The 264912-nt window shown below is 47.6% G+C and overlaps 1 protein-coding gene across 2 annotated transcripts; it reads right to left on the bottom strand.

The window, feature by feature from the left end:
* Nucleotides 1–73714: 73714 nt before the first annotated feature.
* LOC144763675 (uncharacterized) lies at nt 73715–203810 on the bottom strand. Of its 2 annotated transcripts, XM_078649500.1 has the most exons (7): nt 203558–203807; nt 163244–164497; nt 145162–146007; nt 108426–108520; nt 106913–107080; nt 76242–76399; nt 73715–74170 (listed from the first exon to the last, which is right to left on the bottom strand). In XM_078649500.1, exons 2-7 carry the CDS (start codon nt 164485–164487, stop codon nt 73928–73930), a joined length of 2754 nt encoding a protein of 917 aa, XP_078505626.1. In that variant the 5' UTR covers nt 164488–164497; nt 203558–203807; the 3' UTR covers nt 73715–73927. The 2 variants fall into 2 exon arrangements, with proteins under 2 accessions (XP_078505626.1, XP_078505627.1); XM_078649501.1 differs by lacking the exon at nt 76242–76399 and having other exon boundaries at nt 73968–74170; nt 203558–203810.
* Nucleotides 203811–264912: the final 61102 nt, after the last annotated feature.

Raw genomic sequence — 264912 nt, 5'->3', positions numbered from 1 at the left:
TTCTGATGCATCAAGTTGTAAGTCATTATCTGTTATGTGTCTCTGGAGGGCGGTCAAAGAGCGTGAAAGACTAATACGTATAAGGGCCCAAAAAAAACATATCATTTGCATCCTGCAAGACAGGAACATGCACGGAATCCATGCTTCAGTTCTGAGTTTAGGTCTGCTGTGTAAAGATTAAAAAGAAGTGGTGCTAATATGCAACCCTGTTTTAACCCACGTTTAATGGGGATATTCCAAGAGACTCTAGTGCCCTCCCATACCTTCACCCGAACCCATGTGTCCATGTGCAACAGATGGATTGTGTTGTCATTATTAACCTTTCTTAGTTTTCATTGGTGTATTCCAGCCGTTCCGCTGGAGTTGGCTTTCGAATGTTGAGAGGTTCTAATCTCCTGTGAAGAGGGTTGTGAGGCATTGTTAATGAGGACCGAAATAAAGACTGCGTTCCAGTGTCTCCTTAACACCTGCGAAGAGGATGGGATGCCTTCAGCATTTAGAAGTGCTTCCGGAAGGCCCCGTTAAAAAAAAAAAATACCACAGTACCACCCTATTCACTTTATAAAGCGACACTAAAATCGAGATAGCATACATAAAGCCTGGTGCCACGATGTATTACTTTTGGAGCCATTTAATGAATCACCAGAAAATTATGCTGGGTTTCACACTACTTTCTGAATCCTGTCTGATACAATGGCAACAATCCCTTGCCCTGCACCCACTCCTCCAATTGAGACAGTAGGATGCGTGTGAAAATCTTTGCCTCGCCATCGAGGAGGGCAATAGTTCAATCATTTTTCGGGCCGTGCAGACTTCCTTTCCTGTGCAGCGGATATTAATTATACTCCTCAAGGAATTTGGTATTATCTGAGTTTCCAAAACTGAGTTGTCAGTGACAAAGTGGAGCCAACCAAGTCTCCTTGCTTTAAATATGGAAATTGATATCCCATTTGTGCCGGGGCAGGGGAGTGTGGGAGTAAGGGGGGGAGGTGTTATCTCCTCTGCTTGCCTTTAAAGATTTAACAACAATTTCTTTTTCCGTTAATGCAATGTTGGTATTTTGATCGAAGGTTCACTCTGTACCAGTTATTCATCCTGGTACAGTTCTGAGAGGCATAGTACTCAGTTATCTGCATCAATGTTAATTTTATTTCTAGAAAATTCTATTGAATGTATTAACCTCCAGACTTTTTTTGTCACGATCAGCTGCCCAAAAGTCAAAAAGTCAAAAAAAGTTTATTTGTAACGGTACTCTATTGAGGACCACAAAATAAAATATATACATTATACATTCTCATTTAATAAATTTTCAATGAAATTTTCAAAAACTTAAAAATTCTATAGCAAACATATTCATTTGGGGGGTTTTTACAAATTAATAAAAAGTCCTTTGAGTTTACGATCCTACATGATCGGTAAATGGGTATAAGACATAATAACCTTGCCTTCACAATTACTGTATTAGGACATATAAAAAGAAGATGTTCCAAATTCTGATTGCCCCCTTGACAAAAGGTACATAAAGCTGTCTTATCTGATCTCCAGGAAGAGATAAAAGTTAGTACAGGAAGGGTTCCCAGACGCAGCATCATAATTGCGCGCCTTGCACCGTGTATGAGGGTATAGTCTAGATAGGGCAGATATTGCTTATATTCATGGGAGTCTGCCTAGGTCTTATACAAAGATAAACTAACACAATGTGAGTGGTCAATGTCATAACTCAATTTAGGGGTGAATTTTTTTAAAAATAGTTTGAGTTGGGCTGGAGACCATGTAGACAATATTTCCACACTTACTTTAGCAAGCTGAAAGGCCTCTCGCATGTTTTTTGAAAAAGTGAGATTGGTAGAACCGATGTTAAATGTCTCAATTTTTAGTAAACTTCGGAGAGTGCCTTCTTTAGAGTGGAGAAGGTTATAAGCCCACCTTATGATACTAGCTACAGCTGTAGCATAGGCACTCGTGATGTTACATTCCAGTCTCAACGCCTGTACTGGAGTAGATGTGGAGATCTTCAGTAAGTTTTTTAGTATTTTACCTTCAATTAAGTTCATATATGTCCATTGATTAATAGGAATGTATTCCGAAGCATAGGAAATGACCGGCGGAATCTTCGCTCGATAAACTTGAATTAGTGCCGAAAAGTGCCTATGTCCAGTAGCAGAATATAGGCGGGACAAAGCCCCAGCATGTAGGTCACTTTTCCTTTTTAAGTGTTCAATTTGACTGTTGTTACTCGTGTTTTGCGAAAAAATTCTGCCCAGGTAAGTATATTCCTTTACCTGCTCTACCTTCTCCCCTCCCAACTTCCATTCGTATCTCACCCTTTTCTTCTGGTTTGAGAAAGCAACCACTTTGGTCTTACTTATGTTTGGGATTAGGAAATTTTTCCTGGAGTACTGATGTAAAGTGTCTAGGAGATTTTGAAGTCCGAATGGTGTTAGGTCGAACAAGACAATGTCGTCCGCGTACAGCAGGGAGTGAATATACTCATTGGCTATCTTTGGCGGCGTACTTAAACATTGTTGTAGTTTGGATGGTAAATCACTTAAGTACAAAGAAAATAAAATTGGAGCCAAGAGGCACCCTTGTTTTAAGCCATTTGATGTGCGAAATACCCTTGATAGACCCTTATCGCTCCCCATTTGGATACGGCACCAGGTGTCGCTGTGAAGATTCACTATTAAAAGCAATAGCTGTTCCGGTATGCCCATTCTTCTCAGTTTTGACCACAAGGTCGGTCTATCTACTCGATCGAAGGCCGTCGAGTAGTCTATGAACGCTGCATAGATGGTTTGCTTTTTCCCTGATACATATTTATCCAGAATGGTTTGGAAGATCGCTACATTGTCAGTCACTGAATGGTTTGGACGAAATCCAGACTGAAACTTAGGGATTAAACCCAGGGAAAATGCCCAAGTTTTCAGCCTATCCAATATTTCTGCAGCAAAAATCTTCCCGACAGCATCCATGAGGGCAATTTGCCTATAGTTTCCCGGAATGCTTCTTTTTCCTTTTTTATAGATCGGGATAATTATACTCCCCTTCCAGGAGATTGGCATTTTGCCACTATCGATTATATAGTTAAATAGTGGCGAGAGCAGCCGTCCCCACTCTTTGTGGTCAATTTGATAGGCCTTGATAGGTATCTGATCGGGTCCCGACGCACCAGTACTTCTTGCCCTTCTTATGATCGTAGAGACAGACACTGCCGACGTTTTATTAATTTTTATGTCATTCTTTCCCAAACATTGTACTTCAGCCTCACCATTATTAATCAACTTGTTTGGACTATATAGCTCTCGAAGGTAAATTTCCCAGTCTTCTTCTGTAACAGGAGTTGATTCTAACTTTTTCTTGGTTCCAGTCATTATTGCAATCAGGGCCCAATATTTGCGCTGGTTCTTTTGTTTAGCTGCTTGTTGGATTTCAATCCAATTGGTGTCCTGCTTCAGTTTTTTCTGTTTAGTTTTTTCTCGTCGTATTTGATTTTTTTATCTATTGATTTCCTTTTTATTTGTAAATGAGAAATTCAAAAACTGGGCACGTATCAACCTGTTGATTTGTTTTACGACTGGTTTATTTGAATTTTTATGTTTACTACTTCGTTTGCTTTTCCTTAATTTTGTTTGTTCTAACTTACTTTGTAGTGCATATTTCAGCCTATTTAATATGCAGTCAAAGTTCTTTATAAGATCGGCTGAGTATGTAGTAGTCAACAGATTAGTTTGGGAGACCAATAGCCTCACGTGGTCCAAATTTTCTGTCCCCCAATAAATTCGGCCCCTCGTTGCGTTTACTTCCAGTTTGGTTTGATGAAATATCGGCTGATACTGGAAAGTGGCTTGTACAATCCATTCAGTTGATAGACATAGGATAGCATGATCACTTTCCTCATTGAATGTGATCGAAAGTTGGCTCATTCAATCTTTTTCTCCGATCCCACATATGAAATAGTCAAGGATAGAGGGAGATCCATTACCCTGCCTCGTATACGATGCTGGTTTATCACCATGTATATTACCATTTAAAATTGTCCCGTTGATTCTTGGGAGAAATGATAATAATGCGCGACCTCTCCTATCAGATTTCATTCCTTTTGGGAGTACAGGGAGTGATGTTTCCAAAGATTCCTCATTGAAGAGGAGAGCCCATTTCTTTATTTCGCAGTTTGACATTTTTGCATTCATGTCTCCCATTATAATATAAGGCAAATTGAGTTGGTCTTCAATAATTTGAGAGATGGTCTCCATTAGGCGTTCAAACAACAGATCGCAGTTGATGCTGGGAGGCGCATAGATGTTGAAGAGTAGTAAAAAAGTGGCTGATATTTGGGATTTAAGAGATACCTTTAAGCATTGTAAATTATCCGTATTTGTATTAATTATTTCCTGTGACCAAGAGTAATCTTCTTTTAATAAGATTGCTAGACCGCCTTTGGCATGGCCCCTTCTAGATCTTTTTGCCAAGGTTTCAAATACATAGTATCCTTTTTGTTTAAAAGGGTTAATGTTCCACGTTTCCTGTAAACCAATAATGTCAGGGAGGATTTCAGTTACATACTTCATTTTTTTGTCCGTCTTCCCAGCCAAATTCCAGGACAGTAGCGTCAGACCTTTGCTAAACTTGGTATTTTTGAGGTTTAACAGATTTTTTACTATTTAAGGTTTCTGATAACCATGCCCAAGATTTTGTTGAGTTCTCATTATCGGTAGGTCTTAAATCCCTGGACCATACTGACCTCTCACCTTGCTTTACTTGTATTTTTAGCGAGTCTTTTCTTGTGGAATTTGATACTGTTTCTCCCCAGAGTGTACTAGTGATTTCGTTTCTTGGGGTAAGTTTGTCCTAGGATACCTTTGTTTAAATTATTAGTAGGTGTGGGTTCCACTACGGATATTACATCGTAGCCGTTTTTATGAAGAATTTCCTTCTCCCTGAGTATGATTCCAGGCAGAACTGGCGAAAAAAAGGATACCTGTGCTAGTTTCTTATTCTCTTTATTTGGAAAGAGAACTAGATCAATTTCATTGCTTGTCAGAGAGATCAGAGGTGGCATTTCTTGTAAAAGATTCAGTATTCTACAGCGATTCAATGGCATCTTGTCAATAGGAAACAGTTCCTCTATAATTAAGTGCTTAGATGGAATTCCTTCCCATGGTTGCGTAATAATATTATTCGCTTCTTCAGTAGCCTTAGAATTTCGTTCTGTTGTTCTATATTCTACCACTGGACAGAATTCTTCAGCTTTTGGGTTCAGATGTGTTAACAGCGGAGATTTTTGAATTTCCGAAGAGTTCATCAAGATTTTGGGAGTGAATTTTTGAAATTTCAGTTTATTCCCTTTTTTCCTCTGTATTCTCCTTAGTGGTTTTCTCTTCTTCTTCCCCCTAGCATTTTCCCTCTCATTTCTTTTTTCAGACTGTTCTTGTTGACTATTTTTCTGTTCAGCAGTAACGCCCAATGGCTCTACTTTGTTGTCCCTAATACCCTGATCCTGCTTGTTGTTAGACACTTTGTACGAAAAGATAGGAAAATGCTTATTACTATTTCCAGTAATGGTTTCCGATTCTTCTTTAAACAATTTTTAAGAGAATATGTAATAAGAGGTTTATTCTTCTTTCTTAGTTCCTTTGTTTTGGTCACAATTTTTGCTATGTTATTCGTTTGTGTACTAGCTTCTCGCTGTTTTGGAGTTATATTTACATTGTTTTGAAGATCTTCATCTTTTAATGTTTCGAGTGAATCAGGTTTTTTTGATATGTATTTATTTTGGAATATTTTCTTTTTTTCCTCAACCAAGTATTTCAGTATTCCTATTTGCACGTCCAAAGTGTCATCGGAATTAGCAAGAATTTGACCAAGATGAGTAAGCACTGATTCCAAGATTTCTTGCAGTGTAAAAAGCGCCTTTGAGAGAGGAGAAGTAGTATTTCCAAAGGTTAAATGTGAAAAAATTGGATCAGTAAAGTTGGCCTGGTTAGGGTATAGGATAGGGGATTTTTCTGGTGAGCTGGTTAAAGGATGTATTTGGCTCAATATTATTTCAGATTTATCTTGTTCTGGCTTCATATTCATACTTATAAACACATCAGAGGGTAACTCATAATCCTGTTTACTTATTGGTATTATCGGGGTTATTTGAGCCGTATCTACGGGAGGATTTTGGCCTTTCCCAGTGAAAGAAATATTTGCCAAATTACTTTCAGATTTTGTCTGTCCTTGATTGTCAATAATCTGGACGAAGAGAGGTAGAGAATCGTAATTTTCCTTATTTATAGAAGGTTCTAGCTTATTTTGGTTTTCAGTTGAAAGTGAAGATACAGTTTTTTTCTTAGAAAGGGTAGAAAAATACGTGTTTATAGCTGGAGTACTTGAAATTTGGCCAGGTTTCAATGAATTATCTGCAGTCTTTCTAACAGCTGTTTCAGTCCCCATACGCCTCATATAAATTGTTCGTGAGCGAAGTTTTTTTACAGCCCTCATATTTGGGATCAGAGGTCTAATTAATGGTATGTTAGCCGCAGTTGATTTTATTTAATTATAGGATCTTTATTTCAGATGTCTAATAGAACATTTTTCCGTCAAACTTAAGATGTATTTACGAATTGGTTTCGGAGTATAGGTTTGGTAGATCCTCAATGGCCAAGCGTAAATGGGGTGGCCCGTCCCGTCCTCGGTCGTCCCCGGACGGCCACAGACGGCCCGCCCTTTGCCCGGGCTTAGCCCCGCGCTTGGTCCCGCACGCGTCCCGCTACGCGTTGACCCGGTTGTAGTATATAGTTGTGACTCAGATGGGCGTGTCGCCTGGGGGAAGAGGAACCAGCTGACCCCAGCTGGGATTTCTGGTCCTCGCAGTCCCCCGGGCTTGACGCGCTGTAGTTCTTTTACCCTGGCCTCGACCCTACTGACTCCAGCTGGGAGCGAAGGGCAGAGCTTGCAGATTGCAGCTCACGCTCACACCAGCGAGTCAAGGGGAGGCGCACCACGGGGCACAAAAGGAACACGAGCGTCAGCTCTGGCAGCAGAAGCGGGATACAATCAGCAGTTAGGGATACAGATCCCTCGTCGGGCACAGATGAGCAGCAGTTCAGAGTGAACAGAGAACCGGTGAGTGGTACTTCAATAACCAAAAATAAAAGAGAGGGCGCAGACCAGTAGATGAAATCCCTACCAGCTGCCCACTTCAGGTAACTGAGAATGATTTATCAGCGAAGGCAGGGGTTCCACCAGAACACACAAAAATCCAGGAAACGTATCTTCTGGCTCAGAGCACAATACACACTAGGTAATTACACCTTACCTTGAATGTCACGTACATGAATACCTTCACCGCTTCCCTACAAATGACTTCTTTGCAGGCAGAAACAAAAGGAGAACCTTTCCGGCACAGTAAGAAAGGCAAAGGGAGCGTGAGCTCTGAGTCCCCCAACAATTGGGTGAAGAATGTGAGCGCCGCGGCGATATCAGCTGAGGTCACGGTTTCCCGACCTCCAAATGCGGGAAGGAAAGCGTCCACTTCACTGTCACTCGCAAAACATAATAATCCGGCTCCTCGTGTGAAATTACAGCAACTACAAGGCCGGCTCGCTGAAAACCAAATCAAGGAAAAACGGCTAATAGCGGTGAAAACAATTACCGCGATTCCTGGCCAAGGCAAAAATGGTGAAGTACACGGAATCCACAGCGGGAAAGAAAGCGTCTGCGCTTCCCCGTAGGAACAAACAATCACAGCTGCCCATTTTTTGATACTATACCGTTTCTTCAGTTCGAAGGTATTCTTTTCCTTCCAGCATTTCTGCATTTATTCCACTGCTAATGTTTTCAATTATTGCTTTTTGGCATTATTGCTGAATACAGCATTTTTTTCTCCTAAAACGCGTTAATTTCCTTTTCATGTTGCACAGCTTTGCTGTGTGCTAGTTGTTTGCCTTACCAACAAACCCCAGGTGCTTGTGTGTACTTGAGGAAGAGGAATGATTCACTAAACTGAGGAGGACCTTGATATATTTTGTGATGATTTTGTGCTAGTTGTTTGCCTTACCAACAAACCCCAGGTGCTTGTGTGTACTTGAGGAAGAGGAATGATTCACTAAACTGAGGAGGACCTTGATATATTTTGTGCTAGTTGTTTGCCTTACCAACAAACCCCAGGTGCTTGCGTGTACTTGAGGAAGAGGAATGATTCACTAAACTGAGGAGGACCTTGATATATTTTGTGCTAGTTGTTTGCCTTACCAACAAACCCCAGGTGCTTGCGTGTACTTGAGGAAGAGGAATGATTCACTAAACTGAGGAGGACCTTGATATATTTTGTGATGATTTTTCAGCCTGGCGGGTAAGTGGCCAAATTGTTGAGTAGATTCTTACGGAAGATAGTGATCCGGCTTTCATAAAGCCCAACCAAAAACGGGTTACATTTTATTTTATTCAATCTTGGTGCCTCCCCCTTCTCCGAAATTGTTTCTTGTTTAATATTTTGCTTAATCCTCCAATTCACTTTGATTGCTTGGGGAAGATGATCACTTTCTTTTCTATATATTATTTCAAAAGAGCAGATTTGTTGAAAGACGGTAGAAAGTACCAAGGTGTAGTCCAAGTTACACTTTGAAGCCGTATAATGCGAGAGTTTTGCACAAATGTAAGGGAGGATACAACCATTCAAATTAACTGCTGGTATCCGAACAGCGTATGACAGAAATTAAGTTCAGATCGATCTTTAGATTTAAAGTTGGATTCCATAGGAGATATGCCCCATGCATTTGGCAGCTCCTTGAATGGATCAGGAAGCAATAACTAATAATCCAAGATACTATTCAGGTCTCCTGTTAATATTAACTCTACGTCTATTAGGAGGTGATCCAGATGTTTAAATAGAGCGCTATGTACAGAGTGTTTCAGGAGACTATCTGTAGGGATGTATATGTTGTACACCAGTAATGATTTACACTTTCTGGGGCCAGGACATTTAAAGACAGTTAATAATATGTAAATAGACTCTATTACAAGGCTTACTGCATTATGTTCCAAACGAGTACTAATTAAGGCTGCCAGGCCCCCTAATAATCAGTTTTTTTGATTTTATAGCTTCTTAGCAGGGTTAGTCCAGAAAATATAGTTCTGTATGGTAAATTCTCCCCACTCCCATGTTTCCTGTAAGCACACAATATCGAAATCTTGAATTAAATTGAGTGCCTCTGAGCTTTTAACTTGAATATATTAGCGATGTTCCATCAGAGGATGGATAAAGTCTAGCATTTGGGCATATGGCTGTCTGGTTCATAACATGGTATCAGCTATGCTGAAACGTGCCCCACAGCCAGAGTGCCTGAAAGCCAGGGCCAGTCCTCACGTATTGGGATGTTGTTAGGATTAGATGTTTCATTACATATACGCCTGCCAACAGACTGAACAGAGATCATTATGTTGTTTAGGCGTTTTTTGAATGCTTACCTCGCAATAGTATTCTTAGGATTGATTTTGGTTCTGACTTTCCCTTCGAAAGAATTGAACTTGTGTTTTTTGACAGATTAAGTAACAATGATCGATAATGATGAGGAACCTCTGCTTCCACACTTATGCCCCATTCCAGAAAAACAAAAGTTTGATTTAAGTTTAACTTGGAAGTTTCAAGGTAATAGCAAATTATTCTGGTGGATTAAGTGGATTTTCCCAGTGAAATTGTCTGATTTGGAATAAACTCTACTGGCTGGATATGTTATTTTTATTGATGCAGACATAGAGAATAATGAAAATAAGTGGAGAAGCGTGCATCTGTTAAGGATATCATGTGGGCTTTTATACTGAAGAGAGCAAATTAAAACCATATTGCTGTGTCTGTGCAGATCCTGTGTTTATCCCAGTGCACAAGATGGTCTAAACAATCAGGCCTCTGGGCAGGGCAACCTTTATCACTTGGCCATGTTCTTATCCTATCGTCCGAAGCACAAATGTTAGAGGAGGTAGGTCCATTAGTCTGCTGAGATGTAAGTTTGAAGCCCATCTTTTTTTGGGTAGTAATATAGGGATGGAAGCCTCCTGTAGGTTCCTGTGGCATAAAATTGGGTCCCGTCTTAAGCTTTACTTTTTGATTGAATACATCACCCTTCAAGTTTTGATAATGTTGATCAACAACTCCAGGTTCCATTTGCACAGTCTCAGAAGAAGGCACAGCTAACCTCATTGTATCAGGTTGATATTTCCCAATTAAGTCACAGTGGGCTTCCTTAGATACTTTCAATTTTCACACCTCAGTGGTACGAGTGTGAGCACTTGTATTCAGGTCTTCATTTTTAAATACTGATTAGGGGCGATGTATGGGGAAGGTTTCACTTTACACTCCTGAGCGCCTCCAGCTTCTCTGGAGGGTGACATTGGTTGAAATGTAATCACTGACTCAATTGGAGCCTCCATGTCGACGTTCGCTCGGGAGTTACATTTTTTATTTACGTTTAGGGAAAAAAGGTTTGGGATATTAGTTTCGCTAGTTTTCATTAACTTTTTTTTTGTTTTTCTGAGACAAGCGAGTTGAGGCTTATGTGGCTATCTTGGCTGCATCTGTGAGCACACCCAGAGAGGAGGGTCTGGCCGTGTTCATCAATTTAACCTTAGTCTCAAATTCTTTTGAGAAGTTGGGTGCCTGAAGCACGGGTGCTGTGCACATGCCACTCTTCAGGGCGTCAAAAGCCTTCTGACTGGTGTCAGTCCAGTACACTTTCTTTGGCTGCTTCCTGGAAGTCAGCTCAGTCAAGGGTGCAACAATTATGCCATACCCCTTGACAAACCTCCTGTAGTACCCAGTGAGTCCTAAAAAGGCTCTCACCTGTGTCTGAGTCTTTGGGGGTTCCCATGCCAGGATGGTATCAATCTTGGGTTGCAGGGGTGCCACCTGGCCGCTCCCTACCTGGTGACCCAAGTACACCACGGAACCCTGCCCGATCTGGCACTTACTCGCCTTGATCGTGAGGCCTGCCTTGCGCAGTGCCATCAACACTTCCCAGAGGTGGTGCAGAGGTTCTTCCCAACTGGCGCTGAACACTGCAATGTCATCCAGGTAGGCAGCACTGAAATCCTCCAGTCCGGCCAACACCTGGTTGACCAACCTCTGAAAGGTGGCAGGGGCATTCTTCATCCCAAAGGGCATAACCCGGAATTGGTAGTGCCCATCTGGTGTGGAGAATGCTGACCTCTCTTTAGCCCCATCAGTCAAGGTGATCTGCCAGTACCCAGACGTCAAATCAAACGTGCTGAGATACCGTGCAGCCCCTATCCGATCAATGAGCTCAGAAGCTCTGTGGATGGGGTAGGCGTCAGTCCTGTTGACTGAATTGAGTCCTCGGTAGTCCACACAGAACCGGAGTTCAGGTGTGGCACCAGGCGTGGCAGCCTTTGGGACCAAAACCACTGGGCTGGCCCAAGGACTGCGAGAGGACTCAATCACCCCTAAGGCAAACATCTTGGAGACTTCCTCCTTAATGTAAGCTCTGACCTTGTCAGTCACTCTGTAAGGCTTGTACTTCACAGGAGGACTGTCTCCAGTGTCCACATCATGTTCTCTGCACTCTGTGACACCAGGAACCAAGGAAAATAGATCAGAGAATTGCCCCAACAGTTGGTGACAATCTTGCTGCTGAACAGGGGTCAGTGTGGCAGAGAGGCTGACACCATCCACTGACCCATCTTGCTCTGTTGCAGACAGGAGGTCAGGAAGAAGCTCTGTCTCCTCCTCCATTCCATCATCTGTCGCTAGGCGCATGCCTACTTCGGACCTTTCTAAGTGGGGCTTCAGGCGGTTAACATGCAGGACCCTCAAAGGGTTCCTGGGAGACTGCAAGTTCACCAAATAGATGACATCACTCTTGCGCTCCACCACCTCAAATGGACCGGTCCACCTGTCCTGGAGCGCACAAGGCTCCACAGGGGCCATGACCCAAACTTTCTGTCCAGGCTGAAGCTCAATCAGAGTGGCATTCTGATCGTACCACTGCTTCATCTCTTCCTGGCTGGCTTCCAGATTCGCCAGAGCGAGATCTCTGAATCGCCAAGGCTGGTTTCTGAAGACAAGCATGTAACTGTATACATCCTGGGGAGGTTTCCTGGGAGATTGCTCCCAGCCTTCCTTGACTAGACTCAAAGGTCCTCTTACAGGGTGTCCATACAACAGTTCAAAGGGGCTGAACCCTAGGGACTTTTGTGGCACCTCACGGTAACCAACCATAAGGTATGGCAAGAGGACGTCCCACTTACGCCTCATTGGTTCCTCAAGACCCATGATCATGCCTTTAAGGGTCCGGTTGAATCTCTCAACCAGCCCATTACCTTGTGGGTGGTAAGGAGTGATGATCTCATAGGTAGCACCACACTCCTTCCTCAGAGACTTCATATAATTGGAAAAGAAGTTTGTACCTCGGTCAGAAACCACCTCTCTGGGGAACCCCACAAGGGATAAAATCCCCATCAGTGCACGTCCCACCACGGGGGCTGTCACTGTCCTGAGTGGGATGGCTTCCGGGTACCGAGTAGCATGGTCCACCAAGATAAACCTGTTGCCCATGGCTGTCTTGGGGTCCAGTGGCCCCACAATGTCAATGCCCACCCGTTCAAAGGGGGTACTGACTACAGGGAAAAGTTGGAGAGGAGCCTTGAGCTTCCTTCCACTTTTCCCACTTGCCTGGCAAGTTTGACAAGTCCTACAATGAGTATCTGAACTCTTCCGCATCTGGGGCCAAAAAAGTGGGAGACCAGCCTTTCAAAGGTGTTGTTCTACCCCAGATGTCCAGATAAAGGTACGTCATGAGCCAACCCCAGTATTAAAACTCTGAAGCACTGGGGTACCACCAGCACACAGGCTGACCCAGGCTCAGCAACCTTAGGCTCGCTATACAGGAGGACGTTCTGCCAGTAGATCCAATGTGATCCTGACTGATCACCTGCTGCCTGGTTTGTGGCCTGTTGCCTCATACCCTCAAGAGAAAGGCACTTCTTCTGCTCTGCATAAAATTCCTCCCTGGATGGCCCCCTTCTTGCTGCCAATGAGTCAGCTCAGGTAAGTTCCCCAGTTCAGAAACTTGCTGCCCTGTATGTTCCAGGGCATCCCCCTCAAGGTCTGCCTCCTCCTGGACTGTGGGAACAATGGGGCTGGTTTCTAGCGCCCCCTACCACTCTAAGGCAGATTCCTAGGCCATACTTTCGGGCTCCAGGATTTCTTGAACACCCTTGGCTGCCATAGACTGAGTGGTCACACACGCCCACTCAGGCAGACCCAGCATCTCTAAATGAGCCTTCTTCTCCACCTTATCCCAAGGGGAGCTTTCCAAATCATTGCCTAACAGACAGTCAACAGGCATGGCTGGCCACACAGTTACTTGAAGAGTACCAGAGACCCCCCCCCCACCCCCACTCAAAGGGAACCTGAGCCACCTTGCAATGGCTCCCTGTGTTGTCAGCAGCAACAACTGGGAAGAATGCATTGGGACCACCTGCTCTTCAGACACCAAGTAACACTTGATAGCTGTCACACTGGGTCCGGTGTCTCTAAGAGCCTCCACTCTATGGCCATTGATGGTCACCCACTGCCTATATTTTTTAGTGTTATCAGGGAGCTGAGTTTTAGGGACCATCTCAAAGTCTCCTAATGAGACAAAGGACATTTCTGCGGGACCCCACCCACCTTGGGCACCCATCTCCTCCCCACCGAGGGCTACACTGGCCATCTGACGGGGTGGTGCACAGGGTGGCACATTCTGACCCTTTTGGGGACACTGGGAATCATACCAACGGTGTCCCACCGGATTACACTGAAAGCCTGTCGGGGGTTCTGACTTCTCAGGGGGAGGCTGGGAACCCTTACCTTCGTTCCCTTGGGAATTACTTTGGGGCCCTTTCTGGAACTCCCTCTGTTTATCCTTGTCCCCCCACTCTTCTGCTGGGGACACTGCCCACCTCTGGCCGAGTCTCCCACATGACCCTTGTGGACCCTAGTACTGACCCATCGGTCCGCCTCAGCAAGCTTCCTAGGGTTAGTCAACTTGCTATCAATAAGGTGCTGGCCTAGCTCTGGAAAACAATTAGCAGACAAGTGCTCCCTTGCAATCAGGTCATAGAGCGCTTGAAAATTATCCACTTGGCTACCCTTCACCCAACCATCCATAGCTCTGCAAAAGAAAGATACATATTCTACCCAAGAGGTTCCCTCCAGCTTCTTACAATTCCTGAACCTCTGTCTATAGAGTTCTGGAGTCAAACCATACCTTGTCATCAGTGCTTCCTTCATGTGGGCATAATACATCCTATTCTCACTGGGTACGTCTAACAAAGTATCCCTTCCCTCACTCACAAAGTGGCCCCGCTCCCCAATCCTTCTCAGGGACACGGTGGGCCAACATTGCTATCTCATAGGCTGCAAACCACTGCCCAATAGCTTCATTTTTATGGAAATCCTTGATGACATCTTTGGGAATATAAACCCTGCCTTCTGAAGGCACAGATGGTGCGCTGCCACCAGAGGGATTGATTTCTAAGCCCTTGGCCTTGATCTCTAACTCCCTCAACATTCTCTCATGTTCCATTCTCATTCTCTCTCTCTCTCCAAGGACAATCTGTTATTCTCTGCTTCCCTCTGACTCTCCATCTTAAGCATAGCCATATCCAGCTTATGTGCCCTATTTCTCTCCCTGTCTTCCAACTCTCTGGGGGACAGGTCTTTGGAAGAAATACTGCTGCCAGGTGGGGACGGTACCCCTTCCCTGGCTAGAAACACTGGCCTATCAAGTTGCCCATCTGCATTCCCAACTGGCTCCACCACAAGATTAGGGGTATTTCTTGCTTCTACCCAGGCCCTCAGCGCCTTTTGGTAGTCATCCTTTTTAGAAATGCCTGGTGTAGCAACTTTCAATTTCTTGCAGAGATGCTTGAATTGTTTCAAAGTGTAGGTTTCCAACCTCTCTTCCTCAAAATCAAGATCCATAGATGCAACAGATGCTGGTTTACTCATGGTAGTAAGAATTGGGAGTTTTCAGGAAAAAATAACAGTTCCAAGGAAAAACCTCTACCAAAAAAGTATGTGGACGCGTTTGGTCTGCACTCACTAGTAGTGTACACCAATTAATGTATATGAAACACAAATGCAGGTTCAAATCCCACCGCTGCCACCAGTGTTAGTTCTGGGAGTCTCTAGTTGGCAATGGTATTCACCTTTGTCCAAATAGGGACTCTTACTTCTAAGTCAGGATAAGGGGATTACACTCCTAAATAACCCCTGCTCACCCCCCTTGGTAGCTTGGCACGAGCAGACAGGCTTATCTCAGAGGCAGTGTGTTAAGCATTTGTGAATATTCACAGTAATGCGGTGAAAACACTACAGATGGACACAACACAGGTTTTTATAAAAATAAGTATTCTTTATATAGTCTTAACAAAAGACCACAAACAACAAAAATCCACAATACTGTACTTAAGATTGACTTAAAAGATGGTAAAAGTTGCTTAGTTTAAGTTGATGATAAATGCGACACAGTTCTCTACAAAGTACCTGGATGCGTAACGCAAAATGAACTAAAAGGCTCGCAAAAGGGGAGATGCGTTGGTTCTGTGATCCGGGGGACATGATGCGTCGCACCTCAATGCTTGCGCAGAGTAGAGGATGCGTCGTGATCCTTACCGGTGCGGGTATGATGCGTAGATTCTCGGCCTGCGGGCCCATTGTGATGTGCAAGATGGCGCCGCGATGCAATGATCCGGTTGCAATGCGAGAAGATGGCGCCCTTGATGCGATGACGAAGCGTAGACGCCCTGGCAGCCTTACGACGACTCTGTACTTTAGAGCCGTGACAGGCCCTGCAACACACTCCTCCTGTGATGCGATGGCGACTCTCTCGATGGCGTCATGCTTCTCCGGTGATGCGACAGCAGGCAGCTTTGATGAAGAAACGCTTCCAGGGAGATGCAGAGGCGGCACGCTTCTCCGGCGATGCGAGGATTTCAGCTGCGGCGGTGACACGCTTCTTCTCGATGCATTGCGCTCCCAGCGACACGCAAATGTCTGTAGATAGAATTCCCAGCAAGGAAATTCACAGGGGGAGCTGGTAGTGAAGTCTTTGTGCCTGAGACTTCAGCAGGAGGTAAGCACAAGTTCAAGCCCTTGGAGAATATTCTGTAAGATGATGAAAGTCCTTAAAAAGTTCCTCCTCCTTTCCTTGGCAATGAAGAAACCACTGCAGGCCAACCCAGCAAACAGCACACTGGCAGAGGGGCAGTCCAAACTCCTGCAGCTTCCTTGATTCTTCTCCTTGGCAAAAGATGTCTTGTTGCAGAAGTGATCTAAAGTTCCCAATATTTATACCCCCAAATCCTTTGTTCTCTGAAGGCAAAGAGGCCTCTGCCTAGTCCAAACCAGTTCCTGAGCACTTTGTTTACATGACTCCTTCCTTCCTTTCACTGTGCAGGGCAGAGACATCACACACCACAGGAGGTGGAGCCAGCACAGGGGAGGGAAGGCACAGCCCTGGAGCACTTTGTTGACATGATTCCTTCTCTCCTTTCACAGTGCAGGGCAGAGACATCAGACGCACCACAGGAGGTGGAGCCAGCATTGTAGAGGGAAGGTCCAACCCTATTCAGGTCCCGGGTGCAACTCCTCCCTCCCATCTAGATGCAGATCTCTCTATTCACCACTGGGCTGCCCCAGCCTGTCTCCTGGAATCCCCCAGCCCTGTCAAAACTCCATACAAGGAATACACAACCTAGCAGAGGCCTGGACAGTTAGGCGAGAAAATACCTACTTTCTAAAAGTGGTATTTTCAAACACAGAATGTTAAAACCAACTTTACTAAAATATGTATTTTTGTCATTCTGAGTTCAGCATATTAAATTTGAATTTCTACCATGTTCCCTGAGTCAGTTAGGATTATAAAAATTTAATAATCTAACTGCCCATTCTGGCCTATGGAGAACAGATAGCCTTGCAATAGTGAAAAAGAAAATGGCTGTAATTCACTATTAGGACATGATGCACACACCAGAGCATGTCCTACCTTATACTTACAATGCACCCTGCCCTTGTGCCTACCATAGGGATGTCTGATATGAAGCAAAGAGAAGGTTTAGGGACTGGCAAGTGAGTGCACTTGCCAAGTCGACATGGCAGTCACAGACTGCACACAGGCCTTGCTGTGGCAGGCTTGAGACACACTTTACAAGCTGCTTCTCTGGGTGGCACAACCAGTACTGCAAGCCCAGCAGCAGCATTTGATTTACAAGCCCATGGCACACATGGTGCACTGTACTAAGGTCTGACAAGGAAATCAAATAACCCAATCATGGAGTCACTAATCAGTACATCAATTTAACATAAGGAACACTTGCACTGAATAGCAGTGGCACAGTGCCCAAAGCATATAACCAGCAACAACATATCAAAAACAGAGGAGGCAATCAGTAAAAATGGAAGTAAGACTCACGCCAATGATGCCAGGTCTAACAGGGACACAAAAAAATCTAAGGAGGGAGAGAGAGGAAAGAGCAATAGGTTCACTTAGCCTCCCAACTTACTACGCATAATCATGGAAAGTGAACCGAGGCATAAAACAGAGTATTCAGGAAAGAATGTAAAGGAATTCATCCATGTATGCGACCTCAAAGCAGTACATTTTGCCCTGCTAGGGTTGATTTTGTGGGTAGCATAATCATCGGGTCTTCACTTGAGTGTCCCGTTCTCCAAGTGAAGGAACATCCTCCTTCCTGGAGGTTGACTGTCTGCTTGGGGGCAGTGGTAAAGTGTGAAGTCAATTTAAAATTAAAATCCAATCCTAGAATAAAATGAGTTTTAATTTTGATAACAAAATGGGATAGGGATAGGTATAAAAGCAAGAAGTGATGTTATTAGGAAGAATTACTTCTCAGGGGTGTAAGGTCTAGTTGACTTGTTTCAGCTGTGAATAGCCCTGGTTGGTCTGTGGCTTTTGTCCGGACCGGGTGAACTAGTAACCCTCAAATTTTGAAGGAACCTATGCAAGTGCTTTTCCTTACATGTATCTTTGTCCAAGGAGTTGCTCATAAGCAGACATGTCAAAAATTTAAGTCCGGGAGTGGCCTTCTTAAAAGAGAGGATATTGCCTTAGGGCATTGCGGAGGACCTACGGGTCCATTCTCATTTGGAAATTGGCCATTTTCACAAGTGTCCTGGTCTCTCCCATCCGGATGGGAAACATGTAAGGGAAAGCCACTTACATAGGTTCCTTCAATATCTGAGGACTACCATGCTGGTTCTGGCAGAACGTCTCTCACTTCACTGTAGTTACAACAAACAAAGTATTTGATGGCCCTGAGACTTCTAAAACAGGGGGAAAGCCAAAAAGTCCTTGGAGAATGCTCAGAGTTCAACATAGCAAAAGGTAGCTGGCAGCAGGAAGCACAACAAGGTGGTAGCAAAGTGGCAGTCCCTCCTGCAGGCCAACACAGCGATCAGTTAGCAGAGTGGTAGTCCCTCCTGGTAGCACAGCAGTCCTTCTGGCAATGCGCAGATGTAGAGCCAGCAGTGTCTAGTTACAGGTCCAGAGAATGTCTGATTTGAAGGGGTCAAAGCCCCAGTATTTATACCAAAAAGTGCCTTTGATGTAGGGGGTGATTTTAAAGGAGCTTTTGAAGTGCACAAGGATCCATTTCAACTCAGTCCTGTCTGCCAGGATATCTGTGGCGGGTGATCAGCACTTAGTGTGTGGGCAGGATACTATTTATTCAAGTGGAGTGCGAGCCCCTCCCTGCCCAGAAAGACTCATCAGAATACAGATTCAGTTGAGCGTCCTGTGTTGTGGCTGTCTAGAGGGAATGCATTAATGTAGCTGTCACCCAGCCCATCCCATACATGTATTTGAGACAGACTGTCAAGCAAAAAGAGCAGTAAGTGCAGAGAAATGTCCACTTTCTAAAAGCAGCATTTCTAAACCAGTATGGTCAAGTCCAACTTTACCAGTAAGAAAGACTTATCTTTACTAATCCAAAGACATAAAACATGAAAAACCTACTCCTCTCTCTGATCAGGAATGATCACTTAAAAAGGTATAAGGGAATTCCCAATGCTAACCTATGAGAGGGGAAGGCCTTACAGTAGTAAAACGAAATAGGCTGTTTGTCACTACCAGGACATTCAACCCACAGCAATACATGGCCCACCTTTTACTTACTTTGCACCCTGCCCTTAGAGCTACCTAGTGCCTACCCTAGGGGTGATCTACGTGTAATAAAAGGGGGGTTTAATGCTTGGCAAGTAGCTTTAAATCCCAAGTCGAAGTGGCAGTAAACTGCACACCCAGACACTGCAGTGACAGGCCTGAGACAGGTTTGATAGGCTACTTCTGTGGGTGGCACGATCAGTGCTGCAACCCACTAGTAGCATTTCGCTTGCAGACCCTGGGTATGGCATACTACTTTACAATGGACTTACAAGTAGATTAAATATGTCGATCAGGTATACACCAATTACACACATGTTTAGGGAAGAAGTACATGCACTTTGGATGGTTGCATAGGTACACCACGCTCCACCCATGGACTGCCTCCCTGGGGCAGAGTAACGCAAGGCAGCGATTTATCAAGCCATACACAGCCTCGCAAGGTGGACCTGCGTGGCTTGATAAATCTGACTTTAATGTGTGTGGTCCAAGTATGACACAACACTATGATAAATATGGGCCTATGTTTCCGAAAAGCAAGCAATGTTTAATAGACCACAAGAATATCTTCTGGGAAAATATACATGCCAAGGTTTGAGCTTACAAAAACAGGTTGTAATATAAATTTATACCTGTAAATGCTCCTTAAATCCAGCAAGCGAACACATTTTTAACAAGGTAACATGCTATTCTAACTATGTTCCCATCATTTTTGGAGGCAGGTGCAGGGCAGCACTTTGAGTGTGGTATTCATACAAGGTTAGGATTTTTCCAGTCTGTGTTTTGAAGTTTTTGCAGCCTACCTTTGCACATGCTTTCCACATGGAACATATATTTCTCAGTCTCCTACAGTACTTATCGGGTGTGGAAGTGCTGACACCAGAGATGAGAATAGAGGAGGTTTAGAGAACACTCTAGGAATGGCTATTGATACATGTCTTGGTGGATGACCTTTAGTAAATGTGGAAAACTGACTGAACTGAGAATTGACTACATGAATGTTGTCTCAATGGTGGGACTCGAACTTGCACAGAGAAACATATCCTGGAGTAATCAAACACACGTCTCTGTAGAGGACCAGAACCTGACCTCCTGGCTACTTTCAGGAGACTTATTAGCAATATTAGCTTCATCTCAACAGTTATGTTTATGACTGAGTGTGGAACGGAAACGTCCCCTACCTCCCTTGGGCGATGGCTCAGCACGAACTCTCTGGGCTCCGAACCCGACCATACTGCGTCCCTGGCAACACTGACTCCTCCCCTTTCTCTTCCCATGCAGGAACCAATCACGCTGGACGGAAGACCAGAAGGACCTTACGCTGACCCCGGAAATCCCGCCCTCGATCCCGACCCGGAACCCGGAAAAGCCGACAGAAGTGAGGCAAGAGCTTTCAAGGCGGCGGACTCGTGGCAGGAGACAGCGTGCAGAGAACCGGAGGTGGAGAACAGAGGTAGCGGAAGCAGCGGAGAAGAGAAGACCGAAGGCGAGGACGAGGACATTTGGACCGAAGACTGGTGGAGTCCCCCGGAGGTGGCTGGAGAGCGGCCGCAACTCGCAGGAGAGTTGCGGCGGGGCATGCGAGTACCCTGACTCCTGGCTCCCTGGTGGACCTGTATATTTGTGTAGATAGTGTCCACTCACCTTGTAGCATCACTAAGCGCACTGTATATATATATATATATATATATATATATATATATATATATATATATATATATTTTTTTTTTTTTAGAACACTTCACTCGAAAATGAGGCCGCTCACCACCGCAGGTTGGTTTCCAAAACCTTTATTTGAGAAACATGCAGCTCACAGGTCCCGTGTTATCATCCTTGGCCTTACGCGTTTCGAAGCATTGCCGCTTCTCATCAGAGGCCGCATCACACGAATCCAGTTCATTGCGGATACCTCCCCCACGTGCTTTTTTTTATAATTGCAATTGGCCTCAGCTGTGCCCAAATTTCAAAGTATAGTGTTTGCTGGGAGATGGCTACCTGCAATGGCGCTGCAGGTAGCAGAATTGAACATGCCGCTGACAAGCCCGGAGCACACTGGAGGGCTACAAAAGTTCCTGAACAGGCGCACATGAATCGAACCCATTGGAGGGCAAAAAAAGTTGTAAAAGGACTACATCTCCCAGCAAACACTATACTTTGAAATTTGGGCACAGCTGAGGCCAATTGCAATTATAAAAAAAGCACGTGGGGGAGGTATCCGCAATGAACTGGATTCGTGTGATGCGGCCTCTGATGAGAAGCGGCAATGCTTCGAAACGCGTAAGGCCAAGGATGATAACACGGGACCTGTGAGCTGCATGTTTCTCAAATAAAGGTTTTGGAAACCAACCTGCGGTGGTGAGCGGCCTCATTTTCGAGTGAAGTGTTCTAAGCTATATATATCATAGACCACGTCACGAGTCCGATAGAGTAGAAAACCCCACACCTGAACCCTCACCAAGTCCACCCTCTTCCTTCCCGCTCTTTCTCCTTCCAATCCCCGACCCTACCGTCCCATTCCTCACGCTCGCTTCGCCCTCCACACAATCCCTGGCTTTGGTGACAGTACTCAGACAGTCCTGCGTTTAAGGACTAACCGCCCTGTTCTCTCTCTCTCCCATTTAACTCCGAGGACCACCGGACCCGACGTGGAGAAGAAGGATCTACTATAGAGACGTCCAGCCTACAGAACCTTTCCCGGACCTTCCCTCACCCGACGACTACATCCAGGAACACTTCCTTCATCCCTATCCTCTGCTTCTTTACCTTCCACACCCCTGACTTTGTGTACAACAATAAAGAAAGCTAAGACATAGCTCACTACATCCGGCCTCCACGCCTGTTATTCCGGTCCGCCCAAACCCATAGCCCACAGGTGGTGTCAGAAGTGGGATACACCGGAAGCATGGAGGCGGCAGTTAAAAAGATGGCTGAAACCCAGGAGCAGATGGGGAAGTTAATGGAACAATTCCTCAAGACTGCCGAGGATGATCGGGGGCAGTTACATGACGTCCTGAAGGGTCAAGGCACAGCACAAGACCAGGCCATGGGGAGACTGACCGATGTTTTGGGACAACAGAGACCGGTAACCTCCCTTCCGTCGGTGGTCCTACAGAAGTATGTCCCGGGAGAGGATCCGGACTTCTTCTTCACGAATTTCGAGCGCCTGGCCCAAGCCGCTGCATGGCCACTTGATCGTTGGGGCCACTATCTGGGTCCCCTGCTGACCGGTGAACTACAGGCGGCCTATCAACAGGCCAACATACAGGGACAACCCCCTTACAATGATATAAAGACCTTATTCTGGAGCGTCTGGAGATCGACGAGGAAACCTATAGGATTCGTCTACGACAAGCAAAGGAAGGACCACAGGAGAATCCCAGGGCTCTCTCCTTTCGTATCCAAGACCTGGCGAACCGCTGGCTAAAGCCTGCCACCTCCTCAAAGGAGGACATCCTGGCGAAGATCTATTTAGAACAATTCTTGGCTTCCTTACACCCCTCCACCCAGAAGTGGGTACGTCAACATGCCCGCCTGACACTGGAAAGCGCTGTGGAAATCGCCAGCGCCTTCAGTCGTACACAGGACATCCAAAAGACGAAAGAAGAACACCTACCCCGAGCCCACCATACTGGTCACATCCGAGCCCAAAGGCCGTCCTTACCCAGGAAACCAGACCCCGTCCCCCTTTTTCCCTACCTGGTTCTACCCCGACCAACACCCCCCGGACCTCAGTGTTCACATTGTGGGGGATATGGTCACGTTGCCCGGGTATGCCCGCAGAAGGAGGAACCAATGGAGGTAGGACTGGCTCGCAACCTTGTTTGTGTTACCTCGGAGACAGGCCCTCCCCGCTTCCACTGTCCAGTAAGGATCGACGGACATCAACTGAGGGCTCTCGCCGACACGGAATGCCGGCAAAGCGTACTACGCCCACAGGAGTTACCGACCACTATAGGACCAGTGACTGGTACGGTTGCCATACAATGTGTACATGGCGACACCAAATGCTATCCCACCGCCAGAGTGTGGGTTCAACATCCTACCGACCAAGGAAGCCTCCTGACAGTCGGCCTAGTGCCCAATCTACCGGAACAAGTGATCCTGGGTAGTGATTACAGCGGACTCCCTCACCTCCTCCAAGAAACAACCGACTCCTTGGAAAAGTGGTGGGCAGAAGCACCATTTCCCCGGACCAGTACGTCCCCGGACTTGCCTACCAAGCCACACAAATCCAAGAGTCAGAAAAAGAAAGAGAAAAGTCACGCTACTGCCTATCCCGTACAGCTGGACGACCATCCATGGGAGACCAATAGGGAATTCCGCGCCGCCCAACAAGAAGATCCCATATTACAGAACGCATGGAGTCGTGCCCTGGATAACGAAGACCCTCTCCAAGTAGGTCCTTATTTCTTTAAACGGAATGGACTGTTGTACAGAAAGGGCGGGCCTCAGCAGTCCTCCCAGTTGATAATCCCTGGTCCGTTTCGGGACAAGGTGCTGTTCCTGGCCCACAGCCATCTGTTAGGGGGCCACTTTGGTGATGAGAAAACAGGACAAACCATCCTCGAACGATTCTACTGGCCGGGGGTGTATCAACAGATAAAACGGTATTGTCGGGAGTGCCCCGTCTGCCAGAAGAACAGCCGTTATCGGCCTCCTAGAGTACCCCTCCAACCACTACCCCCTCATCGATGTCCCCTTCAGCAGAGTAGGCATGGACCTAATAGGCCCCCTGCTTCCCTCCAAAAGCGGGTGTAGGTACGCACTCGTCCTGGTCGACTATGCCACACGTTTTCCTGAGGCAGTTCCCATGCGCCAGCCCACCACCCAGAACATTGCCAAAGCCCTCATCTCGATCTTTTCCTGTGTAGGCTTCCCTAGAGAGATCCTAACCGATCAAGGGACCCCCTTTGTCTCCTCCCTCATGAAACAAGTATGTTCCCACCTTGGTATCAAACAGATAAGAACCTCTGCTTACCAACCCCAGACCGACGGACTGGTCGAGCGCTACAATGCCACCTTAAAAACCACCCTAAAGAAACTATTGGCGCTAGAGAGTAAAAGATGGGAAGAGATGTTACCCCTAGCTCTGTTTGCTATCCGCTGCAAGGTCCAAAGCAGCACTGGTTACTCCCCCTACGAACTGTTATATGGGCGAGCTCCCCGAACCCTGGTGGACATGGCACGTGAAGCCAGGGAGGCCGAGGCTGACCGAACCAAACCCCTCCCGGAATACGTAGCTAACCTCAAAACACACTTAGGACAGATAAGGGAAATCGTTAGACAAAATCTATTGACTGCTCAAACCTCCCAGAAACGTCAGTATGACAAAGGGACCAAGCCCGTACCTTTGTCCCCGGTGATCTCGTGCTCCTACTCATGCCCTTCTCAGACCACAAACTGCTGGGCCAGTGGCAGGGCCCGTTTGCCGTCCTACGACAAGTGACCCCTGTGACATACGAGGTAGAACTGGACCCCAATCGAGGTGTCGCACAGATCTATCACGTGAATCTCTTAAAAAAATGGGAAGGACCCCGGCCCGTTCTGTCCAGTGTAGCACCTCAGAAACCCCTCCCTTATGAGGTCTGTTTTGATCCAGACCTACGGGAACCACAAAGACAGGACCTCCGAAACGCCTTGACATCCCTACAACAGGTTTTTTCCTCCCTACCGGGTCATACCACTGTCATAGAACACGCCATCCTAACCGATTCTGGAAAAACAGTGAGACAACGCCCCTATCGGGTCCCAGAGGCACGCAGGGCCGTTATTAAGGAGGAAACGGATCAAATGCTGAGACTGGACATCATAGAGCCTTCGATTAGCAGCTGGAACTCCCCCATAGTCCTGGTGCCGAAGCCGGACGGCTCCATAAGGTTTTGTATAGACTTCAGGGAGGTCAACAAAATCTCATGTTTCGACACCTACCCTTTGCCCCGCGTAGATGAGATGGTGGAACGCATAGGCAAGGCCAAATTCATAAGCACTCTTGACCTATGCAAGGGTTATTGGCAAATACCCCTCAGAAAGGAAGATAAAAAGAAAACCGCCTTTTCAACGCCCGATGGGCTGTTTCAGTTCAAGGTGCTGCCCTTCGGGCTTCACGGGGCCCCGGCCACCTTCCAGAGGGCCATGAATCAGGTCCTGCAACCCCATTCCCAATACGCCGGAGCCTACCTGGATGACATCGTCATCTATAGTGACGATTGGGAACAGCACTTACTACACTTACAGAAGGTCATATCCTCGCTTGGGGGCTATGGGTTCACCATTAATCCCTCCAAGACCACCCTGGCGCCCAAACGGTGAAGTAGCTAGGGTTCTTACTAGGCGAAGGGGTCATCAGGCCTCAGAACAAAAAAATAAAAGCCAAACAGTCCATCCCCTTTCCGCAAACTCGCAAAGAACTCCGGGCCTTTTAAGGCCTTCTGGGTTACTACAGGAGGTTCATCCCCAACTTCTCCCAGACCGCTGTTCCTTTAACCGATCTCCTCAAGAAAGCCACAAAAGCTGAAGAGGCCCTACGAAATCCTACACCCCTGTTGTTACAAGCCTTTAACAGGCTTAAGCAGTCCCTAGTGTCCGAACTGGTACTAGTTAGCCCCGACTACACCAGGCCATTCATCCTGCAAACCGATGCCTCAGATCAGGGCTTGGGGGCAGTGCTATCCCAGAAGGATCACAAGGGGGCCGAAAAACCAATCCTCTACCTTAGTAGAAAGCTCTTTCCCAGGGAGATGAACTATGCGGTTTTCGAAAAAGAGGCACTGACTATCAAATGGGCAGTGGAAAGCCTCCGATATTATTTGGAGGGACGCTAATTCATCTTGTATACAGACCATGCGCCATTGGAATGGATGGCCAGAAACAAGGGACACAATGATCGTGTCCTGCGATGGTTCCTATCCCTACAGCCGTACAGGTTCAAAACCCTACACCGAAAAAGGGTGGATCAGGGAAACGCAGATTACCTTTCCCGGTACCCTCCCCCCAACAACCCCTACAAGAAAGATAGCTCGGGGAAGGGGATGTGGAACGGAAACAGCCCCTACCTCCCTTGGGCGATGGCTCAGCACGAACTCTCTGGGCCCGAACCCGACCATACCGCGTCCCTGGCAACACGGACTCCTCCCCTTTCTCTTCCCATGCAGGAACCAATCACGCTGGACGGAAGACCGGAAGGACCTTACGCTGACCCCGGAAGTCCCGCCCTCGATCCCGACCCGGAACCCGGAAAAGCCGACAGAAGCGAGGCAAGAGCGTTCAAGGCGGCGGACTCGTGGCAGGAGACAGCGTGCAGAGAACCGGAGGTGGAGAATGGAGGTAGCGGAAGCAGCGGAGAAGAGAAGACCGGAGGCGAGGACGAGGACATTTGGACCGAAGACTGGTGGAGTCCCCCGGAGGTGGCTGGAGAGCGGCCGCAACTCGCGGGAGAGTTGCGGCGGGGCATGTGAGTACCCTGTCTCCTGGCTCCCTGGTGGACCTGTATATGTGTGTAGATAGTGTCCCCTCACCTTGTATGTATAGGAATAACAGGAGAAGACCCATAAACCTCGTTGGGATGGGTGTATCGTGTAGGCAAAAACAGTTCCCAACAGGTATTATGTAGAGACAATTTCAAAGGTGTATGCAACAAGCATTACGAAAAGATCAGAAACAAGGAGTCAATTGATTTTTAGAAGAGGTAATATTATTTACCAAGAAGCAAAAGGGGAAAGTCTTTCATATGCAAATACAGTTTAAACAGCACTGTACAGACCGGATCTTGTGACAACCCAGTGACACTTGGTGCAAGGTGCTATATACAATTAGTGAAGTGAATGTGCAAGTGCTTAAAAACAACAGCATTGGCGACGCATTGAGCAAAGTATGTACATCAATTAAAGGCTCCGAAAAACAAGTTACAGTCACTTGGAAAACAATTATTTCTACAGGAGCACAGAACGTGATATGCGTCGTATAAATCAAGCTGTACAGTCGACGGCGTTTCGATCCCCTTTAGTCGGGATCGTCATCAGGACAGAGTTGTCGATGGACACAGTGAGTTTAGCCAGGCAGGCAAGCGAGGCTAGAGGGACTCCGGATATTCATTCAATGGTCGGATGCTGATCGTGGCTTGAATCTGACCAGCGGACGGGATTTGCTGCGCCTGACTCGCGCAGGGCGGCAGAAGGCAATTTAGGGCTCTTCTGGCGTATGGGCTACCGGCAGTGAATGCTCAATGCGTCGCCAATGCTGTTGTTTTTAAGCACTTGCACATTCACTTCACTAATTGTATATAGCACCTTGCACCAAGTGCCACTGGGTTGTCACAAGATCCGGTCTGTACAGTGCTGTTTAAACTGTATTTGCATATGAAAGACTTTCCCCTTTTGCTTCTTGGTAAATAATATTACCTCTTCTAAAAATCAATTGACTCCTTGTTTCTGATCTTTTCGTAATGCTTGTTGCATACATCTTTGAAATTGTCTCTACATAATACCTGTTGGGAACTGTTTTTACCCTCACCTTGTAGCATCACTAAGCGCACTGTGCATATATATATATATCATAGACCACGTCACGAGTCCGATAGAGTAGAAAACCCCACACCTGAACCCTCACCAAGTCCACCCTCTTCTTTCCCGCTCTTTCTCCTTCCAATCCCCAACCCTACCGTCCCATTCCTCATGCTCGCTTCGCCCTCCACATAATCCCTGGTGTTGGTGACAGTACTCAGACAGTCCTGTGTTTAAGGACTAACCGCCCTGTTCTCTCTCTCCCATTTAACTCCGAGGACCACCGGATCCAACGTGAAGAAGAAGGATCTACTCCAGAGACGTCCAGCCTACAGGACCTTTCCCGGACATTCCCTCACCCGATGACTACATCCAGGAACACTTCCTTCATCCCTATCCTCTGCTTCTTTACCTTCCACACCCCTGACTTTGTGTACAACAATAAAGAAAGCTAAGACATAGCTCACTACATCCGGCCTCCACGCCTGGTATTCCGGTCCGCCCAAACCCATAGCGCACACTGAGATGCTACTGGTCCGCCACCCCAGGCACACAGGCACTGCAGGTAAGAGCAGTGGGGCCGGCTGGGGGTGGTGGGATTTCGAGAGGCGACCACAGGGGAAAATGAAATAAATAATTAATTGTCCCTCGTGATTGTCTCTCAAAATCCCCCCCCAGCCGACGCCACCGGTCTTACCTGCAGCGGCTGCACAAAGGAACAGAAGGGAACGACATACATGCTGTATCAGTATGACATTTGAATGTGCGAGGGTATTATAAGTGGCCATTAAATGTTTTCATAATATGTATGATCGGTCTCAAGTTATGGTACAGCGCCGCTTCCACAATGAAGCTGCCATTAGGATTTAGAGATGAACCCTCACTCATTTCTCATTAAATATTTAAGACCCAGATCCCAAAAAATCAACCAGTTAAAATTTATCAAGGAAATGAGACTGATGAGAAAAATCCACAGACATAGCAGCTGCGACTCAGGGCCTCAGTCCCAACTACCAAGCCACAAATGCATTTTGATGGGTGTCCTAACTTATATACGCCTGCTGAAGCTAATTCCCCTCCCCGTCTCACAACAGCTTGAAGGCCCTGCCCTGGGATCAGTTACTTTAAATGTATTTTCACTGCACACACTCTACTTCCTCTCTGCTATAAGCCTTGGTTGTAGAGTTGTCAAATCTGTGAATGTGTGCATGGTTCCATGTTTCTACTCCACTTTTTACAAATCATTTTATGAAGTGAGTGATGGCCCCTTGTACTAAACCTGAGTCACAAATGGAGGAGGTACACACACAAATTAATAACGCGAGCCGAGCCATGGGTCTAGCTCAGCTCTAAGAACCAGGGCACAAGCCGAGCCATGACACTGTTTTGCATGTATAGTAAACACATGATACAATCCCATCAAAATTTGAAAAAGTTTATTTCTGTAACATGCGGACACATTTTTCATTAATAAAGCTTATTAAAAGTGCTAGGTTTTAGAAACATTCATAGCTCTTCTCCAAGAACAATGCCATTAGTGACCTAAGAGGTAAATTAGTAGTACTGTAAATGCTAAATGCGGCCTTGATTCTTATAATAGATGAAGCAACATTACAGTCTAATAAATCAAACATCAGAGGTGTTTGTACAGTGCACATCCTGAACTCAAGCATTTGAAAGTGCTCTGGTGTGATAATACAGAAGGAGGCTCTGTGAAATAAATGATTTGCGTAGTATAACACAATTTGGGGAAGCAGGTAAGCCATGTATTGATTCCAGGTTATCTGGTTTTACTTTTTAAAATGCAGCTACCAGATGGGTATCTCTGTCAACCTCTCTCTCTTTCTCCTGTTTACATCAAGGGTCACTGTTTTCTCTTTCATTCTTGGCTCAGGATGAGAAAAACGGACAGACAAAACATATCTGACGTAAGGCCCCCGAAAGCCAAACAACAAGGCATGAATACAAACACCCCCACTGAACCACGCCCCTGTTGTGAGGCCGTGCCGTTCAGCTGACAGGAGCTCTGAGTCAGGAAGACTTGCCTCTTAAACATCCACTTGAACTTTAATGGTGTGTTTGCAGCATGTGCTAAGTCATAAGATTTCTGGTACAGTGTGGGGGTAATTTCTGTAGGCAGCCTGGGCCCTTGCCAAAAAGAATTATGCATCACACATACACTTTGGGATTTTATTTTGTACTCTCCATTTGTCGAAGAAAGGTTTTGTATATTCTTTTTTCGTGTTATACAACACAGTCTTGCCGCCTGGTTTAATATCCTTTTTAGGGCTCGGGCCTACGTCACCACGAAGTGGGGCGGAGTTTCCGAGCTCTTATGTATTAGAAAAAAAAAGAATTCTGAAAGGGGTCCGGGCTGCCACATTCCAGAAAGCACGCGTTTTTTGCGTGTGGTATTTTGCCATGTGCATGGTAATTGGTCCAGGCAAGGCTGTGTTTAAGTAAGGCAGCACGCCATAGGACTTAGGAATTTGTCAATGTCCACTTCCTGCATAAAGTGTTCGGACACGCGCAGAATAATACATAAATCCTCAATTACCAGCTGTCCGAGGTGCCGGTAATTGAAGGCAGATGGTGCTGGGAGCGTGTGCACTGCTGTGTTTTTTTTCCCTTCAGCTCTGTGTGCGCGCATGAACAGCCGGCCAGCAATGTAGAGAATCACATGCATCAGATCTGTTTTTTTTAAACAATTGCGATCGCGAAAGTGATCTCTTTCTGTGCTGCTTGTTTAAACAATTGCGATCGCAAAAGTGATGCTTGTTTAAACAATTGCGATCGCAAAAGTGATGCTTTCTGTGCTGCTTGTTTTTCGTATGTAATCTTGTTCTTCTACGAACTCGATGGTAGCGGAGTATCCCATCCTCACCCTCTAGGTCACTTCATTAATTTTCCACGAGTCCGCCGTGTCTGTTGGCGAGTGCAGATTGGTAGTGCAGAGTGCAGAGTGATAGTGCAGAGTGGTAGTGCAGAGTGGTAGTGCAGTTTGGTAGTGCAGAGTGCAGAGTGGTAGTGCAGAGTGCAGAGTGGTAGTGCAGAGCGGTAGTGCAGAGCGGTAGTGCAGAGCGGTAGTGCAGAGCGGTAGTGCAGAGTGGTAGTGCAGAGTGGTAGTGCAGAGTGGTAGTGCAGAGTGCAGAGTGGTAGTGCAGAGTGCAGAGTGGTAGTGCAGAGTGCAGAGTGGTAGTGCAGAGTGAGAGTGCAGTTTGAGAGTGCTAGTGGTAGTGCAGATTGAGAGTGCAGAGTGCAGATTGGTAGTGCAGAGTGGTAGTGCAGAGTGGTAGTGCAGAGTGGTAGTGCAGAGTGCAGAGTGCAGAGTGGTAGTGCAGAGTGCAGAGTGGTAGTGCAGAGTGGTAGTGCAGAGTGGTAGTGCAGAGTGAGAGTGCAGTTTGGTAGTGCAGAGTGCAGATTGGTAGTGCAGAGTGCAGAGTGGTATTGCAGAGTGGTAGTGCAGAGTGGTAGTGCAGAGTGGTAGTGCAGAGTGGTAGTGCAGAGTGCAGTTTGAGAGTGCAGAGTGGTAGTGCAGAGTGGTAGTGCAGAGTGGTAGTGCAGAGTGCAGAGTGGTAGTGCAGAGTGATAGTGCAGAGTGGTAGTGCAGAGTGGTAGTGCAGAGTGGTAGTGCAGAGTGGTAGTGCAGAGTGGTAGTGCAGAGTGCAGAGTGGTAGTGCAGAGTGCAGAGTGGTAGTGCAGAGTGGTAGTGCAGAGTGGTAGTGCAGAGTGGCAGTGCAGAGTGGTAGTGCAGAGTGGTAGTGCAGAGTGCAGAGTGGCAGAGTGAGAGTGCAGAGTGGTAGTGCAGAGTGGTAGTGCAGAGTGGGAGTGCAGAGTGGGAGTGCAGAGTGAGAGTGCAGAGTGGTAGTGCAGAGTGCAGAGTGCAGAGTGGTAGTGCAGAGTGAGAGTGCAGATTGAGAGTGCGAGTGGTAGTGCAGAGTGCAGAGTGGTAGTGCAGAGTGCAGAGTGGTAGTGCAGAGTGAGAGTGCAGATTGAGAGTGCGAGTGGTAGTGCAGAGTGCAGAGTGGTAGTGCAGAGTGCAGAGTGGTAGTGCAGAGTGCAGAGTGGTAGTGCAGAGTGGTAGTGCAGAGTGCAGAGTGGTAGTGCAGAGTGCAGATTGAGAGTGCAGAGTGAGAGTGCAGAGTGCAGATTGAGAGTGCAGAGTGCAGATTGGTAGTGCAGAGTGGTAGTGCAGAGTGCCTAAAACACATTGCCATTTACAATGCCATTATCTCTAACTTAAAACAAACCCGAGCCCTAATGCATTCCTAATGCTTGTTATGGTTTTGTCTTGACAGCGCCGCTGTCCCCAGACAAATATGTGACAATCACTAGAGAGGGGTTTTGGCTCCACCCACATGTTGGGAAACAGAAGTACATGTTTGGATTGGGCAGGCTTCCACTACATACAGCTGTACTCATTTTATTTATTTATTCACCTGCCTGAGCTTGAATTTTAAAGGGCACACACATGACATTACAATGCTATTAAAGTATCTTAGAGAACTAGATAATTTATGGTGATTTGACTGGCAGAAGCGCAGATGAGAGGAGGGCAGTCATTAGCCTTCTTGGGTGTTTAGGTCGGGCTTGACAGTGCAACTATCACCTGACCTTCTAGCCAACACCATTATTATTCTACAGTTCTTTGCCTCCACACAAATCCAAATCCATTGCAGTGTTATGTGCTTCTAATGCTTCACAGTGCTATACCACATTCCCTTCAAAGCCAGACCTATTGGCACTTCCAATGCTTGTTCAACTAGACAATGAAATTTCGAGTGGATCATTTTGTAAGTCAGCTGTAGTACTTCAGCCATATTATCTACTCGGCTCTACCTGATGATTGGTGTCTCTGAAAGGGAGACTTTTCCTTTTTTCCAGATTGGGCTTTTCCTAGTACGCTGGGTTAAATAAATGACCTACTGTTTTCTCTGCATTCCATCATTACGTCCATCCGGAAGCGATAACTCCCATTTATCTAATGGGATGAAGACTCACAAATTTCAACGTTCATACATCCTACAACAACGTAACAGTAAATGGAATCAATTTTATATGAATTGACTAGTTTGTGTCCCTAAAAGGCTACAAATCTGTGGAAATTGTACACGTCAAGCGGAATAACCTGGCCACGTTTCAGATTTCAAACTTTCCTAAAAGTAATTTGCTAACATCTCTGACCCCATCTGTTAAAATATGCTGTATCCCTATTGTCTTCTTGTATTAAAAATGTGAACCTTTTCATGTTCAAGTCCATAGTTCTTTACAGTCCTATTTGACAAAAAGTCCACAGTACCCTTATTTGTTTTGTAAAGTGTGGGTTCAGGATTTTTGTTTCCCCTTTATTACAGTTTCACATGCATCCTAAACATTCATGTACTGGAAGCTATAATGCTTCGTGTTAATGAACAGAGATATCTCTCACCTTAAAAACAAATATATCTATATAGTCAGGAAAGATGTTCTAGATTGTGAGGTGAGGCATTAACCAGAAAACATACTTGCCTCCTCTTTTTGAATCTCAGTGTGAGGATCTATAAGGGGACATTGCAAGTTCAAAAGACATAGATCAAGGTATTTTGTGATTGAACCAAATACAAACATTTGAATTCAGTCTGTCTCCATATTTGGAACAAATGAAGAGACTTATATGTGGCTGTAATGGACTCTATTGTTCAAGACTGACAACCACTCTTATTTATACGGATGGATAATAACATTATACAAGAGATTGGTGGGATAATGTGATATCTGATAGAGACTTCTAGCTGAAGATTCCTTACCATAAAATATTCCCAGGTGTCAGACTGTATCTCAAAATGTTCTTTGCAATTCCCCTTACGCGCCGGTAGGTGGCGTTCTTTGGCTCCGCCATTCAACTCCTCATGGCATCGGTGATGTTGTTCACATCAGAAGTGACGTGCATGATGCCGGAATAAGCGCCACCCTAGAGCAGTGACTTCAAGCCTTGACTATTTTTGCTGCACCAGAAACATGGAGCCAAGCTAAGAGTGACTGGTGTGCCGTAGGTGAGGTCCAAAAGGATCTCTTAAGTTAGAGAAGACAGTCCACCGAGTGGGGAGGATGGGGGGGTCGGTAAGGATTCTGCAGTTAGATAGAGTCTTTACCATATAAAGCGTTACCAAACATAAATAACTTGTTAATTTGATAGAGACTCCTTGCCGCAGATTCCGTATCTCAGAATTGATACCAAAGCAATATCTCTCCCTGGAGGTGGGTCTGTGGATTGTTTTAAACTAGAAGTCCTGGAAGACCAAACAGGCAAAATGCCCCTTTCGCTGGACCAGACTGATGAAACAGTAATGTTTGGCAAACATGTCCAGTGAAGCCAGAATATTGATGGCATCCTACTTGCTAAGGAATCCCGTTGGATTTACAATGAAAAAACTGACCAAATTGGGCTCAATGAAATTATAGAATGGAACAAGGTTAAATTGTGAGCGGCCTATTTTTCCCTGTGAGTTTGATGTTCACTTTGGTATGGGGCACATACAATGGCCTCTGTCTGTCCAGTGGAGATTCTGATTTGTTCAGACGAGGTGGAGGTATGATACGTATAGACGGGGACTGAGTCGCCATTGTTCTACAGCAGTACACGATACCTAGACATTGACATTACCAGTGGGGTGTCTTTTGAATATAAAATGCTCATTGCTACCCCTGTATACTAGGACACACTCGAAGATGGCCTCCGAGTCCAGCACTGTATCAGATTAGAGTGCTGTAAATAACACGAATGTATCTGATATCACCTTAGAGCACCACTGCATATAACATATACATATACATCAAGGGTGTATTTACCATCTATGTGGTATTATGAATTGGGAGCAGGACTTTTATAAATATTAACCGTTCTTGACACGACCTGAAAAAGATCATGTGTATATTATAAGGAAATTAAGGTCGTCGCTTCCTTTTACCCACGTTATCGATGAGCTCTGTTGGGGTCTCAGGGTGCGCTAGCAGCTGGGGCACAACTATGAAGACATAGGATCCGTTTTCTTTATAGGCTCCAGCCCGTCTAAGTTCACCAGTCTAAGATGGCCGCCACGTTCGGCGGTATAATCACGTGACATGAGGACGTGGGCATAGACCGCCGGCAGTTGCTACATTGGCGAGCCCGGACGTCGCATAGTTGAGGTTGAGGAAAAGCACCTACCGGACGGTATTACGGTGAGGAGGTGGTAATGAAGCCCGGTGACACGTGGGCTCCGAGATGGGGGTCAGGGTCCCTTGGGTGTTGTTGTCTTAGTCATTTAATTACCCGTGGGATACGGGGAATGCAGCTCAATGGCCATGGCACGAAGAACTAGAGATACGGGTTTGGCTGGTGACAGTCGGCAACTCGAAACACACAAGCTATTAGACGCGTGCAAGGTGGATAGTGTGTACTGTGTGTGGACAGCACGATCACTATGTAAATGCGTGCGCAATACTTTCCTGACACGGCTGAATGGGGATGGTTGTAGTATGTAGAACGTTTAACTTTAGGTTCAACCACTAAAGTGATGTATTTTATACAACGACAAGACGTATGTTATGGTCTTTGATTTGCAAATGTTGTACAAACATGAAATTTGTTTTCCTAATAGAAAGCTTAAGGATAAGCAGAGGTGATAGCTCACGATTGGAGCACCCTGACATCTTTTCAAGCCCCGAGCGGCTGGTATGCCTAACTTGGCTGTCTCTGGGTAATAGCAGTCGTATATTTTTCTCTGTGTTTCATTTTCACATACAGATTGCTAACAGCAGGTTCACATGATTTTAAATAGTTGTTTCTTCGCCTGTTCTCCTTTGACAGCATACACTGAACTAGTGTCCAAAAGTGGAGTGGTGGCACATGAGTGCAGCCCTGATGAAACTGCTTAACGAGCTATAGCAGTGAAACATGTCGGCACTGGCAATAGGTAATGGTAGGCATGAATAGCTAACAGCCTTTTTAGTCACCATAGCATAAGCAATTCCCTATAAATAAAGTTGGTTAAGGGGTCTTTATGCTTGGTTTTTAAGCACTTCTTTATGTTATGTGTTTGTCACCAGCAGATATTACTGCTATCCACTGTTTGTCACAATTTTTGTTGTTTGTTGTGGACACTTCTTTTCTTTCTTCTTTTTCTTTGAGAGGCAGGTGACGACCGATGATGAGACAGGGGCCTGTCTGGAAATTTCATACCAGTTACCCCGTTGGTGGTGTTTCCGTGAGGCGTCACTTGTCTCCCACACATTTTTTCTAAGGAGAATTTAGTCCAACACGACTGTGTGGACACGTGTGACTAACATATTTAGGTCACGAGTGTTGTTGTTCGGTGTTGCTGTTAAGGCGAACAGGCGGGACTTTTTTAACGTGGGCGGGAGTGCAGTGCAATATCTCCTTATAAAATGTTTAAGAGATTGAGAGGTAGCAGTATATATTAACTGCCCCATTTTGGAGTCACTGACATGTTTTGACGCCTGAGGACTGGGTCTTTTGTTGTTTGACATTTTCTGAGTGGAGGGCGACCCTTTCCTTTTTCCCTCTGAGCTCCTATTGTGTATTAGAATGCCCATGTAGCTGCCTGACAGATGTCCAAGACTGGGACTCCTCTCGCTAATGCACTGGTTGCAGCTGTATCTATAGTGGAGTGAGCTCTTAAGCCCTCTGGGGCTTTTCTTGGCCATTATATTTCAGATATTGATCCAGTGGGAGATGGTTGTCTTTGAAATGGCCGTCCCTTTCTTTGACCCCTACAAATCCAACAAAGAATGGACCGTCCAACCGGAAATCTTTGGTAAGATCAATATAGAACAATAATGCTCTGTTTGTATACAGGCGGTGGAGTCTTCCCTCTTCTTTAGATGAGGCACTGGAAAAAGGATATTCTAAATTCAAGCCCCATCGGGTAGTAATGAAGGGCTTGGGTGGAAAGCTGCAAGCCTTTAAGTAATCTAGTTACAACATTTGACTTAAAAAGGGACCGTTGATCCGGCTGCTGTAGAAAAAAGGAATGGCATACAGATATTCTTTCACTGTGCCCAGAGCAAAGCCTTGCCGGGCCAGGGATAAAACAAAGAGGAGAACTTCAGACAAGAGTGCAGACAGAGGGTCAACAGATTTAGATGCACACCACGATACAAACTTGTTCCAACAGCAGATGTAGATGGCGTTGTTTGAAGAATGCCTGCATGCCAGAATTATATCACATAGTTCGGGAGGGAGATCAAGCAACTTCAGCTGTTGCTGCTCAATCTTTACGCATGAAGGTGGAGAGTGGACAGGCTCAGGTGTAGTACCCTGCCCTGTTGTTGCAACAGAAGATCGTCCCGAATGGGCAGCCTGATTGGAGGACAAATGCTTATGATTAGGAGTTCGGAATGCCATACTCTCAGTGCCCAGTCTAGAGTCAATACGATGAACTGGGCCTGGTCGTTCTTGATCTTCATGAGAACTCTGGACAGGAGTGATATCGGTGAAAAGGCATGTAGGAGACCTGAGCCCCACTCAACATAAAATGAGTCTTCTAGCGAGAGCCACCTTAGGAACTCCAGCATGCAGAAGTGCTGATATTGCACATTCTCCGCAGTGGCGAACAGATCTAACCTAGGTTATCCCCAATATTGGAAGAGGCCTTTTACCACCTTAGGATGAAGACACCATTCATGATCCACTAGGCATCGAAAGTGGAGTTTGTCTGCTCTGGTGTTTAGAGAGCTTGCAAAATGTTGAACCACCAGGAATATGTCCTGATGTTCCAGCCATGTCCAGAGACCCTTTTTGTTGCAATAACACATGGTGGTGGTGTTGTCCGTGAACACTTGAACTAGCCTTCCCTTGATGGAAGGAATAAAGGCTTTCAATGCCAGATGGATTGCTCTCCTTTTCAACAGACTGATGTGGAGATGAGACTCTACCAGAGGCCTCTGATCTCCCCTTCTCCAAGGTGGCTGCCCCAACCCACAATTGACACATCTGTCAGTACCGTGAGCACTGGGTGGGGGAGAGAGCAAGGTCTACCATTGACCGCATGTCTTTTGCAGTTCCCTCTAAAATCTGGACCATGTCAGAGAGATTCTGCTGATGCTTAGCCCACTGGGTTTTCAAGTCCCACTGCAGAGTCCGCATGTGACAATGGGCATGTTTCAACAACAGGATTGAGGAGGCAGGGAGACCCAGCAGCCTGAGTCAATCTCACCGAACTTCAGGATAGAGGCTGACACATCTGAAACATAGCCTGAATATCCTGGACTCACTATTTCAGAGGATAAGCCTGAAACTGCACTATGTCCAAAACAGCTCCGATAAAGGGAGAATCTGAGAGGGAGTCCTGTGTAACTTCGGCACATTGATAGTGAACCGCAGAGAAGGCAGGAGGCTTGCTGTGGACTGGAGGTGGGAAACAACTGCCTTGTGAGCCTGCCTTAAACAGCCAATCATCGAGGTAGGTGAACCCCTAACTCTGCATATGCTGCAACCACCACCACCACCATCTTGGTGAACACCCAAGGGGCACTGATAAGGCCAAAGGGGAGTACAGGGAACTGATAATGCTGATGGCCCACCTTAAATCGCAAGTAACGTCTGTGGGCAGGTAGGATGGGGATGTGAGAAACAATGTCCTGCTAGACCAATGCTACCATCCAGTCTCCAGAGTTGAGGTCAGATAAGACCTGAGCCACGGTGAGCATCTTGAATTATTCCTTTTTCAAGAGTATTTGAAAGGACGCCGGCACCGTACAGGACAGAAGGGTAGAGAGGGTATAGCAACAAAACATACTTTTGATGCTGGCACCCTCTCCCTCTCAATGGATCCTTTGACCAGAAAGTCCAGTACTTCCTGTCACAAGAGCGCTAGGTGGTCCTTTGTCAGCCAATCTGGGAATGAAGGGAGTCGCAGCGGGATTTGTTGGAATGGGAGGGCGCAACCCCATTGGACAATCTAAAGCACCCATTTGCTGATGTTATGTCCTTCTACTGGTGAAGATGGTGTCAAATACTGCTGCCAACCAGGTGGCAATGCTCGGTTGATGGCAAACGAAAGAGGTTTTAACTGTGCGGTTGCCGAGGGAGGGTGGATTGGTTCAGACCTCTGGCTTTGGGCCTTACAAGGCTTGTGAGAGACTCGTCCATGGCCATGAAAGAACTAAGCCTGCTGGCCGTGGTGGCTAGGTGGGAAAAGATGCGGCTGATAGCCCCTACAGTAGCTAGAGAAGATGCGTAAGGTGGAATGCAAGCAACGAAGAGCCTCAACGACCTAGCAGTAGCCCAGTCTTTAAATCATTCCAAGTAAGAATCAGCCTTGTCTCAAAAGATACAGGTTCCATAGAAGGGATTGTCCATAAGTGAGGCTTAGACATCCTCCGAACAGCCAGTATTCGTATACCAGGTGTGACATTTCAGCACCACCAAAGAAGCAATGGCTCAGTCCAGTGAGATGGTCATATCCAGACCGCATCGTATCTTGAACTTTTCTGCGTCTCACCCACCAGTAATAGCTTAGGAAAAGAATGGCCCAGGTCTCATCTGGGACGATAAGGAGCAATTGCACAGTCGTATCCCACACAGTATGGTAATAACGGCCCAATTTATATGCTGTGTTATCGGACTGAAGTGCCAGGCTGGTAGATGAAAATTTTTTCTTTCAGATGGTGTCCAGCCGCCTGGATTTCCTATCTGGTAGAGTGTTCGGGAACGTGGCTGGACTGATCCGGGAAGTTGAAGCCCGAACCACAAGGCTCCCAGGGGTAGGGTGCTGTGAGGGGAAGGCTGGGTCACCAGGAGCAAGGGCCATGGCAGCAAGCAATGGTCCTGTGCACAGTAGTGCTTCTACAGGGATTGGCTCTGGCCCCCGAACTGGACACCACTGAATGCTTTATTGAAGGGTAGTAAGGATTCTGATGGGATTTTCTCCCAGTTGAAGCACCTCTGTCAAAACGTTTGTTATGACTTGAACCATGGGCAGCTGTAGGTCCAGGACCTCGGCCACCCTTTGGACCACCATCGAGAAGGAAGCCCCTTCCTCTTCTCTGTGGAAGGAGAGGAGGCAGTGTCTGGTGAGGTATTCAGACCACTGGCATCAGCCAGGTCCCAATACTAGTCTGCCAATTGGTATGAATAGGAATAGGGATACTCAGATACCCTCAATTCATGTTCCTCAGTGAACCTTTCAGTATAATAGGGCTCTGACTTCAATTCAGGCCATATAGGCCTGGTTGACACTGGTCTGGCTCCAATCGGAGTGCAGGGGAAATTCTGGGAAACATGATGTAGAGCCAGTACCAGTTGCCAGCTGCAAAGAGCCACCTGCAAGGGGGGCCGGGACATGTGGCATCGTTCCCTTGCATCATCTGTTGATGACAGGCTTCATAAGGTGTGAAACTGGTGTGTTTTTACTGAGACATTTATTTTCAAAAAGCAAAAATGGCACACCAGTCATCGACAAAAGAGTCAAAACCAGTCAAAAAAAGACTGAGGGGAGCGCAATCTGGTTCCCCGCTGATTACACCTCTGATGCCACATTGAGCCGAACAATGCTCAACCAGTGTGTAAGAGAAAATGCAAAAAAAATGTAGATCCAGTCTGATGCCTGTGAATATTAAGGTAAGAAATTTGTGGCTAGAGTCTCTACCAGATAAAGCATTTCAGAAGATAAGTAACTCGCTCAATAGCACCAACCGGGTCATCTGCTATAAACTCTGCTTATGGTAAAATGCCCCATTGCGTTTTGTGGCAAGGTTGTGAATGGCTCCATGTTGGAGACTGAAAATAGAATTAACTAAAACCCCTGTTTGAAAAAGAAGATTAAATAATGTAGAAACCAGGAATGGAACATTACCGATGTGCGAAACAACAATCCGGTAGCCTAAGAACTCACATCTAGAAAGACACAGCTTGAAAATGGTTCCTAATAATAATAATAATAAAAACATTTATAAAGCGCATGGTTGCACTTGGGAACAGTGCGTCCCCGCGCTGCGGATGCAATCCAACAGGACTCCTAAAGTGAGGGGACGGGACGGGCCAAAGCAGCCTCAGTTATTGTCTTTGGGGAACAAGTATGTCTTAAGTTTAAGCCGGCACAGCTTTTCTGAGGGTTCCATCCTAAGTTCAATGGGGAGTTCATTCCATTGCTTGCTAGCTAGATACCTGAAGGAACGACCACCCATCCGCGCTTTATAGATGTCAGGGTTCGCGGCGATTGCCGTTTCCGGCTATCCCGCAGATGCACACACAGTATGCCGGAATACTCACTTCCGGGCGGAAGTTGAGTCCCGGTCTAGTCCTGGGCAGCGGACCTGGGAGCACAGAAGCACTTCCGGGGGAATCACATAAACACCGCGTTTCCCGCCGGCTCTGTGCTTTGAATCCTACCTGGAAGCTCCTGTAACGCAGACGTGTTACCGGGGTTGAGACTCGTCTGTATTCCTGCAGGGCCACGCCGCGCTGGAGCGCTGTCTGTTTGTTCACGCAAGTAGCACTGAAGCACTGTTATTGCTGCCAGATAGACGCTGCGCAGGAGCGCTTGTTTGTTTTTCCTCTTGGTTTCTCCAGGGCTGTACCTGTTTCTTGATTATTAACCCTTGCCGCGCAGGAGCGCTATGAAAGGGGTTAAAGGTCCTTTTTGCACAGGAGTGCTTGTTTTGGGTTTATTTCCTTATCAGGGATGCCATAGGTGAATAACTACGTTCTATTCACTGCTACACGCGCAGGAGCGCTTTGCTTTCCAGTTTTTGACTTGGTTCCTTTGTAACTGCGCAGGAGCGCTTTTCCTTTGTTTTGAGCTTGGATGCAACGCGCAGGAGCGCCTCACCTGAGCTATCCTTATCCGGAGCTGAACTTATCTGGGTACCACGATTCCGGAAGCATTGGTGAGTTCCTGGAGGAAGACTAGTCCTGTGTGTGTCTTTGTGGGGTGGTTCTTTTCTGGTCTAGTTCCTTCTCTAATCTGTTTCCCTTCTGGTTTCCAGTTGACACCGGGACGCCCCGCCAGCTACACACTATCGTTTAGCCTCTACACCCTGGCTCCCTTCCCTGCGTCCATCTCATCCTTGCTGGGTCTTACCTTCCACGAGGGTCAGGTGGGTACAGGGACGGGTGCTCTTGTCGTCTCTGCGGGATTACGTCACAAGCAGAGGTAAGTCTTGTGGGGCACCTGACAGAATTCGAAGCCCACGATAACCATTCCGCCCAGACAACATGGGCGACCCAGAGGTCACTCTGCAAGATATCGCCGTCATGCTGGCTGCCATGCAGACAGAGAATCTTGCTTTGCGCCATGACATAACTGCCCTACAGGGCCAAATGGCAGCCGGGGTCACCAGTCCTTGGGGTACCACTCCTATCCCTAGAGTCAGACAAGAAGGCCTGTTGAGACAACCTACGTTTACCTTTGGGGGGTCCTCCGCCGCCACCAACCAAGTCACAGCCATTCAGGTTGTTACTCCCCATCCTGTGCAGTTGGCACCACCCGAACGCTTCTACGGGGACAGTACTAAGTACGAAATATTCATCCATCAATGTCAACTGCATTTCATGGCTAGGATAGCGGCCTTTCCCGATGATGCTTCCAAGGTCGCCTACATACTGTCTTACATGGGCGGGGATGCCGCTCAGTGGTCCATTTCTTTGGTAGAGAACGACGATCCCATGCTGAACCACCTGCCAACGTTCAAGGAAGCCATGCAGCGTATGTTCGCTCGCCATACCTTTGTACAAGCCGCAGACAACGAGTTGCTCAGCCTAAGACAAGGCAACCAAGACTTGCTCCATTACATCACCATGTTCAGCAGGCTTGTGAGGTAACGGGTTTTTAGGAACCCGGTGGTGCCAGGGGATAACACACGAAGACCTCTGAGTTCTCCCTGTTCCGGACCACAGAAACACAGAGTCTTCTAGTTGAAGTCAGAGATCGAGTTTTATTGGTAGCTACCAAGTAACACGTGTCCTAGAAACACAACAACCCGGGTCGCGTATTCCCAGGAGACTGTTCGTTTTTACAGAACCAGCTTTCTCCTTATATACAGAAATAATAGCTGCAGGCAAGAATTCTTGACTTTACGATATGGTTATACACATATTTCTACAATAATACAAAGAGCGAAGTCATGTAGGCCAACCCATATTTTAGACGTCCAGTTCGTGATGGATTACCCGGCCAGGCCCGGAACTCCCATCAGATATCGATGGAAAACCCCAATAAAGCCGGGTACCTCCTAGTCATAAAACTGGCCATAAACAAGGAACATGGACAGGTGTGTGTGTAGAAAACATGGCCTGTACGTAGTGAATGGTTTGTGGCATGTTTATGCATTGATGCTATCTTATTCGGCCACTGGGCGAGGAGCTGCCCAAACAGGTTCGGCTGGAGGCAACGGAGTCAGTCGGGACAGGTCAGGGGGGAGTCAGGGAAGGTGGACGTGTCCTTTTAGATCAAGCTCGACCTTACTCAATTGACTTATCATGAGGGCAAGACACAAGATGGATGTCGTTTACAAAATGGAGTCTAAGGGGTCGGGACGGAAACTACGATTTAGGGGTGTTGGCATCCCTCAATAATGACGCAAATGTATAGGGATGATGTCCTAATCATTACCGGTCTGTCGACACCAAATTCGTCATGGTACGTTGATATTTTGTGGCACGGGTATTGGATCTCGATACCGGGATAACAGCAGGGTCCAGAATTTCAGAACCACAGACCCTCCTTTTGCCCTCATATAAGGCAATAACTCATGTCAATCTGAGTCCAAATCTGTATAAATGAATTCGTGGAGATGCTGCTGTAGCATCATTCTGTTGCTCAGTTCGTCCCTTGACACAGGCTTCCTTACACATGGAGTAGCACAGAGGCCACATAGTGCAGGAGCGCACTGTACACACAGGCAGAACATAAACAGAAGCGCTAAGATCATCCCAATGAAGATCAATGTTTTCCATCCCCAGGCAGTGATCAGTTCCCAGAACCACCCTAGCAGAGACCAATCCCCTTTTTCTACGTGAAGGGAACCAGATATTTCGTGTAGTTTAGAGATGGCCTGGTACACTGTCGGCGCATTATCAGGGATGAAAATGCAGCAACTGGATTGGATCACTCTACATACACCACCACGGTCTGCAAGTATGATATCTAGGGCAACCCTGTTCTGAAGAGTCATAAGTCGATCCGACTGAAGCTCAGTTGTTAAGTTGCCAAGGGCTCCGGCCGTTTCGATCACTGCGGATTCAACTATCCTCGATAACTGGCGAATGTTCCTGCTGTTCACCATAGGCCCCCAAAATGGCAGAAAACCCTTTGCGAAGACTGCAAATTCCTGACCCGCAGTGTCGTCTTTACTCACGACACCCCTAGCTGTTCTCGTCCGATGGTAATCTGCCCTGGCCGTGTAGGTGGGTGGCAGCAGAAATGAGATAAAACACGTGCCCGAGAAGTCAGAGGGCAACCATGTATAGGCTTGGTCATGGCAGACGAAATAGGTGCCCTTAGCTGCCAAGAATAGAGGGGAAGTTCGGGAAGCAAATACGTATGTTTCCGTGCACACGCTCTTTCCTAATTGTGCTTTAGGATCCCTGCCAATACCTTGCAGACATAAGTGACCTCGGTGGGGCACTATCCAAACTGGGCGGGATTTCTTTGCTGTCTGGCCCTTACTCAAGGAAACCCCATACTTAGTTACGTTCCAATGACTGTATGGAGTGAGTTCATCTTTGGGAATCGCTTGATATGTGTCAATATCCCTACTCATATTTCTTATCCCTGCCACTAGTGCCTTGTTGCTGGAATCGCTCTCAGTAGAACGGGGCGGGTATGGTTCTAGGGCGAACAGGAACATAGTCTGGAAAGCCCACAGAGAACCATAATAACTGAATGGCAGGATGAAGTATGGGATACCCTTATCAGTTGTGTGCGGCATGAGTCCGCATATCCAACAGTTCGAAGTGTTCATTATGGACTGGTGTTGGTGTAGGAGTTGGATGAATGAGTTGTTTATAAATTCGAGTCTTCTGGCAGACTCGTGTTCAGGTAGAGGGTGAAAGGAGTGTGGAGAGATAGTAGGAGGAGGTGTTGGCCGAGTGTCATTTGCAAAGGTAACTTGAAATGTGAATAGAGTATAGCCAATCAAGAACATCGTTATGCTGCACAACATTAAAATACATATTATCAGAAACCTTTTTCTGGCCAGTACTGTGCATAATTGCCTTTCAAAGTTCGTGAATCTGGTAGGTCTCTCTACCCTTGGAAACTCCATCCTCTAGTTGCTGCCCGCGGTGGGAGATTGATTCTGCCAGGGAGTGCGCTCTGTTCAGTCCGGGGTAACTCCCTTGGACCAACCAGAACCATTGACCTAAACGTCCCCAGCTGCACTCCCCAGACTTCAACCGCGACCCTAGCAGCAGAACCGGATGGCGGTTCGAAAATCAAAAATGAGCAAGTTCCCTGGGCGAGAGAGCTGAAAAATCAAAAATAGTTCTTGGGGAAAGGAAAATCACATTAATTTGCCTTTTTTTTTATTAGTCTCTTTGTCTCGACCTTAGATTATATCGTTGTTTCCCAGGTACGGTGTGGTCTTCAAACAATGTCTCAGGTTCCGTAGTGTCCAACTGCATTGACGGTGGCACAAGTCCTTGTAAAATATAATCACTCTCCTTTTCGGTACCAGTTCCTTTCAAACGTGCATCACTGAAAGGGATGAAGCGAGGTATGGACTCTGTCTCGGAGTCGGCAATTCCTTCCTTGACCCACCGGTCGTATGGAAGGGGCAGAGGGACCCGTTTACAATGGGTCCCGTGGATCCAGTTCTTCTTTCCTTCCACCCGAACGGCTGATCTCGTGGACAGAAGAACAAGGTATGGTCCTGTCCACCTGGGCTGTTCATTGTTCGTGCGCTGAAAATTCCGCACCAGCACCCAGGTGCCGGGTTCGATGGAGTGACCTGGATCATCAGAGGCTGGCGGAGAGGAACTGTGAACCTGTTGGTGTAAAACACGCAATTTAGTTGTTAATTCGCACAAATAGTCAAGCAGTACGGGGTGCTCTATTTCGCTGAGTTTCTTTGGCCTTGGCACGCCCCAGACGTTGGCTGGGCGGCCAAACACTATTTCATGGGGGCTAAGTCCTAATCTGGAATGGACAGTCGTTCTGGTCGACAGGAGTGCTAGAGGCAGGGCGTCAGGCCATTTAAGACCTGTACTGGCTTGGATCTTGGCTAGTTTGAGTTTTAACGTGCCGTTGTAGCACTCCACTAATCCAGCTGATTGGGGGTGATTTGCAGCGTGGAATTTCTGGTGTATGCCTAGACACTCACACACTCTCCTCATCACACGTCCCACAAATTCACTTCCATTATCACTCCAAACGATTCTAGGCATACCGAATCTAGGGAAGAACTCCTTGACAAGGGCTTTAGCAGTTGACAAGGCGGTGTTGTCCTTAAGGGGATACGCTTCCACCCACCTGGAGAAAGTGCAAACAACCACGAGCACATACTTCAGGTTGTTGCACCTCTCCATGTGGATGAAATCGAGCTGCAAAACCTCGAACGGATACGTTGGAGGCGAAAAATGACCAGCTGGAGTTGGGGTTCCCCTACCGGGATTGTGCTTCAAACACACCATACAGTTTCTGACCACATTCTCTGCACATTTTGGGATATTACTATTCTGCCATACTGGGGCCAATAGTTTACAGATTCCTTTCGTACTGATGTGTGCAATTCCATGGGCCATTGTTACCACTGCAAGTACATATGCGTTAGGTAATAGCCATCGCTGGTGTTCTGACAATTCGACCCAACAACCATTCGCATCTAATCTACCCTGGTTTTCTCTCCATTCATTCACCTCTTTCTCGGTGGCCTCAGCTTGTATAGTTTTCACGCTTTCGATGGTGTCCTCACACATCCCCACATCAGTAATCCATCTAGCGGGACCTACAACATACATCCGACTCATTGTGTCCCTTGCAGTCTCTTTCGCAACCTCGTCTGCAAATGCATTCCCACGGCCAACATCGTCTTGAATTTTTCTGTGTGCACTGCATTTCACAATTGCAACTTGTAGGGGCAAGGTCAGTGACTCGAGGAGCTCATTAACTAGCTGACCATGTTGTATCTTTGCACCATGCGACGTCAGGAACCCACGTTCACGCCATAATCTCCCAAAACTGTGAGCCACGCCAACGGCGTATTGGCTGTCAGTGTACACATTCACTCGCTTTCCTTTCGCCAACACACATGCTCTTGTGAGTGCTATTAGCTCTGCGGCTTGTGCGGAATTGTGGGAAATGCGCGCGGTCTCTATAATGGTATGTAATGTCGTTACGGCATATGCTGCAGTCGTATCCCCATTCGGCAGCTTGAAACATGAACCATCAACCCATAAAGTATCGTTGCATTCAGGAAGGGGAGTGTCCTGTAAGTCTACTCTCCCTTTGGTCTCTTCTTCTGTCCTAAAGCAGCAGTCATGTTGTTCGACCTTGTCTGTCTCTGCCGGGATGGGTAGTAGCGTAGCGGGGTTGAGTGTATCACACCTCTTTATGTGAATGTGACTCGCTAACAGTGTTAGTTCGTAGCTGGATAGTCGAGCGCTAGTAAGATGTTGTGTCTTCGTCCTGTTTAGCAAAATGTCTACTGCATGCGGGACCATAACGATCAGAGTATTATTCATGACTAACCCAGCGGAATGTCGAATGCAGACAGCCGCTGCGGCGGTGGCCCTCAAACAACTTGGTAGTGCCTTAGCCACAGGATCTAGAGTTGCCGAAAAATACGCACATGGGCGCTGTTTGTCCCCGAAGTATTGTGTTAGGACTGATAATGCACAACCTTCCTTCTCATGGACATATAATGTAAAAGGCTTACTGTAGTTGGGGTTTCCCAACACAGGAGCCGAGCATAATGCATCACGCAACTCGTGGAAACTTGTTTGACAATCTTCAGACCAGGGCATAGGATTGGGCGTGTCTTTACAGAGTAGTGCCAGCAAGGGTTTAGCTAGTAGTGAGAAATTCGGTATCCATTGTCTGCAGTAAGATGTAATGCCCAAGAAGGCCCGAACCTCTCTCTGTGTCCTTGGGGCACTCAGTTCTGCAATTGCCTGTATTCTTTCTGGTGTCAGTCTCCTTCCCTCCTTCGATAAGATGTGACCTAGGTAGGTTACTTCTTGCCGACAAAATTGCAGTTTTGAAATAGAGACTTTGTGATTCATGTCACATAAGTGACGCAATAAGGACAATGTAGCTTGCTTGCAAATTTCTTCAGTGTCTGCAGCGATCAGCAGATCGTCGACATACTGAATCAGAGTTGACCCATTAGGTAGAACAATTGTGTCTAGTTGTGTTTTCAGGGCCTGACTGAATATTGATGGGCTTTCGCAGTAGCCTTGAGGAGCGCACTTGAAGCGGAAGCTTCGTCCTCCTAAATTGAAGCCAAAAATATCTCTACTCTCCTCAGCAATCGGGATGCTGAAGAAAGCGTTCTTCAGGTCAATCACCGAAAACCAAGTGGCTGAAGCTGGAACCATTGTCAACAAGGCAGTAATGTCGGGGACAACTGGAAACTGTGGAATAACCACCTTATTCACTTCTCTGAGGTCGATCACAAACCTGTACACAGGGGGTTGTGAAGGATCGGTACGCTTTAAAACGGGCAAAACTGGACTGTTACAAACGTTGCCTGTTGTTTCTTCGATGACATCTTTCTCAATCAGATCATAAATAATCCACAACAACGCCTTTTCGCATTCGCTAGATATTTTGTATTGGGGAATACGTGGCAACCTAACGTTGGCTTTCAATGTTATGACATACGGTGCTATCTCTAAACGGCCTACATCATTGGAACCATTAGCCCAGAGTATATCCGGAAGAGATGACAATTCAGTTGGAATATTTTCCTTTGACAAATACATGGGAGAAATGACTTTCTTACCTAAGGTAAGTTGTACTCCCAAGGGAGAACAGTACAAAGTCGCATATAACCTCTTTAGCAAATCCAAACCTAACAAATTTTCACCGCAACCTGTTGTAAGAATGAGGGGTGCTTCTAATTCGCATGGGCCAACAGAAAGGGACATGGGACTAGAGATCGGGTTTCTAACAGGGGCGCCAGAGAAACCTACTGAAACATTCATTTCGCCAGACAAAGGTGCGCCAGGAAGTTTTGAGTGCATAATAGAACTTTTTGTAGCACCAGTATCCAGCAGAAATGGCTCTGACACTCCTGAGGTAATCACCTCGACATAAGGTCCATTCTGATCTACTGGAACTGAAACGACTCCCTCTCTTTGTCCATGGCTGTCCTAGCAATTATTTCCCTCATCCTCGTTTTCGGTGTAATAGTCGTCAGCATAGTACTGAGCTGACCTAGACGATGTATTATTCTGTTGGTCAAAGCTGTTCATGGAATTCTGAGGCGGAAGAGGAGTTGTATTCTGGGGGAAATTTCCACGGCCCCTACCCCTAGGAGCATGTTGAACACCTCTACCCCTTATACCTGAAATACCGTTTAAACGTCGCGCAAGAGCCGGACAATTACCTTTAAAGTGACCCTCTTCCTTGCAGTATGCACATTGATTCGGGCCATACGGAAGACGCTGATGGGAAAACTCGTTTCCTTGCGCGTTTCTCGAATACTGCTGTGGTTGGTGATAATTAGGCTGACTAGCCGTACGAGGCGGATAGGCCTGCTGGAGAAGAACTTTAGTTTTTAAATCTTTCGTCTTTTTGTCTACCTTATCTAGCTCGTCTTTGCGCCTATTTTCATAGTACTGGGCTGTAGCTAAAATCTGTGCTGACGTAGAGACAGCCCAAGCACTCTCTGAATCTTTCAGTTTATTACACAGTTCAGGAAGCAGATTATGTACAAATTTGTCTACAAACAATCTTTGACCACCCTCGGTAGCTATATCCTGACCACTATGATCCATGAAAGTCTCCTCAAATCTCGTGAAAAAGTCAGACACATTCTCATCTTTCTTCTGCTTGCACGCAGACAGCTTATCCCAATTTACGCGTAATTCAGGCATTAATGTTTTCATGTACGCGATAATCCTACCGGGAAGTTCGGCTATTAACGGCTCAGGTTTAGAGCCACCTATTTGTCTAGCATCTATAGCGGTAATATTAGCCCATGAGTCACCTAGTTCTTGATCATGATCCGTATGGCGGATTTTACTCCATAAAGGGTGTGGAACAACATTCCCAAATAACATATCTACATCCGCTAAATTCATTATACATGAGCTGGCAGTCTGCGATAACTCCTTATAATACCCAGTCGGATTTTTACGGGGATCAGGTAATGTCTGCTTGAGTGCTAAAACTTCGGATCTTTTCCAGGGGACATGTACCCATACACGCTGGAAATGTGGCAGAATTGGTGGGTTTACATTCGCATCACCTTCCCTCCAAACCGGAGGAACCTCTCTCATGGGGTACTGTCTCGCTTTCTTTCTACCTGATACGTCGTCTTCGTACAATGATCTAGAGGCGTTTCCCTTACTCCTATAAGAGAACAATAAATCTATCGCTTCCTCAACTTCGGCACCTATAATCATACCTTCATGGAACTTAAAACGCGTACGCCATAGTTCGTTCATTTTGCGTTTGGGATCATTTGTCTCCAAATCTTCACACAGATATACACACATCTCTTCGAATACGTATCTCTGAGTGGGTGCATCCCATTGACGGAAAACTTCCATAACAGACTGAACATCATATCTAACAGTGTTCGTAATCCATTGGCGTGCTAGCTCATTCAGCACTTCTCTTTCCTCGTAATCAGGCAGCTGACTACATAACTGTCTACGTTCTGTTTTAGGGGTCGTTTTAGGCGGCCCAAAGAAAGGTGAAAGCAGACCAGTGACAGTACCTGCCACTCTCTGTCTAATAGAAGGAGAAGCTTGCGGAGGGGCAGATGCGTCAGAAAAAACAGGCTGATGTGAAGAAGAAATCGAGGCAATAGCAGAGGAAGTTGAAGCAGTGGCAGACGTAGTATCATAGGGAACAGTTGGAGCGGTAGGCAAAGTGGTGGAAGTAGATGGAGTATGTAGCGGAGGCGGCGGCCCTTGAGAAGGCTGCGCCGGAGAAGTAGGAACCAGCTGAGGAGTAGCTGGCGTGTGTGCAAGAGCTGTGTTTCGTGCGCCGGGGCGCGGTATAATAAAATGCTTTGGGGGTGCGGTAGCGTCTAACGCATACGGCGGTGGTGAGCTTAGTAAGTGGGACATCAATGGATCTTTCTCGGATCTTTCCTCTTGACCTTGTCCCTTATGTGGTAACATTGGGTAGCATTTATCTACTGCTAGTTTCTTGCTCCTAAGCACTTGTTCACTTTCTTGCTCTTCCTCGTTATCCTTGTATGCAACGGCAGCTTGCACCATCGACATACCTCTTTTATTCCTTTTTGCTAATTTTATTTCTTTCTGTTTGGCTTCTTTGCGCCATAAGCGAAAAGAGTCAAACATCGCCGGCCGGGCTTTTTTCTTGAACAATTTGACCTCGAGGTTATCTAAAATTTCTGAGTCAAAACTACCATATTGGGGCCATTTTAAAACACCATCCTTGCGGGTGTATTTTATCCATACCTCATTATATGTGATAGGACCTACGCCATGTTTTACGTATAACTCATATGTTGGAGTTCCAATCGGAGGAACTGGACAAGAATCCTCTAATCGGGAGTCCTTACTACAACCAAGACAAAACAAGTTTCCAAGTCTGCTAAAACAAGGCATCTTTGCTCACTAGTCTAGCTTCAAACTTCAAAGGATTTATCGATTACGATATTTCTCGTGAATACACGAGTCCTTTGGCTTTGGCGCTTTCAAGTACCAAATCAAAACGTATCTCAAGGATACCAAAAACTAAGGATCAAACTAAGGACTGGGAGACGCTCCGCTTATACTTAACTGAAGTATTTGAAGATCGATGACGTCACTAGAAGACTCGTCTATCGTTTCGCTCTACCAAGGATCACTGGGTCCAAAACAGGGCGATAGTCAGGGCAGCAGTCCTTCGTAGCCGTCGGGACGCGGGGAACCTCGCAGCAAAGACCTTCGGAACCACGTCGACATACAGGGGTCGCTGAAGTGGCTGGCCGTCCTCTGGAATTTTCACACGAAGCTCCTCACGAACATCTGGCTTGGACCGTCGGCACTTGATACCGCCCCACGTTGGGCGCCAACTGAGGTAACGGGTTTTTAGGAACCCGGTGGTGCCAGGGGATAACACCCGAAGACCTCTGAGTTCTCCCTGTTCCGGACCACAGAAACACAGAGTCTTCTAGTTGAAGTCAGAGATCGAGTTTTATTGGTAGCTACCAAGTAACACGTGTCCTAGAAACACAACAACCCGGGTCGCGTATTCCCAGGAGACTGTTCGTTTTTACAGAACCAGCTTTCTCCTTATATACAGAAATAATAGCTGCAGGCAAGAATTCTTGAGTTTACGATATGGTTATACACATATTTCTACAATAATACGAAGAGCGAAGTCATGTAGGCCAACCCATATTTTAGACGTCCAGTTCGTGATGGATTACCCGGCCAGGCCCGGAACTCCCATCAGATATCGATGGAAAACCCCAATAAAGCCGGGTACCTCCTAGTCATAAAACTGGCCATAAACAAGGAACATGGACAGGTGTGTGTGTAGAAAACATGGCCTGTACGTAGTGAATGGTTTGTGGCATGTTTATGCATTGATGCTATCTTATTCGGCCACTGGGCGAGGAGCTGCCCAAACAGGTTCGGCTGGAGGCAACGGAGTCAGTCGGGACAGGTCAGGGGGGAGTCAGGGAAGGTGGACGTGTCCTTTTAGATCAAGCTCGACCTTACTCAATTGACTTATCATGAGGGCAAGACACAAGATGGATGTCGTTTACAAAATGGAGTCTAAGGGGTCGGGACGGAAACTACGATTTAGGGGTGTTGGCATCCCTCAATCATGACGCAAATGTATAGGGATGATGTCCTAATCATTACCGGTCTGTCGACACCAAATTCGTCATGGTACCTTGATATTTTGTGGCACGGGTATTGGATCTCGATACCGGGATAACAGCAGGGTCCAGAATTTCAGAACCACACTTGTTATCGAGGCCCACTGGCCTGAGGATAAGAAAGTGTTGGTGTTCTATCGGGGGTTACGGGATGACCTGAAGGATCTCATCTCGCAGTATCCCGATCCGCCAGACGCTATTGGACCTTTCATCGACATGGTGGTGAAAATGAACTTCCGACTACAAGAAAGAAAAACCGACAGGGGGAAAGGCAGCGACAACCGTCTCTTGCCCTTTGGGGACAAGGGCGTCGAGAAAGTCAAAGAGGAATCAGCCTCCCAGGGTGAAGCGTCCGAACCCATGCAGATCGGTGGCATAAGAGGTCCCTTGACCAGTCAAGAAAGGGAAAAGAGGAGGAAGTAGAACCAGTGCCTATATTGTGGCAAAAGCGGACACTTCGTGAGGGAATGCCCTGCGAAACCATCGAAACCTCGAGGCAGAAGGCCGTATGCGTTGCCCATCAGCAAGGGCGACAAGACGGGAAACGAGACAACCCAGTAGACATGGGGATCCGTCCTCTGGGTTCTTCGTCTTGTACATCAGCGATCCCTGCAGTATACGACGGTAGTCATCACGTCGGCATGGAAGTGTCCTTACGGAATCTGGCGGGCAGGACTTGGATGGTGACCGCCATGCTGGATTCCGGTGCGACAGGCTGCTTTATCGATACAGCGTTTTCCCGTGCCTTGGGCATTGACACAGTGACGAAGGCCCAACCAGAACCCGTCAAGGCTGTTGATGGAACGGACCTGACCTCCGGTCCTATCAGACACCGAACAGAGAACATGTCTATGTCCTTTTCTAATAACCACACCGAGTCCATTAGTTTCGACGTCATCGACGCCCCTCAATTCAAGGTGATTTTGGGATTACCGTGGTTGGTGAAGCACAATCCCCGCATCGATTGGGTGACTAGAATCATCCATTTAGAGTCAGAACATTGCTGTAGCACCTGTTACGCGAAGGACGACCTACCAGGCGCTCGCTCCATACAAGCGCACTCGTTGCCAGTACAAGGCATGGGGGTGGTTTCCCAAGGAAACATACCGAAGGAATATTTGGACCTAGCAGAAGTGTTCGACAAGAAGGGAGCCAACACTCTGCCACCTCATCGGTCATTCGACTGCCGAATCGTCCTGATCCCCGGCTCCACGTTGCCATGCAGCAGGATTTATTCACTCACGGAAAAGGAGAACATCCACCTCCGCTCTTATCTGGACGAATACCTGGACAACGGGTTCATTCGTCACTCCAGGTCTCCGGTTTCCTCTCCTCTTTTCTTTGTGTCGAAAAAGGAAGGGGATCTGAGGACCTGCATAGACTTTCGCGCGATGAACACCATCACCGTGAAAAACCGGTACCCGCTACCGTTGATCCCCAATCTCCTGGACCAGGTCAAAAACGCCTCCATCTACATGAAACTCGACCTACGGGGTGCTTACCATCTTGTCAGAGTCCGGAAGGGAGACGAATGGAAGACCGCCTTCCGGACGAAGTTCGGTCTGTTCGAATACCAGGTCATGCCTTTCGGACTCTGTAACGCCCCTGCAGCGTTCCAGTTCTTCATCAATGAAGTGTTGAGGGACTTCATCGATGTCTTTTGTATCGTCTACATAGACGACATCTTGATATACTCACAAACCACCGGAGAGCACGTTCGGCACGTGCGTTCCGTCCCACAACAGTTGGAAAAACACCGTTTGTACGTGCAGTTGGAGAAGAGCGTTTTTCACGTCACATCTGTTGAGTTCCTGGGGCACATCATCACTCCGGCAGGCATCCAAATGGACAACAAGAAAGTGGAAGCCATCCTATCTTGGCCTACCCCGGAGTCCGTAAAAGGGGTCCAACGGTTCCTTGGTTTTTCCAACTACTACCGTCGATTCATCACAGGTTTCTCCGAGATGGTGGCCCCCATCACACGCTTGTTGCGCAAAGGGGTACGTTTTGGTTGGGATCAAAAAGCAGACGACACCTTCCAAGAACTAAAGAGGCGTTTCACCATAGCCCCTGTCCTGGTGCACCCGACACCGAGCAACCCTTCATAGTGGAGGCAGACGCCTCTAGGGACGCCATAGGGGGAGTGCTATCACAAAGATGCATCAGCACAGGACAGCTGCATCCTGTGGCCTTTTACTCCAAGAAGCTCCAACCCGCTGAACGCATCTACACCGTGTCTGATCGGGAGCTCCTAGCCATCAAGACCGCATTAGAGGAATGGCGCCACTTCCTGAAAGACGCCAAACACACAGTAACCATCTACACAGACCACAGAAACCTCCAGTTTCTACGATCAGCACGTGCCCTTACAGCCCGACAGCTTCGATGGACCCTGTTCTTCAATGAATACAACTTCATGATCACGTTCCGGCCAGGGAAAGACAACGCCAAAGCGGATGCGCTTTCGCGACTAGCTGAATCCGACGAAGACGCCGAAGACCTCGAGCCTGTCTCCATATTACCAGAGAAACACTTCCAGGGCATAGTCGCACCTATGGATTCCATCACCTAGGCGGAATCAGACAGGAAGCAGGCCGATGCAGTGGTCCCGGCAGAAGAAGAAGAAGGCGGGACATGTGAGAACGGGTCACGGTATAGAGAAGAACAGCGGTACCTTCCAGGGGTGCCTGGACAGAAAAAGGCCCTTTGCCTGTGCCATGATCATGTTCTCTCCGGCCATCCTGGGTACCACAAAACGCTCGATCTCGTACGGAGACGGTTCTGGTGGCCAACGATGGTGACCGACACAAGAAACCATGTGACGAACTGTACCGTTTGTCTGCTAGGCAAGAACCGATCAGAACCGTCGGTGGGCCTTTTGCGTTCCATTCCATCTCCATGGATTTCGTGGTCGAGCTCCCGCTCACCAAGACTGGTCACACCACAGTTCTCACCATAGTGGACCACCTCTCCAAGATGGCGCATTTCGTACCCTTGACAAAATTGCCCACGGCGGCGAACTGGCCTTGATCTTCGTACAAGAGGTGGTTCGTCTCCATGGCATCCCGTCTGTGGTCATAACGGATCGGGGATCGCAATTTGTGTCCCGCTTCTGGAAGGAGGTATGCAGGATACTCGAGATGGACGTTCGCCTATCCTCAGCGTACCACCCCCAGACCGATGGTCAGGCCGAAAGGACTAACCACACCATGGAGCAGTTCCTCCGCTGTCTGCTGCTTACGGTCGAGAAGGAATGGTCCGAGGTGCTATGGATGGCGGAGTACGCGTACAACAGCAAGCATTCAGCCATCGGCATGTCCCCGTTCTTTTGCCTCCAAGGACGTCATCCCCGCACCACTGCCTGGGAGGTACCTCTGGAAAGCCAACTGCCCACTGTGCGGTCCTATCATGAGACACTGCGGGGGCTCTGGCAGCAGGCCCGGTTCGAGCTGGCCAAGGCGAAGGAAACCTACAAGGCGCATGCTGACGCTCATAGACAAAAAGAACCCGCTTATCGCATGGGTGATAGGGTGTGGCTTTCCATTCGGCACCTGAACGTGCACGGACCCAAGAAGCTGTTGCCTCGTTTTGTGGGTCCCTTTGTCATCGAGAAGGTGGTCAACCCTGTGGCCATGAGGCTGTCGCTTCCTCCGCACATGAAAATCCATCCGGTCTTCCATGTCTCCCTTCTGCATGCAGTCCAGTCTGGCGGCTCCGTTCCCTCTCCTCCTTCTCCGGTGGTGGTGGAGGGCCATGTTGAGTATGAGGTCAGGGCTATCTTGGGGTCTCGTCGGACCAGGGGCAAGCTCTTCTACCTGGTGGACTGGAAGGGGTACGGTCCCGATGAGCGGTCCTGGGAGCCCTTATCCCATGTGCGCCACGCTCCTGTTCTGGTTCGTGCTTTCCATCTGAGGCATCTTCTGAGCCCTCGCCCTATATCTCTTTTCTGATTTCCGGTGGTGTTGGGGGGATCTGTTCTAGGGGGGGGTGCTGTCAGGGTTCGCGGCGATTGCCGTTTCCGGCCATCCCGCAGATGCACACACAGTATGCCGGAATACTCACTTCCGGGCGGAAGTTGAGTCCCGGTCTAGTCCTGGGCAGCGGACCTGGGAGCACAGAAGCACTTCCGGGGGAATCGCATAAACACCGCGTTTCCCGCCGGCTCTGTGCTTCGAATCCTACCTGGAAGCTCCTGTAACGCGGACGTGTTACCGGGGTCGAGACTCGTCTGTATTCCTGCAGGGCCACGCCGCGCTGGAGCGCTGTCTGTTTGTTCACGCAAGTAGCACTGAAGCACTGTTATTGCTGCCAGATAGACGCTGCGCAGGAGCGCTTGTTTGTTTTTCCTCTTGGTTTCTCCAGGGCTGTACCTGTTTCTTGATTATTAACCCTTGCCGCGCAGGAGCGCTTTGAAAGGGGTTAAAGGTCCTTTTTGCACAGGAGTGCTTGTTTTGGGTTTATTTCCTTATCAGGGATGCCATAGGTGAATAACTACGTTCTATTCACTGCTACACACGCAGGAGCGCTTTGCTTTCCAGTTTTTGACTTGGTTCCTTTGTATCTGCGCAGGAGCGCTTTTCCTTTGTTTTGAGCTTGGGTGCAATGCGCAGGAGCGCCTCACCTGAGCTATCCTTATCCGGAGCTGAATTTATCTGGGTACCACGATTCCGGAAGCATTGGTGAGTTCCTGGAGGAAGACTAGTCCTGTGTGTGTCTTTGTGGGGTGGTTCTTTTCTGGTCTAGTTCCTTCTCTAATCGGTCTCCCTTCTGGTTTCCAGTTGACACCGGGACGCCCCGCCAGCTACACACTATCGTTTAGCCTCTACATCCTGGCTCCCTTCCCTGCGTCCATCTCATCCCTGCTGGGATCTCAAAAGGCATTTGGGACGGTATATAGTCAGCATCTTTTGAAGGTAGACTGGGCCTTTGCCATGTGCAATACGATGAGTCATGCACATGGCTTTAAACCGAATACGTTCCTGAATGGGTAGCCAATGCAAGGTCTGAAGAGCACGTTTCCCAGACGCCTTCCTAGGCAGGTTCAAAACGAGCCTAGCGGCCGCTTTTTGGACACATTGAAGTTGGTTCAGACCTTTTTTATTGAGGCCACAGAACAGAGAATTCCCATAGTCAAGATGAGAAGTGACCATGGCGTGCACTAATGTTTTCCTAGCATTAATAGGTAGAAGATCAAGGATTTTGCGTAGAACCTTTAGTATACCATAACATTTGCCCGCCAGATTCCCAATGTGTTGGGAGTATGAGAGGTTAGTGTTCAAGAGAACACCCAGGTTCTTCACCGTATCAGAGGGGGCGGGTGTGGGACCCAGGTCAGAGGGCCACCAGGCCGACGTCCAGATCGACGGAGAAGAACCAATCACCAGAAGTTCAGTCTTGTTACCATTGAGGCGAAGGCAATTGGTCTTCATCCAGCCGGCAAGTGCCACCAGACAAGCGGAGAAATTATCTGCTGTCTCAACTGGGTTGTGAGATAGAGTGACCACCAGTTGGGTGTCATCGGCATATGACACAATATCCACCCCATAAGATTCCACCATCCTAGCAAGGGGTTCCATATACAGGTTAAACAACGTAGGGCTCAATATAGAGCCCTGGGGGACGCCTTGTCTAAGAGACCTACACGTGGATTTAAAAGGGGGGCAGTGTACTTGGAATTTCCTGTCCGCCAAAAAAGAGCACATCCAATCATGGGCTGACCCTGCTACCCCAGCCTCGCTCAGGCGGGCCAGAAGCTTAGCGTGTGACACGGTATCAAACGCCGCACTCAAGTCCAGCAATACCAAGGCCGCTGTTTGTCCTTCGTCTAGTTTCTGACGGAGCAATTCTGTGGAGAAGAGAAGGGCAGTTTCCGTAGAATGTTTCGCGCTAAAACCAGATTGGCAAAAATGTAGAAGATGACTATCCTCCACAAATTTTACCAACTGGTTGTTGTCCAGTTTCTCCACCACCTTAGCACAAAAAGGCAAGAGGGAAATAGGGCAGAGATTATCCAGCTGGGATATATTCTGATTGGCTTTCTTTTTTATAGGGACTACCTGGGCATTACTATAGTATAAACCTATGACAACATGTCTCACACCCGCAGAGGTGCACCCACGCACCACTTGAAGCTGCGATCAGCACTGCGATCCTGTATACTGCATGGTGAATACTGAGTTGATTGTCTATTTTGCAGAGACTGAAGATAGCTGGGAGTGGACAAGGGACGGTTGGAGTTGCGACACATTCCATTCTTTTTATGTATTTAAGTTTTTGATGCTCAATATATGTTAGTAAGTGAGTAACAATTTTAATGCCTTTAACATACAATGTTGTAGTTTAGGTTTGCAGTGTATTAAACGAGCAAATTAGACATATTATTGCACTTCAACAGTAGAACCCTTGTCTAGAATTCTTTCTTTTTTGCTTGACAACTTTAGACCTCTGAGAGACACACTCCAATATACGCATCACACTGTATTACTACCAGGCCCAATTATTCTTCCCAATTGTATTATGCTTATAATATGTTTTACAGTGTTCTACTATTGAATTGTTTATACACAAAACTCAATAAACAGGTCAAGCAAAAAAGTAAGCCTATGACAAACTGAACATTTTACAAATGCAAACAATGCATGGCAAAATATTCTGTATTGCCAAATATCATTTGATTAAAATGTTGGGTGTTCAAAATCACAGTGGAAAAACAGAGTTTTGTGAATGTACCAAGACTTTATGTGCTTCATGAAGTATGAAAAGCTGTTCAAGATACTGTACCCGGAAGCACTTCAACAATGTTTTACCAAAAAAACACACAAAGCACTTTCTAATTGTACTGAATTTTCAGATATTTATGAATATTTATTAGACTAAATGCAATGTTTTTGAAGGAGGCTAAATGCATTGTACTGTATTCCGTTTGTTTATTGCGGTAACTGCAACTTAAAAAAAGCACAGGATGCATTCGATTACAAGTGAAGCAGTTCTTGCAGGACAGAATTCGGTCTCAAAATGTGGAAAGCATCACATCTATCGCTAAGGAGGGCCAATTGGATCTCACAGCTGTATTGAACAACGATGTCTATTTGCTTGGCATGCTTCAATTTTCATCTGCATTTATGAGCACAAAAAGCAACATTTATCCCACGTGACTAGTACAACACAAAATTTTACCTGTAGATAGTGCAAATATGATTTTTTTTACTAGTTGTGGAAAAACTGTACCACCATTAATGCAACGTTGCTCAGCACCTGTGCAATCTATATTCTCGACCCCCGCTGAGGTTGCAGCCATTAGGCTGCTCCAACTATACCAGTGTCTTATTCAAAATTGTTCGGCACACAACTATCAAGTTACTTAACTTCGATAATACTGTTTCTGTCGGATCGTGCAGATTCCTCCCCTCAACCTAGAATATTCCCCAGGTGCCAGACTGGATTCAGAGATTTTTTCATAGCACGCCACTAGGTGGCAGCATACAGCTCTGCATTGGCTCCACACCAGGGGTGGGCGGAATTTGCGTAATCGCGTTACGCAAATCTCCGCGAAACGGTAAAAAAATCTCCGAACACGCAGAAATTCCACGAACGCGCGGAATTGCATGTTCGCGATGCTTTTTTACTGTTCGTAATCGCTGTTTGCGTGCTCGGGGAGAAATATCTCTCGAACACGCATTTGAGAACGCGAACAAGCAAAAAAATTCACGAAACGCAGAATTCAAGCAATTTCGCATTCTCCGCGGAATGCGAAATTACCCAAATTCCGCAAGCGGAACGGAATTTACCGCCCAGGCCTACTCCACACTACACCAGAAGTGACAGAGTGGAACTGCATATAAGTGCCACCCCTGCATATTAACATCCGTTTCTTATCTTTATCCTTTCTATGCCTTCAGGCGTGAAGCATGAACACATGTACCTAACAGTGTGCTCAATAGTAACTTGAGACCTTTTTAGATGTTAAAAAGAGGCTAAACCACAGAACGGAGAGGTTGGAGGGCAGTGAAAATCAGCTTTTAGATAAAGTATCCACCAGAAAGAGCATTATTGAAAGTAAGTAACTTGTTTTTCTGATGGATAATTCTAACCACAGATTTTTAACCTTATACTTAATACTAAAGCAGCACCTCACCAAGGTGGAGGGTCTGTGGAATGAACTCGGACTAAAAAGTCTTGCAGGACCGAGCAGGTGAAATGTCCTTCACGGAGTGCATGGCAGTCAAGGCAGTAGTGATTTGTGAGTGTATGCACTGATGCTCAGGTTGCAGACTGGCAGATCTAAAGGACAGGAACTCTGTGTGCCAACACATTGGTAGTGGCTTTTCTACACAGAAGAGAACCCCTCAAAAAGCTGATTGCTCTCTCCCCGGCTCTTGGTATGATCAATGTAAAAGCTTAAAGCCCATTTGGTGTCCAACTGATGAAGCCTCTCCTTCTCAATCAAGGGGTGAGGAGGAGCGAAAAACACTGCTAATGCAATGGATTGCGCAACATGGAAGGATTCATGACTTTTAGTAAAAAAGGCAAAGGACCCCTCTGCACCATTTATGTCTGGCAAAACATGGTGTTGGGTGGTTGCACTGACAGCGTCTGTAGTTCAATCCAATCACGGGACGAGCTGACAGAATTACAAGGAGGAAGGCAGCCTTTTAGGTCAGGGGGATGCAGAGAGCAGCTATGCATTAGCTCAAAGGGCGTACACATGAGACATATCAAGACTAAGTTAAGGTCCTACTAGCATCACAAATGATTGGAAACATGTGCCAATGTTTAATAAACCAACCTATAACAGGCAATCTGACCAAGGATGATTGGGCCGGAAAATGTAGAAAAACCTCAAGGGCTGACAGAGAACCTTTTATAACTTTTTGTAGTGCCCACTGAATGGCCTTGCTGGGTTAAAGACAAAATAAACAAAAAGACGACTGGTGACTTCAACTGCGGTCAATGTTGCCAACACCACAGCTTACAAATTTGTCCCAGTGCACAGCATATATGGATTTTGTGGAAGGGTGTCCGACGGCAAGGATGACATCCATCCACACGGCAAATTAAATACAGTCAACTCCCACCGCTCAATCTCAATGCATGTAGGTACAAATAATGTAGATCTGAGTGGAGGACCCTGCCCTTTTGGTGGGACCAGAGATCCTCACGAATTGACAGTTTGATCGGAAGACAGATGCTATGCTTATGCTCAGGAGTTCTGGGTACCACACACTCCTGCCCGAAATCGGTGCCAATGGTATAACGTAGGCCTGGTCATTCTTGAACTTCAGAACTTGGGGTAGAAGAGGTAGAGACAGAAAGATGTACAGGAGCCCCTTGTTCCATTCCAGCTTGAATACCTCTCCTAACATGAGTTCTTGCAAAAACTTTTAAGCACAAAATTGTTGACACTAAGAATTCTAGATGGTGGCAAAAAGATCTAGCCAGAGTCTTCCCACTCCTGAAAGACACCTTACATCACCTCATGATGCTGACGCCACTGTTAATCTGCCAGATGACATCTGATCAGTTCATCCTTCCTGCTAGGTGATTTGCAATCAGTAAGATGCCCTGATACTCCACCCACCTCCAAAGATGCAAAGCCTTGTGGCACAATACACTGGGCCCCACTCAGCCCTGTATCTTGCAGTGGTATTACCTCTGAGAACCTGCATGCGCCTCCCCTTAATGAGCAGCAGGAGGCCTTTAGAGCCCGAGGAATGGCATGCAGCTCCAACAGAATGATGTGGAGCCGGGCCTCCTCCAGAAACCAGAGTCTGCTGATTTCCACCTTCCCCACATGACCTCCCCAGCCAATCACTGACATGTCTATTAGCACGGTCAGCTCTGGGTGGGGAAGTGAGAGGGGTCTGCCACTGGACCAACTTCAGTTGAGCAGCCACCACTTAAGTTCTTGAGCTGCCTCCCCAGTGATGTGGGTGGTGTTGGATAGATTACCTTGAGGCTGGGCGAACAGGAACACTGGGATCATAGCCTGAATGTCGTGGACTCATTGCTGTGGAGGAAAAGCCCTGAACTGGACTGTGTCCAGGAATGCCTCAATTAATGGTAGCCTCTACTATGGAATAAGGTGGGACTATGGCTTGTTTATAGTCAGCATCAATGATGTCAAGAGATAGGTCATTGCCAGGAGGTGATCCACAACTCCTACGTCCTCCTGAGGCTTTAGCCGGGAGAGACATTGTTCTATAATTGCAGTTTTGCACAGGAGACTGTTTATATGTGTTTTCTGTTTAATGGAGCATACTTTTTAAAACTGTGTTTTAATGATGAAATGTTTTTGACTGCCTTTGCACTGATAACTTGCTAATTCCTGCTAATACCAGGGGTCCGCATTAGGTACAGTGGGGTTGCCATTTTGGGGGAAGTCGGTCAGCGAGATAGTGTTTCCAGACCCTCACGCTATAATTTGAGAAGCTAGCACGACTGCGCCGCTGGCACGCCAAAGGCGCGCATAAGGCAAACCCGTCTGCACCCGTCCGCGCTCGGTGCCAGAACCCCTGCTCGCCGAGTTGCAGGTAAGTGTAACAGTATACAGTACTCCAGGAAGCTGCTGCAGAGTTTAAATGTTATGGATAAGGAAAGTGGGTGCTTTTGTTTCACCCATAATATAAAACTCCCTTCTGGTCCAGTGACCTGCCACAGTTGTCAAACTTCATCACCAGAACTGTTATACGGGTCCCTCAAACCTCGAAAACAGGAAAAGTTGGCAAAAATTGATCGGGCTAAACCTGTGCTAAAGTTTATACTGCTGAATGCAAGATCTTTGGTGAAACACAGTGTTGAGTGTGCAGCACTATTTGAGGATGGGGAAGCAAAGGTGGCTTTTATCACCGAGACATGGACAGATGATGCTTCAGAGCCAGATTTAGTAAAAGCAACACCCCCTGGATATCTTTGTCATTCCACAAACAGGCCGGTTAGGAAAGGGGGTGGATTAGTGGTAATTTATCATAACTCAATAAACGCGGCCTTTCACACTGTCTCTAATGCAGCTTGTGAGGCATTGGGATTTAGTCTTACCTATGCCTCACACTATACTTTTAAGGGCATCCTATTGTATAGACCTCCGGGTCCTAGGAACCCCTTTGGAACATCATTGGGAAATCTACTGCAAGTTGGGATGTGCGCTAACTCCTTCACTATTTTGGGAGATTTCAACTTCCATCTTTGAGGCACACAAGGACTCTAATACGCGAGCCAGATAGACCTGATGAACAGTGCAGAGCTTAGGAAATTAATAATCTGGCCCGCACACGTGGCAGGCCATACGTTGGATGCGATTTTTTCTTATCATCCATACCTTTCATTTACAGGCCTGTTACCCCATGTATGGTCAGACCATGTGGCAGTACTATTCAAGTGGGCCACTGCAGATCATCACTTTGCTTGTATGCCCCTTAAGAGACAGAGAGAATCTAGAGCATGGAATAAAGTGGAGGGTTCTGAGTTAGCAGAATTACTCACCGCTATATACTAACTGGCTTGAGGCAGCCTGTAACAAACTAGCCCCAAAGAAAATCCTAGTCCTAAATAGGGTTCAACCCTCTGCCCCATGGTACACGCCAGAACTCAAGACCAGAAAGTGTGTTGTAAACGACAAGAGCGGAATTGGAGGAAAGAGTATAAAGATTCTGAGAAAAGTATTTATAACAATGCCTCATGGTTTATAAACAACTACTGTTCAAGACAAAGCAAGAGTTCTTTGCTAATCGAATTAATTTAGCTAAAAATTCGGCCAAAGAGCTTTTTAAAACAGTAACTAGTTTGGCTCACCCTCGCCCAGCTAATATTATAATGAACCAGGATCTATGTGATGAAAATGCCAGGTTTTTCTTGGAAAAGTTGAGGCCATTTTCCCAACGTTCAAAGGACCAACAACTAGTGGGGCAGTCGACTCGATAGAGGTCCAGAAACCAGTTTCTGACCTACAGACTAGTTGTACAAAATTTGCACCAATATCTGTTATGGACACACATAACCTTCTTATGTCCACTAAATCTGGATTCCCTTACGATCCATGTCCTGTTGCAGTGTTGAAACTGGCCCCGGAGCCCATACCCTGACACTCACCTCATTATTCAGTGCAATGTTATTAGTTGGGTATTTCCCCAAATACTATCCTAGAAAACGGCTTTAATCTTACCACTTCTTAAAAAGCCTAGTCTAGACCCCAAGGATCCAAATAATTTCTGCCCCATCTCACTGCTCCCTTTTCCAGGCAAATTGGTGGAGAAAATAATGAATTCACAACAGAGTACCTATCTGCGTGACGCTCAAGCTCTGCATCTCTCTCAATATGGTTTCAGTAAACGGCACAACATGGAGTCCGCGCTACTAACATCCCCTGAAGGGGTCAGGAGTGCCCTAGGTCGGGAAGGTAAGGCCGCCATGATTATGCTGGATCTCTCTGCGGCCTTTGATACGGTCCATCACGATTTGTTGATGTACCGGCTGCGGGACTGTGGAGCCCAGGGTAAAGCTTGGAAACTTTTGAAGTCCTTCCTCTTGAACAGACTGCAGACTATCTTATTGGGTGAATTTTGTTCTACATCGTTTTGGCTACCTTGTGGAGTCCAACGGGGATCATCTATGAGTCCTACACTATTTAATGTGTATGTTTCCGCCTCTGCCCCCCTTATTGACTCCTTTGGCTTCTGCCTCACATCTTAGGCTGACGACACACAAATCGTGGTGTTGCTGCTATCGGGGCAGGAAATTGGAGTAGACAAACGATTCCATGATTGTATGGAAGTGGTGGGGAGGTGAATGTCTGGTAACTGTCTTAGACTCAACTCAAATAGAACTGAGGTTATTTTATTTGGGAATGATCCCACCTTTTGAGGCCCAAGCTGGTGACCTGATTCTATGGGTTCTCTTCCGACACCCACCAGGAAAGTAAAAAACCTGGCAGTTTGTATAGATTACAGTCTCAACTTTGGTGACCAAGTCAACGCAGTAGCCTCGGCCACATCATATGTCCTTAGAACATGCAAGAAAATTCGGCCTTTATTTGTCAAAGGACAGTCAGCGCGCGGTGATTGCATCACTAACTATGTCACGGCTAGACTATATCTGAACATTCAGGAGTGTTTTCTGCATAACCTTCAACTTTTGCAGAACGCAGCTGCTAGACTTTTGTCCAGGACATCTAAATTTGCCTCTTTCTCCAATTAAATCCGAAGACTTCACTGGTTACCTGTGAAGAAACTAGTGCTGTTTAAATCACTCTGTTTGGTATATAAGGCGCTACAAGGCTTAGGACCCGACCATTTAAAGCGACAATTTCAGTGGTATGTGTCCAAGAGACCACTTCGCTCTCTTGGTGCTAAATTAGGACAGTACCACCCACAAAAAAGCCAGGTGGGGTGGCAGATTTGCTGCATGTGCAGCCAAGGCTTGGAATAACCTCCCTCTCCATCTGAGAAGTATCACAGAGTTACTCAAATTCAGGAAGGCCTTAAAAACGTGGCTTTTTGTTTGATTAATAATACCGGTCTCAAACTTTGCTTCGTCGGAGTATTGTAGCTAGCGCCAGGACACCCTGGGGTAACAGTCACGCTTTACAAATGTTTCTAACATAACATAACTAACATAACTGACTGCGGCAAGCCCTCCTTCAGCAGCCAATTGTTGAAGCATAGGAGTAGAGGAACTCTCTACCTCCGAAGATGGACCGTGACCATTGTCATCACTTTTGTGGACACCAGACGAGTGCTGATGAGGCCAAAGGGGATCCCAGCAAAAATGTTTTTTATCCTGGCCCACCATAAACCACAGATAATGCCTGTGGGACTCCATGAGGGGTATTCAAAAATATGTATCCTGCAAGTTTAGCGACACCGTCCAGTTGCCTGGGTCCAGAACGGATAGGATCTGGGTCAATTTGTGCATTTTAAATTTGTCCTTCCTCAAGAAGGCTTTCAAAGTTGTAAGGCACATAGTGGGATGGTTCCTAACGAGGTACTGACATATGAACAAACATTACTCAAAGAAATTGCCACACTCGACCACTACAACAACTATCACAACATCTCTAAACTGGAGCTAGAAACGCTCGATCGTCTAGCTAACGATCCTGCGATAACCATCAAGCAGGCAGACAAAGGGGGCGCCACTGTAATTATGGACACCAGCGACTATGAAACTGAGTGCCTCCGACAATTGGGAGACGGTCGGTATTACACACCTATACCAGTCAACCCCACTGAACGTCTCTCTCGTACCATCACTGGAATGGTCGAGTCGGCCCTGAGCGAGGGATGGATCTCTCAAAAGGAGGCGGAATTTCTGACCAAGAAAGACCCCAGAGTTCCGTACTTCTATACCCTCCCAAAAATACACAAAGAGACGACCCCTACACCTGGACGCCCAATAGTGTCGGGCATTGACTCCATCCTGGAGCCACTATCACAATTTTGTGACCACTTCCTCCAACCTCTGGTGAAGAACATCCCGTCCTATATTCAGGACACTACCGATGTCCTGTGTCTTCTGGACACCGGCCAATGGAACTCTCAGATTGATCTCCTGGTCACTCTAGACGTTGAGGCCCTCTATACTAACATCCCCCAGAGGGCCTCCCTAGTAGTTATTGAGGAAATACTCAACACCATGACTTGGGCTTCGCCAACACCACCGGCCTTCATCATGGAATGTGCCGAATTGGCACTGACCGAAAACTTCTTTGAATTCAAGGGCAAATTCTACCACCAGACCCAGGGGACGTCTATGGGGAGTACTTTTGCCCCCTCTGTGGCGTGTCTCTATATGGCTGACTTCGAGAGCAAACACGTCGATCCCATCACCAATCCCTACCACAATAACATCATACTGTGGAGGAGATTTATCGATGACATCTTGATCTTCTGGGCAGGTACCCGTGACTCTCTTGATACCTTTCTCATGTGGATCAATACATTGAACACCTACTTAAACTTTACAATGACGGCCTCAGCCACACAGATCTCCTTTTTGGACCTGACAATCAGACTCACTGATGGCCAATTAAGTACGAGTATGTTCAGAAAACCCACAGACCGTAACAGCCTACTACATTACAATAGTCACCATCCGAAAGCACTCCGCTCCAACCTACCCTTTGGACAATTCTTACGGGTACGGCGTAACTGTAGTAGTTTACCAGAGTACAGAACCCAATCCGACATCCTGTCCAAAAATCTGTCTGAAAGAGGGTATCCACACAGTGAGGTAGCAAAAGCAAGGAAAAGAGCGCAGAATAACCACAGAGGCGCACTCATAGAACACAGGGTGCGACCACCAGTAACAAATGAGCCAATGACTTGCGTTACTACTTTCATGCCAGCCTCAAATGGATTGAGGAGGATCATATTACGACACTGGCAAATCCTCAACTCGGGTGAACTTCACATGGACTCCCCAAGATTTGCCTATAAACGATCCAAAAACATCAAGGATATACTGATCAATACCAGGCCCAAGAAACGCAACACCACGTTGCAGACCACTTTGTGGCAGTTACCACCAGTGAAAGGCCACTATCCCTGTGGCACTTGTAGTGCCTGCCCCTTTACCACCACACACAAGACTGTTCAACTCTCAGATTCTTTTACATGGGAAATAAGGGGACACACAAACTGCAACACAGCTAATTGTGTATACCTACTACAGTGCCCTTGCGGTCTTCAATATGTGGGGATGACCACCAGACCCATCAAATTACGCATCTCTGAACATCGGAGTAGTTTCCGATGTAAAAAATCTAACACCGAAATGTGTAAACACTACCTTGAGACTAATCACACAGCCGATTCCCTTAAGTGGCTAATCATAGAAGCAAGCCCTAACATCACACAACGGAACCTGTTTTATAGGGAACAAAGATGGATCCATCGTCTGGCATCCGATAAGAAGGGACTCAATGAAGACATCCCCTGGAGTTCCCTTTGAAGGCAGATCATGTACTACAGCTGTAGCCCTGCCTCCCTGCATAAGGTACCATGCCCCACTAAAATTTATACAGTGACTACTGCGAGCACTCAGCACTCCACAGGCGTACTCGTACATACATGTATGAATATACACTAAGGCACCCGGCGGCCCCAACCCTACAACAGACCAAGTGATTTCCCACCCAACCCAACATCCACCGCTCAGTGCTATTACTGGTGTCCCTTTAAAGCAGTTTAATAGCAGAAGAATTGTCTTTGGCGACTCCACTATAAAATGGCCGCGATAATTGCCTTAATATACCAGAAGACACATGGCTAACAGTGTACAATCGCACCCCAACAATAATTTTTATAATTTTTACAAATTCAGTTAACACTGCCTCATTCTCTGAATATAATTCCCACGCTGACACCAACCACACATGCAACAACGCAGCATGATTTCTGTGACCTGATGGTAAAACCTGTGCACCATGGGAATCCCTCATCTTGGGCACCACTTCAAAATGGCCACCCTACAGACTAGGGAAACCACATGACCCGCAACGTACAGCGTTCACGCCCAACCCGCCCATCCCCGTCACTATAACAAACACAGCCGCCGGACCAGACGGCACTATCCGGTCCTGGCGGAGAAGGGTAGGCGTTCCGATGCTGGCACGGGAGAATCAAGTAAGTGAGCCTCAAAGGAAAGGAAATCCCGCCGAGCGCGAGTGCCACCCTGCTAGTGATTTATCACCCGAGACATGGGCTAGCGCTGACACATAATGCAGCATTAAGAGATATGGAGCCCACATGGTCACTTTAACCTTGGGGAGTGATATCTTATATGACTCGACAACGATTAGGACTTTAGCTAAGCACTCTGTCACCTAGTGCAATAGCGACACAGATCCCCACAGGGTCCTGCCCTTTAGAGTTATGACTCGCAGTGTCTAAACCGCGGGGGACGCCGGCACTTCACAAATGAGTGTCACCTTAGACCCAATATGAAACTAAATGTGTTTGTTTTGATACCTATACGATATGCATGAAACTCATGGGGGTCCCTAGCTCAACCCGGTAGACATTAAACACTTGATGTTGTATATTAGCACCAATCAGAGGATATATTATATTTTTTTGTCTGCTCTACTTCTCCATGGTTTTCTTTCTGAACTAGCCTTAGCAACAGAGGCTTTACTCACTGATGCCATTCCCGCCAGGAACTGTTGATACAAGTTACCACAGACCTCTAGGTGAGTGGTGTCCGAGACAATATACTTAATGGCTGTAACTCTTCCTGTTTTTAATCACCACTTGATTTTAAAATGTCACTAAGGATCTCTCCATTTAGTTGGTAGAGCAATCCACTTATCACTGCTCTACCCGGAGATGCTCACTAGCTTGATTTCACCACCACTGTTTGTGCTAGTCGTCACTCATACTAGCATGCCACCCAGTGCACCAGGTCAGCACACATGTGGAATATAATACTATACCTGTTAATGAGATTCTTAACTTGGTGTTCTCCCCTTTGTTTCCTATACCAGGCTTGGAACATTGTATAAACAGGTACTTTCCATACTCTTTGATGTGAACACTGATACTTAGGCAGATCAGAAACACAGTAGATAGTAACTCTTTAGGTCCTGATGAATCGTGGGTAATCACACCCAACGCGAGAAACATGTCGACCATTATCCCCACGTTGTAGTATAGTCTCGAGTACGGAAAACATAACTTTCCATAACTCCCTGACTAACTATTGTTTTTAATTAACGCATGGGACCATCAGAATAAAGTTCATTCTGGTACTCCTGCGTTATTTTAACTTCACTATCCGTCTACTACCAATTCTGGCCCCTCACCCACACTTCACCCATGGGCAGTTGGAAAAAAGATCTCCGCCAAAGAACCCCTCTTTTGAGGTGTAGCCCGTTGGGTATTGCACCGCCCACCCAACGAGGAGCACCGGCCCATGATGAAGCATGACACCTGCAAGGGTGTGTGAGGCCATCATGTCCAACAAAATGGATACCCCATTGGCTGGTTACCATTTAACCACCATTCTACATCCACATACCTCTGACCTGCACTCATACCCTAGGAACAGCCCAGTACCTTCTTTTGTCGCAATGATAGGCCTGAGGCCACAGTCCTTTTTGCGTATAAGGAAATAGCGACAGCAAAAACCTATACTTTTTTCCGAGTCTGGTACCCTCTTGATGGCACCCTTGTAAAGCAACGTGTGCTACTGGTAGCAGGATGGACTCATGTGCATTCGAAATTTGTTCTAGAGTGGGAGAGGCTAATAGGTGGAGGAGGTGAGAAAAGACAGGGCATAATCATTTTGAACAACCTGCAAGACTCATCTGTCGAACGTGAGGAATCGCTAACCCGGGAGGAAATGCGCAATCCTGCCTCCCACCAGTTGGGCATGCACTACTAAGGGCAAACTAAAACAGTTTATTGGCAGTTGTGCAAGGGGAGGAGGAGATGGATGACTGATGACCCTCTGGCCTCCACACTGCCTGCCAGACCCCTGTCTTCAAACGCTAAATGACTGAGTTATCTGCTTCATCACTGACTGGGAAGGCTATCTCGTTCTATACGCCTGCACTCTGGAATACCCTGATCATCTGGAACTGATATGGAAATTGTTTGGCAGGGGTCAATAGCCCAAACATTATGGTGTAGCAATGCTGCCTTTAAAGCATTTCTAAGCATAGTCTGCCTTCTCTCTGTAGAAGCAGAACCCATCAAAGAGCATGTCCATTAGGGAAACCCGTATCTTGCCTGAGAATCCAGCGGACCTCATCCAGGCGGGTCTATGAAGGACATCAATGGTACTGACTGCCCTGCCCAAGCAATCTGTGGTATCATGGCCAAGGCGGATAACGTACTTTGCTCCAGCCTGTCCATCATGTATCATCTTGGCCAAAGATGCCCTAAGATCTTCTGGGACTGCCAGCAAGGTCTCACTGCCCATTTTCCAAAGGGCATGTGTGTAGTGGCCCAGTAGGCAGATTGCATTCACAGATCACAGTGCCAGACTGACAGAAGAGAACATGTGTTTACCAAAAGCATAAATCTGTCTGGATACTCTTGTCATAGGAGGAATTTGAATTCACTTTACTGGTTGAAGCCTGTGCAATAAGGCTGTTTGGAGAGGGGTGCTTGTTGAGAACATCAAGATCACAAGGCTATATCACAAACAGCCACCTGCCTAATCAAGGATGGGCAAAAAAATGTTTTTGACCAAGTGGTCAGTAGAGTATCTGTGAGGGCATCATAAAATAAAGTACAGGATCAGATGTTGGCTGCCCAAGCTGCAGAAGTACTGACAAAGCATTTGTTTCGGTCTCCATGGAGGGTAGCTCTATTTTTACTACCTCAGATGCCATCAAAACCACCACGGCAGATATGGCACTCTCTTACATTGGTGGCCCATGTGGTTAGTCAATCTCTGTCTCAGCAGAGGTATCAAGCCCAATGGCATTCTGTTAATCAAGGTATAAGGTATCATCAATATAATGAGGTGTGAGCAAGCCATCCCTTTCACCACATCATCGTCATCAGTATCCTGGGGCGCACCCTCCTGTGGCACAGGATTTGAGTCTGAACCAAAAATATAGTGGAGCCTTTGTTGGTAGTTATAACATGGTAAACTCACGCTGCATGATGACTGGTTGTGCTTTTGTAATTTAATAACATGACATCGGTCGAGCCCATGGGCGACATCAATCTATGGTCCGACACTGGTGTTGGCACTGGATGATCCTCTAGTGCAGGTGGTTTCAGTACCAGTGTTGGGGTGACAGGAACCGCCATGGATTGTGGCTGGGGCTTGAGTCAATACAGACATGATAACGTGTTACAAGGAGATAGCACCGGCAAGGAGCCTGCCATGGGTAACCCAACTGGAGGGCCCTGTGGTGCAGTAGGACTCAAAGGCGTGCCAGCGGGAGTCAGAAGAGCAATGAAAATTTGCAGCATGGCTTCTATGAAGGCCTCTATTTGATGCAGGGTGATGATGGCCTGAGTCATTCAGGGTGCTTTGGAACCCACTGGGGAATTAGTTCTATGGACAGTGACCTCGGAGTACGATTTATATCAGGACACCCTTGTGCATTCTCCTCGGAATCAGAGTGGTAGGATGGGGTGGGGTCCTGCTTTGCTTTTTTATGCATGCGTTTGGACCTGAACTTACAGGAGGACTTTCAGCTTGAAGCTTAATGGTCGCTCTAGTGGGACAGGAACCACGTCTGGGCACATGACTTGAAACACAAGTAGGACCTACAGAAAGTCTGCAACTTTTTCTTGTATTCGGCAACATACAACTTCAGCTTCCAGTCTCAGATCATCTTTGGGTGTATGAAGGCACTTTTATTACCTGACCTAGAGCTCTGTTTTGAGCTAAGCCATCAACACCTATTGCGTGTCTGTGACGTACATCTACTTGCTGCAGTAGCAGCATGGCTTGAAACATGTACTTTCTGGTGGGTATATTGTTCACTAGCACACTGTCAAACAATTTTGGAAGTTGTTGGAAAACTGACAAAACCAGGAGAGGGGCACCAGATCTGTCTTGGAAGAAACAGAAAGAAAAGAGTTAGTGTCAATACCCAGAGTGAGGCTTATATGCAGCCCGGCTCCATCACTTTTGAAGTAGTGTGGAGCCAATGCGGAGCCTGGAGGCTGGCCTGGAGGTTGGCTTGAGCACTGGTTTAAAAAAAAATCTATGCATGCAGTCCAGTACCTGGGGAATAGTCTACGGTGGGAAATCTGCTGTATCCATCAGAAATAGTATGGATATAAAATGAATTCCTTTCATTTACAGAACACATGTAGAATGTTAAGATTCATTGTAGGTGTCTGAAAACGATCTTTCCAATGATCAAAACCCTTTCTCAATGTGGCCATCCCCAAGGAACAGATTGAGTCCATTGATAAATGTATGCGTGTAGTGATATATAGCATGTATGAAGCAAAATGTATATAGTACAAACCCAATTAAGGAGCAACAGAGCACAAAGCAACAGGTATGAGCCTTTCCACAGTCATGGCCAATCAACAGCACATACCAAAAGAAATATAATAGCAAGCAATTAATTCACAAAAGACCTGATTTTATGTTCTTTCTGAAGAATTTATTTATGTATTGTTTACTGCTGTCCAATAAGATGGGTATCAACATACAATTCCTGCACTTTGAGCCATGATGCAGTGCATGACCATTGAGGGCCGGAGTCTGAGATCACTAGTAGTTCATCCATTAGTTAAAATTCTGTGATTCACAGATACTTTCAACATTTAAACTGTTATATTAACATACCATTTCTTACAACTGTGTAAAAGATAGTTCATTGTCTTTAGGTTTGTCATTGGTGGTCAGGTCTTCGGCAACCTTTTCACGCATTCCTTCTGGTCGAAGACGCTTTTCTTGGTCTGTGGACCAAATCTCTGATGTTGTCTCGTCACCAGTGTAGACATTGGACAAAGTTTCAATTTTGGACCAGTTGTGATCCTTTTTAGTAGTCAGGTCTATTAGAAAGCTTCTCCAGTGTGCATTTCGATCGTGGATCTTGAGAATGAAAAAAAGAGAAACAACACATAAATCAAAATAATTATTGTGTAATTAATTAGCTTAAAGAAAACAAATCACAACACAAAATAATGTTCAAACTGCTGTTTTGTTTTATTTTCATATTACACACTCCCAGCGTTTTTGAGGTGAAGTGCAGTGTTATACTTCATCACACGTGTGCTTCACGGTACACAAAAGGCAAACATTAATATTTTCCGATTAGAGTGGACTACACCCATTCCTGTATTAAAGAGTCACCACAATACAAGATTGTCCCTCTAACCAGCTAAAAAGTAGGGGTGGGCGTAATTTGCAAAGCTCTGCGAAACGTAAAAAATCTCCGTGAGCTCGCAAAAGTTCAGCGAACACGCGGAATTGCTTGTTCTGCCGCTGTTTGCGTGCTCGGGGAGAAATATCTTGCAAACACGCATTCTGAAAGCGGGAACATGCAAAAAATTCCACGAAGCTGCAGATCGCGGAATTTTTGGCAATTCCACGTTCTCCGCGGAGCATGACATTACACAAATTCCGCAAATTCCACGAGCGGAACGGAATTTACAGCCCAGGCCTACTAAAAAGTTTTAAGTTTCTTTTGATATCTGGAGTTTAAAAGGACTCTAACACAGAAATGCCTTTCCTAGGAAACACTGCCTTTAAGATCCCCTGAAAGGCCATCTCTTCAACTGTGAGCCATTGCATAGCATACCCAGGCCCTCTCCGTAGTAACACATTCCTCCTCTAAGTAAACTCTACCACCCTGAAGCCTAAATAAACACATTTGCCAGCATATGTTCTTTATTGCAATGAGATTTGACTTCATCCTCATTCCTCACAATTTATCTACACTGCCTTTCTATTACCACTTCACTGGCAACGTCCTTATGCCTGCTGGACAGATTTCAGGAGCGCCATAATAGAAAAAATATAGCTAGTAAATTTTACCCATATGGCCAGTATTACCACCATTACTGGCAGGGATGTAGGCATATTTACATGGGATATAAGCTCTGGCACCCGCTGGAGGGCAACATTATCAGTGAAATGAGGTGGCAAACAGAGAGAGCTGCCAGGATATATCATAACTTCCTGGAGGTGGAAAAGATTTTCATAAGCAACACGTTGGTGATAAAAAAAACTACAGCCACGTGGTAATGTTACATTTAAGGCCATGTTCAATGGTTCTGTGTGGCCTTGGTGAGCAGCAAACCTATAGTCATAATCTGTCCACAGCTAAGAGATAACACAGTTGTAGAACCATCCAAAACAACAGGAATAGTGCAGTTCTTGGTACCAGGGACCATGTTAAACCACCAGGAGGGAGAGTAAAAGCAAGACTGTTCCAGCAAAGCTATAGTAGCAACTTGCACTACAACATAGCTATGATTAGATAATCCGTAAATCTGTCCAGTGAAGAACACAAGCCACAAAAGAACGAAAAACAAGCATAGATAAACTGCCGCACTTGTGGCCCACATTGCTGAGGAGCCAGATAAGTGCCTATGTGAAGCAGATTACCCACCAAAATGTGCACTATATATGAGTACAATGGACAGAGCAACACACTCCACCACACTTCATTCACATCCGACCACCACCACTCAAGAATTAAGGTTAACTTACACATTTCCAACACATTTAGTGACATGAATGACCACACATGCTAGACTTACCCCATTTCACACAACTGTTGCCTTCATAATGGCAGAGCACACATTGGAACATGCATAACACATAGTGAAATGTAAGTAGACTGCAACCATTGCTGAGTTCCTTGTATCAAGCTTGAGTGACCACAACCACATGCAAATGTTTGAAGCACATAGCGGGGTATGTATGGTAGGCATCAAACCTTTAGGGATTATTAGCTCACTTGCACAAAGCCCAGTGAATTCAGTAAGTCCTGCCATCTTGTAACACTATCAGGGGGCTGGTCAAGCAATCAACATGTTTTCAACATCGCACCACTTCTTAGAGTATTGGATAAATAAAATTACACACAAAAACACCCCACCTGGACCTGGTTTCTCCTGCCTGTGAAACAGCATAAAATATTTTACAAAATACGTACAGACACATGTCGCCTCAGTGTGGACATGTCAGTAAATGTTCTTTCACAAGCTTTGCATTTGTAAGGCTTTTCTCCTGTGTGAATGCGCTGGTGCCGCCGCAGTGCTCCCTGTTGAGTGAAGGTTTTCCCACACTGATCACAGAAATAGGGCCGAGTCTCTGCAGTAAAGAAGAAATATTTGAAGAAGAATGCTCTAGTATTATGAGCATCAGAAGCTCAAATATATGGAAGAACAAAAGAGCAGAACATGTCTAGTAGCTGTGGCAAGTTTTGATTATTTTTAGTTAAGAATCCGTTATTGATGGTTTGATTTGAATGTCTCATTTTGTATTCCATAATTTTTGCAGGTAATGCAATCAAATTTAAAGAAAATATATTCACTTAAGAAAACAAAACTCCTGTCAGGAAAATAAACTGAAACATTATCTTTATCAAAATATATTTACAAAAAGTTATTACTTAAGCGCAATTGACGGTTTACGATAAATGATTAAATAAGTTGTGTTGTTTTAAACTGTTCTTCAGTCACGTAAAAACAAACAGGTAGTAGTGTTCCCCAACAGGGAAATGTCCGCACATCCATTAGATAGTCAAACATTTGCCAATATAGAGAGGCGTGGAAATAAACAAATTGATCTCCAAGTATTAAACCTGGGTGCTTAATTAACCCTAAACACCTACTACCTAGAGGTGTTAATAGGACACCTAGATGTGCCACAAATGCAACGAGAAAGGACTAGAGTTTTTCTACAACACACCAATTGTCATTATTTAGTCATTTACAAATATGTCTCATCTGTGGGTATGAATAACCCCAATTACTCTACAGAGACAATATCAGCACTACTAATCCAGGAATTGAAATCCAGAACAATCAGTCTTCTTGTTTCTCAGTAGCCTTTATTTCAAAATTTCAATTGATTCATATAAAACTCCCAGCACACGACTTGCCGACACATGTTTAGTCTTTTTCAAAGACTTTTTCAAGGCATACACGTAGGTATCATAGATGTCCGAACCATGAAGAGACCAAGCCTGGTCACGCTTATACTGAACATATTCGAAATCACCAACTTGTTACTACGATCTCACAGGTGAGTTCCCAAAAATATATAAAACTCTGATCTTGTTAAATGACACCTGGCGATCTCTACGCAGTCTGGTAGTCAACCGTGAGATTTAGTTGTCCGTAAAATTAATATAAATTTCTATATGCGGGACAACTCCATTTCATTTCTACGATCCGTGTAAAAGAACTTAGTGCGCCACCTTCTCTTATTTCGATGTGGCAATAGTACTGTCACAGTCTACAGTCAATAAAACTTTATGCAGGCTTTCATAGTATCCCCTGCCCTGCATTCTGTGCGCCCTGCACCAGTTGTGGTCCAACCTTGGTAAGTTGAGACCTTCAATCAAGCGTCGCCAACAAAGAAAGCACGTATCGACCCTTCTGTACTCCAAGGGCTTGTTAGCTTGCCCCCATTCTTCGCAATCTCAGGGCCATAAAAGAGTGTCTCTGAGCACCTCTGCCATTGGAATGCTATTCTCTGTGAGTTCAGCAGCAGCATGCTCTAGAAAGGAGCAGTGATTGATGGCTCCTTGTGTTTTAGATCAGCTTGTGGGGAGCACTGTTTATTGCTTCTGGTGCTTTATTAGCGCGTGGTGACCACTTCGTTTGTCCCAGAGACCGGCGTGTCCCTTGTGACTCACGCCGCTCCAGTAGTGTAGGACAAAGCCCCAGCATTTCTCCGGGGTCCAGTGAGCCCTTTCTTATCTCACGTCCTGGGACAAATACTACTGTACTCGGGCCGCACCCCACCTGTGCGGCTTCCCCACCCCACCTTCGTGCTGCTGGAGCAACCAGGTCAATGGAGGACAGCGCGCCAGCTGAGAGAAGCAGCGAGTCGGTGTGGAGAGCCACTTGAGTGTAGCAGCGCAGCTCTGGCAAAAGGAAGCCTCTGGGAACAGATCTGTCTTTGAGGTCTGCCTCTATTCCTCGCAGAACCTTCCCCCCTCCTTGATGCTAAATGTGACGAGAGGCCGGGGGAGCCCCCCTCCCCTTTTTGACATGCTCTGATGGGCAGCACTGTGTCTTCAGTAGCTGCACCGTATGCTTGCGGGCGGCTGCACTTGGCTACTCTGTATGCCTGGGACTAAGCAAGGTCTACCCAAAAGAATCTACAGTGTGTGCCCCCCTCCTTTGGGCCGTACCTTGGGTCTCTTGATCAGTTGGGGCATTATGGACTAAAACCTCAACGGAGGCCCCCTATCACCTCTAGAATTTTGCCACAATACCGTAATACAGGTATAAGGTGCGCAGGACCTCCTGGGACCTACTTGTGATTCCAATTTACCATATAAAGTTTAATAGAAGCGCAGGTGCGCCTCGCCCTTTGTGTTTATGGTGATATATAGCGATTCATCTACTTTTCCTAATCTAAATCGCATTACATGCACTAGAGGTCTGATATATGGCATTTTTATTCCTGCCTTGTTCAGGATAAAAAGTACTATTTTAGTAATTGCATAGTATGGACAGTATGGATTAGTTACTTACCTGTAATCCTAGTTCTCTTCCAGGGGTATCCTCATCAAAGTCATAAGCATTAGAATATTCCCGCCCATGTGCGGGACCCCGGAAACACTATATTATATGTGCCCCACATATATATATACACTCATATATAATATATATACATATATATATATATATATATATATATATATATATATATATATATATATATATATATATATATAAAAACATGCAATAGCAGCCAAATAAAGAATAGAGCTGAAATATGCTCCAAAGAATTTCCACCATACATGAGAAATAAGCATTAGAAACATGAGAAAACAACACAAGGTTTGTTTTAGAAACTGTTTTAATGCTCAGAAAGCAGTAGAAATTCTCATAACTCACTGGAAGCATAGAAAGCTCCCAGGCTGCATTGCAAACACACAGTCTAAACAGACTGAAAAGCTAACCTGTAGCTGCATAGCAATAAACTGACACCGTGCCTTTAAGGCACCCATGACCCCCAGTATCCCATCATGCCTCAGGGGTGACAGTTAGGTCAGTTGTTCTTTTCGGAGACTGAAAATAAACCCAGTAACAGATAGGTTAACAATATCTCCTTATTAAAGAATGTCCTTTGCCTGGGGAGGCGGGAGGGTTGCTTATGACTTTGATGAGGATACCCCTGGAAGAGAACTAGGATTACAGGTAAGTAACTAATCCTTCTCTTCCAGGGGATCCTCATCAATAGTCATAAGCATTAGAATAGAATAGCGAGCCTCACCTCATCTCCCTGCGGGCAAAGGAGTAACAATACAGTAATAACCATATTAAGCCTAGTAACCACTAAGCTCGTACAGGCCGTAGGCTACCCAAATAGATTCCTCAAAGAGGCTTGTCCTACTTGAGTATCGGCCCTGGAATCAGATTCTAGGCAGCAATGCCTCGTAAATGTATGAACTGATTTCCATGTCGCAGCCTTGCATATCTCCGACATTGGAACGTCATGCAAGAAAGCTACCGTAGCGGCCTTCCCTCTAGTGGAATGCGCTTTGGGTGACTGCAACAAAGGCTTGCCTGCAAGCTGATAAGCCAATTTAATGCACGAGACAATCCATCTCGCGATAGACCTCTTGGCCGCTGGAAAACCTGTTCGCATAGAACCATAGTTCACAAACAGTTGATCCGTTTTCCTAATCCCTTTGGTCATTTCCAAATAGAACTTGAGTACTCTCTTAAGATCTAATGAGTGAAGTGACCGCTCGGCTGGGGTCGTAGGATTTGGAAAAAACGAAGGGAGGGAAATGGACTGATTTATATGAAAATCAGAAATGACTTTAGGCAAGAAAGCTGGATGAGCCCTTAGGACTACCCTATTGTGATGAAAGACAGTATATGGTTCTTTCGCACAGAGAGCCTGAATCTCGCTTACTCTGCGAGCAGAGGTAATAGCCACCAAAAAGGCCGCCTTCCAAGAGAGATGTTGTAAAGAGGCCTTGTGGATGGGCTCAAAAGGCGGTGACATTAACCTGGATAGCACCAGGTTCAAATCCCATGGAGGAGAAGGATTTCGCACAGGGGGATACACTTCAACCCCTGGAAGTCCTTAACCACTGGAACCTGAAAGAAAGAAACTTGATCAGGTGATTTTCTGTATGCTACTATGGCTGACAAATGCACCCTAATAGAAGCGTATTTTAAACCAGCAGTCGCTAGGGAAAGGAGGTATGGCAAGATGACGTCCTCCTGACCTTTAGTCGGATCAAGACTATGATCCCTACACCATAAGAAAAACCTCTTCCACCTGAACGCATAGGACGCTCTCGTGGAAGGTCTCTTAGCCTCCTTTAAAATGTTCATGCATTCCGGAGGCAAGTTCAAATGTCCGTATTGCAGGACCTCAGGAGCCATGCTGTTAAGTTCAGTGATGGGAGGTTGGGATGCATTATCCTCCCGTTCATCTTGCTCAACAGGTCCGGCCTGCAAGGAAGTCGTCTGTGTGGACACACAGACAGATGTAGAAGGTCCGGGTACCACCACTGCCGCGGCCAGTCCGGAAATATCAGGATCATTTCCATGTTCGACTTGCAGAGCTTGGAAACTACTCTCGGAATCAGAGCCAGGGGAGTAAACGCGTAAGCGAATGTCCCTGACCAATCCATCAGTAGAGCATTCCCCTGAGTCCCTGGACGGTGGAACCTTGACGCGAAGGCGTGGCATTTGGAGTTTTCGTCGTCTGCAAACAAATCTATGGTTGGACGACCCCAGCAACGAAAAAGTTCTTCTACTACTTCGTCGTTTAGCACCCAGTCTGGCTGATCTTCGAAGTGCCTGCTGAGTGCGTCTGCTTTTACATTCAACTCGCCTGGGAGGTGCACTGCCACTACCGTGAGGCCTCGAGGGAGGAGCCAATGCCAGATTGCCTGAGCCTCTCGTGAGAGTGGGCGAGATCGTGTGCCCCCTTGTTTGTTCAGATAGAACATGGTGGTCGTATTGTCCGTCTGAACTAGGACTGAGTTGGACTCTATCGCTGGTAAAAAAGCTTTGAGAGCCAGGAAGACCGCTCTGAGTTCCAACATATTGATGTGGTATGTCTGCTCCTGCGCAGACCACTGGCCTTGAATTTGAAGCGGACCCATGTGCGCTCCCCAACCTTGTAGAGAGGCATCCGTCACTATCGACTGGGTTGGAAGAGGTTGGTGAAAACGAACCCCCACCAGCAAATTCTTTCTCCGTGTCCACCATTTGATAGCCTCCTTTGTCGCTTGGGAGAGCCTGATGTGATCCTCCCAAAGACCTGTCGCCTGATCCCACTGATCCTCCAAAGCCTGCTGTAGCGGACGCATTCTCGGCCTGGCGTTTGGGATGAGAAAGATGCAGGACGCCATGGAGCCCAGCAGGGATGCTACTTGTCGAGCTGTTGGAAGCCGAGATCCTAGTAGGATTCCACATTTCTGGCTCATGGAAAAAAGTCTCTCCTCCGAAGGAAACGCTTTTCCCACTTTTGTGTCCAGAACGGAGCCTAGGTAGTGGATAGACTGTGTAGGCTGCTGGACTGATTTTTCCAGGTTCACATGGAGACCGAGCCTGTGTAAATGGAGTAGACACAGATGAAGATCGTGCTTTACCTGTACCGGAGATGGACCTTTTAGGAGCCAGTCGTCCAGGTATGGATATATGAAGAGCCCCATCTTGTGCAGAAAAGCCGCCACCACTGCCATGCATTTGGTGAAGACTCGTGGTGCGGACTTGAGACCGAAGGGTAGTACTTTGTATTGGTAGTGTTTGTTCCCCACGACAAACCTCAAGTACTTGCGATGTTGTCGAGCAATAGGGATGTGAAAGTATGCATCTTGCGGGTCCACCGAACACATCCAATCTCCGACTTGAAGATGTGGACATATTTGGTGAAGCGCCAACATGCGGAACTTTTCTCTGATGATGACCTTGTTCAAGAGTCGTAGATCGAGTATAGGTCCTCCTGATCTTTTTTGGGGACCAGAAAGTATCTGGAGTAAACTCCCTTTCCTCTTTGAGCGAGAGGGACCACCTCTATCGCTCTTTTTTGCAGTAGGATATTCACTTCTCTCCGGAGCAAGCTCAGCTGGTGAGGGCAAGAGCTCTTCGGAGGAATGTTTTTCGGAGGCGCACGGAAACGTAGCCTGTATCCATTGCGCAGTATATTCAGCACCCACTGATCCTTTGTGATGCTGACCCACTCTGCCAGGTGTTGCGAAGCACTTCTTCCCACTGGAGTGGGCAACGGCGCCAGAGGAAGCCACTGTTCAGGCTTTTCCTCCTCTCGTGGTGGTAGAGGATTGTTGATGACCTCCTCTACCTCTGCCGGGTTTACCTCGAAACTGAGACTTTCCTTGATTCTTATTTTGGGACCATTGAGGAGTTTGAACCCTCTGTTGAGCCCCTCTCCCCCTGTTGGTCTTGAAGCGGCGCTTGAACTCTTTCTTCTTTTCCAAGCCCACCGCTTTCACTGTGTCCAGTTCCGTCTTCATTCGGGCCATTTCCTCGTCAGCGTGCTCCTCTGAGAGAGCGGAACCCGAAAAAGGGAGATTAAGGATGCGATGTTGAGCATCTGGCTTCAGGCCTGTAAGCCGCAACCATGCAGACCTCCTAGCACAAACTCCATGTGAATAGGAATGTGCCGCCAGGACAGCACCATCCGCAGCCGTGCTTATCATCTGATTGGCTACCAGACATCCTTCAGTCATAGTCTCTTCAAAATCCTGCTGATCTTCTTTTGGCAGCTTGGATTTGAATCTTTCCATAGAGTCCCATAATGCTCTGTCGTACCGACCCAGAAGCGCAGCAGCACTAGAAACCTTAAGAGTGGAAGCAGCGGAGTTGCAAACCTTGCGACCCCAGGAATCCTGGGTCTTGCTGTCCTTGTCTGGTGGGATTGAAGAAGAGCCGGCAACTGCGTGGGTCTTCCTCGCCGCTGCCACAATTACCGAGTCTGCTGGAGGGTCAGATTTTACAAACACCGGGTCAGAAGAGGCCGGTTTGTATTTTTTCTGAATGCGGGCTGGCACCGCTCTGATAGCCGCCGGCGTCAGGAATACCTCATTGACAGGAACCATGATTCCCGGGACCAATGGCAGTAGAGGACGAGAGATCGCTTTTTTATGTAAAGTCTCAAAAATGACTGTTGTTGTAACCTGAGGGACAGACATTTCAATGTTCAACTTTTGAGCTCCTCTTTGCAAGACGTCTAGATACGTGCCAATGTCATCCACTGGGGAGGATCTGGACGTAGGACTGTCCGTTAGAGTAGGGGAGTAGTCCTTCTTAGAAGACTTGGTAGAAGAGGTGGATGAAGTAGACGGAGTTCGTCGACGTCTACGGTGATCACTGCGCCCCCTCTCTTTCGATCTTTTTGAACGCTCCTCCCGTCTCGGAGAGCGAGATCTGACCCGGTCCTCTGAACGAGGTTCTCTTCTGGGAGAGCGGGACCTTCTTGGAGATCTGGTTGGTGTCCTCACAGGAGATTTGCGCCTGGGAGGGCTACGCTTGTCCATCTCCTCCACAAGATCCAGAAGAGGAGATCTGTGATGTGAGCTGGCATAGTCTTGCATACGCTTTGCAGCCCCACACTCTCTCCAATGGTCCAAAGATCTGTACCATCTAGGTGACAGTCTGACTTTATCCGCTCGAGGGTCTGTCCGACGCTCAGGAGACTTGCGTACGGGACTTCTGGACTTTGAAGATGCAGCTGAGGAGCTAGAGGACCTCGAAGTGGAATGACGGGAAGCTGACTCCGTCACCATAACCACGTCTGAACCCCTCGACGTCGAGCGATCTTCCCTCGTCGTCGTGCGCCTTAGGGGAGTCGGCGGATCAAATAATCTTGACTTAGATTGCCTCTGCGAGGATGTATGGTCTCTCGACGTCGAACGTCGATGAGCAGACGCCGACGGAGTTCCCTGTCTCGACGTCGAGCGGCGATTACCGGCCGTCGACGGAGCCCTCTCTCTCGATGTCGAACGACGGTGTCCAGTCGTCGACGGAGGTTTACTCGGAGTCGAACGACGATGTTCGGTCGTCGACGGAAGTCTCTCCCTCGACGTCGAATGACCAAGCTCAGTCGTCGACGGAGGTCCTTCTCTCGACGTCGAACGGTGATGCCCAGCCGTCGACGGAGTCCTCTGCCTCGACGTCGAGTGTCTGTGTGACGACGGCGGAGGGGTATTGGACACCCTCGACGCCGAGAGTTGACGAGACACCGACGGAGACTGTATCCTCGACGCCGATCGACTTCTTCCTGTCGACGGCAGAGGGGTCTTGGTCCTCGACGCCGAACGTCGTTTCTTTGACGACAGCGGAGGAGTCCCACTTCTCGACGCCAGTCGACGTCTGGATGACGACGGCGGAGGGGTGACCTCCCTCGACGCCTGTCGTCGCCTGGTTGACGACGGCCGAGGGGTCTTGGATCTCGACGCCGACCATCGCCCGGTTGACGGCGGCGGAGTACCCTTCCTCGACGTCGGACGTCGCCCGGTTGACGCCGGCGGAGGGGATTTCGACGATAGAACTGGATCCTTCGACGTCGTCGACGTACCTGGTCTTCTCTTCGACGACGAGCCCGCCGTCGACGGTAGTTTAGACGACGAATGATCCACCGGTGGTTCTTTTCTCACCGCCGAGCCCGACGCTGAAGGTAAAGGGTGTGAAGACTTCTTTCTGGAAGATGTATGAGTCTTCTTGGAGCCCTTCTTCACCGGAGATCTTCCTCTTGATGACCTATGAGCTAGGCCATAAATGCGAATCCTCTCCCTGTCCTTAAGAGTTCTTCCTGACAGGTGTTCACAATGAGGACAGTTGCCTGGATCATGATCTTCAGGCAGACACAGGATACAGACGTCGTGATTGTCTGATTTGGCCTTCTTGTTGCCACAAGAAGGACACTTGTCAAATAGTGAAGGCATTCTCAGGAGAAAATGCTCACCAAACTGGCTGAAAAAGACAGTATCTTACTTGACTAGCTGTTAAACGTCGAGTAAGAGCAAAAAATTGTTAAAAGTGAAGAATTTTTCTGTCAAAAACCAGAAAAATAGTGGAGCTGTGTAACCAGGGTCCTTCTCTGAAGGAGCCGGAAAGAACAACTGACCTAACTGTCACCCCTGAGGCATGATGGGATACTGGGGGTCATGGGTGCCTTAAAGGCACGGTGTCAGTTTATTGCTATGCAGCTACAGGTTAGCTTTTCAGTCTTTTTAGACTGTGTGTTTGCAATGCAGCCTGGGAGCTTTCTATGCTTCCAGTGAGTTATGAGAATTTCTACTGCTTTCTGAGCATTAAAACAGTTTCTAAAACAAACCTTGTGTTGTTTTCTCATGTTTCTAATGCTTATTTCTCATGTATGGTGGGAATTCTTTGGAGCATATTTCAGCTCTATTCTTTATTTGGCTGCTATTGCATGTTTTTATATATATATATATATATATATATATATATGTATATATATTATATATGAGTGTATATATATATGTGGGGCACATATAATATAGTGTTTCCGGGGTCCCGCACATGGGCGGGAATATTCTAATGCTTATGACTATTGATGAGGATCCCCTGGAAGAGAATTATAATTCATGTCATTTTGGTCTGGTTTTATGTACAATATACTATATATCTTTATATAATCCTGTGTGGAGTCTCTTTTGTGGTGTCCTCATTGTGTTGCTGCGTGATTGTGTTGCACAAACACTTTACACATTGCCACTGATGATAAACCTGCCTGCTCTGCGCCAAGCAACCAGACCTTGAGCAGAGGTTATCTTTGGTGTGTAAGGAGTAGTTTCTGTTCTGTAACTCCAGTTCTGTAGTAGGGGTATCTCTGTTATAGTCATAATCTAGTGAATAGTCCCGCCCATGTGCGTGGACCCCGGCAATCAAAAATAATCTCTTAAGTTGTCAAAAAATTGCAGAACTGCAAAGACACTTAAGAGAAAATTTAAAGACAAATAATGCAGCCTATATCCACAGGCTACACTGTCCAGTACTTCAACTAGAAATTCCACCAAAAATCCACAAACAGCAAAGCCTGTCCAGATTTCCCATGCTTTTACTGCAAAAAAAAAACCCTCAGAAATGATAGAGAGGAAGGCCTGGACAGACAAGCCCCATAGGCTGCCATTATGTGGTTTAAACAGGATACTGTGCCTTTAAGGAAACCTTCTAGAACCTTCTCCCAGTATCCCAGAATGCATAGCAGGTCCCACTGACTTCAGTTCTTTTTGAAGGCGTAAAAACGCCAGACCTGTAGCATTACTTACATGAACAATTCTCCACCATGGGAGGAGGGCGGGCGCTTATGACTATAACAGAGATACCCCTACTACAGAACTGGAGTTACAGAACAGAAACTACTCCTTCTGTAGTAGGGGATCTCTGTGTATAGTCATAATCTAGTGAATAGAATGGCAAGCCCATCCCCACACCAAAGCGGCGGTAGAGAAAGAACATAACGCCACTACTGTGCGAACAAATTCCGCAGCGAAGCCTGCCCAACCTGAGCGTCTGCCCTGGCATCAGAGTCCAGGCAGTAATGCTTAGCAAAGGTATGAACCGACTTCCAAGTGGCGGCCTTGCAGATTTCTGCAATCGGCACATTACGGAGCAAGGCTGTCGTGGCAGCTTTGCCCCTGGTGGAATGAGCCTTAGGCTTACCTCCTAAGGTCTTATTAGCTTTTTGGTAACACAATTGAATGCAGGACACAATCCACCTAGAAATGGACTGCTTAGAGGTAGCAAGACCCGTCCTGACTGATCCATAATTGACAAACAATTGGTCTGACCTACGAATATCTTAGGTCTTATCCAGATAAAATTTCAACACCCTCCTAACATCCAGGGAATGCAAAGATCGTTCCGCCGGAGAGGAAGGATTCTGAAAAAACGTAGGTAAAGTTATGGTCTGGTTGACATGAAAATCAGAAATAACCTTGGGAAGAAATTTAGGGTGAGTACGCATCACAACCTTAGCAGCATGAAACACAGTATAAGGTTCAGTACAACACAACGCCTGAATTTCACTCACCCTGCGGGCCGATGTAATGGCCACGAGGAACGCCGCCTTCCAGGACAGGTGCTGCAACGAAGCCTTGTGAATGGGTTCAAAAGGCTCCTTCATCAATCTGGACAGCACCACATTCAATTCCCATGAAGGCGAGGGAAGCCTGACAGGAGGGAACACCTTCTTCAATCCTTCCAGAAAGTCTTTGATCACAGGGATCTGGAAAAAAGAAGTCTGTGAAGGGCATTTCCTGTAGGCAGTCAACGCAGCAAGATGAACCCTAATGGAATGAACATTAAGGCCAGACTGCGCCAAATGTAAAAGGTAAGGAAGAATGACATCTTCCTTGCAGGTTGTAGGGTCATGGTTCCTAGACTGGCACCAGATACAAAACCTCTTCCACTTGTAAGCATATGAAGTCCTAGTGGAAGGTCTCTTAGACTCCTTCAGTATGTCCATGCAATCTTCGGGCAGATTCAGATGTCCATACTGCACTATCTCAGGAGCCATGCCGCCAAACTCAAAGACGAGAGGCTGGGGTGTAACATCCGCCCCCCGAACTTCGTGAGAAGGTCCGGCCTGCACGGCAACCGAATGTGAGGAAGGAGAGATCGGTGAAGCAGGTCCGTGAACCACCACTGCCTGGGCCACTCCGTGGCAATGAGAATCATCCGAGCCCTGGACCGGGCCAGCTTGATGAGTACCGCCGGAATCAGGGGAATGGGTGGAAAAGCGTACAGAAAGCTGTTCGACCAGCTGATCCATAGCGCATTCCCCAGCGACCCCGGCTGGTAGTACCTGGAGGCGAAGTCTCGGCATTTGCTGTTTTCGGCTGTGGCGAACAGATCTACGTCTGGAGTTCCCCACCTTGCGAAGACTTCTCCCAGTACTTCGTCGTTTATGACCCATTCGTGGTTTTCCTGAATGAGTCTGCTGAGTTCGTCCGCCTGAACATTCTGCACACCTGGCAGATGGGCAGCCGTTATCGTCAGTCCTCTGGCCAGGAGCCAGTGCCAGATCGCCTGCGCCTCCTGTGACAGAGTGCGAGATCTCGAGCCCCCCTGCTTGTTGAGGTAGTACATCGTGGTAGTGTTGTCCGTTTGCACAAGCAGGGAGCTGGTCTGGAAGGACGGAAGAAAGGCCTTCAGTGCCAAGTGAACAGCTCTGAGTTCCAGGAAGTTGATGTGATAAGTGGCCTCCACCGGAGACCACGTTCCCTGAATCTGCAGAGTCCCGGAGTACGCTCCCCATCCCAGGAGAGAAGCATCTGTCACGACAGTCTGCGTGGGAATGTCCTTGTGAAAAGGAACCCCTCTGAGGAGATTCTCCGCCGAACACCACCACTTCAGAGACTGAAGAGCATGCAGAGACAGTCGTATCCTGTCGTCCCAGGATCCTTTCCTCTGATCCCACTGGTCCTCCAAGCACTCCTGCAGCGGTCTCATGTGCAGACGTGCGTGCGGCGTCAGGAAGATACAAGAGGCCATCGAACCCAGTAGAGAAGACACCGTCCTCACTGTCGTAGATGGAGTCGACATAAGAGCCTGAGCCTTCCGAAGGAGAGATAATCGTCGCTCTTCCGAAGGAGACACGCTTGCTGACAGCGTATCGATGGAGGCTCCCAAGTACTGTATGCATTGGACCGGAGTCGGGACCGACTTGGCCATGTTGATGTGCAACCCCAGCTTGTCCAAGAGAACGCACGTCTTCTGGAAGTGTGCTCGCGCTTCCGAGAAGGAGGATGCCTTGATCAACCAATCGTCCAGGTACGGGTAGACAAACACCTTGTTCTTCCGCAGGTGCGCTGCCACCACCGCCATGCACTTCGAGAACGTTCTCGGCGCAGACTTCAGTCCGAATGGGAGTACTGTGTACTGATAGTGATTGGTGCCGACTTGGAACCGCAGGAACTTCCTGTGTTTGCGTGCAATGGGCACATGGAAGTATGCATCCTGTAGGTCTATGGCACAGAGCCAATCCCCCTGTTGCAACTGAGGATAAATCTGATGCAACGACAGCATGCGAAACTTTTCCCTGCGAATCCACTTGTTTGCCTGTCGCAAGTCCAGAATGGGCCTGAACTCGTTCTTGTCCTTCTTGCGAACCAGGAAGAACCGGGAGTACAGGCCTCTTCCTCTCTGGGACAGAGGCACGTCTTCTATCGCCCTTTTCCTTAACAGGGTATCGGCCTCCACCTGGAGCTCTAGCAGCTGAAACCGCGAGCTGACCGGAGGAATCGATGGAGGCGGGCTGGTGAACCGAAGACTGTATCCATTGCAAACAATATTCAGCACCCACTTGTCCTGAGTAATTTTTCTCCACTCTGCCAGAAAAAATTGGATGCTTCCCCCTACCGGAGTGGGTAACGGATCCGGGGGAAGTAAGTCCCTAGGGCCTAGACCCGGCCTGGCCCTTGGGCGCCGGAGCCGACTGCTGGCCTCCCCTGCCCCTCTGGCGCTTCTGGAACGGCTTACGGAACTGCTGTTGCTGTTGCGAATGTCCCGAAGCCTGGCCACGTCCACGGCCTTGTCCACCGGACCGCCGTTGGAAAGGGCGGTACGGCTTCTTCGTCTCCTTAGGCTTCTCGAGGCCCACCGCCGTGAGCGTCTCGGCCTCCGCTTTCATGCGGGCCATCTCGTCGTCCGCATGCTGCCCAAAAAGAGACTTGCCGGAGAACGGCAGGTTGGCCACCCTCTGCTGTGCGTCCGGTTTCAGGGATGTAAGACGGAGCCAGGCGCGACGCCTCTGGTTGACCCCATGGCAAAACCCATGAGCAGCCAACAGGGAAGAGTCCGCTGCCGCACTGATGATCTGGTTGGCCACCAGCATCCCTTCACTCAGCACTTCCTGAAAATCCTCACGCTGTTCACGAGGCAAGTGCTCCGCAAAACGCTCAAGGGAGTCCCAGAGGGCGCGGGCGTACCGACCCAACAGCGCCGTGGCACTCGCAGCCTTCATGGAGGTGGCGGCTGTTCCACAGACCTTCCTCCCTGCCGAATCCATCCACCTGGACTCCTTATCCGGGGGGACCGTGGATGACGGAGCGGAGGCATGTTGTTTGCGTGCCGCCGTCACAATGACGGAGTCCGGAGGGGGTTCCGCTCTCAGAAACGCCGGATCCGAATCCGGGGCCCGGTACTTCCTCAGCAACCTAGATGGCGCCGCCTTTGCCACCGCTGGGGTGAGGAAAAGATCCATAGCTGGTTCCTCCAGGCCCGGTACCAGAGGCAGGAGAGGGCGAGACGAGTGTTTTTGGTGCAATGTCTCAAAGATCACTGACGTCTTCGGCGTGGGCACCGTCAGGGGTATGCCCAGCTTCGCAGCGCCCCTCAAGAGGACATCCTGGAACGCCACCAGGTCATCAATTGGGGACACCCTCGTATCCGGTGATCCTGACAGGGTAGGGGAACGCTCCCTGGAACCAGAGGATCCCGTGCGGGAGCGAGACTCGCGCCTCCTATGGCGGCGTCTCGACCGCGTGGATGATCTGTGTCGCGACCTGTCCCGCCTCCCAGAGCGAGAGCGAGAGCGAGACCTGCCAGTCCGTGGCCTCCCCACCGGTTTCCGTGGTGGGGTCCCCCTCGGAGCCTCCTTGGGTGCAGGTTTAGGGGTCCCCTCAGGAGGTACAGGCAAAAACGGCAGCGAAGTGGACCTCGGCGGAGGAACCTTCGACTGCGGTGCCGGCCCACGCGGAGGGACCGGTGGCGGCGGGTCGTCCGCTGGAAGTGGAGGCAGTGTCGGAGGATCCTCTTCAGGCAGATGAGGAGGAGTGACCGCCTTAGGAACAGGTGTATGCGTCGACCGAGGCCGAGAAGGAGTGTACACCGCAGAGTACACCGTGCCCTGTGATCCTTTAGGCGAAGGGGGCTGAGAGCCCGCCCCTTCAGCCGGAGACCGCTTCCTCTTGCGTCCCCCACTGGAAGCAGTGTGACTCCTGGGACTAGAATCCCTCTTGCGACGCTTTGGAGATCCTGACCGACTCCCAGACGTCGACCTCCGTCTGCTCGACGTCGAGCGTCGCTTTTCCGGCGTCGAAGGACGTTTCCTTAACTCCGGCGTCGAACGCCGCCTCCGCGACGTCGACCTCTTCTTCCTCGGCGTCGAACGCCGATCCCTCGACGCCGAACGCCGATCCCTCGACGCCGAACGCCGACCCCTCGACGCCGACCTCTTCCTCCGCGACGTCGCATGCCTCCGCGACGTCGAGCGGTCCTCCCTCGACGACGAGCGTCGCCGCCGTCGTCTGGATGCTCTCGACGTCGAGGATCCCCTCGACGTCGACCGGCGGTGTCGCCTCGACGGCGAGCGCCGATGCCTGCTCCGTCCATGACGTCGGGATGCAGCCCTCGACGTCGACGACGAAGACGACGTCGACGGCGGCTTCGTCAGCGGTGGCTTCGACGTCGAGTCGTCCCGATGTCTCGACCCGGAGCCCCGGGGAGAAGGGGAGCACACCGCCGTCATCCCTCTCGACGTCGACGCTACCGACGTCGACGGAGACCTGGATCGCTTGCTGGGCTTCCTGCCTCTGGGGAGCCCCCCAGAGGCCTCAGCAGAGGCAGAGGGAACCCTCCCTGACTGCCCAGACCCACCTGCAGCCTGCAGGCGCCTCTCCTCAAGGCCAGACAGCCTGATCTTCGCCCTTTCCTTCAGAGTGCGAGTTGTAAACTGCTGGCAGATGACACACTCCTCAGGGACATGATCTTCAGGGAGGCAGACGATGCAGATCTCATGGGGATCACCTCTGGCCTTCTTCCTCTCACATGCTGGACACTTCACAAAGAGTCCAGGCATTTTAGAGCCCTAAAACACCTGAAGCAGCACACAGAAGAGAAGAGAAAACCAAGAGAGTAAACTGCAACACTTTTAGAATACAAAAGTGCCAAAACATGCAATAAACCCTTGAAACAAGGGAGAGCTCAATGCCAGGGTCCTGTAAGCAGGAGCCGGAAAAAAGAACTGAAGTCAGTGGGACCTGCTATGCATTCTGGGATACTGGGAGAAGGTTCTAGAAGGTTTCCTTAAAGGCACAGTATCCTGTTTAAACCACATAATGGCAGCCTATGGGGCTTGTCTGTCCAGGCCTTCCTCTCTATCATTTCTGAGGTTTTTTTTTTTGCAGTAAAAGCATGGGAAATCTGGACAGGCTTTGCTGTTTGTGGATTTTTGGTGGAATTTCTAGTTGAAGTACTGGACAGTGTAGCCTGTGGATATAGGCTGCATTATTTGTCTTTAAATTTTCTCTTAAGTGTCTTTGCAGTTCTGCAATTTTTTGACAACTTAAGAGATTATTTTTGATTGCCGGGGTCCACGCACATGGGCGGGACTATTCACTAGATTATGACTATACACAGAGATCCCCTACTACAGAACTGACTTGTCCTGAGTAGAGTGGTGGGTTCTGCCTGGTTTAGGGGCATATCCTGGTCAACCATAAATCCCATTTCTAACACATTACTTTGTTGTTAATCTTTCATAAGGCTCTGGGCTGCGCTTGACATTCTCAACACTGAAGTATAATTAAACTGTAGCGCTTTGTTGATGAAGCTCATGATCAAGGCAAATAATTATTATCTACAATCAATTACAGAAATCCAGCAAATCTGCAGGGCGCAGAACCCAATTGACGAAAACATCTTCATGGATTGTTTCCAGAAATAGACAGAGGTATAAGGAATAGCCGTTGAGTGGATATTAGCTGTGGGCTGTTACGCATGCCATAGGATAAGATCATAATTGGCTCCTCTAAATCAAAAAACATTATATATGTGAGAAAGAATCGGGATCATCTCTGTCACCATTTCTCTTCAATATCTACACATAGCTGCTAACTCACATAAAAAAGCTTTAATTTCTAATGTATAAGCATAACAGAGGGAGTGTGGGTGTCCTAATGGGCAAAGCACAGACTCAAACATCGTATATTCTGATTTCCCAAATGTCCTCAGAGCAGCCATAACTTCTGCGCAGAAACACAAGAACCTACAGATGTTGTTTGACACAGAAGCCTTCATGTGCTGGTAAATGTGGTTGTCAACAGGACACACGTTCTGCTTCTAATGCTCAAGTAGGACTTCCTGTTCCTCCAATCCAAATACAAGGTGGGTACCACAAAAGCACTGGTGCTATTAAACAGACATCACAAACAGAGGAAATGCAAAGACTCAAGAAGCTTGGAAAAACTGATCATGCACCCTCTGTTGTAAAAGCCCTTTATTGACTCCTGTGGTACATCAAATCAGGTTCCTCATCATGAAGGTTTTCTATACATAGTATGACATCAGCAAGTGCCCTGGCTCCTTTGAGTGACTGGATCCAATCAAAGAAACTTCAGTCAGTCAAGTCTGATTAGTAGTGTCAAGGCATCGTATCAGCCTAATGAATACTGATGAGGCAGGATTCCTGTGAATACCGGAGTCACCTCTTTGTTCTGTTCAGGATTCAAATATCAGGCACAGTGCAAAAACCTGGCTGCTTCACATCACATACACTGCATACAAAGTGTTGTACCCCAGCCAGTAATACACCAAGCAATGCATATGTGTTTTAGGAGCACCAAACCTGAAGTAGCACTGTCGCTTGTTGAAGCTAACTATGAAGAAATTAAGATGGAAATTGGTGAAAGCAACTGTTTCCAGGTACTAAAGAGAATGTGTTTTTTACGCTTGATTAATGTTGCCAGCACAGCTGAACATGCTATGAGGGAGCTCCCAGTAATTCTGGATTATGTACCTTCAGTACGAAAGCAACATGATCATTCTAAAAAGTAAAGATGTTATTTACCTAGCAAGTGTTTTGAACACAAACCTGGTCTTTACTGAAATAACTTCATCCAAGACAACTGACATACTGCAAAAGCTACAACAAATTGAACAATTATCACCACAAGTCATCCTTGCCATTACAGTAACTGGGAACACCACACACAAGAACCTCCCCATACAAGGACAGTGTTGCTAACTACCAGAAATTCCTGCAGAAAAGCAGACACACTGGCCATTGCATATAGTCACAAAACCTTTTCATTTCATCATGATCCACAACAAAGTCACAGCAAGCACTGTCGGCATATCGTAGGGCCATTGCTGCGATTTTGGATGCCTAGAAGAGCTTCTGAACTAACAAGAACAACAGAGACCACAGACCCATTTCTATTTCAAAGATTATATATTCATCATCTGGATAGGCATGCATGGCTCAGTACAGCAGCTTCATATAGGCTTTAACATCTTCAATTCGATGCATAAAACCCACCTTTAAACATCGCATCAATGCAGTCACCATCCTTGATAGAACAATATTCATAAATCAGGACCTTCCCTTAAAAAAAGCACAGATCAAGCTGAGAGGAAATTGGTTAGCCCTATTTATTACATTGAGGACGCAAAAGGGACAATTGATGGACGGAAATCAGAACAAATCAAAACATTCATCCCCAAGAGATCTGGGTTAAATCCATCATCATTTGCTGGGTGTGAATGTTTTGATTTGTTCTGCATCCGTCCATCAATTGTGTGTCTTTTGCATCCTCACCCTGATGGAGCAAGGTTTTGTACGTAAATAAACTTGCTCGGATTCAATCCTCTCGAAATAACATGTAATAATGTAACCAACATGTTTGTAAATACTAATAAGTGCACCACACAACATGTATTTCATGTAGGTGAAGCTTACCAATGTGCTTTACTAAAAAATAACCTGAGTGAATTAAAATGGCGGTTGAAAACGCAGGAAGTCTTCTGCGCATGCGTCAACTGCATCTACGTAGTATGACGTCCTTTGCTTTGGTGGGAAATCTTTGCAGCTGTACAGTAGTATATAAAAATGAAACTGACATGATAATGCACATGTTACGCTGAAACTAAACCTCGCTTGTCTCACTAAACTGCTAATGCAATAGCTAAATTAAAGTAAGGGAATTAGAGTAGGAATAAGTGGTATACAGTGCATACATTTATATTTGTATTCTAACATGTTTTTCTTTGACTTTATTATTAGTTCGTATTTGGGCCTGGAGGGTGACTGAAAGCTCCATCTTGTCATGGGGGAAGCAGGCGCATTGAACATCAAAAACTTCACAAAATGACATTGAATCACTGCCAAATGTACAGTGACTAGAAGATGCGCCTGGGAACTGCACCTCTTGACCCGAAGAGGGGAAGCAAAAGACTAAAATTTTATACAATGTTGTAACCCCCATGTGAAATGTGGGTGGGAAAATAAAGCATGGGAAATTAAGTAAGGGGAGGGAGCATAAAGCAATGAACCTAAGAAAATTGACATTACAAAGTATGGTGTGATGACTTTTCCCCATCTCATTGTCCAATCACCAGTAGGGAATACACAAATATTGAAACATTTGGGGGTGGTACATACATACTGAGAGTAGTATAACTAAGGTAGGCTCAGCCAGTTTAATTTGTAACCGACTTGTCAGACTTGCAATCGACCTGTCACTGACCTATCATTGCTGCAGAAGACGCTGGAGGCCACGGAGGTCAGAGACGCTGTCCGAGAACTCTGACAGAAGAATCGAGAACGGATTGACGGAGAGAGAGAAGAATCGGAGAGATCACTGAAGAAGATGAACCTGTCCAATTAGAAGGGGAGAATTGAGAGCAGTACTAGAGAGGGGTGTAACGCTGGTGTTGAACTTAGAAGAGGTTACCTGTCCTGTCCTACACCTGTCCTGAACTGTTGGCTACTGACTACTCCGGAGTCCCTTTTTTCAGCCCTTGGCCAGGGATTGGTCCTCACACCATTCTAGGTAAATTTAATTCTATGTGGCATGTCCTTGTAACGTTTTCCTTTTCCACCTATCCCAGGTACCAACGTCATGAGATTTTACTAAGTCTTCATGTCTTTACTTAAATCATTATTTCTCTTCGAATGTTTTGGTGTTTGACATGTATTTGTATTTGATTCACAAAATATTGCATAGATAAAGGTTTTAGCTCCTCCCATGCTCATGACGAGCTCAGCTCGTCATGAGCCACGGTGGGCGTGTGCATAACAGCCGCAACGCTTGCACGCGGGGCTAATTCCCCCGCTGTGCTGATCGTTCTACAAAAACGGGTGTAGCCATGACGAGCTGAGCTCGTCATGAGCACACGGCCACCGTGGCTCATGACGAGCGGAGCTCGTCATGAGCACCGGGGTGCTGTGCGCGCCCCCCACCCCCAGCACAGCGGGGGAATTAGCCCCGCAGGCAAGGGGTTCAAACTCTCCCGAGTCTGTGGTCATTGAGATAAAAGGTAAATGTCATTTATGCCTAATATGCAAACAATCTGATCTATCCACCAGAGGATATTGAGAACGAAGGTGATAAGGAATTGGTAAGAAATGGTGTACAGGTATAATTCATTATAAGGTCAAATTAAACCCTGATCACTAGCGCAGGATTGCCAGCTTATTGTATGAACGCGGGTCCCGGGCTCACTGTGCCACTGAATTCAAGCTATCCTGCCGATGAGGGTTGAAACCCCGAAACCGGTCCTAGGGAAAAATTGGGAAAAGCTCCTGGTCCAGACAATCTGGACGTGTGGCTGGGTCCCTTAACAGCAGCCTTTAATTCCATCCTAGCGGACGGTGTGGTCCCAGATCCCTAGAGGTAATCCATAAAAAACGGGGGCCGGGACAATCCTACTAATTATCGTCTAATCGCTCACTCTCGCTACTGGATGGTGCAGATCAAATCTTTACCTCCCGCCTGGAGACCTGGATGGAGGACAACTGCATAATAACTCGCCTTCAAGCCGGCTTCTGCAAGAGGTAGAGCACAATTGATCAAGACCTGCGACAATATATGATTTGCTTAAAGTACGTAGCTCTTCGAAAGTCATCTCCCTTTCTGGTTTTAATAGACCTAAAGACTGCTTTTGACCTGGATCAGACTACATTTTGGGGCATTCTGGATTATGCTGTTCCCAAATACCTGTTAAACCTGCTAATTAAACTCCAAACCAGTAATACAGCAGCCATAAAATATGGTCATAAAGGCGAGTGCACAACCATATTTGGCATATATACAGGGGTTAGGCAGGGATGCGTGTTAGCACCAATTCTATTTAACATCTTTATCAATGACATGGGGAAGCAGCTTAACGAACTTGCCCAAGATGTACCTAAGCTTAAGAATACCCAAATCCCGATCCTTCTATTCGCAGACGATGCAGTCATTTTAGCATGCACAGAACTGCCAATTCACCAGTTATTAGAAGGATTTGAACTTTTGTGTAAATCTAGGAAATTAAGGACCAACATACAGAAAATACAGTTCATGATAATGAAATCAAAGCCCACGTTAAAATAGACTTTCAAGATCTATGGAAATCCAATAGAACAGATTAAAAAATTCAAATAGTTGGGTATTCGGATTGATGATAAGCGTCCTTGGGGCACCCAAGTAACTAAGTCGAAAGTGGTTCTCTCCCAAGAAGCCGGAGTGGTTCGGAGATTTACAAGCAAGTGTAATAATCGTAGGAAAAAGCTTGCACTGACTGCGGATAAAACCAAAGCAATAGCCGTAAGCTCTTATGGCGCTGAAATCTGGGGACATGTAAATGTGCAGGCCTTACAAAATGTGGAAAACTCCTTCCTGAGATGATTGTTACACCTATGTCTAGAGACACCATTGGCAATTCTCAGACCCAAATTGGGAATGACTTCTGCAGCAGAATATATCGCTTTTCGGCCAGTAAGCTATTGGATATGAGTACTCTACCGAAAGAGCCTGACGGACATCCTGAGATACCTTAATTGTAAATGTTTGCCATGGTTTAGAAACATTTAGTATATCCTGAAATCAATGGATTGTCTAGAATTATGGCTTTACCCAGATAACATGACTAAAGCCACTTTACCATGGGTGATGAGGAAATTCTGGGCTTTCATGTGGCAAAAGCATAGGGCTACAAAAAGTGCCCTAGTATCTACAAATCTGGATCTGAAACTTCAACCCTGTTGGGAGCCTTTCCTTGACTGGATTGCGCCACCTAAAAAAAGGGCTCTATACCTCAGATTTAGGCTAGGTATATTACAGGTTCAAACCTATACCAAATCCTGGTCCAAGGGTTAATGTCAGAGAGCTGGAATGTGAAACTGTTCAACTTTGAAGCATTTTATGCTACTCTGTGCTAAGTCATTAGCCTCCCCGAAGGCGGTACCTCTGCCTCCTGTTTTTAAAACACTGTACGAGGAGTTGTAAGGATGTCCTTTCATTTTGTTATAGAACTGATCAGTGGGAGATCTATCAGGCTGTGGCATTATACATTTTCGCTGCTTGGAAGGGAAGATGACCGAATACAACATAGGGATGGGAGAGTAGCAACCGTAGCAAGATAGAGACTCAAGGGATATTATTATAATATTTTATTCATGTCTGGAGCATCAGGTTGATACTTGGAACAAATTGTTGTTACAGATCTAAATTGCACTTGCCCTTTCTTCAATGGGGGAACTAGGGCGGTGATTGGAGCCTATAAATGGTAGAGCTTTACTGAATTTTTACAAGGTGGTCGATGGACATATAGGTCTATCTCTGGCATCAATATATTTTTTTAAGGCTTTGCCCTGCACAGATGCACTTTAGCTGGCACCTTTGTTATTTTTGCACATATAAGACTCATGAGGCGCCTTAATACTTCCAAGCCATCATCTGGCATAGTCAAAAATTACTTATAGCACTCTTCTTCGCTCGTGGCATATTTACAATACTATTCCTTGTCTGCCCTCTTTTTCTTTCATACCCATGAATCGTTGTACATAGTTTTGCCGTTTTAATTTAACTAGATATGCTATATTCAGTCCCAGTTTCCATTTAAAAAACACCCTTGATCTAACACATCTATGATTTTATTTGTTGTACCTCCCAACGCAGCTAAACTACACCTTATTCCTGATGTAGTGGAGGTTGATAGACACATCCATGTTATCAAGGGAAGCCATGCAGACTAATTGCAAACCCAATGAGGTGTTCAACATATTCAGGCAGTAGCTTGCATCTATGAAATTACAGAAGGGAGGTATTCTAGCATAAGGGAACATGCTGAGGGGAATATTGTAACATTGTAGTATTTGGGGCATGTATTATTATAATTAAGCATAGGCTGAAAATTCGTTCCGCTCGCGGAATTTGCGGATTTTCCGCGATTACGCGATCCGCGAATCTCGCGAAATCGCTGTAAAATCCGCTAATCAGCGGGGACGAATTTTCAGCCAAGCACTTACAGCAGTGGTTCCCAAACTTTTTTGACCCGTGGCTCCCTTGACCTAATTGGCAGTTGGCCGTGGCTCCCCACCATTTTTTTACCTGCGCACCGGGGTGCCGCGGCGCACCCTTTGGGAACCACTGGTCTACATGAAGAATCAAGCCTAGACGTGATGAAGGATTCCGAGAGTAGCCATCACTATCATAAAACTTTATTTGCAACCAGTCTGCCTTGCACCCTTCTCCCCTCTGCCTTGCACCCTTCTCCCCTTCTCCCCTCCGCCTTGCACCCTTCTCCCCTCCGCCTTGCACCCTTCTCCCCTCCGCCTTGCACCCTTCTCCCCTCCGCCTTGCACCCTTCTCCTCTCTGCCTTGCACCCTTCTCCCCTCTACCATGCACCCTTCTCCCCTCTGCCTTGCACCCTTCTCGGCCACCCCCTTTCACCCTTTCCACCCAATGGAGGGGGCTGCCACCTGAAACAATGGCACCATTTCAAAAGCATGATGGACTCCCCACGCCTAAAAATGAATGTGTCCTTCTGTAACGCAACTGGCGCTAATGTTAAGCGCTCTGATGCCTTTCGGTGGAGTTTGCGCTATATAAAACTGCAAAAAAAGACTTGGTAGGGGGACTTGTACTGCTTTTGGGGAGCACTGAATCAGATGACGTAGTAAAATTACAAAGAGCACGGCGCAAGAGGCTTTTCACATCAGCATAAATTCGTAAACAGCCTCTGACCCCGCACCCACCCACCCAACGCTCTCCACCAGGCCTCTGACCCTCTACCCACCCAACGCTCTCCACCAGGCCCCTGACCCCGCACCCACCCACCTAACACTCTCCACCAGGCCTCTGACCCTGCCTGCTTCTACGTGGGATAAAGGCGATCCTAAGGACTCCCCAGACATCCCCTTGTGGAAAACCAACATTAACGGCTAAATTACAACAACAATGAAAATGAAGTAACAATTTATTCTTAACAAAATGCTCTCTTGCAGACTCTGTGAACATGGGAAAATGTGTAGTCCCTACTTGTGAGATGTCTTTTCACTACATGCATTCCCCCACTGAGGCAGTAAAAATAAAATAAAAAGTGTGAAATATCGAATAGGCAGAGTGGGGACACATGAGATACTGGAATCAGTCAACAAAACAACAAACCCTCAAACCCTCCTTAACCAGTTCCAAAGGAACGTAAATGCGCTTTTGAAGACCTGTGAAAAACGTACGTGTTAAGACGCCAGAAACAGCAGCTCGAGCTGCAGCAGCCCGTGCTCAGACACAGGCCGGAGGATGAAGGAGAGATGGGAGAGGCAGGGGTGTTAACTTCCTTTTAGCCCCTATAAGCGTGCAGCCTGATCACAGGTATCAGGAGGCAGTTACAGAGTCATCATTATGCATAGCGCTTTCGCGCGCTAATGGCCCTGTTAATCACAGAGGAGAATTTCCTTTGTCCCTTTGTCCCCCCCAGGGTGCACTCCAAACTCTGGGGGGATATATCCCCCTCGTCCCCCACACTTCCTACGCCCATGTCTTGGGGTCTGTGATTACACCCCAGGTCGCTTCAGTGTAATTTAAGATTTCCTTCGGGAAGTGCCGGGCGCACAGCTCTGTAATTTACCCTGAATAAAGTGCAGCTCCATAGTTGTATTTCCACCAGCCAGCTATCGGCCTCCGACCACCACTAAACCCTGGTGCTTCCCAGGGCTGTCCAGCCACAGCCCCACTCACAGACCTCTCCACCCTCCCAAGACAGCAGGGCAATGTCTGGCATGTGTGAGGCTTTCTCTGTCAATCACTCATTGAATCCACATCCTGCGCCGCGGCGCCCCTGGCTTCTAATCACGGCGCACCGGGGTGCCGCGGCGCACACTTTGGGAACCACTGACTTACAGGGTTACAGCAGCAGGTGCAAAAGTTGAAGCTAATTTTTTGTAACCTTTTACAAAAAGGTTACAAAGAAATTATTAACTTCAACTTGGGCACCTGCTGCTGTAAGCCTGTAAGTGCTTCCTGGCGCCTCGTTGCCTACTTGCAACTATTCTGACCCTGCTCTGACCCTTGAAGCAGGGTCAGAGAATAGTTACAAGTAGGCAATGAGGCGCCTGTCACGAAAATTAAACCTCAAGAGGAAGCACTGACAGATATAAAAACAAGCATTTGCAATGCAATAGGTCTCGCATTAGGAAAGTTTGAGCTATTGGTCTTGTAAATTACAATTTTTTTTATTTATGTGTTGGTTTTGAAAATAGCTAAATTAATAGCTTTGTCATTTACAATGCCAATAGTTATAACTTTCGCAAATGTGACACCTATAGCATTTGTAATGCAACATGTTTTGTATTTACGTGACTTAGCTGTATTGATATTACAAATTACAATGGCTTTTAATTTTTTTAAATAATTAATACTTAAATAAAAGTGATTTTAATTTATAATGGCAATAGCTTAAACTTTTGTAAATAACTTTTGTGAAGATTATGTTCAGTGTATTTTATTGTGACGAAAATCCAAGAACAGAAGTGAAATATTAACATCTTTTTGTGACATTTGTAATAAAGTTTGAAACATTGAGAGAACATATTTGAACCAGTTGTTGTTGAATGGTTGCACAGATTGATGCTGGGGTGGCGCTGAGTGGTGCTGTGGTGGTGCTGTGGTGGTGCTGTGGTGGTGCTGAGTGGTGCTGTGGTGATGCTGAGTGGTGCTGTGGTGATGCTGAGTGGTGCTGTGGTGGTGCTGAGTGATACTGGGATGGTGCTGAATGATGCTGGGGTTGTGCTGAGTGGTGCTGTGGTGGTGTTGAGTGATGCTGTGGTGGTGCGGAGTGGTGCTGTGGTGGTGCGGAGTGGTGCTGAGTGATAATGTGGTGGTGCTGAGTGATGCTGTGGTGGTGCTGAGTGATGCTGTGGTGGTGCTGAGTGATGCTGTGGTGGCGCTGAGTGGTGCTGTGGTGGTGCTGATTGGTGCTGTGGTGGTGCTGAGTGATGCTGTGGTGGTGCTGAGTGATGCTGTGGTGGTGCTGTGGTGGTGCTGAGTGATAATGTGGTGGCCCTGAGTGATGCTGTGGTGTTGCTGAGTGATGCTGTGGTGGCGCTGAATGGTGCTGTGGTGGTGCTGAGTGGTGCTGTGGTGGTACTGAGTGGTGCTGAGTGATGCTGTGGTGGTGCTGAGTGGTGGTGCTGAGTGGTGCTGTGGTAGCGCTGAGTGGTGCTGTGGTAGCGCTGAGTGGTGCTGTGGTTGTGCTGAGTGATGCTGTGGTGGTGCTGAGTGATGCTGTGGTGGTGCTGAGTGATGCTGTGGTGGTGCTGAGTGATGCTGTGGTGGTGCTGAGTGGTGCTGGGTGGTGCTGAGTGATAATGTGGTGGTGCTGAGTGATAATGTGGTGGTGCTGAGTGATGCTGGGGTAGCGCTGAGTGATGATGTGGTGATGCAGAGGGCAGAAAGGCACAAAAAGCAGTCTAACAAAGGGCAGAAAAACAAGGGTAAAACGAGTCTAACAGAGGGCAGAAGGGCACAAAAAAACAGTCTAACAGAGGACAGAAGGGCAGAAAAACAAGGGAATAACAGAGGGCAGAAGGGCACAAAAAATGAGTCTAACAGAGGGCAGAAGGGCACAAAAACGAGTCTAACAGAGGGCAGAAGGGCACAAAAACGTGTCTAACAGGGCAGAAGGGCAGAAAAACAAGGGAATAACAGAGGGCAGAAGGGCACAAAAAATGAGTCTAACAGAGGGCAGAAGGGCAGAAAAACAAGGGAAAAACATGTCTAACAGAGGGCAGAAGGGCACAAAAAACGAGTCTAACAGGGGATAGAATGAATCCCGCCCTGCGTGTTTGTCCACGAAGATGCCACCTTTTTGTGCAATACCTCTACTCAACTATAGTACTTTCTACTGTCTAATCAGTAAGTGCTCCCTCGTTGGCTAACTGTATAGGGGCAGATTTACAATAACTGGCGCATCCCCAGGGATGCGCCAGTTATTATGCGCCGCAGCTCCGCCACCCATGGTGCGCCGCATTAACAATGCGGCGCACCTGTGGCAAAAACGGCACAGATGCGTCACGCATCTGTGCCGTAAAAGCAGCGCATTGCTGGAGCTGCGTCGCGCTTGCGACGCAGCTCCTGCAATGCTCTGGGGGGGCCCTATCTCCCCAATGCTGCATCAAGCCTTGCGCCTGCTTCAAGCAGGCGCAGGGTTATAACGCAGCATTGGCCTAAAAGTGACTGAGTGAAATCTTGTAGATTTCACTCAGCCACTTTTAGGAGGCGTTCCTGCGCAGGAACGCCCTCCCCTGCGCCGGAACGCCTCCTGATGGCGCAGGGCTTTACAACGTGACGCATCTGTCAGATGCGTCACGTTGTTAATACCCAGCACCATGGCGCATCTTTTGTACTGCCGCTGCGTCACGTAAGGTCTCGGTAGAGGGTGACAGTGCTGAACCAGAGGGTGGCAGGGGTGAACCAGAGAGTGGCAGTGCTAAACCAGAGGGTGGCAGTGGTGAACCAGAGGGTGGCAGGGGTGAACCAGAGGGTGGCTGGGGTGAACCAGAGGGTGGCTGGGGTGAACCAGAGAGTGGCAGTGGTGAACCAGAGGGTGGCAGTGATGAACCAGAGGGTGGAAGTGGTGAACCAGAGGGTGCTGTGCCCATACACGACCGCATGGGTAACTTCGCCATGCAAGCGGCCAGCGAACACGCAAAAAACCCCGCGAACACACAAAAAACCCCGCGAACACGCAAAAACCCAAAAATTCGCAAATTCGCACGAATTTGCGGATTTTGCGGATTGCGAATTCGATTTCGCGTGAATTTGCGGAACGCGAATTCGCAAATTTCGCCCATACTTAATTATAATGAAGTGTATACTTTTGAGGATTTTGCTATGTGTAATTTTATGCTTTATTATTGTATGGCTTTACTGCAAAGCTGAATCAATAAATTTGACTTGACTTGAGTGGGGTGGAGCTGTTCCCTGCCCCTTACATTTCATAGGGCTGGCTTTAGCACACTCACAAAGAAACTTGACACCAGCTCATTGTTACCCTAAATCACTTGGAGCTCGGGCAGGGGAAGTAAGGAAATACCCAGAAACAGATGGGGGAAGGGAGTAGAAGTTTCTCCCACGTCAAAAGCTGGCACCAAGTACATATATTGGACTATCAGACCAATTCTTCTATGCACTGCTGAAACTGCGGAAGACTTTAGAAGGACTGGCTTGTTCTTCAGATGAATGCCATGCTGCTTGAGGCCTGCCTTGTTCTTCAGAAGACTGCCCTGCTGCTTGAGGAGGCCTTCATTTATGCTTTAAGGAGAGAGTCTCCTCTCCTTGAACCCAGGACTACCAGAGTGACTCCAGGTGTGAGTTGGCTGATCTCCTATTCTGAGCTACAGGGAAACAACAAGCTCCAGAGGCCTCCCTGCAACTGGCCAGATGACCTGCTACTACTGGCCCTGCCTTGACCTGCAACTGAACCTGTCTGATCCCTGCTGGCCTCTGCTGAAGTGAGCTCCTGATCCAAAAGAGGTGCCTTCTCAGGTCATGGACTCTTAGCTGTCATCATTTTTTTTAAATTCTGCACACTGAACTTTGAGGAGGTAACTTTTTCAGTTGGATGAACCTAGTCCCTGTATTCAGCCTGCACTCCATCGCAGTCGGCCTGAAGTTGTGACTAGGTTCCAGTCTAGCACAACCAGATACTTACCGTTATTGATTTCTGCTTCTTGGTGCTATTATTACCTAAACCTTTAACATTGCATATCTCAGATTCTCGTAATTGGATTTTTGTCATTTTGGTCTCAAATTATTTATTACACTTTACTCTATTTATGTAAGGTCAGTGGGATTTTTCTTGCGTTGTGTTTTAACTTTATTACTGTTGGTATGCTGTAAAAATACTTCACAAAGTGCCTCTAAGTTAAGCCTGACTGCTTTTGTGCCATTCTACGAGAGAGTTAATCACAGGTTAATTTGGTGACTTTTGTGGTTCACCCTGGCAAGTACTGTTTTTTTGCTTGAGAAGGGGTTTCAATCCCCCCCCCTTAATCAAAAAAACGATTTCCTACAGTGAAATAGTTAGATTAGCCATTACAAATGGATTACACGTTGGCACTGCAATTAAAGACACACTAGCAGCTTATCATCCCACTTGGCATTAAACTACAGCTCTTCTTTTTCAAGCTCTTAGAAATTGCAATCTGTACACACTAGTTGAACATCGGTGGATAAACCAGGTAGGTCCTATATTCAATTGTGCTTCATGCACAAAAGGGCTTCATAACAAGGCGAAAGCAAAGCAACAGATCTTAACCAGTTGTGTGGAGTTCACGAGACGGATAACTTTGATATCTGTCACTGCCCAACCTGACAGCCTTCAAAAGGTATCCTTTAGCCATTTTTTTATTTGGGTTTGCAAACATGCTGTGCTTTTTAAACATGCACTGTTTGGACTATGATCTGTTTTAACTATTTGCCTCAAGAAGTTAAATCTTGATGTATATACTAGTTATAATGTTACAGTAAGAAAGATGTGTTACTGTTCCCAGGGTGAAACCAACTTGGTCAGGCTCAAAGAGTAATGGAGGTGGCCGTTGCGCAGTTTTTGTTTTTCCAGCTTCTAGGACTCCACACTCATTAAGAGTTACATTTGCTTGGGGCTGTTGCAGCAGACTTTCTGAAATTAGTGCTAAACGAGGTTCCTACTTATAGAGACCTTCAGATCTCCATTTTACTTTTTTATGGTAGCAATATTAACAATTGTTATCACCCATTTAGGCTATGTGCAGATAGGCTACAATAACCCCAGATACTAAAATTAACTTATCATACATCGCATACTGAGCTCAAGTGCCACCTGGCGCTCTGTCAACAAAACTCATGAAGAACTGACAATTGAGCGTGGAGGGAGCGGAATTCCTCTAAGAAAGTGTGATGGTGAAGGAGAACACTAATTATCTCACAATGACTCTCCATGCGTCTCATATCTGCTCAGGTGATATAGATATCTATTAGGACAGTAGCAATAGAAGCCAGCCTTTTCAAATTTTAAAGTGACAGAGTACTAAATATTTTTCTAAAACTCTATTAAGCACCCAAATGCAATAGCCATCCACCTAAGATCTACATGCTCCCTAGCTGGAAGACCCTTTTAAGTCTGTGTGATCTCCTGAGGCAAAGTATGCAGGATGAGGTCTGGAGTACTAAATAGGCTGAATCTCCTTGGTTTGTGATGGACTCAGACAAGTATTGATCAGGGATGTACATAACGGTACTTATAAACAGGATATTTAAAAAGGCAATTGTTGAGAAGAGAATAACAAGGACCTTAAAGTTGGAGGGGTTCCAGGGAAGACCTAGGGGAGTTATCACACAACAGGCTAAATCAATGGAAACACACAAAATGAACTTTTCTCACCTGCATGAACATTACTGTGCTGCGCCAGAGAAGCCCTCAATCCAAATGTTTTCCCGCACACTTCACACTTATAAGGCTTGGCACCCATGTGACATCGTTTATGGCACTTTAAGTATTCATTTGTTGCAAAATGTTTTCCACACACATCACATCTGAAAAGCCGCTCTCCTAGAAAGATACATAGTATACATGCGAGTTTATTTAAAATTACACAGTGGAATATCATATGCATTTTACAGCACACTTTCAAAAGGAAATTGCCTACAGAGCCATAGACTGCATTGACAATTCAAAAAGTGTTAAGTCTATTCCTTTACTTTTAATTCCACTTCTTTCAAATCCCCACACCATCCCTTCCAAGTAGAATGATTTGGGTTAGGAGACAAGCCGGCTAAATGGGTAACAGTAGGTCTGCAGAGGGCTGAGAAAAAAAACCTGGTAGCTCTACTAAAAAGAGCTATCAATCTACATTTCAGATATGCTTTCGTTATGCCTTCCAAACTTACCTGTTCCAAATTAAACATTAAACCTATGTTAGTCGCTTAGTTTTTTTTAAACAGCATTGATTTGTTTAACAGGCACAAAGGGTCACACCAGTGTGATATCAGTTGATGTTTTAGAAAAAAATCACATAACATAAAATAACTTGACTCCTCGTGGAGGACCAACACACACAGGGAACTCAAAGGAGCTGTAAGGAGAATTAACTTCTCATAAATTGCACACTTAGGGCAATTGCCATCATGAGCTGGGTCATTAACACAAGGGCTGAAGGGGGAGCGCAGAGGGCAAGGAATCGAGGACAGGCAGCAGGTTATTCACAGTTCCTCTCTTTTTTGCCTATGGTTTTGCCTCCACTGCTCATTGCCTCAGTTTGATAGACTGGCTGTCACGCTCGGCCAATAAGAAAAGGAACAAGTACTCAATGACATAGAAGTGATTCAGTTCCCTCAGGGCAGGTAAAAACACAACCTCTGCCCCTTACTCTGCGCTTACATGCATGTTATCCATGTGGAGGATGGAGAAAGGATCAGCGTGCATCACATCCACAGGAGCACAGTTTCCATGTAGGTTCCACTTTGCACATCTTCAGCTGGAAGTACAGTGTTAAGAACCCAGCCTCCAAAAAGGAATCCGGCCATGCCTGGTAGCAGCAAATTACTAACATTTTATCACATTGGTCGAAAAGTTAAGAGCAGAAAGGTTTCCTCACAATTCAGTCCTTAACTGCTTGTATTGGACTGCTCTGGAAACGGTCACAGAATGCAGCAAATTTTAGGCAATGTCAATGGGCAGCAGAGCAATGATTGGCTGGAAGACAGTAGGCTGTGTGACAGTCCTGACAAATGCACATGCGAAATGTATTATTGGCCTTTCAGGAGGTCAATGACATTAAATCTAGTCCTTACTTTTTTTCGGAGCTTTATTCGTCTTTTGTTGACTGTAATGATTTGTTAAAACTTCATGAGGTCATTTTTGAAAAAAGAACAATATGCAGTTGTGTCACACTAACCTGTATGAGTTCGTTTGTGGCCATTTAGTTTGCCTTTATCAGCAAAACAAGCTCCGCAGTCTTCACAAATGTACGGTTTTTCTCCAGTATGTGACCTGCAATTCACGCAACAAAATGATGGAAACTTCTGTAAACAGTAGAAATCTAAACAACTAACTTTAACTAATACAGTATGACACGGAGTACTTTGCATGCCCATTTATTCTGTAGTTCCTCTTCAAATCAACTCTGATACATTTCTTTTATTTTGGTTAGGCAAAGTGTATGGTTTTGAGTAATGCCCAGATGTGTTCACTATCTATATTTACTGATTAACCCCCTCCGCCTTGTTCCCACCGATCTATCTAACCAACTAACCATCTGGGTAGGTCTAAATAATTGCATAGATGAGTTCATTCAAGATAGTTCATGGAAACACATAAACGTAGAGAAACTGAAATAATGTGCAGTTTGGTTATGCAGGAGAACTCTTCCCATCTGCTGTGCTTGGAAGATGAAAATCTGACAGAAGGAAGTTCGCACCAGTTGGCGACTCGAATCTCAGCACCTTAGGGAACCTGACAATATAGGGAATCACCATCCTTTGAATGCCTTGAAGAATAGAGGAAGGTGAGTCCATCCCAAGAGAAAGAATCTGAGTGCATACATGATGGACTCCTAGAATAGGGATATGAATCACCAGTAGAGTAGAAACACTCGACCCCAAATAACAGGAGCATTCATGCGGAGATACTAGAGAGCATAACATGAACCCCGATATCACTCTGTCCTCTGATGTAAATGTGTATCACTTTTAGTTGCCACCTAGACAAAATAATAAATAGTAAACAAAGGATATCTTACATCTCTTTATAAAGAAAATGGTCTGAATATCTAAATATTTTCTCTGGATCCTCGAGGCTAAGCTTTGTAATAGCACTCAAGCTAGGAGGAACTGGAGGTTATGTGCATAGGAGAGATCTGTGTGCAATGGAATCTTCCTGCGACTATACAGAATGTTTGGTTTCCCTCCTTCCTTATCCCTTCTTGAGCCCTTTCATTGTTTATCAATATTACCCATTCTCTGATTCCTTTTTCTTATACATCTTTGTTGTAACACAGGACGAAATCATCACAAGGAGCCCAACATAGTGTAGACAAACGTTTATTGCTGGATACCCCAGCCAAAACTGAGAGAACACTGATCTGAATCGCAGTTAACCGCTGATGGAATCCCCGGAACAGAATATTCACTTGTGCTTGAAAGGGGAAAGAAGCAGGGGAGGAAACACTTGGGAGATACCACACATCCCCCTTTCTTCATAAAACATGTGATGAGGGCAGGGAGAGGTGACACATGAAGAGGGGAAGGAAAAAGGTGCACTCTTGTAATGAGGTGGACATGTGAACATTCAGAACAGTACATGACCTACTAGATATATATTGATTTAATGTACTGTAACGAGGCGGGTGCAGGTACCCCTCGGGAATGGTGGAGTCCGCACCCCGCTGACCCTACCTCATCTACTTCCTTCCAGACAGACCGGTGGACGGACGAACCGTTCTGCCACGAAGAGGAGGACGACCGCAGCGGCCCCTTTAACTGGGCGTTTGTTACTGAAGAGGAGGAACAGCCCCCTGACAACGTCAGTGCTGCCGGATTAGCCAAAAGGCAGGAAGTGATGTACACGGGGTGTGTCATCACCCCGGAGGAACGGAAGGAGCTGTGGAGCCGAGGGAAGAAAGCGGAGGAGACGAGGAACATCGCGGAGAAGAGACCGAAGCGGAGAGAGAAGAGGAGCCAGGAGGCCAACGACCCCGTGTTCCGCCGTGCCGCACTCCCGAGGGAGGAGTGTGGCTGTCCCAGGTACGGCGGCGTTGGGCAGCCTGGGTGGGGAGCCGGAGGGCTCCAGTGTAACATAGTTGTAAAGTATTCCCTGTTCGTACATTCCCTCCCGTTTTGTTCCTTACCTCCATTACCCTTACCTCCCCTGTACCGCACCTCCTACCCGAACCCCCCCCTCGTTCACCGAGCACTAGAACTGAGTGTGAGCACTAGTCACTGGGGTTACCCCTCACTACCCGGTCCCTAAAGGTGCACCTATGCTAGAGGACTCGTACTAACGGCCACCCTCTCTTGTTGGTCTCTTTTATGTGACGGAGACGGCGTGGGATCAGCGAGACCACACCCCGAATCCCCAACCAACGAGGGCAGACTACAGCTACGGATCCTAGCGCGTTTCCCCGTGACCGCTTGACCCAGAGGAGGCGACGGACATTTGTATATAAGAGTTCTCTAAAAATAAAACCCTCTTTACCCTCATCACCTGGTGTCAAGGTCATCCCTTCTCCCACGCCCACACTGGTGTCAGAAGTGGGATCCGCCCCCTCGGAACCGACCATGGCGATGGACCAGGTGATACAGACTCTAATCGATGGGCAACAGAAGTTGGAGTGGGCCATCGGGCAACAAATTAATACCGCTGATGCTGACCGGGAACTGTTTCGCACCACCATGACGCAACAGATGGACAACTTACAAAAGGCGGTACAGACCCCCAGCACCGCAACTCTCTCGGACCGGAGACCATTCGGACCGCACCCCTCGTGAGTGGCTCTCCAGAAATACGTGGCGGGGGAAGACCCCGATGCGTTTCTCCTTAACTTTGAACGGGCAGCAAGGGCATGTGGGTGGCCAGAGGAGAAATGGCCCTTCTTTTTGGCCCCGTTACTGTCAGGAGAGGCCCAGACGGCCTATCAGGTGGCCAACCATTCAGGTACCTCCTCCTACTACGAGGTCAAAGAGGTGATACTGGACCATTTAGGGATGGACGCGGAGGCCTACAGGCTCCGATTCAGGAAAGAGAAGGGGACTACAGGGGAGAACCCCAAAACCCTGTACTTGAGGATCAAGATGGCCACTGAGAAATGGTTGAGACCTGGAAGTAGGAGTAAGGAGGAAGTCATGACCAGCATAATACTCGAACAGTTCATGGAAGCATTACCCTATGGCACGCAAAGGTGGCTTAGGCAACATCCAGGTCTGACGGCCGCCCAGGCCATCGAGATGGCGGCTAACTATACCAGGGCCACCCCTCGTACGTTTCCTTGGGAGACGGACAGAAGTGGCAAGTCCGGCGTCCCACCGTCAAAAACCGACAGAAAGAAGACGATCCCCGAGCCACCCAAACCAAGACCTTACCGAATGGAAGCACCCACGGCTAAGGGGCCCCAATGCTTTGAATGTGGGGACTGGGGCCACATCGCCAGGACGTGCCCCCTCCGAAGACCATCCGAAGAGCCTATGGAGGTCGGCTACATCCCCAAAGCCGTGATGTACACCGCCGAGATGGGTCCATCGTTCTATGTAAGGGTCCAAGTAAACCAAAAACCCGTGAAAGCCCTGTTAGACTCGGGATGTAGGCAATCCGTCATACAGGGAAGTCTGTTGCACCATACCCAGATAGGACAGGAGGGCACAGTACACATCCGGTGTGTGCATGGGGACATAAAGCCCTACCCGCTGGCACGCATAATCATTCACCCTCTGGGTCGGGAGCCCTGCTCAGTAAAGGTGGGAGTGGTGGGGACCTTACCCGAGGAGTTAATTATAGGAGTAGACAACCCCGACTTCTTATCCATGTTCAAAAGGGAGTTGAGAGACCACCCTGCTGGGGCGTACCTATCAATAGAACCCTGGGCTCTGGATAGAGGTTTCAAGTTCGCACAGGCTAATGACCCATCCCTCATGAACGCATGGGAAGCGGCGCACATAGCACAGACTACCCCTACCACAGGATACCCCAGGTTTCGAATCGAAAAGGATCTCTTGTACAGGGAAGGGAAGGCAGGGGACCCAAGGCAACTAGTAGTACCCAAAGAATGCAGGGAACAAATACTATTCTATGCACACACACACTTAACGGCGGGGCATAGCGGTACTGAGAAAACGACGCAGAACATATTGCGGCTCTTTTACTGGCCAGGCATTTATAGGGAAGCAGAGGCCTACTGCAGACAGTGCGAAGTGTGCCAAAAGAAAAATTTAACCCGACCTCCGGCCGTGCCCCTGCAACCTCTTCCAATAATAGGTAACCCATGGGAGAGGGTAGGCATGGATCTCATCAGTCCGTTGCCACGCACCTCACGAGGACATACATACGCCTTGGTGGTGGTTGACTACAACACCAGATTCCCAGAAGCCTTCGCTCTCAGCGCCCCCACAACGAAGAACGTGGCAGACAAATTGGTGGAGCTGTTCTCCCGGGTGGGGTTTCCGCGGGAGATCCTAACGGATCAGGGGACTCCTTTCGTATCTCGGATGATGCAGGAGGTGTGTAAGTTGCTGGACCTCCGCCACATCCGGACGTCCGCCTATCATCCCCAGACGGATGGCCTCGTAGAGAGGTATAACCGGACACTGAAAACAACCCTAAAAAAATTATTAAGCACCGAGACGAAGGATTGGGATCGAGTGTTACCTCTGGCCCTCTATGTAGTAAGGACCCAAGTACAGAGCAGTTTGGGCTTTTTGCCGTTCGAGCTCCTGTACGGCCGACAGCCTAGGTCTCTACTTGAGATAACCAGAGAAGCCTGGGAGGGAGAGGAGGCAGCTGAACAGAGAACCCTACTGGAATATACCCAACAGTTAAGATCCCGCCTGGGTAAGCTGCGCGACTTGGCTTATTATAACCTAGAAAAATCACAATACTGCCAAAGACGGCAGTACGATAAAGGCAAGAAATGGAGAAAACTCGAGAAAGGGGATTGGGCACTGGTGCTCCTGCCCTCTTCCTCCCAAAAGTTCAGGAGCGAGTGGAAGGGACCCTATAAGGTCGTAGAGACCATAGGGCGGACGACGTACAAGGTACAACTGACCCCGTCTAGGAGACAAACCTTCCACATCAATCTCCTCAAAAAGTGGCTAGGACAACCACCCCGATCAGCCAACTTAACCCTTCCATCCAGTAGCACCCGGTCAACCCTGGAACACCTCCCGGTGAACACGGAGTTGACCGAGAAGGAAAAACAGGAATTGTTCAATACGCTAAGCCCTTTCTCCCCTATATTTTCGGACACCCCTGGATGTACTGACATGGCAGAGTATCACATTAACACTAAAGAGGGACAGATAGTCAAACAGAGGGCCTACCGAATTCCCGCAGCCAAAAGGGCCGATGTCCGGAAAGAGGTACAAGACATGCTCAGGCTTGGAGTAATCAGACCCTCAAAAAAGCAACTGGGCATCACCTATAGTCATGGTCCCGAAACGAGATGGGTCGACCCGGTTCTGTATGGACTTCCGGGCATTGAACTCCATATCGTCCTTTGACGCATTTCCAATACCGAGGGTGGACGAGTTGATTGAGCGAATAGGGGAGGCCCGTTTCATCACCACCTTCGACCTGACCAAAGGGTTTTGGCAGGTGCCCCTAAGAGAGGAGGACCGGCACAAAACTGCCTTCGCAACGGAGGATGGGCTGTATGAATTCAACGTCTTACCCTTTGGGCTCCATGGAGCCCCTGCCACCTTCCAGCGATTGAGGAACTCGGTGTTGGCTCCCCATTCCAAATACAGCTCGGTATACCTGGACGATATAGTCGTCTTTAGCACCACATGGGAGGAACACTTGGGTCACATAACCAGGGTACTTGCAGCTCTACAAACAGCAGGGCTACATGTCAACGCAAGAAAATCAAGAGCCGCGTTTCCCAAAGTGAAGTATCTGGGGTTTATGCTGGGGGAAGGCGTCATAGCCCCACAGGAGGAGAAGATCAGAGCCATTACCAGAACACCATTCCCTACAACCAAGAGGGAACTAAGGGCTTTCTTGGGCCTGATAGGGTATTATAGACGATTCATTAGGGGTTTCGCTGCCCTCTCGACTCCCCTCACAGACCTCCTACAGAAACAGGTACGGAACGTCCTCCCGAAACCCCCCCCCTGAAGAAGCCTGCACAGCCTTTCGGGCACTAAAAGACGCTATCACATCAAGCCCGGTCCTGATTCCTCCGGACTTTGGAAAACCTTTTTCCCTGGCGACAGACGCCTCGGCAACAGGTATTGGTGCGGTGCTGTCCCAGGAAGGAGCAGACGGACTCGAACACCCTATCCTTTATGTGAGTAGGAAACTCCACCCCAGGGAACAAAAGTACCCCACGGTGGAGAAGGAATGCCTAGAAGTCCGTTGGGCGGTAGACAAACTGAGGTATTACTTGGAGGGAAAACCCTTCACCCTCTATTCCGATCATGCCCCTTTGCAGTGGATGCATCGCAACCGTTCCCAGAATGCAAGGATCCTACGATGGTTCCTTTTCCTACAGCCGTTTGCCTTCAAGGTGATACATAGGAAAGGGAAAGACAATGGAAACGCTGACTTCCTTTCCAGGATGACTATTCTCCCCGAACAGGCGAATCCAGGGGGGGAGGAGTGTAACGAGGCGGGTGCAGGTACCCCTCGGGAATGGTGGAGTCCGCACCCCGCTGACCCTACCTCATCTACTTCCTTCCAGACAGACCGGTGGACGGACGAACCGTTCTGCCACGAAGAGGAGGACGACCGCAGCGGCCCCTTTAACTGGGCGTTTGTTACTGAAGAGGAGGAACAGCCCCCTGACAACGTCAGTGCTGCCGGATTAGCCAAAAGGCAGGAAGTGATGTACACGGGGTGTGTCATCACCCCGGAGGAACGGAAGGCGGAAGGAGCTGTGGAGCCGAGGGAAGAAAGCGGAGGAGACGAGGAACATCGCGGAGAAGAGACCGAAGCGGAGAGAGAAGAGGAGCCAGGAGGCCAACGACCCCGTGTTCCGCCGTGCCGCACTCCCGAGGGAGGAGTGTGGCTGTCCCAGGTACGGCGGCGTTGGGCAGCCTGGGTGGGGAGCCGGAGGGCTCCAGTGTAACATAGTTGTAAAGTAGTCCCTGTTCGTACATTCCCTCCCGTTTTGTTCCTTACCTCCATTACCCTTACCTCCCCTGTACCGCACCTCTTACCCGAACCCCCCCCTCATTGACCGAGCACTAGAACTGAGTGTGAGCACTAGTCACTGGGGTTACCCCTCACTACCCGGTCCCTAAAGGTGCACCTATGCTAGAGGACTCGTACTAACGGCCACCCTCTCTTGTTGGTCTCTTTTATGTGACGGAGACGGCGTGGGATCAGCGAGACCACACCCCGAATCCCCAACCAACGAGGGCAGACTACAGCCACGGATCCTAGCGCGTTTCCCTGTGACCGCTTGACCCAGAGGAGGCGACGGACATTTGTATATAAGAGTTCTCTAAAAATAAAACCCTCTTTACCCTCATCACCTGGTGTCAAGGTCATCCCTTCTCCCACGCCCACATGTACATGAGTACAATTAGTCCAAAATTGAAACAGGTGACTATGGATAGGAAAGAGGACAGTTCACTGACATTTCCTTTAACCAGAATCTCCCTTGTAACACTGACCTGAGGCAGGCCTAAGGGTAAGAAGGGGTTTCACGCCCTGACATAGTCTTTCAAACACTCAGGTGGCCTAACGGGTCGTCCCGGCACTCTAGATGGGATTTCGCATGTGGGATGTTTGTTTATTCCTTTGTTCATCATGTGGGTCTCATTATCTAGCATACTGCTATTGTTTAAAAAAAATACCTTTTTTTTAACAGTTTCTTTTGTTATACAATGATGCATCATTTCTTATATTCATTTTTTAATACAACATAGTGCAAGACCATAGTTTCAGAGCAGCAGTTTTTCAGATTCAACAGTACATTTTCAAGGTTTTTCTTTTGCACCCTTCACTCTCTACATTTCTAGATCGATCGCATCACCCAACATTTTGATCTGGGTAGTTACTCGGTCACTCCCTCTCGGACTTGGATTCTTCTTGAGGGGGTACGCAGATATTGCCCCGGTATCTATTCCATCCTCCCCACACCCGGGTCCAGTTTTTGGGCCATCTCCAATGCAGATATACAGATTTTTCTGCTATTACACGTTCATGTCCTGGCACCATCGTCTAAGGGTCGGGCCGATCTGGAGCCTCATAGCTGTGCTATATTTCATTTTGCTATTACCATGCCCAATGTCACCCAATCCGGAGCCGCATGATTAAGATCTGTGGGCTCCCAAATGTTAAGCAGACACCTTTTCGGTTCTGGTGGAATCGTCACCCCCGTTACTCGTGATATTGCATGCATGATCGCTTCCCAGTACTCTGTAATTTCTGTGCAGTGCCAGACTGTATGCCACAACGTGACATACTGCTATTGTTATTACTTTCCCAAACTGGAGGCTGACTTGAATTGTCCTTGACCGCAGAGTAACTGAGCTTTGCTACCCTGCCTAGATTCTACATTCTGCATCCTCCGTTTTAATGGCGTTGAAAAACAATTTTATTACTCACATGGCCTTTGAGAATTTTGACCATGTGACACACACCCCTGGACTTATATTTTCACCCAGTCTCCCACATGAACATTAGACTCTCTGGTGTGGTGGTCTTGATTGTATGTTTCCTTTCTTACTTCTGGGAGTTTCTTTTACCTTGTCTCCAGGGCTGCCTGTTATGGATATTTACCCAACCTTTAAGTCACTTCATCCAAGCCAGACATAGTTGGGAGTGTGGCTTCTTGCCATTTAACAGTTCAAATGGTTTTTTTTAGCGTGGCTTGGTTTAGTGAAAAGTGGAATGCTTTGAGTCTGTTGAATATTTCCGTTTTCCAATACAAGTTGTTTGCTTTTGCTAATTATATTCCTTCTTTTACACTTTTATTAAAAGGTTCCACAGGTCAGTTCGTTTCAGGGTGGTATAATGCCGAACGTAGGTGGGCGATGCCGTCTTCTTCCATAAACGTCTGCTTTCCTTTCTTGCAGAATTGTACTCTCTGTCAGGGTTGTAGATGGTAGTCCTCTTGCAAAAATATCAGTTAGAAATGTTATGATGCTCTCTGTGCTAGTGTCAGGTACAGTCTTAATTTAAGGCCATCTGGAATAGAGATCCATTCAATCTATTATATATGGTGTTGAAATTTCTCCAGATTAAGGACCAATTATGCCCATGTTCAGATCGTTCCATGGTTTATCTGGGAGCGTGTACATATACATGGGAGATATTCTTGCAACAAAAACTTTTTCAATTGAGTTACACAACATGCACTCTCTTATGAACCTTTCTATTTGGATGTCCGTACCTGGCCACTAGAAGTCCATCCTTAGCCTTTCTTTTGTTTTGGAGACTCCAAAGTGGCCTTCATGTACCATTTTTATGAGTGTGTTATCCACACCCACTGGGGGAGTTAGCTTTGTTCCCCTAAATAGACAGCCATCCATTACTGGCAGTTCGTCTTTCACACACCAATATGCCCAGAATTCACACTTGACCATGTTCTTGTACGGCCAACCTTCATTGATGTACTGTCCCACCTTCCTAAGAATCTCATTATCTTCTCATCTTTCTTTCTATTTGCCCTCCACAATTACTCCATCAGATATTATGCAAACATTTGGTATTGCTAAATCCTCTTCGCCTTCCAGTATCCTCTTGTCTTACGCATTCTTAGCAATAAGCCTAGAAAGGCAATAGGCTGTTTTGTTTTTTATTCCTGGGATATATTCCACAGCAAACAAAGTCCAGTAGATGGACGATCCTTGTTCTGATAAGGCTGGAGACGGAGGCCAAACCCTTTTCCCCAAAGATTTCTTTCAACAGTTTATGGTCGAACCTGACCTTGAATTCACATCCCCAGACAAAATTCTTGAATTTGTGTACAGCCCAGAATACTGCTAGGGATTCTATCTTTATCGGAGTAGGGTTTTTCTGCCTCACATGGTGATCTTGAAGCAAAGGCAACGGTTTCTTCACCTTCTTCTGTTGTTTGGAATAAGACCTCTCCCAGGCCCTTTATGCTTCCATCCATGGTTATTATTACTTTTCTGCCTGGCACAAAGGAACTGAATTTGGGAGCATGTTTCAGGCAACATTTTACACCTTGAAACTCCTTTTCACAATTGTCATCCCAATCACAGTATGCTCTGGTTTTTATTAGTTTTCTCATTTGGATTGTTCTGTTAGAATTCTACAGCAAATTCGTAAAGGATTTTGCTATCACCCCATGGAGAGATTTAAGTTCTTCTTTGTTCTTAGGAGATGCAAGGTTCAAAATCGAGTTTACAAGTTAATCTTTGGACTCTATACCTCTGCTGGTGATTGTGCCCCAAATATTTTATTATTTGGCACGAAAACTTGCACTTGTCAGCTTTTACGGTCAATCCAAATTCTTTGAACTTTTCCAGTACCTACTCGACACTCCCATCGTGCTCTGATCTTGAGGCCCGCATACCAATACATCGTCATGGTAGTAAAAGTCTTTGGAATGTTGTCTAGCATGGATGACATGGCTCTTTGAACCACCGAGGCAGCAGACACTATCCCAAAGGGCATGCATTTAATTTTATAAGCTCCAAGGGGTGTACCAAGGGGTGTAGTAAAGATGGTTAGGTCCTGTGACTCGGGATACAGATGTATTTTGTAACAGGCTGGTGCTAAGCCTAGAGTTGAGAACATTTAAAGCTGTGAACATTTTAGAAATTGTGGGTAAAGGAAATCTATCAACCACTACCTTTTTATTTAGGGCCCCGAGATCCAAACATAGCCTCATTTTATTATCAGCCTTACCTGCTACCACGACGCGTGCTAGCCATTCCGTGGCTTCTCTTAGTTCAATATTATCTTTTTCACACAAGTTTTCAAACTCTCTTTTCACAGCATCTTGGACATTCAGCGGATGCCTACGAACCTTGTAAACTACATGGGTAGAGTCATTTTTAAATTTTATTTGTGAGTGTATGTTTTTAGGCATCCTAACTTCTCACTGACAACTTCAGGGAATTTCTTCACCAAGCAGTTTTCTTGGATTGTTTGTATTTGAATTTGAGGACAAGCATTAGAGACTAGATATATTCCTAAGCTCTTTTGGACAGGCCAACCTAAAATACTGTCACCATTCTCAGATACATATACTTTTGTTTGGACATCTCTTCCGTGGTACTGAATTCTCCCTATGAAGTAAACTTTCTTGTTTATAGGTTGCCCACCCTCCCCCATACCCACCAAGCTGTATGTCCATTCTGTTTAGTGGGGTTCCATTTTTGAACTTTGCCTGAAAGACCTTTTCAGAAAGGATAGCCTAGAAGATGAATCAAACATTGTCTCTATGTTAACTTCTTCTATTTTCACAATAACTTTTGGACCGCACTCATCTGCGTCGCCCATCTGAAGTACTATATAATCACATATTTCTGATGTCTTAGAGCTTTTGTTTCTTTTTTAATACTTCTTACTTTTACAGCATGCAATAAATTGTCCCTGGATGCCAGAAATATTGGATATAGCCATCCGTGTAGGGCATTCTCTTTAATTAGACAATTGGCCTGTCATTCCACATCTGTACCATTGCCCTCTAAATGTCTGGTCATTTGTTTTAAACAACTCTCTCCTTTTTTCACAGCATTTACCTCTCCCTATTCTTCATGTATGTTATATTTAGCTTCAACTTTCAGTTCTTTAACACAGGATAACATGTGTTCTGCCTGCTTGGAAACAATAGGAACGTCACTTAAGGGGGAGGGGTCATCTTTGACCTATTATTCTTCTCTTAATCTATCAATGTTGCATGTTAACAAGACATGGTCACAAATACGTTAATCAAGTAATGCTAGAAACTTGCATGCTGCCGATAGTTTTCTCAGCTCTGGTACAAACTCCTGTATACTCTCATTGTCCTTCTGTTTCCTTTACCCAAAATGATATCACTGCAGGATGGTGAATTGGTTGTTTAGTTTCTTTAAGCACATTTCAAAACCATTACATCCCTTGCATCATCCTCAGCTAGCCCAGGTAAATGTTCTAAGGTTTCTTGCCCATCAGCACCCAAACAATTTAACAATGGCACTTTTCTTTCAAACCTCACATTTGGACCACAAACCATGAGATAGTTATTGGAAACCTTTCCCATTTACTGCAAATCATTTGTGGTTCACCAGAAGTACTCATAAAGAAGTGTGCTGGTTTAAAGCTTTGCATTGTGTGAGAGTTCTCTGTTGGTACTATGTGCTAAATCCATCCCAATATTTATTAACAACACATTACTAATCAAAATTCCACTTAGGGGCGCAATGGGTATATGATGAATTTTCCAAGTGTCGAAGTTGTGTTCCAACTGCAATCATATGCTCGTATTGCACCATCTAACTATGCTTGCGTAGCCTCCGACAATGGTGAGCGTAAACATTGGCACCACTCAGAGAGAATGAGAGAACCAGATGGAATGTGCTGAATCTCGTGCAGGGGAAGCACCCCTTACATCGGATACATCGCATCGCGCTGACATTGCAACGCGGCAATTACATCGTGCCCGTCATTACCTCGCATGTCATTAGGACGCATGCAAGTGCATCGCATTACCTAATACATCGTTAGCGATGACATCGAATTGACTGGGAAGCGAGCGAATAACATGACAGTGTTTACATGTAAAGAATACTGACGGGGTTAATTTAAGAATGTTTATTTAAGCACAAGCTTAAGCTGCGTAAAAACGGTGCATATTTGGAAAACTGACGGAGGTAATTAAGCAGCGTAAAAACGGTGCATATTTGGAAATATGATCACAAAACTATGTTTATTTAAGCATCATTAGAAGAATGTTTATTTCTGACGGGGGTAATTAAGCAGCATAAAAACGGTGCATATTTGGAAATATGATTACAAAACAATGTTTATTTAAGCATCATTATAAGAATTCAATAGACATTAAAAACGGCGAGCATTAACAGAAACAAGCAAAGCGGTGCATATTTGGAAATATGGTTATTTAAAAACGATGTTTATTTCTTTATTTAAGCATAATTGACATCGAATTCATATTTAAGCATCATTGTAAAGAACACTGACGGAGGTAATTTTCAACAACAATTTAAGCATCATTAGAAGAATGTTTATTTAAGCAATATGCGCACAAGCAATATGCGCACAATCACATAAACTTACTTACAAAAAAAGCGTAACGCGAGCACATTAAAAACGGGAAGCAGCGAGCACATTAAAAACGGGAAGCATAAACAGAAACAAGCAAAGCGGTGCATATTTGGAAATATGTTTATTTCAATAAGCAAAACATCAACGTCAGTCACTGCAACAACATGTGGTCTAACGGAAACATAGCCTGACTTTGGTGCTGACAGACACAGTTCGCGCCTCCAATCATACCAAGATTATATACTTATTTTTGGGAAATATGTTTATTTCAATAGGCAAAACATCAACGTCAGTCACTGCAACAACATGTGGTCTAACGGAAACATAGACTGACTTTGGTGCTGACAGACACGGTTCGCGCCTGCAATCCTCCAATCATACCAAGATTATATACTTATTTTTGATGGATGGATGGATGGGTGGGTGGGATGGGTGGATGGGTGGGTGGGATGGAAGGATGGGTGGGTGGGTGGGTGGTCGGATGGATGGGTGGGTGGGGTGGATGGATGGATGGATGGGTGGGTGGATGGATGGATGGATGCATGGGTTGGTGGTGACATGGGTGGGTGGATGGATGGGTGGGTGGGTGGGTGGGTGGATGGATGGATGCATGGGTTGGTGGTGACATGGGTGGGTGGATGGATGGGTGGGTGGGTGGATGGATGGATGCATGGGTTGGTGGTGACATGGGGGGGTGGATGGATGGGTGGGTGGGGTGGATGGGTGGGTGGGTGGGATGGGTGGATGGATGGATGGATGGTGGTGGATTGGATGGATGGGTCGGTGGATGGATGGGTGGGTGGATGGATGGATGGGTGGATGGTTGGGTGGGATGGATGGGTGGGTGGGTGGATGGGTGGATGGATGGTTGGGTGGGTGGGTGGGTGGGATGGGTGGATGGATGGGTGGGTGGATGGCTGGATGGGTAGGTGGATGGGTGGGTGGGATGGGTGGATGGCAGCGGACACCAAAAACGAGGGGAACAGACAGCAGAAGGACACGAAAAACACGGGGGGCAGAGGGCACGAGAACCAAGGGAAAGGCACAAAAAAAGGGGGGGAACGATTTAAACAGAGGGCATAAGACCACCCAAAACGAGGGAAACAGAGAGTGCAACGATTGAAACTGAGGGCAAAAGGCCACAAAAAACGAGGCAGACAGGACACCAAAAACGAGGGGAACAGACAGCAGAAGGACACGAAAAACACGGGGGGCAGAGGGCACGCGAACCAAGGGAAAGGCACAAAAAAAAAGGGGGGAACAATTTAAACAGAGGGCATAAGACCACCCAAAACGAGGGAAACAGAGGGTGCAACGATTGAAACTGAGGGCAAAAGGCCACAAAAAACGAGGCAGACAGGACACCAAAAACGAGGGGAACAGACAGCAGAAGGACACGAAAAACACGGGGGGCAGAGGGCACGCGAACCAAGGGAAAGGCACAAAAAAAAAGGGGGGAACAATTTAAACAGAGGGCATAAGACCACCCAAAACGAGGGAAACAGAGGGTGCAACGATTGAAACTGAGGGCAAAAGGCCACAAAAAACGAGGCAAACAGGACACCAAAAACGAGGGGAACAGACAGCAGAAGGACACGAAAAACACGGGGGGCAGAGGGCACGAGAACCAAGGGAAAGGCACAAAAAATAAGGGGGGAACAATTTAATTACAGCTGCAGAACCTTTCATGTTTGAAGAGCTGCATGCTCAAGACACAAGCACAAAATGCATTATTTCTTCATAACACGCAACAACAGTAAAACTGGATGCACTCGGAGGCAGGGTAATCTATCAGTTCGTCCTAACAGTCAATACTGGGTTGAAATGTGGTATAGTTCTTCACACAGTACCCTGTCTCTCTAATGCTGCATTCCTTCCTGCCCCATAAATGTTTTTTTCTACCATTTGTTCGTTGGTGTGGCACAGTTTCTCACATGGTAACCTGTCTCTCCCACAAGCCTGCTTTCTTTGTCCGATAAGTGGGTTTGTTTAACCATCAGTTGTGTTGCGTCCTGCAGACCTCCCAGCCTCCAGTCGGCACAACTTTGTTGCGAAGGAAATCTGGAGCCACAATAATGTAGCAAGGATATTTATCCAAAAACATAGCCCAATAGTGGTACCCCACAGGCCGGCCAGCTTACTGAACGATGCCTCAGAACTCCCCGAAGGAAAATACTCATAGCAAGCGGAACCTCGCAAAGTTCCTTCTTTCCTTAAAGATTGAACACAGATGCATTATTTATTTAATGTAATTGTGTTTTACTTGATCTTGCACACAATTACTTCTTTTAAGATACAAGACTTGAGGTTGGCTAACATACCGACATGCTGTTCGCTGGGGGTATTCAGCTCGACTTTTTTACTGGCATCTACCAAAACGAGCGAAACACATGGCAGAAGGGCACTCAAAACGAGGGTAACATAGGGCAGGAGGGCACACAAAACGATGCAAACAGAGGGCAGAAGGGCACTCAAAAACGAGGGAAACATAGGGCAGGAGGGCACACAAAACGAGGCAAACAGAGGGCAGAAGGGCACTCAAAAACGAGGGAAACATAGGGCAGGAGGGCACACAAAACGAGGCAAACAGAGGGCAGAAGGGCACTCAAAAACGAGGGAAACATAGGGCAGGAGGGCACACAAAACGAGGGAAACAGAGGGCAGAAGGGCGCTCAAAAACGAGGGAAACATAGGGCAAAGGGGCACGAAAAACAAGGGAAACACAGGGCATTAGGGCACGCATAAAAGAGGGAAACATAGGGCAGGAGGGCACACAACAACGAGGAAAACATTGTGCAGAGGCAAGAAAAAACGGCGGCAAATAGTGCACACATCCCACGCTATCCATTATGTAAAGTGGTTGCACACTAATTTGCTTCAATGGCCGACACTAGCCGTTGGGAGGTCTGAAAACTCAAATTTTGTGACTGGAGGGTAATGTATTTCAATGAGAAGTTCAGGGAGAGGCAAATGCCTGACTGGTGAAAATGCGCGTTTATTCCTCGACCGATTTTAGTTAGATTAGCATTTACGTGGATAAAGACAAGCTTTGCATGTTTTCCGAAACGGCTAACAAGGTGAGCAGTGTGCGCTACACTAAAATTAAGAGTTACATTAAAGGCAATTATTTTGCGGCTTTACGGGAACATGAAAGGTGCCAGATATAGCCGTAGATCTTAATGCCAAGGTGCCAAGTAGCAAGACAAACCATGCATCGAACACTTTTTTTTTTATAAGGCTCAAACACATCAAATTACAGCGTATTTCTCTAAAGGAAGAGCTAGGAGATACTGACTAAGTAAATCATTGCAACGCATCGCGTTTCCCCCATTCCTGCCAAGAGTTAATATTCTGCACCAGCTGCACGTGCCAGGAACTTTAGTTTTTAAGATAGGGCCGAATGCAGGCACAGAGAATGAGGGGAACACTTACCGATTACAGGAGGCAGTCCACACGGTACCGGCACAGGGACAAATAGATTAACACACTGTGTGCAACACAATATATACCCCCCCACTCCCCCACCAACCCATTGGCGATGTAAAACATTGCGTTGTTAAGTCACGCGATGTCATGTCGCCGATAGAACAGGCTATCCAAGGCTGTGCCCGCAGTTGCGTCGTAACGACGCGCGATCAAAAAATGGCCGCTGTGATGTCTTCTGCGATGTTTTTCCCGCGATGCAAACGCCCGCGATGAGATTGCTTGCGATGGATAGTCATACAACCCTCGTGCAGAGATGAGTGCACTGTTCTTGCTGAAGCGGTGTCGAATCTCGTGAAGAGATGGGAAAGCCTTTCCTTTGAAACACTAAATCTCGTGAAGAGATGAGCGCGCAGGTCATTTGAATTTGGGAAGGAGATCTCTGCCAAAAAGTTCCCTCTGTACAATTCACACAATACTGATAGGCTGAATTATGCACGAATAGGCATTTATTCCAAAGTCCGCGCAACTTCTTAGCACAGACAGGAGACGGTTAGTTATTCCTGTGCAGGTTCCCAAACAGGCAGACTCACAAGGTACTAATGGATAAACTCCCCAAGAGTATTACTTTCCTTTAAACATATATGATAGTCTGGGAAGAGACACAGATACCGTCTCACCAGGATATTTCGGCTTCAACTCCTGAAGTCCTCTCGCCAATGTTCCGCAACCCAGCTCAAAGCGTAAGAGCTGAGAATAGCACCTCCAATCAGATGCAGAGCTTTGACTGCATCAGCGTGGTTGAATGTCGGCCATCAGCAATCCCATCCTCTTTGTCAGTGTGGGAACGCTAAGTGACATCATCGCATGGAGCTGAATGTGGTGAAGACATAAGTTTATTACCAAACACCCCAGCCACAGGTAAGACATCAGAGATTTGAATTGCGGTTAACCACTGATGGAATCCTGGGAACTGAACATTCCATTGTGCATGAAGGGGTGAAGAAGCAGGGGAGGAAACACTTGAGAAATACGACAATCTTTTCACTCCTGTCATCTTTACATCCCTTCCTGTTTCCTCTTTCTCCTTCCCTTGAATATCTTTTACCCCTCTCATGTTCTCCAGAACCATCCACACTGGAGGACCCTTTGACAAGACAACACACTACATTGTGAGGGATTACATCTTTAAACCACAAATTGCTTTCTAGCGAAACTGCAGAGATCTACATAACTCTTATTCTTGAATCCGACATGGGACAATGCAACTGTTTTTTCTTTCCAGCTTGATAACACACCAGTGGTAGACTTGACTAAATGATAATAACACCTACTAGTATTGCCTTGTGGTACTTACATTCTCAGTAAGCACCAGGCAAAGCTGTTTTATACCAGCTCCGTTATAGCTTACTCAATTGTGATATTCTTTGAATAGACCCTATGCAGTAGCTGGTTTTAGTGGCATATTTCTAAAAAAAAAGAATTACATTTCGCTCTATAAACAGTGGCTAAATTATAGCACTGGTCCCAGGTGATAAGGGGTTGTGCCAACTGTGCTTGGTTCTATCTGTCGGGAGAGGGGTGTTCTTTAAGATGGAAGGAAGATGTAGAGCTGCGGATATGCAGCCATGTTACCACTTGCAAAAAGAACAATTGATGGACTGAATGCAGAACAATGTCATACATTCACCCCAGTACAGAGATTTGGGCCTGTTAGACTTGCCATCTTTGCCGTGTTTCCCCTGAGTTTTTGCTTTCTGACCTCCTGGTTTTGACTCGGTTTTTGCTGGCGTAGTGTTTCTGCACACTTTTCTCACTGCTGATCAGTGGTAAAGTGCAAGTGCTCCTGTGGTAAATTGTGTTATGGATTGGTGTTTCCATTATAGGATATTTGATTTACTTGTTAGTCCCTAGTAAAGTGCACTGAGTGAGCCAGGGCCTGTGAATCAAATGCTATTAGTGGCCCTGCTGCACTGATTGTGCTACCCACGAGAGTAGCCCTGAAAAGGTAACTCAGACCCGCAATTGTGGAGTCTGCGCGCAGTTTTTAACTACCATGTCAACTTGGCCAGTGCACACACTTGCCAGTCCCTCACCTTCCCTTTTCTTACATGTCAGCCACCCCTAAGGTAGGCCCAAAGTACCCCTGTGGGCCGGGTGCAGTGTATGTGAAAGGTAGGACATGCCCTAGTGTGTGTGGCATGTCCTGATAGCGAATTAAGGCCAATTTTGTTTTTCGCTATTGCAAGGCTACCTGTTCCCCATAGGAAATAATGGAGAGTTTGTTTATAACATCTTATATACATAACTGGAATTAGGTAGGAACATACATTTAGTATGCCTGAACTCAGAATCTAAAGATGCATCTTTTAGTGAAGGTGATTTTTACATTCTGTGTTTGAAAATACCACTTTTAGAAAGTAGGTATTTTCTTGCTTAGTCATCCCGTGTGGCTCTGTTGGAATGTAGATTGCCTGTCTGGGTTTTGGATGACAGAAGGCTGGGGAGCAGGGGTGGCTCCAGATAGTCAAGGTGGGTCAGCAAAGGGCTGAATAGGCCTGGGCTGCAATTGGGGAAAGGGGAGGAGATTTCCTTGCACCTCAAAGGGCTTGGTCTGCCTCTGACCATGCCGTCTCCACCTCCTGCCAGGAAGTCACACCAGAGAAGGCAGAACTGGTTCTGGCTGGGCACAGACACTCTCTGCCTAAGAGATCAAAGGATTTTGGGATATAAATATTGGGGCCCAGACGCCTGAACTTAAGAACTCTTTTGGTTCAAGAAGGCTGCCAATAAGAAGAGCTGGAGAAACTGTGAGGAGGAACTACTGCTTTGCTGTGTGCTTTGCTGTGTTGGCTTGCAGTGGCTGCTTCTGTCTTGGGCAGTGAAAGGACTGGACTGAACTTTCTGCAATTTACTTTTGTGAGTTTCTCCAAGGGCTTGAGGTAGAGCTTGCCCCCTGTTCAAGAAGTCTCAGCAAAGACTTCAAGCTCTTCTGCCCTCAGCACTGGGGACTGTGTGTTTTGTGCTGCAACAGAGGAAAAAGCAGCCCAACACAGTCTACGACGCCGCTGCGGACTCCGTGTCCTGAAGGCACCGCAGAAGGCACTGCCGCAACGCCACACCGTAACCCTGGTCTCACCGACGTCGCCTGCTGACGCCGCCACCGGGGCGCTGCTCACACCGCGACCTGTGGGCACTCCACTCATCCCCTCCTCGTCTCCCGATGACGCGTTGGCCTCCTTGACGCCGCTGCTTGCACCGTGGTCCGAGGGCGTCACTCGTAAAGTTACACGATGCACAGCCCTCATCCCGCACCGCAGCCTTGACCTACTGATGCCAGCACCATTGAATCCAGATGACAGCGCCTCAGATACGACCATGCCGCTGCTTGCAACGTGACCTGCTAGCAGCGTGAAGAGCACCGCATTCACTTCACACCGCGACCCTGGTCTCACCGACGACGCAATCTGATGCTGCCACCGAGCCGCTGCTTGCACCGTGACCTGGAGGCACTGTATGCCGCACCGCTGCACTTTGCGGACAGCACCCGATGCCTGCAGACGTCAGCGCTCCTTACTTCAACATAGAGAAGTTCGATCTGCAACGTGTGTGACTTCGAGGGCCCGACGACTCTTGCACCGACCTCCGGAACCGATGCCTGTGGACGCCGTTGTTTTGGAAGCTCAAAAAGTGGTCACCAACGTCCTGCATTTCTAAAAGGTACTGTTTGTGGATCTTCCCGACACCGTAGCTGGCCCGCGACGCCACGGTCAGCCAGAACTGTTTGGATTAGTTTGTTCACGACTCCGTGATAGCCCCGGACGGAGCTATCCACTTCAAGGAACTGTTTTTCAAGTTTATTTTGATAACTCAAGATTTCTAAGTACTGCATTGTCAATTTTTATTATTTTTGGTCTTGCCTTAAGTAAATAAAAATATTAAATATTTCCCTAAACAGGTGTGGTGCCCTTTTGTAGTGCTTAAACTGTATTACTGTTGGTTATGTGCAAATGCTTTACATACTGCCTCTAAGATAAGCATGACTGCTCGTGCCAAGCTCCCAATGGGGCGAGCAGGGGTTATTTTAGGAGTGTAACTCCCTTGTCCTGACTAGAGTGGTGGTTTCTGCCTGCCTTTGGCACATGCCCTAGCCTACCAAAAATCCCATTGCTAACATTGGTTGTAAGCGATGAGGATAGGACTTGCGTTTGCACTTGACTTACAGTGATTGGTGTGCACTACTACCATATTGCAGACCATTACGTGCCAAATACTGGTTCTTTTTCTTTTTGGCCTATTTTTGATTTTGCCAGTTTGAACTCGCTACTTCATCATGCCTGAATCAAGAGCTTTATCTGATGCATCCCTGGAAATTGCCTTTGAGGAGGATAGGTTATAATCCAACAATGTTAGGAAATTGAAATTAATTTGCAAAAACCTAAAAGTCCAAGTCAGAGGCCTCAGGAGGAAGGAGAAGCTACAAAAGGCACTGAGGGGCTGGGTAGCAGCCAGATATGCTAGCGAGCAGTCTGGTAATCTCAGTGGAATGGCGAAGGAGCCTATTCCTAGGGTGGATGTGCTTTTGGGAGGGGGGGAACCCCCCAGGCCCGGCAGCAGTGGCCTGTCCCCAGGAGAGCTGGAGGGCAGGCGGGAAGCAAGGAGAGTTGCAGTAGAACTGGAGTAAATTAAGTTAGCCATGGAGGAGAAAAGGATGATGTTAGAGCATGAGTTCAGGAGAAAGGAGCTGGATCAGAGGAGTAGAACCAGCTCAGATGGTGGCAGCAACCCGTCATGACAGGCAGACAGGATTGTGCACATCCCTGCGAATATAGTCAAAGAATTCAAGAAGGGGGTGACATACAAAGGTGGACTCAGGGTTATGAAGCAGCGATACACATGGATGGGGTCCCTGGGGAGAATTGGGGAGGAGGATTGTGGCCTCTCTTCCCAGAAGAAGCAAGGGATACTTTAATAGCTTTGGGTAAGGGGTATCACCTCACCTATCCAGACATGAAGGAAAGTACAGGAATCAGTTCAGCTCCAGCAAGAAGTCTGATTGGTCTGACCAGTCTGACCTGGTTGGAATGTGTAGATATGTTTTGCAGGTCACTGGGTGAAGGGCAGTAATGTGACAGATTTTCAGGAGCTCTACAATTAGATTGCATGGGAGCACTTGTCTAGGCTATGTTTTGCAGATCTGCGCCAGCACATAGTTGATAGTAAGCTGACTGACCCCAGAAAGCTTGCTATGGAGGGGGACCGCTGGGTGAGTACCAGGGTCCAAAGGAAAGCGTATGGGGCAGTCTCAGCCAAAGGTGGGCAGGGTCCCCAGCAGAAAAGTGGGGGGGACAAGGGTAAAACACAGGAGTTCTCTAAAGGACCTCAAACTAACACCCAGGGTAAAGGTTTCCATCCCCAGGAGATAAGAAACAAGGGATCTCATCAGGAAAGTCTGCTGAGACCGGCCCCCGCAAGTGTTTTGAATGTGACCAGGTGGGCCACCGGTGGGCAGTCCAAGGTGTTGGCTAGTGTAGCGCTTGGGGAGGAGGAGTACCCACAGGAGGGTGGGGACTCTGCAGAAATGACCCTCGTCTCACTAGGGGACAGTGAGATGGTCACAGGAAACCCGATGCCCCTAATACAAAGAAATACAGCACCTGGGTGACCATCAATGGGAAAAGGGTAGAGGCTCGCAGAGATAATGGAGCCAGTGTGACCTCAGTCCGGGGGTGTCATCTGGTCTCTGAGAAGGAGGTAGTCCCAGGGGCATTCCTCAAAGTAACTGCAGTGGACAATTCAGAGCGCCAGTGTCTGGTGGCGCAGGTTCCCTTCGAGTTGGGGGGGGGGGATCTCAGGTCCCTTGAGGGTGATTGTGAGCCCCTCTATGCCTGTAGATAGTCTGCTAGGTAACGTCCTGGAGCAGTCCTTATGGAAGGATTTTGAGCTCAGTTCTCACTTGGAGATGCTTGGGTTGCCAGAGTGGGCATGCATGTCCACTCGGTCAATGGCGGCCAGAAAGGGTGATCAAGAGGACTTGGAGCTGAAAACAGTGGCCCAAGTCTCTGCCAAGAGAAAGGGCAAGGGGCGCGGGAAACTGTCTCCTGATGTTCCCACGGACCGGGAGGAGGCGGACCTTGAGGGGGACGCCCCGGTGCCTACAGGGGAGCAGGTAGCCGAACTGGGGGACATCTCTGAGCTGACCCATTGGTAGCAAGAAGGGGGTCCCACCAGGGAGGAATTCTACAAGGAACAGAAAGAGTGCCCTTCTCCGGAGGGTCTGCGGCGGCAGGCTTCAGACCAGGCAGCTGGTGATCAGTCCGGCTCACATTCGATCTACCAGGCAGCTGGTGATCAGTCCGGCTCACATTGGATCTACTGGGAGAATGATCTCCTGTACAGTGAGCCTAAGGTTGCTGAGCCTGAGTCAGCCTGTGTGCTGGTGGTGCCCAGGGCTTCAGGACCTTCCTACTGGGTCTGGCCCATGACGTGCCTTTGGCAGGACATTTGGGGCAGGACAAGGCCTTTGACAGGCTTGTCACCCACTTCTTCTGGCCCCAAATGCAAAGGCAGTCAGATGGACATTGCAGGTCTTGCCAAACTTGACAGACAAGCGGTAAGAGTGGGAGGAAGGTCAAAGCTCCTCTCCAACCTTTTCCTGTGGTTGGAACGCCCTTTGAAAGGTTAGGGATGGACATTGTGGGGCCACTGGATCCCAAGACAGCCATGGGCAACAGGTACATCCTGGTCTTGGTGGGCCATGCCACCTGGTACCCGGAGGCAATCCTTCTCAGGACAGCAACGGTGCCAGTGGTGGGCCGGGCGTTAATGGGGATCTTTTCAAGTGTGGGGTTACCCAGAGAGGTGGTTTCTGACAGGGGGACCAATTTCATATCCAAGTATATGACATCCCTGTGGAAGGAGTGTGGTGTAATCTACATGTTCACCACCCCTTACCACCCACAAGGTAACGGTCTGGTGGAGAGATTCAACCAGACCTTGAAGGGCATGATTAAGGGTTTAACAGAACCCATGAGGTGTAAGTTTGACGTCCTCTTGCCGAGCCTTCTCTCTGCATACAGGGAAGTACCACAGAAGTCTCTTGGGTTCAGTCCCTTTGAGCTTCTGTATGGTCACCCTGTGAGAGGACCGCTGAGTTTGGTGAAGGAAGGCTGTTAGGCAGCTCCCAGTAAAACTCCCCAGGATGTGTTCAGTTATATGCTGGCCTTCAGAAACCAAACTGCCTGCTCAGGAAACTCGCTCAGGCTACGCCAGGAAAAAATGAGGAACTGGTATGACCAGAATGCCACACTGGTCGTATTTCAACCTGGGCAAAAAGTGTGAGACATGGCCCCAGTGGAACCTTGTGCCTTGCACGACAAGTGGACTGGGCCATTTGAGGTGGTGGAGCACAAAAGTGATGTTACCTACCTGGTGGATTTGCAGGCTCCAAGGAACCCTTTGAGGGTCCTCTACGTGAACTGCCTCAAGCCCCACTTCAAGAGGTCCGAAGTGAGCATACTCTTGGCGACAGATGATGGGGTGGAAGAGGAGAGTGAACCTCTCCCTGACCTCCTGTCTACGAAGGGGTGCGATGGGTCAGTGGAAGGTGTGATCCTCTCCTCTACACTGACTCCAGAGCAGCAGACCGACTGTCACCAGTTGTTGGGACAGCCCCACTGTTCTCCCTGACCCCAGGTGTTACTCACTGGTGTACCCATGACGTGGACACCGGTGAAAGCCCTCTTGTGAATCACAAGATTTACAGGATGACTGACCGGGTCAAGGCCAGCATTAAAGAGGAGGTCTCCAAGATGTTGGCGTTAGGAGTGATCGAAACTTCCAACAGTCCTTGGGCCAGCCCAATGGTCTTTGTCCCATAGGCTGCTGCACCCAGTGCCACTCCAGAACTGCGGTTTTGTGTGGACTACCGTGGGCTCAATGCCGTCACCAGGACTGACGCACACCCCATCACCAGAGCAGATGAGCTCATTGATCGTTCGGGAGCTGCCAAGTTCCTAAGCATGTTTGATTTAACGTCTGGGTACTGGCAGATTGCCTTAACCGATGGGGCCAAGGAGAGGTCAGCATGTTCAATCCCAGAAGGTCATTACCAGTTCCGGGTGATGCCCTTTGGGTTGAAGAATGCCCCTGCCACCTTTCAGAGGTTGGTCAACCTGGTGTTGGCTGGGCTGGAGGATTTCAGTGCTGCCTACCTGGACGACATCGCAGTGTTCGATTCCAGCTGGGAAGAACACTTGCAGCACCTCGGTGAAGTGTTGAAGGCGCTGCAGAGGGCAGCCCTCATGATCAAGACATGTAAGTGACAGATCGGGCAGGGTTCAGTGGTGTACTTGGCACTCCAGGTAGGAAGCGGCCAGGTGGCACAACTACAACCCAAGATTGACACCATTCTGGCTTGGGAGCCCCAAAAGAACCAGACAGAGGTGAGGGCCTTCTTAGGACTCACCGGGTACTATTGGAGGTTTGTTAAGGGGTATGGCACCATTGTTGCCCCCTTAACAGAGCTGACTTCCAGAAACCAGCCGAAGAAAGTGATCTGGACGGAGTCTTGCCAGAAGACTTTTGATACCCTGAAGGTCGCCATGTGCATGGCACCCGTGTTCAAGGCACCCGACTTCTCCATGGAATTTGTTATGCAGACTGATGCTTCAGAGCATGGAGTGGGAGCGGTGCTCTCACAACTGAACGAAGTGGGCCTAGACCAGCCTGTAGTCTTCCTTAGTCGGAGACTACTCCCCAGGGAACAGAGGTGGAGGGCCATAGAAAGGGAAGCTTTTGCTGTGGTCTGGGCATTGAAGAAGCTGAGACCATACCTGTTTGGGACTCACTTCCGAGTTCAGACAGACCACAGGCCCCTCAGATGGTTGATGCAAATTAGGGGTGAGAATCCCAAAATGCTGAGGTGGTCCATCTCCCTACAGGGAATGGACTTTACGGTGGAAGAACACGCCAATGCAGATGGTCTGTCCAGGTTCTTCTGCCTTAGTGAAGAGAACTCCCAGGAGGGTTGGTAGTTCTCCCTACTTTCAGCTGGAGGGGACATGTGTTAGACTTGGCATCTTTTGGCGCGTTTCCCCAGACAAATGCAAAAAGAACAATTGATGGACAGAATGCAGAATAATGTCATACATTCGCCCCAGTACAGAGATCTGGGCCTAAATCTATAGTGTTTTTGTGCTCACTATGCCGTTCCAGTTTGGACCCAGCCATATGCCTCGTGCTCTCCATGCCACTGGAGTCAAGCTATCCTGGCTGATGAGGGCTGACAGCCAGAAACCAGTCCTAGGATGCTGGTTTCCAGTCCAGGGAGAACCTGGCCTGGCAGTTCAGACTTGACTGTTCCCATTGGGCGCAGGGTCAAGACTAATTTGCATATGGCTGGGTCCGAACTGGAATGGCATGTTGAGCAAAAAAAGGAAGGATTTGGGCCCAGATCTCTATACTTGGGTGAATGTATGACATTGTTCTGCATTCTGTCCATCAATTGTTCTTTTTGCATTTGTCACCCCGAGTGGGACGGGTATGCCCAGACGTTGGGCCCGTGCTCTCCATGCCACTGGAGTCAAGCTATCCTGGCTGAAAGCCCGAAACCGGTCCTAGAATGCTTGTTTCCAGTCCAGGGAGAACATGGCCTGGCAGTTCGGGCTGGGCTGTTCCCATTGTGCGCAGAGTCAAGACTGATTTGCATTTGGCTGGGTCCAAACTGGAATGGCATGGTGAGCAAAAAAACGATGGATTTGGGCTTAGATCTCTGTACTGGGGTTAATGTATGACATTGTTCAGCATACTGTCCATCAATTGTTCTTTTTGCATTTGTCACCCCGAGTGGGATGGGTATGCCCAGACGTGGGTCCTATGCTTTCCATGCCACTGGAGTCAAGCTACCCTGGCTGATGAGGGCTGAAAGCCCAAAACCGGTCCTAGGGTGATTGTTTCCAGTCGAGTGAGGACCTGGCCTGGCAGTTGAGGCTGGACTGTTCCCATTGGGGGCAGGGTCAAGACTGATTTGCATTTGGCTGGGTCCAACTGGAATGGCATTGTGAGCAAACAAACGATGGATTTGGGCCCAGATCTCTGTACTGGGGTGAATGTACAACATTGTTCTGTATTCTGTCCATCAATTGTTCTTTTTTGCATTTGTCACCCTGAGTGGGACGGGTATGCCCAGACGTGGGTCCTGTGCTCTCCATGCCACTGGAGTCAAGCTATCCTGGCTGATGAGGGCTGAAAGCCCGAAACCGGTCCTAGGATGATTGTTTCCAGTCCAGGGAGGACCGGACCTGGCAGTTCGGGGTGGACTGTTGCCATTGGGCGCAGGTTCAAGACTGATTTGCATATGACTGGTTCCAAACTGGAATGGCATGGTGAGCATAAAAACTGTGGATTTGGGCCCAGATCTCTGTACTGGGGTAAATGTATGACAGTGTTCTGCATTATGTCCATCAATTGTTCTTTTTGCATTTGCCATGCTGACACTAGCAGGATCATGCAGTCAAGTCAATTTTGATGAAGTAGTTAATTTCAATGTGAACATTTCAAAGTGTTCTTACAGCAAAAACTGTTCAGTTGTAAATAATAAAAATGTAATTAAACATTGCTCCAAGCATGGATGGATTTCGTCTAATGTAGCAATTTAGCATGGAAATGGTTTCGATGGAAGGATAAACAGCACAGTGAAGAAGACATGACAAGCACAGGGAAGTTTAGGAAGGCACCATAGTAAACTGTATGGGCTTATAATTACTATTCTGTGCCACTGGAGTCTCTTTTTAAGTAGCTAAGGAGCAGAGTGGCTGTCACAAAACTGTCAGAGCTGTGGTTAAGATGGAGTAGGGAGGTGGAATTTGGGGGAATCTGCGAGATGCAAAAAATGAGAAGATCACATTGCCCCCACCGCCACGGAGTCCTTCGGCATCTTGCATCTTGCCACCACCGCCGCCAATCACGGGACTGCAATTCCCAGCAGCACCTGCGGCGCGCACGCCGCCAACGTATCCAGCAAGCGCCAGGAGGCGCTTAAAAGGCTTGCAGGGCTCCGGTGGAGTGGGAGCCCTGCTACAATACCGGGGACACTAACTTGAAAGCAACATTGCCGCCACCGAGTCCTTCGGCATCTTGCCGCCAATCACGGGACTGCAATTCCCGGCAGCACCTGCGGCGCGCATGCCGCCAACATATCCAGCAAGCGCCAGGAGGCGCGTAAAAGGCCCGCAGGGTTCCCGCGTTGCGGGACGCGCACGGGCAGCGCAGGACGAAGCCCAGGCCAAGGGCGGGCAAGGCTGTGCCCCTTAGGAGAACGTTTGAGGCCGGGCTGGGCCACCCCTTTAAGTCTTTAATCCTCGCATCATACTGGGGATGCATGAGTAAGGTACTGTGATAGTTCAAATACCCAAGGTACTGAATTGAATTCATAGAACGATTCTGATATCAGTGGACACTCACTGAAGCCTGGATCTTGGACTTAGCCTATAAACTAATTTGGAATTAATAGGTACTCACACTTCGCACATTTTCACCTGTACTCTTTTGCATGCGTCTGCTTGGCCCCCAGCGCGTTTAAAGGCATTGTTCTCAAACCATATATTTAAATTTTAACTGCTTTGTAATTAGCTTATTTTAAATTACATCACACATCTGTGAGTTTATCATATTTTTAAGGGCACGCGTGCACTGCTGAGCAGCCAACCAGCCTATGTATAAGCTTTTAGGATCATATTTTTTACCTTGTCAGAGTTACGTACCGAAGTATTTTATTTAATTAATTTTGTTCTCTGGATGCCTATGTTGCATTAGTCTTTGGGCGTAAATTTGTACTGTGGTGTAGACTTCGTATTTTTTATATTGTTCACACTTATAGATTATAATGAGTAGACTGAAAGTGATTGCGGGGAAAGGTGTTGTTGGAACCTTAGACACCTTTTTATCAAGGGCTGAATCTGTCCTTAATAGCGAAATTATATTAACGGAGTGCAGGTTATCTTTGGAGCCCTTTACCTCGCAAGGTAGGCTTTGCCTTACCCCTGCTTTCCCAGATGTCCTGACTGTCCCCAATCACGTTATGCCCCTAGAACAGCGGAGTCAACTGCCAGAGGCTGATATTTCACAATTAAATGAAACAATGCCCTCAGTAATTCAAGAGCAGGAACTTAGCCCAGCTAAACATAAATTACGGTCGGGGAAACAGAAAACAAAAGCAAAATCTACCTGTCTCAAGAAAACCAATGTTGTAACTAGGAAAAACCGGGGGTCTAGACAACTTGCGCAACCATTGTCAGGGAACCAGGGGGTGACCGTGGCAGAAATACACACCATGGGTGCCGCCATGGAGGGTAACCCAATTAACCAGATTCAGATCAATTTAGGGGCATTATCTGCCGGCTACTTTGAGGGGGATTTTTGGGGAAGACTAGAAACCATGTTGACTACCCTTTTAGATCCTATCCTACAAAAAAAAATAGGTGGGGTTGAAGCAAGGTTATCTAAATTAGAAATGTTGGTGGCTAACTCTCCTCATGACATTGTTCTAGCAAACCCACAAAAGCCCAAAACTCAAGAGTCTAGTGTAAGAGGTAAAGTGGGGCAGGACAGAGATGAAGAAGCCGATATCGTGATGTTGACACCTAACGGTGGGACACCGGTCATAAGAGGCTTAAATAGTCGTTAGGCGGCTAACATCGATAATTTAGATTTAAGACAGCCCACCACTACTAGGACAGGGTCGTCTTTGCCGCAGAAGGATACGAGGCCAGAGGCTGGGTCTTTTTCATCAACAAGTCTACCAACCATTGATCTCCCACCTGAATCCACCCCTTATGGAGCAATACTGGGGCATGTCCCTGCCCTGTCCCCGGGGAAGAGCGAAAATTACGGGCAGTTAATAAACAAAATAACACACGGGTTCTCTCAGAACAAAATAGCCGGAGCCAATCTATCCAATAACATAAACATGGCATGTAGGGTTAACTGTATTGGGAGCTCCAGTAAACAAGGGCTAGGGGACTGTATTATCATTAATTTTGACAATCTATATTGTAGGTCGAATCTTCTGAAGGGGCTTTAGTCTCCCTCCAATAATGGGTTCTGTAATTAGAATATTACCCCTGGGGTTCTTTTATACCCGCCAAGCAACAGGGACTTGGCTAGAGCTGTCCATGGGGAAAATCATTTGGGGGATGTTCAGACAAGACCAGGACCTACTTACTATCCAACTCCCTTGCTGAAACCACAGCCATTTATGGAAAGGCGGCGTGGTACTGAATATAGAGTGCCATTAAATAACAGATTTGACACACTGACAGGCATGGAGGATTGTGACTAACTGCGGGACGCAGTAACTACGGGGGGCAGGTTGCACTACCTCAGGAAGCAAGGGTTGTCGGGATTGAGTATCCAAGGTGGAGCTCGAACAACTTTGTATCCTGGAACATAACGGGCTTGACTGCTAAGCTACGGGACCCCAGATGGATATGTGAAGCAATTCCTGATAATCTGCCTACAGGAAACGTGGTCGGTAGAATGTGACCTCTTCCTGGAAGACTATAAGGCTTTCTTCATTCCAGCTAAACCATCGCTGAGGGGGAGACCAAGGGGGGTTTGGTGATTTACATCTCGGTGGCCGTTGCATGCAAGGTGCACGTAGTGCCCACCTCACACTCAGGCATTTTAGCCTTAGTGGCACATAAGGGGGCTCTTAGATGAGGACTTGTTAATTTTTACAATTCTATTTCCTCCCCGACTGAGCCTAGTAATATAACTGTCCTGAGTGAATTTATAAACCAATCCCTGAGCCATAGCCTACATAGTCTTATGGTTGCTGGTGATTTTAACGTACATCCCTGTGGCGACCCGTTAATGTCCTGTATCCTTGAGCTGGGCTGTCCCCGAATGTACGGCTTCCACTTTGAGCATACAGTTGAAGGGGAGCAGTCAAATGCCTTGATTAACGATTTAGACCTGACACCCGCTATGGCTGTAGGAGAGTAGGGTCTGCTATCCTATGGTCACCCCAAATTTTTGCTTTTTGCTTCACTGGTTTATGACTTAATGTGGCTGTGGGCCTGCTAATCAGACCCACAGCCTGCTGTTCTCTCTCTAAATTAATGCCAATGCACACTAGGTGCATTACGAATTGGAACTGGTTCACCTTATTGGCCCCTGTAACAGTGTACCCCAGGTACCCAGGGCATAGGTGTTTCCAAGGCCTACCAGGGGCTGCAGCATGTATTATGCCACCCCTGGCCTGGCCTCCATATTTGACACAACTGGCTGATCACTCAGCTGGGGTAAGTCGGTGTAATCACCCCTTACTTAGGTATAGTATGTCTATATCTAACTTAAAATGGAAACATATGTTCCTATCAGCCACTCCTATGGAAGGCCTCATCAATCCTGGAGGCAGAGTGCTTGGAAATATGTGAGATGGTGCTCTAGCATGAGCTGAGCCTGTCTGCAGCTTTTGGAACCACGTCCTTTAGCTGTTCCATGATACTGCCATACCATATACTCTTAAGTGCATTGTGAACCTCGCGGTTAAATGCTATCTTTGGTTTGGCTTTATCAAAACATGTCGAGTAAGGTGTCATACGAATTGGAATACTACCCCCTCGCCAGTTCTGGCGACGGGGGTAGCACTCCACCCTTCTAGAGGGTCACGACATGTACATAACCTGAAACCCGGGTAAAGTTAAACATGAGCCTCAGCATCACAAAATGGATGCTGCCACCACAGACACAAGTCTGACCTCCTGCTGCTGGGAGTCCTTCCAGCGAGGGAGGCTTGGACAAAGGGTTTCCTGCCTTGGGAGGTGCTAGCACCACCCCAGACAGGATTTTGTGTATTGGGTAGGACAGGGCTGAATAGAATGAGACATGCCTGGGGCACACAAGGTGTCCCTGTGCATAAGCCAGTCCAAACCGGTGCTGGGGCTTCCCAGCCCCAGTCCTGGCGCGGAGATGGACAAAGGAAAGGGGGTGTAACCAACCCCCTTCCTGGTCCCACCCAGAGGAGGGACCTAGCAGGTAATCCGGCCCCTAGAATTGGAATAAGAGTAGGATCTGTGTCCCAAGACTTCAGATCATCCTGAACTCGACTTGAAACTAAAAAGAAAACTGGACTTCGACATTCTGCTGCACAGAAGACTGAAGAGAATCTCCCTTGTGGCCAAGGAGTGACCACCCTGTGAATACAGGCACCAACCAGCAACTCGACGTCTGCTTTGCCGCCGCCTCCCGCCGGAGCCAGAGCCCAACAAGACCTGGATTCCCAGACATCTCACAGCCCGATCCACAGTCCCTGAAAAGAAGAGACCCGTGGAGGCATCGAGAGATGTGGGACCGGCCATCTTGAAAGACCCCTGAGAAGCTGACTGCGCAGCACCCGAGGCTCCCTCAATGCTGTGCTTTGGGGTTTGAGAAGCCCCACCACCGAGCAGCATCTGCACCGAAGATCAGCCCCCCAGCATCTCCACGATCTGCGTGGGGCCCTTTTGCACTTTGCCACTCGACGCGCCATCCCGGCCACTTGCCACGTGGCTAGCGGCCATCTTGGCGACGAAACCTACAAACAACACCGCTGGTCTGGTTGCTCCAGACTGGCCCTCGCTCCCCTGAAAAGGAGCACCCGCTCTGACCTTGCTGGTCCGAGTAACAAGCCTTCTTCACTTCCTGCGTGGCTTGCATTAGCCAAGGCCTGTTTGCTCCAATCAAGTTGCCGACACCGCCATCAGCTAGAGCCTTCGTGGGACAGCTCGTGACCGACTCCTGGACGTCCTGGACGTCTTCGTGTCCACGTGGCTGCGGAGACAAGCTACACCTCTTCACCTGGTTGCACCCGACATCGCCTGATTCCATCCTGGCTCCACGGTAGTCACTGGCTAGTGACTTTGAACATTGTCCCCTCTGCTTTCAGGTCTTCACATCTTCAGATCCACCCTTGGATCCACCGGAACTCTCCTCGACGACCCGCCTGCAGCATCTTCATCTTCAGGCACCATCGACCTGCGTGACGAAACCCGACACTACTTTGCACCTGTGCACCCGCTTCCTGTGGGTGAGGTAACTCAGCAACGCCGGTGTTCCTACACTGGTACACACCTCTAGTGTCTAGGTCTAAAGTTTTGTCCTTCTAGGTCAATCGGAAGGTTCCTTAAACAGTAACTTTATAACTTTTACGCACCATTGACATTGCATTGGTGCATGCGTGTGCTTTAAGCACTGCACCCGAGTCCCGCGGGCCTTTCCCGACTTCTTCACTGTTAGTCCCGAACAGCTCCAGCGATTCCCCAGGCCCTAGGCCTATTTCCTTTCCGATTGGTGGTTCTTATACCACTATTTTAGTATATGGTTTAGGTGGCCCCTAGGGCTCATCCATATTGTGCAACTTTTGTATATTTAAACTGTGTTTTGTTTTAAAGCATTTGCTTCTGTGCTCATAAAGAGTATAGGGGATATTTGTAGTAAATAAATATATATATATTTTTAATATATATCTGGGTGGTGTCTTTTCATTTGGTATTCAAGGGGATTGTGTATGGTAAAACAGCTCGCTTCACATGCCTTTACAGAGTTTAGCCTAAGACTGCTTTGTCCACGCTACTATGTTAGCTGGTCTATAAGGTTGACTTACAACCAATCATCATAAGGGTTACTTGGCATGGTACAAGGTGATCACTAGAACTAGTGAGCATCATATACCAGGCCAACTTCTCACAATGGCTATAACGGACCCTTGCATTAACTTCATGGTGCCTACGTTCAAGGGACACGGGAATGGGTCTTTTATTGATTTTGTTTAAATATCATTCTCAATGCAAACCTTTGTAGGCACTTTTTCAATCACTGAGAGTGAATTCAGTGATCATAATCCTTTATCATTTCACCTGACAGGTCCTCTGGCTGAACAAAATCGGGGTAGCCCCTGGGTTGGGTTTACTGTGACCAACTGATGGAACCCGCAGATTAAGATGGTCGCAAGTAACCCCAGAAATACTCTTTAACAATATTAAAACTGCCTGTGCAGATGAATTAGCCCTTTGTACACTGGATAGGCACTCGCCAAAAGAGGTTCGAGGAGCCTTTAAGGCTATTACTGAAAAGGTGACGGGCTGCTATCTGTTCCAGTAAAGAGTCAAACACAGGCGGGTCCTAGATGGTTTGATTGCCACTGCTCCTAAGCAGCTAGGAGGCTGAAGGAAGTCTTGTCAACCAAACCCAGAATACAAGATTATGTTTCCACGTGTCGTATGGAATACAAGTCGGCCTTCGCGTAACGAAAGGGAGCACTGAAGGACGAAGCATGGGGGGAGCTGCTGGACCCTGGCACTCTTAGAAACAGTTTGAAGTTTTGGAGGGTGGTAAACAAACCATTATTTGATCAGGAAGTGGGAGGTGGCCTTGAATGTTATATACCTAAGGAGGAATGGGAATCCCATTAAGAGCTTAAGTTTGACTGTCCCCCTGAACAAAATGACATGATACAATCTGGCCCTGAGGTAGCGGTAATAAGATTCTAGAGGGGTGAAATACTGGAAGGTATATCCGGCCTTACTGCTGGCAAAGCATGGAATCCCCCCAGATCTTTTTAAGTCTGACCCCTCCTCTGGGCGCCGATACTGGAGTCTGTTTTTAATGCTGCAGCACAGTATGGCTGCCCTCAGTCGTGGGCAACCTCCACCATAGTTCCCGTTTTTAAAACAGGTGACAAAAGCAGTCCCCACTGCTATAGACCCATCTTACTCTTAGACTCTGTGGTAAAAGTGGTGGGGCGGGTCCTGCTTCAGGGACTTTCATCATGGGCAGAGGATAACAAGATTCTGTCTGAGGTCCAGTATGGGTTTTGTCAGGGTCGATCTACCGTTGCCCAGTGTCTTAATCTTTTTCTGATACTGAGCAAGTACACCGTGGCCTGTCCGGGGACCATTCATCTTGCCTTCATGGACCTGTCATCAGCTTTTGACTGTGTTAACAAGAATAAGGTCTGGCAGTCCATGAGGGCAATGGGAGTGGAAAATGGTGTTGTAAACTTCTTAGAGGACCTGCACAGGTCCTCAAAAGCTAATGTTAGGTTTTCCCACGATTTGAGTGTTATGAGGGACTTTAATATTAAAAAGGGAGTCCGGCAAGGATGTATTTTGGCTCCCTTCTTGTTCAATCTTTATATTAATGAATTAGATAGCGTCTTCAAGGCGGTAGGGGCTGACTGTCCCAGAGTAGGACGGCGAGGGATCCCCGTCCTGTTATATGCGGACTATGCCGTCCTCATATCCAGGACTGAAAGGGGACTGCAATCACTTTTAACCGCCTTCTCTGCATTTATGTCAGACAGGGATTTGACAAGTAACAACACCAAATCTTATGTCATGCAAGTGGGGCACCCTCCAAAAAAGAATTACCAATTTAAAGTTGGAGATTCAAAGATTCCCCTCACTAACAAGTTTTCATATTTAGGGGTCCTCTTCGACAATAAGCTTAATTGGGGTCCCCTTATATTGAAAAAAGGGGGGACGTTGCGAGGGTGAATGCAGCAATTTTTAATTTTGCCTCCAAATTAGGAAAGAAACCCACTGGAGCTTTGCTGCAAGTTTACCAGGCTAAATCCCTGGCCATAGCTTCCTATGGCAGCGAAATATGGGGACATAATGCGGGAGACTCCTTACAAAAAGCAGAGAATGATTTCCTGAAACGTCTATTGTGTGTCCCACTTGGCACATCTAATTTAGCTTCCCATGAGGAACTGGGGGTTCAGTTTGTTAGTGATGTACTTTCCTTGCGACCCCATACCTGTTGGTTAAAATTGTGGCTGAATCCAGACCTCCCCCTGACTCATTTGATCCTAAAAGACTGCATGACTATGGACAACTCGGCCGCAATTCCGTGGCTGAATTATGTTATTAAAAGTCTTGCAAGTTTAGGGCAGGGGGACTTATTCGCCAACCCCGATTGTATTAAAAAGGGAGATGTGGAGGTAATTAAATCTGCCTTTCTATTAGAAAGGAAATTAGGCAGGGAAGTCAAGGAGGTACAGAAACCTAGCATGCGGACATATATTATGTTGAAAACAACCCCAAGAGCAGAGCCTTATCATATGGGTTCATTGTCTACGCACAAGAAATTTTTATTAACTAGGTTTCGCATGAACCTTTTTCACTATTTGCTTGCTAGACCCAAATGTTTTATTTATAATAAAGTGGCAGCTCCCTGCGGCTGCGACGGAAAGTCTCCGCAGGATATGCTGCATTTTATGTTTTTATGTCGACTGTATGAATTCCCCCGTAAACGCTATCTGGTCCCTCTTTTAAAAAGACTTAATTTTGGGCAGGTTCGACCCGCATTGATGTACTTACAATTATTGAAGGAGGATTGTCTATCCTTTATTGTGGGATTTTTAAAAGCAACTGTTAATTTTAGAAAGTACATGGATTTGTAATGAACTTTCCTCAGGTCTTTTTAATTATTTATTTATTGGATGCTGCTATGGATATCGCTCTAACAATGCACTGTCACTTTCGTAGTATTATGATGTGTAACTTTTATGGTTTGTAATTTAAACCGGATAAAGTTTCTTTGAATTTTGATTTGAGATGATCATAGTGAAAGAAGAGGGCGGGTGGATCCCTGTCAAATAGCCTAAAAGGGTAATGCAAAGGATTAAGCACATCTTGGGTGCATTCAGATAGGCTGAAGGCAGGGATAATGTGGTGGTACATAATGGAGACATTTGGGACACTGCACGACTGTGCACAGTAAAGTACCAGAGTATATGGAAGAGAAGTTAGGGGGTTGGGAAGCAGTGTTAATTCTAGTCATAGGTGCAGTTAGAGATGCATTAGAGACTTCCAGCCGAAAGATCTCAAACTAATCCTTGATCTTTTCAATAACTGGCCTGTTAAGAATCTCCTGAATAATTTTTTTTTTTAAAAACCTTTCCATTAAGATGGCTACTCTACAACGCCTAATCGTATGCTTTGAAAGCTTTAAAAATGTTGATTAGTATGAAAAGAAAAAAACTTGTTTCAAGTGCCCCTAAAAACCCACCCTCCTTTCTCTTTACACTGCCCTTTAAACCCCCCTCATGTCCTACTCCTCATATAATTTGTTTTAAAATAATACCTCAGCATGATTGTTGGAAATTCTGAGGCCCACACCCCCCAATCTTATTGTCAAAGCTAGACCCTGCACCTAGGCAATTTAGAGTCATTTAAAGTCCCTGTGGTTGCCCCATTTCACCAAAAAAACAAGCTGAAAAAAATTAATGTGTAAAGGCAAGAAATAATATATTTATGATAAGTTGAGCTTACCTGGTGTGAATCTTGAGCTGAGAGGGCTGTGCAAATCCCGAATGGCAAATGCTGCATACATAAGGCTTCTCTCCAGTATGTGTCCTCATGTGGAACACTAGGGCGGTTCTAGAGCTCAGTATCTTGCCACAGACAGAGCAAAGAGGACGCTTCACGCGCCCTTCGTGCTTCCGCATGTAGTGGGTCCTGACGTCCCTCTTTCTTTTGAAAGTAGCACTGCAGAGGGAGCATGCAAACTGCCTCTCTTCTGTGTGCACACACGCTTTGTGTTCTTTCCAGCTGTTGTATGTGGCAAAGGATTTGCTGCACACATCACAGTGATAGACTTTTCCAGGTAAGCACTGATGAACGTCCTTGCAGTGATCCACATAATGTTTTCGTGAAGCAAACTCCTTTTCACACCTATCACATTTGATAATGTAGGATGACCTCTTCGCGACTGCTCTGTCACCACTTTTATTTTCGTTGAAGTCCTCATCGGAATCATTGTCGTCTTCATCCTTCTCATTAAAAACATAATTGTCAGAACAGTCATTGCTATCGTCAATTCCAACTTCTTCATCTTCAGAACAAACAGTATCTTCTTCAGTCTCCTCACAGCGCAGGACACTTAATTTATCTTCGTTTTCTTCTTCCTTGTCCTCCAGATCGTCCGCACTGTATTCATTTTCCTCTTGAGCTCCTTTGCCATTTCCGACTTTTACTTCAGAGCAGAGTGCAGGGTTTACCTCTTCGTATGCAGATGCTCTCTGACCCCTGCATTCAGGACTACTTTGATTATTTACATCATGGTCCTCGGTTAACACTGCTTTACAGTGATACCTCCGGTCCTGTATTTCTACTTTTCTACAAAAATAGGAAATCAACAACATATTAAAAGTTCTAGGTACAGTGTTAATAAAAACATTTTAAGAAGGCAAGTATTAAGTATTGCTTGTATTTTCATAAGTATCTCAGATGCCCTCACAATGTTTAATCTCGTGGGCAAAGAAAAGAAAGGAATTGTTTGTGTATTATGAACAAAAAAAGGACAAAGTTAGTTTCATGGTCAATCCTTTACACTTGTTAAATTGGGTTTTTCTCATTACCCACCTGGGAGGAGAGGGGGTATCTGTGCCACCTAGCAGTGACAGGAAACTGCTTGCAGGGCTATTTTAATGTAGAGGTTTGCTCGCCAGTAGAGCATAAACATACATAAAAGCTATGAAGATGTGCTTAGGTGTGCCCACGCCGGCTGCCTTCAATTAAAAAATAAAGATTGGCGCCAATAGGTGTGTTTTGATTGAACTGTGGCTATTTTATCGGTATCAGGTGGTTGATAATGGTAAAGAGCCTATGGATTATGTGTAACAGGATCAGCCTAACCAAAACTCTGTCCTACTCCTAGTTCCTGACACTTTCTCATTCTCACAGCCAATGACAACAGAAAGGCAGCACAAGAAAAGGGAGCATTGGCAAGCTTAAGCATAGAGGTTTAACAGACTGTTCTTACCAACTCCTGCATCGCTCCAACAGGAGCAATGTCGCAGAACGTGTGTAGGGGTCGCCCACATAGCTAGCTACCATATTTCGCAGACAGGCACATGCCTGGAGAAGCCCTAAACACTGCCAAACGTCTTGTGTAGTGTGCCCTAATGCCAGTTGGGGTCTAGGCTTGATGAAGAGGGTAGGAATGAGCCATGTGTGACATTGATTTTTTCCAAGAAATTATCGATTAAAGAAGGAACGTGATAAGGCATCAATCTGTTTCATCTTGTACAACTTTTTCACATTACTCTTTAACCTGCTTTCTTTTAAATCCGATAATATTCAAGAACATTTACCTAAATCCAAACTGGGGGAACAAAAATGTGAAAAATAAATCTTTGACAAGCTAACATAATTTCACTAGACAGTTTTACTTTTTGGATGTTCGCCAAAAGCTTAACTTTCAACCAGGTTTAAAAGAAAAGCAGTCCCATAGCTTTAAATGTTCTAAAACATTTTCCATCTGCAGCCTGTAACATTGTTGCAGGTTTCATTGGCCTAATTTTTTTGTCTTTCAATTATTTTTACAATTGCTTTATAGACCAGTACTTCCAAAACGTTTTAAAACCTTGACCTAATTTTTGGATTGGCAAACATTGGTGACACACCAAGCTTTAACAGATATGAGGCATGGAGATTTTTCAATGTAATAGTAGGCACGGGTTCAAAAGGCCGTGAATGACTAAAATAGCATGCGTTCCTCTCTAACAACAATTGTTTATAAATGTCAAGACCTTGACAACACCCTTCTAAATGTCTTTATTGGACTGTACTTCTGATCAAAAAGAAAGGATCACTTGTCCTGCATAACATAGGGTATGCGGGAATGGTTCTTACTAGTCCCAATAAAAACCCCTCATACACGTGTTGGTAAATTACGATGTTTAAGCGGTATATCTTGGTTCTCCGCTATCCCTCACACGTGTTCGCATAATCATGGGGTTTAGTGGTTTATGCAACCTCCAACCGGGAGGCAATACCCTTAGTTAAAAACAGTAGTGATCAGAAATCGTGATTGTGACGTGATATGGTGAGTTATAGTAAAATAGCTCTCTATACCAGACAACTATTTTAATGATTCTGGTCTCTAGAGGCAAAATTTAAAATCAACGTGAGTGAACAAGAGCGATTATGACTGTTTCACATTTATTTCGTGGTGTAGGTCGACATGTTTCAGCCCTGAAGTCGCCAAACGGTCGATGGGGCTTTCGTCAGGACCACAGTGCTCTGGTGAAAAGAGACCTCTCACGTCTCTATAGGTGAAGAAATGAATTCAAAAGAACATGTCGTTGCGCGGTTCCTTGAAAGGTCAAAGAGTACCTGTAAAATCAAAAGACATACTAGACAGAGGGAAAGGGTATGGGAAAAAAACACTTAAGACTAGTCAACTGGTTTTCAATACCAGGAACTCATTTTTTGCCCGATGGCTTAGCAACTAAAAAATGGCAATACTTTAAACTGACTACCCTAAATCCAGATTGAGTCGACTCTCTCATAATTGGCGTTTTCTGCATTGAGAGGTATACTTAATAGTGATTAAACAAAGCCCGGTTCAATTGGTGGTGTGAACATAGAATCTATTTTCTAATATAGGGCTTTGTCAGGCTCTTGCAATCATGGTTTGGTTGTGAGCAGTTTGGGTTCTATCGAGCACTAGGTTTATTAAAGCTTAACTCGTTACGTGACCGATTATTAACCAAACTCGTAAGATGATGTCATTCTCATACATAATTGGTACTCATTTCACTCTAGTACGAGTCTGTCTACAGTCCTCTTACCAACAACTAATACTGGCTCCCGGAAGGACAACCTGCTTCCGGGACCAGATTTGGCAAAGTCAGAACAAGCAGTCTGATGGAGTGACATAGGTAGCGGGGAAGCATCGAAAACTGTAACGTACCTTTTAATTTCTAAAATCACCCACTGAATTACTGCTTGTTGTTGTAGTGTACCTCCCTGACCCGGCTGGATCCCGTTGAGGTTTAATATAACCACAAGATAAGGTATGTTAAAGCAGTGTATGTATGAGTGAAATGAGTACCATTTATGTATGAGAATGACATCATCTTACGAGTTTGGTTAATAATCGGTCACGTAACGAGTTAAGCTTTAATAAACCTAGTGCTCGATAGAACCCAAACTGCTCACAACCAAACCATGATTGCAAGAGCCTGACAAAGCCCTATATTAGAAAATAGATCCTATGTTCACACCACCAATTGAACCGGGCTTTGTTTAATCACTATTAAGTATACCTCTCAATGTAGAAAACGCCAATTATGAGAGAGTCGACTCAATCTGGATTTACGGTAGTCAGTTTAAAGTATTGCCATTTTTTAGTTGCTAAGCCATCGGGCAAAAAATGAGTTCCTGGTATTGAAAACCAGTTGACTATTCTTAAGTGTTTTTTCCCATACCCTTTCCCTCTGTCTAGTATGTCTTTTGATTTTACAGGTACTCTTTGACCTTTCAAGGAACAGCGCAACAACATGTTCTTTTGAATTCATTTCTTCACCTATAGAGACGTGAGAGGTCTCTTTTCACCAGAGCACTGTGGTCCTGATGAAAGCCCCATCGACCTTTTGGTGACTTCAGGGCTGAAACATGTCGACCTACACCACGAAATAAATGTGAAAGAGTCATAATCGCTCTTGTTCACTCACGTTGATTTTAAATTTTGCCTCTAGAGACCAGAATCATTAAAATAGTTGTCTGGTATAGAGAGCTATTTTACTATAACTCACCATATCACGTCACAATCACGATTTCTGATCACTACTGTTTTTAACTAAGGGTATTGCCTCCCGGTTGGAGGTTGCATAAACCACTAAACCCCATGATTATGCGAACACGTGTGAGGGATAGCGGAGAACCAAGATATACCGCTTAAACATCGTAATTTACCAACACGTGTATGAGGGTTTTTTATTGGGACTAGTAAGAACCATTCCCGCATACCCTATGTTATGCAGGACAAGTGATCCTTTCTTTTTGATCAGAAGTATTATCATTATAGGAAACTGAATGGATCACGTATTCCTACCCTCCCCAACATTGATCTTGTTTATTGGACTGTAGCCAAGATATTGATCTGCCTTTAAAAGTGGCAGATGGTGGGCTGCACTGAAGCTCTAACAGTTTTCAGAGTGGGTGTACGAAATGGGGTTGTTGGTTGACTGGGGTGTGAGCTCTTGTCAAGCATCAACACCACAATCCTTGTCATGGTGAGGCACAAGCCAACCCTAAATTAACCTGGGCTCAACAACCTGCTAGCTTGGCAGAAAGCAGTCAAGCTTACCTTAGAGACAATGTGTAAAGTATTTGTGCCACACTTCAAACAGTAATAAAGTGAAAATACCACTCAAAAAGGATCCCACACCAAGGTAGAATAAATCAAACAAGACCAAAACCACAAAAATCCAATCAGTAGTTCAGTTCTGTAGTTCACAAGTTCAGGCCAACTGTGATGGAGCATGGGCAGGCTACAGGGACCCAGTTAGGCCACTGAACAAATTCCCTTTAATCCTGGCATGCACAGGGGAAACATCCTTTACAACGCAACTTTTACCACGCAGTGCTTTTACATCGCAACTTTTACAACGCAAACCATTACAACGCATTGCGCTGGGGGGCGCTCTAGGATAGGGAATAGATTTAATATACTATCCAACATCTTCCCTACTATCCACGGGGACTGGAGTTGGAATAGTAAATTAAACTATTCACTATCCAGCACCCCAAAGCGCTATGCGTTGTAATGGTATGCTTTGTAAAAACTGCGATGTAAAAGCACGCGTTGTAATGTCATACATCCCATGCACAGTGCTGCGAGGATCCGCATTGAACATGCGTCACACACGTGAAGTGAGGATTCGGTTCCGAGTTGCAGAGAGGTTGCGATGCGAGGCTCCTGCATCATCATTGAGGATCCTGTCGATGAGGGCGTGCGATGTTAAGTCCGGCGTCAAGGATGCGTTGCACAGTCGGGGTGATGCGTTGGGTCTGAGGAGCTGCGAGGCTGCAATGCAGATTACGGCATTGTCATCAAGGCTGCTGTCAATGGGCGATGTGAGTGCCAGCGACGATTCCGAGGTGGAGGCGGGCAACTATACGATGCAGATTTTTGTGGCAGTCCGATCCATGTAGCAGTGGTGATGCATTGGTTCTACTCGGGGTTGCTGCGCGCAACAGAGAAGAAGAGTCAGTTATGCTGGATCCACACAGGCTGGCAGAGCTCTTAGGCCCATGTCCAGGGGTCCAAGATCGTGGCGGCCACACTTGTCAGGATAGGCTTACAAATGGCAGAGTCCAGGTGCTAGGGTCAAGGTTGTTCGGGTCTTCTGTTCCTGAGGCTCGTCAAGAGGCCAGCGAAGGAGCCCTTGGAGTCAATCTGGGGGTCTTGGGCTCAACAGATGAAGGTCCAGTCCTTCTCACCCAGGCAAGAGGGCAACAGGTCGGCACAGCAAGGTAGCAGTTCAGCAGAGTGGCAGTCTTTTAAGCAACACAGCAGTCATACTTCCTGGCAGAGTATCCACAGATCTAAAAGTGTACTGAAGAGTTGGTGTCTGAGGTCTAGTTAGTTTTGATACCCAGTTGTGCCTTTGAAGTGGGGAGAAGCTTTTAGAAGCATACCTTTGAAGTGCACAGGTTCCCTGCCTTCCTTGCCCTTGTTCAAGACTAACTACAGGGGGTATGCAGTCCTTTCAGTGGAGGGAGGATGCACACTAACTATTCAAGTGTAAGAAGGGCTGTCCCCAGTTCCTCCCTCCCATCCTGCCAGTAATGGCCCATCCAGTCACACCTAAGCTCCCCGTTGTGTGTGGCTGTCTAGGAGGAATACTCAAAGCCCAACTGTTAACCACAACCAGTCAGGTGACCCAGAGACAGGCTGCAGTCACCAAATGGCTAAGGCAGGATAGTGACAGATTTCTAAAAGTGGCGTGCGTCATCCCGTAGGACATGTGCACACATCACCACGCATGCATGTGCCTATGAAACGGTGCATACACCATTTTTTTTAAATATACTGACACAACATAGATCAATACAAAGCCTAGCAAAAGTTTTAATGTGGAAAGGATGGCAGTAATTTACTGTTTGGTCCTCCCAAATAATAAAATATATAAAAAAAGAAATAAAAAGAAAGCATGGGTGGAAGGGGAGGGAAATAACAGCACACAAGGGAGAGAGCGACGCTGATCACGAGCGGAAGAAGTTCAGGAGGTAGTGAGCTGGAAAACACATGCACTGTTAGGGGGATCTTAACCAAATAGAAGAAAGTAGTTCCCTAATGTAGGAGAGTAGTATCTGCTTCTTATAGTTACCCCCACTTTTTTTCTGATGTTTCACTGTTTTCGACTTAGATTGACTGGGACCCTTCTGTCCAGGACCCCAGTCTAGCTGCTTTCTCCTCTAAATTGATTGCATGTACTTAAGGTACACTCCAGATTGGATTATGAGGTACCCTTATAAGTCCTTAGTATATGGTATACTATGTACCCAGGGCATAGGTACCCCAGAGGCCTCCAAGGGGCTGCAGCATGTATTGTGCCACCCCTGAGAGACCATTCAAAATGACAACACAGGTCTGCTTCAGCAGCCTGTGTAAGGTGGTGCATGCACCCTTTACTTAGATATAGGTTCACTATATCTATTCTATATCACTGCACATATACACCTATCAGTCACCCCTATGGCAGGCCTTATCAATCCTGAAGGCAGGGTGCTGGGTTTTATGTGAGAGGGTGCACCTGCACGAGCAGAGCCCCGCTGCAGCCTTTGGAACCTATTTTCCAGGGTTGTTTGTGATGCAGCCAACCATATATATTTAAGTGCATTATAACCTCGCTGTAAATGCTAACTTTAAAACGGCTGCATAGAAACAAGTTGTGTTTGGTGTCAAACACCTTGGAATCATACCTTCTCGCCAGTAACTGGTGGGGGAGGTATGATTCCACCCTCCTAGAGGGGCATATGTGACATGCCGGACTACCCGGTACCAGCTTTCTCGACCTGGGCATCACAAAATGGATGCTGCCAGCCACAGAGACGAGTCTGCCCTCCTGCTGCTGAGCCAAGCTCGAGCAGGGGAAGGCTTTACAATAGACTTTTTTGTTTTTTGGGGTTCAAACACAGCTTTATTGTATAACAAGAATCACAAGACACAGCTTTTCGCGCCTACAACCCAAAGGCCGGCAGCATAGGAAGGTAATCAGAACACAGCCTCGTGGCCGGCATCCCTGAGGCCCGGCGGCATAGCGTGTCCAAGCTTGAGGACGAAAGACACTGCCGGTGTAGTAGGGCAAGAAAGGATAAACAGCAGCAGAACAGGTTTTTTGGTTGCTTTTGTTCCTTTGATAAAGTTGGTCATACCCGTAACATTAGAACAGTAACCCCCAACTGTAAGAAAACTAAGAGGCAATTCACTTCAGGTCAGAGAGAAAATGGTAATGTGTTGGTGTGGCAACCCAGGCAGGCATAGGTGGGCATGGTACCACAGTCACGCCACATCTAGCCTAACGACCAGCCATCAGTTCTAAAGGGAGCAATGTATGTGGTGTTATGAAATGTCAAGAAATAGAAGGACTAACGGTGTGTGTAGAGCACAGCATATGGAACCTCGGAGTGGCAAGAAGGGGGGGAAGGTGGGGGCGACAGGTAGGCGGAAAGGGAGAGATCCACGACGGTGGGGGCCGCGTAAGGCCCGGGAAGTAGGTCTAGGAGGCACGTTGTGAGGGCAGGAGTTCCCGGCGTGGGCCATCCAGTAGAAACTACAAGTATATGAATGGGATCAGTGGTCAGGGCCGACGCTCAGATCGGGATGTTAAGCAGAAGCAAGGGGGTCATCAGGCGGTTCTGCGTCATCTGAACGTGCAAGCAAAGAGCACACCAATGGGCCCCAGACGTCTCTAGGCCGACTCGAGATGGGCAGTAGCTCAGCGAATGTATTATGTTGATCCTGACAGTAGGTCAGGTCTACCAGCCAGTCCTTGAATTTGGGTGCTCTGCCACGACCCCAGCGGCACGCCACGCGCCTCCTGGCCAAGAGTAGTGCAATATCAACAAATTTTCGGCGAGATTTAGGGACCTGCAAAGTGTACCCAAGGAGTGTCACCAGTGGATCCGCGGGCACTGCTTCCCCCGTCATCTCAGTGAGGGCCCCAGTCACCTGTCGCCAGAAGCACTCGACTTGGGGGCATCCCCATGCCAGATGCAGAAAATCCGCATGTTCAGCGCGACATCGCTCACAACGATCATCCTCCGCAAGGCCGAATTTGCGCTTCCTCGCGGGCATGTAATACACCCTCTGTAGGAACTTATAATGTATAATTTTCAGTCTGCTACTGGCAGAGATGCGGGAGGTGAGCGCACAGCAATAGTGCCACTGCTCCTCAGTAATGTCAGTGGCCAATTCCGTAGTCCTGTGCGTTCGAGCATTAGAAACCGGCGTCGGAGCAGCGCCCCTGAGCTGACGGTAGAGGCCGGAGACCAGATGAGCCCCATCTTGCGAGCAGAGCATGAAATGTAGTGGAGGTAGAAACTCAGGTTCATCCGGAAAGTCAGGCAAGATGTCCCTCATCCCTGCCCGCAGGCGTATATAATAAAAGAGCTCTAGTGGGGTGTGGCTATGCGCCGCGAAAAAAAGTTCCGCCGTCTTAAAGCGACCGTTAAAAAACAAGTCGCCCCAGCACGTAATGCGAAGCTTCGCACAGAGGTTGCGGAAACCTTGCTCCAACAGTAGGGTAAGGTTAGGATGATAGGTGAGCGGCAGTTTGGGCGAATAAAGCAGGGGGCATGACAAACACTTGGTTATACGGCGCCACGCGTCTAAGGTGCAAGAGACCGAGGTGTTAGGCGTAGTTATGGACGTTTCAGGGCAGTGCATCAGCCCATTGAGTGGGAGAGGATGCACTATCCAGTCCTCCACCGCGATGTGCGGCATGAAAGGCGTAGGAGCCATCCAGTGATAGGCAAAATGTGCCTGCGTGCACTGATAATATGCCTCGAAATCGGGGACGTCAAAGCCTCCCCTATCATAGGGGAGAGTGAGCGTGGACCATTTAAGCCGGGGGCTCCTGCCACCCCAGAACAACCTGCGCAACTCCGTCTTTAGGGTTTTGAAGAAGTATGCGCCGGGGAAGTAAGGAATGTTGAGGAAGAGATAAAGAAATCGGGGGAGGACAACCATTTTAATGAGGAATGCCCGCCCAGCCATGGAGAGCGGCAGGGTGATCCAGCGATCTACAGTAGCAGTCAGCCTGGTTATCGCTACTCCATAATTGGACCGTAATGTCTCGTCCTTGTCTCGAGAGATGCGGATCCCCAGGTACCGGAGCTCAGTCCAACACCACTCCAGGGGATAATCGAGAGGAAAATCAGTTACCGCATCAGTTAGGGGGAAAAACTGCGACTTGGACCAATTGATATGGACACCGGACATCCCACCAAAAGCAACGGACTCCCTGAGTAGGGGGTTGAGGTGTATCTCGGGGTGTCGTCCGCGTATAGAGACACATCAATTTGACGTTGTAAGCACTGTACCGCCCCATCTCGGTGTAGTTGTCGCAAGCGGCATGCAAGAGGTTCAACTGCTATGGCGAAAAGGAGGGGAGAGAGCGGGCAGCCCTGACGTGTGCCCCTGGTGAGTGCAATGGGCTGCGACAGGTGACCGTTAATTAACACCCTCGCCGTGGGGCTGGTATAGAGGAGGCGAACCCAGGATATATACAGTGTAGGGAACCCCATGCTAGTCAACACCGAGAACAGGTATGGCCACTCGACCGAGTCGAAAGCCTTAGATGCGTCGAGAAAGACAGCTGCAACAGGCATATCGGGATGAACTGTACGAAGCAGTGAGAATAGAGTGCGGAGGTTGTGAGAGGTGGAACGTCCAGTCACGAAACCCGACTGATCGGGCAACACGATCCTGGTCATCAGCAGCGACAAACGGGTGGCCAGAATTTTAGCAAGAATTTTGACATCGCAGTTCAGGAGGGAGGTAATCACTACCTCGCGCATAGAGCAAGGAAGTATACCGTCACAGAGCGATTCTGAGTAGACCTCGCGGAGAACTGGTGCCATGATATCAATGTAGGCTTTATAAAATTCGGCGGGGAGGCCGTCAAGGCCCGGGGCTTTGCCGTTCTTGAGGGACATTATGGCCTCCCGGACCTCGTCCAACTCAAAAGGTGCCGCGAGAAATGCCCTGTCCCCATCGCTGAGCCAGCAGAGCGCCACATCTTTCAAGTAGTCAGCGTAAGACGTGTCGGGCCTCGTGGTGGAAGTGTAGAGCGAGTGATAATGTGTCGTGAAAATCTTGAGTATCTCATCTGTGTCCCTGACTGTGGAACCATGACCATCTGCAATTTCAAGTAGAACAGTTTGTGCGCGTGAAGGTTGTGTGAGTGTAGCAAGTACCTTCCCAGGCCTGTCTCCCTCACAATATGTACGGGCTTGCCAGTGTTTACCCCGGAACCGGGCCTCCCTGATAGCTTCCTCCTCATACTTCGTCAGCGTCTCTCTAAAGGCAGCATGCAGTTCGGGCCCGTTCTCGACGGCCATACGAAGTTCTAGTGCACGCAGTTCTTTCTCTAGCGTGTTTATTGTGTTAAGGATGTCTCGCAAAACCCCGTGGCTCTTAGAGATACAGCATCCCCTAATGGTCACCTTGAATGCCTCCCATATGTGTTCTACCGAGTCAACTGACCCCTTGTTCCTGGGAAAGAAGGCTTCCACCTCCTCCCCGAGTTCAGTACGAAATAAATTGTCCAATAGAATGTCAGGGCGGAGCCGCCAGTGAGGTCGTGGGCTATCCCACCCAGGTGGACGGAAGTGTAGCAAGACAGGGCTGTGATCAGAGTATGTTCTCGGCAGGTGAACTGCCCCTACCAACTCCGCAGCCATTCCACTGGTGATCAAGAAGTAGTCCAGGCGCGCCCAAGTTCCCGTGTGTGAGGTGAAATGAGTGCCCTCCCTCCCACATGGGTGCAAGTGTCTCCAGGCGTCTAGCAGCCCCCCCTCCACAATAACTCCCTCGAGTGCCTCCCGCGCCCTAGGTTTATAGGAACAGACTCCGTCCGCTCTATCTAGCTGTGGCACCATCGCCAGATTGAAATCCCCGCCCCAGATGACGTGTCGTGAGCCGGCAGCCATGATCTTGCCCCACAGAGTAGTAAAGAATTCAGGAGTATCTATGTTTGGTGCATACGTGACAACGAAGGTGTAAGTGTCGCGTCCTAGTCTGCCCCATAACAGTGCATAGCGCCCCTCCCTATCAATCAGTTCCCCGTGTCTCTGAAACGGTACACTGCGGGCTATAAGGATAGCAACCCCCCTCGCGTATGTGGAATATGAGGAGAAGATGCGAGTCCCAGCCCATCTGCTCGCATACGTGGGCCTGCCCTGTGGCGACAGATGTGTTTCCTGCAGCATGGCAACCTGCACGCGATGCCTATCAAGATAAGCGAGGACATTACGACATTTCTTTGCATCATTCAAACCCCGTATATTCCAGGAAATGCAAGTTAAGTGTGCATGAGTATTCAGAGTAGCCATGGATAGTCCAACATCAAGCACCATAGTCCCGGCCAGGGCGAGGGTATATGGCCCAATCTGCCCTGCCAACCGCGGCGCACACACCAGAGCAAAGTCAAAACAATTAGTCCGTTCGATGAAAGCCTCTGATCAGAACATCCCACCCCCCCACCCACCCCAGCATCCCAATCATGCCAGCAGCCTGTGATCCCCTACCGGCACCCCTCCCCCCACCCTCCCAGCCCCAACAACAACAGCAAAAACATTAGCAATCTTAAGGGGAATACCCAATAGGGGAATAGCATAGAGCACGCACAGCCACTTCCCAGTCCATAGTCCCAGAACTATACCGCCCTTGGTGGAGGCTAGGTCCGAGAGAGTGGTCCTTGGTGTACATTACCACAGGTGTACGAAGTCCGTGCAGAGCCAACATGCGGAGTCTCCGCTCTGCCCTTGCTCGTAGCAGTAGAGGAAGTTCGAACAGCACATATAATGTGTCCAGTGTAGGTGAAACAGGTAGTCATCACTCCAGTAGCGCCGGAGGAGGGCCCCAGTCCTCCCGGTCCTCCGCAGCATCGCGATTGTCCCTGCGTGCTTTCCGGAGCGTTTTTAGAAAATCCTCCACTTTTTGCGGGTTCGTGAAAAACCGTTGCTTCCCCTGGTGTGTTACCCGCAGTTTCGCCGGGTATAACAGCGCATAGCCCACTTGGGCTTCTCGCAGCTTCTTCTTTACTGGAAGGAATTTGCGCCGCTCCTCCTGAACCATTGGTGTGAAGTCCGGGTATATGGAGAAGGAGATGCCATTAAACTGCAATGATATTTGAGACCGGGCTGCCCGCAAGGCTGTATCGCGGTCACGGTAGTTCAGCAGCCTAGCAATTATTGGCCGCGGCGGGAGTCCGGGCTGCGGCATAGGTGCCAGGGATCTGTGTGCTCTTTCCACGATGAATTGAGGCGAGAATGCGTCCTCCCCGATCGAGCCCTTCAGCAACTTTTCAATAAAGAGCTCCATCCTACCCGTGTCTGTAGATTCCGGCACATTGGTGACACGTATGTTGTTCCGGCGGCTTCGGGCTTCCAAATCTTAGTTTTTGGCCGCTATTACCCTGAGCAGATTTCCATTCTGGCCAATTGTGTCGTGTGAGTCGAGGTGGCATCCGAGTTGTCGGAGATGCGTTGTTCCGCAGCCGTGAGCCTCTCCTCGTGGCGATCCACCTTATGCACCAAGGCATCCAGCCGGGCAGTGACCTTCTCAACGACGGTAGCGAACCCCTGTCTCATCTCTTGAAACAAGCTGTGCAAATCAATGTGTTTGGTGGGGGATGAGATGTCCTTCGAAGCGACCGCACTAGGCCCAGGGTCCGTTGGCACCGATTTCGCGCCTTTTTTAGCTCCATCAAAGCTAAGCTTAGACTGGCGGTTGTCAGGTCTCATGACGGCACAACAGATCGCAACTCTGGGGCACCACGGCGTATCAGCGCTGGAATGACAGGGATGATGCAGAGGTACGTCAAGGCAGGAGGCTTGTGCAGTCCTTGCAGGTAGGGCGCCACACAGCAATCACCGGAAAAGCACCGTGGGTGGGTTCAGGCCCTCCTGCGCATCCCAGGTGGTCCGTGGTAGGGGGCCAAGAGTGTACAGGCGTCAGTGGCGTTGTAGCGGTCCCTCGCGGGGTTGGCAGACTATGGCCGCTGGCATATGTCAGAAAGAAAGCAGGGTCCGATATGGGCAGGATGCCAGCAGGGGTCTCTCCGAAATCGGGGTCAGCCCAATGCCCAGTCCCACAACTCTGCCACAGGTGGAGGAGCAAGTTCCAAGTGGTCTCAGCACCCTATAGTTGTAAAACGTATCAGCACTGCGGGCTATCACAGGGGGAGGCAATTCTGTAGGCACTGCAGGAAAATAGTGTCGCATCAATCGTCCAGCAGGGCAAAGCACCAAAATGGCAGCAGGAGCTCCACCATAGGGGATACAGGTCTTGGCAGAGCGGCGCGCCCCTCAGGCGTGATGTTGGCGAGGGGGTGACAACGTCCAGTTTGGAGCGGCAGTAGAACCTCCCCGCTCGATGCCAGGAGGTCACAGGTGCAGCCGTCCTGTTCAGCGGCGATGTGAAAGGCCCCAGATGAGGGGGTTCAAGGGGTGCCAGAGCTCCGCTCGACAGGGGCGCCGCGGGGGATCCCGCACCGCGGAGGCACAATCCAGGGACCCCACACAGAGCACAGTCTCAGAGAAGAGGGCCAGGCTAGGGCAGACCGGGGGGGGGAGACACGGCTCCTCCGATCGTGAAACCCGGTAGTGCAGTGGCAAGTAAGGGCGCCCTCAGCTCCGAGTATAATGCAGGAGCGTAACAGCAAGGAAACGGCAGTTGTGGCGGCTCTGCCAGCCGCGTGGGTCCAGGTACAGCCTCCGATTCGCCTCTGGGCAGCCTGCAGGATCGCGCTGCCCCGCCGAGAGCGCCAGGTGGATGAGGGGGCTCTCCGCCCGCCCAGGGGCAAACCCGCCTCACGGCGCCACAGAGGTCCAGCAAGCAGCTCGCCCGGAGTCCCGACGACGAGGGCCAGTAGTAGCAGGGGGAGGGGGGGGCCCGCACGAGTGATAGCGGTAGCCGCCTACCTCCACTCCGGTCCCCCAGTCTATGGCCGCTTAGGATCTTGACGGCCGCGGCAAGCAGCGGCCCACGCCCTCGTGGTCATCCCCGGAGTCTCGTAGATAGCTGCAGCCGGCCGGTCCCACACACCAGCTCCAGAGCGATCGCCGGTCAAATTTCAAGCACTCGTAACTCCGGTCCTGAGTCTCGTAGCACCACCAGACTTGGGTCGAGTGTAGGCAATAGTGTTCTGCGACAGATTAGGGAAGATTTAATCAATTTAGTACCCTGTGGCAGAGGATATATGAAGGATAATCTACCAAGGAGCGGGAGCTACGCGCCTAGGCAGCCATTCCGCTTGTGCGCCCTCTAGCGCCCCTGGCTTTACAATAGACTTCCTGTCACAGGGAGGTGTGACCACCTCCCAGACAGGCTTTAGTGTATTGGGGCTGGGTGGGTGCACTCTGAGAGTGCTTTGATGTCTCCACTGGGGAACATTTGGTGTCCCTGTGCATAGTCCAGCTCAAACCGGTAACAGGAGCCATTTGCTCCTGCTCTGGCATGAAACTGGACAAAGGACATGGGTGTAGCCACCCCTCTGTCCTGACCCTCCCATAGGTGGGTCCCCAGAGTTTGTCTCACCCCTTCCTTGGGTATAAAGTAGGAACCCCTGACTACAGGACTTTAGATTTTACCTGGACGAAACTCTGCTACAGAAACCAAGTACTTCGACAATCTGCACAACACAGGATGACTGAAGAATCTCCCTTGGAGTAAAGGAGTTACTACCCTGCTAGGCAGGCACCTAAACACATCTGACCGGATTGCATCTCCCGAGCTCCTGAGGACTCTGAAGATTTCTGCAACACAGGTGGTGGGTTCCCGAGGTCTCGGAGGTTGATCTGTGCTCTCAGCAATTCTGAGGCCTGTATCCCTGGTGGGGACCGGGCAACTCAAACCCCTGTGCACCGCGTACTTTTGCAGACGCATATGCTTTTTGGTGATCCCCGAGGCTGTGCTTTGGGCTACTTGTAGTCCTGACCCTGAGCAGTAATTGCACTGAAGATTTCCGGCCTACACTCCATGAGTGTTCCGTGGGCCAGTATTTTGTGATTCAGCTAGAGATCCGTTCGCGATCTCTGGTCCGTTGGCCTGTGGGTCCCTGTAAAGGTAACTTTGACTTTCTGTGGGCTTTCCTGGTTGCTCCAGACAAGCCCTGACTCTCCATAGCTTCGAAAGTCTCCACGACCTTGCTGGTTCTCAACGAAGCTTCTTTCCTCTGCCCGCTTATGTTGCAGTTTCCAAGGCTTGTTGGTGTTCAACCTGGACACTGACCCCCCCAGCACTCGACATCCTTCGTGGGACAGCTCACCTCCGGACTTTGGTAGTTATCTCCTGGTCCCCGTGGCTGCAGAGTCAAGCTTCACCCGAAGCACCCGAGATCGGTAGGCATTCGTCTACCGTGCCCCTGGTCACCCTGAACTGACCCAGACTCTGTCCCCTCTGCTTTCAGGTTCTTCTCACCTTGGATCCAGGCTTGGATTCCACCGGACACTTTTCATCTTCCCGGCAGCAGCACTTTTCCGCATCCGGTTCCTCTGGGATAGGTAACACGGATATCTTGGTACTCTCAAGGGTGCTGACCTTAGAACCTTCTATGTTTGAAAGGGTTTGCTTAAAGTCCACTCCGAAGTGTCCTTAATCTTTAAAATTTCAACCACAACTTTCCAATAGGATTGTACGGAGCTCGCCCCTGTGTTCTCACACTGCACTTGTCCTCCTTGGGTCCCCTGTGTCACTACCTTGAGTGGTTCCTTGGGGTGCCAGCGATTCTATGTGCTCTAGGCACTGTGTCTAGTCAAGTCGTGGTTGTTATACCACTTCTTAGTATATGGTTTGGCCTCCCCCTGGAGCCCACTGTGTATTGTGCTATTTACTGTCGTTCTAGTGATTTAATATTATGTGCTTTGTTCTCTAATCTCATAAAGAGATTAGAAGAGAGTGTTTAGTAATAAATACATATATTTTATATATTACTTGTGTGGTTCTCCTTTCATTTGGTCATTCAGGAGGTTCTAATCCGGTAAAACAAGCTGCTTTACATTCCTTCAAGACTTAGCCTGAAAGTTGCTCTCCATAGGTACCACTAGGATAGCTTTCAATAAAGTTTGTCTTTAACCTAATCATCAATAAGGATTGTTTGGACTCTTACAAGATGCCCACTTTAATTAGTCGTCAGCATATACCAGGCCAACTTCTCACACCTAAAAGTCAGCAAAGAAGGCTAACAAGCCAGCCAGTTAACAGGATGGTAAAAAAGGGTATGTTCCTATGGAGGGTCAAACCAATAAGAAGCAAGCAAATGAGAGTGATAATAAAGCCAATGAATGGTACGCAACAGGTGGGCTGTAAGCTCATTTAAGATTTTGCTAGGCTTACCATAGGTCTTTTGCAACCAGTCAGCTTTCAATGTCTGGTAGGCGACCCTTACACAGGCGGCACAAACTTGTGCTCGGAGCGTACCTCCCTGGCTTCCCCTGCAACCTGCTTTACAGTTCTAAAACGTCCTGTTCATGTACCTTATGTTTCTTATTCTCAGCAATTGTACATTTAAACACTGGTATTGCATAAAATACATATATTTATGAAAAGAGGTCTAAATATCCTATTGATCATGTTTGTGCTATGGAAAAAATCATTAAAACAGAGGGCAAGCATAATGGCAAAGAACAACACCTGCATGATTCCATTTTAGGCACTGCACACTTCTCTATATCAGTCATCTATGACTCTAATTGTAATTCCATCCTGCTTCTACTTAGACCACCGGACCTTCATATCCCCCTATTTATTGCCCTTACCCTATCACATACAGTCCTTTGTTCTGGATTAGCTTACCCCAAAACACATTTTGTGTCCCAATCTCCAGTTTGTGACCTGCAGTCTCTCCCTTCTATGTCCCTCTCACACCACTGTTGTGCGGTCTTGTCCATCTTTCATATCCCCTCTGGATATCCCTTTCTGTGTTACATCCACTGGTGTCCTGTGCTACAACCCCTGTGTTTGTGTGGTGCTGAGAACTGAATTTATGTGGATGGGTTACTCATGCTGGATCTGCTATAGTTAGGTTACCTGGGTCTGAGCCCCCCAAATAATGATGTATAATCCCCAAAGCCATTTTTCCTTTCACAATGCATATAAATAAAATATTCAGTGATCAGTTCAAACTTATCCCAACAGTAGAAAGCTCTGAAGAGGGGCATTTTGGGTCAAAAAGAGTCAGAGCTTTCTTACATATATCTACTGAAAATAAAAGATTATTATGAGGAACTAAGAAATAAAATACATAAAAAAAATAGAAACTGTCCCTCGAAAAGAGGAAAAGTTGAAGGTTAGTCTCTCTAATTGACATATAACCTTCTTTAAGTACTGTACCTTAGTCGAGTGCTGTAGCGAGACTCATGTGCAAAGCCCTCAGAGCAGTTCTCACATGTGTAGGTGTTTGCTTGGGGTTCTTCTGAAGAGTGGGTTTGGACATGAAGAGCCAGGTCACACTTGAAAACCCTACCACAATGAGAGCATACTGTAGCCTTCTTTCTTTTCCTGTACGTGGCCTGAATATGGACTTTTCTACCCTTATGAAGCTTAAACTGCTTGTTGCAATTCATAAAATGGAAGTGCCTTTCTTTACTGTGTACAGTCAGCCTGTGCCGCCAAAGGTGTTGATGGTTAGAAAAGAACTGCTTGCACATATGACAGTGGTTCTTGATGGCTAGGTTCATAGAGTGTTTTGTTGCCATATGCGACTGGTACTGGTTCCTAAACTGAAAATTCTTATTACAAGGTCGACAGGTGTAGGTTTGCCACATGCTCTTAACTGACTTCCAAAGGGAGCTTTTGTGCTTACTTTTATAAGGGCATTCGAAGTTGCAATTGCTTTCATGCTCACCTTGCACATTTCTGGTATCAGTACGGATTTCTTTTGATTTACAATGATGCTGTACACAGAGGCTAGCCTCACTTCTGTTAGTATCTTGAGGATGTTCAACAACATCCCTGCAAAATGTTCTCATGCTTTTTATTTGTAACATTTGTACCACTCCAGGAGGTGCATTTTCTTTGGCATGATGTTTCTCTTGGTCCTCTGGAGTTCCTTTGATAGAACTTTTCGTAACTAACGTTTGCACAGCATAACTTGACTGGTCAACTTCGACTTCTTCTTGAATGGGCACAGAGGAGGACTCTTCCTTCCCATTTTTCCGTTCTTTGCATGTGTCTATGAATCCTTCCCATCCTTCTGGCTTCATCTCTTCAAATATCAGAAGCAAATCCATGCATCCTAATTTCTCTGCCACCTCCCTCATTCTCTGAACTTGATCCAACTCTAGCTCTACCTTTGCAGTGTAGACAAATTCTAAAAACGAGGTAAATTCTGTGGAGCAAATGTCAGACACAGTCAGTGTGCAATCGTTAGTGTGAGATAGCTCATCACTGAGAAATAGCTCCTTGAAGTAATTACTTGAGGCAGCAAGCACGGCTCTGTGGACCAAAAACTCTTCCTGTCCCCCCAGGTGTTCTGTATGAATTCTTGTATCACAGAGATGACCCAGCTGGTAAAAGGAGTGCAAGGAACACAGAAGATTTGAAGCTGCAATTGTTGATTTAATGAGGATCTTCATACTGTATAACCTGTCAAGACAGAATACATATTTAACACTATTATCACAGGGTAATTATTTTTCATAACGTCTAAGATTTATTTTAAGACTGAACTTGTAAATTCTTCATAACAGAAAAACATACAAAAACACAAAGGGCAGCCACGATTATCACAAAAGTTGTTAACTCCTCTGTCTGTACTACAGTTGTTTCTTTGACCTGACCTAAATTTGTGAGGGTGATTTCTCTGTAGTGTTTAAAGTCTTCTGACTTTACTCTGTTGGCCATTCACGACAGCATGGCTACTTTACCAATGTATACAAGAAAGGTAATGGGGGCAGATGTACGACCAATTTGCATGCCCAAAATCGGGCGCAAAATGATTTGCGCATGCAAAAATGGCCATTTACGGAGTACAAAACCCTATTCGCAATTGCCTCAAACAAATTGCAAGTAAATACCGACTCACAATATTAGCTCATGCAATTTGTGACCCTCAAACTGCGTATCTTAATTAGCGAGTCGCAAAATAGCATGTACATAATAGTCGCAAATTGCAAGATCATGCAAAAAAGGCATTTTGCGCATGCAATTTACCACTAAGCAGAAACAGGTGGTAATCAGGTTCAACCTATAAAAAAACACAGAGAATGCAACACAAACGTTTCCACAATGGCTGCCCTGTATTTTTTAGCAAGGAGGAGGCGGATAATGGCGGCATTGCAGAGGAGAAGAACACAGGAGAGTATATTCTGAGTCAGTCAGTCAGTCAATGACACTTATAGAGCGCGCTACATACCCGTAGGGTCTCAAGGCGCTTGGGGGAGGAGGGGTTGCCGCTACTGCTCGAACAGCCAGGTCTTCAGCTTCTTCCTGAAGGAGAGGTGGTCTTGGGTCAGGCGCAGGTCGGTCGGGAGGGAGTTCCAGGTCTTCGCGGCCAGGTAGGAGAAGGACCTTCCTCCTGTAGTTGCTCTTCGGATGCGGGGGACGGCGGCGAGGGCGTGGTTGGCTGACCGGAGGTTGCGTTTGGGAGCGTAGAAGTTGATCCGGCTGTTGAGGTAGCTCGGGCCTTGGTCGTGTAGGGCTTTGTGTGCGTGGGTGAGGAGGCGGAAGGTGATTCTTTTGTTGACGGGGAGCCAGTGGAGGTCTCTCAGATGTCCGGAGATGTGGCTGTGTCGTGGGATGTCGAGGACGAGTCTGGCTGAGGCGTTCTGGATCCGCTGGAGTCTCTTCTGGAGCTTGGCGGTGGTGCCGGCGTAGAGGGCGTTGCCGTAGTCCAGTCGGCTAGTGACGAGGGCCTGGGTGACGGTCTTCCTGGTCTCGGTGGGGATCCACCAGAAGATCTTCCGTAGCATGCGTAGGATGTTGAAGCACGCCGAGGAGACGTTGTTGACTTGCCTTGTCATGGAGAGGGAGGAGTCCAGGATGAAGCCCAGGTTGCGTGCATGGTCTGTCGGTTTGGGTGCGGTGCCCAGGGCGGGAGGCCACCAGGAGTCGTCCCAGGCGGAGGGTGAGGAGCCCAGGATGAGGACCTCCGTCTTGTCCGAGTTCAGTTTCAGGCGGCTGGTCGTCATCCACTCGGCTACCTCTTTCATCCCTTCGTGTAGGCTGGCTCTGGCGGTGGCGGGGTCGTTGGTCAGGGAGAGGATCAGCTGGGTGTCGTCGGCGTAGGAGATTATGCTGAGGTTGTGTTGGCGTGCGATGGCCGCGAGGGGGCTCATGTAGACGTTGAAGAGGGTGGGGCTCAGAGAGGATCCTTGAGGGACGCCACAGATGACTTCGGAGGCCTCTGACTTGTACGGTGGTAGGCGGACTCTCTGTGTTCTTCCGTCGAGGAAGGAGATGATCCATTCCAGCGCCTTGTCCCGGATTACGACGTTGCTGAGGCGCTGTACTAGGGTGCGGTGGCAGACAGTGTCGAATGCCGCGGAGAGGTCTAGGAGGATGAGGGCCGCTGTTTCTCCGTTGTCCATCAGGGCTCGGATGTCATCGGTGGCGGCGATGAGGGCGGTCTCGGTGCTGTGATTGGCTCGGAAGCCGGACTGTGAGGGGTCGAGGGATCCATTCGTCTCGAGGAAGGCGGCCATCTGCTTGTTGACGGTCTTCTCGATGACTTTGGCTGGAAACGGGAGGAGCGAGATGGGGCGGTAGTTCTTGAGGTCGGTGGGGTCCGCTGTTGGTTTCTTGAGTAGAGCGCTGAGTTCGGCGTGCTTCCAGCTCTCAGGGAAGGTGGCGGTGTCGAAGGATGTGTTGATGATGTCTCGCAGGTGGGGTGCGATGACAGCGTCGGCCTTGTTGAAGACGTGGTGGGGGCAGGGGTCGGTCGGTGATCCGGAGTGGATTGGGTTCATCGTGCGGATGGTGTCTTCGGTGCTGATCGGGGTCCAGGCGTGGAGGGTGGTGGTGGGGGGTGGTTGTTCGGTCCTGGTGTGCGTTGGTTGTTTGTTGAAGCTGTTGTGTATGTCCGCGATCTTGTTGTGGAAGTAAGAAGCGAGGGAGTCGCAGAGGTCTTGCGATGGGGTGATGTCGTTGTTTCCTGCGCTGGGGTTGGAAAGCTCTTTCACGATGTTGAAGAGTTCCTTGCTGTTGTGTGCGTTGTTGTCCAGCCGGTCTTTGAATGCAGTTTTCTTGGCGGCGCGGATCAGCTGGTGGTGCTTTCGAGCGGCCAGTTTGAGGGTGGTCCTGTTGTCCGGTGTAGGTTCCCTTCTCCAGACTTTCTCGAGGGCTCGGCAGTTCTTCTTGGAGCTCTTGAGTTCGTCGGTGAACCATGGGGCCTTCTTGCAGCAGGGTCTGCTGGGCGGGGTCCTCAGCGGGGCGAGCTCGTCCGCGCAGATGCTGATCCACTTCGTGAGGTTCTCGGCGGCCTGGCTGGGGTTCGCTGAGCTGGCCGGGGGGTGCTGGCTCAGGGAGGTGTTGAGCTGGTCTGCTGTGATCTTGTTCCAGCTTCTGCGGGCGGCCTGTTGCTGGTGGTGGTGGGTCGTCGTTCTCTTGAAGGCGAAGTGGACGCAGCTGTGGTCCGTCCAGTGGAGTTCTGTGGCGTGGCTGAAGGCGACGTCTTTGCTGGATGAGAAGACGGCGTCGAGTGTGTGTCCGGCGAGGTGGGTGGGGGAGGACACCAGCTGCTTGAGTCCAAGATTGGCGAGGTTGTCGAGCAGGGTGCTGGTGTTGCGGTCGTTGTTGTTCTCCAGATGGAAGTTGAGGTCCCCCAGGAGGACGTAGTCAGCGGAGGGGAGGGCATGCGGGCTGACGAAGTCGGCGATGTCCTCGCTGAATTGTGTGCGTGGTCCCGGAGGTCGGTAGATCAGGGTGCCTCTGAGGGTGGTGTTTGGGTTGGTGTGGATCTGGAAATGCAGGTGTTCAGCGCTGGTTAGGGTGATGTCGGTGCTGGTCGTGAGATGGATGGTGTTCCTGTGGATGATGGCGATGCCTCCTCCCATCTGGTTGGCGTTGCGGTCCCTCCGGACGATCTTGTAGCCCTCTGGGATGGCGATGGCGATGTCGGGGGCTGAAGAGGCGTTCATCCAGGTCTCCGTGAGGAAGGCAACGTCAGGGGCTGTGGCGTCTAGGAGGTTCCAGAGTTCGATGGCGTGTCTGTGGACGGAGCGGGTGTTGAGCAGGATGCACTTGAGGTGGGTGCTGCTGGTGTTCGACTTGGCGGGAGCTGGTGTGAGGCAGGTCCGGATGCAGGTGAACTTGCAGGCTTGGCAGCTGAACGGTCCGTGGGAGCGTCGTGGGGTGGCTTGGTGGCAATCTGGCCGTCGGCCGGTGTTGAGTGCGATGAGGGTGGCGGCGGAGTACGTCAGGCGGGTCGGTCGGGTCGGGGTCTTCGTGAGTCAGGCTGACACTGTTGGATAAGACTGAAGAAAAGATTTCTGATCAGTACAGGCTAAATAGTAAAGTCATAATAAAGCTCATTGACACCTTGAAGCCACAACTTGAGAGTAGAACCATGCGCAGCAATGCTATTCCCACACATGTGCAGGTGTTGTGCTCCTTCCACCTCTTGGCCACTGGTAGTTCCCAGGATGTCATTGCAGTTGCTGGTGGTTTGTCTCAGAGTGCGATTTCAGGTTTCTGCCATGACTTCCTAGACGCAATGCTACACCACATGCATCAACATATATACATGCCCAGTGACAATGAGGAATTAGACGAGGCAAAAATGGATTTCTACAGGTTAGCAAGATTCCCACAGGGAATAGGGTGCACAGATGGGACACATGTGTCCATATGTCCACCATCCTGCATCGAATACATTTTTCTTAACAGAAAAAACACACATTCCATCAATATCCAAGTAGTGTGTAACGCAAAAAACATTATAACAGATATTGTAGCCAAATACCCAGGAAGTACCCATGATGCATTCATTTTCCGGCACAGTGGTCTACATCAAAGATTAGAAAGCGCAGTAGCAGAGGGGAGAAGGTGCAGGGACCAGATTGAAAAAAACTTTTTCTGAAAGGTACGTACACACCAGTTAGACTCAGCTGTACAAAAGACACGACTTATTGCGAATGCCAATAGGTGTTTTAATTTTCACACTTCCATTTTCAAAGTAGGACAACATGTCCATCTGTAACTGTGGGATAATTACGCACAATAGAAAAAAATGGGTTTCGTCACCAATTGTAAAGAAATTAAATGGTCATGAAATTTGTTTGGGGAACACAAAACGATCATTTCCTGCGCGTAGCCTGTCCAGAGGTGCCAATAGTCAGTCCAAGGTTGCGGCTGCTGCTCCTGTGCAACATAGGTGTATATGTGGCTGATATGCTGCTCCTGGCAGGACTTTGGGGACAAACATGGGATTAGTCCGAAGTATAACCCTATCATCTTTGAATTGAATAAAAGGGTCTTGAATTGAGAATGCATGAAGCTCGCTTACTTGCCTTGCAGAGGTAAGGGCTAGAAGAAGTGCCGTCTTCCAAGAGAGAAATTTGAGATCGGCTCTGTGTATCGGCTCAAAAGGGTGTTTCATAAGCTGAGCCAGTACTATGTTGAGTTGCCAAGTTGGAGGTAGAGACTTAACAGGAAGGAAACTCCTAAACAGACCCTTGAGAAATTGTTTGATCAGTCTACTTGACCAAAGAGAAGGGCCTGCAGAAGATCTCCTGAAACGGGATATTGCTGCGAAGTGAACTTTAATAGAGGCAAGACCTGAAGTTGCCAGATGGAGTAGGTAAGGCAATATTTGTTCTGGAGAAGAAGAGAGAGGGTGTACATTTGCAGACTTACACCAGATGCAAAATCTCTTCCATTTCAAGGAATATGTTTTGTTTGTACTGTCGGCTCGGGCCCGAGCCAGAATTGCCCTGCAGTCTGGAGGAATGTCTAGGCCATGGACCTCTCGGAACTCAGGAGTTAAGCCGATAATTTGAGAGATGCTGGATCCGGATGTTGGACTTGTTCCCAGTCCATCGTGAGGAGAGAAAGAAGTGGTTTCAAAGGAATCTGTGGTTTCAGGGAGAGAAGATGGAGCTCCGTGAACCAATGTTGGCAAGGCCACACTGGAGCTATCAGGATTAGCGTGCAGGGTTCTGCCTTCAACTTCCTAAGGACCCTGGGAATCAGTGGAAAAGTGTAGGCAAAGACGTTGAACCATGCTATCGAAAATGCATTGCCTAGAGATCCCCGTTGGGGATGCCAACTTGCGAAGTTGTGGCATTTAACGTTGTGCTGGGTGGCAAATAGATCCAAGAGAGGATTGCCGCATTGAGAGAATATGCCGTCGAGAGTCCGTCGGTTCAACTCCCATTCATGACATGTTGTTTGTTGCCTGCTTAGTGAATCAGCAAGCATGTTGTCTGTTGGTGGAACATATTCCGCTCATAGGGAAATGTTGTGAAGAAGTAACCAATTCCAGATCTTTTGAGATTCGCGAGAGAGTGGCAGTGAACGAGTACCCCCTTGCTTGTTTAGGTAGTGTATTGTCGCAGTATTGTCTGCCGGACAAGCAATAGAGAACCTCCGATCCTGGGAAGGAATGCCAGGAGGGCCAGATAAACAGCTCGTAGCTCGAGGAGGTTAATCTGGAGCTTCCGTTTGGAAGGAGACCACTTTCCGCTGTTCCAGAGTTCTTGGAGGAAAGCTCCCCAACCCTCCAGGGACGCATGCGTTGTGATTATTTGTGGAGAGGCTTGTAGCAAGAAGGGCAGGCCTTGAGGAAGATTCCGTGAATGAGTCCACCACTGTAGAGCAGTGACCATCTGAGGGGTCACTTGAACGACATCGTCGAAGGAACATTCGGCTTGAACCCACTGAGCGGAGAGCGATTCCTGAAGAGGACGCATGTGGAGTAAGGAACCAACAGAATACAGGATGACATCATCCTGAGCAGGGGTTTGAACAGGCGTACTGAGAGGAGCTTCCTGGATCTTATGAGGTTCGCCAATTGAAGAAGTTTGGACTGTCGCTATTGTGACGGGAAAGCTTTCTACTGGTTTGTATCGAGAATAGCACCCAGAAAAGTTATCCGTTGAGAGGGTTGGAGGATGAATTTGTCCTGATTGAGAGTGAGCCCCAGGCGACTGAAAAGCTGTAGACGGGCGTTGGAAGATCTGATCGCGCCATCTAGAGAAGGTGCCTTGGGGCGTGGCCAAGGTGGCGGCGAGGAAGGACGCATAGATCGGAGCTCCTTTCCGCCATCCACGAACTATAGCTTCATTTAGCCTCTGCGGGAGCCTGAAAGACCGTTCATCGCTCGGGGATACTCCCCGGACCCCCCTTGCTCTGATTCTGACAGCGGAGCCTTGTTCCCGAGTGACGGCTGGTGGAAGGTGCGGCCTGTTGGGCGCACATCACGCTGAAGCGGCGGCCTGGCGTAAGGGGCGGCCCTGCCGAGGCCGGCATTGGATCCGAAGGTCTGGACCGCGTGGCCCGATAGATTCACGGGCCGTGCTCCGCTGATCTGCTGTTGCGTACCCAAGTGCACCTTGAAGACTTAGAAAATAGGTCACGGAGACATAATATCCGAATCCGGGGAGTTAAAGCTACGGACGACACCAAACACCTCTTTGCATTCACGACGAGCCTGTTCCGACACATCCGGGGACTCCCCGAAAGCACAGACATAGTCCTCGATAGAGCGCAACGAGTGGGCCCCCCGCGTGCACTAACGCTCCCCCGGCTGACATCTTGGTATGCCTCCAAGACTTTAAAACCAAGGAGAGTATTTTATCGAAGGCTAGGACTCTTAATCCCATTTATTACAATGGGCATGCTCCAGTACTCTACCAGGACCTAGCCCTCATTACCCTGCAGCGCCGGCGTCAGTTCCGCCCAGTGACAGAGCACCTTCGCCAGCAGGGCATACCGTACTCATGGGGGCACCCATCTCGCTTGATCTTCGCTTCAACGATAAGCTACATCAGATGCACTCTTTCATCGACTCCTGTCGACTCTTGGGGTTGACAGTTCCCAGTGAAGAAGATGATGTTCAAAGCACCACTTCGGGACCCGAGATCACGCCTTCTGGGTAGCAACGACAGCAGCGGTGACGACGGGCCCGGAGGCCGAAGGGAGCGTACATTGCGCAGGGTCAACAAGAAGCCTTGGCCCTGGCCTCAGAGGCCCTGGCCGGGAAGGGGTAGTCAACCACAGAACCAGCAGCGGCTACGTATGGTCTGATAAGGTTCCCTGACATGAAGTGGACGGTGGGGGGGCAGGTGATCCCTCCATCTGGTCACGTTGCGATCCCCCACTACGACAACCTCCTGGCTCCTCTGGGAGGGTGGACTTTTTCCGTAGAGTTTGTTCTTGCTCCCAGTTTACCTCTTCTTTGTGCTATATGAAACTCTACGCGGGACTGTGCCCCATTTGGGGAATTGGTTTTAGGTTTCCTCGTCCACCTTTTTTAGTTGCCCCCTTCTTTTTTCCCAAACTAGGGTGTTATCTGCTCCCACTGTGACACTCCTTTATCCGCGCCACCACACACTACATAGCGCTTGCTCATGTACACGTCCCTCTAATGCCGCAAGATCCACTTAAAATCCTTACGCTCAATGTAAAGGGCCTTAATAATCCCATCAAGCGTAGATTGATCCTCAATTATTTGGAGCAGTCTAAGGCTGACATACGCCTGTTGCAGGAAACTCACCTTATCCCCAAAGACCATTTTAGATTAAAATCCCAAGCTTTTCCCATCCAATTATTTTCCTCTAAGTCATCCAAGTCAGCCGGGGTGGCAATACTCGTCTCACGCTCTTTTAGGGGTAGGGTCCTTCAGAAGGAAGCAGAAATTAAGGGACGCCTACTCACTTACCAATTTGTTTTGGGAGGGCTGACTTTTGTGGTAGGCTCCATCTATGCACCACACGATGGACAGGCTAAATTCCTACTCCAAGCCTTTCAAGACGCAGCGGCCACGGCGGGTCGCCATCTACTGTTTTTTTTTTTTTTTTTAAATATATTTTTATTGCAGGAATTAGTAAATCAGTACAAAATCGACCAGCATAATAACACAAGCAATATCAGCGAAATACAACCCTCTGTCCCCGCACCGTAACTTCCGTACACAGCCTTCCGGCCCACAACCCTGGGGTCGGGCGGCGAAATTCAATGGGGGCTCAGAAGGATGTCAGAGCTGGTCCGGATGATCCACTGTCCGTCATCTGCTTTTCCAAACAAGCCTATAAACCCAAAAGAAAAACCCCCCACCCTCAAAATACTACTAACCAAAGTGAATCCCACCCAACCCCGCCATCAGCGCCTGAGAACAACCGCAACAGGATCTACTATGGGACACACGGGGAAAGCAACAGGAATAATCGTGCAAACATTTTAATGGGACTCGGGGCGAGTCGCTTCTTCACCTTCAGAGTCGCTGGGGGCGCAATAATCCCTGAGGGCCTGCACTAACATTTCCCACTCCAACGCTGCCTCCTGCGCCTTCTCATTACGCTGCCTCCCAGCCAGTTGGTATCTCAGGGTGCTCTCCCCCGCCGCCCACTTCAAGAGCTCGCTGTGCCATCGACTTCCTGTCGGACCCACTCGTGCCTTCCAGTTCCTGGTCACCTCTCGCTTAGCAAGAAGGAGCCCTAGGTCGATAAATTTGCTGGAGATTTTATTCTTAGGGGTATGAGGGAACCAGTGTAGGAGTCCCACCGCCGCATCAAATGATAAGGATCTCCCCGTCACCTCCTCCAGGGTCTTCCCCACTTCCACCCAGTAGGATGATAATCCCGGGCAGGCCCATAACATGTGGAGGAGGTCCGCCTCCTGAGCCGGGCACCTAGGGCAATCCGCCGAGTTCGTGGCAAAATATCGTTTAATTTTCACTGGGGTCAGATATGCTCTATGGAGAACGTAATAGTGGACCAGCTGAAAACGGGCGTGGCGTGTGCCCTTCCAGGCTCGCCGCACCAACTGGGACCAGGTCGTCTCCGGGATCTCCCTGCCAATGTCCTCCTCCCAGCGGTTCCTCAAAGTAGTGAGGGGAGCCAACCCCTCGTCGATCAATCTGCCGTAAAGGCAAGTGACCGCCCTCACCGTGCCCGCAGACATCATCACGTATTGGCACACCGGAGATAAGGTGGGTTCCTCCTGCCCGCTCTTCCAGTGCGCCTGGATCGCTCGAACAATGGCCGAGTGCAACAGAAAGTCACCACGGGGGATCTCGAAGCGGTCGATAAGATCCTGGAAGTGCAAGAGCGCCCCGTCCTCATACAGATCCCCAACCAGCTGTAAGCCAGCGTCCTCCCAGGCCGCCAATCGCGACCAATCGCCTCCATGGGGGAGGGCCGTCAGCATCCCCAAAGGTATTTCGGGCGCATATGGTATTCTCAGATGGCCTCGGGCGTGAGCCCGATTCCAACATAGGCGGACGGTCCGCTCCTCCAACGACAAATCCCGCAGGGCCAAACGTTGCCGCAGCACTATGAAGGAGAGAACATGCCTGGCCATGCCCGTCCCCCGTCTGTCCTCCGGGCCTCGAAATTCCCGGGCGATCGCCTGTGTGAAGGTCTGGAGCTGCGCCGCCAGATAATACTTTTCGAAGTCCGGCACCGCAAGCCCCCCCTCATCCTTCGGCCTCATCAGGGTCTTGAGGGCCACCCGACGGCGGCCCGAGCCCCAGAGGAATCCGACCACCATAGATCGTAATAATCGAAACGTGGCCGGTGGGACCCAGATCGGTAGTGTCCGGAAATAATATAAGAGCCTGGGAAGCGCCACCATTTTAAGCAGAGCGATCCGTCCCGCCACCGAGAGCGGCAGCGTGGCCCAGAAGTCCATGCAGCCTCGAAGTGCTCGAGTGCTGCGGGCAATGTTCCCATCTAGGAGGTCGGATGGGTCGCGATAGACGAATACCCCCAGGTACTTAAAGCAGTCGGGCTCCCATCTAATCTCCCTACTCAGAGTAGGGGCGGGGGCACCCTTACGAACCGGGAAAAGACAGGTCTTGGACCAATTCACCCGGAGGCCCGAAACCTCCCCAAACTCCGTGAGCGCCGTCGCCGCTCCATGTAAAGCGTCGAGGGGGTCCTCTAGGAAGAGCAACAGATCGTCTGCATACAGCGAAACGTAGTGCGGGCCCGAAGGCGTCCACAGGCCCATATAGTGGGCTCCCGATCGAAGATGCAGCGCGAGAGGTTCCACCGCCAGTGCAAAGAGGAGTGGGGACAACGAACACCCCTGCCTCGTGCCTCGTTCTACCGGATATTGCGAGGAAATCAGTGGTCCCGCCCGGACCCTGGCCGATGCAGAGGCATAGAGAACCGCGGTCCATCTGATGAAGCCCTCTCCGAGGCCGAATCTCCGCAGCACCGTGCAAAGGTAGTCCCACTCCAGGCTATCAAAAGCCTTCTCTAGGTCCACCGATAAGACAACCGGGGACGGGGCATCCACAAACGGTTCCCCTAACAAACGGAACAACCTGCGAATGTTCATAGTCGTGTTACGCCTTGGGATAAAACCTGCTTGGTCCTCATGTACCAGGGAACTCATGTGTCCCAGCAGCCTCGAGGCCAAGATACTGCTCAGTATCTTATAGTCCACCGTCAGCATCGATAAGGGACGGTAAGACCCCGGGTCTGACGAGTCCCTTCCTGGTTTGAGGAGAGGAACCCCCAACGCCTCACACATCGAGCTCGGGAGCCGCCCCAGCCTCTTCGCCTCTCTGTAGACCACCAATAACCTAGGGGCCAGGAGGTCAGCATAAGCTGCATAAAACTCCACGGGCAGGCCGTCCAGGCCCGGGGTCTTATTTCTCGCCATCCGTTTAATGGCACCGCGGATCTCCCCCAATTCTATGTCGGACCCCAGGGCTTTCGCCACTTCGCGCTCCACTGTTCGGAGCTCCAGTGGGCGCAGATAATTATCGAGCCGGTCAGGGTCTCGGGCGGAGCGACTGCGGTATAAACTTTCGTAATAATGCCGGAAGCAGCTGAGAATCTCCGGTTGGGTGTATACCTCGGTTCCGTCTGCCTTACGCATACTTGTCGTCAATGAGGACTGACGCGTAGGGTTGGCCAGCCATGCCAACAACGCGCTCGATCTGTCCCCCTCCGCGATGGACCGGACCGTGTAGGCCTTGTAGTCAAAACAGCGAAGCCGCTCGACCTCCGCCGCTACCTTCTCCCTCGCCCCCGCCGTGTGTACCTGTAATTCCGGGCACCCGGGGCGGCGAACTTCCAGCTCGCGGAGTTTCCGGTCCGCTGCGTCTAAGTCAGCTAGGATAACTCGCCTCATGCCCACCTTTTTAGAGATGCAGTAACCCCTCACCACTACCTTAAAAGCGTCCCACTCTAACGCTCTTGTACTCGCGGTGCCGTTGTTGGACTCAAAATATTCCGATACCTTATCCCCCAGGTCCGCCCTGAAAACACTGTCCTCCAGAATCTCGGGTCGTAACTTCCAGGTGGGCACCGCCGGCGCCCCGGGGAGCCAGCGAAGGTCCAGCAGGAGGGGGTTATGGTCTGAAATGGTCCTGGACAGGTACTCAGATCGGACCGCTGCTGAAACCAGTTCGGGCGAGCCAAGAAATCCATCCAGTCTGACATGCAACTCATGTAGGCTCGAGAAGTAGGAATAGTCCCTAGAAGTGGGGTGATGCGCCCTCCAGATATCCGTCAGACCCCAGTGGGTCTGCCAATCCTTACGACCCTTAGCCGTGCGACGAACCGGAGAATCGGGAAGGGGTGGATGTGAGCGGTCAGTGTCTACGTCCACTACTGAGTTGAAATCTCCTCCAAGCAAAAGGGGCCCGGAAAAGAAGTGGGCCAACGAGCCCGATAACCTGGAAAGGAAGGCAGTCTGGTCTATATTAGGAGCGTACATACAGCAAACGTTCAAGTCCCTCCCTCCTAAAGTGCCCGAAATGGCCACGTAACGCCCCTCTGGATCTATCACTGTGTTCGTGACCTGGAAGGGGACCCCAGCTCTAACCCAAATTAGCGCCCCCCTGGCATACGCGGAGTACGATGTGTAGAAGACCTGCCCCCTCCATCTACGCTGTAGCGCCGCCCCTTCCGCCTTGTTCAGATGAGTTTCCTGCAGCAGCGCCATTTGCACTCCCCTACGCACTAAATAAGCGTGGACTTTGTGGCGCCTGGACATAGTATGAAGCCCCCGCACGTTCCAAGTAACACATTTCAAATTAGCAACATCAGCCATTGTCCCAGATTGTCCTCGCACAGTCTCCCCATCCGGGTCCCCACAAAAAAAGCACATCATACCTCCCAGCACTGATGGCGGCCATTTTCCCCAACCAAGGCCAAACAACCCAAGAACGAACCAAACCCCCACCCACCCTCCCCAGAACAGGACCCAAACAGCACCATCCAGATCCCATCCAAACCTTGCCCTCCAACAACCCAATAACCCCTACTAATCCTGCGGTCGCCACCGTAGGAAGGCCTTAAGGGCCAGGTGCGGGCCGGGCGGAGGCAGTGGGCCCTCGACGCTCAGGCTACCAGGACTAAAACAAGCCCAAAACAGTACCAAAGACCCTCGGGGCAAAAACAGGGGCATCCCACCCTCCCCGCCCACGTTGTCAGCATCAAGTGACGGCAACCGCCTCCCCCCTGCCGGGCCCCCTCCCAAAATGAGGTAGCTTAACCCGTTACCCCTGTCCATCCAGAAGGTCTTCCGCCGACTTCGGTGTGATCACCGGTGTATGGGCGCTATCGGTCACCGAGACCTCGGAGTCCGACTGCGCCCCCTCGTCACCCGGGTCCGCTTCCTCTTCAATGGCATCGTCCCGTGCACCAGACAACTCAGATAACACCTCCAGCACTCCCCTCCGCTCCGTCGACGTCTCCGCAGTTGAGGGCCCCCCTGAGCGGCCACGGCGATTCCTAATCCTCCTGGATCGCCGTCTCTGTTCCGGCCCCTCCGCCTGTTGGGATGAGGAGCCGAAGCCATCTTTCCCCGCTCTGTAAAGCTCGAGCCAGGCACAGACATCCTCCGGGGTGTCGAAGAATCGAGTCTTGTCATCGACAATGATGCGGAGCCTAGCAGGATAGAGTAGCGAGTACTGGATGCCCTCGCTCCTGAGCTCGCGCTTGACCGCCAGGAAGGAGAACCGCCTGCGTTGAGTTTCGTAGGTGTAATCCGGGAAGATGTTCACCTGACTGTTCGCCACTTTGAATGGGCCATTATGCCTGGCGGCATTGAGGATGAAGTCTCTGTCCCGAAAGTGTAATAACCGCGCCACCACTGGTCTCGGGGCACGCCCCTGCTGCGGTGGCCGCGCCGGGACTCTGTGGGCACGCTCCAAGGTGTAGAAGGAGGACAGCCCCTCCGGGGCCACCGTGTCACGGAGCCAGGCCTCCAAGTACGCCACCATGTCGCCATCCTCGATCTTTTCCGGAAGGCCCACCACGCGGATGTTGTTCCTCCTGTTGCGGCCTTCCGCATCCTCCGCTCTCTGCTCTAGGGTCGCAATCCGGGATAAGGCATCCTTCATAGACGCAGCCAAGGTTCGCTGTGCCGGCTCCAAGGTTTTCACCGAGCTCTCCACCTCCTTGACCCGGTCCGACAGTTTGCCGTGGTCCGCTCTAAGGAGACCAAGGCTCGTCGCCACCTGGGCAATGTCTTGTTGGAGGGCCGATCGCGTGGTCGCTATCGCCTCCAGGACGCGGTCGAACTGCTGTTGCATCGACGCACCACCAGAACTCTTTGGGTCCCCATGTTCCTCTCTGTCCTGGGTCTCCGAGTCTGAGGCGGTTGGGGTAGCCCCCTTGGCTCCTCTAGGTTTCCCCATGTCGCCGGGGGTACTCCGTGATGGTCCAGGAGCATGCGTCTCCGGGGGCAGATGCCGACCGCGACCCTCCCGGTCACTGGATCTTAAGTCGAGTATCGGAGACCTCCTTCTCCAGGGCCTGCGGGGACTTCTCCACTTCGGCTCGCGCCACCACCACGGCGTCCGCGGGCACCGATAAGGGGGCGGAGACAACCGCCGCCAGGTCGGGCAGGCCCGCACAGCCGCTAAAGTCCCGGGGTGAGGGTCACCAACTCCACCGGACGATTTGTGGCGCCAGAGTGTCGCGCCTCCCATGGGAGTGGACAGGCCAGGAAACTGTAGCTAGGTGCGGCGTCGTGAGCGCGGCCACCGCCTGGTTCACCAGACGTCCGCTCACGGGATCCACTATAACGTGGGCATCCGCCCGGTTACCCAACCGAGTGCATTCTCGTTGTGGAAAGTCCGATCCGACCGATATCTAGTGCACAGATCAGCCGGGGATGGCAAAGCCGGGGGCGAGACGCCGCCGGCGGCGCTCCTCCAGTTCAATGGATCCGGCCGGGGGGACGATAAAGTCCGGGCGCCATGTTGGATCCGCAAACTTCGGTTTTACGCCGGATCACCACTCGTCCGAGCCACAGCAAGGGCCCTGGCAGGTCGTCGTCGGTCCGTCCAGCAGAATGCGGGGTTCGGGGTGCCCCGCAGCCTCCGATTTACAGGATAATCACGGGCTCAGTCCCGGAGCCGAGCTCTCAGGCGGCCATCGGCGCCCAAGCCACGCCCCCAACCGTCGCCATCTACTGTTGGGAGGGGACCTCAACATTGTTTTCGACAATGAGTTAGACCGGTCCTGCCAAAGGACACATCAAACAGGGGTGCTCACATCTGCGGGACGAACTTGCCTCCATGATCTGGGGCTACTTGACCTCTGGCGCCATCTTCATCCACACATGCGCAGTTACACCTTTTACTCCGGAGCTCACAAACAAACGCCAGGCTAGACTATTTTCTTTGTTCCTCCTCCCTGCGAGCCTATGTGCAGGATGTTGACATCCTGACAGCCTCCCTCTCAGATCACTCCCCCACCCTGGCCTCATTTCTCCTGCCGGCCTCGGAGCGAAGCCAAAGGCATTGGCGCCTGCATGATACCCTGCTCCACTGCTCCTCAGTAATGGAACAGATACAGAAAGCTATTTCGGGCTTCGTGGCCCTTAACGCTAATCCAGATACTTCACTGGCTACACAGTGGAGGGCGCTGAAGGCGGTCATTCGAGGGGAATTTATATCCATTTCGGCTGCTGATAATAAAGAAAGGGCTCGTAAACGAACGGAGCTGACCCAGAAAGTGGCGGAACTAGAGCAAATGCACCAGCGTACTGGCGCATCAAGGGCATGGTGGCAACTCTGCATTGAACGCAAGTATTTGGCGGCCCTTGATCAAGACAGGGCCGAATAGGCGCCCTGAGGCTTCATCATTCCTTTTACGCGGGAGGGGACAGATGCGGACGCCTGTTGGCTAACAAGCTGCGGGAAGCCAGGCAGCGACAGGGAGTTCACACAATCCTTACACCGCAGGGAGAGCCAGTCTCTGAGGACGCGGCAATAGCCGAAACATTTCGAGACTTTTACGCAGCTCTTTACACGGGAGAGCCCTTGGACACTCTAGCCAGCGCAGCCTATATAGCTAAAGCAAGCATGCCCACACTCACGCAGGCCCAAGCCGATCACCTCAACAGACCAATTCAGATGGAGGAAGTTATTTCTGCTATTTCGCGTCTCAAAACAGGCAAATCCCCAGGCCCAGACGGTTGCACAGCGGCCTTTTATAAGGCATTCTGCAGTCAGCTAGCTCCTACCCTGACAGCACTGTTTAAAACCTTTGAACACACCGGGCTATTCCCGGAGGAATGCTAGAGGCTGCGATAGTGGTCATTCCCAAGCCTGGGAAGGATACTAAGACATGTAGTGGCTATAGGCCCATCTCCCTGCTGAACACTGACATTAAACTGTATACCAGTATCCTCGCGTCCCGCCTCGCCCCATACATGACCCAACTAGTAGGCCCGGACCAAGCGGGCTTTATCCCACAACGGCAAACCAGTGATAATACTAAGCGTATCCTCCATCTGATAGAAGGAGCCTCTCGCACGCAAGGGGAATATATGCTCCTGACCCTGGATGCGGAGAAGGCCTTCGATAGGGTACATTGGCCCTATCTCGAAATGGTCTTGACCGCCGTAGGATTTGGTGAGAAACTACGGATACGCATATTGAATTGTTATCGCTCTCCATGGGCAACTTTCCGAGTTAATGGCTATACGTCTTCCTGGCTCCCTATTGGGAGAGGCAAGAGGTGAGGTTGCCCGTTGTCGCCCCTCCTCTTTGCCCTCTACATGGAGCCCTTGGCCCTTAGGCTTCGGAAGCATCCCCTCATAACTGGGATCAAATTCGGGGGAGATATTCACACAGTCAGCTTATATGCTGACGATATCCTTTTATCACTCTCCAACCCAATCACGTCTATGCGTGCCCTCTTTGTTGAACTGGAGTGTTTTGCACTGGGGTCTGGTTTAAAAATCAACTTGGACAAATCCATGGCCCTTAATGTCTCTCTCTCTCCACACACCCTTGTACACCTGCAAGAGGAACTCTCGGTGGAGTGGGCTCCTACCACAGTTCCTTACCTGGGAATTCGATTAGCCCCCACAATACCCGCCACGGCGGATATCAACTACTCTGACCTACGCACACGTATCCGCAAGGCGCTTAAAAGATGGAAATCCTGCACAATATCCTGGCTAGGCCTCATTGCGGCAGTCAAGATGACAATCCTCCCTCAGATTCTATGCCTTTTTCAGACCCTTCCCCTTCGCCCGCCCCGAGGTTGGATTCAGCAAACGCAGACGGACCTTTCGCACTTCATATGGCATGGGCGAAAGACGCGTTTCCGACATCAAATCGCAGCGCTGCCACCTGAAAAGGGAGGGGTGGGGGTCCTCGACCTCCAACTTTACTTCCACGCCGCCCAACTCAGATATCTGGTGGAGTGGAGCCGCCTGGAATCGGAGAAGTACTGGCTGTTCCAGGACCAGGCGGTGGCTGGTAGACCATTGCAAGGGGTGCCCTTTCTTAATAAATCCCACAGACCTCCGAATTTATACGCCTCATACATCACTAGCACGATAATGGAATCTTGGGATCAAACAAACACCTCCCACCAACTGACCACCTTTCATTCCCCCCTCACACCACTCTTCGCTAATCCTGAGTTTCATCCGGGAACAGTTCCTTATGCATTTAGGAGGTGGAGATCCTCTTCCTGTGGATCACTAGGCCATCTTTTTGACTTGGAGGGCATTCTACCCTTTTCGCGGCTCAGGGAGGAGTACGGTCCCTAAACCTTCCCTTTGCTTCATATCAGACATCCCTATGGTAGGCCCAAGGTCAGGGTGCATTATGAGTATAAGGTAGGACATGCTCTGGTGTGTGTGTAGCATGTCCTAATAGTGAATTACAGCCATTTTCGTTTTCACTATTGCAAGGCTACCTGTTCTCTATAGGCTATAATGGGCAGTTAGATTATTACATTCTTATAAGCCTAACTGACTCAGGGAACATGGTAGAAATTCGAATTTAGTATGCCTGAACTCAGAATGATAAAATACCTCTTTTAGTAAAGTTGGTTTTAACATTCTGTGTTTGAAAATACCACTTTTAGAAAGTAGGTATTTTCTTGCCTAACTGTCCAGGTCTGCCTCTGCTATGGTGTGTATTCCTTGTCTGGAGTTTGTGAGTGACAGGGCTGGGGGATTCCAGGAGACAGGCTGGGGCAGCCCAGTGGTGAATAGAGAGATCTGCATCTAGATGGGAGGGAGGAGTTGCACCTGGGACCTGAATAGGGATGGGCCTTCCCTCTACAATGCTGGCTCCACCTCTTGTGGTTTGTCTGATGTATCTGCCCTGCACTGTGAAAGGAGTGAAGGAATCATGTCAACAAAATGCTCCAGGGCCGTGCCTTCCCTCCCCTGTGCTGGCTCCACCTCCTGTGGGGCGCCTGATGTCTCTGCCCTGCACAGTGAAATGAAGGAAGGAGTCATGTAAACAAAGTGCTCAGGAACTGGTTTGGACTAGGCAGAGGCCTCTCTACCTTCAGAGAACAAAGGATTTTGGGGTATAAATATTGGGACCCAGTACCAAGAACTTTAGATCACTTCTGGAACAAGAAACCTTTTGCCAAGGAGAAGAACCAAGGAAGCTTCAGGAGTTTGACTGCCCCTCTGCCAGTGTGCTGTTTGCTGGGTTGACCTGCAGTGGTTGCTTCATTGCCAAGGAAAGGAGAAGGAACTTTTTAAGGACTTTCATTATCTACAGAATATTTTCCAAGGGCTTGTACTGTGCTTCCCTCCTGCTGAAGTCTCAGGGACAAAAGACTTAATCTCCAGCTCCCCTCTGAATTTCCTTGCTGGGAATTCTAACTCAAGACATTTGCGTGTCGCTGGGAGCTGGAAGCGCGACGCATCGAGAGGAAGCTTGTCGGCGCCGCAGCTCAAATCGTCGCATAGCCGGAGAAGCAAGCCTTCGCCGCATCTCCCTGGAAGAGTGTCTTCGTCAAAGCTGCTTGCTGTCACATCACCGGACAAGCGTGGCGCCATCGAAAGAGTCGCCATCGCATCACCGAAGAAGCGAGTCGCAGGGCCTTTCGCAGCTCCAAAGTACAGAGTCGTCGCAAGGCTGCCACGGTGCCTACGCATCGTCATTGCAGCGTCATCGCATCGTCGCATCAAGGGCACAATCTTCTTGCATCGCAACAGGATCATCGCATCAAGGCGCCATCTTGCGCATCGCAACGGGCCCGCAGGCCGAGAATCTACGCATCAACCCCGCACCGGTAAAGATCACGACGCATCCCCCACTTTGCGCAAGCATTGAGGCACGACGCATCATTTCCCCCGGATCACGGAACCGACGCATCTCTCCTTTTGCAAGCCTTTTGTTCACTTTGCGTTATGCATCCAGGTACATTGTTGAGAACTTTGTCGCATTTATCTGCAATTTGAACTAAGTAACTTTTACCATCTTTAAGTCAATCTTAAGTAGAGTATTGTGGATTTTTGTCGTTTGTGGTCTTGTGTTTAGTCTATATAAAGAATACTTATTTTTATAAAAACCTGTGTGGTGTCCATCTGTAGTGTTTTCACTTTATTGCTGTGTATATTCACAAATGTTTAACACACTGCCTCTCAGATAAGCCTGTCTGCTCGTGCCAAGCTACAAAGGGGGTGACGAGGGGTTATTAAGGAGTGTAATCCCCTTATCCTGACTTAGAAGACGAGGGGTTATTAAGGAGTGTAATCCCCTTATCCTGACTTAGAAGCAAGGGTCCCTACCCGAGATCTAACACAAAGCATATATTAAATGCAATTATATTAAAATTGTCTCATGTGCCCTCTGAACCAGGACCTCTTTCACAATATTGAGACCCTGAGACCTACAGTCCTGAGGAAAGTGCCTGACCCCACATGAGCAATATTTGAGCACTGAAACATGTAATTGAAAAAGAAAATCCACATCAGGTGTTCGGCCCTCCTGTTTTTCATTTTAATCTTGTGCTACAGAGATCCAATAAAACATTTTAGATCACCCAAACACTATTTAAATATAGGCAGACAGTTTAAAAAAAAGTGAGAGTCTAAATGTCATAATAAGAGATATACTCTTCCGCAAACTAGGGGACTCATCACTAGCAGACTGTGCAACTAGTGAACAGTAGTACTTTTGATGCAGATGCTAATCATTGCTAGATGCGGAACACACTGATGAAGTATACTACACTAGGTAGGAGAGGGTTCATCAACCTAAGTGAGTATGTGGACGAATGGAAATTCCATAAAAGGTTTGTGAATCTTTTACAGTAGTCTTTTTGCACTTCTTGTATGTTTATGTTTGTTTACGGAGAATATACAACATTACTTTAACTCTGCTTACTCCATCATAGTGGGTTCACTATCTAAGTTGTACCTGCCATGTGTGAGAGATATTCCTGTGATGATTTTCCTGCTACCACTGTCCTTTGCTCATGTTCTTTGTGTTAGGGAATGCTGGGCTGTCGCCGTCTATTTTGTACTTTTGTTGTATTGTGAAGCGTGGTATAAAAATGTCACTACTCAAAAGAAAACACAAATTGTGTTGTCAATGTTTTTTTAATGCATGATGTGAATGAAAGAGCGAAATTTAAGAACATAGCTGACAAGTGGCACCATGTCATGTATAACACATTTGGGCAATTCTGGAATTTTAGCCAACAGTACTTTGCATGTGGAGGTTTATACCCATAATGACACTGTCAAAAGCAAACCTACAAGCCCCACAATACAACATGGTCTTCGCTTAAAAGGTAAGAATGACTGATGGAATAATGTGTCATAGTACCACTTAGTAGACTTGTGAAATGTAAAATAAAATGTAATACCTTACTTTTGGCCTTTTCTTCTTGCAGGCCATCATGGGTTAAACAGCCTAGTGGGTGAGAGAGTAGAGATAGCCTTTCAAATAAATGCAGATGGGCATCTCACAGGTAATGGGATCATATTAATACTCCTTAGAAAAAACAAACCAGCATACTAAAAAGACTTTATTTACAAGAATAATGCAAGCAGCATCAGCTGAACAGGTACTGAGTAAGGTAAAAACAACGAGCGGGCACTCCTCTTCTACAGACCATACTCGGCCCAGGGGTTGCTGTGATTTAGTATGAGCACCTGCAACATCACTGTAATGCACCCTGCTTTAAACAGGTGCAGAACCTTCTGCCACGTGATGGCCACCAGTGCTCTCTTTTTTATGTAATGCACTGTAATGTTCCTCCAAGTCTAATACCAACCTAGGTCAAATTCAGATGAATATGACAACTGACTTGCCTCAGGGGAGGGAAGTGATACATGAATGTTTCTAGTACAATGTTTAGAAACTATCCCTTCCAATAAATGCTACTCAATGCAGTGATATAATGTGATGTAATTGAAGAGATGTCATCATATTTTTCCATGATGTTTCTTGCACGGTTAACATGCAAAAATATTGTCAAGGATCGGTACGTGCACTGCCTCTTGTAGTCGAGCCAGACTTGGCTCGCCCACCTCTGTGAACTAGGCAACAATCAAATGATGTAATTGTTGTGCTAATTAATCATTTTGGAACCTGAATAATAATCCTACCTCTCTTTAGTCATTGAATAATGACGAGAATGGCATTTGTAAAGTAACACCGAGACACAGACTGAAAAAGTCGAAACAAGTAAACAGTAACGAATACCTGGTGCGTGCAACAAATCTGAAAACACACTCAAATATGTTTTAAGGCAGGGGAGCGCTAGAGTGCGCACAAGCAGAATGGCCGCACTAATGTGAGGCTCCTGCAGCCTGGAAACAAAATACGTAATTTATCCTACTTGACCAGCTCCTTACCCGTCCAAACCACCCACGAATGCAGAGGGTACCAATATGCCGCCTCGCTCAAAGTTTCAGGGCTCTACGTCGTTCCGCTACTAAGTTATCAGCAGCGGAGTTTGGTCCGAGAGCTGTGCCGGTGCTGACTGTGAGTGCTGTTGGGGCCTGCGGTCTATGCCAGGCTGCGGCGCACCACGAGGCACACAGGCCTTTGCCGGACTATCGCTGGGGAGTGACCTCCTTTCGGCGCTGCTTGGGGACCGGAGACCGGGAGACACCGAAGGAGAACTGGACACTATTCCTGGCTTCAGCGACGCCTATCTATCAGGAAAACTGAGGTTTGTGCGGCGTGCGGGGGAAGACTGGAAGCTGCGGCGAGGCGCGCTGCCTAGGAGGGGGCATATGGACTGCTGAAGGCCCGTAACAGGGCGCGGTGACATTTACCTGTGCCTGCAGACTGCGGAGCACTGATCGAAAAGATTATACCCCCCCCCCCCGGCTTCTGGGCATTTTCAACGGGCTGTACCTACAGCGTGCGCCTCCCTGGGCACGGCGCGGCTCCCCTGCTGTGGTGACCGGTCCCCACTGGGAGATCTGTCTGCGTCTCCCGAGGGGACCCTGAGACTCAACTGCTGCGTGGTGCGGAGGAGAGAGAAGCCTACCTCTGCAGAGACACCCTGATGATCATCCAAACTTGCAGCAACTTATGGTGGGGCCTATAGGCCTCAGATGGGCACGCCAGAACATACAGCACAGAGGGCCGTTGACAACGGCGTACTACCTACAGGAATTGCTTGCGCACGTCCCGATGTCCTGTGCACGGTGGTAGAGGGACACTCTAGAATGCCCTGAGGTGATAGTGTCCGCCTTGCCGCTCATTGCTGCTGGAGGAGCTACGTGCCAGCATACACGGCCATATAGGGGGCACGGCTCTGCTATGAGTCCTATCGAAATTCACCGCACTGTCTGATCTGCAGTATACTGCCCCACGTTCCTGCTCTCTCTGCCCAGAAGGAGAGTGAACTCACTGCTCAGACACGAAGGCTGGTCCGGTTTGCTACCTGGGGCTGCGGCTGTCCACTCAAGACGTTCCCTGACTCTTTGAATGGTGAGGCTGGAGGTCGGTGATTGCCTCGCCGGCCTCGTGTCGCCACTGGAATTGCTGTGGGTGCCGCGAGGCTGTATGTAGCTGGGATTAATCTACCAAAGGGTTGCATTGGACCTATCTCGCCAGCCAGCATTCCACATCTGGTATAAGCTGCTCGGACATCTCAGCATATTGGTGGTGGAGACATCCGAACTAGTGGCATTTGCTCATTTATTTATTATTTTTATTTAGAAGTTTTCTATAGCGCTAACAAGACCCGAAGGTATCAGAGCGCTTCACAGTAGTGGGCATGAAAAAGAGAACAACATGAAACAAACCCAATAAAAGCAATCGGCGACAGACAATTTGGAAAGAAGAAAAGTTCGGACAGCAGGGCTTCTCAGTACTGGATTCAACAATACCGCATGGATTCTGAGACGTTTGCAGCTCCAAGTTATCCATAACCAAGGGAGCGGATCAGGCACAAGGATTTAAGTTGGCTCTTGAATTCTGCATAGGACGGTAGAGTTCTGATGTGCGGGGGGATGGCATTCCATATTTTGGGGGCATTTCCTGAGAAAGAGCAGTCCGCAGTTCTCTTCCTTCTGGTTTTTGGTAGGATGAGCAGCAGGGAATTAGAGCTTCTCAAATTTCTGGCTTGGCCTGCTTTTTTGAGCTTGTTAGCCAGGTATTCCGGTTTGCCGGTGTGGAGGGCCTTGTGGGTTAGGCAGGCCGTTCTGAAGGTACTTCGCATTTCCACAGGGAGCCATTCGAGTTCTTTGAGAGCCGGGGAGATGTGATCATATTTTTTGCAGCCTGTGATCATTCTTGCTGCCGCGTGAAGTGTTGTTTTTAGTGGAGCCAGGTGGGATTTGGGGATGCCTGTTAGGATTGAGTTCCCATAGTCCAGTCTTGATAGAACTAGAGATTGCGTGGCTAGTTTGAGGTCCTTGTTGGGAATGTAAGGTTTAATTTTGTTCAAAAGTCTGAGGTTGAAGAATGCGCTTTTCGCCGAGTTCTTAATGTGATTTGTCAGGGTTAGTTTAGGGTCTAAGGTGAAGCCCAGGGATTTAACGGAGTCGGCTAGCGTGAGGTTACCCTTGAGAGCATCGATCGACTTTAGCCACTCGGTGATTTGAGGGTTATCTTCTTTGTTTGAGATGAGGAGTGTTTCTGTCTTATCGGGGTTGAGTTTCAGGTGATTCTTTGTCAGCCAGTCTTGAACTTCATTTAGGACATCGTTGAGTCTCTGGATGTCTTTAAGAGAGGAGATTTCCAGGTAAATCTGCGTGTCGTCCGCGTAGAGGTGGAAGTTGATGTTGGCGTTCCTGAGTAACTTAGCGAGTGGTTCCATGTAGATGTTAAAGAGCTGGGGGGAGAGCACCGATCCTTGAGGGACACCCTTGTTGACTTGCTGGGTATCGGAGGTGAAGTTCTTGATTTTTATTAGTTGCGAACGGTTGTGTAAAAAGGAGGAAAACCACTTGAGAACTACCTCGCCAAGGCCGGCTCTTTCTTGAAGAGTCATGATGAGGAGCTTGTGGTCCACCGTGTCGAACGCTGCTGAGAGATCAAGGAGTATGAGGAGGCAGCACTTGTCAGCGTCAAGAGATCCATGGATGTCGTCTATGATGTTCAACATCGCGGTTTCAGTGCTGCGGCCTTGTCTGAAGCCAGATTGGAGGGGGTCCAGGAGATTGATGTTGTCCAGGTGTTGCGTCAGTTGCAGGAGTACACAGCGTTCAAGTGTTTTCGAGAGTAAAGGGAGGTTAGATATTGGTCTGAAATTGTTCAAGTCAGTTGAGTCGAGACCGGGTTTTTTCAGGAGGGGAGTGACTTGTCCCATTTTTAGACAATCGGGGACCACACCGCTTTGTAAGGAGCTGTTTATGATTCTTCCCCAGATGGGCGCTAAGGTAAGCTTCATTTGTTTGATTAAAGATGGGGGGATGGGGTCTGAGATGTGTGCTGAAGGTTTGGAGGTCGAGATCAGCGCGATTATCTCAGTTTCCTGGACGGGGCGAAAGCTTAGCCAGGGGGAGGGAAAGGAGTCGGATGGGAGTGCCACTGGGGAGGTCGAGTAGCTCTTCTGGAGGTGTGGGTTGTTGATGTCTAGAGATAGTTCGATTTTTAGGACTTTGTCGTTGAAGAAGTTGGCAAAGTTGTCACAGAGTTCTTTGGAAGCCTGTAGGGTTGAGGGCAGGGGCTTTGTTGTTTGTTGTCTGATTATGTTGTAGAGTTCTTTGGGTCTGTTTTTGGATTTGACCAATGCCTCGCGGAAGAAGCTGGATTTCTTGTTTTTGATATGGTTGTTGTACTTCCTACGGGCTGATTTTAGTTGAAGGCGGAGAATGGCGGTTGGGTTGTTTCTCCACTTTCTTTCTTTGGTTCTCAGGTTTCTTCTTTCTGCGTTGAGGTCCGCAGTGAACCAGGTTCTGGATGGAGTGGCTCGGCTTCTTTTGAGCTTTAGAGGAGCTAGATTGTCAAGTATGGCGACTACCCCCGAGTTATAGTGGTCGACGAGGTCGTTGGTCGAGATGTGCATTGTGTTATTTGAAAGAAGAGCGCTTAGTTGACCTTCCAAGATGTCTTGGGGTACTTGGGAGAGGTTTCTCGACCATTTAGGCGGGTCTTGCGGAGGTTTAAGCGAGATGATGGGGTGATTGATGTGGAATAAGATCATGTGGTGATCTGACCAGTCAACTGGTAGTATGTGGTTGACCGTGATAGAATTCTTTTGGGCAATGATGGCGTCCAGTGTGGCTCCTTTGTAATGAGTCTCCCCAGTACAGTGTTGGGTGAGGTTGTTCTCATCAAGGAGGCTAGATAGCGATTTGATTAGAGGGTTGTGGGTCTCATTCCACCGGATGTTCAGGTCGCCAAGAATTAAGTTTTTGGAGTCGCCCAGTGTGTCTTGTGCAATCAGGTTTGATAGTTGGTCTCCGAACTCGTTATTTCTGCCCGGGGGGTGATAGAGTAGGTGGCACAGTAGAGAGTCGTTGTCTTTTGTCTTGATGACGGTGGATAGGCATTCAAAGGAGTCATACTCGAAGGAGGCGGTTTCTGTGATGCTCCAGCTGTCCTTGTGGATGATAGCGACCCCACCTCCTCGTTGTTCAATCCTATCTTTGGAGATGAGGGAGAAGCCGGGTGGAACCATCATGTCTAGGCAGGGAGGGGATGTCTTATTAAGCCAAGTCTCCGTGAGGAACGCAACGTCAATGTCATGAGTGAGGATGGCTTCGGCTAGGTCCGTTGCGTGTAGAGAAGCCGATCTGCAGTTGATTAGGAGGCAGTTGGTGAATTTCTCCTGATTACTGGTGGTTCCCTCTTTAGTCTCTCTAGGTATAGCGGTGAGGACTGGTAATCTCTGTGTTTTGACGATGGGTCGGTCTTTCCGGTGACCTGTGATGACTTGAATTTTAGATTTGGGTGACTCCGTAGGGGAGGAGTCATAGGTGGCGGCAAGTAAGGCTGCTTCCCTGTCTGACATAGGAGCTTCTGGTCTAAGGGGCCTGGCGGTCGGGTGATTTGAGCCCACTGGAGTGGGAGAGGAAATAGAGGACGTTTTGACGTGGGGGGAGGTCCGGGGGGAGAGTTTGTAGGGGTTACAGACTATACCAAGGTTAGAGATGATTTCTGAAAGACCATGGGTGATAGTGTTGACCTGGTTTTCCAGGGCTGCGAGCCGTTTTGATATGGCCTCAAGGAAGGGGATGTGGGCATCCGCGGTGGGTCCGAGAGTGCTAGGGTTCGAGAGGGTGGGTTGGGAGATAGGGGTCAGGGTGAAGGACGGGGGGGTGTTCTGAGTGGGTTGGGAGATAGGGGTCAGGGTGAAGGACGGGGGGGTGTTCGGGGTGGGTTGGGAGATAGGGGTCAGGGTGAAGGACGGGGAGGTGTTCAGGGGAGGGTCAGGCGGGGGTTTAGACAGGGGGGAGGAAGGGAGGAGGACAGGAGGGTGTTTGGACAGGGGTGGATTGAGGGATGTAGGGAGACTTGAGGGGAAGTGGCTCGTTAACTGAAGGCAGCCTGTTGGCGTGGGGGTGAATGCTGTAGGAGGCTGTCGTAGCTTGGTGTTAAGGGAGGTGAGGTGGTTGGAGGAGGGGGAGGAGGAGGGGGATTGAGTGTCCTGCGGATGTTGGGTGGCTGAGCATGGAGGGTGAGGTATTACTGGGGGAGGGGGGGCCTGACGGGCTGGGTAGGGGTTGCGGAAGGGAGTATCGCGGTCTTCATTGTAAGTTGTGGTCGTGGTCGGAGGCGGCGTAGAGGCGAGGATGGGGAGGGTGGGAGGGGCTGACCTGAGTGCGGGAAATATGGAGTCGAAAGCTTCCAGGTTCTCATTGTTAGCTTGGATGAGGACCGTGCCATTGGTAAAGATGGTCACGGTTATGTAGCCTCTGCCAGCTGATCTGAACGGAAGAGTCGTGGTTAGTTTGCAGCTGTGGAGAGTGGAAGTTGTTTTGGCGATAAACATCCGCGATCTAATCGTGGAGACCCAGTATTCCGGTCTTTCAGTGTGGAATATTAGGTCCATCTTGGTCGGTCCATTGGAGGCCGAGTGGTAGATGTCCGTGATTAGGGTTTCTTTGTGATTGCGAATGAGTTTCTGCTTGAGGGTGCGTCGCTGCTTAGTAGAGAGGAGTGGGGGGAAATGATGGTGAAGGAGTTTCGGCTGTGAGGTTTAAGGTGGGCAAGTGGGGCTGGTGGAGGAGGGGGGGGCTGGTCCCGGGCCATCGTGGGTGTGGTGGGAGGGGAGCCAGATTAGGTAGGGGTGTGGCGCTAGAGTGGCCCGGAGGGCAGGCGACAGATTGAAGGTGCAGTTCAGTAGGACCCGTGGTTAGAAGTCATGTGGGGCATTGCAAGCCCTCCTGGTTCGCTATTCTGCGCAACGGATTGCAGGTGATGGTCGGGGGCAGGGCAGTTAGACCCAGGGCCTCTGCCTAGGTGGAAGGCACTCTTTCCCTTCCTTTACTGCTCTCTTCATTGGTTTTTTTTTTTTGTCTCCTTGTTGTAGTCCTACTTTTGTTTTTCTGGGGTGTCCTGGTTATGAATTCACTAGAACTGATCACACTGGAGATATGGCAAGGGCCCCTGTAGCTCCCTTTGCATGATGAGGCAGGACATCCCAGTTGCCCCTCTGTTTGGCGCCCCCAGTATCTACCAGTATCTCTCTGTGTGGGTCAGGCGACGTCCTCTTTGGCCGCCATTTTAAAGTCAGGCACGGGCCGGCTGTGGCTGGAAACGTGGGGCTCTGATGAAAAGGCTTAATTTGGTGGGGTAGTCAGAGCTGAAGCTTGGTGGTGCCCAAAAGAATGCCAGTACTCACAGTGTCGAAGAGAAGTGGCTACTGAGTAGGCTCCGGTCAGGCGACGACCTCTTTGGCCGCCATTTTTAAGCCAGGCGGAGGGATGGCAGCGTTGGGAGTCCTTGTGCTCCGGTTGGGGAATTTAATCACTGCCAGTGGTGGTCGGGGCTGAAGTTTAGCGCCCTCAACCCTTTCACGACCTCGAATGATGGAAGCCGCGACTCTGGGGGAAGGCTCAGGTCAGGCGAGGTCTTCAGAAGCCGCCATTTTGAGGACAGGCGTGGCGGGCAGCGTCGGCGGAGAATCCCTGAGCTCCGGTTGCAGGAGCTATGGTCTTCCAAGGCTGGTCGGGACTATGCAGCTCAGGTTTCGCCGTGCTGGCATTGCTGAGGGATCCGGACGCGGTCGGCAGCTCTGCGGGTGAGTGTCCTGGGGTCGCTGGAGGGCAGAGGAGCGCCGATCACCGTGAGAGTGATCAGGCGACAGAACTCTGCTTTCCTGTAGCGGGACAGGCTGCACTATTCCGCCGCAGATTCCGGTCGCGTTCCTGGTGCTAGGCAGCGCTGGGGGGGCTCTGATTAGGTGATATTTTGATGAGCCCGGAGCTCGGTTTCGGAGCTCTCTACCCCTGCGGCCATCTTGCTTTGCTCTTGTAATTATTCAATTACAGGAATACAAGCTCCTGCTTTCGCCGGGAAGAACGCGAACAGCGACTCTCACCTACTGCGGCTAGTCCCTACAAGAGACCCACCATGGGCAAACCGGATAATCGGCAACCTAAACTAACATTTGAGTCCACCTCTTCCAAGAAAGGGTTGCGGAGCACACCGGACACAGGGGGCTCCCAGAGCCCATCGACGACTGGAACAGGTTCTAGCTCCTCCACATCAGAAATGCAACAGATGATGCAAGAAATGAGGCAGGGGTTTGCCACGATAGTGGACAAAGTCGACCGGATGTCGTCAAGAATGGACGCCATTGTACAGAAAATGGATATACACGAGGAGCGCATCACTGAAACTGAACGGCGAATATCTGAAAATGACGACACCACGGCCTCACATACCGCGCAGCTCTCGAGAATGGACAACATCCTTAGAGTTATTGCTGCAAAGAATGAGGAAAATTGGAAGCCCGCAGCCGGCGGAATAACATTCGCGTAATAGGCGTGCCGGAATCCACTAACACGGGGCGCATGGCAGAATACGTGGAGAAGATTCTCGTCGCTGCGATTGGGTCTGAGGCGTTCTCCAACCAATTTATCATTGAAAGGGCACACCGCTCGCTTGGTCCACAGCCTAAGCCTGGAGCCCCTCCACGGCCCATCATTGCACGGCTCCTAAACTAACGCGACAGAGATACTGCGTTGCGAGCAGCACGCACCAACCAAACCCTCACGTGTGATGGTGTCAGTTTTTCCATCTATGCAGACTTTACGCCTGTAGTGCAGGAACAACGCCGTAAATTCCTTGATGTCAAGAAAAAACTCTGTGCATTACAGGTGGACTATGCGTTGTTGTATCCGGCAAAATTGAGAGTGACACATCAAGCCAAGCAACATTTCTTCACGAATCCACAACAGGTGGAAGACTTTCTGAAGACCTTGAGGCGGGAGCGCTCTGGGCGCAGACACAATGGCGATGAGAGGCAGGAAGATGTCCACTCGGCAAATGAAGAGGAGTAAGATGGAGCTCTGGTCCCCGGGGTGCTGAGATGCCCTATTGCTGTTACCTGGAGGCTCACTGGAGGGCTTCATGTGTGAGAGGACGCTGTTACTGATCGAGTGACACATGGACGGGTACTGGACTGTTGGTGGTAATGTATTCCAGGCACCACCCCCTTCCCTCCAATACACCCTGATGTGGCCAAACAGGACGAAGGGGCGAGGTGTAGGGGGTGGCTATGTGTGCACCTTAGACGTACTCCATAGGGTGTACCCCAATGAACATATTGACTCTATTGCAAGTGTTGAGTTGTTTTAGGGTTGTTAAGGGAGGAGGGAGGGATGGGGATACTGGCAAGTTGGGACTGCTTCAGTGGGTGGGGGGGGGGTATTGGGCTTTCTGAGACGCACTGGTTTTTCTGTGCCATCATCCATGATTCAGTTGGTTTACTATCGACAATGCGTGATGCCAATTGCTTACGCCACGTGCTCCTACTCTTACTTGCAGGAGCTAATAACATGGGCTATAGTTCAGGCTCGACTGCTGTTGTGTCTTGGTTTTTGGTATGGGGCTGGATGTACTCAAGGTTCTTGAGATGGCGGGAGGAAGGGGCTCGAGACCTTGCATTGTGTTGGATAGGGCTTCTTGCATTGACAGTAGACATTATAGTAGATGCTTCTGCCTTTAGATACTTGGGGTTGTTTCAGGGGGAGGTGGGGAAGGGGTGGTTGTTTACAGTTTACAGTATAAACTTGGGCGCAATGGCTATCGAAGAGTTGCTATTCCTAGATCCGACAGGATTTTGTGATGATGATGTGCGAGGAGGTATTCTCGGGGTGCATTTGTACACACAAGCATTGATCCACAAAAATGCACCAGCATGTATGTTACCTTATGGCCCGGAATGCTTGATCATTGGCCTATACCAGATAAGTCATTTAGTGTTAAGAGATTACACCACTCATGGGGGACACTGACTTGAATGTCTTAACATGGAATGTGAGAGGCTTGGGAGACCCTAGGAAACGGCGACATATTTTATCATACCTGGACCGCCACTCGGTGCACATAGCTTTTCTCCAAGAAACTCACTTCAGGGTACAGTCTGCTCACACTTTTGCCAACAGATGGGCGATTCACACAGTGTTCTCGTCCTTTTCGACGTATGCTAGAGGTACAGCGATATTGGTGAGGAGAGGTACGCCCTTTGCTATGGCTGGTACCAAGGTGGACTCTCAGGGGAGGTACTGTATGATGTGGGGCAGACTAGGACACATTGCAGTCACGTTGGTGTGCTGCTACGGTCCCAACATTGATGATCCTCAGTTCTTTACGGAGCTGTGGGCGGAGATTGTGGGAACGGGTCCGCAACACCTCATTTGGGGGGGAGACTTCAACACTACACTAGATCCTACCGTGGACAGGTCGTACCCATCCCCTCACCATTACACTAGGGCAAGGACGGAACTGCGTGCGGCACTTACGGATCACAATTTAATAGACACCTGGAGACAATTGCACATTGATACGCGGGAAGGTACACATTTTACGGCACAGGCACGCTCATGGGCAAGGCTTGACTATGTATTTCTAACACCACAGCTTTATACTTCTGTTGTTCAATCACAGCATCTCCCCAGGACGTACTCGGATCACTCCCCTGTAAAAATCACTTTAAGTTCGGCAGACTTGGGCCCACCGACCACTGCTTGGCGATTGCAGCCCACGATGTTGCTTGACGCTGCCTTTCAAGAAGAGCTGCGCAATGAATGTTTAGACTTTTTCAAGAGGAATAAGGATTCTGTTAATGACGTGGAGACTATCTGGGACGCGTTCAAGGTAACTTTGAGAGGGTTTTGTATTGCCTAGGGGTCTGGAGTTTTAAAGAGCATTGTGTCTCGACTAATGACGCTAGAGACGGAACTTATACGCCTTGAGGCGTCATTGGCTACGGGTCCCGATGATGCCGTCCTCTCGAGTATACGTGAGAAGATCTCTGAGTACGCTGATGAAGCCGCTAGGGAGTCGAAAATTACGGGCAAGTACTGGACCGCTCGTCGCTAGGGCGAGAGACCGGGGAAAGCCTTGGCCGCCACGATTAAACTGACACGAGCACCTAATATTATACTAGAACTCGAGAACTCGGAAGGGGAGGTGATTAAAGACACTGCACAAGTCCTCAATTCTTTTGTGATGCACTACAGCACGCTTTACACTTCCACTAGAGCAGGTGACCTCCACTTGCAAGATTATCTGGCCGATGTTTCCCTTGGTTGGCTTAGTGACGCGCAGAGGGCTTTTTTGAGTGCATCTTTCGAGTTAGACGAGGTGAGGGACGCGATCATGAGTATGCAGTCGGGGAAAGCTACGGGACTCGACGGGATCCCGATAGAATTTTATAAAACATACATAGACTTTATGGCTCCGGTACTACGAGAGGTCTACGAAGATGCCCTTGAGGTGGGCCACTTGCCGCCCTTTATGCGTGTGGCGCTCATTACATCGCTACTTAAACCCGGGAAACCAGCGAACAAATGTGACTCTTACCGGCCCCTTTCCTTGCTAAACTGCGATGTAAAAATACTTGCCAAACTCATTGCTACTCGTATCAGCCTCCTGCTCCCTACCCTGATATTACCAGACCAATCCGGTTTTGTACCTGGCAGGGCGACATCACATAATTTACGTACTTTCTTTTCCGTCCTAAACTCGGTACACGAAGACCTACCGATGGCTGCTGTTGGACCTGGCCCTTATGGCAGGTTCACCCCGAAACTTTTTGCTTTTTCCTAGCCTGTTTCTGGAACCTGGTGTTGGTGATTTTAGGCCTTGGCGCACTTTTTCACTGTGGTACAGTGTAAAGTGCGTGAGCTCTCTGTGTATGTGTGGTGAGTGACCTGCCCTCCCATAGGAATGAATGGGGAATATGTATGCCCATGGTAGTTCCTGATGTGTGGGGAGTGCAGGGTCGAGTTTGGTATGTACGAACTCGTGAGATTGAATGCTGCGTAATGATGTATGCGGCATGAATGTGTCTAGTGCGGAAGTGCCACTTCTAGACATGTGGGTGCATGTGTAGTGAGTCTGCTGGCACGTGATTGGCTGGAGCCTGGCTCCAGGAGTGCCTGGGCCTGCTTGTGGATTGACTGTCTGGTTTGAGGATGACAGGGGCTGGGGAGCCCCCAGGAGGTTGTCTGAGTCAGCCCGTAGATGAAAGGCTGCATCTGCTGCCAGGGAAGTGGGAGGAGATAGCACCTGGGAGTGAATGAGGCTGTGCCTGCCTGCCACAATGCTGGCTCCACCTCCCGCTGGGCGGCTGTCGCCTCTGCCCCTCACACTGAAAGGAGTTCCCTATAACCAGTTCTAGCTGGTTCTCACACTGCCTGCACCCTTTAGACAAAGGATTTTATAGTATAAAAAGGGGCTGTGTCCCCTTCCAAAATGTTCTTGTTTCTAACTTGAATCCTGCCAGGGGCGTGCTGCTGCTTGGGCCCAGGGGAATCCCTGGGCCCTGCCCAGCCCCTGGACACCTGATGGACTTTCCTTCCTGGACTGCTGAGGTCCTGGACTCTTGAAGGACTTTGCTGGACTTGTTGTTCCTTAGCGCCTGGGAGCGCTTTATTTTTACTTGGACTTTCTTTTTGCCTGCGAGCGCTTGACTTGTAGCTTCTAGCTCCTGAAAGCGCTTGCATGCTGTCCTTAGCGCTTAGAAGCGCTTATTTCATGTTTATAGCGCTTGGGAGCGCTTTTTGCTTTATTTTGAGCATTCGTTCCGCCCCGCATTTTGCGTGAGGAATAGCAGGTGCCCACCCTGCGTGTTGTGCGGATTTATTCTTTAATTTATGGCACCGGTGCCCACCCGGCATTGCCCCGATAATTTCTGCTTCAAGGGTTTCCACCCCTCGTTATTGTCCCCGTGCGTTCACCGCCGCTGCCCCGGGCCGAGAGGAAGCAGCCGCCGACGTCACTGAAAGGCCGCGCTGGGATTGGCCCAGCCGGCAGGGACTCCTCCCGCGTCACTAGAGAGGAGCTCCGTGATTGGCTGCCCGGAAGGGCTTCCCCAGGCAACGACTCGGAAGCCCGGGAAAAGAGGAGGAAGGTGGCGCGAGCTTCCGCGGGGGCTCCCATGTCGAGAGGAGAGCCCCGTGGTGATGGCCCAAAGCCCCGGGTCCCAGGAGGGGGCCCAGGTGAATCTGAAATGGCCGGGCGGGGCTCCCGGAGTCCAGGGAAGCCCCGCGCTGAGGGAAGGCGACGCCTCTCTGAGCCCCGCTGCCCAGGACCGTCACCGGAGGAGTCTCGAAGCAGCCGGTGAGTGCGGGAGGGCTGGAGGCTGAGAGGGAAGGTTAGAGCGGTCCCGGATGGCAGCGGGCCGCTCCAACGGTGGATAGAGCCTGAGAGGCTCCGACAAGGCTGCATTCTGTTTGGAGCCCCGAGGCTCCAGGGGCCAGTTTGTGTATTTAGAGCCTGAGAGAGGCTCATGGGCATTTTTATTTACTGAGAGCCTAAGAGAGGCTCATGGGCATAATTGATGTCTCGAGCCCGAAGGCTCCAACGAGGCCCACAGTGATTTTAGGGTCCCCACGAGGGACGTGTGCATGTGCTGCTTAAGGCCCCCATCGCTCCAACCTACAGGGGCATATTTGTTTTAGAGCCTGTGTGGCTCCAACGGTTGGGGGCATGTGTTAGGTCAGGGCCTGTGTGGCCCCAACGTGTGCAGAGTACCAGAGCCTGTGTGGCTCCAACATGTGGCTATGACCTGCGCATATGTGTCTTCAGAACCTGTGTGGCTGCAACAGTTGGCGCAGTTCTGGTCTAGGGTCAGTGAGGACCCTGTCGCAGTTTTTAATTCACGGCTGCCCAGCAATTAGTGGGCAGCTGCACCGTTTAGGTCTTGTGATGTTCCCAGGTGCCCAGCAAGTAGTGGGCACTTGCAACGTTTAGGTTTTGCGCCGGTGGCGCACCCCTGACTGGCGCTGCATGGCAGCGCGCCCTGACATTCTGGACACAGGGCTCTTTAGTCCCTTTATTAGATGGGGGCTGGTATGTGATTTTATTTAGGCGCAATGTGATTATCTATGTGACGGTAATTGCCTAATGTGAGTTTTGCAATGTGATGTGGTGCTAGGAAATGTAATGCATTTAATATGATTACGCACCTTGATCTTACACCTCTGAATGTTTTTAGGCATCATGTGTTTTTGCGCTATTGAGTTATGTTCTGGCCCCTCTGAATGTTTTTATGCATCATGTGCCTTCCTTGATTTTACACCTCTGAATGTGTTGGTTTATGCATCATGTGTTTTTCCTTCCCTGCACCTCTGAATGTGTTTATGATGCATCATGTGCCTTATTATTACACCGCTGAATGTGTTTTTATACATCATGTGTTTACCTTTTTTCCTACACCTCTGAATGTTGTGATGCATCATGTGTAATGTGCTCTTGCTTACACCCCTAAATGTATTTTATTCTTAGGTGGTTGTTCTTTCCAGGACAGGTGGTCCTAGTGAGGTCCTGGTCCCCTGCGTGACATTCTCCTAAGGTGGTTAGGGTTGCGTAGGTGGTACTTACCTGTTACCAGTAGTTACTGGTTGTGTGCTATACTTGCTAATTTGTGCTACAGTGATTTTATATCCTTTTATTCTAATTTCTGACAGTATTTCTATTTCCTAAAAGTGTTGATTCTGACAGTGGCCCAGTCTTGTGAATAATCCCTTGTGAATATTGCCCGTGCCAGTTGGCACAATGTACATGTGTGATTTCTATCTGATATGTTTTGACAAATACAAAAGTTATTTTATATAACCTTGTGTGGAGTTCCTTTTGTGGTGTGCCTAGGATGTTGTTGCTGTTGTGTGTTGGCGCAAATGCTTTACACATTGCCTCCGAGTTTAGCCTTACTGCTCGTGCCAAGCTACCAAGGGGGTGAGCAGGGGTTATCTTGGCGTGTGACTCCCTTGCCCTGACTAGAATGGTGGTTTCTGCCTGGCTTTGGCGTCAGCCTCAGCCTACCAGAAATAGCCAGTTCTAACAGCTGCCATCTTCCTCGACGCCTCTAAGGCCTTTGACTCTCTGGAGTGGGGCTATGTGTTTTGGGTCCTGGAGAGAATGGGCATTGCGGCAATATTCATCTCATGGATCCAGCTCCTCTATGAGCGTCCTGTGGCGAGAGTGCTTATTAATGGCAGACTTTCCTCTGAATTCCCCGTCACCAGAGGGACTAGGCAGGGATGTCCCCTATCGCCACTTCTATTTGCTATAGCTACGGAGCCCCTAGCCGCGAAACTGCGACAACATCATAGGGACAGCGCACTGCGATGTTTTCAGAGGCAAATACTAATATCGATGTACGCAGACGACATCACTTTATATGTGCGCGGCCCCTGCGAGAACTTGAACCCCATTCTCAGGGAGTTTATACGGTTTGGTAGACTCTCCGGAGTTCAGATCAATTGGGGTAAGTCATGCATATTCCCACTAACGACATCCACGACACGGTTTGGGCTAGATTACCCCATCACTTGGTGTGAGGGAGATTTCAAGTACTTGGGTATCCACATAGAGAAGGATAGAGATGAATTACTTAGAGCCAACTATGGCACTACGATGAATCGCATTACTGATAACGTTGCGCGGTGGATCACCCTGCCCCTTTCTATGGCTGGTAGGATTAAGATGGTGATCCTTCCCCAATTACTGTATCTATTCTTGAATATACCTTTCTACCCAGGCAGGCATTTTTTTCAGCAACTTCGGACGGAACTCATCAGGCTTGTATGGGGCGGGAAATCGCCTCGACTAAAATGGGACACCATGATTAGGCCGTACAATCGAGGCGGTTTTGGCATACCAGACTTTGAATTGTATTACCAGGCAGCTCAGGCTCACTATGCCTACTTTTGGGTACATCAGCCTAGATACATGCCTCAACTGGCTGCTGAGCACTGGCTTGCCCATCCTACCCCCATAGAGGGCGCGCTGTACGCTTTGGTGCCAGGCAGAGACAAGACGCCCACGACGGTGATGAGCACAGTAACCGCGTGGTCCCGACTTGCTACTAGGTTGGGGACTACAATGCTCTATGCGCCGCTGGTGCCACTGGCTTACCACCCACATATGCCCTTATTACAAGAGGCGGGATTTCGCAGGCTGCTCCACAGGATACATGTTGCGACATGGGGAGACTTGTATCATAATGGAACGTTTCGCTCTATGGAACATTTATATGAAGGCATACAACCTTCTCCGCTTGATGTCTTTCTATACATTCGGCTTCGTCAGGGACTGAAAGCACTTACGCCTGACTTTCCACATGAGCCTCTGACCTTCGCTCCTCTGCAGCTTATACTTCAAAATGACACCCCTTGTAAGCTGGTATCGACAATATATAGATCAGTACACACACAAATAGATTACATACCATTAGCGGCTAGACTGAAATGGGACCAGGAATTGGGGACACCACTCACGGACAGACAGTGGGAATTTTGTCTCCAACAAACAGAGCGCATTTCTGCTAGCAGTAGATACAGAATTATACATTACAAATTTGTGCACCGACTATATTGCACTCCAGCTCGAATGTATAGATTCCAACTTCGTACTACTGGCAATTGGGACAGGTGCCACGCTCCAGGGGCCGATTTTTTGCATCTGGCTTGGTCGTGCGATGCAGTTCAGCTCTACTGGAGTCAGGTGCTCGCAGCACTGTCCAAAATGATTCATGCTGAACTAGACCCCTCCCCTACTCTAGCTCTATTAGGGTATGTAGAGCCCCTGCAGGCAGTACACCGCAAATTTATTGCGCTAGCCCTCTTGATGGCCAAAAGGAGAGTTGCATGTAAATGGGGCAGGGGCTGGGCCCCCAAATTCAAGGACTGGCTGCGTGACCTTACTTATTGCCAAGAACAGTTAAATACATAGTCCGAGTTGTTGCCAGTCGCCTCACGGCCCAGGGATGTCTGGGCCCCTTTGCAGTGTTACCTGTTACAAGAGAATGATGATCCCGAAGAGGGGGCGACTTATTAAGGGGTTCCTTTGAGGCCCTCAATAAGGTGTTGTTTAAGTGAACGAGCGTGTATGGGGTGCTGAGAATGTGGGCCTGACCTGTTGCGGAAGGTACGGGGTACCTTCTTGTCCGGAAGGTGGGGGTGCTCCCATACGAGCATGCAATGGCTTAACTGTACTGATGTTGTTTGTAACCTGGGCTGGTGTGGGTCGGGCGCTTTCGCCCAGATATGCCAATTTATGGAAGATCCCCATTGTAGACAAATATTGTTGATATGGATTGCCTGCAATGCGATAGGCACTATAGCTGTGTGTGCTATTAGACTAATTGGTAATGATACTGTATTATTGTGCTGAAGAATATGTATCCGGTGGCCTGGTTCTATACATGCATTATGATTGTAATCTAAAATGTGTACATGTGAATGCACTCTTTGATGACGTGTTTTAGCTGAAAATTTCAAAAATAAAGTAAAAAAAAAAAAAAAGATGTTTTAAGGCATGGGTAAAGTGGGCTCTGGCCCAGGGCCCCAGACTTTCAGGGCCCCCCCTGATAGAGCCAGTTCTGCTCTGCAGAGTCTTGCCCTAATGTCCTTGAATAATTCTAAAACAGATTGTTTTAAATACTCAGGGCTCGAATCGGGGTACCACGCGGGTGGACGGCGTCCCCCCACTTATTTTACCGGGGGGACGCCATCCCCCCTGCTAAACAGCTGGACTTCACTCTTTGGCCTCTCTGGGAAGAGGAGCTCAGCACCTTTCGTGACGTCACTTCCTGTTGTGACGTCACTTCCGGCGTCAGCGTCCCCCCGCTTATTTTTTCAGGACTTGTGCCCTGTAAATACGGTTTTACTTTCATACCATTTTCAATGTGGGTGTAGTGTAAGTCTAATGCAGACATTTTGCCAAGAAATGTTGTGTTTACGTTTCATGCAACATCCATAAACATATTCCTTTAGATTTAGAACAAAACAGGACCTCCATATGAGAAATAGGAGGTAGTAACAGATTATTTGCAATAATATTAGTGAACTGCTGTTGTGTTACAGCATTGAAAACACTCATCACCAGAACCGAATACATGTACAAATCATTCCGCATTTGGAGGGGCGTGCCTGTGCACTGTCAGTGACCTGGCTAAAGAGGGCATGAAAGAGGTGAATTTGGATCATAAATTCAAAGCTGTTATCAACAGGGCCCCCAAAATATGTTCGGCCCCGGGCCCCCAAAATCCTTAAGATTTCCCTGAACACACCGTTTACAGCATGAATGTAGAGCAAATGCATACGTTCCTTTTCTATCCCACGTAATTCCCGTGTTATCGATGCGTAGGCTCTGTTTGGAAGTAACAGCTGATTCTCTTCCATGTTGATAATAGATTTCGATAAATATCTGCTTACCTTCGGTGGATCTATTCTGCCAGCCTCAGCTCTCATCCCAAGAGGTACTGAAACGCACGAGTGGCACACCATCATTCTCTGTCAACATGAGATTATTCGAAATCATTTCTTTCCTCCCACTGCGTTGCCGAGCAACGTTTGTACGGGCAAGCAACGCGCCTCATTCTTAAACGAACATTCATCGCCAGCTTCGGAGCTGCGCATCCGCAGGAAGTGCTCGCTCTCGCTGAGTGAAACAGGAAGTCGTTTGCGGCAGCTGTATCTGCCCTGCATGATTTCTGTTGTCAGAGCGGAGGGAAGGGTGGGAATATTCTAAATGGGATAAACGGTTACACTGAAGAAGTGAGGCTGAAAGGAGGACGTATCTGCGCCGCGTTTAGAAGCCAAATCATGCTAATGCCGTCTGTTTAACTCAGACATCGCTCTGCTCTTTCGGACTGTAATCACCAACGGAATAAGATGAAAGAAATGAAAGAGTGCAGATAGTGTGTTACAAAGTAGTCTGCAGACAGGAATCGTGTGAAGTAGGATTTATTATCACAGCCCCACACAGTGGTGATGCGTGGGTGAACGGAACATCAATGTGACAGTTGGTGTCAACGGAATCAGCAGGGGCAAGGAATGTAAAGTGGGGGAACCAATGGGAAGGGGAGAAGCTGGGAAGGGTCACGCGCAGGGGAAAGGAAGGTACCATGCGCATGGGTGCAGGGGGGTGGAATGGGTAGGATACAACACATCTTCCTCTCTATAAAGTTTTGGCAACAGTGCCACGGGAAGCGGTGACACATAAACAGGAGGTGCATAAACAGTTGGGTAATTAGTCACATTCGTAATCATCCAGACGTTTAGGTCTGCGGATGGTCCTACCAAACCTTCCAGAGGTCGCTGGTACGTGTGGTGCACATTCAGTGTCCGAATGAGAGTCAAAGTCAGATCTGCCGAACCTACCACTGAATCTGTGACCATCAGACACCACTTCAGAATCCGAATGAGGGTCATCCTGACAACTCCGATTACAAGTCGAAGTGCTGGGATGGGCACCTGCAGACCGATCTGTAGAATGGCCATCATCAGAGTCCGAGTCGGGTTGGAGGTCACGTGTGCTGTGGTTTCTAGACCTATTATTCTCATCAGTACTAGATCTATCAACATCTACCCACAAGTCATTGCTAACGGTAACATGCTGCTGGTGACTCTGGGCCTTGTCACTGGGATGATAGTTCGCCAGTCTGCTCATGTGCCAGACTTTCCCATCACTGAGTCTTGCCGCATTGTTAAACAGTTCATCAATGTGAAGTGGGGCGGTAAATCTACTTTCTCCTTTCTTTACTTTTTTTTCTAAACGAACTTTAACAAGATCGCCAACCTTGAATGAATGATCTTTTGCACTGTGTCTAGAATCATACCATTCTTTGTAGTACTTCTGTGCCTTGATGATGTTTTTCCTTATGTTTTCAGGTGACCATTCAATTTGTTTTGATTCCGACATCCATCCTAGATCGACGCTCATGGGCTGTCTGCTTCTCATGAGAATGAATGGTGCAGTGCGAGTGCTTGCACAGGGAGCAATTCTGAATGCCCAGATGAGTTTGTATATTTCCTCTTCCCAGTTTAAGTTTGCATTTCTGGATAGTTGAATGTGTCCTTTCAAGACACGGTTAAAGCGTTCAGTGAGGCCATTTCCTTCAGGGTGATAAATTGACGTGGTGTGATGGGTGATGCAGTTCCTAGCAAGGAACGACTTGAATGCTTCGGAACAGAATTGCCGGCCATTATCGGTGAGGACGGATTTTGGTAAACCTTCACTGAGAAAGAGCTTGTCCAAGAAGTCTATACATTTGAAACTGTCAATTTCTTCTACGATCTTAATTTCTGGCCACTTGGAGAAGTGATCTATTGCCACCAAGATGTACTTGATTGCTCCATCATGTCCTTCTACAGGCCCCACGATGTCCAAACCCAATTTCTCCCAAGCCATTTGCGGGGGTTGAATCGGAGAGAGACTGACTTTTGACGTTTTGAGAGTTTTGTCTGAGTCACAGCATTCCAAACAGTTCCTGACCAGGACTTCGATTTGCCTGTCAATACCCGGCCACCAATAACTTGCTCTGACACGCTGCTTGGTTTTGGTGATGCCTAGGTGGCCAACGTGACACAAACTTAGGATTTTGTCTCTGAGCGTGGCAGGGGCTATGGCTTTCCCCATTCTGTACAACACGCCGTTTTCCAAACTGAGTTCATTCCTGGTTTCCCAATACACTTTAACATTGTCCTGTAGGTTGCGCTTGTCGGGCCATGCAGAGTTGATGAATTGGCATACCATTTGCAGAGTGGAGTCGCGTGACATGTGTTGATCCCATTCTTCCGCTGATATTCCATCCAGGTCCGTGTTGAAAAGTAGAGCAACCTTCTCCTCATCTTCGACTATGCTTTCCATGTGAGGCAGAGGTAATCTGCTGAGGAAGTCCGCGATTTTGTTTTTCACTCCTGGCCAATATTCTGCCGAGTAGTTGTAATCCAGCAGCTTGATCGACATTTTGCTGAGTCTTGGTGAAGCGTTTTGTAGACCTGAGGCTGTCAGAATCTTAATTAACGGTTTGTGGTCTGTGCGGAGATGGATTTTGTAACCCCACACATAAGCTCTGAAGTAATTGAGCGCCCACGAACAAGCCAGCATCTCGCGTTCTATGACAGAATACTTTTCCTCCGCAGAGGTGAGCGACCTGGAGGCAAAGGCTACTACCCACTCTTGGTTAGATGAGTTCTTCTGTGCTAGCACAGCTCCAATACCTTTGTTGCTTGCGTCTGTGGTGAGGTAAATGTCTGCTTTGGGGTCAAAACCTTTGAGAAAAGGCGCCTCGCTGATTTCTTTTTTGATGGCAACAAAAGTGTTCTGACAGTCCGATGACCAGACAAATTTGGTTTTGTTTTTCAATAGTTGTCTTATGCTGTAGGTTTTTTCAGAGAAGTTCCTTATAAACTTTGAGTAATACTCCGTCAAGCCGAGAAAAGCTCTTACATCCTCTTTGCTTGAGGGACATGGGGCATTGAGGATGGCATCCACTAGACCCTGTTTGGGTTTGATCCCATCACAGCTGATAGTGTGCCCAAGGTAAACCACTTTGTCCTGTGAAATTTTACATTTGTCTAATTCCACTGTCAAACCATGCATTTTCAGTTTGCTAAACACTTGTCTAAGGCGTGTGTCATGTTCCGATTGGTTGCTGCCCATGACCAGGATATCGTCCTGGAAAAACCTGATACCATCAACACCTTCCAGAATGGATGTCATGACCCTTTGGAAAAGTGCTGCGGCAGAGGCTAATCCAAAAGGTACCCTAGTAAAACGAAAGCAACCAAAGGGTGAGATAAAGGTGGTGAATTTTTTACTGTCTGCATGCAGGGGAATTTGGTGATATGCAGATTTTAAGTCAATTATGGAAAATACACACATATCATTGGTGGCACTGAACATTTCACAAATACGTGGTAGGGGATATTGGTCAACAATAATGTTCTTATTTAGGTCCCTGAGATCGATGCAGAGTCTGATTTTCCCGTTGGGACGTTTGACAACAACCAAGGGGGAAACCCACTCCGCCGATTCCACTGCTTCTATAATGCCATCCTCAACAAGCTTGTCGAGTTCTGCTTGTACATCACTTCTCACCGATACTGGTAGATGTCTTACCTTGTGAATGCAAGGAACAGCTGAGTCCTTTAGTTCAATTTTGTGTTCGAAACTGTTAAGCAGACCAACTTTACCTGAGAATACTTCGGGAAAGTCTTTTTGTATAGACAGTTTACAGGAGTCATTTATGGACAAGACAGGATCATCACTATTGGGATCGAGCATGATACCTAGATCAGCTTGGTCACTCCAGCCAAGGACAGAGGGGCCTTTTTTCGCAACATACAGTCGGCAAAATGCTCTTCGATTTTTAAATTCAAATTCCAGATCACGTGTTCCTAGGAATTCGATGTTGTTTCCAGTGTAGCTTCTAGCAATAACTCTGGGTTTTTCTAGATTTGAACCTATTTTATCCGTGAATTGCTTCCAAATATTTTCGTTGATGATCGTGAAGGGTGACCCAGAGTCTGCCATCAGGTTGACTGTCACCCCTCCCAAACTGACATCACACATGGGTTTTTTTCTCTTTGTGGGCGTGACTTCTAACACGTCGTATTCAATTGAGAACACATAGCTGACATTGTCGGAGTCAGAGTACTCCGAGTCCTCTTCGGTGGAATCGCTCTCTTCCTGAATTTGCCGTACCTGTCTTCTTTGTCTGTACATTTTCTTGTTGCAGACCTTAGCGATGTGTCCAGTCATACCGCAAGACAAGCACTTTTGATGTAGAGCTGGGCACTTTTTTGAATCGGCAAGATGAGTTGGAGACCCACAGCGATAGCATTTGAGATCAGGAAAATCATTGTCTCTTGTATTCATGCGTCTATCACTGCTATATCTCGATCTGGTAGACTCACTTCTCTTGTGATGATCATGACTTGTTTCTTTTTTGTTTCCTTTCTGTTTGTATTTGGAGGATCTAATGGCTTTTATTTCTGCTGGTTCATCAATTACCGCTTTGGCACATCTGCCAGTAAGTTCAGCCTTCTTGACAAGAGCAACAACCTCCTTCAAGGAAGCTTCGCCATTGACCCAGAGTTTATCCTGGATGTTGGGGTTGCTCGCATGCATTATGATTTGATCACGTACAAACTCTTCTTGCAGCGCCCCAAATCTGCAGGTCAGGGCCAGGTTATTCAGAGCAGCCACATAATCCTCCACGCTCTCATCTTTTCCCTGCTTCCTTCTTGAGAACTTGTATCGATCAACAGCAACACAAACAATGGGCGAGAAGTGATCATCGAGATCACTTAGGGCATGTTGATAAACATCATCACCTGTTCTCACTTTCTTCTCAATGTTATTGTAGGTCTTAAGACCACCAGGACCCAAACAGTACAAAAGTACCTTTTTCTTCTTTTCAGCAGTGAAATCATCATCCTCAACAGTCTCTATGTAATTGACAAAATACTCTTTCCACTCTTTCCAAGGCATGCACGGTGCACCTTTAAGAGGTAGAAATGCTTGAGGTTGTGAAAGATTCAAGGAACTGAGAGCGCACATGACGGTTGACTGATTAAAGGCTAAAGATATACACTGCGAGGATTTCAATGACACTTTGTACACAGTTCTTGTGATAAGTGAACCTTCAATCAACAGATAAGGCTAAATGACGTGCTGCTCGCAGTGTATGGCACTTTTTTATATAATTACATAGACACGTGCTAGGCTCGTTGTTTGTGACCCTCCTTTAACTTTAGTATAGCTGACAAAGTCACACGAAGCTTGGGCTAGGTTCGAACACTAGCTTGAAGAAAACGAGAGTTTTTTTTTTTTTTTTTTTTTTAAATGGCACCCAGCGCTGCGTTTCAGTGACGTCACGCGTCACCAGGCATGCGCAGATGCGATGAATCACAGGCGCGAAAACAGCTGACAGGAATTTCCGTTGTGAAAGCGCCAGGAAAGAACAGTGCCACTGACAGGAATCAGAACGCGTCAAGGACAGCTCAACCAGGAAGGAGCGTCGACGCGCGAAGAAGGCACACACGAAGGGGAATCCCCCAAATACTGCAGAGATCCTACCTCCGTGTGGCGCAGCAGCCGGTTGTTGCGAGATACTCAAATCTCGGAAGAAGGTACGCAGCCACTTCACCCAGGGCAGCTGTGCGGTTCACGTCTTCGTTAGCCACGAAGGGAAGGCAAGGAATTCCTCAGGTAAGAAGGTTTGCCTCAAAGAATCGCAGAATTACCGGATGCAGCAAGGTGAAAATCCATCAGCTGTACCACAGTGTGAGGCTGTAGTTCCTCTGCTGACCTCGTCGCCACTGTTACAAAGTAGTCTGCAGACAGGAATCGTGTGAAGTAGGATTTATTATCACAGCCCCACACAGTGGTGATGCGTGGGTGAACGGAACATCAATGTGACAGTTGGTGTCAACGGAATCAGCAGGGGCAAGGAATGTAAAGTGGGGGAACCAATGGGAAGGGGAGAAGCTGGGAAGGGTCACGCGCAGGGGAAAGGAAGGTACCATGCGCATGGGTGCAGGGGGGTGGAATGGGTAGGATACAACATAGTGTTACGTTTTGTATGTATCACTGCACAAGGAAGTAAGAGACACTCAATTTCGGGGTGGGGCGTGGCGTAGATGGATAATCCTGAGGAGAGCCGAGGCGGGAGTCTGGTTTGGCTCTAAGAGGCAAAGCTCGCCATCGAATGATGTAAATCAGGCAATAATGTAATATGATACAGACTTTAAAATGAACAACAAAAATATGTGCAGCATTTCTTTCTGTTTCGTACGATATCACTGAATTAAGTGACATTGAAAGAAATATTTAAAAAAAATGAAACATTCAATAATATCCTCATTCGGTCATGGCATTGCCACAAGTTACCTAAAATGTGTCAGATTGTTACTGTTCTCTGGTTATATAGCCTATACTGTTATTAAATGTGAAGCAGATTATTTTATATGAACCATGTCAACGTGAGTTTTTTTTGTAGAGCGCAGATCCTATACTTAATTTCTTCAATGTGCTCTCAAACTAGATGATTAAGGAAAATTATACATATTGAAGTACACCAATAGGCTGTGGATCAAACAATTCAAAATTTGCGAACATACGTGACAAAAATGTTCCATTCTTTTAAGGACACGGAGGCGAGGATTATGCTTCTCAATTTTCTTTACTGAAAATTCTCAGCAGCCAATCAGATAAAGTAAAGAAAAAAATACACACTACAATACCCATAAACACTACTGGGTATCACATGACAACCGTAGAGTAGACCCCTATATAAGGAGCACAAGAGAATACCACATCCTCTTTCTTTGTGTGAAAATAAACAGGTAAGTCCAATAATAAACATAGTCTGACATCTGGAAACAGCTTGAAAGAAGAACCAATTCTTCTGAACGAAATCCGCAGGCCAACGGGCAGCAGCCATAGGCTTGAAGCCAGCTTCAACGGAACAGCTTTCTCATGTAGAGACCTTGACAACTCCATCAACGGTGAAAATCAGCAAACTTTATTTGAGATCAGAACCTGAAATTGAAAGACAGAGGCGTAATACCACACTCCCAGCAATAGTGACTCATATCATAAAGGGAAGGGCTAAAAACAGCATGAGCACACAGTGCAATATACAAATAATGCAAATCAAAAATCACAATACTGAATTATGGGTGGGATAATCCTTGACTCCGTGTCTTTAATAGAATTGAAAATTCTTGTCACATATTTTCGCAAATTTTGAATTCTATGTCAGGACCTGATGCTCCGGTTATGCTTGTTTAAAGCTGCGCCACCACAACAGATGCAATATTTACAATAGGTTTATAATAAAAAGTTTTAAATGTAGAGTCAGAGGACCAGTCAGCTGCACTCATAATGTCAAATAAACTGACTCCAACAGACAAGGCTTTGGATGCCATAACACCACGAGTAGAATTAGCTCCAAATCTTGAAACATCAATACCAGCTTCGCCCATGAGCCAACGCACCCATCTTGCTAAGGTAGCTGGGGTCACTGGGCGAAAAGGTTTCTGCAGAGCGATCAACAACTGACCCCCCATATCCTGGCGAAAGCCTGCACTACTTACCTCATAATCCCAGATACATTGTACCACACATAGTTTAGGATTATCAGGAAACACAGGATAAGTGACAGAAGAGGTGTTACATTTAGTGCGTCTGGTGACCAAAAAAGTAACATCCTCTGGAGAAAACCTACGACCCGCCAGATCCAGAGCGCGAATATCGGAAACTCGCTTGCAGGACGCTAGATAAAGCAGCATTGCTAGCTTAGCAGAAAGTTGTTTACGAGACAGAAATTGATTAGCCGGTCAAGCATCTAAGAAACGTAATACAGTGGAGACATCCCAAAGCTCAGAATACTTAGAACAAGGTGGTTTTACCAACCGGATACCTCGAGTAATTTACACAATAAAGGATGTTCACCAATCAGTTGGCCATCAATCGCCACGTGACTCACTGAGAAGGCTGACCGTAAATTACTGACAGTGCGATAGGCAAGACCCGAAGCAGCTATGGATGCAAGAACATTCACTACCAAGGAGACATCCGCTGTAGTGATATCCACCTCCCGTTGAGAGCACCAATCACACCATCGTTTCCAGGCTGCGGTATAACGCTTGTGTGTGTTGGGTGACCAAGCCTCACTGATAAGTCTGGTAGCGTCTTGAGAAAGGCCTGGGATTTTCCTGCGATCCCCGAAATTCGCCAAGCGACCAGCATGAGTTGCCCTGATGCTATCAATGGATGCGGGGATTTGAGAGGGTCTAGCAACAGATTCTACCGCTGGGAAAGAAGGATCGGAACCGCACATAACATTTCCAGAAGTACTGGGAACCACGCTTGAGCCATCCAAAGAGGAGTGATCAGAATCAATTCCGACTGATAACATTTGGTCCGGGCCAGGATCTGGGGAATCATTACAAACGGAGGAAACGCATAACATAGAGCTGGAGGCCACACCTGAAGAAAAGCATCCGTGGCTAGAGCCTCCGGATCCGGACGCCAGCTGAAGAATACTGGAATCTGTTTGTTGAGTCGGGACGCAAACAGATCGATCTGACAAGGGACTCATGTCTAGTTCAACAACTGGAACACTCGAGGGTGAAGCCTCCAAGCGCTGAAATCCCAGAGATGTCGGGAATTCCAATTGGCAACCTGGTTGCTGCACCCCGGAAGATAATCCGCTAGTACAAACAGTTTGTTCTGAAGGCAAAAGTGCCATAAATCCTTGGCAATCTCCGCCAGAAGTCGGGACCGTGTCCCGCCCAACTTGTTCACATAATGATCCGCTGACAATTCGTCTGACGGGACGAGAGGCAGCGAATCACAAAGCAACCCGCCAGAAGTTCCAGGCAATTGATGTGGAGATTCAATTCCTCCGGAGACCAACGGCCGCCCCTGGACACTTGACCGCAACGGGCTCCCCAACCCCACCGACTGGCATCGGATTCGATCACCACCTCCGGAGTGGTGCCGAATAGGGCTCGACCGTTCCACGACACCATATGCTCTAGCCACCACAACATCTCCAACCTCGCCTCCTCTGTGAGAGGAATCTGATCGGAATACTTGAGGCCTTTCTGGAGATGGCGTATCTTGAGCCGTAGAAGTGCTCGGTAATGAAGGGGATCCGGGAAGATCCCTTGGATGGAGGAAGTTAACAAGTCGACGATCCGGTCGACAGACCTCAAGGACACAATCTGCTTATGCAAAATCAATCTCAAATCTCTTGATAGATCTGATCTTCTGATTGGGCAAGAGGAGTTGACAAGTGAGGGAGTTGACTAGAAAACCCAGGAACTAGACCGACTGAGACGGAACCAACACCGATTTCTGAGGGTTGACCAAGAAACCCATATTTTGCAACAGATCTTTGGTCCAAGCAAGATGTTGCATGACTATGCGAGGACACTAACCCATGATGAGAATGTCGTCCAGATAAATTATGAGGCGAACGCCTCGGGTGCGAAGAAGTTTGACCACAGGCCTTAAAAGTTTTGTGTCGTACCAGACTCCCTACCATTGGAATTGAAGAAAACGACGATGAGGTCTGTAAATGGGCACTGGAAGATAGGCATCTTTCAGATCTAGGCGGACCATCCAGTCCCCTTCCTGAAGAAGATCGCGAAGAAGATGGATCCCCTCCATCTTGAACTGACGATATACAACCCATCCATTGAACTCATTGAGATTTAAAACAAGCCTGGATCCACCCCTCTTCTTCTGAACTAGGAAGACGTTGCTGATGAAACCCTGAGAATGACGAGATGTCCGCACTATCGCCCCTTTTTGAAGCAGAGACTCGATCTCGCTGGAAATGAACTCCTGATCTTGAAAGGAAAAAAGCATCGGATGAGGAGGGAGAATCTGAGAGGGGGAATGAAAAACTATTTTGAAACCCTGCACCGAATCCAGGATCCAGGCATCCTGCGAGATCTTTTGCCAATTGTTGAGAAAAGACTGGATTTGGCCCCCGAATTGAACTTCTGACAAGGGAATCCGGCTCATCTGAAGTGGCGGCATCACTTTGACCTCTTAGGTTACCTCCATAACGGCCTTTCTTGTAGTTATTGCGGGATCCACGTGTTGGATAGAAAGGAGGCGGAGTAGGTGACGTCCTGATACTTTCCACGTTGGGAGTTATAACCCCGCTGGGCGCCTTGCTGGTAATGCGGCCGATCGACCGCCCGATGTCTACCGGCCCGGCCAAAAAAACGGACGAAAAGGCCGCTTTAGGGAACCCTGCGCCTTGTCAAAGCCACTGAAAGTAGCAACAAACGTAGTCAGTTCCTTCAGAAAAGGCTGACCGAAAAGAAGACCTTGTGCCAAAGGGCCTGACTCAGAGGTAGATAACTCAGCCAACTTAGGGTCGAGTTTCAAAAGAATAGAGCGGCGGCGCTCGCAGGACATGGCACAATTGGCATTGCCCAATCGACAGATGGCTCGCTGAGCCCATTCAATCAGACCATCAGGATCTATAATTTTCCCTGAGGCTTTAGATTTGTAACCCAAGTCCAAAATTTTGGTAAGGTGACTGGTCAAATCAAGTAATTTACCCTGACAGGACCTCCATGCACGATCGATTCCTTTTTAGGATCTTTCGTGTATTTCTTTAGATAGGTGAGCATGGAGGGATCCACTTCTGGAGTGTCTGCCACTTTGTCCGTTAAATCCGGTCTTGGGCATTCCGAGCGCAATCGCGCTCTGACATCCTTATCAAAGGCCTGACGCAGATGTGACTGCACATGCTCAGCAACCCCAGTAGAGGGAAGCCATGAGGAGGAGTTAGGGTGGACAATTTCAGCGGGCTCAAAATTAAGTAAATTAGGATGGGATGGAGCATCAACAAAACGCTCTTTGCGTTGCTTCTTAGCTGGGGGAGGAGAAGCCTCCGGCTTAGACGCCATATCAGAGGAGGTATTATCTTCATCTCTTAGAGGCGAGCTAGAAGATGTATTCTTGGTTGAAGTGCCATAAGAATGGTCAGTAGATAAAGCTTTAGCCAATTTCGTAAATTCAGAAGAATGCGGGTTTTTGGAACCCTTTCCGCCAGAAGTAGAATGGGACATAGAGCCGGGAAGCCACCCCTGCTGCAGGGCATAATTACACAAATGTCTTTTTAAGGGTTCAATAGCCTTGACCATGGCTTTATTTACGGAGTGCTGGACTCCCACATCAAGAATCTCGACCAGCTCATGCTCCAATGACCCAGAGGGGCCCTCATCAAAGTATTCCTCATCATAATAGTAGTCAGACATAGTGCTACTTATAAGTGACTGGTATACCCACCAGAGGAAAAATTGAGAAATATGCACTGTCTGTGTTGAGAAAAGGCTCTGTAAACACTTGAGGGACTGACAGTGATATATTAAGGAGTAGTGGTGAACCCCAGGCAAGTCAAAGCAACACAAGGACGCAAGACCCACTGTGTGCAGCAATAATTGAGTATACTGCCCAAATCTCTATTTGAAGACCTGAGCGTCGGCTGAGGGCTGGCACAGACTGGTGGGTTAAGAGCAATTCCACACGCTGCCCCCGCGATCACTCAAACTTGAAAAAATGGAAAATTTGGGTAGAACAAATGGCCGCCGCGCATGCACGGAACGGCCAGATAGTTGTGCCAGAAAAAGGACTACGCGTCGGAACGACGCGTGTCCCCACCTTCGTCTCCCGCTCCACAGTAATGAACACAGGCACACAGCGCCCGGTCCGGGAGGCAACAGCGCTCCCCAACACACACACCAAAATGGCCGCTGAAGGCCGAAGAATGCAAGAAAAATGCGCGATCAGCGCAAGAAGAACAACCGGCAAATGCCAACAACAAGCGCGGTAGAAGCGCAAAGAGGCAAAGCAGTCGAGCGCACTAACAGCGCTAGGGGCAGGAGCAACCGCCAGAGCGCGAGCAGCGCGCCTGGTAACAGTAAACAGACAAAAGGCTAAAGACCATGAAACAGGTGAGGAAAGGCAATGAAACGCAATGCGCATAGGCACAAAATGTAAATAAAGCGCAAATAACCACAAAGCAAGCAATATGAATTATGTGAAAGGTAATGCACTTTACTGGCTGTAGAGCAGCAAAGAAAGAGGATGTGGTAGTCTCTTGTGCACCTTATATAGTGGTCTACTCTATGGTTGTCATGTGATACCCAGTAGTGTTTATGGGTATTGTAGTGTGTATTTTGTTTTACTTTGTCTGAATGGATGCTGAGAATTTTCAGTAAACAAAATTGAGAAGCATAATGGAAGCCTCCGGTCCTGACATAGAATTTGGCGTAGAAGCCAGGGTTTGAGTCCAGGATTGATTGTACCCTGTATTATTCAATAATTGTAGGTTTGCATTCTTCTCTCGTCTGTTTAATGCCAAAGGTCAGTGCTTTGTGTTCAGATATTCAATTATTGTTATTCAATTAGTGTTAGTGTATGGGATTCAATACATATACTTTTCACACCTTAAATAAAACGGACTTTATACCCACATATATAAATGCGCATTGGCTTAAGATTTAAAAGTATGTTTTTCTGTTTGCAATGTTTCCACAGAAACTGAGGATTAAACACAACGACAGAACATGCTTGTCGGAAATCATGCTGCAGTAGCAAACTCTGGTTGGGAGCGGCTCAAGACGTCTGTTTTTCAGCGTTTGTGTGATTGCTGTCATTAATGTGTGGAGCGTCTCATAAATCATTAGTAACATTAATTTATAATAGTATCGTCTGTCGACTGTCTTCCCTTACTCTGCTGGCTCACTTGGCTTGATACACAGACCTATTTTACGAGAGGCTGAACTCCTCAATGACCACTATTAAATAATTAACAAAACAAAGAGGTCATATATTAGAGACCTATCTCAAAGAGTTCGTAGCACTTCAAGGAGACTTAGGTGATGTGCCTCATGGCTTCAGCAAGAGCTCTGCCACTATTTAAAATTAGTTTCCACTTAAAAATCCTGGTGGGGGTTGTCCGTCAGTACTGTTCCCACGGTTCCTACACCCATGTCACTGCTGACAGTGCAATGGGGTGTAGTGTGCCCTGCCATTAGAAATAACCGAGACTCCTGTTTGAAAATGTTTGATGATTTATTTTGTAGTAACAAACAATGCAACCATAGTCACAGCAGTAAGTTTAGAAGCACTGACAGCTGTAGCACACGGCATACATGTTCAGATCATAATTATTATTATTATTAGGAACCTTCTAAAACGCTATCGTTACTCCAAACGGAGTGTCCCCATGCTAGGACATCAATGAAACCCAGCTACCCTCCCATGCTAACCAAACTTCCTATGAAGAACTCCAAACAGAGGAGGCACAGAGTTGGTTTAGACCTCCCGAAGGGTGACGGAAGAGCCAGGTTTTCAGTTTCGTACGGAACATAGACTTCAACTCATATGTCCTCAGATCCACAGGGAGCTCATTCCATGCCTTGGCTGCCAGGAAACGAAAGGATCTCCCACCAGCCCTCCGCACCCTGGGCACGGTCATTCTACACTGCCGAATGATCTCAAATCGCGGGCAGGCTGGTAGACCATCAGGTGGGGGAGTAGAAAACACGGCCCCCTTTTCCTAAGGATCCTATGACTGAAGCATAAGGCCTTAAGGGTGACTCTGGCCTGGATTGGCAGCCAAAATCAGTTCCTTCAGAGTTTCTACCCACCGAGGCCCTCCTCGGTGGATGTCAAATGTAAGGGTTGTCCTGCTTTACAAGCAGTCTGTAGCATTTTCATGTCACCACACTATGTATCTTTTAGATGCTGTTTGCAGCTACCCCAGCACATTTCAGTGTTTGTTGCCTCTCATCTGCAGTCAACGTGATCCCTCTACATTTCAAACTTATCCCCTTGTTCTAACTACTTTCTTCGTGCTAGTCAGTATAGTAAAAAATAGTCTTATTCCCACTGACATTAATCATTAATACAATATTCATGGAGGCCTAGCCCCTTGGGGGAAAGAGGGTTCCATCAGGTCTCGTAAAATGACTCTCGAGACCGCCAAGTTTTCAGTGAGCTCTTCATCTTGCCTTATCAGCTTCATCAACCTGTTGCTTATTCTATCATGTTCTAGCCTTTGCAGACAGTCATGTTCTTTGAGGATTCTATCTTGCGTTTAACAAAGATAACATTAGCACTGCAAACTTACGTATCATCTTTGCACTTCTCCCAAGTAGACATTCATTTCATTAGGCACTGTTTTTGAATCATCGTCAGTAGGCCTCCTGTAATCAGGTGCAACTTTGCCAACACCGTTAATCAATGGGTCTTAATAAAGGGAGCACTCCAAGTCATATGCAAGAAATCAGACCTATTTGCACTACTTCAGGACAATTAGAAAGATGCACAGGATAGAGCCTGCTCAATTTTTTGGGTGTCAGGTATGCATGATGTAAATAAATACATTTAACCAGTTTAAACTTTGCATTGCTAGATATCTTCTTAACTTGAGCACCAGCTCCCTCCCATTCATTCCCTATGAAGAGCTCAACAAAGTTCAACTCCCATCTACTTGTCGCATTTGAAGGGCGTCCCCTCTTGCTTTATCTGAGCGGTTGTTATGAGCTAGCCACCAGTCTCTCCCTTTTTGATAAGTAGTTGGATACCATTGTTTGTTTCACCTCGGAACCCCCTGTAAATGTGATCCATATTTCTATGGTTGACTTTCACATGGCAGTGTGCTGCATGACTTGCCCCACACTGAGCTAAAATAAATCCTCTTCCTCTTCAAACATGATAAACCTGACAACTCTTGAAATGAAATGAAAAGGAGTTTTGTTAAGCGCGACTGCTGCCCTGGGGCGTCCAAGCGCTAAGATCCAGGTTAGTACCTCCCAGTGTGATCAGCCCAGAGGCTAGTCTGATTTATTAAAAAAGAAGATTTTAAGCTGTTTGTGGAAGGTCATCAAATTAGGATTAGATTTTAGGTAAAGAGGGAGTGAGTTCCATAACTTGGCTGCGTTATAGGAGAAAGACCGGCCTCCAGCTCTGGATCTCCTGACACAGGGGACTGCTGCCAAAAAGGCATAGGTGGAGCGAAGCTGTTTTTCGGAACGGTGAGGGGTAATCAAGGAGTGACTAATTTCTGGGCCAGATATCCAGTATGCTTGGTGAGAGATACACATAGACTTGAATGTAATTCTCTCCCTAACAGGGAGCCAGTGCAGAGTTCTCAGCCCAGGCTCCACGAGACTCTACGTGGAAGACTGAGCAATGTGCGTGCTGCACAGTTCTGAATCCGCTGAAGTTTTTGCAGACAGTATTCAGGCGCCCCGAGATACAAGGCGTTGTTAAAATCAAGGCGGGATTGAATTAAGCCCCAGCATAACAACTTGCTTGGCCTCAAAAGGTAGAAGCGGAAACATTTTCTTCATCATCCTGAGGAGTCCAAAGCAAGTCGCTGATAATTTGGTTCCTTGGGTGTTGAAGGTCAAAGATTTGTCCAGCCATACCCCAAGACTTTTTATGTGGTCTCTGGGTGTGGGGGGCACCCCCAAGCTGGTGGGCCATGAGAGGTCAATGAAAGAAAGAGATGGTGGGCCGAGAAGCATAAGCTCAGTTTTGTCCCCGTTGAGCTTGAGACACGACCTCGTCATCCAGCTCTTGACCTGTTCCAAGCAGGTCTTCAGACTAGTCTGTGCTTGCTGGCAGTTCTTTTGCATGAGAGAGACCACTAGCTGAGTATCGTCCGCATCTACTCACCCATTTGCCCTGAGTAAGTGACCAGGAGCCCAGCTCCCACAGCCGCGTGGCCTGCTTGCCAGCAGTAACCAACCGAAGGCCCCTACCTCTCATTGGATAACAATGGGCCTAACTACCTCTGCACCCGGCTGCCCCTGTGCCGCTGAGGGTGTATCAACTGTACCTACCTTACCCTGGGAGACCCCTGAGTCTATGCCCAGAACCTTAACTCTGCCAGTCAAGTACTTACCCAAAAGCCGATAACTCACTTTTCTTCCATAGGGTAACAATAGGGTAAGAAGTTATTTAATTGCCTCAAATTGTAAAGCGCTCTGATATCCCTCGGGATCAAGTTCGCACTATATAAAACTTTATAAATTAAATTAAATTAAATATGTAATGATCTTGATGCCGTAAGGACGGCCGATCTCAGCCAGCGGTCTGATATACGCATTGAATAGCGTAGGGCTCAAAGATGAGCCCTGCGGTACCCCACAGCCGAGGGGCTTACTTGAAGAAACAGAAGCTTCCTCAAAGACTTGAAAAGTCCTGTCACTTAGAAAGGACTTAAACCAAGCCAGAGCTTTACCTGACACTCCTAGACTATAGAGACAGCGTAAGAGGATTTTATGGTTCACCGTGTCAAATGCGGCGCTCAGATCAAGGAGGATAACTGCCATTGATCCCCCCTGATCCAAGAGCCGCCTGGCTTCCTCTGTTACCGCCACCAAGGCAGTTTCCGTCCCATGTTTGGGGCGGAAGCCCGTCTGGGTTACATCGAGCAGATGGGTGCTCTCGAGAAGCATAGTTAGATAGATGTTAATGTGTTTCTCGAGGAGTTTGCTCACCCAGGGGAGTAGGGAAATCGGGCGGTAGTTGTTGATATTGCCGGGGTGGAGGGTGGGTTTCTTCGGGAGTGCTCGCACCACGGCATGTTTCCAGGTGGGTGGTACATTGCCAATCGCTATGGAAGAATTGAGACGTTCCATGATCGTAGGGAGGATAGCTTGGCTGGCTAGAACCAGTGTACACAGGGGCGCAGGATCACAGGGGGAGCCCGACTTTACTTGGTACAACAGAGGCTCAAGTGTTTCTAAATCCAACGGGGAAAGTGATCTAAAGTATTATGATGCAGATGCTCAGCTTCTCTGGGGAGGTGTGGCTCTTGGGTAGGGAGATCTAACTCCTTATCTGAAAATGATAGATAAATTTTATTTATTTTTTGGTAAAAGAATTCCGCTAAGTCATTGCATCGGGAGGATGGATTGTAATTGGCAGCCGGGGATGGTGGGAGCCTGGTCAGACTTTTTACAATTTGATACATTTCTTTAGGTTGTGATCTGGCCGACATGATTTTCTCACTATAGTAAGCCGACTGTGTTGCCTTTATTTCTGACTTATAGGCTCTGATAGCCTCCCTCTATGTAGCTTTATCCGTGGCAGCGTATCCCAGGCGCCATCTCATTTCAAGCTTCTTGCATAGGCGTTTTTTGCCTCTAAGCTCTTCCGAGTACCAGGGTGCAGTTTTCCGCTGCCTTCTTAAGCCGGTATTACGGAGAGGAAGTATGGTGTCAAGTGACTCCAAAATCCATTTGTCGTATTCCTTGTTGTCTAATAAGGGATCTCGACTGAGTGAGGGCCTAGAGGTTACGAGAGTATTGGTCCACTGGTTCAGAGGAAGTCTGGACCAGTTTCCCGTTCTCTGAGGGATAGGGGTACAAGGTAAGGGTTTGTATGTAGTCCAAGTGAAAGGAATCAAGAAGTGGTCAGTCCAAGGAAGACGGCTGGTGGCGCCTACTTTGAGGCACGCGCAATTACTAAATACCGGGTCCAGAAGGTGACCTTTGACGTGGGTGGGTGATAAAACAAGTTGTTCCAGCTGGACTGCGGCCAGACTCGCCGCCAGCTCTACAGCGGCGTTATCGGAAGTGTTGTCGAAATGTATATTAAGGTCACCAAGCAGCGTGAAGTTGGAGGGGGACGTAACCAGGTCGGCCACAGAAGAGGGTAGGGATGTGTGAAACTGTTTGAGTGGCCCAGGAGGGCGGTAGATAAGAATGCCAGTGAAGCTGTCATTAGGAGAGAATTCAATAATGAAAGACATACTTTCGCAGTCGATAATGATATCAGGGAAGCAACGGCACGTATATTGGTCCTTATAGATAATTGCGAGCCCACCTCCTTTCCCGTGAACGCGGTCTTTGCGGGTAATCTGGTAACCTGGTGGGAGGGCTTGCACCAAGTCAGGCTCGGAATCTGAGGTTAGCCATGTTTCAGTCAAGAAGACTGCATCAGGCATATATTCGTCCAACAGGTGTGATATTTCCAGGCTATGTTTGGGCAAGGATCTACAGTTTAAAAGAAACATTTTAAAATCCCGCAAGTCATGCTTGCTTCGGGGGGTGATGAGCTCTATATTGCAGTGGGGGCAGACCTGGGGTAGCTCCAGGGGGTGGAAAGGGTGACAGCAACTAGTTGTTACAGAGGTCCGTAGTTTATAAAGAGAATCTGTACTGTAGTGCTTCCTATTCCCTAATAAAGGGTCAGGGGTCGTGGCCCCTAGCCCCGGCCTGCCGCGGACGGGCGCAACATCCAATGCGTAACATCCACGTACCCTCCAATTAGCCAAGACTCCTGAGCAATCTTCTTCAAAGGACTCGATGTCCTTATCTGAAAGTCTGGAGCAAACGGAGAGTGATGAAACATCACTTTCACTACCCTTTCCCAGATTGTAACCACTTGCTGAACTGTGTATTGCAGTTCAGCCAGAATACAGACACATAGCCTAAGGAGTTCAGGAAGTGTCTCTCCAGAACTGGTCCCCTTCAGCAAGCGCTTTTCCAGTTCATCTTATCATGAAGCCTCTCCACTGCACATTGTGGTTGGGCTGCCAGATAGCATACTTCCATGTTGAGAAGGTCCAACCCCAATCCCATATCTAAGATATCAAGAGTTGATCCAATTCCTTAAAGACTCACGTCGGTATGAAAACTAGGGTGTCATGGAACATGTACCAACAACCAGGGGAGTTTTAAGGATTTTTGGGGCCCGGCCAAATGTATTTTGGGGGCCCCTGTTCAGAGCAACTTTGATTTCATGATCCGGTTTCACCTATTTAATGCCTTCTTTGGTCAAATTCTAAATGTGTGTACATCTAATTTTCAGGGATAGTGATGTGTGTTTTCAGTATCTTAACACAGCAGCAGCTCACTAATATTACTGCAAATAATCTCTATCAAACCTTCCCATTTCTCCTGTATTGATTTAAAAGAAACTTTTTAGGATTAACATCTCTTTATTATTTTAACACATTACATCATATTACGAGCCACCTACATCCACAGGCCAGAGGCGATGGAACTCCTAGCATACAGTGAATTTCATTTAATAACAATAAAAGAACTAAAGGAGTGAAAGGTCAGGCACAAGACGGGAGGAGGGAAGGCAGTCACTGGAATGGAGTCTACATTATGGCTTATCTTTGACTCTGGTGTCTGTCGTTAAGCATAGGATTTTCAAATGTTGAGCATAAGGCAATTCTCGGAATTCATCCGACAAATATTGTATGCAGGGATGCCACAATTTAACAAAGCGATACAATTGCTGTGTGGCTATATCTGTCAGCTTTTCCATGCCCAGTATGTCCCAGACCTTATGTAACCTATCCAGGTGTGTTGACACCGTGTCCCTTCCCCACTTCGCAAGCAGGAGTTGTTTCGCTGCACCCAGCAGCATGGTGATCACTCTACCTCTGTGCCAGCGCAGCAGGTGTAAGGGGATTGGGAAGGCCTAAGAGTATGTAGCTTGGGAATTTGGGAATGTCAGTTTGGAATATACTGTTGACCTAGTCCAAGACCTTGGACCAGAAGAGTTCCAACTTGGGACAGTGCCAGAGTATGTGCAGGAGGGTGCCCAGATGTTCACAATGGAGCCAACACCTCCCATCACCGAACTGGCTCCACGCCTCCACTCTGTCAGGCATGTGATACCAGTGCTAGGCGATCTTGAGGAGCATCTCTTTACTAGTGGTGTTCAGTGCTGAGGAGCGCGCTCTGTTTAGTATGTAATTCCATTCCATATCCGTAAAAGTACACTCGCATTCTCTCTCCCAGCAAGCACGGGCCGGCGAGGCTAAGGGGCGGATCGGTTTTACTGAGAAGGCGTAAATGTCTGAGAGTAGCTTGGCATCCGAGGTTCTAGTGAGGACCTACTTCTCGAATGCCATCAGAGGTCTACTGGCATGCAGGGGGACTCAGGGCTGAGAAACCCAGTGCACAAACATTAGATATTGCCACTGTGTCGATTGTGGTAGGTTGTTGTGGGTTTGCAAAGTGCAGAAATCCATAAGGCCTTCAGCGTTAAACATGTTGCCTGTACACTTACAGTTGGCTTCCTGCCAGGTCTTAAACGCTGCCCCTGTGAGTATCAGTGGAAAGTCTGGGTTACCAAACACATGAGTTTATGGCGATATTGGAGTGGAGAGCCCATGTTGTTGCTGTACCTTATCCCACACCCCCGCTGTGGCCCGCGTGATTGGAAAGACATACACGCCCAAGGGTCTGTGTGCTTTTGGCAACCAGGATATCTTCCAAATATGGGGGGCTGAGGTGGCCTGGTCAATGAAGCACCAATGCTTTTCAGTGAGTGAACAGGACCATTCCAGCATGTAGCGGAGCTGCGCCACCAGATAATAACACCACAGGTTCGGAACGCCCAAACTGCCAGCAACCGAGGGGAGGTAGGCCCAGGCCTTGGATATACTTGCTTGCTTACATCCCCAAATAAAGTCCCACAGGAGGGATTCTATCCTATCCAAGACCCTTGGAGGGGGCTGGAGGGGCAGTGTTTACATGGTGTAAAGGAGCTTAGGCAGGAGTGTCATCTTAATTGCTGCAAGGCGGGCCATCCATGAAGACTTATGCGTCTTCCATTTGGCGAGATCGTGCCTCGTAAGTGTTTGGAGGGCCCCATAATTATAAGCAGCAGTGGCTGTAGTTGTTGAGGGCACGCATAGACCGAGGTACTATATGCTGTCATCTGCCCATTGGTATGAGTATTTGCCCTGCAGACGAGACCGTTCTATGTCAGGGACAGTTAGACCTAGGAGCAGGGACTTCTGAGGGTTGATCTTAAAACCGGAGGCCGCTCAGAACTCCTCCATCTCAACGGAAACCGCATTTAGTGAGGTGAGAGGGTCTGTGAGCATGAGAAGCATGTCATCAGCATATAATATTTTCTTATGCTCCCTGCCTCCCATTCTGACCCCAGAGTTGAGTCGATTAAGCCTTATTCTTTCGGCAAATGGCTCCATGTAGAGCGCAAAAAGTAGTGGCGCCTGAGGGAATCCATGTCTGGTCCCTCTCTTAATGGGGAAGGCAGATGATTTAATACTGTTGACTTGTACATTCGCTTGGGGAGCAGAGTAGCAGGAGTGGATCCAGCCACGAAGCCTGGGCCCAAATCCAAATCTATCTAACACTCAGTGTAGGTAAGGCCAGTGCAGGTGGTCAAATGCTTTCTCAGCATCTATGATCAACGCTAGGGCTGGGGCCTGTGTACGTTGAATTTTGTCCAGTAGATGGCACAATCTTTTAGTGTTGTCGCTACAGCCTCTTTCCTAGACAAAACTGGCCTGGTCAGAATCCACCAATCCCTGCACATAAGGGGCCAGCGTGTGCGCCAGGATGCTGGTGAAGATTTTTGCATCAACGTTCAATAGTGAAATTGGGCGATAAGAAGCACAGTCCCTAAGATCTTTTCCTGGTTTCAGGATCACTCTGATAGTGGCTTAGAGCATTTATTCCGGCAGCGTCTCCCTCTCCTTCAATAAATTGTACACCCATGCCAAGATGGGAGCTATCTGTACCCCAAAGAGTTTATAGAACTCTGCCCTGTACCCATCGGGCCAGGGGCCTTGTTAGACTTTAGTTTATGAATTGCTAGGAGGACCTCCTGTGTACTTATGTCCTATTCCAGTTCTTCAAAGGCTGACCCAGTCGCCACTGGGGGAGGCACCGGGGCAAGGTACGCTGCAATGTCTATGTCGTGGAGCTGCTCATCCGGATAAAGTTTCTAATAAAAATATTGGAAGGAATTAGCCACCTCTAAGTCCGAAGAACAAAGGGAGCCGTTCGTAGTCCGCACCTCGGGGACCCGCCGATCCAATGCCTGCACTCGAAGGCGGTGGGCTAACATGACCCCTGCCTTGTTTCTCCCTGCATAATATGTCTGACGAATTCTAAGAAGGTCATACTCAACACGTCCCATATCTAGTGCCTGTAGTTGTTTTCTTGTTGTGTTCAACTGCCCACTGATTGTCACTGATCCTGACCTGACATAAACCAACTTATGATCTGTGCTCCCAGGCTTCTCTCTTCTCCCTTTGTTCACTATTGAAACCTGCCGATATACCTAGAAAGTGCCCTCGCAATACCACCTTCAGAGTTTCCCAAAGGATATGTATTGGCATCTCAGGGAGAGCATTAGTTTCCAAGAAGGATTGGAGTGCCATTTGTGTAGTAGCTCTTTTTTTGTCATAAGTCAAAAGATAAGTGTTTAGTCGCCAACAGAGTAGGGCGGGCGTCTGAGCCCCATATTTAAATTGCAGAGTTAAAGGAGAGTGACCCGAGAGTGCGTCTGCCCCAATTTCCACCAATAGTGTGTCCTGAGTGATCTGTGATGTAGTGAGAAAGTAATCTATGCGCGCATATGTATGTGATGCAGAAAAGAAGGTGCAATCTATTGCCCTGTGATGCATGTGTCTTCAGATATCTGTGAAGCCTACCTTACCCAACCACTGTTGGGTACCCTTTGTCAGTCCCCCATTCTGTCCTGTTCTCGAGGCAGATCTATCCAGGTGGGAGTCCATTGCTATGTTGAAGTCCCCCACAGCAATTTTCCTATCAGAGAGTTAAGCAGCAGGCCCACGGTCTCCCTAAAACGAACTTCCTGCTGCTCATTTGGGGGATAAGTGTTAGCAACTGTGAGCCTGGCCCCCTGAATAGTGACCTGCAATGCCAACATTCTACCTGGAATCTCCATGAGCACCCGCTCCACCCTTCCCGCAAAGTGGGTCACACGCAAGATAGCCACCCCGCCCCCTTCTTGGTGGACTCTGAGGAGAAATATTGCCTGTCAAACCAGCATGAACGTATTCTCCGCCAGTCTTCCTGGAGGAGGTTGGGCTCCTGTAACAGGCAAATATCGCATTTCGAGTGTCTTAGGCAGAGCCAGGACAGCTAGCCACTTGGCCCGGGCTTTAAGGCCCCAAACATTGAGGCTAATCGAGGGCACCACCATGAGGAAATCTTTTAGGAAGCTTGTGTTCCTTCTGCAGCTACCCGCATACGTCGAATCACGCTCCTACAAAGATTAAGGCTAAGGAAAAACCTCCTGTGACGGAGAAGATGGGGTAAGGAAAGCGAGATATAGAGAAGAAGAAACACCAATATCAACACAATGAACTTTCCCCACCTGGGGGAACATGAAGAGCCATAATGAGATGGGTCCATGTCAAAGGCTAACGCAGTCACCAACGAACGTCCGGCAGGTTGGAGCTCCGCTGGACACAACGCTCCTTCATACCAGACAAACAGGAGCCTCAGCCGCTGAACACCTGGAGAGAAACACATCACCTTTCTTTCTGCTGAAGATGGTGGAGTAACCTCAAGCGTTCCTCTCTGCTTTCTGCTTCCGTAGGTTTGCCCACGATCTTCTTCACACATCTAGTTGAGCAATGGGAGCCCAGCTTTCCCCTCTCCAAAGCTTGCACTTGGCGATCCAGACGGTCCCGTATTGCCCATTTTCGGGATGTCCAGCAGGTTGCAGGTTGCTGGCCTCGTCCAGAGAGCGGATCACTCGGACTTCGTCTCGCCAGATGAATTGGAGGCGGAAAGGGTGACCCCATTTGTACATAAAGCTGCAGAAAGACTGTGATGGGTTTGAGGGATCTGTGTCTCTTGAGTGTAATTGGAAAAAGATCCTGAAACAACCAAATCGGGAGGCCCTCGCATTCAATATCTTTCAAACCTCGTGCCACCATCATTGTGGCCTTCTGTTAGTAATAGTGGAGGCAAGTGAGTATGTCTTGTGGCTGGCCCGGTCCAGAAGCCTGTCTTCCCACGTGATGAGTGCGTTCAAGGATGATATCCTGGACCTGCAGCGATGGAGCGACGTGCTTCAAAAAGCGGACCACAAAGTCCTCTAAGTTACCCGTGACTGCTTGTTGAGGAACTCCCTTAATACAAATATTGGGGCACCAAGATCTGTTCTCCAAGTCTTCCAGCTGGAACTTTTTTGTAGAGCTTTTGGTGAACATATCCTTTACCGACATGTCCTTCATAGTGGTCCGATGGGTCGACATGGCCGCTCGCTGGTCAAAAGTATAATCTCTCATGGCCGTCAGTCGCTTCAGCACTGGTCCCTTCTGCTGCTGCCTTACAGCGCAGCCATGCGGCACCTCCTCTTTAGAAACCATGCTCTCACCTCAAGATTGATGGGAGATCCCTAAGGCCATATAGAGCCAGGGACAGCAAACAAGACTCTCAGGGACGGGACGGTTCTCTTCTCCCCAGACCGCAGAAGGCTGCTGTCGCAAGCCTTCGTCCCCTACGAGGCAATCCACCTGCAGCAACCATAGTTCAGCACACCAGCAATCATTTCTATTACCACCGCCGCTAATGCAGGGGCCTTCACTGGCTCATCAACAGGCCCAGAGTACAACAGGGTGGTGATCCAGAAATTGAGGGGGGCACCCCTCCAGTCATCCTGTGATAGACCTGGCATTTGCCCGCATTCTCCACAACTCCCGCAGGACAACCCAGTCAGTGCTAGGCCCACGTGTAGCTTCACAGAGACGGGTCGGCCCGCTCCCTCCGGACAGCAGAAGGCTCGCAGTCGAGTGCCCTTGTCCCCTGCAGGCCTCTCCTCTAGCGATGGGAGACTCTAGGAGTCCCGGTTTTAGTCTCCGGCCGCCACAGCATTCACGGGGGCCACGGCCCGACCACCAGGTTCAGGGGCAGGTGCTGCGGCGCCACATGTGGTCGCCTGGCAGGCAGCCCACCAGGTCTCCAGGCAGCCTGGGGGTCCACAACTCCAACCAGTCACCAAGAGGCAGCTAAACTTATGTTGGGGGGACACCTTGGACCTTCAGGCAGACCTGCTTCTGACGCCTCCCTTGCTTCTTGGCCTGCACACACAGCGGAGCTAAAATGGTTGCACTCAACTTCACTGCCATGTTGGACACACCACAAAAAAAACTTTTGATATGGATCTTGCACGAAACAAACACATTTTGTCTGCAAAATGTCTTTAATAGACTCTCACACATTTAAAATAAATGATAAAAAACGCAATTTACAACAATCTGTTTCAAAATTATTCAAGGTCATCAGGGCAAGACTCTATACAGAACAAAGCTGGCTCTATCAAGGGGCCCCCTGAAAGGCTGGGGCCCTGGGCCAGAGCCCACCTTGCCCATGCCTTAAAATGTCTCTGTCAACAACGTGATAGATATACCATTTTGGTGATCGATACTCTACCTACCACCGATAAGGGCAGCATATTACAAAATCCAGTCGCATTTTTTTAGGCTCTCCATAACTTTACTCACATTAAACAAGTGTTGTACCATGCTGTTATGAGTCACCCAGGTGTCAGAAGTGGTTGGTTTCCATTGCAGGTTTGTTGGTGAGTATGTTCCTCTAACTAGAAATATGAACCCTCTCATCAGGACTGATTTGGATTTGGCACATGTAGCATGCAGGCTTGACACCTCTCCGAACTGGGTCAGCACCTGCTGGAGGATCACCACTTATCCTCCCGAGTCACTTAAATGTATGAAGGTATCATCAGCATACAAAGACACTACATGGGACAGATTTCCAATTTTTATCCTCCAGTCCTGAAGGGCCACCTAAAGCTGACAACCCAATGGTTCCACAGCCAACATGAATGACAAGGGTGAAAGGAGACACCCTTGTCTAGTGTCCCTCTCCATGATGTCCCTGTTTCTTGATATCACTGTCCAGCAGTAGGATTATTCAATATATCTTAGTCATGCATTTACTTCACAGTACTGCTTCAAACACCTCCCATTTGTTCGCCCTACTGTTAATGCTGCTCCATTTCTCAGCAAAATAATGCTCCATAACTTCCCCGCTTCAACCCAGAAAGACCTGATCATTTAGTGCTTCTTCTCTGAAGTTTCATGTTAAAACTCTAACTCTACTCTTAGCTGTTTCATACACCACCAACAGAGGGGGTGTTCAAACTGGGTCTTGTATATATATATATATATATATATATATATATATATATATATATATATAGTCACATCACTGTTTATGTACCATTTCTCCTCCTATGCCATAACATAATTCAGTCTTCTGTTTGTGATATGGTTTGCAGAATAGCTAGCATAGGCCCTATCCGATGGGTGCTGCAGCCAGGGCTTTAAGCGGGATGAAAAAACTGGGGTGTCTCTCAAAGGGGCGTGGCCGATGTAATTACGGGCGTGGCTTTAAAACACTTCCACTAAAAATCTGTTTTTATCATATATTTTGCCGCCCAACTTGTATTTTGCTGTTTCTGTCATTGCATCTAGATATGTGATACAACTAGTAACATCATACCTACAACAAGCCAGGACTATTGGCTTTGTCAATGGTTATTAGTTGCATAAGATAAATAAGCTGCAACTATGGCTTGTTACATATAATGTAGAAAAAGCTTCCACTTAAAGCCCTGGTGACACCACAATGTTGCTGCTCTTGCGTTTCAAGAAGAGAAGAAAAATCCAGAAAGAAAATGACTCCCTTTAAAGGATTTCCCTTCTCCTGCAACGCTCACCTGACATGACATCATGCCGTAACTTCTCTACTAGTGAAAAGTGAGCAGCGCACATCGATGTGCTTACTGTCTCGAAACGGGTCTCTATCGGGCTGTTTTGCGCCCTGGCACTTTTTACCGGACTGTAGTGAAACTGTAGTCCGGAAAAAAACGGACTGCCTGTGCCTGGGCTCAAAACAGAGCCCGATAGAGACCCGTTTTGAGGCCCCCTTTAAAAAACTGCAGGTGCTCAGACTCCTTGAGACCCAGCCCACTTAAAGCCCTGGCTGCAGCCTCCGAGGTATATTAACCCAGCTGTATCCACCACCTCTTTTAAGGCTCTGTCTATACTTGGCTTGTTACCATTCTTCAGCAGGAATTTGTCCATATTATTTACTAAGACCACTTTCATATCTCCCTCCCATTACAGGTTTCACTCTACATAGGGCAGTAAGGCCTTATCTTAAATAATGTTCCTATATAATTGCCTATCATACACATGTAGTTCATACATATTCAAAACACTATCATCCATACCATCAAGTACTCCATACACTAATACTTATCTACCTTCCAGGTCGTATTCAACCCTTTTCACCTCAAATAGGACTTCCAAGTATAATTGGAATAGGATGCCTCATAAAGTCGCCCGTGCCATTTCTTGTGGACCTTGGGAATTTCATCTAGTGCCAAATGTGTTACCTTCAGCATGGCCATGACAGTCCCTTCTCTCTTTAACCCTGGGCTTTTTGAAGTAGCAATTAAATCCTCTTCCAGCCTATTTTTTTAAATTTTGTTTTACTTCATAAATACAAACGTTATGGCAAAACATAAATTAAAATTGACAGATAAATTGTATGCAAAATATAAAATTTTCCCTGGGGTATAATATAAATCAAATACAGATATGTAATGCTGGGCCCTCAAACTGCCAGTTATTAAAATCTGATTGGCCAGCTCGATAGAAGCTTCCAGATCAGTACCCTCTTGTCCAAATTTCCTATCCCACCTGTCATTTTAAATAGCTAAATCATCAGACAAGCCGGAAATGAGTGTTTGATTTATTCTCCCAATCCGAGATCTATTCTCTATGATTCCCACCAAAGATATTTTCCCAAACAGAACTTTTCCCTGTGCTACAATTTTGACCAAGTAACTCCTAATTTGTAAAAACTTTAAAAAAATGTCTAGTAAGAAGCCCATATTTTTCTTGTAAGTTAGAAAACGAGGTGATTTGACCTTCACAAAAAATTGCCCCAATACATTAATTCCGAGAGCACCCCAGCTAATAGTGATCTGACCCTGAAAAATTGAAGGTAAAATCCCATGTGCAAACAGGGGGGTGTAAGCATTTATGTTCGATATACCAAGCCGATGCCGCATTTTCTTCCAAACAGTATAAGCAGATTGGATAACTTTCAGTTTTGTTTTCTTGTAATAACTTGGTTCAATGGTTTTAGTTAAACATTTATATGCATCTTCCCCAAGTAGAACCTCAAAAATAGTAGGTCTAGCAAATTCGGGTACAGCCGCCTTAACCCCAATCAGTAGTATCCCCATTTGCTGTAACAGTGCAGCCCAGTGATATAACATTAAGGAGGGTAAACCCCAGCCACCCCTTGATCTTGGGAGTATTAGCCATTTAGCTGCCCTTCTGGCTTTATGGTAACCCCACAAGAATCTTGTGCAAACCCTTTCTGCACTGGAAATACATCGAGCCGGAAATTCTAGGGGAATAGCCTGAAATAAATATAAAAAATTGGGGAATATGGACATTTTAATGACATTGCAGCGACCGTGTAGCGAAAGATGTAAATGATCTAATCTTTCCAAAGTCTGGTTAATATCTTTAATGATCGGTAATATATTCAGTTCCGATATCTGCTCTATGGCTGGCGTGATCTTAACCCCCAGATAAGGAGCTGCTGGGGCTATTGGAATCCCTATTGGCTGTGAGAAGTCTGAGTGTATGACCTAGATTTTGTCAACATTCAGCCTATACCCCGACACTTAGCCAAACTGTTTTGCTAAGTCGTACACTGCTGGAAGAGCGGAACTTATATCCGTCGTAAAAATGGCGACATCGTCGGCGTGAGCTAATGCCTCATAGGCCACGCCGTTGACCACAGCTGCCTTAATCTGTAAGTTAGTATCCAATTTACTAAGGAGAGGATCAATATATATTGAAAATAACAGTTGATAATAAGGGAGCTCGATTCTTGTCCAGATATTCGGACACGGCCCTCTGGGGAATCATACAAAGCTTGTATGGCTGTGATAAACTCCTGTGTGAATCCCTTGGTTTGTAACATCAGCCAAAGGAACCCCCAGGAAACCCTGTTGAATGCCTTTCAGCGTCTAACAGGATCATCCCCAGGGGTAATTTAGAAGCCTGGGCCCAATCGAATAAAGCTATTGCCCTCCTGATATGGTCTGATGTATCACGGCCAGGTATGAAACGGTGCTGACGGATAGATGCCAAGGGAGAAATAACCTTCCAAGCCTGAGCGCAATAATTTTGGCATAGATTTTACTATCAGCACATATTAGAGAGATAGGACGGTAGGAAGAAGGGCTGAGTACTTGTTTGTCTTTTTTACTTAAAACTACAATGGTAGACTTGTGCCAAGAATTAGGGGTCCAGCCCATCTGAGCAAGTAAGAACAGAGATTTGAGCTCTCCATATAGGGTTTGCCTGAATGTTCGATAAAATTCGAGGGGCAGAGAATCGGGACCAGCAGCCTTACCCGCTGCCAATGAGGTTATAGCAAGTTCCATCTCCTCCCTAGTTATCGGAGCAGAGAGCATAGCCTTCTGTTCCAGTGTAACCTTGGAAGTTATATAATCATGTAGAAATTCCTCACCCGATGAATCTAAGTCATCCTCGTCGGGGGAGTAAAATCCCTTATAAAACTCCTGAAAAACCTCCAGCACCTTTACCGGTCGATCCTGAATCTGTACCCCTTGATCTTTAATTCGGCATATTCTGTTAGAAAAACCCTTATGTTGCAGTCTTTTAGCCACAATCTGCCAGTATTTTCACCAAATTCATATATATCAGTTCGATATTGAATAAACTTAACAGCGAGTTCCTCCCAGAAATATTGATGTATTCTATTTCTTACAATTGCTATCTGTCGTTGGCATTCCTCTCTTTTATCCAAATCTGCAATTACTCGGATTAACTCTTCCTCTATTTCTCAAAGCTGATTAACCCAGCCATTAATCCTCTCTTTAATTACCTTCTGTCGGTGAAGGGAAAAGCTGAGTATCTCCCCCCTCCCTGCTGCCTTAAAGGCATCCAAGACAAAATAGCTCAGGGGCTGTATCCTTGGTCCTACAAAAAAACTCAGTCATCCAATTTGTCATATAACTACAATACTCTTGGTCTAACAGTAGTTTCCTATCAAATGTCAATGTTGCCACAACTTGTGTTGAACTAGTAGACAGAATTTGCATTATTAGTGGATTATGATCCAATATTGGTCTAGGATGAAGTTCACAGCTAGTTCCTTCTATAATTGAGTCAGATTTATGACAAATTTACTGTGAGGGGCAGAAAAAAATGTGTAACCTGGCTCAGTCCTCCGCTGTCTTTGCCAGATATCTACCAAGCCGTGTTCATGACAGAGCCCCCGTATAGCCTTGAATGTCTTGCCCTTCCTCCCAAGATATGGGGTATGACTATACAAATCAAAATTTGCACTCAAATGAATATTAAAATTCCCACATAAGGCTATAGGGGAGGGCCATAAAGCAAGTGTGATACTCAGAAAATTTAGGATGGTAGGGTCATCTACGTTGGAGGCATACAGAGAACATATAGTATATAATGATCCCCTAATAATTGTTTCAGCAATTGCCCAGCGACCTAGATTATCCTCCTTCAAGCGCTTAGTGGTAAGCATACCTTGGTTTGCCATTATAGCTACCCCCTAATAGTTGTAGCTTGTCGAGTAATTGCAATGATATCAAGACCCAAATCTCTTAGCCAAGAACGGTTATTGCAAGAAACATAAGTCTCCTGTAGACATAGTACATCTATATCCATGTATCTAATGAGTTTTGCTAAATTACCCCTCTTCTTTCTATCGTTTACCCCACAGGAGTTTAAAGAGCAGATGCGAATATAGTTGTTCCTACCTATCATCCTTGAAGGTTGTCAAAAGCAGCCCATTAAAACCTTGACACTTTGCTCCGATTTTTCTGATCAGGATATCAACAAAGAAAAAATTGAACACATGTTGCTTATTGCCTATTTTGTATTGTTTGCCATATCTACGCTTGTGAAAAGCTGATTGTGCACCCAACCCTCCTTTCCTCCCACCTGCACCACACCCTGAACCAACCCCTTCCCCACTGCCCCTACTCCCACCCCTCCACACCCCCACCCTATGAGGCATGGGGACCAGCGGTCCCTGGTGATGCTGAGCTGGAAACCCCACCCCTCGCACTGCTAGACACTAAATGTACCCAAAATATATTCAAGAACAATTAAGAACATCTCACAAGAGCACTGAGCTGTGAGAGAAAAAATCTGACAAAGAAAAGAAGAGTCAGGGATCCACCTGAAAAAAGGGCATTACAATGATAATGAAAGAACATAGGTCCATAAAGTCCAGAGCTCGGAACAGGTATGTTATCCCTAACCAGTTCTTGAAAACTAGTGAAATCGCAGACTTTACCCTGTCTTCATAGAGATTAAGAACTCTTCAGCCTGGACCTCTGACTGAAAAAATTGGGTTCGCTCTTGAAAGATCTCTTTTAGCTTAGCCGGATTAAGCAGAAAATTCTGGGCTCCCTTTGCCTGAAATTCAGGCATTAGTTGACGAAGAAGCCATCGCTTTTCGACTGTCTTTTGACAGAAGTCAGGGCGCACAAAAAATTGCATCCTTTCCCAACCCTTTTCCGATCTGGCCTGGCAAGATCGTATAAAGATTCCCTGGCCAGAAAATTGTTAAGGGAGATCAAAATGGCATGAGGGCGATTATCGGATTGGCCCCCTGATCTACGTTGGTTAAAAGGAAAGCGATGGGCTCTTTGAATTTGAGTCTTCCAATCCCATTGAGGAAGATCTGCGAAAGCCTCCTCAAAAAACTCGATCAAGAACTGACGGGTATCAGAACCTTCTTGGCCCTCCGGGATACCCAGAATTCTTAAGTTGCTTCGCCTGGCACGATTTTCGAAGTCAGTCAGTTTCGTCAGAGTGTCATCTCTTATGGATTGCATTAATTCCGTCTTAGATTTCTGCGAGGCCAGCTCGTTTTCAAGTTGGGAGATCCTGGTCTCTGCTTCTCCTATTCTTATGGAAAAGTCTGAACACGTCTTGGCTATCATATGGATAGAATTTTGTAGTTTCCTGCAGCCCCCTTGTGTTTGGGGGCTCTCTGCCCTTGTCTCTTCCCTATGAGCCATAATCACCTGATAAATTGTAGATGGAGTAATTTCTTCGGGACAATTAGTAGCTGGGACCGTAGGTGTTAAAGCGGAAGCTGCTCATCTACTGCGCTCTTCCTATCTACCAGATCTGGTGAATAAGAATAGTTCCAGTGGCCCCCTCCGCCAAAGTAGGGTAGGCAGGTAGCGCTCTCGATTTCTTTACAATCTTTGAATGAAGCCGAGAGCTGTCATCTTCTTCCTCCCAGTGCAAACTGCTTGTGTCGCTCCCTTCACAGGCCCAGTCCTTGTCCCAGGTATCATCTTCAGAGGAATTTGATAAATCCGATAAAGAACAAAATGTATTGACAGTATCATCCTCCCTAACACTGAGTTCATTGCCTTCCTTCTGGTTGGTTAAGCCTGTTTTTTTAATTGTGACCGAGCCCCCTGGATTTTGATCTTCAACTGAGGGAACTACATTTCCCAGAGTGCATTGCTTATGTTGTATGGGAGTTGTATAACTCTTTGTCATCGCTGGGGAGTCCATCGCAGTGCCACCAGGATCCACTCCTACATCCGTACTCCTGATCCCTTAGCTTCTGCTCCTTGAGATATCGGTTCACTGGATGGCAGTATTGTGAGTGTGAGTGTACAATCCACTTCAGTTAGAGCAACCAGCACTTCTGCACAGGCGATAGAAGTCGATTCTGGTGTCTTCTGTTGTGCGGATCCTCTGGCCCCACCGGGGGCGCTGCATTGCCCTTCAATGTCTGGGCTTTGAACAGCGCTGGTACAGTCTGTTTCCCGCGGCTGGCAGTGTTGTTCTTGCCGATGGATTCCATCGCAGATGCTGTAGGCAGTTTCCAGCCTCGTTTTTCTCCGCCCTGACATCAGCAGCGGGTGTTTTCGCCTGATTACCTGGGACAACCGATGAACCGCGTCCCCTGATGCTCCTACTGGTAGTTTTCGGTGGCATTATTTCTGTTTCCACCGCCTGATTCTCCGACCGTGTAGCTAGTGGAGAGAGCACGGCTGCCGAACCACTCAAGCTGCAGGACGCCAAGTAACAAGGGAGTGGGATGCTCCACAACCAGAGCTGCGACCTCCAAATCATTCAGATCAAGCCGGCCCAAGAGAGCATTAGTAAGTTTTTCCTAGATCCCGTATCTCTTCTCTTCAAAAAGCGATGTTCCACATTGCAATAAAACAGGTCAGCAGCGGAGAGTGGGAGATCAGCTCACTCGGCAGTCCAAGCGGCTGCCATCTTGCCTCACCTCTTCCATTCTAAGTGGTTTTTTCAATTGCTGTCCCCTACAAACTGTGGTGTACATACACTGGTACACAAGCGTGAGGTTGAGAGGGGACCCTGGCCTTCAAGTTCACCCATCATGGCATGAATTTCCTCTACCCACCACAGCTGCTCGTCAAAAAATGTTGCGATAATCCCGGCTCCCAAGAGCAGCTCCCTACCAATAACTACACTTGGCATATATCTGCCCACCCCACAAAAGTCCTGAATTCTGCTATACGTCCTGAAATTGTGTAACAGGCCACAGAGAACCACACAGCAACCCTCCCCCACCCTGCAGTCAGGAGCCAGCATGCACTGAAGGTCTCTGATATGGTCTTCCGATGCAAAGTCATTAATGTAAGCATGAGAGCAATAGTCGGTCACAAAAACATGAGTCTTTTAGTGTCCAGGGCAGTGGTTCTTTACCTTTTGACTTTTGTGGACCCTATTGAACAACAACTGCAAGAAAGGGATCCCTCAATAACAACTGCAAGAAAGGGACCCCCCCAAAGCGTTTTCCTTTACATTTTGAACTTCAACAATAATGACAAAAATACATAAACTAGTACACAGTATGCTCAGGCCATCTACTGTCCTCTCCAACTGAATGTTTAAATATGAGAGTGACCACACACGCCTATAAGACCAAGGTCGTATTCCCAAATCAATAGGCAATGATGTGAAATTATGGATCTCAACAGAAGTGGTGGGGCACAAGCAGTAAATGGATGGACCTTGGCTTTGGACAGCCACAGGACTGCAATCGAGCCTGGTATGGCCAAAGATGGAACCCATGCAGGGTCTTTGTATCAAAAAGTGACAAAAACAGTAATTGTATAGAAGCTAGAATGCCACATGCTCATTATGCCAGAGTGCATGCTACCCACCAGGAAGCTGGCTAAAATGTGACAGCATGCTGGTTTTCCAATACAAAATGTCTAGGTGCTTGGAGTCAGTAAGTGCCTTTTGGTCAGTCTACCTGTGTATAGATACGCAGATAATGAGCAATTAGAACACTAGGGCACTGGCTCTCTAAGGGCCTGATTTAGATTTTGGTGGGATTACCATTGTCCTGCCGTGTTTCTACATACTCCATCAAGCTGATGGCGGTCTGTCTGCTGTATTTAGATGTGGCATCAACGACTGTTTCCTGGTCTTCTCTGCTTGCTAATAGTACTCCGTCGCCATCAGGCTGGTGGGTTTATGCCGAGCCTATTTAGATGTTTCCGTTGTGCTGCAGTGGAGTCCTGAGGAGTGAGGCCATTGTGGTGTAGAGAAAGGTAAGTACTACTTATCTTTACCTCACTTCACATGTGTGTTGTGAATGTGTCAAAATGTATATGTGGGTAATGTGTAATGCCCTTTTTTAACATATAGTATTGCACACCAACAACATACAGAAATGATTGAATGTACACCCACATGCACCACAATCACAACACCCAACACACCACCACCACCAAATAAATATTTTTTTTAAGTGTCAATACAGGTGTGCACATTTTACCAAGATAAGTTGTAAGATGTACACTCATGCATTATACATAAAGAATTGCATGTGAGAGCATTGTAAAAATACACGAGGCTAAAGCAAATGTTGGCACATGATTCAAGTGATTCAAGTGACACAGAAGCCTACCTTAGGACCTGCACTGGGGAACTGAAAAAGGTACGTTTATACCTCTTTTTCTTTGATTCTGCCAACTCGTGTTTGGAGGTTTCCCTGCCATAGTTGCCTTGATGGAAAGGCACATCGTAATCGGGTCGGCGGTATTCCTGGTGGGACTCCTTCCGACAGACACTTCTGCCTATGACGCCGTCGACGCAAGAGTAAGATTCTGGCAGAGTTGATGGGACACTGACGGACTTCCCTCCATAGACCTACCAACATCTAAATACAGCGGGTGGACTGCCAAGTTGGTGGGTGGGAAAACCGTTGGAAAGTGATGGCAGGACTAGATTCACCATCATCTAAATCAAGTGTGGAGGAATGTATGATTTACTTGAACATCCCAAGCAATTTAGAAGTTAAAGCCAGAGCATATTTGAATGCAGCCAGTGACTGTACGCATGAACACATATTCAGCCCTGAGCTTACAATCAGATTCTGACAAAAAAATGCTTTTAAAATGCCCATGATTTTGCAAGCATATTTTTCTTGTTTTTTATTACTACAGATATCAAACACAGTGGAGAGGCAATAGAGTATAAGTCAAGCATTATTGTCACTTGATGTAAACAATATATTCATGGGACGGACCACCTTTACCTATTTAGCTAGCTATGGGGCTGTGGACCCCCTGAACAGGTGCAGGGGGCCTTCAGGGGTCTGGACCACAGATTGCGAACAATGGGTCTAAGGTATAATTTCCTATGCTTGTTAATGTCTAATTGGGAATAATGAGTGGAGTGGAGTGGGTCATAATGCTCTTCTGCTTATTGAGGAGCATTCTACCAAAAAACACGTGGTAGCCTCCATACCACACAGGATATTTATATGCTTGTTGACTTTATTGGTCAACAATCTTTTTTTTCTACCACCCTCAGTGCAATGACAATTTGCCATAAATAAGCTTCACAACAAGGCTTAACTAAAATTCTCCTCTTCCTTCCTCTTCCTTCTTCTAAATAATTAATACTACATTTTCCATCTTGCCCCCCCACTTGCATATGATATTGCATGCCAAGGCAAGCCAACCAGTGCGTGCCTTACATCTCATAATTTAGAATGGATGGTCTACCCGAAACAAGACTTAGCCCCTAGACTGTATTTTAGCACAGGGGATCCCTACTAACCTGAATCTGCTACCTATCCCAATGGAGCTTACCTAATTAATTTGGATTTCAAGGTCAGGAGAGGGAACTTGAGATGCCACTCCTCAGACGCCCACATAATATAAGAGCACAAGTAATTCTAGTCCTCCAACTCAATCCGGATTTCAATTAGGCCCCACGCTTCTGAGGAGCTCTCTCCGCCTTCACATGACAATACCTTGAGACTGAATACAGCAGGATGCAGGCCTCCCACCATTCCTTACATTAGCCATTATAAGCACTGTTTAAGTAAGCAGCAGGTTTTGGCAGTGGATTGTCTGTATTGCCAATTATTCTTTTTACACAACTTCATTGTTAGAAATGAGGTTTCTGGTTGGCAGGTATGCATCTTGTACAAGCAGGAACCACAATCACAGTCAGCATAAGTCACAACACACACTATATGATCCTGTGCTCACCCTCCGGTAGCTTGGTACAGAGCAGTCAGGCTTGACTTCAGTGACAATGTGTAAAGTATTTCCGCAACACTTCAAAATAGTATTACAGTAAAAACACCACAAAATGAGCCCACAACACTTTAAAAACAGAAAGAATAAATTTAGAAATAAAACAAGACCAAAAATGGCAAAAATCTAACAAGTAAAAGTTGAGATATGATTTTTTAAGGATTGAAGGTAAAATAGCGTTTAGAAGCAACATGCGCTTAAATGGGACATTTGGTCACGCTAGACCAGGGCAAAGTAAAAAAATGAGGGCGACCACATAGGATCGCAGGCCGGATATAGGGACCTACTTGGGCCTGCAGAACCAAAGTATTTTGATCTTGAATGCGTTATCGTCGCCTAAGATGTGAGGTGCAGTCAAAGAGATGTGTCGCTGCCGAGCCACGCCGTGGACAAGTTGTGCCGATTTTCTCCATGCAACTGTGGCAATGCGTTGGTTCAGAGTGCGGTGCACTAGTTCTGAATGCGATGCATGCTGCTGCTCCCACAGTGCGCCAGATCTGCTTCATGCAAGGACAATGATGCCCTGGTTTCAACCAACGCAAAGGTGAAGATGCGTCAATTCTGATGAGCATGTGTGGGTTCTGGTTGAAGCAGCATTTTATACCTATTTCCAGAGGCCCCAGACTAGGTTGGCACCACTTGACTGGACAAGACTTGCAACAAGCAAAGTCCATGTGTTGTAGCAGGATGAATTGAAATCTTTGATGTCCCTGATTCTTAGAACAGGAGGCAGGCCAGCAAGCCCTGGGAGTCACTCTGGGTTCAAGTGGTCTAGTAATCTCACCCAGGCAGGAGAAAACCAAGCAGCAGGGCCACTCAGCAAGGCAAGAGTCCAGCAAAGCAGCAATCCAGTTTAGTGGCAGTTCTTTCAGCAGCTGGGCAGTTCTTCCTGGCATATTCTTTATAGGTCCAGAAGTGTACTGAAGTTATGGTGTCAGATGTGCAGTACTAAGACCCAGTTGTGCCTTTGAAGTGGGGGGGGGGGCTTCAAATTAAGCTAATCTGGCTTCAGACTAAATACAGGGGGGTATGCAGTCCTTTGTGTGTGGACAGAACACAGCCTATTCATGTGTAAGTGTGAGGCTGTGCCCAGCTCCTCCCTCCCATCTCCTATGAATGCTGATTAAGATACACCTAAGCTCCCTTTGTGTGTGGCTGTCTAGGGGGAATACACAAAGCCCAGCTGTCACCCAACCCAGATTGAAGAGAGACAGTCAGCAGACACCAATTGGCTGAAGTAAGTAAATGTCAACTTTCTAAAAGTGGTGTTTGCAAAATTGTAATTTTAAATTCAACTCTACCATAAGTTGTGATTTTAAATTGATAGTGCAGGGATACCAAACTTGAAAGCTCAATCCTTTCACAATTGGGAATTAAACTTAAAAGATGTAATAAGGTAATCACAATGTAATCCATTGGGAGATAGAACTTACAGTAGTGAAAAACAAAATTGGGAGTTTTTTTTTTACTACCAAGACATGTAAAACTTAAAAGTACATGTCCTGCCTTTTAAATGTATTGCACCCTGCCCTGTGGATCATACAGGGCCTACCTTAGGGGTGACTTATATGTGTAAAAAGGGAAGGTTTAGGCCTGGCAAGAGGTTTACATAGCCAGGTTGAAGTGCCAGTGTAAAACTGCACTTACAGACGGCTCTGCACTGGCAGGCCTGAGCCATGGTTAGAGGGCTACTTAAGTGGATGGCACAATATCTGCTGCATACCCACTGGTAGCATTAAAGTTACAGGCCCAGGGCACTTTCCTAGGGACTTAAAAGTAAATAAAATATGCCAATTTGGGTTAAGCCAATGTTTCCATGTTTACGGGAGAAAGCACAAGCACTTTTCACTGCACAGAGTCCTAAACCCAGCAAAAACGAGGTAATAAAATGGAGGGAGGGAGGCAAAAAGTTGGAGGAAGACCACCCTAAGGCTGTAAAGTCTAATAATCATCAGTTTCTTTTCTTTTTACAGTAAATATATAGCACCTCCTTTGTAAGAATGTTTAAGTATATGTGTTTCCTGCTTGGCTCCTCTTAACTAGACCTGGCTGAAATATTAAATTGATATCATTTCAAAATTGTTGCATTAAACTTGTTATTCAAAATTGCCGAAATTACACCACTATGTCACTTCACGTATTTATGTGCCATTCCCTGTAGAAATTGGCAGCAAATATGCCATTTGCAGTAATATTTTAAGTAAACACAAGGGGACAACAAAACACAATATAAGTAACAAGGAGAGAGATAGGGAGAGTAAGCAGACACTCTTGCTCCCCGGTCAATAGTCAATGATCAAAAGAAGAGTGTCTAAGGAGGTTAAACCATCCTCGGGAGCACAAAAAACAGCCACACTGGGATGTTGAAGAAGGCCCTCACTCACCACCTAGTGATGACATGCTTCATCATCGGGCCCCACCAAAGAGACCGAGTGTCTCTTTGGTGTGCTGCAACGCCAGATTTACTGCGGAGCGGGATGGTGAGTATAGGGCGTGTTGATTGCAAAATGAAACTTAGTGAGTGATGCGTGAGTTAAAATGGTCTGTAGTGTATCTGAGATAATAATTTTATTAAATGATCACTAAAGACACGAAATATTAAAATATGTGAGGAAACAGTCCACTATAATTGAGTGGTGGGTTCCTAGAGAACCTTCTTCAACATCCCAGTGTGGCTGTTTTTTGTGCTCCCGAGGATGGTTTAACCTACAACAAAACACAAGCAGCTTTTGTTTATGTTGCTTTAGTTTTTTGCTCTATTTTTTAATGCAAAATACAACCTTGCTTCAAACTCATTTGAGACTAAAATAAAATGCAAAATGACCGATTTGCATTTCACATAGTTAACCATAATTGTCTCTTAAAGTTACTGAAATTTCACATAATTATGTAATAGCAAATTATGCAAATTTCATACACCCATACTCTTAACTAGGCATTTAACTTTTCCCTTTTTAGGGCTCGCCTGCTGTGCGCATGCGCATAGCTGGCGAAGCTCTATAGGGGCTTAAACAGCGTTTAACCAAGCACGATTACACTGGCGATTCCACGGAGTGCATGTGCTTTTTAGGTCATTGCGCAAGCGCAAGCCCTAAAAAGCGCGTGCACAATGCCACCAGCCGCCTGCCTGCCTGCCTCGCATTACCACATCAAAGGCAGCCCTCCCAGCGCATTTCTCACCCCCTAATTATTCACGGCCGTCCGGCCGGCCGTACTTTCAGTTTCACGGCCGCAGGCCGTGTCTCCTTTTATGCTTTTCTCTTCGTCTTTTTTCTGTCTCTGATTCTCCATTTCTCTGTGCCTTTATGTTCTCCTCTCTCTCTCTGTCTGCTTTTCTTTTTCTTGCAGCCTCTCTCACTGTCCAGCTTTCTCCCTCAATGTCAGTGTAAGTCCATAATTGTGCGGTAAACACAGCAGTCACAGAATCTTCTAAATCCAATCACCTCACCATTTTTCAATTACCAATTTATTAAAGGAGAGTTAAAAGAAGCTTAAACATTATATATAATTCCAATCAAATCCCAGTGCCAACTTCACTTTTTAGAAAACTGCTTTTTCAAGCTAACTTTCCCAAACTTAATGTATACCATTTAAAATACACAATGGGTACCATGCGTACATAATATGGCCCTACATTGCCATCTTAGGGTTCCTGTGACATTTATAAACCACTCTGCCTCGTCACCTTGTGGTTCATGATATTACTAGAACCCCCTCATGGCAATATCGGGCCACATTACCCAGTTACATGCTATGTTCTCTCTCTCTGATTTTCTCTTTCTTACCGCCTCTCTCACTGGCCAGCTTACTCTCTCATCGTCTCGCTATCTTCCTCCCTCTCTTTGGCTCGTTTGTCTCTGATTTCTGCATTTCCCACCTCGACCATATATGTCTCTCTTTTCGAGCCATGGACCTGTTTTTCAGTGCTACTCTCTCGGTGCCTCTCTAAATCACTTCTCAAGCCTCAGTCTGTCTCTCTCTTCTTTGTGATTCTTCCCCCCTCCCTCTATTTCAGGTTTTCAGTCTTTCTCTCCATCTTTCTCTCTGGCTTCCGCTGTTCCCGTATTCTTCTCTCGTCGTCACTCTCGTTCCCTCACTCATTTTCATACCTGTCCATTTTATTTCCCCCTCTTCATCCTTTCCGCTTATCTCCACTTCATTGTTTTCCTCTTTTCCTCCCTCTTTTCATTTTCCCCTCCAATTTTCCTCCTTCCTCTCCCAGTTCATCCTTACTGCTAACCCTTCACCCCAACTAATTCTCCTCCCACCTATCTTCGTTCTCATTATCACTTTCTCATACTTACTCATCTCTCACTCTCCTCACTACAGCACTGCCTCTCTGTCCCCCATCGTCTCTCCCACTCTCACTTTCTTTTCGCAGTCTCTTAAAATCTCTAATGCTCTTTTGCCTTCTCACTTCCTTCCCACACCCACGCACCTGTACTCTAATCTATTGAATTAACTCCCCACACACTCTTTTTGTATCCCTCTCCTGTTTTCTCCTCACCCTCTGGCTTCTCTCTACCCCAGCCCCTCTCCCTCGCTCACTTTTAAAGTTCCCCGCGAGCCTTCTCTTTGGCTGCGGCCAGTGCCTCGCAGCACCCCTTCTCGGCGCTCCACGGAGCCACTGTCACACCGCTGTGCTGCTCATGGCTGCCGGCGCAGCCTTACTACCCATTAGCCGCCTGGCGCAGTCATTCTTGCACTCATGGGCCACGTATAATTGTCCGTCTCGGCTACAAATTGCCTCTCCCCGCAGGCCCATTCGCATAAATCCTGCAAGCTCGTCCAAACCTGCTCCGGAGTGCGCGAGAGCGCCGCACGCGCGCCAAGAGCCAATAATGGGTAAATCTCCACTAAATGCTTCCTTCAATTAAGGCAGGGAAAAAAATTATAATCTCCCGGTTTTATGTCACAAAACATTAGCAAATGCAGAATCATTTGGGGGGAGCGGAATGGGGGGTCTTTTGGCAGGGACGCCGTGTTACATCATGACGCCAGAATGCAGGCTCGTGAAATTCATAGAGGGTTAGTGCACGTTTTGGTGATTCTCCTCCCCCCAGTGTACTTTTTAAAAAAACTTGTTTAACTTGTTTAATCACATTAACCTTTAACATTTCTCCCCGTTTGGTGCCCTCCCTCTTAACACCAAAATCTACACTCCTCCCACCCCCACTTCCGGGTTAAGTAGAGTGCCCTTCGTCATCGGCCGCCCGGGGTCAGCCTCTCCCGGATCCCCTCTATAGCCGCAGGGGCCACGGTGATCAGCCCACCTCTCCTCCTCCCCTGCAGCAGCTGATCTATCACTGCAGTTCACACCGCTCTGCAGGTAAAGCCCTTTAATGCCTTTGTGCATTTAGAGGTGACTCATTGGTTATGCAGCATTTTCCATTGTTGAGAAAACCAGCCTGAATGCTGTCCTTTTGACCACCAAAAACCCACCCAATAACAACAATTAAGCTGTTAAAAACGTTGTTTGCGCTTTGAAGGTGCTCTCCAGCATGTTCAAGAACTATGAATTCATAAAGATTATTAACACCAGAAGGATCACTTCTGACATTTGATTGGTTTTTGCACTTCACTTTACTCATTCAGTATGGCTGTTGGATAGATTTTTAGGTCTCGCCTATCCCACTCACCCTCACACCCCCTCACTCACCCTCACACACCATCACAGCCCCCTCACACTCGCACCCCCTCACTCACCCTCACCCTCACACCCCCTCACACCCCTCACCCCCCTCACTCACCCTCACACCCCCTCACTCACCCTCACACCCCCTCAGCCTCACAACTCTCTCACCCTCACACCCTCTCACCCTCACACCCTCTCACCCTCACAACCCTCTCACCCCTCACCCTCACCAGCATAGCATAACAAAACATAGCATAGCATAACAAAACACAGCATAGCATAGCATAGCATAAGAAAACACCACATAGCATAACAAAAAAAAGCATAGGATAGCAAAACATAGCATAGCATAACAAAACAAAGCATAGGATAGCAAAACAAAGCATAGCATAACAAAACAAAACATAGCAAAGCAAAACACAACACAACATAGCATAGCATAACAAAACACAACAAAACATAGCATAACAAAGCATAGCATAACCAAACATAGCATAACCAAACATAGCAAAACAAAACATAGCAAAACAAAACATAGCAAAACAAAACATAGCAAAACAAAACATAGCAAAACAAAATATAGTATAGCATAACAAAACCCAACAAAACATAGCATACATAACAAAACATAGCAAATGACAAAGCTATTAATTTAGCTATTTTAAAGAATAACAAATAAATAAAAAAACTTTGATTTATAAGACCAATAGCTCAAACTTTCCTAATGCGAGCCCTATAGCATTTTCAATGCTTGTTCTATTAAGTATACTCTCTCACATACATTAAAGGTGTTGATGAAAAATCTAGCCTTACGCGCAACTTGAAGCCTGAATACGTTTATTTAAAACAAAAATCAATAGTCTGTGAGTCACAGAATCAGGCGACAAGAGGGTCTCTTACACCTAGTGAGCATAAATGCTTAAGTATACATGTACATACAACAAATGTATATGTTTTTCATACACAGGCGCCAATAGTGAACGCTTGGCTGACTGATACTGCAAATTCATAACAGATGGAGGCAGGACCTGAGAGATAGAGCACATCTGACCTTCAAAATGGTACAAAAATGTCAACTTACCACACTGACCAAGGTAGTTAAAACCACAACAAGTGCATTATAGGTATTTACTGGAAGCATGGTGAAGGAATGTGTGTTCACAAGGACTTACTCTGTACACTTACATTGTTTAAAATGTAAACTCTTCTTGTTCATGTAAATGTGTTAATACTTGATGGAATGTCTATATCTTACAAAATCTTGTGATTTATTCTAATAAGGCAACTTATCTCTGTTCCTTAACTAAAAAGTATACTTTGCTTAATCCATTGAATTCATGCCATGTCCAGCGCATAAATCTGAGTCTTCTGTTTTATCCATGGAAAGCTCATCCTGCAGTGTCTCTTGTGCCATCAAAGTACCATCCTCCCGGGCTACTGTCCTGTCTGATTGCAGCTCTCAGTTATTACTGTTTTTCTGACTTTACATCTTATCATAGTTTCACTCCGGAGTTGCCTTAAAGAGCGCCTGGTGTTTACTTTGCGAGCTCTAGGAGCTGTTTCCCATTCAGACCAAGCCACTGTTAGTCACTAGGGCTGGGCGGTAAATTCCGTTCCATTCATGGAATTTGTGGAATTTGGGTAATTTCGCGTTCCGCGGAGAAAGCGGTAGTGCCAAACATTCCGCGATCCGTGGCTTAGCAGAATTTTTGGCTTGTTCGCAAACAGGCGGAACAAGCAATTCCCCGTGTTCGCAGAACTTTTGCGTGCTTGTGGAGATTTTTTACTGTTTTGCGGAGCTTTGCGTAGCGTGACTGCGCAAATTCCTCCCACCCCTAAATGGTCACTGTGTGTGTGTGTGTGTGTGTGTGTGTGTGAGAAAACATTTGTTTTTCCCCCATGAAACACCCATATTTTTGTGGCACACATCAGGCTGTATTTTAGGTCCGAGGCCCTGAACTTCGGCTTCAATGTCTCAAGTAACTTAAGCATTATCAGGAAAAATCGTTATGGAGTTACTGTTATACTGAGACATTCCAGCTTTAACTACGTGCTGTAAAAAAATGTATCTGACTCATTAATTGAATAAGAGTCAATTAACACCCTAGAAGGTGCAACACATGTGGTGGTGGGTCTTGCATGCGCCCTATGCACCCCCTCAGTGGTGACGAATGCCAATAGTCCCACAGGCATCTGGGTGTTCATTTTCTGGTCCCCCAGTAAGAGCTCATTTAGGGGCCATTCACCTCTCAGGGAAGCACAAGAGCCTCTAGTTGTTGCTGGGGGAATGGCTTCTGCATCCTTCACCCTCTTCTCAAGTCTGTGTGTCTGGTCCACCAATGTCCTATGCATGTCACACAGTATTTTCATTTCACTCTTCATTCTCCCTTCAGTTGTCTCTGTCTCCTTTACTGTGTGATTCTTGTTATGTCGGCCTAGGTTAGTTTGAACATCTATAGTAATTGTATCGGTTTCACCTGCAACACTACCTTGGAGGACGATTGCCAACATAATATTACATGCTGAAGGGTTTGAACTATCTTCTGCCTACTGTGTCAGCATCAGAACTCAGGTTAGGTCTTCACCCCCTGCTGTGGGGTGTAGTGCAGTATCACGTTGGTCTGCGAGGGCTTGGTGTGCCTGTCCTTTCCCATAGTGTTATGTCCCCGACACAGTGGCCACAGGTCCACAGTGGGCCAATAGGAACCTCTCCTCTCACAACAGGGTGTAACTTCAAAAGCCTGTCTGTCTCACAGCTTCAAAATCCCTACTCCACACACTCACCAAGGTGTATAATCCACCCCTTGTCTCTTGGTATGTTATCCGGTGTCACACCAAGTTTCAGTCCCTGGAGCCACGAGAGGGAGCACGTCCATGTGGGGCCGTTTTTCGCCCTTCTCCTCCAGGCCCACTGATTGCCACACTAGGCCTCACTGCTATGCCGCCATCTAAAGCCCACATGTAGAATTCATCTATTTACTCGGCCGCCTACCTCTGCCACGTGATCAGGTCCTCAGGCCTCTTGGCTGACACCAGTTTCCCCACCACTCAAATAAAAGCATTGAATGGCATTTGGTAGAAGTGAAAGTTTCTAAATATGAACTTTGACACATTCATTCACCTCCCTCTTTACCCCACCCCCACGACTATGTCATTAGCGACCCAAGAAGTAACTCAGTTGCCATGTGAACCCCATATGTTGTTATTGTAGAGAAAGCTTGCTACATTATAGTCTATATAAACCTACACAGCAGTTGTTTTTGACAGTGCTCATCCTGAACTGATGTATTCCAAGGTGCTCTCAAATTTGATAAAGGAAATGGAGGCAGAGGGAAATCTGGGAATTGCCTTGGGATACACAGTTTGATCAAGTGGGGATGCTGAACCAGGTTTTCTGGTTTCTCGTTGTGAATTATTCCACTAGAGGTGTTTCTGTACCGAAGGATAATGCTTTATCTTTCAGCATTTGATAAGGTACATCAGTTCACTCTTAAATTAAAGCACATATTACATGTTAAATCACGATGAAGCAAAAAGTCTTCCTCGAAAAAATTATAACGTTTAGGGAAGGCAAAAGGCTCTATTTTAATGTCTTTTTTATATATATTTTATTTGATTGTATTATAGTAGAACAAAAGGTAATACAAAAGAAACACAATAATGTGATGACACAACAACTACACAGCACCTTCCGGACATAACCGACACCATTTTAATGTTGATGTCACCTAAGTCATTTGAATTAACATAGAGCTAGAGGCTCATCCTTTAGTAAAGACAGTTACATGCATTAAAAAAACAAAGGCCTGGTAAACTCTCACACAGAGAACACCACATGCTGTCTTTTTAGATTTATAATTCCCCTCCCTGGGATGTGTGCAGCATTTCAGATGGGTTGACCATCAAGAAACCATACAGTGCTGTGAAAACTCATTAGCATGAGTGCAAATGCTTTCATAGCACTCTACCGAGACTTGACTATCTGCCCATCTGTGAGACTGCTGTGGTGCAGCACTGGGAGCACCTCCTCTGCTCTAGGAGGGGGTGGGGCACAGGCCTTGAGACTGAGGTAAGGGAAAGACCAGGAAGTCACATGAATTTTGGCTGGTTTTCAGTATAAGGGCCAAAGAATATCTCGACTACACCAAGGGCATGTGGTCAAAGCCGTCAGTGGCTCGTTCACCTCTAATGACAATGCAGCTTAAATGCTGTAGACATAAAACCGTTTAGTCTGCATTACTGTGTTAGTACAGAAGGATGCAGAAAATCGTCCAGTTTGCATAAAGAGTGATTTCAAAGTGTGGTGAAAGAAACAAATGGCACTTTCAGAGGGCAATTAACGTTTCTAATGTGAAGGAGTGTAGAGGTGGCACCTTTCTCAAAACAATACTGAGCATTTCTTAATGTGGAAAACTCTAATGAGGTCATCATGTCGATGACTGTTTGTTGCAGGAGCAAAAACACTTAGGAACAAATAACACTTGTGCTAAGCATGGGGTATATATATTTTGGGTTTGTGGTATTACAACCATGGCAAGCCCAATCGTAATGGATTTTCGTTGTGTTTAATCCTCAGAGACCTTCTTACACACATCTTTCGTTCAGGAGAGGCTCAAGAGGTCTTTCCCATCCACGATAGCGGTGCGTGGGGTCCATGCATGCACTGTGATGCTTTGTCTAGTGCATGGGTGTAGTGCTTTTTGGTGCATAAATGTGTACATGGATTTCATCACACGTGTGGTACAATGATCTTGCAGTGCAGCGAACCAACTGTTCCTTTAACGATCACTTTCCTCATACACCATGTGTGTAAAGAGCAAGTTGCTGCTGCACATGCGCACTTTGTGCACACACAGGAACTGGAGTGGCTTTGGGGTTGGTTCACTAGACAGTTATCAACCAATGAGATCAGCAGGGCCGGACTGAGAACGAAAACCGGCCCTGGCAAAGTGCTCGCAGGCCCCCTGGGGGTGCGACCGAGCTCTTTGCCGGGGCCGGTTTTCGGCCGTTTTTGTTACAGGGCCGATTTTGCAGCTATGCTGCAAAAACGGCCCTGTAACAAAAACGGCCCCCAGGGCCCAAAACCGGCCCCCACCCTTGCGGCGCACCGGGGGATTGCCCGGTGCCCGCAATGGCCAGTCCGGGCCTGGAGATCAGGTTCAGGAAACTGCTGCAGATCTGTTCATGTGAGGCTAGTTACAACGTGCTGAAGAGTCAAAAATTAGATAGCATTCGTGCCAAGAATTTTCAATTCTATTAAGGACACGGAGGCGAGGATTATGCTTCTATTTCTTATATTTGCTAATCACAGCAGCCAATGAAAAACGTTTTGTATGCAAATAAAACTACATTTCCAATGATGCTTGTACATACATCATATTCTGTATAGTCCCATAAGAGCTGCTGTACACTGTGTCTCCTCCTCTTTCTTTGCTCGAACATATACAGTCCACACATTAATAAATCCAGTCCATTCCACTGAATATGATTCCCAATAAACATCCTTCAACACGGAGAACCATCGTCAAACTGGAAAGATTACATCTTCTAAGCCAGAAGAACACCTGCTCCTTCTTCTTTACTCGAAGCTGAAAGGAATGAGACAGGAAAACCCCGTAACTTCTGCTGATAAAGAATAGCAAGTACATGCGGGTGGGTAATTATTACCAATACTGTAATAAACCGGGTGGGATAATCCTCGCCTCCGTGTCCTTAATAGAATTGAAAATTCTTGGCGCGAATGCTAGCTAATTTTTGATTCTATTACAGGACCGGAGGCTTCGGATTATGCTAGTTTAACGCTTATCAACACAATAACAGTCTTAAATCTCCCACCGGTACATAATACACTGTTTAAATAGAGTCTGAGAAACTCCATCACAAGAATTAAAACTTGCTCAACAATGGGAATCATCCAAACAAGAATGATAAGTATTGTACTTGAACAAACTGCGTCTCACAATTGGTTCTAACACCCATTCTGGCAAAAGGCCCTCAACCATCGGCTGTAATAGCCTCGTACTCACATATAAAATGTCAATAATCATCAACAATCATATGAACATATACGCGAAAACCTCAGATAGTAAATCCGAGAATCATCGTTGTAAGCCATGAGCCATGTGAAGAAACACCCATAGAGTGCATTATCTCGAATTCGTGACCAGGCCCTGACTACATGCAGTTCAGACCATGCTTACAGAGCAATTTCCTAGAGTATATACTGTACCTGTCAAACGTGGGCTTGCCTCGCCATAGGAACACCTGAAGGTGGAATGCTTCGTAACACAGCCTGACAACATTTAATGTCCAGTCGACATACTATTATATGTCTATTAATAAAAAGGAAATCACGAGAATTCGTTCGGTTCTGGATATTTACGCCACCAAAAAGAAAACGAAAGAAAAACCTGACGCAAGTTCAGCAACCTGCCCTGAACCGAGAATGAGCCGCAGAAAAAACGGACAAAAAAGGACACTATAAGATGAACGTCACTGAAGTTCCCGTACGTTATTTGGAAAATAATTCACCAGTAGAGAAATCAGTCCTCACAAAGCCGCCACATGGCGCACATATCAACAAAGCGACCCTCTATCGCTGAAACGTATGTCGGGAATGGAAGGACCCAGAAATACGAAATGAACGCCCTCAGCGCGTTCGAAAACCTGGAAAGTATTGTAGATACCCAAAACTTGATCGTAAATAAAGCAAAATCGGAATACATACCACCTAGGGAAAAATGTACTTACCACATTGCCATGTGTCAAACCCAGACCCGTGCTTACTAAACGGCAACGATGAATCTGCGAGCCATCGCTCCCTGGGGAACCATAAAGGCATCCGCCTTGATCTACATGAGTGCTATTTCATGAGAAAAGGGAAAATTGTAAGGCAGGGCAGGAAACCGAGCCGGCCTCGCCGACCCAAGGAGCATTGGAATTTTCAAAAATGGAATCCACCCTGCACGAAAGTCGCGACCCAGTCGCCGGAAATACAAGGAAACCGGATGGAACAATCCTGTACTGTCATGTATGCTAAGGAGGTATACGGCAACAACCTAAATATGAAAGTTTCGGCAGAATGGCCTGAGTCCTGGAACAAGTCCACTAAGAAGATGACCTACTTGTCTATACCCGCTGATCGATCCCGCAGTCGAGATATTGCGCATGCTGAACAGTAAGCCTCCAGAGGCGTGCACGATAAGGAGCCCGAATAACTGAAGGATCCGAAAAACTGTTTGAATGACGTTGCACAACGCACCGCTACTGTGGCATTCACACGAAGGGAAACTCTTGCACTGATACAATCAGAAAGTCATCCTCGCATTGTAGATTGGGTTGTACAACAACTGATTCACGTAGGATTGAGATAAACCTGGAACCTAAACTAAGAGCCACAAATGTATGAAGTTATAACCGGGCTATTCCAGCACATCATAATCCGATGTCTGGAAATATGAGGCCAAGGCCTGTTAAGATAGACCTATCCATACATATATATATATATATATATATCCCACTAACTTGAAAGGTAAAATAACTCGGTACTCGGAGGGTACTAGAGAGCTGAGTGCTTGGGATAACCTATACCTAGCATCAACCAGTAGAACCGCCACCGGAACAAATGCCATTGTAGGGAAGGAGGAGACCACCAGACTCTCTCCTGAACGCTATATGCCAGAAGTTACGGAAAAACGATGGACAAAGAACCGACCGACTAGTATGAATGTGACCACAAGCAAAAAGAACGTCTACCCTCTATACACGCAACGATAATAAATCTGTCCCATGGGGGACTGTCGCAAAAGGCCTACCTGGACCGGGCGTCCTGGTGTCCAACCTTATGGAAGGCTTTGCGTCTCACGGACGATCTGGTGCAAATGGCGTCATACCGACGCCTATCGCCGATCGTGGCTGACTACGACCTTGATTTGCAGCCTGTCAAATCTGGGAATCCCGTTCTGAGACGACTAGAAAAAAGAAGCCTGGCGACGCCGTCGGGCAATTCCTCAGCTACACCCAAAAAGGGGGGGTCGTAACGCCCTAGGCTAAATCCCGTCACACGCGCGCGGCTGCCTTACGTGTTGGTGAAAAGGAAATACGAAATAAAAATAATAAATAAAAAATAATAAGTAAATAGATAAACACAAAGTCATGCTCAAGGATTTGTGGTAGCAGAACGAAATGGGCGTCAATCAAGCCCTGTCACCCTGAGATAGGGAACGTCATACTCGAGGCCCTGTTGACCACACAAGAACGTGAAGAACCTGGGTGTCAACATAGTTAATTCAGGAGGCTATTGCGCTCCTATCGGTATTGTCATCCTCCAATATATATATATATATATATATATATATATATATATATATATATATATATATATATATATATATATATATTCCACCACACTCGTTCACAATCTCTCCAAGAACGACGTCCAGGCCAGCATAGTTAAAAAAACTGGTGTTTTATTTCACAGCCCACTCAACGCGTTTCGGGAACCTAAATATATATATATTTATATCTATATATCCCACCATCACCCTCAAGGGATATCCGTATTCAATATATATAGTAGTGCAAAGCACAGCGCAATGGAGGAGTAGAGGGGGAGCCAACCCTGTGCACACTAAATCAGAGAAATGAATAATTTATCGGCTCCTCAGCAAAGCTGTAGTCATTATACCAGCCCAAAGGGCGTCGGAGTCATTGTAAAATACAAGGAGCGTGTGCGCACTCCGAGGGCCAGCCTATTGTTAAAGCCTGGAGGCTACCAGGAAATCTGCTCATGTAAAGCAGGAGGCTCTGGGACCTCGAAACAAAACAAAACAGGGGACTTGTGCGACGTGCGTAGGCCAAAGCGCCCAAAATTAAGCCCAAGTGGGTTACGCACACCGGAGCATTATAACTCCATAACCGCACTCGGCTACTAGGGAAAGCCTTTGGCGGAGAAAGCGTGAGATCGCGCAATAATTCAAACAGCCCTATGAAAGTGACAGGAAAATCTTGTGCAATGTGGAAACAGCTTCGGTGGAACCTAATCTAGGAGCAAAAATTCTAGACACAAACCACAGTTACCCATTTCATCATGGCGCAACGCTAGCTCCGCATTTCAGCTCCAGAGGGAGCGTTTGATTCAGTTTGCGGCGGAGCCTAGGCCTCTCATGAGGATTAATGTCGCCGGCATAAGTAGAGCGACCTCACCACTCCCGCAGGAGCGATCTGCAAGTTGTATCGGTGGGTGAACCAAAACGCTACCAAGCGCATTAATGCATTCCAATAGAAATAATAAAACATACACCAGGAGAAATATTAAACTTAAATATTAATCACCATTTATGGAACTCTCTACCCCTCTCGCTACGTAGCAATCCTAACCTGCTATCTTTTAGGAAGGGCCTGAAAACCTGGCTTTTTGCCTCTTAGATTTTATCTTCTTCGTTCCCTTCTTTTTATTGTGTTGTGTTTGCCAGGATGTTGATAAAGCGCCGGGACACTCTTTTGAGTAGCCGTGCGCTATAAAAGCCACAAAATAACATAACATAACATAACATAACATTTGATAATCGGAAAAAAACATGGTCCGGAGAACCTGGGATCGAACCCTGCGCCACAGGATAAGAGGCAACAGCCCTGCCCCGAGGCCACGTGTAAAACCAATAATTGCGAAGCTGATGAGGCCTGAAGACCCTGGCAATGGGAAGCGAGGCTATCGAGGGCAGCACGGCATTTGAAGGTCAGCGGGAGTATAAGTAAGCCTGATAAGGCCCCCCGCGTAGCGGATGCACCGCCGTGCCCTCAGTCCCAGAATGAGATAATCAAGGCGACGCGCGCCTGCCTGTTGTTTGGGTGAGCCATGACGCCGTGCAGCATTCCGCGGCCAGCAGGGACTGAAGCTTCGCCCGAACGGGCCAACCGAGCACTCCGCGTGGAGACTCTGCTGAGGGAGAAGGCGCAACACCCGTACGCCGCTCCCCGCTAGAAAACTCGACCATGCCCGCAGGCCATCAGGGGACGTAAAACCTAGCCGGAGAGGCCGCACCGTCGATCAAGCAAAGCTTTCATGGAGTACGCCGCTCCCAGCGGGAGCCGCTCCGTCCCTAATAATCAGAAAATCAAGCAATGGCGCCCGCGAGCGCTGACTCAAGAAAAGTACGGCAATTCTGGCTAAGCCGACAAATACAGTAACATACTCCTAGCATCAAAAGCACCTTCTTGCCACAAGCAGCAAACATAGCGCGATATAAGCGCAGAGCATTTAACATAGCGCGATAAAAGCTCAAAGCATTTAATATAGCGATATGAGCGCAAACATACTGGTACTATCATCAAAGACAATCCAACTGTCAAATAAATCATAGCACAATGTTAGGAGCACTTAACTGTCTGCGTGAGCAGCAAAGAAAGAGGAGGAGACACAGTGTACAGCAGCTCTTATGGGACTATACAGGATATGATGTATGTACAAGCATCATGGGAAATGTAGTTTTATTTGCATACAAAACGTTTTTCATTGGCTGCTGTGAGTAGCAAATATAAGAAAGAGAAGCATAATCCGAAGCCTCCGGTCCTGTAATAGAATGAGTGTATAATGAAGGCAGGGTCGGACTGGAACACAAAATAGGCCCGGGCACCTAAATAAAGGTGGCCCCATTATGCAATCATTGTAGCTAAAAGAGTGGCCTACAATTGTAAATCAGGCCAATTTTGAACTTCTAAAGACCGGCTGTATGGGTGTTTGGCAAGGTATTACAAGCTGCAAGCATTTCTACTTGCTGCAGGCAATTTTGGTGGTAATATCAGGGAAATCCATAGTATAAACTGCCCACTTTGCCATAAAATAGGACCATTGGCCGTGTGATGTGAACACAGTCACACACACTTCTGTATACATTTGCGATCTCGAGCGAGTGATGTGGCTGCACCTCACTAGTCACTGGGACCCCTGACCTGTGCTCGGGACGTGTCTCGTCCTGTCAGAAAGTGTTGCGCCCCTTATGGTGATAGATGCTCTCGCGCCGGCTATTCACAGAGATGGCAGCGTTTTCTTAAATTTCTCCTTTCCCTCATGCTGTGCGCTCTGTGGCTGCAAGCGCAGCCTTTCTTTTCCCAACTGCAACTGGTGCCTGTAGTCTTGTAGGTCACGTTGCGCGCCATAAACTGTCAGACAACACGCGATAAATCCCGAAAGAAGAGCTGAACTAGTGAACTCAATAACCCATGCCCCCAAAAGCTTTCATTAGGCAATGAAAAAGCCACCTAACAGTGCAATCGTTGCCACCCTCGGAACTGTGTTGCTGTCTGCCAGCCCCACCCCTTCCCCTTAATGTGTATGAGGCTCTGCTGACCGCGCTCAGGGCCACGGCAGAAGCGCCCCATCAGCAGCCTATTTACTGCTGCTTAGTTCAGCCACTCCCATCAGGCTGTCACTCTCCTCGCTTGTGCCTCGAGGGCGAGGAAGATTCCTCGCCCAGTTCAGCACATGCGTAAGAGAGGACTCTCGTCCGAGGGTACGAACTCAAAAAACAGCGCCGATATTAAAAATTTTTACTTTCAGTTTCTTAGGGTAGAGCATGCCATGATTTAAAGATGGAAAGCTGGCAAGCTGGCAAGCTGCTCCAATTCATGTGGTGTTAATTTTCTCCCTTCTCAGACGCGGTGCGTCCATTGGGGCGTGGGGGCGTAGCCCCCCCGCCCTCCCGCAGCCACCCGCAGCTCCCTCGGCGACGGCGTTAAGTCAACTGAATCAGGCAGGCGGGACTCGGGAGAACTGACATTCCAATCATCATGTCAGTCAGCATGACATCACATCACCCACCCCCTTCAGGATGGGCGGGGTGGCGTCATGTTGACTGACATGATGATGTCATGTCACCAGGGCAAGCAACACAGGTGCGCATGAGTGGGGACGGAGGGTGAATTTTTTTACCCCTGCCCACTCATGCGCACTTGCGTTTGTACTTTTTTGCGCATGCCCATTTGGGCTCCTAATGGGCGAAGAGAAACCTGTGCCCCAAGCGCCAGGATTGGCTGTGAGGGGCTGCCAGTCCCCATACGTGCGTGATGTGAGGCGCCATTGGGTCGGTGAGCAGAGATGGCGCGGACTGGTCCGGCTATAGGTAAGTTTCTTTTACTTCATATTATTTCATTCATTCCCCGGAACCCAATCCCCCGCGCGAACCCCCCCCCCCCCCCTCCCCCTCCAGCTTTGTTTGCCCTGTGCAGGTAACATAGCTTGTTGTGCTGTGGAGTCTGCACACTACAGTAGCTGGGCAGTTTTAATTCTGTAAACTATGGAGTATGTATTTTTCCTGCTTTTGCATGTTTTGGGTCAACACTGTCACAATTGCTTTGTAGTCTTCAGGTTTGCTTTGGGGTGCATGATATTCCCACTCTTTTTTTCGGCGTTTTCTCGAGCGAGAACCTCCCTAGACTCCCCTTTTGCCAGTCATGCTCACTAGCCCCGTGATGCAGTACACATCGGCCGCTTTTGCGCCCTACCACTTTCCAATGTCACCAGCTGCCACTGCCCACACATTTATCTCCCATAACAGCAAATAGGGCTCTGCTGGATTGCCCTATAGGCCGCCCGATCCGGTCTGAAGGTGCCTGGGAAAGACACAGACTTTGTTCACTGGAGTAACTGGTGCTTGGTGATGACAGTATGCCCTACTAGCTGTACATTCGAAGGAGGGGGTGGGGCGCTGACTGCACGTGGGCATTGATGGGTGATGTCTGGTGTCCTGTCAGTGGGTCACATGCAAGGTTTCTCAAATAAATGGACATCAGGGGTCATTAATGCACCACTCAGACTTTGGGCAACCTCTTTAGGGAAAGCAGGCTGTCAAGACTCATAAGCGGAGGCAGAGAACTTGGATGATTGCTGTAACGTGGTTTCAACTAGTAACACTCGTCCATCGTTAAAAAAAAGTGGTCAGTGTGTCTTCAGTCAAGGCTTCAACGAAGACATTAGAGCAACTGTGAAAGTCCTTATGGTGGAAAAGCATAACAACCTAAATACTGAATGCACTCAGACTAACAGTTTACTTATCCCCCTTTCGAAGCATTCTTACATCTCTCACATTGTAGCTGTCTTGGACTACTGACAGTGTTCTCATCAAAGTGGCAGTGATACATAAGAGAAGCAGTCTGACTCCTCACAGATTAGTAGGCACACACTATTGACAACATGCACACCCCTCATAGAGTAGCAGTCTGGCTCTACCGGAAGCACTTTTACCCACCTCACAAACTAGAAGCAAAGCCAATACTTCTCTCTGACAAATGAAACTGCATTTTCATTGATTACTCAGTTTGTTTGTGTGGTATGTGGATTAGAGGGTGAGTAAGAAGAAGAAGTAGTACGTGCATGGATGAATAGATTTACGTGTGCAAGGATAAGCGTTTGAGTGCATGGACAGATGGGTCAGTGACTGCAAGGGTAAGGATAAAGGAAAGCAGTTAGAAGTCAGGTCTATTGAATTTGCCAACGTTTGCTTAAATTGTCCTTCAACCCAGTGAATAAGGGCCTAGCTAATCAATAATGCAGCATGTGCAATCACACCAGGGCCCAGGAATGTGAGGGGCCTACTTTGCTTCAGTTACCGTAGGTTTTCTACTTTCAAACCCTGGAGTAGGGGCCCAACTTTCTTCCTTCCATTAGGACCCAAGGCAGCTTAGCAACACCACTGCCAGTGAAGGCATCAAAAACATTCATTACTCCATGTAGAAAGATAATTAGAGCAGTGATGTTTAGGAGGAACCCTGGAAAGAAGGTATGGAATCTGACTCCTGAGCAGAACGTGGCAGAGCAGAGCATTTCAGAATCTTGAAGGAACTTGGGAGACACAGGACTTGCTCCCTGCTTTCAAGGAGCCACTTACTATTAGAAGCCCGGAAAAATGCCTGTTAACTCTGCCGCCAGCATTACTAATCATGGGGACATTGTTAATTCCTGGCGGGGAGTCAGATTTACAAGGGATCACAAGAGGGGACCCTGGGGGTGTTCCCCTTAGAAATCAGCAGTTATCACAACAATCGTCAACTGCGGTCCTAGTTACCCTGATAATTCGGCCCCGTATTTCACTCTGAGAATCCGCCCCAAGACTTTGCAGTTACCACAGCTCTTGTAATCCATATTAGGGAGGTAAATCCAGTTACCAGCGGAGTTAAGATTACTAGAGTCCTTGGGCTGAAGCCCCAAACGTCCTATGGGGGGTTCAAAAGACTTTGTAGGTCTCTAGTTTCTGTCAATGGGTAGTTTTATTTGTTATGGTAAAGGTCTCATGTTTTATTTCCACTTTTTTTAGATAACATCCGCAAGTTTTAATGTACAGGTCTAACATTGTCCATTCTTGGCTCTTAATGAAAGCTCTTTCTGCAGAGCTTTGAAAAATGTTGTGCTTCTGAATCTATATGCTCTTCTGCTCATCAGATCATTGCAGAAGCTTATTATGAAGCCCAGTGGCTCGGGTAATGATGAAACAACAATGGTACTGATTGGCCTGTTTCTCCATAACTAGGCTTGAGTGAGAATATGCTACTAATACCTTCCGTCTGATGATTGTGCGACCATTTAGGACTGAACTAGTTATTGCTTTTCAACACACGGATTTAGTTCAAGTTTACTGCTCAGTCTGAAGGCTTTAAAATTAAGCTGAAAAACCTGTTAATATCATAGGGCCAGATGTATCATAAAAAACATTTTGCTATTCTCTAATAGCGATTTTGACCGAATCGTTATTTGGAAATCACAAAATGGTATGTATGTAGGAATCGGTAACATTTTTGTGATTCCTTAATATTACCTAATAGCGATTCGCGAAATAGTGAATCACTATTAGCTAATATGACTCAATTCATTCCTATGGGCCATAGGTACCTGGAGGCCTAAGGCCTTCCTGAAGCACCCCAAAAAAAGAAAGTGTGCACATGTAAAGCATACACATGCCCTAAGAGCATGTGTACGCTACATGGCACTTTCAAAGTTTGCGCATGGTTACCATCAACTTGTAGTTGATGGTAATTAGTGTTTCCTAAATGCACAGTTCACCTTTAGGAAAGGCTTCTTACATTTGCATTAGGGATTTGTAAATTGAAATTCCTTATTTGCATTCACAATTTAGCTAATAGCAAAGTATCGTGATTACCTAAGTGCAGTGATGCAAACACATAGCATCACGTAGGAGACCAGTAATGGCCCTGGGGAAACACCTAGGCAGATACTGAGGTCCATCAGGAGACCATGTTGAAATCTCTGTGCAGTGATAGTGAGTAAATGAGGGGCATATGCCCTGGTGCAGGGGAGACCATGTTGTGTCCCCTGAAAGGTGATGGTAAGTAAATGAAGGGCCCTTGCCGGCATAGACAACAGCAGGGCCTAAATAAATAGTGTAGTTGAAGACTCAACTAGAGGGGGGATTATTAATATGAATAACAATGTGTTTATCAATAAAAATTAATTATCATTCTTATTAATAGAATCACCCTTTCTGAACCCCACATCTGCCTTGGCACGCAAGTATGTAGTCAGACAGGCCCTGCGACATAGGCCCAGGATTACTGATTGATGGGTCACTGGTGGGAGGGTGCATAGCTGGCAGGCAAACCCTCTTGCAAGAAAACTCTTGATCAATTCCACAGATAGGTACAGCAACATTATAATGGTCAGAGGAGATTGCCCCACTAAAGCACACAAAGCTGGTAGAGGACGCTTTCCTAAGAAAGCCATAAAGTCAGATACCACATGAGTTAGGAACACATAGCCAATCAGGGCCTAGCACACGTAGTGATCACGTGCTCCACTTGCTGGATATCTGGACTCATTGACCACTGGCCACACTGTGTCCACGCAGGTCGAGACCCACCTATAGTAACCAATGACCATTAATTTATGACCCTAAAGGCAGCAGCCAACATTCCTCATCTGGAAACCTTTGTTGCTTACTGTAATATTGTATATGAAGAGACCTCAAACTCGATGTAAATTGAGACAGTCCTCAGACCTAGTTCATGTAACTGTTCTTCCAGCCAAACCTTTTAATGAAAGAAACTGTTACTGTTTTGCCAAATACTTCTTGTCTTCAGTTTTTTAAGGAAATTCGATTTGAGCAACAAAGGTATGCGTGGAAAGACAGATGCATGGTAAAGGCATGCATTGTAATAAATGTGTGGTAAAGGCATGCATGGAAAATGCCTGTGTTGTACCATTGTACAATCATAACCGCACACCATGTTTCCACCACATATCGCAAATCCAAGTAACTACAACCCACGCCCTCACCATGCACTGCTTATGACCTCACATATTACATTACTCATGACATGTTCCATGGCGTCATTGATAACATCACTGATTGCATCAGAAATTAAATAATTGATAACATCCCTGTACATTATGGGGGTGCGTTTGTAGTTAATTCAGTTAACTATAAGTGATGAACTTCTTAGTTTGAAATATATTATGCTAACTAGCAGCCCGTCCCGACCTTGTCCGGGAGCAATCAGGCTTCAGGGCCCCCGCCCGCCCCGGCCCCCGCCCGCCCCGACATTTTCCGTGGGTCCCCCGGAGTAGCAGCCCGTCCCGACCTTGACTTCAGGGCCCCCGCCCGCCCCGACATTGTCCGTGGGTCCCCCGGAGCCTTACCTCATCCGCCGCACCTCCCCGCGCTCCTGAGTTCACCGGTCCGCCGCTCCTCGCCGCTCCTCCCCGCCTGTCCGCCGCTCCTCTCCTCCCAGCCTGCGCCGGTTCTCCCCGCCTGTCCGCCGCTCCTCTCCTCCCAGCCTGTCCGCCGCTCCTCACCGCTCCTCCCTGCCTGTCCGCCGCTCCTCCCCGCGCTCATGTCCGCCGCTCTTCCTCGCGCTCCTGGACATGGCTCCTCCCCGCGGTCCTGATGTCAGCACGCACGTCGCGGCCGGCGCTACTTCCATGGGACTACTTTTTTTTTTTCTCGTAAATTTTTAAAATAACTTATATTTATTTAATTTATATAGCCTATGTCCATCTGCACACCCTTACAATTACAATGATGTATCGGGTGTGTGGATTGGCGCTGTGGTTCCCGGGTTTACCCGCCTCAAAGGTTCAAAGTTCTTCCTTAGTAATATTAGTATAGATACTGTAATTTTTGCCTAACTATAACATCACTTTACCTTTAGATTTTTTAGTGCATATATATAAAATAAATAACAAATAGTAAACATTTACTACAAAAATATACCTCCATTGTTCCCTACAAAACTACCAACAGAAAAATAAAATCTTTAATAAAATGTAACACAAATAACAAACACAACATTATTACAAATAAAAAGCAAAAATATCTAAAAATAAATATTTACCAAACATTCATAACATTTTCATAAAGCAATAAATTGATATTGGGGAGGACCACCAAATTGTGTGCCAGACTGATCAGGTCAGACCCACAGAGCTGTGAAATCTTCAGCCCAGCAAAGTTAAGCTTAGGCAACCAAGCCCTACGTATTTAGTGCATGTACAGCACCTGGCTGCCTGACCTGAACATGAAGAGCTACGTCACTGCCACCCACCTTTTTCTGTCATGAAGAGTGTCTGTCAGACTGAGAAAAGGTCAGCCTAACAGACACTCTTCATGACAAAAAAGGTGGGGGCAGTGGCGTAGCAGGCCTTTGGCCGCTCGTGGCGGTCCCTGCGTTTGCCACCCATGGTGGCTGCATGTAAGAGCGGGGGAGGGGAGGGTTCTGCCGATACCTGCGTTTGCTGCCCAGCAAAGGCCGGCCCAAAACTCGTGCAGCTTGGGGCAGACGCCTCTCCCCCCTTGCAATGCCACTAGTGGGAGGGGGGAGGGGACAAATCGGGCCTCTGCGCAGAGGCCCGATTTGTCCCCTCCCCCCAATAGAAATTACTTTTATTGCAGAACACCTAACACATGGAGCTCAGGGTTCTAAAAAATTATTGTGTATTAAACAGAAGTTTGTATATTGGATCCACTGTCAACCAATGAAGCTCTCTCCACGCTGAGGCACGTGTTCGAACTTCTTCATATTGGAGTTTTGTTACGATAGGTGGAGGGCCCAGACATGGCATGCTCTTCTTTAGGAAGGAAGAAACGGGACGCTCTTCCTAAAAATATCAGTATTAAAAACAGTGAATGAACTTTGCATTAATCAGAGGATCTATGTAGTGATGACACCGGACACCAGTGGTAAACAGGAACAGATGTTTATTGAGAAGAATCTGTTTTCCTCAGAGCAACGAGCGAGCGTAATACAACAACGCCAGCCCAACACCAACTGACGCTCTTAGAACACTCTGGCATGAACATTCTAAACAGAGAACAAAGGACTGGACGCAGCCTAGTCCAAAAAGGTACAAGTCACATCACTACAAACCCCCCTCCGTTCACCCTGAAATACAATAAAAATGAAGAGGGGAGAAGGAAGAAGGAAAGAGGAGGGAATAAATGAAATAGGAAAAAGGAAATCAGGTAAGTACATAGTCAGCCAAATAACTAGGCTGTTTGCGGTTCTGGCATGGGCAAGAGGAGTCAATCCTCAAGGATGGTGTAATGGAGGGAGCAGAGGTACCCTGTAGAGAGTCGTTAGCATTACCAGAGATGGGCACCCCACTACCGTCACTCCCTCCTCTACCTCCATTAGTGTCAACCCCCACATCACTCAAAAACCAAAACTCGTTAGGACATGCATCAGATTTTTTAACCTTAGTCCCATCAGGTTTCTGCGCTTATTCCATTTGTTGCCATTCTCAATAACTACATAGATCTGGAATACTTGCTTTACCTTGAATGGCCCCCAAAACTTTGACAGGCCATGTACTGTCCTACCATGTCTGATTTTAACTAAGTCACCCACACAGATACTTGATGTGTGATCATTTGAGCCATTATCACGCTCAAAGGGTGAACTGGGCGACATTAGCCAAGCTGGTAGAAGCTTTGTTCCTGCTTTCATCCCATGCATTTTCTCAAAAGGGGAGACCCCTGTACCGCTGTGCACAGTTGTACGATGCGCCCACACCATTTCGTTCACCATGCCTCTCACGTTCTTTTGGCTCAGTACCGTCATGGAAATAGTACCTTTGACCAGGCGATTAGCCCGCTCAACCATACCATTAGCCTGTGGGTTGTACAAACTAGTGCGGTGGTGTGTAATGCCGCACTTGTC

This window comes from Lissotriton helveticus, chromosome 6 (assembly GCF_964261635.1).
Source record: "Lissotriton helveticus chromosome 6, aLisHel1.1, whole genome shotgun sequence".
NCBI classification, from domain to species: domain Eukaryota; kingdom Metazoa; phylum Chordata; class Amphibia; order Caudata; family Salamandridae; genus Lissotriton; species Lissotriton helveticus.
Note: the sequence above shows the minus strand (reverse complement) of the source record. Positions and strands in the feature narration are given on the sequence as shown.

Coding starts and splice junctions, on each gene's coding strand:
- LOC144763675 (XM_078649500.1), bottom strand. CDS start 164,487: ATGAAGATCCTCATTAAATCAACAATTGCAGCTTCAAATCTTCTGTGT. Junction 107,081..108,425: donor CCACAAACGAACTCATACAG/GTTAGTGTGACA, acceptor GTATCTTTCTAG/GAGAGCGGCTTTTCAGATGT. Junction 74,171..76,241: donor CACTGAGGCGACATGTGTCT/GTACGTATTTTG, acceptor TTCATTCTCAAG/ATCCACGATCGAAATGCACA.